The sequence below is a fragment of the Myotis nattereri genome, assembly GCF_964212035.1.
Source record: "Myotis nattereri genome assembly, chromosome: 11".
NCBI lineage: Eukaryota > Metazoa > Chordata > Mammalia > Chiroptera > Vespertilionidae > Myotis > Myotis nattereri.
Genome location: NC_138086.1, coordinates 77,436,001 through 77,695,214, shown reverse-complemented (window position 1 = coordinate 77,695,214; position 259,214 = coordinate 77,436,001). Strand labels below are relative to the sequence as shown.

The following is a 259,214-nucleotide window of genomic DNA, read 5'->3' as shown; positions in this document are numbered from 1 at the left end:
CCCAGGAAGGAAGGCCTTTCTGAAGAGGTGCCATTTGAGCCAAGTCCTGCATGTCATTTTCTGGGGGGAAGTCCCTGGTGGGGGGAAGAACAAATTCTGAAGCTGGGAGGATTAAACACGGCTGTGTGAACAAAACTCGACATGCAGCCAGCTCTTGAGAACAAGAGATAAAGTCTATCCCAACACAGAATGATGACATATTTTTGAATAAAAATTTTTGTGTTGGGTCCATTAAAGAGTTTTTCTCCTTGTTATTTCCTCTTCCGACAGCACGTCTCCATATCTGTAGAGTTGGCCCAAGGTTACAGTTCATTCCTGTCCCTGGGCTGCTACTGAGTTTGCCTGGTCTTCCCAAATGTACTTACAGTTTCAGGTCTGATCAGAATGTCTTTGAAACATTGGGGGCCACCTTTAGTCCTGGCCTTCAACCCTGGGCTAAGAGAGCAATGTTGTCAACCAAAGTTCCCTCCCGAAGATGATCCATATAGTTTTTAACCCGCCTCTCCATTGGTTCTATGTGGCCATTCTATTGTGAGTCCCAAATTGAATTTGTATGGATTGTTCATACAAAAAGCCTTTTAGAGAGAGTGGTGGGCAGACTTATGGGGGTGGAATGGAGGTTTGGCCTGGAATGAGTCTGGCTTTGAATAAGCTCTCTCATTCTCTCATGTTCTCTCCCTTCTCTTCACCTTAGTCTGCGAATGGTAGAGGTGAAAGGGAAGTGGAGCAGGATGGATAGCCCAGGACTCAAATCAATCAGAGAATCAAAGAAAATGGGAAAGTCCCAGGAACCTCTGCGCTTCTCCTCCTCTCCCCACCAACACATGCGCTGGAGAAAATCATTTGTGTTCGCTCCCTCGCCCAATGTCCAGGGTTTGGGCAAATCATTTCATTGTGACGGCTGGGCTCTCTGGTGGGAGAGTGAGGCCCTGGGATGAGTACCCCACCGGGAGGACGAGGACGGGCCGAGGACGGGACAGGGGTGTGTGGGAGAATAGATTCCCCAGGGGGAGATGTTAACAGCCTCAATCCAGCCCAAGAAGGTGGAAGTTTTATTTCATTCCATCACTCCCCACAGGGAAATTCTAGTGCCTGGGGCAACACAGCATTCATCATTTTGACACCTTTCCATTGCTTGTCAAATTTTAAGGGCCCTCCTGGGCCTCTTTACAGTCCTCCTCCTCTGAGGCACCCTTGTCTCTGGGGGAGGTCTCATTGCTGGGAGCTGTTAGGAAATCCTGTTAGGAGCAGCTCAGGTCCAGTTTCAGAAAAATGCACATCTGTTTATTATGGAGCATCCTGGGAAGAGCGCAGGCCCTGTCCTCTGTAGGGGTTTCAATCCCAGCTCCTCACACTTCATGTTTGGGCCTCAGTTTATGGACTCAATCATGGACTCCAAAATGGAGAAAGTCATAGCTGATCCTAAGCGTTGTCCCCAGGGTTGAAGCACAGGGCATGGTTCCATGCATGGCAGCTGTCAGTCTTGCTGATCTTGCAGGTTCTCTGCTGGTCCGAGAGACAGTCATGTCTACCTCGTCAGCTCAAACACTCCTTTAAAGAAGGCAGCAAACCCAGGTCACGTGCAAGAAAGCAGAGCCTTCCTTTTTGAGAGTTGCTACTTGGACCCCAACGGAGTGTATGGCAAGGGCCCCTGGAATGTAGCCTGGAACTTCTCAGTGGATCGGAGGAAGTCTGTTGCCAAATTTAGCCACAAAACAAAAAAAGACAATATTTGGGACATATCAGAGATTCAAATGGAGCTGGGCATCCTGTGTTTGGCTAGTGCTCCTGACCCCAGGGCCTCTTACCTCCTCACATTTGGCCTTCTGTGGTCTGCCCAGTAGTGCTGGCTTCTGTTCCATCCTGTCCCTTCCATCCATCCTGTTGGCAGCAATAGCAACCCATTCTGGAAGAACTCCATAACACGGCATCAGTCTCCAGCTGTGGGCCCTGGGCCTGGTGCCTCCCCTCTCAGAATCTCCGTCTGCTCATCTGTGAAACTCCTGGCCTGCCTGTTTGCGGAGTGGTTAGAGGAGCAAACGGGAATTGAGGCCTGACCCTTTCCATCCTGTGGGCTGATGCATTCTCTGGGCATGAGCATGCGTGGTCTTTCTCCATTGGTGGAGGGTTACATCCCCAAAGCTGGCAAAGTCAAGATCAACTGCCAGGGTGAATTCTAACCCAAACATTAAGCCTGCCCTAGGAAGGGGAATTAGATCCCTCTGACAGAAAGCTTACTTTATGAGGCTGTGCTGGTTATCATCACCGTTAGGACAGTGCCTCACACCTAGTAGGGTCCTCAATAAATATTTGTCGAAGGAATGACTACAGGAGTAAGAATGTCACTCCATTCCCTGAACACCTCTGAGTGCTTACAAAGCCATTTAGCATTACTTTTGCCTTGCTGGCCGTAGGACCCGAGTTTAATCAGTTAACTGCCACACATCCAAAACGGAAACCATCTGTGTCTGTAGACGTTTATGGCGTACAAAGGGCTAAAGAAGGTTACTTTAGATGCCTCACCCTCACACCAGGGTTTGTTGCGCTTCTCACCTGGCAGGCCTCTGGGCATTTCTCCTGGTGGCCTGGGTCACCATCCTCAGGTCGGTGGAGTCAAGCTCCATTCATGACCTGAGGCAAGCGTTGGCATCGCCTGCTCATGCCTCCCTCTCTCTGGGTTACCTACCTTCTTAATCTTTCTGTTGACTTGTGAGGTGGCTCAAATAAGATGGCATGGATGTACTTTGAGAAGTGTAGAACGTGGTATGCTTCTAAGGAATGCTCATTCATAGTTCTCAGACGCCAGCATCTGAATAGGGCCGGTGGCCAACTCCTCCTTTCCCCCCAATAAAGGGATGGCATTTCCCTCGCCGGTGCTTCATGGAAGAGCTCAGATACTGCCCCCCATTTCCTGACTTCCTTAAACACATTTTTCTCATTTCTTTGCCGTCCTCCCTGGGGACGAGTCCATTTTACAGTTTCTCCGGTGGCTTCGCTGTGCGTTGCTGTAAAGCCCAGGGCTTGCTCTCTTGCTTCCCTTCACCTTCCAACCCCCTCCCCCGCCCCCCCGCCCCCCCCCCCCCCCCCGCAAGCCATAACCATGTAAACCCTTCCCTTTGAGCAATTTTCTTCCTGCAGGAACACCTGGCCACCTCGGGGCCCCTGTTTGACCCTTGATCTCCTTTCTGCAGAAGCTTTTCAAGGATCCCTTAAGCCTGCTGGGATCCCCTCTTAACATCCATTTACTTAATTTCATCCCCTCCCCTGCTTTCCTGCTTGCTCCAGCCCTGAGCAGTGGGGCAGTTTGATCCCAGGACACCCTTTCATTTTTATTTTTATTTTTTTAAAAAATATATTTTATTGATTTTTTACAGAGAGGAAGGGAGAGGGATAGGGAGTCAGAAACATCAATGAGAGAAACATCGATCAGCTGCCTCCTGCACACCCCCTACTGGGAATGTGCCCGCAACCAAGGTACATGCCCTTGACCGGAATCGAACCCGGACCCTTTACTCTGCAGGCCGATGCTCTATCCACTGAGCCAAAACGGTCAGGGTACCCTTTCATTTTTATATTCTTGTTGCCCAAACCCCTACCCGCTATGGGAAAAGCCTCAAATTGGAAGAAACACCTCTTTCCTTTCCACAGGCTTTCGGGTGGCTTCACTCTTGCTGCCTTGCAAGAACTAGTGCTAGAAAGCTCACTCACTTGCTTTCTGTCTCATGGAAGCTTTCCTTTGACAGGGTCTGACATTTGAGTTCAAAATCCATAGCACCTTTTCCCAAATGATTTAATTTTATGCCTGAAAGTCACAAGTAGCCCAAGAGGTGATGCCCCTGCCATTTAGATATTCGAATTTTAATAAGGGGAACATGCTTTCATCAGGTTGCTTTCTTCCTTAAAGACAAGCAGACGTGAGCACCAACCCACGTGGCTCCAGCCTGGTGCAAGGTTGCAATTTCATAATCCGTCATCAGGTTCTGTCCTTGACCACAGAATGAGCGGCCTGCCTGTGACCCCCCTCATCCTCCCTGTCACCTCACACACACTTACCACCACGTGTTCGCATGAGACGTCCATACGATGGCAGTGACACTGGGCAGCTGACGCGCACACCCCAACCTGCTCCTTCTACGCGTCCAGCACGTGGCTTTGTTGGGATGTGTCACTGCCTCTGGGATGCGAGGAGCCAGGGGACCTGCAGGTGGAAGCCTTATCCTGAAGGCTGTGCACATTTCACACCGCGGCACCTGGGGCATTACAGAGGACTTGCACTCTCAGAAGCAATTGATCTGTGAAGCGCAGGGCAGTGCCCGGCAGCGGGGAGCAGAGCCCGCCTGCATTTGCATAATGTTCCGTCAGTTTGCAACATTATGCAAATGGCGGCTGATTGCCAGGTTGGCATTGGGAGGACAAGTGAGTTAAGCCGGGATGATTGCCCAGGGTTTTCATCAGTACCAACAGCATCTCAGGGGAGGGGAGGGGGTTAGTGCATTCAGTTTTTCTTATTTGGGTGAAGCAATCACATTTGAATTTAAGAGGATGGTGAGACTGTGTTCAGTTTTTCTGCAAATGTTTTGAAATGAGCAATGTTGTCTGTTTCTTCATCAGTCTCCTACTCTTCAGTTAGGGAAAATCACGAGGACATTGAGGAAATCTTTTCCCTACTTTATGGTCCTCCCCTCCCCCAGGCTCCCCTGGGCCCTTCCTTCCCTTCAATAAATTTCTCTTGCTTTACAAGTTAGGTTTTGGGGGCCACTGTCTCCCTTCCAGGACACAGGAGTACTGTTAAGTAATTGGCCCATCGGTGCGCTGGGTATAATTTCACAGCCTGAGAATACAGACTGCTCTGTGCAGATGACTATAACTTCCCCTCTCCCTACAGATTTACGGCTCATTCCTCCCAACTACACCCCTGGGTAGAAGGCAGCAGCCAGTTATTTCTCCTGCTTCCCCAAGTCAGGAAGCAGGATGCCGAAGGATGAGGTACCTTATCTAAAATCGCCCAGGAAGCCAAGGACACACACGCTGGCGTGAGAAAGTCAGAACTTTGGAGATGGCGCCTTTCCCTTCGCTGCGTGTGTGGCAGCGAGCAAGCTGGGCTGTGCACAGAGAGAGGCACCGCCACAGCATGGGCACGCGGGCCGAGAACAGGGGACCTGGCTTCTCGCCTGACTCCACATCACCACACTGCGTGGCTTCGGGGAAAGTGCGTAACACTCTTGGGCACAGGCGTCCTCTTCTGTAATGTCAGAATGTTGACCACGGTGACCTCTAAGGTTGTTCTCAGCTTGGGCCGTTTGCTTTCTTATGATTGACGTGCGGCAGTCCTAGGTGAAGTGGGTTCTGAGAAAGATGACCGAGTGTCCACTTCGCCTGGGACAGTGCCGTTTACACCTGACCTCCCAGGGACATTATTAGTGGAACCTCCTGTCATTTTCCAAGACGACCCAGTGTGAATGACTGTCATTAGCCAAAATGTAGTAGGTGGACCGGAACAGTCCATCAAATAACAACAGGACTGCGGAAGCCAGTGCCCAGGCCAGTGTGTTTCCATAGCAGCGTGTTTCCGAGGCCCACCCTCTGACCATCTGAAATCTGGGAGACTAACCTGCGTCACTTCCTCTACAGCGCTGGCTGGGTATCTATTAAATGCCCGCCTGTATTAAAATACACACCAGTAGAAATGCAGGCTTTGCACGCCTGGCGGTTGGCAAGCAGGGACTTCATGGGTTGGCTTCAATTGCTTTGCCATCCAACGTGAAAACATAAACTTGATCCCTTTTCCAATGGCAGTCGGTGCTAGGCCGCAGGGAATTTGTTTTGTTAAGCAACCAACTGGACGGGAGTTCCTTTAACGCCAAGGAGAGGATGAGGGCCACTCAGTCCAGGGTTGACTGTTGTGTCCATCTCGGGTCACTCTTCCTTCTCTGCAGGTTCTCGTCTGCTGGGCTGTGCTATTTTGATTCCCCCCAAGGCCTATGGGGTGGCATGCGAGAGGCAGGGCTCCCATGGCTCATCCTCGGGGACTGCCGCGTATGGGAATGGCGCCCAGGCCAGTTCTAGATGGCGGGTCTGTGTCCGCCTCTAACTGCGGGACATTAGCACGGGCCAAGGACTGCCAGCAAGTGGCCCGCAGCAACCACATGCGGGGACAGCCCCCTTGTGAAACCGAGCCCTGGCACGGCCAGCCTGCGTGTCCCAGGATGGCACCAGGAGCTCCCAGGGCCGGGAGGCGTGCGCTCCTGTGTTCTGTGAAGATACGGAAACCTAGTTTCTCAAAAAACAAAAATGCTCTGCGCATAAATCCAGGCCAACTGGCAGTTGAGGCTTCAGGGGAAAGAGGAGAGGCCCTCAGCCAGGACTCCTGAGGGAGATGGGCAGCAGCGATGTCTGCTTTTTCCTGCTTTCTTTGGGGTGCCCGTGCTTTCCTCTGTGCTCTGGGTGCTGGGTGGCCTCACCCTGCAGGGTGGCACCTGGCAGTGGTGCCCTGGGACCGCACACACTCCGGCCCGCAAGCCGACTTCTGCTTCTGTCCCAGAAGCACCCTGCGCCGTGCACGCTGTAAGCCACGCTCCGGGGCGGCTCCAGGGTGTTTGGAAAGTTCTCCAGTAAACATCTGACGGTGAGTAAAAGGGTGATTTACAAGTTGTAAGCAACCCTTTACCAAGGAGAAAGGCTGGAGGGGGTCTCTGTGGAAATGCACAGCAATACACGGTGCTGGTGCCGCAGGATCCCCAAAGCCATTAACAGGCCGAGGTGACAGACACATGGCAAAAGGTGAAAAGGGAGCCTTGGGGAAAGCAGCCATTAACGTAGGAGATGGGAGAGAAGCAAGTGTGAAGTGTGCTCGCTGAGCAGGGTCAGCAGTCCTGTCCTGGGCTGGACTTGTCGCTCAGCCTCTGGGTCCGGACAAGATGGTCCTGGGTCACTGCCCGCTGCACGTCTGAGGACGTTCTTGCTTGGGTAGGATGGCTCATGAGAGAGAGAAGAGCAGCAATTCTTAATCTGGTCATCACTTGCCAAATAGGTCCAGAGATTTAAGTCTTTTAAAATGTTCACTTCAAGAAAGCATTGTTCAACTCCAAGTCGGTGTCCACTGTGGAAAGCAGGATGGATGGTGTCAGAGCCTGCCCAGGCGGTTCTACAAGGTCCTTCCCTGGGTTGAATGTTTCACATCACTGTTACTTGGAAAGTCTTCCTGACGTGAAACCCCAATTGCCCCAACAGCCCTTTCAGTCCGATTCATTTTATGGGAGAAGCAGTGGGGGTTGGGTGTGGCTGGCCAAGAGTGGTAGACTTGCATAGACTTGCAGTCTTAGAATTCACAGCTTTGGGACAAAATAGCCTCTGTGAGTCTTGCGTTACGCATCTGCACAATGTGAATGACAGTGACCATCACTGAGGGTTGTTGTGAGAATGACATCAAGTCCAAGGGAGCTGGCTGCCTGTGCAGTGGCTGACACAGACAAGTCCCTCTAAAGCAGAGTTAGCTTGGAGTCTCATTTTGCGTGTTCAACATGAATATATATGAAAGGAGCCATGAGGTGCACTGGGTAGTGGGGTGAGGTGATTTTCTGGGGAGATGAGGCGGAGACACGGTGAGGGGACCCGGGCACGCTGCTCTCAGGGCCTGGTAGGTGGGCCCTCATGTGCCCGCCACCTCCCTCAACGCACAGAAATCCAGAACTAGTGGGTCCTACGTCCCCACCTCTCTGTGGTTGCTCTGTCTTTGCCCTTGATTGTTACCCAAGGTCAGTCAGAAGAGAAGCTGCCCTATGACCCGTGTGTTTCTTATGTCCCTTTCTTCGGGCTGATTCTGAGCTGGGGAAAGACACTCTCGGCCGGCTTAGGGTATTGTCTGGAAACAGGACACATACTTTGGTCTGGGACAAATGTCATTTATGAGCCATAATAGAATTTATACCTTCCATCCCCAGGAGGGGCAAACAATTTCTCCCCTGACTCCTTAGGCTGCGTGGACTCTGGTGGGTAAGACACGGCCGCACGCTATTTTCTCTGAACTTCCTACAGCTCTTAAATGAATTAGACGATTTCATTATCCTCGTGTTTTCATTAAGAATGTTTTGGTTTTTTTTTTAAAGTAAGTTCTGGGAATTCTCAACCTGGTGTTGCTTTAATGATATGTAAGAAGTTGAATTTGAAAGTGACCTTCCTGAGAAATATCACTGAGTGAAGGCAACGCCTAAAAATAACACAGCCACGGGAAACCCAGTCCTGAGGGGTTGCCAGTAGAACAAAGGAGGCAGCCACGTGGCCAAGGAGCAGCTAACACCGCTCTGACGGTCACTGTACTGAGAAGAGTTCTCAGCGCCACGTGATCCTTCCACAAACACCACAGCTGCGTGAACTATGATTTTCTCTCCACAGCCATCTTTCCTCCTCAAGCACCTGGGGCTCTCACAGTGCAATTAATTTTTTCCCAGGACATTATATCATGTCCCGTCATGATAGTCATGATACTGTGTATCATCAGGACATGATGTAACACTTCAGCATCAATTTTTCTTACTGGGCATTTCAACAGCCCTTCAGCGGGGGGATAGCTTCTGAGGGACAGTGCATGGTGGAGGGACTAGAAAGGGACCCGCCTTGTGGGATGGCCCGTCTGCTTCTCTTTGGGCTCAGTCACATCAAAGTTTTCTGTACAGATCCAGATTGTAAATATGTTCGGTTAGCAGGATCAGCCATACGCACATGAAGGATCAAAGCGATGTCCCAATAAAACTTTATTTATGGACACTGCCATTTGAACTTCACATAATTTTTATGTGTCATGAAATATTATTCCTCTTGATGGCTTCAACCATTCAAAAATGTAAATGTAGATTCGTAACCTTACAAACATGGGCCGTGGGCCGTGGGCCAGATCGGGCATGGTGTCTGTGGCTGGCTGAGCTCTGCTCTAAGAAAGGAAGCATTTCTGCCTCCAAAACTACATCAAACTGCTTCTTTCTCAGCATCGTGCCTGTGCAGTGTGTTTCACACCCATGTGGTTCCTCTTTCATGATGTCGCCAATAACCCAATGAGTAATCCTAAAATCAGGGTGGGGTTTTCTCTCTGCCTCTGGAGGCCCAGACACCCTCCCTCCAAGGAAACAAAATGTGGCTCGTGCATGTACACACCACTGAGCTCTAACGATAAGCCATGTGTACGTGGTAGGGAGTAAGGTTTGGGTAGGAGAGGGCTCTTTTTGAAATTATCAGAGGCAGCCGAGTTACACTCCCCCTGTTTAATAATCATAAAGCTGGACGTACAGCTCTTATCAAACCCTTTCAGAGGGGTCTGCATCATTTCACCAGTTTCAACAAACTGTCCGAGCACCGAGAAAGATTAGGCTGCGTGTTTACTCTGTGGAGCTTTGGCTGTGTTCTCTGCGAGAGAATGCGATATGGAACTAGAAGCTCACTTCGTCTGGTCTCTGATGGCTTCCCTGACAGGGGAGAGTTGGCAGTGTGTGCTCAGGTGAATGAGAGTGAAATTCTACACGGAATCCTCCCTCTGGAGATGCAAACTTTAAATGGGGTTGGGGAGGGGGGCTGCAGCTTCTGCCCCAGTTGTATTTGGGGCTGCGGAGGCCTGGGCAGAGGCCTGGGCAGCAGGAGGGATGGGGAGGCCAACATGGTGAGCACTCCACACTCCACAGCATTGGAGCTGAAGGAGGCAACCGGTCCTCTCACCTAGAAGGGGGGACAGGGATCCAGAGAAAGAGGTGTGGTTGCCCAAGGTCTCCCAGGTGAGGGGAGCAGGGAGGAGGTGGAGCAGCCCAGGGCTCCTTCCATCACTCGCTGGTTGGAGGTGCCCGCTGAACCCTCAACATCCCCACAGTGACCAGGCTCCCTTAGACTCTCCCGGGCACCTCAGGGGGCAGGCATAATGGGGTGATGGTTGAGCCTGCTCACCAACTGGGGCTTGAGTTTCAACCTCCCACCCCCAACCCCCCGCCCAGGCCCACAGCTGGCCAGGGTGTGGCCACCCCACTGATGCCAATGGAATGGGGTTTTATTCCAGACCCACAGTAGCTTTCCATGGAGGGATATTTTAGCAAAAATCTTAAGCTAAACACTCCAGTGGAGACCCGACTGTGAGAACAGAAAACTGGGTGAAATATGGAAGAATTTTTCTGAGGTGTGAAGAGTCCCAGTATGATTGCTCTAGAGCCCGAGCTAGCCTGCTGGCTGCCTCCCCCTTGGAGAGAGACGTGGGCCTAGGCCTGTGACCACTATGCCCCTCGGGGTGCTGCCAGGGACAGATGACACATGACTAAGCTTGGGGTCAAGACCCGTAGCAGCAATGTCCCTCACGGTCCCTCCTTAGGCCTCAGGCTCCTCCTCTGGGAAGGCTCGCGCTGGGTGAGATGTGTGGAGACCTTGGCTGTGCTAGCGTTTTCTTTTAAATGCTGGCCACTGTTTGCATTGCTGTTGGTTATAACAACTGTAACCAAAAGTAATTGCTAAGAACGTCACCACTGACTGTGAAGTGGGAAGATACCACCGAATGACAAAAGGGAAAAACAGCGACCTGGACACATACATCCAAGGCAGGGCTTTGAGCTCCTCCCGCACACGGATTAAAAGAATTGATCTCACTCTGGGCCGGGGGCTACAGGTCTTCTCACTGAGTCTTTCCAAGAACCACAGGAGGAAATGAAGCTGAGGGAGGGAAGTTTGCCCCAAGTTATAAGGCCAGTAAATGGTAAAGACTGTTTGAACTTGAGTCTCTTTGGCTCCAAATTCCCCATTATGCTATGAGACAAAGATAAGAGAAATCAACCTCTCATTTATCTAAACCTCCCCTCCCCACTCACCCCAACACCCCATAAAACCCAGCTTCTGTTGTTCCGTCTCTGACGAGTTATACAGGGTGGGAGAAAAGTAGGTTTACGGTTGTTTAAATGGAAAACAATACACCAATTGATAAAGAATAATGCAAGAGTAAACTGTTTCACAACTGAAAATCTACTTTTGTCCCACCCTGTATATCTTTCTTTTAATCTCAGGGGCCAGGGACCAATTCAGCAACAAAGATTTCTTTTGCAACCGGAAGAGAGGTCACAGTACTTGAGGGATATGCTCTGTTAGCCCAGGAATCAGCACCCACAGGGGCATTCAACAGGCAGAGGACGAGCTTGCCTCGGGCTGCATTTCAGGGCTCTCCTTGCAATCTGGGCTCTGCTTTGTGCTTCTCTTGGCTTTTTGGCCTGAGTTGGCCGTAGGTGGTCACGGCCCATTGCTTCTTGGGTTCACACGCCATCCAAGTACCATTAAGGAAATACGTTATCACCAGGAACCTATTGCCAGGAGAGACCAGATGGACATTTTCAACGCTGATGCACAGTTATGTCGGGGGGGGGGGGTGGTGGTGGGGGGCACACAGAGGGAGAGACGGTCCTCAGGGGTTTGCATATGTCCGTCCAATTACACCAAAGGCCTGGTGCCTCCAATCTGTTTCCCACTGTCACGGGGAGCTGGTGAGGAGCCGCAGCTGCACTGAGGTCAATGTCAGTGAGGCCTGAAGAGCAGCCTCATGGCTAGAGCCGGAGCCCTGCGTGGACTGGGCCGATGGGAGTGAATGAGAGAGTGTAGCTGTGGGATCCTCAGGGAATGGTTCTGTCCCAAGATTTCAGTTTATCTTGGGTGGAAGAGACGTTCCCCTCCAATGGCCTGGCCAAGAATGTTGATGTCACAGGGAACGGGAACAGGGTCTGATTGTGTGTCACTTAGAACTGGGAACGGCTGCTCTGCTCCCAGGGACGCCCTTATCAATTAGGTAATGTCTGCTGGTGATTGAGGAACTGTGTGAGGCAGTGCTCCAGCTGTGGCCGTGTTAGCACACATCTGCAAAGGGCACCCGTACCTTGTGGGGAAAGGTCTTAGACGGGGTCCTGCTGGTCCGAGCCCTGGGAGACTGGGACACCCAGCAGCGTCACAGGGCATCTGAGACAGAGGAACATGGCCGAAGTGGGGACCTAGCATGGCAGGCAGCTAAGGTTGGGATTTTAGTTACATCTCCAGAGGTAGAGGTCTGTGCAGAGTAGTGCCTATAACCAGACTTTCTGCCCTTCTCCCCCAGCCCTCTTCCTCCCTTTTATCCTTCCATTCCCCCTCCCAGTTCCCCTTCCCTTTCTTTTCTCTGTCCTCCCCTCTTCTCTCCTTCCTTCCTTCTCTTCCTTCTTCTCCTCTTTCCTTCCTTCCCCCTTCTTCCCTCCCTTTTCTTCTCTCGTTTCTCCCTCTGTTTTCCTCTACCTCTCTCACCCCCTCTCTCCATTCCTCTTCCCTCCTCTCCCTCTGTCCTCCTTTCTTCCTTCCTGGAAATACTAACATTTAATGATGTCCACAATATATAAACCACTGGGCTAAGTGTTGGGCATGCAAGGATAACAACAGTGCCTGTCCTCAAAAGAATAATGGCTAGAGGCACAAAATAAACATGAAAACTGATAGGTGTAAAAAATTTTGTAAAACAACATGATAGTGGAAGTATACTGGTATAAGCTCGACCATAGCCAATACCTTTGCAATTAGTTTTATTTAATGTTATCTTTCTTTTAAAAAAATAATACTACATAGTATAGGCTGTAAAATTTGAAGATCAACGAAGTAACCCCCAGTCTCACCAATCAGCAGTGGAAATGTCTCAACAATATCCACATGTAATATTACATGACTTATCCTAAAACAAGGCTGGGATGTTACTGTCCATACGTTATGTGCTCTTTTTGCTGAACATACTATTTTTCGTTGGTTATATGGCAAGCAGTCCATCAGATGAACTCTACCAACCCACTGTTACTAACAATTAGTATCGTTCTCAATTTGGAGATATGATTTTTTTAAAGCATAGAAATGATCATTGTAACTAAATAATCACACATCGGTCAGATTCTTTGCTCAGGATAACTCCCTTGAAGTGGCATTTCAATAGAAGTGTGCACGCATTTTTACGACTTTTTAACATATAACCCAACTGCAGCCCAAGAACTTTATACCAAAAGATATTGTTGGTTAATGTTTCTAATTCAATAGCTGAAAAACATATCTCATTTCTAAGTGAACATATCTGTTACATCCAAAAAACCAAATATTTCAAATTTATGTATTAGACTTTTGAGACTTCTATTTTATTAATTTTGTTTCTATTGATTGTTATATTAATATATTTTATGTATTAGAGTCACAAATATTTTGTCACATATATTAGAAATATTTTTCCCAATTTGTCATTTATTTCTTAGGGTGGTTTATTTTTTACTTCCTGTATAGGAGTTCGGTTTTTTTAATGTTGTGGAACTAATCAATTATTTCATTTATGGTTGCTGCTTTTGATGTCATAGTTATAAAATACCTCTCTACCATAAATTAATATAAATATTTGCATATACTTTATTTTCTACTTTAACCTATCTGGAATTAATTTTGGCTTTGGTATGACTAAGAATGTAGCATTGTTCTTTCCAAATAGTTACCTAGTTGTATGGTATTCTGATCAAGTCTATGCTTAAAATTCCAAAATCTGTAATTTTATTATGTTTCCTATTTTTAATATTGTGTATATGTCACTTTTCTTAAATGTTTATTATATATTTGTCCATGTTTGTTGGTATTTTCAAAGAATCAGCTCATTTCTCATTTTTATTATTTTAAAACATTAATTCCTGCTCCTCTTTGCAAAATGTTCCCTCTCTTTTCTTTTTTCTTTTTTTTTAACATATATTTTATTGATTTTTTTACAGAGAGGAAGGGAGAGAGATAGAGAGTTAGAAACATCGATGAGAGAGAAACATCGACCAGCTGCCTCCTGCACACCCCCTACTGGGGATGTGAACGCAACCTAGGTACATGCCCTTGACTGGAATCAAACCTGGGACCCTTGAGTCTGCAGGCCGACGCTCTATCCACTGAGCCAAACCAGTCAGGGCCCCTCTCTTTTCTTATATTTTTAAATGTTTTATCTATAGCTTTATGATTTGAGTTTATTATTACTTTATTTTCATTCTTTCTGTTTAATAAAATTTAGGGCTATGAATATTTTTCTCATGGTTTTGGCCAAATTCTATACATTTTGTATGGCATATTCTTCTAGACATTGCTTTCTAAATAATTTGTGCTGCCATTTTATTTGCCAACAAAATTTTAGAGAAATAAAAGTTTATCAGTAGTTGGGGATTTCATTTAAAAATTGCCTTTAATTTCTGGTTTGCTACATTGTGGCCAAGAGTAGGGATGGACTGTAGAGGTTTTTTTCAACTTCTGGGCATTTTTGAGATTCTTTGAGTCCCTAGCCAGTGTTTCATTAAGAAAAAGGGAAAGCAATTACGTTTGGAATTCTAATTGTACTTGTGTTTCTCTCAAGTTTTAAAGGAGACCTACTGTAATCTCCTTACAGAACCACAAACACTCCCTCCTACGTGACCAGAACTCTCGGCCACAGCGTCCTGATCCCTTTATCTCGCGCCCCTCTCCTCCTTGTCCCGTGTAATGTGCCACAGCATGTCCCCGACACATCAGTTTTACAGTGTCTGTCCCGCATGGAGTACAGCTCTTTGACTTGTATTTTCTCCCTCCGACCTGTCCCTGATGCTGTTAATCCATCTTCAGAAAGTGGCAGAGGAAAGAGAAACTAGGGAAAGAGAAGAGGAGGGGACACACTGTCACCCCCAGGGTCATTAGACTCCACAGTTAAAACTGTGACCACTGCTTTCTGTTGCTGCTGATCATACGCTGTCCTGATTGCGGCTTTATCTCCATGTATCATGTGCTTATCTCTAAACATGTATTATGCGGATTTTTCCACTCTCTATTAAACTACCGGCCTATTATTAGGCAAGCTTAACCTGCTTGCATTTATCGTTAAATTTTACTTACTTCATTTTATATCTGCCTTATTCTGTTGTGATTTCTGGTTTTTATACTTCCTTGATTTTTCCTTCATGTTCAGCTTTTTTAATGAAAACTATACCCTCTTTTCTTTTATTAACCTTAGTATGTAGTCCATCGTAAATTCCAGTAGCTGTTACCATTAAGTTGTCCAAAAGCATTAGTCATTTTCAAAAAAGGTGAAGGCAGCTTAAGCTCCGGGGTGTCAGCAGATAACCTGTGTGGATGGCCCTTCGCTCGATGCTTTGTCCACCGCGGTGGTGAGCTCTGCTCTTCGTCCTGTGCTTGAAAGGTGGGTTGATGTTCACAGCTTGCAATCTAGTTCACAGTACTTGTCAGGCTGTTACCAACCCATGGCTGCCCTGCTGAGAAGGCCTTCTTTGCTATCTGGTCCTATCATACTCTGAACCACTGGAGTATGAAAAAGTCAAAACGCCCAGAATGCATTGCTTTGAAGCTTCTTGCCCCCATCACCCCAGCTATCCCTATTTTTGGAGAATGTCATGGCCCAAAATATCATCACCAGTCCTCTCTTTTTGCTTCCTGATGTCCTGTTTGCTAAGACTTGGTGGAGGAAGGGACATTGGTTGCTTATAAACTTTGGCTGCTTCATAGGTCGATGGCCCTATGGGAAGAGGAAGGGACAGCCACAGTGAGTTTGCACATTTGGGGGTTTCAGAAGCTGGAATAGTCATTCATAGTCACCCAGAGGGGGCCATGGGCCAAGTGGCATTGGATGTGGACTCCCCCGGTGAGGGGCGTGACCCAGGGTGCTGCAGCTCTCTCCAGTTAAGGCAATCCCTCAGGGCTCTGTTCTGGGAGAATTCCCAGCCGCTGGACAGTGATTTCTCCCACCCGGAAGGGGGTCTGGACAGCACCTCCTGGCCTGCGCCTCAGAATCGTATCCTTCTGCATGTAAGTTTTGCACATTTTCTGTTTCTCACTAGACTCTGAGCTTCGTGAGAGCAGAAACTGTATCTAACGTGTCCGGTGTGCATCCCTAGTTCCTAGCAAAGTTTCTAACGGGCTCTTGGTGCACATGAGCTAGTGGCTGATAGATGAATGAATGACAGGCACGTCATTAGGCAAGGGAAGAGGGCCGAGGCCGAGAGGAGAGAGAGAACTGTAAAGAGGAGCGGAGTCCCCCCTCTCCTATAAGAGCGATGTTGTGAGAGGCAAGAACACTATTAAATGACCTTCACATCCGCAACAAAGACAACAGAGACCGTAGAGCAATTCCCCGCGTCCCACTTGAGATGCAGCTGGAGGGTGTGGGAAGAACATTTATGACCTTTGATTCCAAGGACGCACTTCAATAGGCACCTGGTGCAGTGACCTGCACCCTCCTGGGGCTCGCAGCACACCCTTGAGGTTTCCTGGTGTATCTGCCTCCAAATGCATCTACATTGTGTGCGTTTAGTAGAGAATCCAAGTCAACTTGTGAAAGATGATAGGTAGATAGATGGATAGACAGACAGACAGACAGACAGACAGGTAGATGATGTATAGACAGACCCCAGGTCTCCGCATATCTCACCATTTTATGCTGCTGAGGTACTTGGAAATGCCTTGGGGTGTCTAGGAAACCAGGCTGTGGGAGACCGTCCTGGCATTTTCACTAGACAAGCTCATGAGGGCCCCTGTCCGCTTTCACTGTCTTTATCCTGCTCCTCTGCCTGCGGACGTCAGTCTCTGGTACGCTCGGTTGTGTTGGGCCCTGGCTCCAGACACATTTGCTTCTTGCTTTCTCTGTCCCTTGGCCTCGCTCCTTCTCTCTGAAGACTCAATGGGAAAAGCAGAAACAGGTCAGACAGCAGATAAAGACAGCAGAAGCTCAGGGGGTTCTCAGCTCTCAGAGGGCACCCTGGGCAGATGGCACCTGCCCCACTAGCCAGGGGACCTGAGCTGTGAAGTGCATATCCCCCCTGCACCCCCCTCCCTGAGACTCCTGCGTGGGAGGCCACACGCTGTCCTCCCTGCAGAGGGAAGGACAGATGGCTTTTCTTGCATAGAAACATCCTCATCACAGACTGTTTCTAGGCACCACTCTTCCTGGTTCCATGTTCAGGAGCAAAGCCCACAGTATCCACCCCAAAGAGACCGTTCCTTGCTGGCACTGCCCTGGGGCCCAGCCCTTCTGCGAGGAAACATGCGGCTGCACATGGAGTCTAATTGGGGGTAATATTGGCTCTTCACGCAGTCCCTGGGTAGGTATGTTTATCTCCATGTTGCTCAAGTGCCAGCTGAAATAAAGGGCTCATCTCCCCAAGGTCAAGACAGGGGTCAGAAGAACTGTGGGAGGGAGTTCCATTTAGACTCTCTAGGGCCTCCTCTGCCTGCTTCCCGCCTCCCCCCTCCCCCGCCGGGAGAGTAGGGGCCCTTGGCTGCAGAGGAGGAGCTGAAGCACCCACGGCCCTGGGTGAGGAAGCCACCAAGGTGAACACTGGGAAGGCCAAGGCGAAGGCAGACCTGGTCCCCGCTGGGCGAACAGCCAGGGGTCGGGGGGGTGAGGGATGGCAGGCAGGACAGATCTGTCCACAGAGGCAGGGCTTCTGAGCCCCTGTGTCCCCACGGTCTCCCCTTCCCTCCCCTTCCGCCCCTTGTCGCAGACGGCTGCTCTGGAAGCTGCCTTTGGTCCATTGGCAATGAAAACCAAGTCCCGAGATAGGCGTAGGCTGCTGAGAGAATAAAAAGGGAATGAAAATCATTCCTTTAGAGAAAATCATACTGAGACTTAAAAGATTTCTGGATATTTTTTTAATGAACAGGAGTGTTTTCCCCATTGGCTCTGCTTATTTCCTTCACGCTAGGAAGCTGGAAATTGCAAACACACACACACAAAAAAAAACAAAACAGCCAGCTAACTGCACAAGGGAGCCTTTTGCTCAGAACTGACCCCATGCCCCTGAGCTGGGTGGAGGGGACTTGATGCTCAGCCCATCGTACAGGGCACAGCGGGTGCTGCCGTCCACAGCGGCCCCTCTCTGGGTGCTCTCCTGTGGGCAGTCTGTGCACAAGTGAAACAGCGTCCCGTGTGTGGATTTATTCATCTTCCCTGTATCAGTGAGAGATGCAGCTATGGCACATTAAATATTTACAACGATCAGAGACAAGACAGGACACAGCGCTGAACCAAGATAAGACTATAGTTTAAAAATATTTACAATGAACACATCTTGCTCCTTCTGGTTCTTTTCCTCGGCCTGGTGTTTTAGGTCTCTGATGTCTTTATTGTGCTTTCTCTACAGTTGGGGGATGTCTGACAGCTCCATGAATGTTAAGAGGACTGGCATATATTTGAGAATCATTGAGGGGATCTCGTTCTTGCGTCTCCAAGCAGGAGGGTGTGTTGTCGGGTCCTTTAACCTGATGAGTGTGTCTCCTACATGTGCCTGAATCAAGTTTGTGGGCGGTTGTCTATGGTCCGACCTAGGAGAGGGCCAGTAGGAGGTAATGATATGTGATTGAAGCCGTATCAGTTTGCCTCGGCCTCCTGAATATTTAGATCTTTTAGCCATCGGAGTGAACAATGTGCTAGGAGTTAGTTCAGTCCTAAAACGTGGCACACTGTTACACTCAGAAGCACTACTTCATCGCCTTTGAGTTTCATCTCAATGACCAATGGCTAAGAACAATGGAATTTCAACCGGAATGGGTGTCATTAGCAACACCAGGGAGCAAAAGTGTTAGAAAAACAAAGACTGGCATGGTGAGCTGACCCTGTTTAATTGTAAAGAATGAAAGGAAGCTTCCACTGTGAAATACTGGCTATCCAGAGGGTTGGAAGATCTCCATTTGTGTTTGGGTGGGTGCATTGGAGGTGGGTGCCAGAGTTCTCAGGGCGTTGTGTTTGATGGGTGCCATCTTTGACCTTGAAGTGGCGAGGCTGGCACTTCTTTGCATCCTGGGGATCTCTTGATGTCCTTGCTCCCTGGCGGCATCTGGCCCCAGGCCTCTGAAGGCCTCAGCTCTGAGTATGAGTCTGTGCACGTTTCTGGTGTGTATTTATATCGAAGTGGCTGTGTTGCCAAGGAGCTCTGAGAGAAAGCAGAGCGGAGATAACTCCTAATCCACCTTTCTGTGATAATGCGGCGCAAAGTGAAGAGACCCAGGGCTCCATCCTCTGGTCTGGCATTACCCCGGGAGGGGCAGCAGAGGGGTGTTTTTTGTAAACCCAGCAAGCACTGGGGGTAGCTTTTGCACTGGAAATGTTAATGACCACACAAACTTTGTGTAACAAAAGAGAAAACTAGGAAGGAAGAGAAGAACAAACACAAAATGGAGCAAGAAATGGATTCGAGTGACCATTCATGAAATTTAGACAACTGGAGAACTAGAATCTGGGAATGTTGGAGCTGGCAAGGAGCCAAGATGGCATTGGGAGTAGAAAGAGGAAGCCCCTTGTCCAAGTTTATAGTGGGGCTGCCACAGCAAGTTTAGGAGAACCGTCTAGGATTCTCTGCTTCACATCCCATGTGTCCCTACATGTCAATGAGGTGCTTTCTCTGCCCGCCCACAACTGGCACAAGGGTGCCATCCCCTGAGGATTCTCTTCTGATGGGCCAACAGGTCTACCATCAGATGGTCAGTAGAGTCTGGAGCTCTGCATGGGAGGGAAATCAGAGGAGATGGGGAAAGGGATGATCCATCCCATACACATGGATTGTGTATTAAGACAGCAACATGTCTGACACCATACAGGCTCACCATTGCATGAACTTGGTGACTCATTTGTTTGGGGTGCCTCCATTCTCTCATATTTAAAATGGGGATCAGGAAACCTTCACAGACTCGTTGTGAGGCTCACATAAGAGAATAGATGGGAGTGTCCTTTGTGATGGAAAATGTGCTTTACCAGGGAGAGTTTGGGTTCCTGAGGGACTGGCCTTTACTCACCCCTTTTCATTAATAAGCATCTTGCATTAGTAGCTGGCATTTTTTTTAATCCTCGCCAGCCTTTTCTTTCTCTGCTTCCCCCAGAATATCTCTACCTGTCATAGCCTAAGGTGGGAAAGAGGGACATAGGCTACAGGTCTATTGAAATCCCATGGGTACTGGCTCTTGAGCCCATGCAAAGTGGCCCAGACAGCACCTTCCCGAACAGTCCTTCTGTATTGGGACCTAAACAGGTGTTCTCCCAGGTGGAGTAGAGAAGAGCTGAAGGGTCCTAGGCCTTTGCCTTGAATTTCTGACATCTCTATCACTTAATGGTACATCCCCTTCTCCTTTTCTGGGATAGAATGGGCTTTTCTAAGGAATTTTAATAAAAGTCAGTTGAATAAAGAAAAAATACAGAAAGGATTCACAACATTCAAGGAGCCACGTTAACAAAGTAGCCATGACTAGCCATAGACCTGAGCTCTTCTGGGCTCAGAATTCCAGCGGCTGGATTTGCCTTCTCAGCAGCATTGGGCTTGTAAGGTGCTGGCTTGGATTCATAACCCAGTCGAACCCAGGCCCAGCAATCCAGCATGATCCTTCACAGGCCTTGAAGGGGATTTGTGTTTTGTTTTGTAACGAAGATATTCTCTGAGAGTTCTGGCCACACCAGACCTCTGAGATGTTCTGGGTTTTGGAATTCGTAGGATTCCTCTGATTCATCTGGCTGATGGCCAAGGTCAGACTGTGGTGCCATCAGGATAGTCCCCCCTTATCCCTCCTCACCCCCTCACCCCCGAGTCTGTGGACATCAGCAGCACCTTCCCATGAGTGGGAAAACTGAAGAGTTTATCACAGAGCCTCCATGTGGCGAGAGTCCCTGAACTGCTGACTGTGCGCCTGGTGGGTCATAGGGGTCACAGCTCAGCCACCATGAGCGCATTGGAGGAAAGTGTCGTTCTCTAAAAACAACACAGTTGTGGTTCTGAACTTCCTCTTTACAGGGAAGGCCTCCCCACTTCCAGCCACTTGTCTCACCACTCCTGTGCTCAAGCCCTATCAACTTTCGCCTTCCCTACGAGCTTGTTTCAGCTAGTGAATACTTAATGAGTGTCTACTCTGTATCCACAAAGTGCTTAAACTCCTGTTGACTGGTTCTGAAGCTGAGTAATGACCTTGATTTGGGTCAGTTTCCATATTCAAGGGATGTCCAGGAAGGATGTCATGGTCTCTGGTTATCAGTTGCTAGAAACAAGACTTCAGGCAGTGGCTGGAGGACAAGGAACAAGATATGTGAGTCTCAACTCCCTCCATCTGGGGAAGAACTGGCAAGACCAGGCAACTCAAGGTTGACAGAGCCACAGGCAGGGTTGAGCGCAGGATTATCACATCAATGGAGGGGTCCAGTGTGGCATAGGAAGCGGGACAGGAGCTCTGTGGTATGTATGGATCATCTCTGAGGAGCTCTAAGAAGGTGCAGTGGACAAATTGGTGCTTAGAGCACTAGGTCCAGGCCTTTTGCAGTTCCCATCAGAACTGATCTTGGAGCAGGGCACAGCTGGGCCTGCTAGGGAAGCCCAGAGACCTTCGACCACAAGGGTCTGAGTCCCTTCTCTCGGCCTTTCCAGACCCCATCCTCCTTTGGGGTACAGCTCAAGGCCACGTCCTAAAAACAAAGATTCCTTCTTTCCCAACCGCAAGGATCTCTTCCCTTTTGGATTCCCCAGAGCTTTCCCTCCATCTCTCTCAGAGTGACCCAGAAGAAAGTCCGGCTCTATTTCTTCTACATGGAGCTGAAGCTACTCAGAGGCAGGTGCTAACTAAAACACTCATTGGACACACTTTGCACATCACACCTCACCCTGAAGTTACTCTGCATCGGATTAAGTACATTCCAGCTACTCACTAACACAGTGTGGGCATCTGAGGTCCTAGTTGACTCCAGACACCAGCTCTCTCCTTCATCAGGAGCCGTGCTGGCCTGGACTGTTCCAGGCAGGAGAGTGGAAGCCTGGCTTCCTTATTTGAGAAGATACTTCTGAGTTGACTTATTCAAAGAAATACGATTTGCTTAATGACTTTTAGAGAGTCAAAACAGGTGGGAAAGAATTGAGAAGCAGAAAAGAGAGAGAGAGAGATTCTGTGTAGGACTATGGCTTACAATGGACATTTGCCTCTCCTCAGGTTCATTCTTGACTTTGCATCCCGTCCGCAGCGACACTTTGCCAACCAGACATTGTCACCTGCTGAGTGACTCACACAGGGCTCCTTGACTGTCTGGAAAATCTCTCACTTTCCCCCATCCTCCTCTCCCATCCCCCTTCTCCCAGCTCCAGCCTTTGTTGACGTTGACAGCTCATCCCTGGGCCATCATTCATCCTGCCCATGGCAAACTTTGGAGAAAATAAAAAACCCTGCTCCCCTAATCTCATTAGAAGGGCTGCAAATTGAATTTAGCCCCTCTCAGTGTCCCCTCAGCTGGCTGTCATTAGGAGCGGAGGCTGGGCCTTGGCTGAGACCCAAAGACCAGCTAACTGAATTTGAGATGCTGTGGTCTTGACAGGCCAACGGAGGTAATTGAAGAGCCATGGGGCTCCTGGTAACATTTCAGGCTGGGATTACACTGGGGATCCGAAGCCCCCATCTGCATTGGTGTCGGGGGCACTAAAAAGTCACCCGTTGGGCTTCCAGGGGTCGGATTATTGATAAAGAGATCATCCCCAATGGAAGGTGGGGGTGCCGGGGGGAGGCTGTATTTGGTTATGATGCAAAGTGGGTGTTATAGGTGGGGGGAAAGGAGACCCTAGCCAGTGAGGGTCAGCAAATCACCCCACGTCAGAAATCATTTGTGGAGAGTGTTGTCTAATGAAAAGGCAGTTTCGGGGAGACAACAGAAATAGTTTGTTGGAAAAGAAAGAGTGAGTTTTAGGTTGTGGGCATTGTTTATATGTTTGCAGACATCTCCATGTTTTAACTGGATCATTTTAACTTTGTTTTTTCACCTCAACACTGAACCAGAACATGGAGGAAGGTGTCTTTTCTGTGACTGAAAAATCATGTTTTCGTGAAAAAGAAATGCGCCCATGTATTTCAGCATTTAACAGGGTTACGTGGACGGTGGATAGATTTAGATTTCTGAGGCCTTCTTAGTTCCCAGACCCACTGCAATAATGTCAGTGTAGTTGAAATTTCAGTAAAATCCCGTCTCAAAGAGGAGATAGATAGACAATAATCACCCCCCTTCTGGAATGAGTTCTGATGCAGGTTGTGGGGGTAATCAGTGCTGGGCTGGGCATGGAACTGAGAACTGTGTGGCTCCACCAGCCCAGAGGCTCCCTGGCTTAGGACAGTGGTAGTTTTCCCACCCTCTGTCATGTCCCTAAAAAAGCCATAGGGGTGGGATCTGTCCCTCAGAGGCAGTGAGATTGGAAACACAGCCTCAGGGCCAGAGGGCTCAGATCCACTGCAAATAAGCTTGTGACCTTGGAGGTTCCGGATCTCTTGTGGCCCCTGACAATGGGGAGAGTGATAGGACTTGCCTCATTGGTTCACCACTAGGATTCATTGAGCTCCTGTGCATCCACAGTGCACCGTGGGTCCATGGTAAGTGCTCACTGTGTGGTATTACATTATCATCATCGTTTTAGTGGTGCCATGAAGAATGTCCATTCACGTGCATAGTCAATGGTCTAAATTTGAGAGGTCGTCAGCCAAAATGAGGCCACAGCATCAGCAGGCCCTTGTGCTCCTTCCCTAACACTCGCCACATCTGCATTATCGAGCTTACTCATAGATGCAATTTTTGGTGAAGCGGGAAGGGCAAACTGAAGGCTTTTCCTACATTGGTTATATTCGTGGTTTTCCCTCAGTTCTCTAAGGTCGGGTGAGGTAAGGTCCAGCTGAAGGCCCTCCCATAGCCATTATTACCAAGTATTCGCGCTGCACCAGGCCTTTTTATCAATTTTACCCCATTTAATGCTCACCTTTCCTCATCTGAGGGTAGATATCATGTCTGTTTTTAAATGAGAAAAGTGCATTTACATTATGTTTTTCATATTCCAGCAGGCCTACAGCGTTAACTACAGGCTTGGAACTGATCTAAAATGGCACCGACTATTATAATATGGGTTTTGCTACTTATTTAGGAAACTCAAGCCTTCCCTGTCTGTGTCTGTCTATTCCAGTGGTGCTCAGGGTGTCTAGTCAGTGACCCTTGATTGAACACTCATGGTGTGCCAGGCGCTGGGTTGATGGGCTTTTCCCTATCGTCCCATTGAAGCCACCATCAATTCTTTGAAATGCCTATGACTCTTACTTTGCAGAGAGAAAGGCAGTTTCAAAAAATTTAAGAGGGTTTCCAGGATCCCACATTTACTAAGTGGAGGATCTGGGATTTGAAGCCAGGCATCTCTGGCTCAAGCTGTCTCCAGGGAGCGTCCCATCGCAGGACACTGTATTGGTGTGGTCCAAGCACCCTCCACCCCGGCCCCAAGGGGGCCACTTCCAGTCAGTGAAGCTGGCACAGTGATGAAACCTATTTGTCCTCTGAGGCTTAATCAAATTCCTTTCTTGTGGATGAGATAACTGGGCCACAGAGAGGGTAAGAGGCTCATCCAAGTTCTTCCAGGCAGTTTGTGTTGTGTGAGCCAAGACTATGTTCACATTTTTGGTTCAGTCCTACTAGATCTGCCCCCAAACCACCAGCCCTCAGAACCTCCTTCACACCAAGGGCCTGATCAGCTTGGGTCTCTTAGGAGACGAAGGTTGTCAAGGACAATGTTTCCTCTACAGAAGGGAACTTTATCCCTTTACTGCGGGTCCTTTCTCTCACTCAGATCCTGAAATGTGTCCAGTCCCAGGTGTGGAGTGATTTCAAGGCTGTGAATCGCTGCCTGACAGAGGTTGGGGAGGACCCGCCTTCTGGGGCCGACAGTCTGGGGGGAGGAATCAGCAAGGCTAATGTGACCCTGCTCCGCCTGCACTTCTTCTAAGACCCAGATGCCACATCACCTGTAACTCGAGTGCTTATAGATTGGCTTCCCTTGGATTTGACTTTTCTGAGGAATCTCTGGAGACTTAACACATGTTTGACATTTTTAAGACTTCAGAGAGGGGCAGGCCAACCACTTGTACCCCAAACCAATGTGTGCACAAACCGGGGTGGGATTATTCTCCTTACAGTTGAGAATTAGAAACTGCTCGTGTGTGAGGAGACGTTTGAAAAATATGGTCCAACCCCCCTCACTTTAGAGGAAGCTGAGGCCCAAGTTGGGGTCTGAGTTACCTAAGATCACAGAGCACAGCAATTAAGGTCTCAAGAGCCAAACTCCCTGGGTCCAACCCCTAGCACCATCACTTACCTCTGTGCAACTTTGAGGGAGCTAGTTCCTCTCCCCCTAGGTCTTGATTTCCCATCATATTTGGAAATAATCACAGCATCTATGGTGTATTAGGGGTGGCTCTAAATTCTTGGGGGCTTTTCCACTCCAGAGATGCCACCTATTTGCTCTCTCCTTGAATCTGAGCTGGCTTGCCGTTGTTTTGACCAATAAAGTCTAGAAAAATGTCCTGTGTCCTATGCCAGGCTTTAAGAGGATTGTCAGTTTCCACCTTGAAACCCAAAACTGCCACAAAAGAGGCTGCCATGCTGGGAGGAAGCCCAAGCAGCCAAAGGAAGACACTGTGTGTTTGGGGAGACAGAGGCCGAGGTAGCCTGTAGCTCTAGTACCCCAGTCCCTTTAAGCCATCCTAACTGAGGCCCAGACATTATGGAATGGAGATGAATGAGTCATCTCTGTGTCTTATCCAAACTCCTGACCTGTGGAATCGTGAGCTACAGTAACAGTAACTTGTGGTTTTCAGTTGCTAAGTGTGGTCAGCTACACAGCAATAGAGAACCAGAACAGTGCTTCTCATAGGGGTGGGAGAACTATCGGTTGATACACCTGTAAAAGCTAGGACAGTGTCTGCCGCAGCCAGCGTTCAATAAAAGCGAGTTATCACTCATTGCAGCAAGATTTATTAAACATCAAGCTGTTCCACACCCTGTCGTAGCTGGGAGGGCTGCAGAGGTGAATATGGCCCTTGTGGAAATAAGGACTAACACTGGGGAATAAGATTTCCCCTGACTGGCCCCCCCACATCTGCAGCCTCTCATTGCAATGGGACTCCTGCAGGCCTCTGGGTGGGCCTGGTGTCTGGGTGGGCCTGGAGGGGTTAAGTCCCTGGATGCTGTCCCATCGCTGGGGATGAAAACTCAGCTGTTATTGATTCTGTAAGCACCGATGCCCTTCCTAGGTCAGAAGAGAAACCCAAAGCATTGTTGAGTAAATATAGTATTCTGTTCACTACATCAATTAGGCTGACCAGAGGCGCTCAAAGCCCCTTCCTCCCCCATTTGCAATGACAGCTGCCATGCTAATGAATCCACATTGACATGATAATTAAACCATTACACAAAGTGGGGCTTTCCCAGTGCGGGAGAGCTGGGGTGGCCCTGGGCTGGGCAAGGCCTGGGGGTTGTTCCAGGGCCAGGAGGTGATGTTCCGGTGCCTAGGTCACCCCACACTTAGCCCCTGGGGCAGCTGGGCTGGGGCACTGCAGCTGCTGGAGGAGGCAGGCAGGGCCAGGGGATGGGCTGCTCTGTCTGTAGCCTTAGGAAATCCTTAATTGGGTGAAGCTTGGAAGGACTCCCCACCCCTTTTTGGAGGGGGTGGGGTATCCTGTCAACTCCTCTCTGGAAGGCTTAGAGAAATCTAAGGGAGTGATGGGCAAATGGGGACAGCAAAGGATGGGGAGCCTAGCATCAGAGGGAAGAGCTGGGTGACACCCACTTCACTAGTCCTGGGGAAATGACCCTTTCTGTGAGCAAATGATCACAGCGCAGAAATCCTGGATTCTTTTTTTTTAAATATATTTTATTGATTTTTTACAGAGAGGAAGGGGGTGGGATAGAGAGTTAGTAACATCGATGAGAGAGAAACATCAATCAGCTGCCTCCTGCACACCCCAAACTGGGGATGTGCCCGCAACCAAGGTATATGTCCTTGACCGGAATCGAACCTGGGACCTTTCAGTCTGTAGGCCGACGACGCTCTATCCACTGAGCCAAACCGGTTAGGGTGAAATCCTGGATTCTTGTGCCCCCACACAGCTCACCAAGACTCAAGGAGCCACCCACCAGCCACAGCCCCCTTGGAGAGAGTGCAGGCTTGCAAGCCAGGCAGACTGGGCTCCTACGCCACTCTGCAACTTAGCTGTGAAATCTTATACAAATCAACGGTCTCACTGAGCCTCTATTTCCCCCACTGTAAAATGGGCTCATAGTAACTGCCTTGTCCAACTGTGCATGAGAATGAAAAAAACAGTTATGTAAAAGTTCTAAGACGGCATTTTGCATGAATACTAAATGACAGAATCTTACTGACAAAGAAAATTACCCATCAAGACAAGTTTCATCCACAGAAACATCTGGTTGGTTGACTAGAGTCTAGAAGGCACAGATGAAGACGTGTCAGGAAGTGCCACATCAAGATAACGGGAGTGTTGCCCCTGGGGCGGAGAGGCTGTGTGTGGAATGTGCTCAGTATAAACAAGGGAAGGCAGAGAAACAGAAAAGGGCCTATTTGGGGCATAGAAAGAGGAAGTAGAGGACTATCCTGGCTCAGAACTTCCAGGCATCACTGCACGAGAGGTGGCCACCCAAATATGTATCCATCCATCCTTCATACAAGGATAAATAGACATTAGGAACTTCAGATATAGAGGTGAACCTGGCTTTATGAATATTTGGTCAATGAATGAATGAATGAATGCACAAGACACAATCCCTGTCCTCATGGTACTATGCACAGTGGAGTGTGAGCCTCTCATCTTAAATCCAAGATGGTGCAGGCTGAGCTGTGACTCATAAGAAACAAAAGGACATCAGATGAACTCAAGAGAACTGTACAAATGCAAACTCAGATGGACATGCTCAGAGCATAAGGTTAAGAGTGGGCAGGTGAACAAACCTCCATGTTGGATGCAAACCTTAGGATTCTCAAATCAGATCTACATCTAGCAGGGAAAGTGCTGTGATTGATTAGCAATGTCTGCCACAGGCACAGGCAGGGAGAGAAATGACTCTTTATGCCATCTATTTGTCATCTCGGATTTACGCAGGGTCTAGGCTAGGGTATCTTCTTATTAGAGGATCTTGTAATTATTGTAGGATAATCCAATCCTGTCCACCGAATACTGTGAGCAACTAGTATTATCGTTTGTTCTAGGAACCACGGTTTTTCTTCTTTTCTTCTCCCTGCCAATTCCCTTAAGTAAGGCCACTCAAGCTCGCTGCCATAAAATCTAATTTGATTAATCAAAGTAGTAAAAAAAAAAAAAGTCAAACTTTTTGTTAATTAATTCAAACCAACATTTACCAAGCACCTACTATGTTAAGATAACCCAGGCTCCCCGGGTAGTCAGCGCCAAGAGTTGTGTGTGTTGGGGGTGAGGGTGAGTGTAAGAGACAGGAGCACCTACAGACAGGCTCTCACATCACCTGCTTGGAAGGAACAATAGCAGTGACATTAAATTCGGTGTGGGTTAAGCACACTTTGGGGGGAAGCCGGGCTGATGTTTTTATGGCCCCCCATATCTCTGCTGTGGGAGCTGGTGTGGTTCTGGGGGTGGAGCTAGAGGTTTGAAATTGAGCTGTGGAGATTTTTAATCTTCCTTCAGCCTTGGCTGCCTGGAGGAGGCTGCCCCGTGCCTGGGAGTGTCCAGGCAGAGGCTGCAAGATGAGAGGAAGATAACAGTGACCAGAGGATCCCTTTGGGCACCAGGAAGTTCAGGTCCTTCAGGCTCGGGTCTGGTGGCCTGTGCACACTTTAAAAAAGATAAGCCGGGCCGTGCTTAGGAGCCTGGTGAGGGCCCTCTGCACTAAACCCTTGTTACCCTGGTGCCTGGACCAGCGGCAGCGGCAGCAGCATCACCTGGGCACTTGTTAGATGTTCAGCATCTCGAGCCCAATGCCAGACCCACCAGAGCGCTATCTGACTTTGGACCAGACCCCAGCCAACTCCTGTGCACACTGCAGAGTGAGACGCACCGGCTTATCTAACACAAATGTCATTCATGTCCTCCGGCCTGCTGGGTGGTCATCATGGGCTCGCCGCATCACACCTCTCCTCTCTATCTCTCCCTAAACTTCCCCAAGTGCTCTCTGGAATTAGTTCCTACCCTTCATGTCTAGGTTTGCACCCCAATGTATGCCATCTTGTCCCACCCTGCTGCTCTGTTTCTTTGGCATCAGGGAAAGCTCTCCATGGCCACAGCCAAGTGGAGCCCAGCAGCCATGGCTCAGTGCTAGGAGGAGACTGCATTTATCCTGCTGGGTTACCCCTGGCAGGGATTCCAACCCCTTTGCATTCTCTCTCTAGGATTTCAGAAAAAGAGAGAGAGAGAAAGAGAGACCCATTCTGTTGTGGGAGAGTGAGAGGTGAGAGAGAGGAAGAGGAAAGGGACTTAGGGGCATAGTAGGAGGGGCACAAGGCAAGGGAGCCAGGAAAGCTGCAGAGAGAAGGTGCTGATCTGGACCTTGAAGAATAAGCAGCATTTCTAGTTGAACAGTGAGATTATGGTTCCCCTCATTGTTTTTCTCTTTCTGTCATTCATTCAGCAGATATTCACTGAGCTGCCAGCTTTGTGCCCGGTCCCGTTCCAGGTGCCGAGGGTCCCGAGGGCGGTGAACTGCACCTGAAGCACAGGTGAGCGGGAAGACCCTCGCTGATAAGCAGCTGCAAAGGCGCTGGCCACACACGAGTACAGCAGCTTGCCACATGCTGGGTCTGGGCTGGGCCTGCCATACCGCACTGCTGCGGTATCTGAGTTCTGAGGCGACCTAATGCGGGAAAACACTATATGAAGCAGATAAAGTGGCGGAAGGGCCCTCTGCCTTACCAGTTGTTTCCTGAGGATTCATTGAATGAGGTGCGTGCATTCCTGGGTGTTTCACACACTCTCTCGTTTAACCATCACCATCCTATGAGACTGGTGGCAGAGAGAGGGGAAACCGGGAGCTCAGAGAGCTGACACCACATGTGAGCTGCTGAGTCAGCCCCCGACCCCAGATCTTTGCTGACTAACGGGCCCTGGTGGCTACAGGGATGCTGATGGGACATGTCTGCTTTGAGTTAAGTTTTTGGAACTGAATTCATTTGAAGTGGAACTATCTTGCTGGCCTCTAAAGAGGAAAACCCCCTGGACCTCCTCCCTCATGGTAGGCACTCAACCGACATTGACCGAAATGAATGGTGAGCCTGGAGCCAGCCAGGAGGCGGAGGGGCTGGCCCAAGCCTGGGGCCAGGAGCAGCAATCACTACACTTGAGGTTATCAGGACGCTCTGCGGGGGGCTTGGCTTTATTTGTCCCGCCCACTTTGTGAAATCCTGGGGACTGTCAAATAAATGACAAGACCCCTTTACCAGTAGACCAGAAGTCTGCGTGCTGAGTCCCGCTGATCGCCTATCTTATCTCGAATCATCGGTCTCTCCTTCAGGCTTCCACAAACAACTCAGTCCCGCCTCCCCTCAGGAGCAAGGCCGGATGGGGTGGGCACTTCCCAGGCCTCTGTTCCTTCCTGAGCCACCGCGGAGGGGGACTTAGGAAAGCGGAGGCCTTATGGTGGGAGCAGCAGGAAGACTCAGGAGTTGGGGTTCTGGGGTGGCTTCTGGTTCTGAGAATGATGGTGACCTGGCCACGATGACAATGATGACGATAGAGGGCATAATTTGGTTTTACCATATGCTGAGTTCTGTGTCATATGCTATTCGTGCATCGCCTCATTTCACCTGGACAACCCTTTCTTAGGATGCAGAAACTGAGGCCCAGAGAGGTTGGCTAACTCTCCTGAGTTCCTACGTGGACTAAGTGGGCAGATGAGACTTGAACCTTCATGGGTGGAATTCTAGGGTTTCTTACCTTCCTGTTTGGGGCAGGAAATCATCTGTGTTACCAAACAATCACAAGGCATTAGCTCCAGAAGCATTCCCTGTAGGAGGGCGGGCCACCTTTGCCTCTGTCTCACCTTCCCCTTGAACACCTTTCATCTCTTTCTTTCTGCCACCCTTTACTGCTTAGCACCAAACGCACAGGCTGGAATTAAAAAACAACAAGTAGGTGCTGGCAGGCTAGAGCATAAGAAACATTGAATCAGCCAAGTTTGTCTGGAGCTGTGCAGCTTCCTGCTCTTAGCGGAACCAGTTATTTTTTCCTAGGGAGCAAGGGGGTGTCCAGAGGCAGGGCTCCAGGCTGCCACCCCACTTAAACCAGGGGGGCGTTACAGTGCAGCAAAGGCCAGGTTCTGGGGCCCAGCCTCTCTTCCTGGTCCTCTGACTCTGGACAGTGAACCTTGACCTTCTGTAGTGTCCTCACACGTAAGACAGGAATCACGGTAATCCTCGCTTTGCTGGGTTATTGGAAGACCGACGGAGACAACGTGCATGACGCGCTCTGTGGGGTGTCTGGCTGGATGAGTGGAGTCTGTTATCTGTTTGCAGAGCAAATATTAGCGTCTATTTTATATATTGGCCTGAGATTGCATGTTAACCATCTTCTTTTAAGCTCCTCAGGAGGTGTCTGGTTTTCTTCATAGACATCTTTCACATTTCTTACAACGTTTATTACTGGCTTTTGAAGTTTTCAGTTGTTATTTTAAATTGGAGCTTTTCTCTTCTAACTCCTTTAAAGTTTTTTCAATGATGAGATATTTCAAATAGACCCAAACCCCCACGCCCCCACCCCTTTAAGAGTCAGCATTTCAACCCAAACAAAATAGGTTAATTCCGGCCCTTCCTCCATGCAGAGCACATGTGCTCGGCGAAGGACCCCATGTCAAACCAAGGAAGTCATTCTCCCTCTGCAGTTGGTCAAGGGGCAGCCCACCCACTTCCTGTGTGGGAGACATGAGCGCCCCCTCCACAGTGCTGAGCAGGGCTGCTGTGTTTGTCACGCCCAAGTTTCTCATCCTCCAGTAAAGGCCCTGTTTTGCACACCCACAAACACAGGCACCTACCATACGTACCCAAACTGGCAATCTACTAATTGCTGCCTTTTAATAACTGGAAATAAATGTATTGACAGCAATAAATATCAAAATGAATAGTTTTCCATTTGAGAAGACACCAATATTTATTTAGGTAAAAATAAACTAACACTTTTAAGTTATTTCTGATTTATTTGCATTAAAAACAGCAAGGTAATTATGAACATGTATGATTTACATCTTCAAGTTATTTTCTTATAGTTTAATATATGTTCATATGGCAGGACCAAAAGGTTTGCATATTTTAAAAGCTTTTGACACTAACAAATTGTCCTTCAAATAAGTCAAACCAGTTTATACTCTCACATCTCCACCAACACCGATTAATATCTAAACTTTACAAAGTTGAGAATTCTTTTTTTAAAGTCTTACCCAAGGATAGGCTGTATTTTTGTTTTTGTTTTTTTATTGATTTTAGAGAGAGGAAAGGGGAGAGGGAAAGAGAAGCAGCTATATGAGAAAGAAACATCCATCAGTTGCCTCCTGCACTTACCCCAACTGGGAATCAAACCCACAACCTAGATATGTGCCCTGACTAGGAATTGAACCCACAACCTTTGAGTTTACGGGACTATGCTCCAACTAACTGAGCTACCTGGCTAGGGCCAAAGTTGAGATTTTAAATCTTTGTTATTATGCCATCCTCTAGGCAGGGGCGAGGAACCTTTTTTCTGCCAAGGGCCATTTGGATATTTATAACATCATTTGTGGGCCATACAAAACTATAAACTTACAAATTAGCTCCTATATTTGGTCAAACATTTAATTAACTCACCCCTAATGCCGTGGCAGGGCCAGACCAAATGATTTTGTAGGCTTTACATGGCCCATGGGCTTGACGTTCCATCCCCCCCCCCCCCACCCTCCCTTCCTAGGGCATGGGCTGAGTCCATCAGTTGACTCGTAGACTTCATTTAAATCTGCGTTGGTCTAGCTCATGAGGAATGGCCATCTAATAATGTTTTATATTTTCTTTATAGATTTCATGTCTTCTGTTAGATTTACTTTTAGCCAACTACAATTTTGTTGCTACGATACATTTTTCTATTATAATTTCTAATTTGTTATTTCAGGTATATAGGGATATTGTTGAATGTTGTATGTTGATCTTGGATCAAATGATTGTTGAAAGCTTAGTTCTAACAGTTTATTTGTAATCCTCCTCTATTTTTAGTTGAATCTAAAAATAAAATTCTTTTATTTCTTACATCTTTAATTTTTTACCTTGTCCTATTGCATTGGCTAGAACATTCAGTACAGTGTGGACTAGGAAAGGTAGTAGTAACAGGCCTTCTTGTTTGTGCTCAACTTTACAGTGAATGTGTCTAATGTTTCACCATCAAGTATAATATTTGTCTTTGGTGTTTGACAAGGGAAGGAAGTTCTCTTTAACTCATGGTTTGCTAACGGTTTCATAGCGTCAATACTATAGAATTTTATCGTATGCTTTTTCTGTATTTATGAAGGAAATTACATGATTAGTCTCCGCGAATTGGAAGATTATCAGTTTGTGTAAAACAGGATTTATCTTCATTGTAATTTTTGTAAAACTTTTTAGGAACGCCATCTAATGGCTTTTTTTGCCAAGGTGATTTTTGTCTTTTAACTTAGTTTGTGTTAAGATTTTAAAAGTCTCTCCTCTTCCTGTAGTGATGACTACCTTTTCAGTCTTCTATCTGTTCAGTTGTGCATTCATTGTTTAAGTCCGTTTGCGTCAGGTTTTATATGTCTTGAAGCTAAAGGCTGACAGAAGAAAGGAAATAGAAAGCTTCCTGTGCATTGCCCTGCAGTAGTCGAGTCGGAACTCTTTTCCATGCCCCCGTGATGTCACTCCTGCGCCCCTTTACTCTCTGTCTACTATCCTTCACAGCTCAGCTGCCATGTTCACTCCTCCAAGAAGCCTTCCTTGGCCGTTGCCACCCCTAGTGAGCCCGGATGTTTCTCTTATGCTTCCCTCTCAGAGCATTAGTCAGCCGGCACAGAAACGATCTGTTTCTCCCGTTAAGCCGAGTGCTCATCCAGGGCAAGAGGATTGCAGGCATTATTGGACCCCCAGAGGCAGGCAAGCGCCTTGCACATAAGGAGCACTCCGCAAGCACTTTCCGCATGAGCTGTAAGCAGAGCAGTGTGGCATACAACAGGAGGAGCACACTGAGACCAGAGGTGTTGCCCAGAATGCACCATTCTCCCACTGTAGAAATATACCCACCAGGCCAGGCAGCTTGCCCTCGGCCTGTCTCTCGCCTCTCACTCTGCATCAGGCTGGTGCTGGGGACAGGGCAGAGTGCCTCATGGCAGCAAGTCCTTGGCTGGCACAGCTGGGATGTCCTCTTCTTACTCCAGTACCTCCCCCCTCACTCCCCTCCCCCGTCTTCTCCCTACCCCGACCCTGCCAAGAGACAGGGAAATGATGGAAACAATGGAAAAGGTTGGGCTTTGGAGTCAGAGTATTTAGTTTAAGTCTTGCTTTTATCCCTCCCAAGACATCCAATCTGGGCGATGGCTGCTCCTCTGTGCACCGTGGCTTCCTTTGTGAGAATATGCTCAGCTCCCAGATGTGTGAGATTTCTGCCTCATAGTAAACACTCAACAGCTTTACATTGTGACACCTCAAGCCCTTCTGATGTTTGAAATGAGAAGTATTTCCCCTGTTTCCCACCCCAGCCCCGAGATTTGGACATTGGGGTGCCAGGAAGCTGCGCACACCCGTTCCCGAGTCCCCTGTGGTTGGCGACTGTGGAAGCAGTGGTGGGGGCCAAGTACCCTTTCTGCTCTTTGTGTCGTCCTCCATTGTTTTCTTCCTCTCTCTCTCTCTCTCTCTCTCTCTCTCTCTCTCTCTCTCTCTCTCTCTCTCGTCAGGAGAGAAACGTCCCAGAAGCAATTGCATGGTACACTTAATCCTTCCCCTGGTTTCTAGTCAGAGAGGGCAGGGAGCCAGGTGCTGCCTTGCTCTCCATGGGGAACTCAATTAGGAGAATTAAAAGCTTTGGTTACATTATTAATTTTGAAGCTGGGGCCTCCCACCCGTAAGAGTCCGGGAGAGCCTCGGCTGCAGATGGTCTGCGGACGCTCCACCTCCTGGACAGCCACACGTCAGATGACCCTCTGGACCCGTCGCCCGTGGGCCTGACACCGTGAGGGCCCTCCCAGGACCCTCAGTGCCTCTCACGACAACCCTGCGAAGCGAGAGGGGCAGGTTCCTCTTGTGTTCAGATGCTCTCCCAGGACACGAGGGGCTAGGGGCTCAGAAACGTACGTGACTTGCCCAAGGCCATAGCCGGGCAGTTCAGGGTGCAGCCGAAACCAGAACACAGCCCTGTGAACACTCGAGCTGGGTTCTTTTCACTACCCTGTGGGGCATGAACCGTAGCCTGCGTCAAGGGATTCTGTGTGTACGATGGGCACAGACTCCACTCCATGGACATGCTTTCCAAAGACGGCCACAGCCATATTCCGTCCCAGTGCCCTTCTCGATGGGACCTTGCCGCTCCCCCAGGCCCAGTGGTTACTGAGCCTCTCCTTGGTTCTGGGCTGCCCTCGGTGGCTTGCTCATAACCAGTGGGAGGTGGCAGAGAACGCTGCATCCCGTGACTCTAGACCAGGGGTGGGAACGTCCAGCCCACGGGCCATGTAGGCCTGCAGAGTCATTTGGTCTGGCCCTGCCAAGGCATTAGGGGTGAGTTAATGAAGCGTTTGACCAAATATAGCAGCTGATTTTTAAGTTGATAATTTTGTCTGGCCCTCGAACGATGTTATAAATATCCACGTGGCCCTTGGCGGAAACACATCCCCCACCCCGGCGCTAGAGGCTGACCAGAAGAGGCCGTGCGGTGTCCCCCGGGCTGTCTTCATTCAGAGCTTCCCACCTGCTCCCTCTTGGAATGTGCCCTCTTCGTGTCCAGCTGCCATGATGTGAGAATCCCCGCCCACAGGGAGTGTGGTGCCAGCTGACAGTCCCAGCTGAGCTCAGCTCTTGGCCAGTCTGGGTCCAGAATCTCTCTTCTAGGTGTGCAACGGACACCTGCTAGCTGTGCAACCTTGAGCACACATCATGCAAAGTCTCAGGGCCTCAGCCTCATCATCCACCTATACAATGGGGACAGACTGGTGCTCAGCCCCACAGAGTTTATGTGAAGATGAAGTGGGTTACAACGTGCCCAGGAAGCTGACGGGGACTTGACATTGGTTTGAACTGTTAGCACTCTTGTTACTGGTGCTCACCCACGTCCAGTTCTTCCCAGCTGCCTCCCTTCTTCAGATCGGGCCTGTGACGGGAATTCACTGAAAAGAGACGCTTAAGTCCCATGGTTTACTCTGTTTTTATTTATTGGAGGCAAATGGTTTCCTTAAAAATTAAGTGAGTTCATGATCACTAAACTAGGCCAACCTGGGCCTGGCCTTCCCTGCGATCAATTACTCCCACAACAGTTGCTGCTGAAGCGCAGGCAACTTAGCTGGTGGCCCAGTTATCTCTATTCATGTCTTTGTTGAATCATCTATTTTACTTGTCGTGTTCAGGTGGGAGTGGCTTGCTGCCTGGCTGGGCCAGGGCCTTTCTGTTAATGTGGGGGGAGAGGGGGATAGAGAGGACTAGCGCAGGGCGAAGTACAGCAGACAGGTTTCTGGGTCAGATGAATGATGCCCCAGACCTCTGAGCAGCCGCTGCAGGTGCACAGACAGGCACCCGGAGCTGGTGCTGAGCCTGCCCATCAGAAGGGATTGACAGGCTGGAGCGCCCGCTCTCAGGGGCTCCTGGCCTCCGCATCTTCCCTCAGGACGTCGGGCTGAGATCAGACACCGTCCCCCAGGTGCCCAGATGTGCTTTGGGTGCAAAACACTTTGTAAAAGCTCCATCACTATACCAACACTTGTAGACGGTTTAAGGCACCTTCATACCAAGCTGGGATTTTGTGTTGGAGCCACACTTATTGTCGCCACGACCCCTTTGGTTTTCCACAAAATGTGTGGCTCAGCCACGCTGGGCCAGACGCCCTGCTCCCCCTGCCATTGTCTACGTCAGTGACAACACGGCTCATCGTTTGCACCAGCAGATGGAAGGGCTGCCTGGAGCTCCCCACTGACAGGGATTCGGCTGTGGGAAGTGGCTCCTTGGTCAATTAGCTATTTCTGCTGCGGCTGTTGGAAGAGCAGTCCCTGTAACCCACTGCTGCCCCTTTCCCCCAGGGCCTGGAGCTCCACTCTGCTTATTCTCACTCAGCCGCTGTGAACCGATGGCAGCTTCCTTTCCGTGTCCAGCCAGGTACCTATGCACGTAGCCAGAGTAGCCGTAGACCCTGCCCTGCCCACATCTGAGTCTGGTCTGTGTGTGTGTGTGTGTGTGTGTGTGTGTGTGGTGTGTGGGCGGGGGGAGTGTCAGGCCTATGTTCTGGGAACAAAGGTGTCACTCTATTCAAGGGAGGCCCTAGGAGGACCCCTAAGTCTTGGGTTTTCTTGATCTCACAGATGCCTGATTACCCCCGAACTGGCCTTGTCTCTATTCAGACCTGCGCGTCCCTGGGATTGAAAGATCCCGGTCCCTTGAAGCATGGGGAAGTCATAACAGCCACGCTCCTTGATCAGTCCTCAGCTGCTTCTCCCAGCCCTCACTGCTCTATATTTAAAATGTTCACATCTCAAGCAGTTGTAGGAGCTTTAACCCCCATCTGGAGAAATGGTGCTACATTCTCTCAGTCGCTCAGACCAGGAGCCTCGTTGTTGTCACCGACTGTCCCTCTTCCTCACTCGGCTCTGGCCAGTCCACGTCCAGTGGCACCAGGTTGGGAGAGGGTGGCTGCTACTAGGGGAATGTACCTCGCACCCCCTTTCCAGATCCACTGAGGGGAACCTCGTGCGTGTGGACCTCTCACCTTTCCATCTCCTGGAGCCGTGATTGATTGGCTCAGGGGCGAGCATCCAGCTGGGCCAAGCGGAGTTCCCGCCATGGAATTTATAATTGGAAGGGGAAGAGAGAGCCACGTACACTCAGAAATGGCCAGAGGTCTTGTTCCCATAAGAATGCAGAGGATGCCAGTCTTCCGATACAAAAGGAGGATGAAGAAGATGCAAGAAAGATGGGAGGAGGAGAGACAGAAAGCATTGGCTCTAATCCCTTCTGAGTCCCAGCTCCCTGCCCTGGGTTTGGTCAGACACCACTGTACCCTTATCACAAAGCCCCCGTTTTTCTTAAATCAGCACCTGGGTATTCCTAATATAAGTAAAAGAATTCTGCCCTAGCTGTTTGGCTCAGTGGAAAGAGCGTCAGCCTGTGGACTGAAGGGTCCCAGGTTCGATTCCGATCAAGGGCATGTACCTTGGTTGCAGGCTCTATCCCTGGCCCTGGTCAAGGTGTGTGGGAAGGCAACTGATAGATGTATCTCTCTCAGATGGGTGTTTCTCTCTCTCTCTCTCTCTCTCTCTCTCTCTCTCTCTCTCTCTCTCTCTCCCCCCCCCCCCCTCTCAAAATCAATGAAAAAATATCCTCAGGTAAGGATTTAAAAAAAAAGAATTCTAACTACAGGGTCCCTCCAATTCTTCCCTAGCAATGACTCAAATCTGAGAGTTGATTTCCATCTTAATTCACCCCCATCTGGAATATCACTTCTCCACACTTGGACAGTTGCAGTCACACCTTGCTGGCTGGCATTCACCTAGTTGGTCACTTTGATGAGATTATTGTTTTTCTAAAATAAGTATAAAGAGACTAAACATAAGGCATTAATGTCATTCTCCTGCTCAGTTCCCCATAGTGAAGCTCTGATAGCCAGGCTCTTCAAGATTTCCAAAAAATGACCAGCATTTACTACTTGATGCATAGGTTTCAAGTAACATAAAAGCCAACACGAACTGGCTTCAAAGTAGCAAAGGGAATATGGCGGATGCTGAAAACTGGCTCACTCAGTCCTCCCTCCAGTGCACTCCTTGGATCTCCTGATACCGAAGAGGCTGGGAGGACAACGGCTGCACTTCCCTGTGTTCCGCGCTGAAGCAATGCCTTTCTGGAGGCACAGTCCTTCTCTCTACCTCACCACGCTCTTCCGTGACCCAGACACCCCCTCCCCGCCCATACAGACATCTACCTGGGGCATCATCGCAAAGGCCGCATGGCCAAGGCCATAAATCTGTGCCCTTGTTTAGTGTGGCATGTCCTCTACCTCTAATCCAATCTCCCCTCTGTGTGTTCTCGGTGCTCGCTCATTCGCTTTGACAGCTATTTAATAAACCTATTTGCTTTCCTTTGACATGAGGCAGAAGTGGTGGGTGTTGAAGAGCCGCGAGGCCCTCATGGACAATGAAACCCTTTCCCACTCAACACTCTTCCAGCTCAGTACAGATAAATTGTGGAGAACTTGAAATTAACCCAGCTATCTTCTTTTCTTAAGGAAAAAAAAATATATCACTGGAGACCCAAGAAGCGGAGCAAGTAGAGTAAGTGAACGGGAGGGCAGGAGAAATCACATTTCCCGGCTCCAAGGTCAGGGGTGAGCCCAGATCCCGGGCCTGTGAGCCCTCCCTCAATCTAGCTTTTATCACTTCAAAGCAGAAGGTCTTAAAGGAATGCCCTTTATGACTGATTCTGTCTTCAAAAACATGAAAGAAAAAGCATATTTTCTTAAGCCTACTTGCTGGAAGCCAGACGATTTCTCCAAGATGCTTAAGGCACAGACCTCCGCAACCAGGACACAGTTCTACGTGATAGAAACAGCACTGGTCCCAGGATCAGCAGACCCGGCTGGACTCTGACTCCACCGCGCACGAGACTGATGACTGTGGCCATGTATGTCAGCCCTGGGCCTCCGTTTCTTTCTCTTTGAAGTGGGCGTGCTGTTCACCTCGCAGGCTCGTCATTAGGATGAAATGAAGGAGCACACATGGGCCTTCTTGGCACACAGCAGTTGCTCAACAAACTGTAGCTAGTGGTTATTGCGAGTAGTAATACCCGGCAAATCTGCTCTCCATTCCATCTCCAAACAGCTATGTACTGCTGGTTTTTGTTGATGTATCTCACAGAATGTGTTTATTTGGTTTTCACTCGCATTGGTGAATCCATGTGTGCCACAGCCACTCAATCCTAACATCCTGTGGTCACTCCTCCCCTCATCCCACCCAGTGCACCCCCTAACACCTCCCCTTCCTCAGATATCCCAACCACGCCCGTCACCAGCACCAGTTGTAATCACCAAACCCCGCATGCTGAGAACTCCCCATCCTCTGCCTACCTTAGTGACTGGCTCTCATTGGCCTTTTATCCGGCTCCAAATCTCATTTGAGAGTCTATGCCTAGGACCATTTCTGGTTCCATTTGCTGGAATCAGATGCTGAAGTGGAAAATATGTTGCAGATGATAAACTCGCATACAAGTGAAGAAGGGCAGAGCCAGGCAGAGGGAGAAGCTGGCCATCCATGTTGCTGCAGCTGAGGCCATGGCTAATCCTATGGGGAGCTTTGGAGAAGGGATGGCCCTTTAGAGTGTCCCAGAATGAGGCCAGGGGGTCAGGCCTCCAAATCTCTGCATAGGTCAGTCATTAGTCATGGCTACTTGCAGCAAGGCTAGACAGTTCCCTGCGGCCAAGGCCAATGCCCAGTAAGACATGCAGATGGGTTTCCTGGTGATAGTCCCAGAGCTGGGGCTAAAGGAGCAGACCACAGATCACAGTCCCAGAGAAGGCCTTCGGGAAGAGCACCATAGTATCTATGACATCATGTAACCAACATGCCCCTTCAGAGATAAAACATTTCCACACCCAGGAAGTTCCCAGAACCCTTTGCGGTCATTCTCAGCCCTCTCACCTCACCCCCAATGCACACATCAAGAGAAAAGCACTGTTATTTCTAGCGCCATGGATGAGTTTTGCGAGCTCTCCAACTTCATGCAAATGGAATCACAAAGAGAATTGTCTGTAGTGTCTGGCATTCATAATGAATTTTAGATTCAAGCACATTTTTGTGTATATCAAAATTTTTATTGCAATTTTATTCCATTATATCATATACCACAAATTATTTATACGTTAACTTACTGATGGACATTTTTGTTGTTTTCAGTTTCTCACTATTAAGAATAAAACTGTTATGGACGTTTTTTAAACTTTATTGTTACTGTTGACACTATTTCAGATGTCCCCATTTTCCCCACCTTTCCCTACCTCACCCAGCCCCCACCCCCCTTCCCTCTGGCCATCGCCACACTGTTGTCTGTGTCCAGGGACTATGCATATATGCTTTTTGCTAATCCCTTCACCTTCTTTCATCCAGTCCCTCATTCCCCCTTCCCTCTGACAGCTGTCAGTCTGTTCCATGTATCCATGCCTTGGATCTATTTTGTTCATTAGACTGTTATGGACATTCTTGACCAAGTCTTTGTGCGGGCATATGCTTTCATTTCTTCAGGTAGAAGTGGAATTGTGGGTCAGGGGGTAGGTGTGTTCTTAACAGTTAAAGGATAAATGCCCAAACAGTTCCCCAAAGTGGTTTTACCATTTTGCCCTTCTGCCAGCGTATATGGGAGTTCATTTTTCCATATCCAGCTGGCATACTTTCGGCATTGTCAGCTATCAAGTGGCTGTGAGTTGATAACACGTTGTTTCTGGTTTGCATATTCTAATAAGCAATGATGTCAAGCCCTCCGCATGTGTTTATACCCCACTTGTGTGTTAGGACAGTGCCTGTGCAAGTCTTTAGCTTAGCCTTTGTTGGGTTGTTTGTCTTTTTATTACTGATTTGTAGGTGTGCTTTATATATTCTAGATGCAACTTAGACATACATATTGTCAATATTTCTCTTAGAATTTGTCTCATTTTACTTTCTTGATGGTGTCTTTTGATAAGCAGAAACTTTTCATTTGGATGAAGTCCACTTTATTTGTTTATTTTCTGGTTAGTGCGTTTTAGACCCTGTCTAAGAAATTGTTTACCTACCCCCAGGTGTGAAGGTGTCAGGGTATTTTTTATTTCCTTACAGAAGTTTTATTGCATGACTATTATAGTAAAGTCACTTTTGATGCCACATCGTGCTGTTCAAACATGAGAAATCTTTTTTTTTAAATATATTCTTATTGATTTCAAGAGAGGAAGGGAGAGAGAAACATCAATAATGAGAGAGAATCATTGATCAGCTGCCTCCTGCATGCCCTCTACTGGGGATCACGCCCACAACCTAGGCATGTGCCCTTGACCAGAATCAAACCCGTAACCCTTCAGTCCGCAGTCCAACGCTCTATCCACTGAGCCAAGCCATCCAGGGCAGCATGAGAAATCTTTAGTAAAAGTGAGCCGTACAGAATATGGGAGGAGGTGGCTGTGGAGCTGTGAGCTGAAGTCAGCAGATGCCACCTTGACAATCCGAGTCTCCCAAGTACAGGGCACACCTCCTCCTCCCTGGTCATAACCTTGAGGCTGCTCCTCTCCATTAGAGCCGGGGAGGCCAGCTCTGCCTTTTAAAAATGGAACCTGCAAATGGAATTCACACAGTGCCATGACCCTTGATGTGCAGCGTGGCGAGCTGTGGCCAGATTCACGTCCAAGTGCATAGCACACATTCACAGCTGAGAGTTCCCTCTCTTCCCATGACACCCTCACTCCCAGCAAGTCCACCTCTGCTCGCCCTGACAATGTTTTGAGATGTTGGGCTAAGACTCTACAAGGCACCAGCTAACTCTTGGGTTTCTGCACACACTTGTTTGGTGTCTGCAAGGTCAGTGTCGATTCTCTATGACTGTGGCTTCACCCCTTCTCTCCTATGACCCCCAGTCCCTCAAATCTACACACTGGCCTTTTTTATCGAAAGGGGCTCATTGTAACATGAGGGAAGCATGTCCCTGGAAATTGGGTCACTGGGGGCCCTTCCCAAGCCCTCTTCACAGCAAACTGCTTACCCCAGCCCTTTGCTGCCTGGGCCATGATTTGTGTGCTGTGGTTCCTGAACCACAGCTCATTGGATCAACATGAGTCACATGACCCAGGACACATGATCTGGGAGCACTAATCAGAGGCTGGCTAGCATTCTTCCCCATGAAAAGATAAGCTCCTCCTATGATCAGATTATTTCTCTTGAGAATTTGACGGGAGTATTAGCAAATATGCAATCAGAGGTGAAGCAAGACCAACAAGGAAAGGGTCAGGGGGCTGAAGGGGACTGTGTATGAACCTCAGTGACAGAGGAGCGGGAGCCCTGAGCAGAGAGCCAGCTGCTGGCAGAGAATGGAGCGCGGGGCGGTTGTGCAGTTAGAGGTGCCAGGAAAGGACACAGGTGCTGGAGGTGCCTCTGTCCCAGATCCCACAAACAGATCCTGCCCAGGAATCCATCAGTCTGCTACCACCCCCAAAGCTATGGCATATCTTATCAAGGTCTCTGTTTTCAGCACCACACAAGTCTGATCAAAACTGAAAGAGAGAGAGGAGAAGAGAGGGAGGACAGGGAAGCAAATGAATGAAGTAAAGGAGGGATGGTTTTCCATCCACTCTCCAGGAGGAATATTTCCCAAACTGTTAGGGGGCATGTTTAACGTGACCTCATTCCATCTCCAGGGGCAGCTCCCATGCGGACTCGCCTGTGCAGGGCAGTGAGCAGGCGCCTGCCAGACCCTGAGGAGGTAGGTGCATGTCAATGAGCTGGAGAACCGGAGCCACTGGGCCGGACTCCCAGGTTACCAGGTGTGTGTGTGTGTGTGTGTGTGTGTGTGTGTGTGTGTGTTTAAGCCAAATCTTTTAAGTGCTTACTTCTAGAAGTGTGGTCGGGCAATAAGAACTCAGAGGAAGGGAAATGTGACTCTTGAACGTGGCTGTCCTGCTGGGATTATGGAACATTCGCAGCATCTTTGCAAAATTCGATGGTGTCAGTCCTGGGAGTAAAGTGCTTTTTGAACAAAACCACTTACGAAGGGAGTGACGCTCTGCTAAAGGCAGTGGTCATTTTATGCCCACAGAGCAACACCCCCGGAGGACGGTGTTCCCCAGCTTGTGCTAAGGGAGCACAGATCGCAGGCGCGTGCCCTGGACAGTGAGAGTTCACACTCAGCTATGTGCACAAGCTGACCAGAGAAGCATGGCCAGCAAGGTTTATTCGCACACACGCACACCCTTGCACACACACATGCACATGTATACACACATGCACACACATACACAGCCTGACAGTGGAGGACATGCAGATAGGCTCAGCAGCAACTGGTCCATGGGAATTAGCTCTTTGGAAGAAAGCTCACAGCTCCCTGGGCATGCCTCGGCTCTCCTTTTTCTCACAAGCAAAGAAAAGTTCTAGCACTTTCCTTTATGTGGCAGAAAATCAGGACATTCTGTGCCCTTGGCCTAGGGCAACATGAGGAGGAAGGCCTCAAGCTGAAAGCAAAGGACGGTGTTAGGAGGCAAAGGTGGACACAGGGCCCGCAGAGTCTCCTGTGAAGCAAGACTAACAAGGAAAGTGTCAGGGGGCTGAAAGGGGCCCTATATAAACCCCAGAAAGTCTGAACTGGAAGATACTTAAGCAACCCAAGCTCAAGTCCCTTGTTCAGCAATAGGTGAGGAAGATGAGGCACAGACGCCTTTATGTAACCGATTGTTGATTCCAAGTTTATGGGCAGAGACCATGAATAACGACACTCTGTCTACAGCACTGAACACATGAGGACTGAGATAAAAGTCGCAAAATGCAGGTAACACTGGAGCAAGAAGAGGCACAGGTAAAGGCTGAATGCTGGCCAGTGGCTCCCAGCAAAACACCGTTCACATGCTTATTCATTATGCATCTGTTTGAAAGTCTGTATCTCAAACTAGTGTTTGTGGGTTCGTCGTGTGCCGTGCAGACAGCAGCATCGGTGTCACAGGCAGTGGCTCAGAAGTGCAGAATCTTGGGCCCCTGCCCCACAGCTGTGTCACGGCCTGCCCACAGCAGGGCCCCCAGGTGGTGTGTGTGCATGTGGTGACAGCATAAGAAGCGCAGCCCAACATGTCACTGGCATGGCTCTTTGTCAAGAAAAGAAGGTGCGAGTCCCACCAGCTCCAGGTCGGTAGCAAGGGAGACTCCATGCTGCCTTGGGGTTGGCATTGGTGTTGGTTTCCTCAAGCTGCCGTCGTCAGTTCCCACCGATGGAATGGCTTAAAGTATAGGGACTTATTCTTTCATGGGTCTGAAGACCAGAGTCCCCAATCGGGGTGTCAGCAGGGCCGCACTCCCTCGGGCTCTGGAGACAGGACTTCTCACCTCTTCCAGCTCCCAGAGGCTCCCGTGGCCCGTGGTTTGCAGCCACGTCCCTGCAAGCTCTGTGCTCTGCCTTCTCTCCCAGGGACACTTGTCACTGGCTGTAGGGCCAGCCTGGGTAATCCCGGGCGACCTTCTCTGAGACCCTTAACCACATCTGCAAAGACCCTTCTTCCAAGCAAGGTGACAGTCACGGGTGCTCTGTGATGCTTTGGGGGTCACTATTCACCTCGCTACCGCTTTATGGGGGTCAGTGAGGGAGACGGTCTCCAAGACTGGAGGGCCTGTCACAAGAGAAGAGAAAGGGCTGGGTGCTACGCTGCTGGGGAGGACTTTCAGCTCTGAGGGCCCCACAATTTGGTTTAAATCGCTCAGCAAGGGTCCTCGTGGGCTGTAATTCTCAGAGGGAAGCAAAAAGAGGAGAGAAAGGCGTACCTCTGCAATCCCCAGGGTCCTCGGAGGAAGAGCAGAGAGGACGCTAAATTAATTCAGGTTATCCGGAGAGCACTGTGCTTGGGCAATGAGATTAAAACCTCGCTGGCATTAGAAGTCGGTCTAAAATACATCTCCTTTCTGTCAGCAATGCATTCCCCTCTTGGCCTCCCTATCTCCTACCCTCTTCCTTCCAGCCCCTGCCTCCTGCCTGCTGGGTGCCCAGCCGGCCACTCCAGCCTCCCCCATCCTGAGCGGGGACCGCCTGGCAGGCTGTCCAGATGCAGGTCTCCATGCTAATTGGGAGTGTTAGCACTTGGCCGAGATGAGCACGGACCTGGGAAAGGCCTCTGTGAAGTGTCCAGGTTGCAGGGCTGGACTCTGGCATCTGCTCGACAGACTAAACTCCCAGCTGCCCGTGTGCCAGGGCGAGAACAGCATGTCCGTTCTCCACACAGAGTCCCCTCGTGGAGGGGTGGCCTGCACCCGCAGCACACAGACGTCTTTCGTTAATTGTCAGAACACTCATGAAGTGTACCGTTTCAACCAGTTTCCATTTAGCACAGTCACACTGTTGCACAGCCACCATCACCCGTTTCCAGGACTCCTTTCATCTTGTAAAACTGAAACTCTGTCCTCATTAAAGGGCTCCTCATGGCCCCACCCGCAGCCTCAGGCAACCACCATTCCACTTTCTGTCTAGAAATCTGACTCCTCTAGGCACCTCATATAAGTGGGACCATATTCTAGCACTTGTCTGTTTTGTCAAGCGTGTTTCACTGGGCATGATGTCCTCGAGGTTCATCGTTGATGCAGCAAGTGTCAAACTCTCCTTGTTTTAGAAGCCGAATAGTAAATATCCCATTGATTAAATAAAAGACCGCATTTTATTTACCCAGTCAGCCACTGATGGACAATTGGGTTGTTTAGGACACAGATTTTTTGAGTAAATATTCGCTTTAAATTCTAAAGTCACTTTTGTAGGAGGAAGACCCTAAATAACCTAAAACTGCGTAGTGTGCAACATTAAAGCCCCCTTTGACAACCTGAAGGCAACTCAGTATATTTGGAAAAAGAAATCATCTTTTTACATAAGCAAAATGCCCCAACGTTTCCAGATGACAGCACATAGGGGAGCTCTTGGAACCCATTGGGTTAAGGCAAAAGTTGGCAGAGTTGTGTCATTTGCTCCAAAGAGCCAAAGGGCAGTAGAACTCTCCTGGCCATTCACGTGGGACTGAGGGCCTGGAAGGAGCCTTGGGAGTCGTGAATCCTGCCTTGCAACCCTAGTCCAGGTCTGCGGTTGTGGGAGGGGCAGACAGCGGTTTTCCAGAGAGTCAGGGAGGTGGGGCCAAAGTCAGGGAGGGGGGCCCTGCCTCCCTGCAGGGGCTCAGATACCTGGCTGTCCCAGGGCACACACTTGGAGAGACACTGATTTGGGTATTAAGTGGCAAGTACACTGCCCTACTAGTGTAGTCTCTGCAAATTGCTTGTAAACGTTTTCCCAATGGAGGCATGTTTATTATTTCTCTTATTTCTATTTGGACCACTGGTATGTTTTGAAAATCTTGAATTACTAAATTTCTAGTTGATTAGATGATGGATAAAAGGGACTCTATTGTAGAAAGGGAGTAAGAGATGCTTCTCATTTAAAGAAAAAAAAATTCTACATGGTATTTATTTTTCCAGTGGCTAACTTGTACTTCTCAATTTTACCAGTAAACATATGTGAGAAGGAAGACTCATATGTGCTGGGACTTGTGGTAACTCAAGGATTGAGGATTCTCTAGGGTCTGATTTGCTACATTCCATCTGGTGAGAGAGAGACCCCTGGGGTAATGTTGCAGCAGGAGCCACAGAGGTGTGGCAGCCACGTGGCTGGTGTTAGTGGTCGAGAGAGGGTTTTGAGTCACAGCCTGGGAATACTCAACCAGCTCTTTAGTGTCCCCCGGAGGCACCCTACCCAGGTCAGAGCACACAGCTAGAAAATACAGCCCCTCCCGGAGTCCGTCATGCTGCGTTAAATATACAACTAGACCCACCCAGGCAGCGGGCTTTCCAAGATCCAGAACCTTCCAGAACTTAATTTCCCAGAGCGCAGTGTAACCTTCTCTTGTCTTCCATCTCCTCACCTACAAAGCACACATACCACCCACCCAGTCCTGACTTTGGTGTGCATCCGAATGCATCCAGACCTGCCAAGGCCTTGGCATTTTCCCCAAACACCAAAGTTCCCAATATGTCTCCACACACTGTATTGAAAAGATAAACTACTGATGTTATTCAATGATCCTTGAGGCACCTTGAATGGCAGAGCCTGTCCTCAGAGTTCAAAGGGTAGAGGGCACAGAGTCTTTAAGCAGCACTATGACCATTTCAGCTGAACCCAAGCTGTCTCTTCAGGAGAGAGCTGCCTGGGACTGGGCAGCAGCCAGTGGTCAGCAGTGCTAACCATGAGCTATGGTTGTCGGCACCCACTTTTGTCCTTTAAAATAAACCCTCAAAACCAAGTTCCAGTGAGGGATTTTACCCAGAGCAGGGGTGGGGAATGAAAGCCCGAGGGCCCTATATGGCCTGAGAAATCATTTGGTCTGGCTCTGCCAAGGCATTGGGGGTGAGTAAATTAGATGTTTGACCAAATTCTAGTATAGCAGGCTAATTTTTAAGTTGATAATTTTGTGTGGCCTGAGAGTGATGGCCCTTGGCAGGAACAAGGCTCCCTACCCTTGACCTAGAGCAGCGGTTCTCAACCTGTGGGTCGCGACCCCTTTGGCGGTCGAACAACCCTTTCACAGGGGTCGCCTAAGACCATCCTGCATATCAGATATTTACATTATGATTCATAACAGTAGCAACATTACAGTGATGAAGTAGCAACAAAAATAATTTTATGGTTGGGGGTCACCACAACATGAGGAACTGCATTTAAAGGGCCAGAAGGTTGAGAACCACTGACCTAGAGGGTGTGCAGTCGGTGGTCTTTGCTGGTGGTTGCCTTGAGTTATAAAGTTCCAAAATAAAGGAAGCTGGGCAGGAAGGTCAATATTAGGCTTGGGAATCTCCTCTGCAGACTGCTCGTTAGTTCTTCCTTCCAGCGGGACCAGAAAGGCATTTCCACCTACTCTTTCTCCCTGAGGCTCGGGTGTCTCAGGATAAATAGGAGCAGAAAGAGCGTGGCCCAGCTTGCTCAGTGGAGGAATGGGCCGGCTGCCCTGCCCTGGTATTTACAACGTGGTCTCTTTCCTTCCGTGACTCTGGGGAGTGTTGCATGAAGTCCCATCATATGCCATTCTCACTTTTACTCTGCTTACGCCTTTCTCATTATGGTAAAGGACCCAGCCCCTAATCCACCATTGCTACTCGCTAGAAACATTAATGACGATGATAATAATGGCGATTGTGGCTACCACATACTGTCCATCTGCAACATGCCCACCCCTGTACCGTGTGCAGCACAGGCCTCATCCCCCTGAGAACACGAGGCTGGACCCGCCTGCCTGCGCTTGTGGTGTGACGGACCGCGGGGAAGCCACAGCAGAGTGTTAGCGAGTGTCCATACGGTCTGTTGGTACCACTTGGAGAACTTGGATCGGAAAGGGGCAGCCTCTTGGATGGCTTTGAGGCAGACCTACGCCATCGTGGCCGCCCTGACGTGACTGCCCCCTCTGCTGACTCCACCTGCCAGCACACACTGTGGTGTTGTTCCCAGCCGAATGGGGACTCCAGTGGGTCCGCATCTGCCCTTTGGGGGAATGACCAGAACAAGACTAACAGTTAAAGAAAACAAAAGGGCCTGAGCCGGAGGGAAGCCATCACTTCCTGAGCTCCCGCTTGCTCAGCCTGGCGAGGGGTGTGACCTGGGCCTGCGGTTCCTCCCTGCAGCCCAGTCCTGCCTTGGAAAATAGAATAAGATCAATGAAATGAGGCAGCGCACCGGCAGGCGTGAACAAATACCATGACACTCCATTTAAAAACGGAGGGTACTTCAGTTCCCTGTAAAGACCAGGACACACCTTTCCCGGCCACACCGACACCAGATGCAGCGCTCGGAAGGCCTCCCTCCACATGTGATGCAGCCGGCTGTGCTCGCATCACTCCGTCCGGCTCAGAGGTGGTGGTCTGGCCCCAGGAGCCGCATCCTGCCTGCTGCCCGGCCCGCAGTGGCGGGGTCTTCGTGCCCCCGGCCTGGCCCGGACACTGGACAGAGGCCTGCGCAGGGGGGGCGCAGGTGGCTTCTGGCGCAGACGTCCTGTAACCTGCCTGGCCTGGCCCGGGCGGCCTCCTGGCCTTCTCCGTGGCAGCCCCTCGCCCCCGTGACCACAGCCTTCCTGCCCGGGCGGGCAGAGCATCCGGCATGAAGGCCCAGCGAGGCTCAGTCACCTCCACTGCCGGGCCCTGGCCTCCCTGCCCCAGGGCTGTGCAGCCAGCGGCACGTAGCAGATGGACAGTAGGTGGTCGTCACCATCGTCATTAAGGGTTCATGAGGCTGGCTAGGGAGGGACTTTTACAATTAAAAAAACAACAACACAAAAAAACAGTCGTCAAAGAGCAAGCCTGTAGGGTCCGGAGGGACTCGCAGGGTAGCTAATTGGGAAAACCATTTGCCCCCTCGAGGGTCCCTCCCCCACCGCCGCCTTATCCGGGAGCAGCCGCCCTATCTGTGCATGGCGACCGTGGAAAATGCGCCCGGGCGACTCTGTGGGAAAGATAGGCAAGGCTCCTAAAAAATCTTCTCGGGGGCTTATCACCTTCTTCTGGCTCCACCGCGGGCTCAGGCCTGGCCTGGAGGAAACTGCCTGTCTGTGAGCCTAGACAGGGTCTCATCAACAACTGATAAGGCCTCTGGAACGAGCAGGCGCCGTGGGCTCCTCGCTCCCAAATGCCAGAGACGTTTGTCGAAAAATACTGGGTCCAGTGACCTCCGTGCAGGAGGCCGAGGGCGGCCCTGCCCCCACCTGGGAAAGGAGTAAAGCTAGAGGTCACTGCGCAGGCCGGGGGACTGGTGTCAGCGGGGACCTCCACGCGCTGGCCACGCTGAAATGCCAGATGCACTGATCACGAAATAAGCTCCAGTCTGGTCAGATGCTACACAACCACAAGTCGCCTGGGATCAGCATTCCTGCAGCCCTGTGCGAAGCAATGGACATGACAGCGACAGCCTCCCGGACTGGGAGATCTTGAAGTTCCCTTCCCAATTGCATGGCTTCGCTCAACAAGGCACCGACTGGAAAGGAGGACAGCCGATGTCCTACCCCAGCCCTGCCCTTTGACTAGACCCCAACACTAGATAAGTCTGTGTCCCCAGGAAAATGCAAATATTTGCTCAGACTGGCTCTTGTTATGTGAACAAGATTTATAAATAAATGGTAGAACACTACATAAATAAAGTAGTTTTGTTAAAAATACACTCCTTCAGGGGCGAGTGCCCTTATGCCCTCTGATCCCCTGAAAATCACTCGTTCCCACTTAGCATAGCATTCCTATTGAGCGGAAGTATGTGCAATGGAAAATCACAAAGAAAAGACAGCTCTCACACAGAGAACCGTGAGGTCAGACATGCGCTGTAACAAACATGGAGACAGGTAACTGGACGTGGAGAAGGAGCTGCAGCCAGCATTGTCTGAAGGCCTTCTTCGTGAGGTGGGGTGGCAGGCAGACGCGGGGCCACCACGAGCCCCGAAGGCCCACAGACATCGGCAGCAGAGCCAAGAGGCAGGAGCTACTCCAAGACCCAGCCTTGGAGGCTGGAAGTACTCAGCCTCGCCATTGACTGGTGGTGACTCTTTCTTTGATCTTTCCACTTCCGCTCTGAAATCACTTCCCCAGGTCTCTCCACAATTGGGCAAGGTCTAATTGCTGCAATAAATCTCTTCCATAACTCGGCGGTTCTGCCTTCCTGGTGGAATCCTGACTGACAGAGGCCAGAGACCGTCTCAGAAGGCTGGTGCCAACAGGGACCTTCCAGGGGATTGCGAGACAGACTGCGGGACACCAGTTACATTCGGATTTCAGAGAAATAGCAAATGATTTTTTAACCTAAGTCTGTCCTAAATATGGAATGGGATATACTTATATAAAAAAATTTTGTTGTTTCCCTATAATGCAAATTGAACTAGACATTATATAAACATATATATTTATATATTTTTAAACAATATATATATATATTTTTTTTTTCCCATTCCCCCTTAAATTTGTAAAGTTTACCTGATTCAGTCTCCTAACTTACAGAGAATGAATCCTCAACCCAAGGCTGGTGAAGGGACAGGGCTATGCGCACCCACCCTGATAGCGGCAGAACCTTGGGAAGAGCCAGGATGTGTTTCCCCATTGCATTGAGGAGAAAGCTGATATTGGGACTGGAGGTTCGCTGTCCTGGTCACAACTGCCCAGGTGAGAGGCATTGAATTTAGTGCATTTGGTAGCATATGTGGAGATGGTTCTGAGATGGGCATCCTGTGTGGCAATGCAGAGGAATTTTCTTGGACAAATACTTTGAACTTTGGGTTCCATGTGTATATATATCAATTATATTTGCTAAGGACCTCTGTTGCCAGAATTTCTAAGACTAGAAGTTTTGTCACAAGTTTCTTGTCTTAATAAAGGGTCACAGAAGGGAACTGTGGGAGGGCAGACCAGCGCTCCTTTGGAAGTCTTCAGTGTATTGAATGGCTACCTTGGTCATGCCTTGCATCCCTGTTAGCATTGGCTACGTCCAGGAGAACAAGGCACCAAGAGAAGGGAGGCAGGAAAGAAAACAGAGAGAGAAGGAAGGAACAGGTTACTAAATGGGATAATAAATGAAGAGCTGAATTTACTAAGATGCAAATAACAGACAGAAGATTCTGTTTTTGATAGCAGCCTCTTATAAAAATCAGGGAGGAGGCTGATGGAGGCAGAGGTAGGAGCAAATGAAAACAAGGATTCTGGTGTCAAGACCCTCCTTGTGGAGTTTAGACTAAGCAGGTCACAGAATGCTTTCTTTGCACACAGAGGCACACAGACACCCCACCTTTATATAGTTTAACTATTTTAAAATAGTAAAGGGTAGCCATGAAGGGAAGTAGGCATTGTAAGGTGTATGTGGAAAGGAGGCTTGCTGTCTCATTCCCCACTTTGTGAAGTATGAAGAGTAATAACCATAATTACTAATGATTAACTGTGCATCAGGAACTCTGATCCTTCTAAATGACACTTTATAGTGGGACATTCTGTAAACTAAGTGTTTAGTCAAAATCTGGGGGTCACAGTGAGGAAAGATTACATCCAAGTCAAGTTGACCCCATCATTCATGGACTCCACATTCAGGGATGCATGTACCTGCTGTAATTTATTTGTAGACCCCAATCCACACTCATGGCTTTCATGGTGACCCATGGGCACGTGTGACAAAAAGTTCACGTCCCTTCCATGTTCATGCATTCCCAGCTGACAACAAGCCGACACTCTGCCTTCTTTCAGCTCCCATACTGTCAGCAGGAGTCCTTTCTGTGGGCTATTTAGTGCCATGCTTTTCACAATTTTCTGCTTTTTGTTGGTGGTTTCATTGCTTAAAATGTATGTCTCATGTTCCTAAGTGCGGTGTGCCTTACAGAGAAAAAAGAACTTTTCTCTTTCCTAAAAACTTTATTAAATGTATTGGGGTGATATCGGTTAATACGATTATATAGGTATCAAGTTTACAAATCTGTGACACATCATCTGTATATTGCATTGTGTGCTCACCACCCAAAGTCAAGTCTCCTTCCATCACCTTATATTTGACCCCCTTACCCTTTTCTATCTTCCCCCGACCCTCTTTCCCTCTGGTAACCACCACACAAACTAAGCTTTTTTCAATCATAAGTTATAGTTCTCTTGGCCATGAGTTCAATGTCAACAATATATGAAATAAGGTGTCTTCAAGCAGAAACGCACATAAAACAAGGCTGTATATTGATTAGTTGGTGAAAACGTTTTGACCAGAGGCTCATAGGAACCTCGCCTGGTACTTCCCCTAGGAGCAATCATTCAGAGTTAATTAATTCAGGGGTCACAGCAGCTTTATAGGGTATAACTAAGACCAATAATGAGAATCGACTGCATAACACAACAAAGAACTTCAGAGTAGACTTTAAGCAATTCAGTTACTTAACGTTTCCCCAGCATGCTCACCCCGGGAACTTTGGGGAACTGTCTTTTCTCTTCAGCTTCCCACCGCCAGCTCTTTCCCTGGGCTGTTTCCCTCTAATCTCGGTCCCCCTCCTCCTCCCTTTTCCATGTTCTGGGACCTGCTCTCTTTCTGGAGACTGTTCTGGAACCCAAGCCTGGATGTGTGGGGCAGAAGTGACCCTTTCTCTCTCCCTCCTTGGACCTCAGGCCATGCTCTCTGGGTTTTTTGTTGTTGTTGTTGTTGTTTTTTACAACAAAATGGTCCTTTAAGGCTTTTCACAAAACAAAGAGATTTTTTCTCCTGACAAATTCTACCCACTTTGCAATGAACCTTTTTATGTCAAACACACATGCACGTGTCTGTTTTTTAATGCTCATCAGATGAGCCCACAATGATACTGTAGGCACAATTACACCTCAGGTTTTACTTGGAAATAAACTTTCAAGGAACACATTCAGTCAACTTTGTACTTTTCCAGGGAGAAGAGAAAAGGCAGTGAGCTGGTAAGAATTAGAGAGCCTCATTTTCACATCAACACCTATTTTGAAAGAAGGCAGAGGAGGTGATTTAGACAAGGCGATTTTGCCCCGGGCAAGCCATGGGAGTAGCTGATTGGATGCTTTTGTTTGTCTTGTTTTTCTGAACTAGTCCCACCACCTAGAAAAAGTTCACAGTCCCTATCAGGGCCCCTTTATGTCATCGCCAAACCGCTCCTGCCTCCATAGGAAAACTGAAGCAGGACTCCTGTCTGCTGTACAGACATGACCTCACAGGGTCTCAGATACAGGCCTCATTTGGGGTGAAATGATATTTTTTTCTTTTGTGTCTTGCCACATGAGAAATCTGCTCTTAGAATGCACGCGAGAGGACTGTCTGCTACTTCTTATTAGTGTGACTCCTAAGAGACCTGAGAAAACACGATTACAGCCATTGTTCAACAAAGAAAAACACTGGGTTTAAACACAGTAAATGCAATGGGTTAGGCCATGTTAACTCCTTTTAATAACGTGAAAAGAGCCCAGTCGGTGGTTGAGCGTCAGCCCAGGAACTAAGAGGTCACCGGTTTGATTCCCAGTCAGGGCACCTGCCCGGGTTGTGGGCTTGATCCCCAGTCAGGGGCGTGTAGGAGGCAGCCGATTGATGTTTCTCTCTCTCTATCCCTCTCCTTTCCTCTCTCTATAAAATCAACAAAAACATATTTTTTAAAAAAGTAAAAAGAGGGTGAAGAGAATTGGCCAGTGAGAGAGCAGCTGAATATTATGAATGAGACATGTCTCAATATACACAGCTATGGCGTCTGATTTTTTTCTAATTGAGCATTTCTCTGCCTTTGGTTCTGTAGTCACTGGAGTGTCCTCCGCTCTGCCTTTTCAGTTATGACGGGAAGCTCTGTGGGATTGTTGAGGTCCTGTGTAAACCAGGGGCAGAGTAGAAGATAAGTCAGAAGTCTATGAGTTTTTCTGACATTTTGCAGTAGTCTTTCCTGGGAGGAAAATACACATTTTCCTACAACTTGTTTATCAGTTATTATTTTAAAAATAAATTCTTGGATATTTAAGAATCGCAGAAAATTCCAGTGGGAGGAACCACAGGCTAGAAATAGATTGTGCTGGGCTGGGAGCTCAGCAAGCCCTGTGACAGATAGTGTAATAGAAGACAGAAGGGTTTGCTAATTGGGCCGGGAATTCCCGAGGGAGAGGAGTTGGTGACTCTGAAGTGATTTGGGAGAGAATGACATGTTCACATCAGAATAAAAGAAACTACGAATCAGCATATAATGGTTTTCGAGATTATCAATTATGCATAGGTTTAGATGGGTGCTATTTTTTTGGCAACAGCTGCTACATTTTTGCTTAAATAAATATAAATTGTTTCAAAAATTCTTTATCAACTATCTGTAGCGAGTGCACAGTGTATTTAGTTTGGGCATATTTGTGTATAAGAGTGTGTAGGACTAGGTGTAAATGACAAAAAAAAACCCCAAAAAACAAAAAACAAAAAAACCCCCACCAGCAATCTGTCTTCATTCAAAGTAAATTTTAGCTGGATTTAAAAATAATTCTAAATATACTAGAAATGGAATTCTAGCTCAACATAGTGTTGGCTGATAACTCTGTTTAATATTATCTAACTTCTCAATAAATTGAATAGGAATGTCAGAAAAATGAAGAAATGATACCGGTAAGAATGGTGAAACAATACTGCACTTTATACTACCACAGACTCAGAGACTCCAAAATGTGCCAGAAACTTTCCTTCAGCGACTGAGCACAGACGGACTGCTCTTCCCATCTGCCTGCAGCCCCCTCTCTCTCTGACACCTTCCTACAGTCAAAGAGCAAATGCCAGGTGTCATCAGGTGGAAAGCCCAGGTGGCAAACTTTCATTGGAGCATCGTACACGAGATGGTAACCACCCTGAGAAACCACTGTCAATATGCACAGTCTTAGGGAAAACGTTGCTAGCATGGGAATTATGCTTCAGGCATCTCCTATGTTCAGGGCACCAGACAGGTGGACATCAGACATAGGGAGCGGTGCAGAAAAGAGACACCTTAATTGAAAGCCTAGGGATTAGATTGGAAACTGTGCACGTCAATTACTGTAGACTGAAAGGGGAATTAGGTGATCACATGAGGAGGGAAAAGGCAGGGCCAAGAGCTAGTCACACACCCAATGTCTAGAAAGAGGTCATCTTCCTCACAATTCGTTCATTTCACAAATGTCCAGTAAGTCCCTATTGTATACTAGGTCCTGTTCTAGGCAGTGAACTGAGTGAAGAGAAGACAATCAAAATAAGTTTATTTCTTTAAAGCAATGTAAAGCAAAGGAAAGAAAACAATGCAATCATGACTCAGAAGAAAAGTATATACCTAGGAAATATCTACTGTGAACTTCAAAATAAAATTTCAGAAAATGAACTGGCATGTTCAGAAGAGAACAAGGGGAAATCACCTCAAGAAATAGGAACAAGTCTATTTCAAAAAATTCAATAACAGGAGAATAAAACGAGCTAAAAAGTAATAAAATCAGGTATTACGGACTGCAGAGAAATAATGAAAAAAGTCAGTACATATACAGAATAGGGAATCGAAAATCATCATTTGGATAATAGTACTTAACAAAGGAGAGATCATAACCATTACGTAACCAAAAAAGTTACATAGAGCAATAATCAAATATATCAAATAGTATAACTTTTCTGAGCTGAAGAAAGACTTGGAGATTAAATGAACTGACTGCCATCTAGGTAAAAACTATCAAAAATTGGCTCACGCTTCTTGGAAAAATATTGAACTACAAAAATAAAGAAAAAAAAACTGCCATTATTAGGAGGAAAAAATCAGTTTCCTGTGGTAGAACACAAACAAGGGTAGCCTCAGACACTTCTGCATATCTAATTCTAGATGACATGAAAGCACACCTACAGATTTTCGAAGGAAAAATGTTATAACCTAAGAATTTTATAGCTAGTTAAGTTGGCTTTCATGTATGACCAACGGAGAAAACTTTTCAGGGAGACAGGGGTTCAAAAATGATATAACATATGTATTATTTTCCTTGAAAATAATTGGTTGGAGACAAACTACCAACATTTAAGCATTGAAACAAAATTAAGTGATTAAGGATGGAGATGTGATAGCATAACAATTAAAATAGTGATGCCCAAGTAGAGGAAAAGGAATAATAAAGACAAGGGCAGAATTTAATAAAATTGAAAAGAGAAAAACAATAGAGAACATCAATTAAAACCAAAAGCTGATTCTTTGAAACAATAATTATATTTGTAAAACTATAGATAAGTTCACAAAGGAGAAGATAAAGAAAATACTAATTACTAACATTGGAAATTAAAGAGGGAACATCCATACAGACTTCATAACATTAAAGGGATAATATAGGAATATTATAACAACCCGATGAAGAAAAGTTTAACAACTTAGATGAAATGGTCTAAATCCTTGGAAGACACAAACTACCAAGACTCTTCCACAAAAATACAGATAATCTGACTAGTCTTATATCTCTTAAAGAAATTGAAAATTTGGTTTAAACTCTTTCCAAAATGAAAGATCCAGCATATATGGTTTCATTAATATATTCTAACAAAGATTGAAAGAAATTCCACACACTATCTTCCAGAAAATAGAAGAAAACATGGCCCAAGTCATTTCATGCAGCCAGCACTCACCTGGTACCTAACAAGACGGATAACCCAAGAAAGAAAACGAAGGGCATATGTCCCTTATGAATACAGACATAAATCTTTAAGAAAACATTACCAAATACATTCTAGCAACATACCAAGGGAATACATCACAGTAAATGGGTTTTATTACAGAAATACAAGGCAGGTTCAACATTAAAAAATCAATCAATATAATCTACCGTATAAACTGACTAAAGAATAAAAAGCACATGATCATATTTCAGTGGATGCAGAAAAAGCATTTGACAAACTTCAACACACACAAAAAAGATGCCAGAACTAATAAATGAGTTTAGCAAGATCACAGGATACAAGGTCAGGAAACAAAATCAATTGTATTTCTCTATATTAGTAATCAACACCTGGAAACTGAAAACAATTTTAAATGCCATTTAAGTAGTTTGAAAAAAGAGAAACACTTCGGTATACACCTAACAGAATGTGTAGGATCTGTATCTTAAAAACTACAAAATTCAGATGAAATATCAAAAAAGACTTAAGATAAAGAATACCTGAAATTTATAGCAAACATTATAATAATGAACAAGAACCATTTTTCTCAAAGTTAGAAGACAATAATGCTCATTATTACCAATATTAATGCTGTATTCAAAATTATAGCCTGTCAAAGGCTGGGTTCTTTGGAAGCGAATGCCAAGCTGTAGGTGTGGTGTACAAGATGTCTTTTAGGGGTCACACTCTTTGTGCTGGGCAGCTTGTCCTTCCCCGCAAAGCCTCTGGGTGGTGCATTTCCATGTCTACAGCAGCATCAACCTTTTTTTCAGTAAAGAGCCAGATAGTAAATATTTTAGGTTTTATCTGCTAAGAGACAACCTAAAGGACAGTATGTAGGCACTTAAATAACAACCATTTTAAAATGTAAAAACCAGTCTTGGCGCATGGGTCATACAAAAATAGGTGGTGGCTGAATTAAGACTATGGGTCATAGTTTGCTGATCCTCATTCTGTGACATAGCAATAAGAGAGGAAAAAGAAATAATAATCACAAATGTTGAAAGGAGGAGGAAAAATTATAATTATTTCTGATAATGTGATTGTGTTTCAGGGAAAATCCAAGGAGCTAACTATTTAAATTTTAGAATTCAGAAATATGGATAATTATAAAGTACTCACAAATTATAAAATACCACTAAACATGACATAGATCCATTTAAAGCCAGTGGATCCCAAATTTGAAAGTACATCTTCTGGGAGGCTTTTTTTTAAATGCAGATTTGGGGCTCCCATCCCAGATTTTCTAATTCAAGAGTTCTGGGTTGAAGTCCAATGATCTATATTAAAGACAAGCCCTCTGGTTGATCCCAATATAAATGGTCAACGTATTTGTTTTAAACTTTCATATTAATCTCTTCTAATTTAATGTTCCTCAGCATTTTGGGGGCTTAAAATACCTGTGAGAATTATATAAAAGTTATGGACACCCCACCTCCCACTTCACCTATATACAAAGGAGTGAAATGGGGAATTTCGAAGGGCAGAGAAGAGTCAGCATAGAGAACTAGCCCACATAGAGCTGGTCTTTTTGTGCAGACCAATTTGGATCTTCAGGAGGCAGCTTTCTGTACCTTCTCACCTCAACACATCTCCTGATCACCTGCCCATCTGCCAACTCACCACCACCACCACCACCACCATCCACAACCACAGTCTCTCTGTCCACCTTGTGTCTTACAATGAACTTCCTCTGTATGTACCTGAGGGTATGTGCAGCCTGTGAGCAGAAGATCCAGGAGGAGGAGGAAGTGGCAAATACAACTGGGAATCTTATAAGGTTGGAAACAGAACGTCAGGGGAAAGGTTTTGAACTTTATTCTAAAAATAATGTAGAACACTTAAATGATGGGGAGCTGGGGGGAAGTAGAATGAGAAAAAGAGAGTTTCTATATCAATGCAATGTCTTTTTAACTGAGTACAGGGACATTTGCATGTTTTATGATTATTACTTAGGACTTCCTTCACATCATCTCACAGTTGACTGAACACTCCCCTCTGACCTCTCCCTCCTCAGGGACCAACTCAGGTTTAATGGAAGCTTTTGTCTCTATCTCTGCGTTTGACAGCTGGGAGATTAGCGGGCACTGGGCTAATTAGTATTTAACTGTTTGCTAATGTTCCAGTGGGTTTGTCAATCACAATCTAGTTTGAAATGATTTAAAAGTTTTCAAAATCTTGAAAAGGGATGCTGTGTCAGGACTGATTGGATTTCCTTACAGGATGGAAGCCAGAATCAGATTCATGTGGCGATCCTGTCGGTCACATTCCCTAGCAAAACCATAGTTTGAATTGGAAATATGCCACAGTCCTCCTTAGGGGCAGGGCCACGGCGGAATGAGAGTGAAGAGTGAATTGAAAGGTCTCCATGGAGACATGAGAGCTCATGGGTTTCTGTCTAAACTAGCCCCCATGACATGCTGTCACATGCCTCCTGGTGGCTCAGGAGACACGGGAGGAGATAAGCCTCTTTATGAGACATTAGCCCCTGAAGTTCACTAGAAGGTACCATTCAACCTGATGGCCCACTTTCATGCACTGGCAGTCAGCCATTCAATAAAAACTTTCCCTTATTTGTGTGTGTGGCAGTGAACTAGTGCTGAGAATACGGAGATAGAATGGACACTGAGTGCTCACTAAAGGTCCCTGCCATAGTGTTCAACTAATGCTGGTTTTATTCCAACTTGGTTTAAAAGGAGAAAAAGTGAGCTCTGAAGTCAAACACACTTGGGTTCCCACCCCAGATCTGCCACTCATTCGCTATGTAAACTTGGATGAGTCACTTTAAATGCTCTGAGCTTTGGGTTCATCATTATAAAATGAAGGCAGTAATGACCTCCCAGTGCTCGAATGGCTGATGCATGGAGGCTTCTCAGTAGACAGAGGCTCTCTCACACACCTACAGACATGCAGAGCATTGGGTCTGAGTCCAGCCTGTCTGTCAGCTGCCTTCTCCTGTCCCTGGGGGAGGAGACACCAGAGACAGGATCTTCTGAGTGGGCCCAAACCGGTCAGATGGAGAGTCCAGGTTCTGAAAGGGGAAAGGCAGAGAAGGAAGGTCAAGGTGTAAGTCAAGAGAACACAAACCAGAAAAACAAGAATATAGTGAGGGGGGCATGGGAGACAGAAACTAGGGATATTCCTGCCACAATGAAACAGGAAGTGATGTCCCACAGGGTGAGGAAAGTCTAATTTTGAAATATTAAGGGGCACATTAAGCAATAGATTATATTTTAAAAGCCTGGACCTCATTCATGAAATGGATCTGATGTTAAACATAATTTGTGGGTGTAAGCCTGGGGGGTAGCTGAGTGGCCCAAACATAGCATCTGACGGTGGTATCTAGGACCCGGTGAACTTGAAGAAGCCTGCCAACAGCATGGACAATAAGCAGTTTACTCTGTGAACATATTCATCTCTGATATTTGGTTGCAAGGAACAGCAACCCACACAAAGGAATTCAAGTAAAAGGGAAGTTATGGAAAGCATGCAGCTGGCAATTTTATGGCCACACAAGACCAGGGTAGACTTGGATGATCTCTCTGGGAACCCACGAAGCCTGGACCTTGTCAGCAAGGAAGGAGGCTGCTGCCTCATCTCACATTTCTGCTTCTCTCTGCTTCATTTCCTGCCTCCCTCTACACATTGCCTTTTCTTCGTGCTCCTAACTTGTGAGCTTGTTCTTAACCTTAACTCTTCGCAGCATATCAATGACATGGTGATGACTCAGACTCTGACTCCACAGGTCTTTTCAGTTCAACTGTCCATATATTACAACAGTGATTTCCAAGTCTCTTAGTTAAATTCTGGAGGTTGAAAATCGTCTCAGCTCAATCCCAGCCTAAGGATTGTTTTCCTGAGGTGGTGATTACTAGCAGTCTACTGCTGTGACTGCAAGGTAGGGCAGGGTCACAGAGCTCTGTGGGTAATTGAACCTTCTCCTGTTCTAAATTCATGATAGTAGAAAAAAGCTAAGCTCAAGACTCATAGCTGGATAGCTCCCACAATCACTAGGACTGTTACCATCACCACCATCACTGTTACTCTTACCACAACCACTACCATCATTTTTCTATCACTACAACCACACACACTCTGATCACCCCTATAACCACAGCCACCATCACCACCACCTGCATCCTCAACACCACTGTTATCAGCATCACCAACATCTCCACCACAATAATTTGCTACTATCACCACCGTGACTACCACTCCCTCCATCATTAAAACCATCCACACCTTCACCATCATCATCGCACAACCACTACTACCATCATCACCATCTCTAGCACCACCATCACTGCTGCTGACACCACCTCCATCACTATGACCACTATGCCTGTCAACATCACCACCGGCACAACCACCTCCACTACTTTGCCCCACCCCCATCACAGTCAGCACCTCTAACACCATTATTACTTTCACCTTCAACATTACTATCAGCACTACAACTGTCATCTTCCTTCATCACCACTACCAACATCACTACCACCATCATCATTATCACCACCACCACCACCACCACCACCACCACCACCACCACCTCCGCTACCCCTACCTGTAAAACCTAGACTGGGAAACAAGAATTGTACTGTAGACGGCCTACTCTTAGTAGAAAGAAGGTTGAAAGAGGGGAGGTGCCTATGACTTTTCTAATTCCACCTGTGCCCATAAGTCTCCATAGTTATCTAGCTCTGAAAACTTACAGGCATCTTGTCCCCCTACCCAATCGGTCACCAAGTACTACAGATTCTTATTTCTAATTTGCCCCTATCTCTTCCTACTTTCCCATTTCTGCTGCCATCATCCCTCATTTCACAAATGGATGGTGACTGCTGTTTCCTACCTGGCCCTCTGCCTCCACTCTACCTCCCTCCAAAGCACATCTCATGTCCTGCCAAATGAATCTTTCTAAAATATTGATTTAATTGCTTTTCTACTCTTCTCAGAACAGCCAATTTTTTCCCATCCAGAACTAAAAGCTCTGGATCCAGATTACTTTTTATGTCTTATTTTCTGTTACTCCCCCTAGGACTTTGGAATTCTGCTTGGCCAACATGTTCATTATTTTTCAAACCTAACACAGTCTTACCCATCCCCATCATCACATGACTGCTCCAATGTGTCCTGGGCTCTGTCTTCTATAATCCTCTGTTTATGTATAAATTCTACTTATTTTTCAAAACTGGGCTTAAACATATTCCATGGCATTTAAGGAATTCATATATATATATTGATTTCAGAGAGGAAGGGAGAAAGAGAAATATCAGTGTTGAGAGAGAATCATCAATTGACTGCCTCCTGCATGCCCCCCACTAGGGATCGAGCCCACAACCCAGGCATGTGCCCTTGACTGGAATCGAACCTGGGACCCCTCAGTCTACAGGCTGACACTCTATCCACAGAGCCAAACCAGCTAGAACGGGAATTTTTCTTAAGCACATTAAAAGACTTGGCTGCAGGATGGCAGACTAAATCCCCATCTCCATCTCCTTAGCTCTGAGAAAAATTATTGTAAAGCAACTAAAAGGCATATACCTACCATAGCCAGTGCCTAGAAGGCTACTAGCTAACAAATCAGAGAATTGAACAAGTTTCCAGGTGACAGAACGTGAATGCAGAGGCATCCGAGGCTGGAAGCAGAGCAGGGGAAAGAGCGACCTTGAGGAACTGGGGGTATTGGAAGCAGCAGAAGCCGGAGCCTCTGGACTCTAGGGCGCACATACACACCAGAGTGGAAATAAGAAGCAGGGCTGGAGGCCAGGGAATGAATGAAGGGTCTATAAACAAAATAGGAAATGCCTCCATCCTTGCTCGACACTCAGGCAAGCCGGCATTATTCCCCATCCAAAAAGCAAAGGCATTTTTCTAAAAAAGAAAGAAAAAAGTTACAATATGCTTGAAGTAAATTAAAGCAACTACTGTAGGGATTACAGAGCAGCCTTCCTCCTGGCTTCGGCAAGGCCTTCAGCATAATAGTTAGCTTCCCACCTTTTCACCTCAAAGAGATGCCTGATGATAGCAAGCCCACGCAGTGAAAGGAGAATTCTGATTCGCCTTCCCAATCCACACTCTTGAATAGCAACAGACACTCAAAGGAATTCAAAGCTATTCAAGCATAATAAGATGTATATTAAGACATTTTAGGAAAAATAGCAGTTTGAAAGAGAAAGTCCAAGAGAGACTGAATAGACATAATTTATCCTTGAATTAAGTCACCTCACTACAGGAAGCATCTGAGCCTTTCCATGTAGCTCCCTTGCCCCCACCTACCCCTGAGAGAACCGCCCTTGCGGAGGCATCCACTGGTGCGCAATGAGACCACTGGCTCAGTGAGGAGAGGTTATCACCAGTGTCGCATAGAGTGGGGTGTGTCCCTCCTCCATGATGTTCAGAAAGTAACACCACATTTTGCTTACGTGGTGTTCAGAAGAAATGTTTTTCTGGTTTGAGTATCAGGAATAGCTTCTATCCAATTGTTTCATTCTCCTGTCGCTAACATTGAGCTGAGTAACTGGTCTGGTTTCCATGTTCGTGTTGGTTACTAGGAAGCAGAGGGCTAAATCTGGGGTAGCACAGCATTCAGGATAAGAACAGATGTCTCACTCCAGAGAACCATGGCTTCACCACGAACCAGCTAAAATGGCTCAGTCTTCATAAAGAGCCTAGAACAGTGGCTGGTACATATTAGAGTTTAACAAAATAAATTCTTCAATATCCATTTTTGTATTAGCCTCACTCATAGCTCCTCGTATATCCTTACCTTTGTTTTACCCTTTCTCTTTGTCACCTGATTTCACCATTTCAATGGTTAATATGCCATTGCAAATACATAGCTATGTTTTTTTAAAAACTTCTCTTGTTGGACCTTTAGGTTGTTAGTAACACTTCCCTGTTGCATATTTCATTAGGGATGGCATCTTTGTGCATCATATCTTTATATTTCTGGTACTTCCTGGGAGTAGAATGCTGGGGATTGGGATTACTGTGTCAAAGGGAATGAATGCACAGGAGGCTTTCGATTAGCATTGCCAAAAGTTTTATCTGTTTAATATTCTATCAGCAATAAATAAATGTGCTGATTTCATCACATTACCATCAAGATCGAGAATTATCTTTTAAAAATCACATAAAAATCAGAGGTTATTTTTTTTTAAGACTTTCCTCTAGTGTGGTCAGTGTTGGTCCTCAACTTTGGAAATTCCAAGTATCCAGAACTTTCTTTTGCTCACCTAAGAAGCTATGTGTAATTCAGGAGTACTTCCAAAGAGCAGGGAACTTAAAGACAATGTTATCAATTGGCTGTTTATTGTACTATTATATAACATTTGTGTGCTATTATTTTCTAACATTACTATTAGCATTTCGGGGGTGGGGGTTGGAATGACACTAATGGTATAACACTCCACCAGATGAATACATCGCATTTTACTTGTCATTCCCATGTTGTTAGTCAGTTTATCCAGATTGTTGCTATTATAAATAATACTTCAATAGACATCTTTGTGCATAAAGCTCTTCCACTCCATCTTCTACTTCATCACACCTCCCATCATGTTGTTGGTTTTGAAATGTCACAGGTTTGCCCTGGCTGGCATTATTAAGTGGTTAGAGCATCGGCCTGTGCACCGGAGGCACTCAAGTTCGATTCCCGGTCAAGGGCACATATGTAAATGAGCCCAAGTTGGGTTGCATGTGAGAGGCAACCAATCGATGTGTTTCTGTCACATCAATGTTTCTCTCTCTGTGTTCTCTCTCTCTCTCTCTCTCTCTCTCTCTCTCTCTCTCTCTCTCTCTCTCTCTTCTCTCTCTCTCTCTTTCTTTTCCCTTCCTTCCTCCTCCTTCCACTTTCTCTAAAATCAATGGAAAAATATTCTTACTCCTTGGGTGAGTTATAAAAAATAAGAAAGAAGTGTCATGGGCATTTTGGGAATATGCCTAATAGGGAGTTGAGTAATTTTGTTTATGTAATGGCACATGGTTTTTCTTAAAGAGAGCCCCTAAACATTGTACACATTTTCAAGCCTCCCAAAACCTGCATCTGCTCCTGAATTTCTGCTTAAGATAGGTGAGTTGGAAAATGCCAGGATCCATAAACTAAACTCTGTAGTTCATATTCCCAGCCTAGCAAAGTTGGTTTTGAGAAAAGCCAAGAGCTTTGCTGTGGACCAGCTCTTGGGTACAAGAGTAGGATAAATGCTCTTAAAGCTCTATTTGTTGAAAGCTGGCTTTCCTGGACAGATGGAAAAGTCTGCCAGAGGCGGGCCTCGAAGAGGAAGGGAGAGGCTCCATCAGGATCCTTGCCTCAGATTCCAAGAACAGGATCCAAGTTCCTTTCATCTGGGAGGCTGTGCTCACAGCCTGCAACACCACTCCTATGATCGGCCTGAAGGCAGAGCTCACAGAGGCACCATGGCAGGGCCAGGATTCAGTGGCACCCAGAAGCCAAATCGACATCAGAGAACTGCCCTGAGGTGGCTGGGATGCTCAAGGCCCAGGGTAAGTCAACTGGCACTTACCAACTCCATCCGTTAGGCCTTGATTATGGAAAGGGAGTGAAGAGATGAAAATATTATGTTCTCACAAGCAACCCTATCCCCCATCCAAAGTCTTTTGTTTTCTCTTTGCTCTTGTGAAAAAGTAGGTATGGGGATAATGACAGAATAAAGAAGAGAAAGTGAGGCCCTGTAGGAGTGCAAGGCTGGAGAGAGGTGCTTAAAGCTGGTCAAAGGGCAAACATATGTCCATGTGTCATGTCTTAATGTTCCCTCCTGTGGTTTTGATTTAGGATTCTGAACCATTGGGACAGGTCTTGCTCCTTCACAGAGTCCCATCTTTGATGTTGGGGGGAAAAAAGACCATAAAAGAAAGAAGATGGGATCTGAGGTTGAGGGGGAAGAGTAGTGAGGGGAATAAGAGGGGGCTTGGGAAAGAGATCATGGTCTTCACAGGGTACCGCCAGAAAGCCGCAACTTCAGACTCTTGAGTTTTGAGTCTTACAGTAAAGCGAAGAGAGACTTCAGGTCTTTTAAGACAGAACTTGGCCTATGCAATAATCGTCAGTGAGCCTTGGCCCCTGCCCTCAAGGGCTGGGCTGCAACACTCCAACGCCATGTCTAAGGGAGAATCTCACCCCGGACTTGAAGGACGCTAAATTTCTCCTAGGCCTTGGAATGTAATGACCATTAAGGTTGAAAAATGAGGGCGATGAACAGCGGTGGCAGGGTTCTTCAAGTTTACATAAACACTGGCTGCGCAGAGACGGCTGGAACATTGGAATCAAAGCATCCTTGTCACATCAGTGCTTTAAATCTCTAAGCAACTCCTGGAAGATCATCTGGTCTCTGGGAACACAGCAGCTGATAAAAGGCCCCTCTAAGCTCACCGCTTATCTGCTCCCACAGGCACAGCCTGCCCTAACGCTGCGTGCAGGGGAACCCAGCCAGTGGTGCCTGACAAGCGCCTTCAAGCCACAAGACAGGGCAGACTGCTGGGGCGGTTCCTGCAGGTGGACGGGGCTCGGGACAGACTGCACACGGTAGGTTCTCCCAGGTTAGGTCCCAGTTAATCCCCTCCTGCGCCACATTTGTTATACACGGTCAGATGAGCTCCCAGGGCTACAGCATAGCCTGCAGAACTTTAACTGTGGATCAAAAATAGGCGAAGACTTTCATTTCAACATGGCGGGCTAAGCACACACATTTACTTCCTCTCGGCCAAAATCTACTTGAAATGACCCAAAGTATATAATTAAAAAAATAAATTTATAACAACCTGAGAAACAGGATATAATCAGTAGATCCTAAATATTTTGGGGAATTTCTAGAAGTTAAAAAGCTAATAAGATCAGCTTAATTAAGAAACCAGAGCAGGAAAAGCTACAACACAAAACAGAAGTGGAAAAAGGCTCCTTCAGAAAAGAGAGCTGTTCTTCCCAAGAGTCTAGAATCTTCCAACTCAGAGAATACAAATACAGAACTGGAGGAAGGCCTGGCCATAAGACATCCTCAGGACAATTCAATGAGGAGCTGCCTGCTGAGCAGCTGGGCCTGTTGTCCCCTCCACCCCTGCATGTGAACAGGCTGCCATGGTGTCTGCCTCCAGGACAAAGCCTTGGGAACACTTCCCATGGAGATAAGCCAACCTTTGGAACTCTGGGGAGAGGGTGTACTAATATTTTTTTTCAGTTAAGAGAGAAAAGTAGAACAGAGCTCCAGAAAATTCTAGTCCTACATAATGGTCATGCAGGGAACATGGGTATGGAAATGGAGACTCTTCCAGGAATGAAAACAACTAAAGTACTCTATCTAGTAGCAGGTAAAGTCTTCTTTCTTTTGACAAGCTATGGGATCCCAACTTGTCTTCCTCCTCTGTTCTGAAGAGAAATATTCCCATAGGCAAGCCCAGCAACAGTCGTGTCTTCCACTCAGGGGAGAAACCTGTTCTGGAAGCAGATGTGCACAAAAAGGGAAAATCCACACCAACTCAACCACCCATCATCCTAGTCTTTCATTTATAAGTGCCAATGGGCAATTAAAGGCCACCAGACATTTGACAAAAACCAAAAGTAACAATAAAAGAGCCAAGGCAAACAGACAGCATGATCAATGTTAAGGAGAACAAAAGATATGAAAAATGGAAAAGAAATTTTAAAATTTTAATTAGCATCCTCCCAAGAGGATATTTCACTTATGAAATAAGAATAAGATGCTATGGGTGACAAAGCTCCGAGGTACCTTTAGAATATCTAAACCTACAAATAGTAGACTCAGTTGTGCCCCCATTGGTTGGGCTATTCGAGTAATTTTAATTGTATTAATTTTTTTTTTCTTGTGAGGAGGTCAACTCATTGGTTATCCTTGACTCCTTTAGTAATGGGACTCTGATAGATATTTAAGGACCCCACGTCCCATTCTGTAAACATCTAATGCCTTGTCCTCTTCCTGTTACTGATTTATCACAAGTATTATTATCCCAACAAGCTCATGATCGATAGGAACATCTTCATTTGTGTGTAAATGACATCCGTCCTCTGGGGCAAGTGCTTTCTCACACTCCTACACCTGCAGGGACTTAGGAGATTAAGTGGGCCTTCTCAGTACATCCCATGAAATATTGATTAAAGGTCTAGTTGAAATAAGTGTATTAATGTAGACTTAAAGCACTCAAGTGAGCAAGAGCACCCTGAGGGAAAACATCTCTACAGAGCAAGTGAGACAAAAATTGGATACTTTGGAAATGGTGAGAATGTTCCTGGGTACACAGATCCCTTCTGCAATGTCACACAGCAAAGGAGGACTTTTATCAAATGATCCCAGTGATAAAAGCCTGGCTCTTGGAGGGAGAGCTAAGGGGCAAGAGGGGAGGGGATGTTAAAAATGGAATAAACAGGAGGCAAGCAATGACATCATAAATTCTTTCTCATCAAACTCACTTAAAATCATGAAACTTTTCCCCCTCCCTTTGGATTTTATCTCATTGCCATTCCCACCCAATATAAGTAAGAATGAGCCATCGTTTTCCGAGGGGAAAAGTATGAAGGAAAAAGATTCAGACCAGTCCTGGGGGACCTGAAGGGTGTGCAATTCACCGCCTACATTTAGTTTCTTTGGGGAAAATCATAGACTTAGCTTTTTGCTGTGGTTTTGGGGGTAAACTTACTCTCTTTTTTAGAAACCAGGAAGGCCATGTATATTTCTTTTATGTAGAAATTATAGATTGAGTGAATGTAGGAACTGAAAGAGATTTTATAGAACTGCCAATCCTTTTAATTGTTCAGATCTAAGGGAAAAGACTTCTCTGGGGACTCATAGTATTAGTGGCAGAGCCCAGTCTAGATCCTGGATTTCTGAACATCTACCAGTATCCCCATCATTTAACAGAACCCTTACTCTATCCCAGGATATAAGGGACATCAAAGATGAACAAGAGGCAGGCTTGTTCATGGTGCTCAGGGCCCATGTGCAAGAGATAGACACATCAACAGGCACAACAGGACATAAGTAGTACAGTCTAGATGACACAGGGAGCTCTATCAGCCCTAAGTATCAGCTACAACGTGAAACACTGGAATCATGCCATCATATTTTCCACGCTGGCATGGGGAAATGTTGTCATCCTTGGTTCCTGGATCAATGCTCAACCGCTGACCTACACCTGGCTGGGTTTTTTTTTCTTTCTTTGTTTTTTAACTTTTTAAAAACATATGTTTGTTTTTTATTTAAGAGAGGAAGGGAGAGAGATAGGAATATCAATGATGAGAGAGAATCATTGATTGGCTGCCTCCTGCATGCCCCCCACTGGGGATCGAGCCTGCAACTGGGGCATTGTGCCCTTGTCCAGAATTGAACCCAGGACCTTTCGGTCCACAGGCTGATGCTCTATCCACTGAGCCAAACTGGCTAGGGCAATGTTGTCATCCTTAAGAAGGAACTTTTCCTTGAATAAACACTTCTCTCCTGCATCCCCGCCCCATCTCTGCACAGAAGGCTGAGAATCTGCACATGGCCACTTCGCTTCCAGTCACTGGGATTTGAGGAGGAACGGAACACCCCTCAGGGCATCCTGGATGTCTGGGCAGTCTGGCCCTGCCATTTGCCGTGTAAGGAGCCAGGGCGGGTGGGCCTGAGCTGGCTGGCCAGGCGGGGCACTCCTGCCTCCTGCTTCTTCATGTGCTCCCTCCGATAACATGGATCTCAGAAAGAAAGCAGAATGCCTCAGAGGACCCTGTCTGTCTTGTGACTGGCCTGGGTACCACCTGGAGACACAAGGGAAGGACTTTCCAGCCAGTAACTACCAACCAGTCTGACTGTCTATAACCCCAAAGCCAACGTAGTCAATTAGGTCTAAATTTATTTATTTATTTATTTATTTATTTATTTATTTATTTATTTAATGAATTTAGTCATGTTACTCTATTATAATACCTCTTACTGGATAACATGAATATAATTTATTTTACATATACATTTTATTGATTTTTTAACAACGGCATCATGGATTTTTAATGGGGAAAGAAAAACCTTTTCAACAAATGGTTCTGGAATAACTGATAAACTAAGCTGGATAAAAGGAACCTCAGTCACTACTTCATACCACACACAAAGTTTAATTCAAGATGGACTGTAGACCTTCATGTAAAAGCCAGAATTTTAGAGCTTCAAAAGAAAACATAAAAGAATATCTTCCTGAGTGTAAACAAAATTTTCTTAGATGGGACATGGAAAATGATATTTATAAAAGAAAAAAATAAAGATAAATTAGACTTTATAAAATTTAAATCTTCTGTTCATTAAAGAAACCATTAAGAAAATAAATAGGCAAGCTACAGAGTAGGAAAAAATGTTCACAATTCATGTATCTGACAAAAGATGTATATCCAGGCTACATGGAGAATTCTCACAAATCAATAACAGAAAGATAAAGAGCCCAAGTTTTAAAAGATGGGCAAAAGATTTGAACAGACAACTCATCAAAGAAGATATATGAATGGTGAATAAGCACACGAAAGTGTGCTCAATATTATTCGTCACCAGGGAAAGACATTAAAACTACAGTGTGGTGCCATGCCACACCCATGCAAATGGCTAGAATTAAAAGCCCCCAAAGATGGGCAGGATGTGGAGCAACTTGATTTCTCTTACAACACTGGTTGTAAACTTTTGGTTTTGTTGATCCTCCCTATTGGATCTGTGTTTTATATTTTATTAATTTCTGTTTTCACATTTCTTTCTTTCCTTCTTTTTATTTGAATTTATTTTGATGTTCTTTTCCCACTTCAAATTCACGTTGGTTTGGGTCAAACTGCTTCCCAATGCCCCTGAAAAGAATGTTGTTGTTTCCGGAGAAAGCCAATTACTACTCGTCTACCTGGGAACTGAACATGTCAGCTGGTTCAACTCAAGTTAAAAGTGTTCATCAAGAATGTTATTCTTTCCCAAAATAGTTCTATTATTCTAAGAAAGTAGGGTAAAATAAGCAATATAAGAAGACTAAAAGTAAATTATCCTCACCCCAGTCTGAAAAAAATAACAAGCCCGCCCCCCAAAAAAAAATCCCACAGGAAACATCACTAAAAAGCTCAAATTCCCAACTAAGAAACAGAATGCACCCTTTGGGCACAACGGGTATATCAATGAGTCTACCACAGTGATCTGAAGGAGGAAGCATTCTACCTACCACCCCATGAACATGAACATGAGATTATTTTGGGACTCATTTGTGAATTTATGGAGATAAGTGACCCACAGTTTAATATGAATTCAGTGTTCCATCTACAGGCCAGATTGTCAAGTGGAATAGCATCCACCTACTGCCTTCTTAATCGTTTTCTAAGCTAATGATAAGAATACAAGGAATCACTAAAAGCAGATGAGACTGTCTTTTCCAAACAGAGTCACTTCCCTTGACTCCTGATATATGTCTAGAGGTGCCTAAATATTGCTAAAGTCCTCCACGTCTTCTAAGCAACCAAAAGTATAAGCACAGTTCTTTCACATTGGATAACTGCCCAACTACCCATCAGCTGTAGCTGAAGAAATAAAAATCTATGCTACAGAAAGAGAAGCTGAGAACTCTTAGGATGACCATGTCCACAGCTTGTCACTTAAGCTTTGGAAAGTTAAGTTCCCTTCTCCTGGAGGTATTCAGTAAGAAAACATTCCTTGGGTGTCTGTAAAGATAACTAATTTCTGCCTAAAGGATGATATATAATTGAAAGTAAGGACAGAACATTAGAAAACTTATTTTCAGCTTGTCACCACCAAATCACAGCATCAGTGTATTAGTCAGTGGAGTTCCACTAGCTGCTGTAAAAAACAACTCCCAAAATCTTAGTAGCCTAGTTTTCTTGGCTATATATTTCTCGGCTCTATATTTCTCAGCTATGTCACAGTCCAATCAGGTGTGTAGCCGTCAATGTGATACTTTAGTGATACTAATTCATTTTATCTTTAGGGATGCCACTTCTTCCATCTTCTAAGATATCCTGAGTCTACCTCAGGATCCTTAGCATTTAAATAATGAATGAGAGAAGAGGACTGTGTCAGGCTTAGAATGGCACACATCACTTGTGCTCACATCCCATGGGTAGTCACATAACTCTGACCTAACCACAAGTTTGGTAAATGCAGTCTTCCTAGGGACCCAGGACAAGGAAGTGAGACAGAAGAGCTCCTAGGCAGTCTGGCAGAGTGAGAAAGCACATCATTCAAGAACTCTGGCACTCACTTTATAATGATATATAAAACTAGAGGCCCAATGCATGAAATTTGTGCAAGAGTAGGCCTTCCTTCCCCTGGCTGCCGGCACCGGCTTCCCTCTGGCACCCGGGACCAGTGCTTCCCTTGCAGCCCCGGGTTCGTCCAGTAGGTCGTCTGGAAGGACGTCCAGTCTAATTTGCATATTACACTTTTATTATTATAATGAGCTGATGGAGCAATAGGATATCTAAGTTCACCTCTCCCCTCCACCCCCTTCCAGTTCTGATATTCTGTGGCTTTCAAATAGGACAGTAGCCTTAGCTTGATTTCACAGACACGGTCTGCCCATAAGAAGTATATTACCATTTCGCTATTATCTAGACTTTTCTTCTTCTTCTTCTTCTTCTTCTTCTTCTTCTTCTTCTTATTCTTATTCTTATTCTCATTCTCATTCTCATTCTTATTCTTATTCTTATTCTTATTTTTCTTCATGATTCTGGGAAGCATGGCAGTCAGCATGGGAGCATGGGGGCTGGGCTTTTAAAAAAATATGTTTGTATTGATTTTTTTAGAGAGAATGGGAGACAAAGAGTGAGGTAGAAATATCAATGAGAGAGAAACATCCATTAGCTGCTCCTACATGCCCCCACTGTGGATCAAGCCCACAACCCGGGCATACACCCTGATAGGAATTGAATTGAACCAGTGACCTCTTGGTGCACGGATCGACACTCAACCACTGAGCCACACAGGCTGGGCAAGACTTTTCTTCTTGATATGGCATTTTATTATCTTTAGCACTCTCAATGATGCCCCCCAAAAGTGAGGGAATGTACATGATAAAACTACCTGAGCTATCAACAGTGAATCAGGGTCCCTTCTAGCCCTAATATTCCAGGACCCATCGAGTCACGCTCCTCATTTAGCAGAGAAGTTGTCCGAGAATTCCTGGGACTGGAAAAACCATGCAGGTGCTTCCCCGTGGCTTCAGCCATCACATAGGCTGAGCCACATGGTTGTTGCTGCAGCTGTAAGAGAAATTAAGAGGCTAATGATGTTACTGCACTTAATGTATGTGTTTTGCTGAAGATTTCCAAAGCCTGGTTGGCAAACATCGCTGAAATGAGCATAAATTAAGACTCCATCATGGATGTGTATCTGAGCATGACTATCAAGATGTGAATAAGCATTTAAATCAGTAATAAATTTGAAATAAACTGGTTAGCTATCATATAAATCAGCCCAAGGCCCTTTCCCTTGGTGTCTTATTCTTTTTGCTTTGTTTTCCATTAAGATAAGAGATATAGAGTATCAGCCCTCATGATTTTTTCCACTTTACTTTATCATAATAATTAGTCCAGCTCTATTGTTAACATATTCTGAAAGTCAATCTGAGGAAAGTTTAGATAAGACACCACATTTTTTAGCTGGTATCTGGTGACAAGAAACAGGTAAATGCATTTGCTACTTAGAGATCAGATGTGAGGTTTTCACAGCTAGAACTGTAAATGTGTGTCAGAAAAAGAAGTTTGATATATAAATATTTTATTAAGTGGTTAATAAAGGGGCATTTTAGGAAAGGTAATTGCTATCATGTCTCTTAAAAAACCCTTTTATATTGTCTCATTTTATAATTAGGCCTTAAAAAACAACTCTTTTTTATAACAGTAGTTGTTCCTACAGCTAATGTATATAAACTAAGATTTTCTTTACAAGATCCTCTCCAGGTATTGTGCCACGTTTCCTGCTCCTGGCCAGGTACTCACCGTGTCCCGCTCTCTGTTTCACATGCTCCTGTCACAGCCTCCCTCCACCCCACCCAGTAGGGTTGGTGCCCTACTAGTCTTCTAGGGCTTCCTTAACAAAATATTACAGACTAGGGTGGCTTAAACAACACGTTTGTTTTCTCATAATTCTGGAGGCTAGAAGTTCAAGATCAAGGTGTTAGCAGAGGTGGTTTCTTCTGAGGCCTCTCTCCTTGGCTTGCAGACAGCTGCCTTCTTGCCGTTTCCTCACATGGTCTTTCTTCTGTTGTGCTCATGTCTGCAGCTAATCTCTCCTCACAAGGACACAAATCATTTTGGAATAGGACCCAACCATATGACCTTATTTTACCTTAATTACCTCTTTGAAGGCCCTCACTCTAAATAGAGTCACATCTGAAGTAATGGTAATTAGCACTTTAACATATGAATCTTGGGAGGGCACAATTCAGCCCATAACAGGTGCCATTCCTGTGTCTAAGTGCCCTGTGTCTCTCTCAGTCATAGCGTGCATGCCACCGTGTATATGCAGATGTGATACATGTCTCCCCTACTGATCTGTGGACAGTTTGCGAACAGGAAATGTGTTTGTGTTACTATCAAATAGTGCAGCTCCTAGAATACCGTGGAAGCTCAATACTGAGTGCATAGATTATGAAGTCAGAGGACCCCACTCGGAGCCTGTGGTCTCATTTGCCAGCTGTGCGGTTGGTCGCTGAGACACATGGGGAGAATGGGCACCGCCCCTGATTTTGGTGCAAATTCAATGAAATATGTCCCTGGCAAAGTGCCTAGCACATAAAGGAGCTCCATAAATGTTAATTGAATCTGAGGTTGTATCTTCTTCCAAGATGTCTATAAAAAACTAATTAATAGCAGTAATTACAAATGCTTAGTAATTAAATTGCTTTTAGAAACAATAATAATGAGGCACACTAACCCAGACCATGTATTATGTAAAGGATTTGCCATCAACAACAATAGTCCATAAATTTTATCTCACAGGCTGAATCCAGTTTCAAATCTAGGTAATTAAAAGCCTTTTAGCCAAGGACTGTTTCTTCCTGGCGTGCCATGGAGGCCGCTGTGTGACACTTCTTGGGCAAAATAATGAATAAAATGATGTCCCCTAAGGGGTTGGGTCTGTCGCATTTTTCTCAGGACATTCTAGGCCTGGGTGCTGCCATTGGCAAAGGACATTTTGAAACTTTGATGCTATTCAAGGAAGTGATTCCACTCTAGTTTCAGTCAAAGGGACGTGTTTAGGGTCAAGACAGATAAGGCTCAGGCACAGCAAAAATCTCTGGAGACACCAACATCTGTTTGCCCCATTATGTGTGAGTTATCTGTTGTCCCAGCAATGCTGTGTAACAAACCCACCCACCCCTGCCACTCAGACCTCCAACCGTGGGGAGTGTCCTGATTTATGGCCTCAGCTGCTGCCCTTGTGGATCCATCCCCATGCCAATGAGGCCACCCTTCCACTGACGGGCCACAGTGCGGCACTAACGCAGGCCTACTTCCGTAACATGTGGGGTTCCTTTCACAAAGACGTTGGCTCAAAGACTCCCCATCAGGCTGTCCAGGACTTCCTTAGCCCTGTGCTGCCGTCTGAGACTCTACCTATGCAAGCCTTCCTTCCCCGTTTCTTCCATAGAGGTCTCACTCTGAAGGCTTCCCCCACCTTCTCTGGCTCCCTCCTCTATTATTCTCCAACAGCATCTCACCCAGTAAATCTCCTGGACATCGAATTCCATGTTGGCATCTGCTTCTCAAGGGACTTGAACTAGAACACACTCCAAAGTTTAAGTACTTAAAACAATGGTCATTCCCGCCCCCCCCCCCCCCCCCAAGGCTACAGAGCGCTACTTCTGGCCAGAGTCATCCCAGTCGGGTGGCAGGCGAGCTGGGCACAGCCTGAGCCAGGATGGCCTCCACTGAGAGTCCTCCCCTTGCTCATGTGCTCGCTCTTCCTCCCACTTGTGCACATGGCGTTCTCTCCAGAGCGTAAGTGCTCAGGCCTCTGGGGATCTGGGCTTGGAACTGACATAAACTCACTTCCGCTGCCTCCAGTTAGTCAACGCCTGTCAAAAGGAGCCCAGGCGCAAGGGTGGGGAACAGAGCCCACCTGGATAGGAGGAACCTTGCCAAGGGCCGGGCTGTAGGGAGGAGTGAAGAATTGCAGCCATTCTCGCCATCAGTCTCTCACACCCCATCTCCCGCATTATCCCCGTTAGCACAGGGCCATGCTGTGCCCATAACTGCGTTGGCCGCTGGAGAACTCTCCAGGCCGACTTGGCCTCTGCGTGGGGCTTAGGTGCCCGTCCCAGAGGGAGGCCACAGTCTCCTGGGCGGGACTCCAGCTGCCATGAGCCGCGTTAAACACCCTGAGAAGCCCCTCCTAGCGGCCCAGTCCTCCCCGTGGGGAACTGGGAAAGGTTTGCTCTGAGTGCAGCGAGGGGTCTGTCTGTTCCCTGTCGGCCCGCATCAGCTTCAGGTCAGGAATGCTCAAGAAAGCAGGGCACCTCGCATTGAACTCAACCTTACTCTTCCGAGGAGCGGACGGACAATTAGGAGCAGGACCTGCATCAAAAAAGAGCAACCCAGCATGGAGCCCGTCTAATTAGTCATATGAACGGAGCGCTTCCCCTCCGCTTCCTCTGGAACGTACGCTTGTCAGGTCTCATAAGGCAGGCTCTGCCCCGACAGCCACTGAAGGGCTGGGTGCAGGCGGCTTGGCAGGAGCAGCACAGGCGCCCCTCTCCAGGCACCAACGTCCCTCTGAACGTCCCGGTAGGTGTCCTCCGGCCCCTTCAGCTGCAAACGAAGTGGTGGACGGGGGCTTTTAATTGTGCCGCCAAGATGGACCCACGAAGGCAAGCAAGCCGCTGCCTCTGGTTCAAACGCCGACCTTCTTAATACCTCGCCTCGCGTTAATGGGAAACCGAGCACCATGAAGGATTCAAGGTGAAGGCCGGACATGCTCCGCTAATCCCGGGGGCTGGACTGTTTAGGCTTCTGCACTTTACAGTTTTCTTCCCCTAAAGAGTGTGTGCCACGGAGGTCACCGGCCTGTCATCAGAACAGATTAGAGGAGACGTCCCCCCCCCCCCCCCCGCACCTTGCTCCAGGCAGGACACAGACTCTCCCGCTGTGGAAGCCCATCCAGCCCAGACCCTGTGAGGCCAGCTCTCCCGGGTGTGTGCTTAGTACCTCGTTCCTGCCTGGACCCTCACGCGGACGGGCCTGGCTTTCCACCGTGTGGCTGCCTTGCATTCCCGGCCAGTGCTGGCTTTGGGGCAAACCACACCTCTCTCTGCAGGCAGCCCCTGGCCAGGGCCCCCCGTGACCATGTGACTAGGAATGTGATCCCAGCTGCTCAGTGCCCTGTTTGGAGGGGCTGACCATATGCCCGAGTGGCCTCTCTATTCTAGCCGCATGCACACAAGCGTGCTTTTATTTCCTCACCAGATGGTTAAGCAAAGATGCACACGGCGTGTCTGTGTCCGATAGTCCGGAGCACGAGGGAGCAGCGCTTCCTCCCGATGCCCTTCACCTGCCCAGCTCTCTCGCTCTCATCTGAGAAAGAACCTCTTGTTTCATCAACCGGCTGGCTTTGTTGCTTCACTGGGTTAGGAACTCCTACCCACTCCTCAAAACCTTCACTTAGGAAGCCTTCAGGGCAATGTTCCCACACCCCCGCCCCCATCCTATGGGACAGGGGTGGGGAACCTTTCCCTGCCAAGGGCCACTTGGATATTTATAACATCATTCACGGGCCATACAACATTATCAACTTAAAAATCAGCTGCTATATTTGGTCAGATATTTAATTAACTCACCCCTAATGCTTTGGTAGGGCCAAACCAAATGATTTTATGGGCCTTATACGGCCCCTGGGCCCGAGGTTCCCCACCCCTGCTCTAGGACATATGGCCTCGCTGTGACCATTTCCTTTCACACCCAACTCACCTGTGTGCCCCGGAGACCAAGCCTCCGTTGAAGTAGCTGCACACCCTGGACACATGGAGGTGCTCACCATTGCGAAGGAAGGAAGAAAGGGAGGGAGGGAGGGAGGGAGGGAGGGAGGGAGGGAGGGAGGAAGGAAGGAAGGAAGGAAGGAAGGAAGGAAGGAAGGAAGGAAGGAAGGAAGGAAAACTGACTTCATTACTACCCCAGAAGCTGAGGCTCAGAGGAGAAAGAGGGAAATGGACCGTGACTGGGTGTTAAAATGGTCATGTAACTATGACAGCCTCAACAAACCTACTTATACCTTCCAAAGTACTTTTTGTTAGAATTTATCATTTTCAAAGGAGAATTTTATATCCTCTATTTCACTTATATCTCACAAAAGTGCCACAATTAACAAGAAGGGGAAAAATACCCTGCAGAATGCCTTTTGAAATTGAAATGTCTGCGGCTCACAGACCTGTGGAGCTGACCCAGGAGTCCAGAGAAATCAGCTGCTGACTCCCAGCGCTGACTCCCAGTCTGGCAGGCTCTTCACTCCACTTTGCTGCTTTATCTTGGAAATGTAAACAGATCCCAAATTCGTTTGGTTTCTGTTTTAAAACAACACCTTGTGAAGGGCCCCAGGTGGTTATTTTTATCAGTGTAAAATCACTAATGTAAAATAAGACTTGCAATTGGCCTCAATGATTCTCTTTCTGAAGCAATAGTTAAGTGGTTATCTCCCTTTTAAGAGGGCCAGTCTGTGTACTTAACAAATCCACATCATTTATTCTGAGAGGTCTAAGGGGATTTTCATTTCCAGGGTTCTTTTACTCTGGAGCCCTTCAAACTGGAAGGCTAACCACTGTGCATTATGGGAAGTCGTGAGTCAAGAAGGAAAGGCTCCCCGTGTCCCCCACCCGAACCCTGACAAGGTAGATATCTGGGGTGGTCGTTATGGGTTTGTGTTATTTAAGGAAAACATTGCTTTTCCCTCTCACCATGATGCGGTTAAATAAGAGTTTATTTAAGAACATTTGAGATAGTCCTTCCAAAAGATCATCATTATTCACTTTAACCTACTGGTCAAAGAGTTGATCAAGATCGGAATCATCGAGAACAGTGGTTCTCAACCTTCTGGCCCTTTAGTATAGTTCCTCATGTTGTGACCCAACCATAAAATTATTTTCATTGCTACTTCATAACTGTAATGCTGATACTGTTATGAATCGTAATGTAAATATCTGATATGCAGGATGGTCTTAGGCGACCCCTGTGAAAGGGTCGTTCAACCGCCAGAGGGGTCGCGACCCACAGGTTGAGAACCGCTGATCTAGAAGCTTGGCTTGGATTGGAGAATCTGCTTCTTAGCTTACATTTCTTAGAAAAGATTTTATCTTTTCCTACAAAATTTTGCTACTTCTAATGAAAACAAAAATGCCCAGCAGGGTCCAATGTGAAGCAGCTAAAACTTGAGTTAATGATAGATCAGTAGCTCCTCCAGATGCCCTGGACTTCACAGCCTTCGAATGGAATATTCACTTCCACCCACCTCCTCGTTCCTGGTGGCCAATCCCTCTCCCAGAGCCGAGGGTCCTGGCAGGCCTGGATTATATGACCATGTGCACAGATTGAATTAGGAAGCCAGCTTTGAGTCATTAGCAAGTAAGAAAAAGAAGAACATAAATGGTGCTTTTTCACTCAGGTGACCCACGGTGTCCTGAGTGCTGTTTGAACACCACGCAGATCCTCCACTCAATCAGGGGCCAGACTGTCCTGTTTCTACAGCCCCCCAAGCCCCACCGTTCTGGGCTCAGGATGCTGCTCCTTGCTGTCCAGGACCTGAGTTTTGATTCACAGCCTGTGAGCCCCGAAGCTCATGTCTGGCCAACGTACCCCCTTCCTCTTTTCTTTCTTGGCTCTAATATAAAAGCTGCGTGTTTTTGGAAGGTTCTTTCTTGGAAAGTTCTCTAAAGTTAGAGACAAAGATAAAACATTCAAGATGGATGTCCATCAGGGAAAGAATGAAGGGAAGAAGAACAGAGGAAGTCAACAGAAAAAGGGTTTAATGGGTTTTCTAGACAGTTTGTCTTGCTACTATATACAGAATAGATAAAAACCCAACCCTGCTCTTTAAGCCTATCTGAGCATAGATAGATCCTGCAGGTCATAAACGCTCAGTGAGGAATGGAGGGTGGTACCAGTTGGCTAGCAATCAGGATCCCTAAGTCGCTGCCTTCGTGTGAAATCAACATGCTATAAACAGCATTCGCTCCTCCTTTACCAGTCACCTGTTGGAGATTAGCCAACAACAACAAAAAAATAGTCTTTATTCTACAGTAATTAGATGATTCCTGGCATTTAAAATATATGGTATCATCCTTTGCTGAACAAAAAAGGACCAAAGTCGCACCAGCTCTGAGGGCAATTGTTTGGCTAATACCCAGTCCTCAGTGAATCTGTCACTGCAACTGCTAAAGCATCTCGATCAAGGGTTCTCTAAAAATCCGCCTGCAAAAATGATTCTAATTCACGTGGGGGTGGAGCAAGTGAGGTGTTCCCCCGAGGTTTCTTCTATAGACGATCCAGAGGAAAATGACTGGAAACACCTCCAAAAGTCAGACTCTCTGCATTTTTGTTTTTTTTTGTTTTTATTAATCCTCACCCGAGGATATTTTTTCCATTGCTTTTCAGAGAGAATGGAAAGGAGGGAGAGAGGGAGAGACAGAGAGAGAGACATCGATTTGGTTGCCTTCTGCATGGGGCCCCAAACCAGCTAGGGATCAAACCTGCAACCCAGGTACATGCCCTTGACTGGAATCAAACCTGCAACTCTTGGGTGCAAGGGTGGAAGCTCTAACCGCTGAGCAACACGGGCTAGGGTAGATTCTGTATTGTAACAAGTCACCCTCCCAGGTGCTTTGTATGCAAATTAAGAGAGGAAGAGACAACACACTTTTTTGGTAAAGAGCCAACTAATAAATATTTCAGGCTCTGCAGGCCACGTGGTCTCTGTCCAGCTCCTCTGCTCCGCCTCTGTACTGTGAAAGCACCAATAAACCTGGGGTCTGCCATGGATGGTCCGTGGGCCACATCTGGCCAGTTACCTATTTTTATACAGCCCACTAGCCAAAAAAAAAAAAAAAAAAAAAAAAAGATCTTTACATTTTTAAATGGTTCAATACAAATTAAAGCATAATATTTTGTGACGTGAAAACTGTATGAACTTCAAATTTCAGCGTGCATAAATAAAAAGTTATCAGAACCCAGCCACATTGGTTTGTTTACGTATTGTCGGTGGCTGTTATGATGTTACAATGGCAGAGTTGAATAATCGTGACAGAGACCATATGGCCTGCAAGCCTAAATATTTACCGTCTGACCCTTTGCAGAAAAAATTGGCCACCCCCTGCAAGAAAACTTCGTGGGCACTGAAATTAGAATTTCAAATAATTTTCTCATTATAAAATACTATTCCTCTTTCGGTTTCCCCCTCCAACCATTTGAAAATGTAAAGGCCATTCTTAGCTCTCGGAATGTACAAAAACAGGCACCCTCTGAAGCAAGCTGGGTTCTGCAAAGCTTCATCTGGGGAACACAGTCCAGGTTTCCTGAAAGGAAAAAAAATCTTCTCAGGCAAGGTTTCCCAAGCTCGAGTGTGGCCAGTAGTCATCTCATTTTTCCTTAATGAAGTCACCCCTTTCCTGGTCTCCGCTGCGTGGTTTGGGAGGACTCCCACGCCCCGCCCCAATTCCAGGTAGGTGCCCCGAGTTGGTTAAGCCAGTCCATGTACCCGAATCCTTTGATCATGGTTTTGGGTTCAGGGCACATGATCCCTATACCAGGGCCAATGAGATGTCAAGACATTTCCTGGGCTCCTTGCCCTGCAGGTGCAGCTGAAGGAGAGACTGTTTCCTAATGGGCGCAAACAAGGAAGGATGTCACCACCAGGAGACCTGCTGATTGTCCTCGTGTGACCCCAGCGGAAAGCTTGCCCCAGAATAGGAGCAACACCAAGAAGCCAGAGATAAGAAATACAGATTTCCTTTGCATCCTGAATCACAAGTTTCCTGAAACTATACCTAAACTATTATGTGGGTGGGCCAACAAATTCCCTCTTGCCTGACCCTGTATCACTAACATTATCTATACTAATAAAAGGGTAATATGCTAATTAGGCCAGATGTCTTCCAGACATCCTTCCGGACGTCCTTCTGGACAAAGCATGGTGGTGGGGGCCGAGGCAGAGGCAGTTAGGGGCGATCAGGCAGCCAGGCAGGCAGAGTGGTTAGGGGTAATCAGGCAGGCAGGCAGGCAGGTGAGTGGTTAGGAGCCAGCGGTCCCAGATTGCGAGAGGGTGCAGGCTGGGCTAAGGAACTCCTCCCCCCGCCCCTCCTCCCTCCCCCTCTCCCCCGCACGATTTCATTCACTGGACCTCTAGTACAATATAAAAAGCATGCAGTCATTTTACCAAAAGGGAATTGTGGCATAAAGGAGACGTGACAGACAACACGCCACCCTGAGCAGTAGAGGCCCTCCGATCCCTGCGAAGGATTTATTGTCACCCCTGCTGCTGGAAGCGGAGAACTGGCTGGCGTGTTCTGTTTGTTTCTGGACTCACCCAGTTACCATCGGCTGTGAAATGTTTGTAGAGGAGCGAAAGAGTGGGGGCTAAAATCCGGGAGATGGGCGTAGGAGCCTTGGAGAAAAGCAGACAAGAATTCAAACCTGTCCTCCACCACCTATTAGCTGTGTGCTTTATAGGAAGTTACATAACCTCTCTGCGCCTTACTTCCTCATCTGTAAAATGGGGGCGGGGGGTGTAAAATAAGATAATACACATAGGGTGCAGATCAGGTAACAGTTATTATGAGCCATCTGCCCTCCCTGTCAGAGGAAAATGTCCTTCCGGGCTTTTGGGGAAACTGGAGGGCTGGGGCCGGAGCTGGCTCGCATGGAGCACAGTCCTTCAGGATTGGGCTGTGTGCCCAGCACATCCCACTTAAGGACCATTCGCAAACATTCACTACTTAAGGTCACTTTAATAATTAGTCTTGCTTTGCTAATTACACTTTACTGATTAGAAACGACCGACTGAGGGCTGACAATACTGGGGTTGCTGTGAGCGCTAATCTTTTAGCAGCCACGGACCCAAATAATGGTGACTGATTTTGCTGTTGAGCTTTTATCTTTAAATGCACTGTGTCAATAGGGCATTGTGATGGGAATGCAAAGAGGAAGCCGGGAGGCCAGGGGGATTCACACTCCCTTTCCCAGCATTCCCAGGCCTGAGCCCCTGGACCGAGTATCCCTGAGAATCAGGAGACTGTAGCCAGCTTCTAGGGAGTTGTTTTTTGTTTTTTTAAAATCTGAAGTCTGTGGTTTGTAAAAACATTTTACTAGTAAACATTAGCATTAGCCTGTGCTTATGGAGAGCCTGCTCTGGGCTCAGCATCTACATCAATGTGCACAAGAGTGATGGATGCGGGCACTAGTGTTCTGTCCATTTTACAGGTACCACAAATTAGGCACAGAGATGAAGTGGCAGAATCAAACTCCAACCCAGTCTGTCGTGAATACAACCAGCCGTTCTATAAGGGATCTTTGGGCCTCTCTGAACTATTCAACCGTGTTTCCTCTCTTTACCTCTTTTTTAATAATAATAATAATAATAATAATAATAATAATAATAATAGCCAAAACCGGTTTGGCTCAGTGGATAGAGCGTCGGCCTGCGGACTGAACAGGTTCGATTCCAGTCAAGGGCATGTACCTGGGTTGCGGGCACATCCCCAGCAGGAGATGTGCAGGAGGCAGCTGATCGATGTCTCTCTCTCATCGATGTTTCTAACTCTCTATCCCTCTCCCTTCCTCTCTGTAAAAAATCAATAAAATATATTTAAAAAAATAATAATAATAATAAACAGCCTTTAAAAAGGCAGATACAATTCTAGTGGAATAATAGCAGTAACACCATGTGTGCCTGTGAGGTAATCCGCATAGCGCTTAATGTGCATCGTTTTAGTTAATTTTCATGACAGTCGTAAGTGCCCATTTTACAGATGAGAAACTGAGGCTCGGAGTTCAGTGATTTGCTCCAACGCCACAGAGATAGTAAGGGTCGAACTGGGAGCCAGGAAATAGAAGTGTAGTAAACTGGCAGCCGGAGAAAGGCCGGTCTGAACCGGCCCGAGCCGCGCCCCAGAAGCGCTGCAGCTGCGGCCTGGGGACCCAGCCCCCACCCTGCCCCACGCTAATGGGGGTAGAGCTCGGCGGCGCCATCCTGCAAGCCGCGCCTGATAATAGCCCTGATTACACGGCAGGACGGCCAGGGAGGGCCGCCGCCACCAGCGCCAGCGCCACCGTCCCGCGCCGGCTGAGCCGGGTCCGTGCGCAGGCGGGGCTCTCACTCGGACATCTGCGTCCCAGCCCCGGGGCGGCCGCCGGAGCCCAGGGCACCATCTCTGGCCTCGGGTCCTGGGTGGGAGCCTCGTGTGCCCCTAAGGGGGCCCGCGTGTCGCGAGCGGAGAAATTGGTCTGCCTCTCCGAAAATGCAGTCTTTCCAAGAGACCCCACAGCGTCGCCCCGGGAAGAGTCTTTGGGGTCGGATACCCCTGTAGAGTCACCAAGTGGTGCAGGAGGTGGAGCCGGGCGGAGGGCGCCATGGTCCTCTTGGGCTCTCCAAGGTGCAGGCCTGGGACCCACGCTGGCTGCTGGGATGGGGCGGGCTGGTGGGAGGGAGCAGCGGACCCCAGACGAGAGGCGAGAGTGCGCCTTGCAAGCCCTGGAGCTGGAGGCATCCGCGCCGCCTGGTTGCCGGAAGGATCCGCTTCCTGCCGTGGAGTCGCCCCAACTGCAGCTGGTCCCTGCTCCCAGAGCGCTCTGCGGGCCTCAGGGCACCCTTCAGCCTCCCTCTTCACAGCTGGGGAAACTGAGGCTTGGAGCAGACCACACAGCTCAGGGGCCCAGGGCCAGCAAAGGGCAAATCTGACTTCGAACCTCGAAAACCTGGCAGTCTGGCAGTCTGCCTCCAGAACTTGGGGGTCCTGGGGCAGTGCGCCTCACAGACTCCCACCAAGCGGCCGCGATCCGATCCCCAGGCCGACGCCGTCTCTAACTGCCTAGCCGCCTCCGTGGCCGCCACCTGCAGATGACTCGGTAGTTACATGGTTAAAGAAAAAAAATATCTAAAAAGGCCGCCTGCGCCCGAGGTCCTCGGAGACACGGAAGGACCTTGGCGCGGCCGGGGGGCCAGGAGCCTGCAGGGTACCCAGTTTGGAGGCATAAAGTCCCTGGTCCTGCTGGGCAGACAACAAAGATGTGCGCGTGTTTCCTGCCTCTGGGGCTGCGGTTTACAAACAGACCCAGAAAATTCAGCCCTCTCCGCGCTGCCTCTGCTTCCAGAACAGCAAACCAAGCAAGTCAGTGCTGGAATTCGATGTGTGGGGGGAGGTTCAGTTAGCCTTCCCAGACTCATTTTCTGCACTTTTAAACATGCACATGCTAATGCGACCCGACTGATGCTATTACCAACATTATATATTTCTTGGAAAGCCGAAGCGCAGCGCCTGGCACGCATTAAGTGCGCAATGGCTCTGTGTAATGCACTGAAAACTAGCATCCAGAACCTGAGATGTACTCAAAGCGCCTTCACGCTACGTGAGTTCATGGGAGAAAAGGCAGCGGAGAGGCCGGCTGTGGGCCTCCTGCCTTTCCAGCGAGTGTTCGCAGCGGAGGCCCGTTGGAACAGGGGCGAGGACCTGGCCCCTCCTCGCCATGGCAGTGAGGCCCTGAGTGGGACCCAGAGCATCCCAGGGACCCAGAAAGCTGTTCCTGACATTCCCAGAGCGTGGAAACTGGAGCTCTTGGACACACTTCTTGGTCAGATCTAATCTGTATCAGCCCTGGATCACAAAGGGATTTCTTCCCAAGTTCCGGGGTTCATTGACCCCTGTAGAGTCACCAAGGGGACATTGCTCCGTTAATCTTCACAACAAACTCTTGGCGTAGGTATTGTCCTCAGTAACCATATTTTACAGATGTGGAAACTGAGCCAGCACAGCTTGCTCCAAACCGGTGTTTCAGATGCTAGACCCGAACACCTTCTTCTGCAAGGCTTTTTATTCCTTATTAGTTCTGTCTTATTTGTACTTAACACTGAGCCCTGATGCCCCTACATCCCAAGAGTTCTTTTAGCTCAGTGTTGAGGAGAATGAATGTGTGTGTTTTTTATATCCGTGCTATTTTATCCATCTCCAGCTGGGCTGTGAGTCCTTGTTGGGCAGGGATGATCGCATGCAACGTATCCAACCACATCCCCACCCAATATGCCAGTGCCTGGTCCAGAAGGAATGAATGCCCCACAGAGGTTGAGTTTGCTACGTCTGCTCCTTGTTTTCCCAAGTCTTTGTCACAATTTCTCTTTCTTGTGGTTTTTACAGGCTTGTTAGTGTCTTCCACCAGAAGGTGAGTTGCACAAGCAGGAAGTTTAGGGTTCTGGTGGCTGGTCAGTTCCTGGGACCCAGCACAGTACCCAGCCCAGAGCGAGCACCAGATGACACTGGATGAATGAGCAAATACTCTGCACTCTCTGTCTTTTATTTGGTGCCTATGTCCTTGTTCCCTTGTGTAATACATGCTTCAAGTCCTCTGGGAGCATGCTGGGTTTGGGAATAGGCGCCCAAGCCCTTCCTGGGTATATTTTGCCCTTGGCAGGGAATAAGATGAGCTTTCCTTGCCGAAACCGGTTTGGCTCAGTGGATAGAGCGTCGGCTTGCGGACTGAAAGGTCCCAGGTTCGATTCCGGTCAAGGGCATGTACCTGGGTTGCGGGCATATCCCCAGTGGGAGATGTGCAGGAGGCAGCTGATCGATGTTTCTCTCTCATCGATGTTTCTAACTCTCTATCTCTCTCTCCCTTCCTCTCTGTAAAAAATCAATAAAATATATTTTTAAAAAAAAAGATGAGCTTTCCTGGTGGCTTCTGGGGTGACCCACAATGGGAGCTGGCAGCAGAGACCTTGGAGGGCTACTTCCTGTCTGTGACTTCCTCACCTTGATCTTCTAAACCTCTGGATAGGCATGGATGGTTTGTAACCAAGCAGCCCCAGGCCAGCTCCTGAAGACCCAAGGCAGAGGTGCCCCAGCAATCACCCCCGAGAGGACAGGGGCGGCTGGTTGGGGGAAGGCTGGGCCATCTTCCCCATGCAGCCATCGCTAAGTAGAACTAGGTGACACCTCCAAAACTGGCGCTGCTTGTGGGAGGCAGGGCACTGCCAGAAAAACGGCTGTGACTCCTCATCTCCGGAGTCCTCTCATTTCATGTTGAGTTCGTTTTTAAATGTCTACGAACCTGCAGCTCAGGAAGCATGCTGGCAGCCTGTCTGGCTGCAGCGGGCCCCATCCTGGCAGGCCCCACGGGTCTGCCCTGGGGGGCTGGGCACCCACATTCATCCTCTGTCCGCTTCCCTCCTCCTCGTGGGAGTTCTCGCTTCACCGGGTCAGTGCCTGGGTCATGGCAGGAGTGAAGCTTGGAAGCTAGAAATTTGCGTTGAATCCCTGCTCTAATGCTTATCATCAACGTAATTTCGATCAAATTCTAAACCTTGCTAAAGGGGCCGGGACTAGGTTGAAAGCCCAAAATTTAAGGGGGCGCCAAAAAAATAAATATTATTTAATTAACAATTAAATAATATTCTATTTAAGTAATTGAATATTTAGTTAAGTAATAAATAATATTTTATTTTATTAAGTAATAAATAATATTTTAATGCAGTAATTTTAAAAAGCAAAACTCATGCAACAAATTCACAACGGAAAAAAAAAACGATCTAAGCTTTAATTAGAGACAGGGCAGGGGCGTTGGTAGGGGGAGGGGAGGCAGGGAGCTCCCTAGAGGAGGGTGGGAGAGGGAAGGCGGGAGCAGCGTGGAGGAGGAGGGAGGGCGAGCTGCGGGGAGAGCGGTCAGCATCCCTCGCTCGCAGGGTCAGAGCTCTGTCTGTCTTTGTTGTTCTTGGGATGGCGCTGCGAGGTTTACACCCCGTGGGCTGTAGCGCGCCGGCCCTTCCCGGGTCAGAAAGCCTGCGGGCCGGGCGTCCCCGCGGCCGCGAGCTCCCGGGAAGAACCGAACCGGGAAGCAGCGTTCGCGGGGTGGAGCGGGAGGGTCGCAGCCAGAGGGAGCATCTTGGATGGAGGCTGTGGGCCCAGCGCGCCTGCCCTCTGTCCCCAGGCCCCGGACTGCCTGCCCGTGGACACGGGAGGAGGGCGGGGGGCTGGGGGAGGACGTCGCAGGACCCGGGCTGCGGCCACCAGTGACCTTTTCCCTCACCCCCTGAGGACAGGGTCCTGGGCCTGGGTGCGGCCTGCCTTGGCCCGCATGGCATCCCTTTCCTGGGCCCGATGGCTGGGCGCCATGTGAGGACGCGCGCACACAGGCCCCTGCGACGGTCAGAGGACACACGCGGCCGTGGAGGAGCTGGTCTTGGCCTCGCCCTTGCACCCGGCGCTGGGCGCGGACGCCAGGCTTGCTGCGGGGCGCGGCTCCGGGCCGCTTGGGGGGCCAAGAAAACGTAACGTCTTTAGGGGGTAGGGTGTGCGTTCGCGCCTGGTCCCCAGCTACTGCGAGGAAAGGCTGTGCCCGCCCCGTCTGCGCACCGTTACATTGAGGCCCCGCCACCTCGTTCCCTCCCTGGCGCGGGACACGCTGCCCTCGGCCCCAAGGGGACCTGCGGAGCCGCCTGCGAGAGGCTGCGGCCTCCCCCCACCCCCCTTAGGGAGTCTTTCTCCAGCGGCACACCGAACTGAGAAATCCCAAGGCCCATCACTGTGCCTTTAAAAGAAATATATATTTTTTAAAATATATTTTATTGATTTTTTTAGAGAGAGGAAGGGAGAGGGATAGAGAGTCAGGAACATCAATGAGAGAGAAACATCGATCAGCTGCCTCTTGCACACTCCCCACGGGGGATGTGCCCGCAACCAAGGTACATGCCCCTGACGGGAAATGAACCCAGGACCCTTCAGTCCACAGGCCGACGCTCTATCCACTGAGCAAAACCAGCCAGGGCAGAAATATATTTTTTTATGATTGATTTCACAGAGGAAGTGAGAGGGAGAGAGAGAAACATCAGTGATGAGAGAACCATTGATAGGCTGCCTCCTGCACGCCCCACACTGGGGATGGAGCCCGCAACAGGGCAGGTGGCCTGATCCTTGAACCGTGAGCTCCTGGTTTATAGCTGATGCTCAACCACTGAGCCCAGGTGGGGCCTCACTGTGCTCTCCCAGCATTCACTGGAGAGGATGGGGCGAGAGGTCTGCCTGCCCGGCTGCTGAGAAACCGTCTCCTTCCCCCATTCTGTCTGGCCTTCACACGCCGGTGCCTGATGGCCTCTGGGCCCTTACCCGGTCCCGCTGCTGCAGCGCAGCCCTCGCTCCCAGCGCCTGCGGGGCGTCAGCGACACTAGGGGACGGTCCCTGCCCTGTCAGCCCTGGCTCTGCTTTAGCTACAGAACAGCGGGAAACCTCTTACTTCCAGGGCAGCTCCAGAGTGGACTAGCTTTTGAGCTGCGGATGCTGCAAGTGAGAATTGGGAAGGGCAGCGTGCATAAGGCATCTCCCAGTCCTCCGTATAATGGAAGTCCGTATGATCAAACTCAGACATGTAACCACCAGTTTAAATTCCTAGCCTCCCAAGTTCAACGGGACTTAAATAATGCTCCCTTACCACCCAGTGACCCCAATTCTCTGAGCCCGTTTCCAAAACTGTCTACAGCTCTGCAACTGATCGCGAAATTGCAGTTCAAAAATTAAATGTAATAAAATTCTGTACTTAATGTTTTACTTAAATTGGGGTAACTGTTCCGTGTAGGCGCTTCATGCGCGTTACCTCATCAATCCGCAGCGCTGTTTTTCTGGGCAGGAATAAATTGTTGGTCCTATTTTATTTTTTAAAAATATATTTTATTGATTTTTTTACAGAGGAAGGGAGAGGGATAGAGAGTTAAAAACATCGATCAGCTACCTCCACTGGGGATGTGCCCGCAACCAAGGTACATGCCCTTGACTGGAATTGAACCTGGGACTCTTCAGTATGCAGGCTGACGCTCTATCCACTAAGCCAATCTGGTTAGGGCTGTTGGCCCTGTTTTAATGTAGGTGAGGAAACGGAGGCTTTGAGAGCTTTCCGGAACCCAAGCAAAGTCTCAGGGCTCACAGGGGCTACAGGCAAGACAAGGTCTCCTTGGGTCCAAGGCACTTGCTGGTGTCCACAGCAGCGCCCATGTCTGGTCTGTCCTTGGTGAGACCGGCCTGGAGGGAAGCGTTAATGGTGCTGCTTCCTTCCAGCCTCTTTGGTGGCTTCACCTGTTAACCTGCCATAAGGGAGGGGTGGGTAGAGGGCCTCTGAATTCAGCGCTCACGTCTCTGAGTCACCTCCTGACAGCACCTCTCTGCCGGGGCACCGTCCGGTTTTTAGAGCGCCGTATTGATTTGCAAAGGCAATAAATCTATGGAAGGGACCCTGTGCCCCCGATAATTATGTTGTAGTGTATACATTTTACTGCGGTGATTTCAGCACCAGCAAGATGCATAGCTTGTTCTGCGGCTCCAAACAGCTCACCTCTGGCGCCCAGCTTGGTTTCAAGAGGCCTCCTCCATTCCTCTGGGCGGCTGGGCTGCCATCTACCCGACTCTGAGTGCCCACTGAGCTTCTTTCTTCTTCTTCCCCTTTTCCCTGTAATAGGACGAAGAGCAGAGTTTCCTGCCTACAGGAGACCCAGAGCTGGCCAAGACTGGGGCAGCTTTCCCCTCCTCCGCCTATTTTTCTACAAATGCCCCTCTCATATTACTCAAACTCCAGTCTGATCCAGTAAGGCAACTAAGAAAAAAGACGGCATTCCCTGTGTGCAGGAAAAGCAACGGCAAGTTGTTTTTTTAAATTGAGGTAAAATAAGTTTTTGAAAACTAAAACCAGCAGAGCACCTATTAAGTTCTACACTAATCCTGACATCACCCCCCCTAAAAAAACCAAGCCCCCCCCCCTCCCACCACCAGCACTAAGTCCTCCTTCCTGGTCCAACTCTAAGCATTTGAGGCAGGAAAGGAGCCAGTGTGCACCTTGCATTGGAAAGAGGGAAGTGTCACTCTTGGATTGAGTGGGGTTGGGGAGCAGAGGGGGGGAGTGGGAGACTTTGATAACTGAAGGGTCTGGTTGTCCCCAAACAGCAATGGACCAAAGACTCAAGAATGGAAACGGGTCGTTGGGCGCCCGGTTGGGGTTGGCTGAGTCTCTCTCCTTCTGACGGCGGTTTCGTCGGAAAGCCTTCTGCTCTCAGCCTGCGTTGGCCCCACTGCCGGCCTCGCAGGAACAGCCCAGAGCAGTGGCGGCGGCCGGGAGCAGGACCGCGGCCTGGAGTGCGGTCCCGGGCTCCAGGGAGCCCTTAGCCCGCCGGGCCGACTGCGCGGGCGACCCGCCCTGCGCCGCGCCAGACCCGGGCGTTCTCTCTCCAGAGACAAGAGAGAGGACGGCGGAGCCCCTTCCACACGGAAGCCGGGGTTTTGACGAACTCCCCGAACATGCCGCAGGCACACTGTCCGTGGGGGCTGACTGCGGAAAACGTGGCCCGGCACCTCCGCGCAGCACCTGCTTAGAAACGCCTGATGCGCGATGACAGGGCGGGCTGAGCCGCGCCTCTCCCAGGTGGCGTCCTTTCACTTTCCCAAACGTTCTCCAGCTTTGACTTTCCGCGTCCCCACGGGCTGATTTCAGCAGCCGGGGAGCGGAGGTGCGGTGAGGAAAGTAGAAGGCTGGCGGGAAATAGGGGATGTTTTCCTTTTTTCCGTTAAGACCCACCAAGAGGCTCTTACTCGCCAGACCGACTGGCTGAAAAGGAGCGCAAATATTTACATGTGCAGCCTGGGTGTTGTCAGCCTGAGTTTACCCGGCTCCGCTCCAGGGGAGCGGATTACCCTGCGAATTCGGAGAATTTGAGTTATTTAAGCTGGGCAAGGCCGACACGACGACCCCCCCACCCCAACCCCCACCCCCAGGCCGTGGGAAGTCCGGGTCGCCGCCGAGTCTGCGGGGGCAGGGGTCCCGCGTCAGCGGCGCCCGCGCGCTGTGAGCCCCACTCTCCCGCCGCGCCTCCCGGGTCCCCGCAGGGGCCGCGCCCGCACAGCGCCCGCCCCTGCCTTCCCGAGTCCCTCCCGGAACGGGAGCCCCGGGGGAGAGGCACCCCGCTGTGCAGCACAAACCCTGGCGGTGAGGGCGCCATCCTTTGCGCAAGACTCCCAGCACCCCGTTAGCGCACCTTTCGCCGGGCTGCGCCCCGCAGCCCCACTGCCAAGCAGCCAGATATTGGAGACCAGCCAGTCCCGGGACCCAGCCTGGGGGACCCGGAGAATGGGGCTGGCCCGTGGGCACCAGCTCCCCGCGCCGCTCTCCTCTCTCCTTGGCGTTTCCAGACGCTCTTTTGGAACTTTGAGCGGCGGTGAGACAGATCCTTGGCCCCGGGGCGAGGCGAGAGCTCCTGGTCGCCCTCCGGTCTAGGGTCACGCGCCGCGCCACTCCCGGGATCTCGGATCTTAGGTCGGGAAAAAAGGTCACTCGCGACAGCGCGCACCTCCCTCTCGCCCCCAGACCAGCTGGGTGGTGGCACCCCCTGTCCCCAAAGGGTGCCAGGTTGGCGGCGGGCGCGGCGCCCCGGGCGCGCCCTCCCCGCTCCGGCGGCCCCGCCCCGCCCCCGGCGGCGGCAGCAGGAAGCGGTGACGTGGGGCGGCGCTGACTGGCTGCCGGTCACCGGGGTCGGCGCCGCCAGCAGATTAAGGCGCGGGGCTGCGGGCACCGCGCGCAGTGTCCTCGGGGCCGCGCCGCGCGGCGATCGGGCTCCCTGCTGTCGCGCCCTGTCTTGGGCTCCTGCCGCTGGGGCCCCGCCGGCTGTCCCCGCGGGGGACAGGGAGGAAGGCCGCGGAGGGGGTGCTGCGGACCCCTGGGCTTTGCGCAGCGGACCCCTGGGCTTTGCGCAGCGGGTGCGCGTCCCCCGCTCCCAGCGGCGCAGCCTGTGGTCCTGCCGCGCGCGCCGGTGCCTGCGCGCCGGGTGGAGCTCGCGGTCCATCTCCGTCCTCTCCGGCCGGTTCGAAGGCTCTGCGGCTCCAGCACTTCGCGGTGGGGGTGTGGGGGGTCGGTGGGGCGCTCTCGGGGACTTGGGACTGACTCACCTGGCGTCCCCGGCTGCGCTGCGATTGCACTCGGAAACTTGGCGGCGCGTTTCGGTCTTTGTCTCCCCGGGGGGAGCTGGACGGCACTTCGGCCAGGCCCGTCCCCGGGCAGGACCGCGTCCCGGGGGCCATGGAGTTCACGGCGTCGCCCAAGCCCCAGCTCTCCTCCCGGGCCAACGCCTTCTCCATCGCGGCGCTCATGTCCAGCGGCGGCTCCAAGGAGAAGGAGGCCCCGGAAAACACCATCAAGCCCCTGGGTAAGTCGGCTGCCTCGCCGCCCCGGTGGGCGGAGGCGGGGAGCTGCGCGGGCTGCGGGGGGCTCCGGAGGGGGACCCTCAGGCCCCAGGCCATAAGTCGGGTGGGAGGGTTTTTCCTTTAAGGCCCACGTTTTCTTTGGGAGCTTCCGAGTCTGAAACACAAGCGGGTTCGCCTCTCGTTCAGGCGGTAGGCGCTCTCCCTCTGCCTAGAATCCCAGGAGGAGTGCGTGTGGGTGGATAGCTCTGTTGGGATAACAACACTGAAGGATATATAATAATAAGACCCATTTCCAAAGACGCTTAACACCTGCTTGTGCAGTTGAATCCAAGGAGACTGCGCGCGACTTCACAAGAAACTAGTTTAATTTTGTTTTCCTCCCGACTGGATAGGCTTCGCTCTTAAACAGGGTTAGTTCTTAAAACCACAGTCAAGGGCTGTAGGGGAAGCCATTTCTTCCCGAGTGGGCCATTTTCTTCACAGAAGTTCTAGACTTATCAATAAGACATCGTTTTATAAGTGCCGGCATTTCAGTAGAGTTTGGCAAAAACATGAGCCAGTCACCATTTCCCAAATTCCTCAACTTTTAGCTTTACTGTTTATTTAACAACCTTTACCATTTATAGAAGACTCTAGGCTGGGAGGACAGGGAGGAACGGGATTATGTTCCCCTGAGCACAAGTGAATTATGTGGGGAGGAAACTGCCAGAGGTGTGGCTCACTGTCCCTTTACAGCTGAGAAAGACCTGTTCTCAGTGTCACCTCTTGGGGCCCCAGGAAATAATTATTTCATATCGCGACCAGCTGGAAGCCCTAAAACAGTGAAAAACATCAAATAGCAAACGGGATAATATTTTCTTTTTAACTCTCCCAATTTTTTCCTCCCTCCCCCCCTCCATTTTTCCCAACAATTTAACGTCTCACATCCAAAACAATAATAATATGAAAGATGAAGCCCTGAAGATGAAAAACAAGGGGCCTGGAGAGAAAAAAAGAGAGAATTAAAATCCGTGTAGCCACTCAGAACTAAGGAAGAAGAAACCGGAAGGGCTCCAGAAAACATAATGTCAAAAAGTCTCTCCTCCGAGGCTCTGGCTTTTTCCTGGCTTTTCCCACCCACCCTCCCATCTAAACCTAAACCTGCCAACGGGATGGAAACAACCAATCAAACAAACCCAGGCCGCACAGGAAAAAAAATCAACCACCAATTCCAAAGTTTGGTTGTGGGACTTGCCAACGGTACCCACTCCTGTTTGGCGCTGCCCCCATCACCTTTTGGTAGCCAGCAGGAAAAGACCATTTCAGGTTAAAATTCCTCCCAGAAGGACAGACAGCAGCCCGGGAAACAAGCGGCTTCAGGGCCACTGTCCTCTCAGCCTTGCCTCCTTGTCTATTTATTTTCCTGAGAAAAAGCACCGATCTACATTCTAAACGATGCCCAGCTCACAGAGCCACCACCCCCCACCCCTCACCACACACCCCGTCTGTGGCTAACCAGCCCCCTGGAGGAACCAGAAGTCATTCGGGTCCCTTTTAGGGGTCAGTTCCACAGAGCACAGTTAGTGACTGTGTAAGCCATGGACTCTAGGCAAGAGAAAGAGGGAAGGCTCTGTTGAGAGGGAATACGGTATGAAACCCTACTGAACTGTTGAAGCCAGGGTAGAGGCCGAAAGTGTCTCTCGACTGCCCATTGAAACACTTTAAGTCTATTTAGAAGCATAGCCTCAGACTTTTCCTGTAAAAAAGCTTTTTTTTTTGAGATATAATTGACGCCTGACATTGTGCGAAAGCATTTCCGTGTGGTTTTCTTCTTCTTCTTCGCTTCCTCCACGTCCCAGCCCTGACGCACTGGTTAGTCCGAGGCTGAGGGAGTTTGCGTTTTTCAATGGTCAGAAAATAAGAAAATTCCCAAGGCTCCCTCTTAATTCCCTGTGAAGACATTATGTGAATAAGCCTCTGGAAATATTCTTAGAGGATAAGATTTTCCCCAAAGCACGGGTCTCTTGTTTTCAGAATGAAAATATAGGGATAAGATAAATAATTGGATGATTTTTAATTTAAAACGTTCCTAGGAGTTGGATTGTTATTGTAAAAGAAGAAAAGGTAAAAATGCTCTATTTGCTGCCCTAAGTCAAGGAGAAATACAGACAAAACATTTTATAGGACGCCTATACGATGTACATACCTACATTTAGAACTGGTTTCAGTTCCTTGGAGGCACTTAGAATAGAGTTGTTTGGTGGTCAGTTTCACATAGCAGATTCAAGTAGTTTCTCATTTTTTAAGGGATGCAAGATAATTGGGATAACTACAAAAGTCACCCACCCTGTATTCCATCAAAGTGACTGGTGGAGACCCAGGCCCTTATCAGCTGTCGGGAAATGTTTGGTTCCTGGTAGTCGTATTCCCGCCTCCTGGTGGATGGCAAAGCCTCCTTCCTACTTTAATGTGCCTGCTAGCCTGGGTTTCGGGTTGGTTTCCTCAATTCTAATATCTTTTTTGTCCAGAAATGGCCCAGAGCACACACTCCTGTGATTTAACCAGGGAAATGCTAGCCTTTCATAAGATCTCAGGCTGGGAGAGACATCGTGCAAATGCTCTCATCCAGTGGTTCTCAACCTTCTGGCCCTTTAAATACAGTTCCTCATGTGGTGACCCAACCATAAAATTATTTTCGTTACTACTTCATAACTGTAACGTTGCTACTGTTATGAATCGTAATGTAAATATCTGATATGCGGGATGGTCTTAGGTGACCCCTGTGAAAGGGTCGTTCGACCGCCAAAGGGTTCGCGACCCACAGGTTGAGAACCACTGCTCTAATCTAACATGCTGAGGCCTATAAATGAGCCAGGCAGAGAAGTGAAATGACTTGATTTTTTATTTTTAACCGCCTCTCCACTCCCACCCACGTTTCCTTCTTCTATGGAGAGGGGGCTTTGAGAGGAAGGGGCTCATCTCTTCACTCCCTGGCTCTCCCAGGACAGAAGTCTCTCTCGGTTGTCCAAGGGGCAGCCCTGGCACCAGCTCCCACAGGCTGTGAAGTCTAGGACTTGGGAGGGATGCAAACAGGAACCCTTGCTTTTTATGCATCGTGGGCACCCCTTTCCGGCCTTCACATGTCTATCCTCCGGTGTGGGCTTGAGTCGTGGTGGATGCCTCTGGAACTCACCCGCGTGGTCCAGTAAGCAAGCAGAGGGCGCGCCACTCCACGGCGCCGCATGCTTGATTTGTATCAGGTGGGTTCTCAGCGGACTTCCTGGAGTTTCTGAGCTTAACTTTTCCAAGGTCAAATCTGGGTCTCTATTTCAGTTGTGCGGCTCTCCTTGCTGCATCTTTGCTCACAGCATTAGCTGCCACGGTCCATTCTCTTGCAGAACAATTTGTGGAGAAGTCATCCTGCGCCCAGCCCCTGGGCGAACTCACCAGCCTGGATGCTCACGGGGAGTTTGGCGGCAGCGGAGGCGGCGGCAGCCCGGCGTCCTCCTCGCTCTGCACCGAGCCGCTGATCCCCACCACCCCCATCATCCCCAGCGAGGAAATGGCTAAAATCGCCTGCAGCCTGGAGACCAAGGAGCTCTGGGACAAATTCCACGAGCTGGGCACAGAGATGATCATCACCAAGTCTGGCAGGTAGCGGGGCCTTGGCGGGGAGGAGCGGGTGGGGAGTGCTCCCTGGGCGGCTTGGGGGCGTTTCCAGGAGCTGGGGGAATCCCTGCGGGTTCGGGTTCGGGTTCGGAGCACGGAGAGGAAGTTGAGAAGTGCTGCTCAGAGAATCCCCAGGCTTTTACTGTCTCAAGATCTGGCCTTGGGAAACCGCACCTCGGTCTTGATGAGAAGGGCACAGGGGCCAGGAATGTCTGACCCCGCAGCCCGGGGGGGTTTGGGGGTGCAGGCTCGGCATCTAGAGGGAGTGTCCAGGGTGCAGGGGCGCGACTGGGTGCTGCAAGGGAGGCAGGTAGCTTCCTTTATCGGGGCCTCAATCCTCAGAAGCCTCCAGTTCCCGCTGAAGGAAAAGTAAAACCTGGGCGGCAGAATGAGGTTTGTAAGGATGGCACTCTGGGGAGGAGGGGCGCTGGCTGTAAGGCCCTTGGCGCCTCTGCAGGGCAGGCTCTGGGCAGGCGGGCGGGCGGGAAGCCAGGCTCTGGGGGTCGGTGTCCTGAGCTCCAGCTCTCAGGACGCTGGGAAATACAGGCAAGGTCCCCCAAGCCCAAGCTGAGACTCCTGCTCCGCTCTCTGTGGCAGGAGCGAGTTTTCTCCCACCCCAGGGAGTTGCAGGGCTGGGTCGCTCCGGAGACCCTGGGTCAGAGCTCAGTGGGCTTGCTGAAAAGCTAGGCTTTTCCATCATCACAGACCTTGGGCATCCAAAACGAAAGGGAACACAACTTTCCCAGCCATGAGACCCCTGTAAAATTATCTAGCACTTCGGTCTCCAAATTCACGTCTCTGGCTTTACAGGAAGCAGAAAGGGCTTGGGGGCCTCTGGGAGGTGGGGGGCGGGGCGGTCTTACCCTTCCCTGCCCTCTAACTCAGCGGCTCTTTGTGTCTCCCTGTGTCAGGAGGATGTTCCCTACTATCCGCGTGTCGTTTTCCGGCGTGGATCCTGAGGCCAAGTACATAGTCCTGATGGACATCGTGCCCGTGGACAACAAGAGGTACCGCTACGCCTACCACCGCTCCTCCTGGCTGGTGGCAGGCAAGGCGGACCCACCGCTGCCGGCCAGGTTTGTGCCTCCAGACGTTTGCCTGTGAACCCTGCCAGCAGAGTGCCCCCTGCCCTGGTGGTTTGAATGTTAAGCAGGTCTGTTTTTAAAGCTCTGAGCTCTGGTAGGATTCCCAGCACAGACACTCTGGGATCAACTATACAAAATACCAGCCCGTCTCTGAGAAAGGCAGGGTTTCTGCCTTTTCCTCTTAATTCATGTCAGAGTTTCCTCAAATGGCAGTTGGAGTATTCGTTAGAAATCTGGGCCCACTTCATATGCCACTCATCATTTCTAGTAGGAAGTGGCTGCCCTAAAATCCTGTTTTTAACCCCTAGAGTGCAGGGGAGTGCGATGGCGCTCCTCCTGTCTTTCGCCAAGGGAGCGCTATCAAAGCTTCGGAATGGCGTCCAGTTCTAATCTGCTTTTATTAGTGATGATGATATTGCTAAATATGTCAATCTAGTAAAGGTTTCCTTAAGTTTTTGAATATGTAACTTCATTTACTTGCGATTCATAATTTTTTCCCTAAACTTCTGTAAAATCAGCAAAAATGCCTTGGCAATTTTAGCATAGTTCCTAGGATATTGGTTGGCACTTAAAGGGTTAAAAAGTGCATTTTTGGAAAAGTGGTTCCTTATAGTAAATATTTGTTCACAATACAGTTATATCTGCACATAAGAAATATCATTCTGGTAAAATGTGGTTGTTTTTGTCCAGAAAGGGTCCAGAGATTTTAAGTTGAAAATTTAAGTGGATAAATGTAATTCAACATCCGGTTAGCTTTTTTTTTTTTTTTTTTTTTACATGAAACATTACTCAATTGGGATATTAGGGATCATACATGTTTACTTTTGTGCTTTCATTGGTAATAATGTTTTCCCAGTAGAACCCTGTTGAAAATATCACGCAGATAAACCGTTATTATTGCTGCTTTGCCCAGTTGATCTTTGGTGGGGTGGGGGGGGGTGGGGGGGTGGGGGGGGCAGGGGGGTTGGATCTCCTGTTCACATATTTGCTTCTGTGAACAATTAACAGCTATAGTGATAGGCTGCGTAGCGATAGTCTTAATACAAAGGATACCAGCTGACTTGCACTCATGGTTCTGAAACCAGGGCTCACAGCTTTCACGTTGTTTTAGGGCTAATGTATAGAATTGACTGAAAGTTCCTATCAGAGCTGAAGCTTTATTTCAGTGGGAAGATTTGGAACGTTGAAGGTCCAGCTGCTTCTTTGTAAGTGTGGAGTCTGGAGCCTTAGTCAAGGCACAGAACCTACACAGACCATTTCCACACACGGTTCACACGGAACATTAGCTTACTTGGCAGCTGATGCCACTGCTGAGCCCACAGTGTGCTGGGCTCCCGGGAGGAGACACCAGAGGAGCCTCCCGGAGCTTCCCATGCCCACGGAGACCAGGGAGGACAGTCCCAACCCTTCCAGGTCAGCACGTTAAAAACAGATTACGTGACTAAAGACATTTTTAAAAATGCTTACTCATTTTTTAAACAGTTTACAATAGATATTAAAATGAACATAATTAGTATTCTCCACTACTTACTACTAAATAGCGGATTCACATTACTTTGAAGCTTTTAAAGGAGAGAGAGATTTTAGCAGATTCCTAACCATTTTTACAAGCAAATCCTCCCCCCACCCCCTTCAAAGTCTTTCCTCTGAGAAGTTAATCACTCTGACTTAGCATTCGTTTTCTTCCTATCTGAAGGTAAGGGGAGCTGTGCAGGCCAGCAGGACTCTGAGGACTAGGACATGCCTTGTTTATATTACTAATCTGCTCTGGTTGAAGGAGGAAAGCATGTACCAATACCCTATCTTCACTGAAGCATGTGTAAGCTATTGCTGGAATTTTAAGTCCCGGGGACCTTGAAAGAAGAGGGGCTTCCTGTATATTTTTTCATTCATCTTAGTTCAGCTTATTTATGTTGAGATCAGATAAAACTATTTAGTGCAGAAATATTCAGTAGGATAGAAGTAGGATGGGATAGAAACATTCGAGGTAATTTAAGCAACTATTCTTTATTATTTAAAAAAAGAAATAGTGCTGTATTTTCTAGCTCCATCAAGGAAAAGGAGGGGAACTTGGGAGGGTGATCATTTTTGTACCGACGCTGGAAATTCCTTGTGGTTTTGTTCTTGGACCCATTTTATTTGAGACTGAACTTCATCAGTCAGTTGTTCCTAATCAGAAGAAGTACTGCTTGACAATATCATTTGACCATAACAATGGGCAAGACTTTATCCGAGATCTGAAATAATGCTCTATTTCCGCATAGAACGTTTCCTTTTCTTTGAAGTAATTGATGTTTAGGTGTGCTGAGCTTTATTGATATGACTACATTTGGTGAATTGATACTGAAGAGAGAACATTTCAGCAGCTTCTGGGACCAGACATGTTCTGGAGCCGTCTTTTTGGCAGGGAGGCTGGGACGTGGGGCTGGCCAGTAAAACAGCTGCACTATAAAGGTATAGCCTTGGAGGGTGACACTTGACGGTTGTGTCGTCACAGAATTCTTCAACTGGAAGGCAGTTTTGAGCACTCCTCCTAAAAAGAGCAGTGGAACAAGCAGGCAGGCAAGCGAACACCTACATGCAGCCTTCCCGGCTCTTGCCCGGGTCCAGGAAGAACCCTTACTTATCGCCCTCAGCCTTTCCTGGGCTTTGCTTCTGAGGGGGAGGGGGGTTGTTTCCGCATGTGCACCCAATGCTTCCATTCTGCATCCCCTTATGTGACAGACCAGGACACTGACTTCTTGTTCTTCACGTGAACACCGCAAGGAAAGGTTTTGTGACCTTTTCCCTGGCCTTCGCCCCAAACATAATGTTTATGTTTAGCTATAGTTACACTCTCCTATAGACAGTTGATATACAAGTAACCTGTTACCGCCAGGAAGGAATCTGTCCTGTTGAATCGAGCACATCCCCTTCCCCTCTCCTGGGACCTTTAGAGGTAGAACAAATGCTCTGCATTTAACTGTGAAAGATTGCACTTAGCAGCTGATCAATAGATGATAAATGCCTGATAAATACTTTTTTTTTTTTTTGCTTGGGCTGTTTACAAATGAATACACTGAATAATTTGAAGCGTTCCCAGCTTGTTTTCATTCTCATCACTTAACAATGTTATGTTGTGTGGACTGTTAAAAGTTCCCAGGTCCCTGTAATAAAGTTACTCTGCCTTGTATTTATAAAGAATATAAACTTTAAATTCAGTCACTTTCAATTTTAAATGATTGCAGTCTCTAGAATTCTTTTTTAAATTCTTTGTTTTCATTGATTTTTAGCAATGCTCATCCTGGGAACTTATTATACAATTAGTATAGCCTACTCTTTCTTTTGAAAATACCTATACCATTAGATCTCATATTTTACAGAAGTAGCCCAGTAACAGATAGATAGGAAAAACCCCACCTTTAAAAATGGCTTGCTCAACAGATGATAGAAAATTTATTAAGTGTTACCCCTTTTAGAGCATTGTACATGAAGAAACACATTTAGAGGTTTTAGAGTTATTTTGGTATTGCTATATTATTAAACCTGACATTATACGGGGTAAATAAAATTCACCATTTATACAGGGGTTTTGTGTTCCTTTGGAATCAGAATATTTTATAACCCACAGAGAGCAGGGTTTTTAAAAACTGCCTCAATGGAATCTCTCATAATTTTCTCAGGCTGTATGTCCACCCAGACTCCCCTTTTACTGGTGAGCAGCTACTCAAACAGATGGTGTCCTTTGAAAAGGTGAAGCTCACCAACAATGAACTGGATCAACATGGCCATGTAAGTACGAGGACGCCTGGGACTGTGTGGATTCCCCAGGACCCAGGACGGGAAGGGAAGGGGATGGAGAAGTCACACAAAACTTCCTCTAATCTCCGCCTGGCCCTTTGCCCCTCCCACCCTCTCACTGTGAATCCTCCCAGCGGTTCTCAACCTGTGGGTCTCGGGTCTCGACCATCGGAAAACACATATAGCATATCAGATATTTACATGATGATTCATAACAGTATCAAAATTACAGTTGTGAAGTAGCAACGAAAATAATTTTATGGTTGGGGGTCACCACAACATGAGGAACTGTATTAAAGGGTCAGGGCATTAGGAAGGTTGAGAACCGCTGCTCTAAGAGAATCTCCAAGTATTCATCTTGTCGGAGGCCATTGTTATGCATGGGGACGGGCCTTTAGCACCATGGATTTCCCAAGACTTTAGCAACTGCTTTCTGCCTTTGCCAATTAAACAAAGAGAACATGCATGTCGCAGGCTACTACAGCCCCTTCTTGGGTTATACACCTGAGTTCTGTCAGTGGTATGTCACATAATGCAGCATAAAAGGAATGGGGCTGAGACACCGCCGCCCCCTTCCCCCCCCCCCCCCCCCCCCCCGCCGCCACTTGGGGGTTGCCCAAAGGGTGTTCCATTGAGCACACTCACCTGAGATGCAGTAGGGTTTATGTCCAGATAAGTTGGAAACCTGTTCACCTGCTTCCAACCTCTGGACAGCACCACCAGCATAGTTATGAATTAACCCCGTTACTCTGACTGGGTCTCCATAAACAAGGCCCCCTGGGGCAAATGGATGTTGGCAACGCCAGAAGCAATTTGTTTGATTTCAGGTCCAAGCCAACCATTTGAAATGATGTCTAAAGAAGCTTGGGAAAGTGCTTTGTACTCATTCTATATCCCCTATGTAGAGTCTTATGAATATGAAAGCAGAGAGAAGTCTTGCAATTAAAAACAAAACAGTTTGATGGTTTGGGGCCAATGAAGGAGTTCATCAAAATGTGGAAAAGGAGCTACTGGAATGCTGAGCTCTTAGCAATAGTTAATAGAACAAACACCACTGAACAGGCCTTTGCACGTCTGATAAGATTTCCTTTTAAGGAACCATCTGTGATGTTACTCTGTGCTCTGAAATAACGAGCACTTCCTATCTGCTGTGTGATTTACAAGGGTCACAGCCTCTAATCCCCACCACACCCTATGGGGTTAATACTGGTTTTGTATGTGCGATGAGGTTGAGGAGGTGAGATCACTGGCTCCAAGATTAAAGAGCTAGAAAGTGGCAGATTCACTATTCTAACCCAGGTCTGTCTAATATCACACCCCCGTTAATAACAATCTGTCCACCTAGCATATATAATTTCTTAACTTTGGAAAATGTAGACATATCTCCTTTGATCTTACCAGACTAACACACACACAAAAAATATTTTAAAGATTTGATTTAAAAACAAATGTATTCTCTACATGACTTTCCCCCATCATTTTAGAAAAGATACTTGAAACGACCTATATTCTCTGCGGTTGGTTTGATAAAATGTGATTTGCAAGGATGATTCTGCAGTAGCCTGTGAAAATGATTTGCTTTAGGAATGGAACAGGGTAGATCCTACTCTTAACACTGAATTTGAAACTCTAGACTTGATGGTTCTTTGTTTGCCTCATTGCAGTTCGGGCTGTTGAGCAATATGAACGCCCACATTCAGTGTTCCCCATGTCTTTGTTGTAGATCATTTTGAACTCGATGCATAAGTACCAGCCTCGGGTGCACATCATTAAGAAGAAGGACCACACAGCCTCGCTGCTCAATCTGAAATCTGAAGAATTCAGGACGTTCATCTTCCCAGAGACAGTTTTTACGGCAGTCACTGCCTACCAGAATCAACTGGTGAGTGCTCCGTTCACAGTTCATCTCCTGAGTAAGTTCATCTCCTGAATAAGATAAGGAATCAGGAGGTCCTTTCGTTTTCGTGAGGAGAACAAGGATCCCAGTACTTGAATCAGTTCTCTTTGGAGAGCGCTACTGCGTATCAGCCAGGGCCTCTCCATGTGTTGAGTGAGCCACGCTCAAGGTTATGAAGGTCCGCATTGCACCATCTCTTCTAGAATCTGTGTACTCTTGGTTAGGTTGTTCACTGCCCACTCTCCGACCCAAACCTGCCCCTATCTGGCTTCTCAAATTTTCTTCTCGAGAAATTACCTGCTCCCTTTTCCTCTTCCTGGTAAAGCCGCCTAAGATAAATAACCGTACACTCATCGATTGCCCCATAAAATATAGACGTTCCATTTTTGTGTGTGCTAAATTAGCACACACATTCTAGCCAACTGCCCACACTCCTGATACTTTAGACACTTTCTGAGGCTTATTCAGCTGTAATTTACAGTGTAATTTAGACATTTATTATCTAAATGTCTCTTTAGATAATAAACTGTAGCAGGCAAGCAGTGTGTATTTAATTAACATCAAGATATTTAATTTATAATATTGAGTTACCTATTGTCTACTCTCTATTGTATCTCACATTTAAAATGTATGCATTTTTTCATTCATATGGGTTAGTTCAATTCAGTAAATATTTATCAAAGTCTTAGTAGGAACTGGGTGCTGTTGGAAGCTTCCCCATATATTTTCTTCTCTCGTGGTGAGCATCATCTTGCAGACTGGGGGTAATAGTGACATTCTGTAGTGAGGAAGCCAAGCTGAGAGAAGGTGAGAAAGTCTTCCGCAGCCGGAGGGACCAGCTGGGATTCTATGTGCTTCAGGAGGAGGAGCCCACACTGGCAGGTTACTTGACAGATTCGGTGGTGTGCACCTCGCTAGGACTTTGCATCTTGCTTTCATTTGAATAGTTATGGGTTACCGGGTCTATGGCTCTGCTCCTGTCTTGATGTTATATTTTGGGTTTTGAGTGAATGACTGTTAGAGTGGGATGGTCCATCAGAGAAGACAGGGTCTTGGGTCTCTCGAGAAAAGTGACACGATAAAGCTGAGCCCCAGCTGGTGTGGCTCAGTGGAAAGAATGTTGGCTTGCGGACTGAAGGGTCCAGTTCCAGTTCCAGTCCAGGGCATGTGCCTGGGTTGCCGGCTTGATGCCCAGTAGGGGGTGTGCAAGAGGCAGCCGATCAATGATTCTCTGTCATCACTGATGTTTCTATCTCTCTCCCTCTCCCTTCCTCTCTGAAATCAATAATAATAATAATAATAATAATAATAATAATAATAATAAAAAAGACCAAGCTGAAAGCCCAGATAGCCCTACTTAAATAAGGAATTGAGAGCCCAGAGCAAGGATGTGGGCCGATGGCTGAGAGGAGGTGTGACTGTAAGGTGTGAGCACCTGTAATTCCTGTACAACTTTGAGGAGGTTTCATGTCACCACTATGGCTGCCGTTTTTCTTACCTGTGACTGGGGCTAAGGACCATGCAGACCATCTTAGGAAGTCCTGTGAGAATCCAGGGACAGACTGTGCATAGTCATGCCTGGAAACCGTAGGCACTCTGTAAGTGAGGCGGGTGGTTACTAAGGACTGTCTCTGGAATGCCCAAAGAGGATCTCTCACCATTGGCATTTTAAAATGTTAGTGGCATATTTTTAAATGAGATACATGAATACCCAAATGTTATCATACTAATCATCTTAAAGTGTGAAAGCAAAACTAAAGGAAGTTTCACAGGATAGCATCTTAGACTTGGTTTCATAAGTGAGGGAGCTGAGTAAATGTTAGCAGGACCTCTCAAACCAAGGTTCATGGGACTAGGAGGTTATTGTTTACATCATTATAACAGCTAGTATTTGGGTGCTTACTGTGTGCAAGGCACCATTTAAAGTGCGTTGTTTTATTTAATCCCCACAGTGATTTTATGTGATGGGAACAACAGTATTTTTGTGTCACCTTCTAGGGATAGCGCCCCCAGGTGACCTTCCCGCACTCCGCTCTATTTGAATCCAGGTGTTGAGTGCAACAGTCAGGGTCCTTATCTCTAAGCTTTAGGTACCTGGTGTCCTCTTGTCCTCTTGGCTTGTGACTCCGACGGACCCCGAGACATCCTTTTTAGAGGGTTTCACCTCTTTATGATCATTTTTGTTTGTTTGTTTTAAACAAGTACTCACTGCTTACCTGCCAGTGTAATGAGATGACAGTGATCTGAGACAGAATGGCCCCTAGCACTGGCTGCATCTGGTAGAAGCCATGTTTGTTAGAAAATGTACCTCATGTATTCCACCCAGATTCAAAAATTAACATTTTGTCACTTTGCCGCCTCCTCCCCATTTCTGTCTCTGTATGTATCCATACTTCCTGTTCATTTAATCATTTGATAATAAGTTGCATGCATCATGATACTTTACCTGAAAATACTCCCACAAATACCTACTGATATGAGAATATTATTTTTGTAACCATAATATCTTTATCAAAGCTAAGAAAAGTATTAAGAATTATTCCTTAATATCATCTAAAATTTAGTTAATATTACAGTTTTCAGGATGGATCAACAAATGTCTTTTATAACCCCCTTCCCCTCTCTGAACTAGATAGAATCCAACTAAAGTTCATGGTTTGGATTTATTACTTTTAATTCAGAGAAACCTCTCTGCATTTTTCCTCAGTATCTCATTTAATTCTGACACCCCTGAAGAAGGCCCTCCTGAGCCCCACTCTTTAGATGGAAAGACAGGTTCAGGGTAGTTAATACACCTGCCCAAGGTCACAAATCTGGATCTTCCTTCCTCCTTTTTGGTGGCATCATGCCAGATTGCAGGCCAAGGACATTACCACTGACAGTGTCAAGGTTTGGAAACTGAGTTTGAAAATGTTGCCCAATGAAAATGGTCAGTTTATTTCTATGTATCTCCCTTTACCTGATTCCTAGCACAGTGCCAAATATATATTTGAAATTCAAGTAATGGTCAAAGATTTGATTTTCAAGCCAGTTTGAATGGTTTATAAACCTCATAAAACCAATCAAAATCCATGTTTAATAAACATATGGGGTGAATAAATCAATTTGAGGATTAGTATTTTCTTTAGTCCTATACAGTTTTCTAAAGTTATCCTTGATGCTTTCTAGGCCTCCCACCTCTGCTTTTTCATTATTATGTCCTGTTTGTGTACTGGCTTTCCTGAAATAAATATAGGGTGTCCCCAAAATGTATACACACACTTTGAATAATTATACAGACAGTTTATTAACATACATTTCATTTTCAAAATTGAGCTACCGGCTTTTAAAGTGTGTATATATTTTGGGGACACCCTGTATATAGGAGATACAATAAATATTTACTGAGGATAGTAGAAATGTTACAAGTTTTCTATGCACAAAAAAACAAGAGAGAAGAAGAAAATTTAAAAGTTCGCATTCAGGATCACCTTCATATGTCTTAACCTTTAGATAGGACTGGTATTTTCACATCTATTAAAAGCCAAATCAGAGTTTTCCAATTTGCGAAAAAGCATCTCATTTATTATGGCTGGTGGTGTTATTTATGAGTAATGGAAAATGGGACTTTTACAAATTATTATTTTTTGCCTCTGGTTTTGGCGAGGAAATGATCACATTTGTCTACATTATTAGATAAAAGCTAAACACATTATACTTTCAACAAACTATCTTATAATTTAAGATTTAAAGGTCATACATTGTTTTGAGAGCGGCAGACCGCTGCCGTCGGGTTGAAGTGTAGGTCAGGTTTCATTTTTAAATGCCTTGGGACAGATCTTTCCCTGATAATTGGAGACATGGTCTCCGAGGGCCAATTTCACCTCGCGCCTGGGAACCAGAGGAGGCCAGTGATGTCACGTGGGCGGTCAGCCCCTGGAAGGCCCCCTTCTCTTTGGCACAGCTGGCATGCCCTCCCGTCATGCTTACGTTTGTCTGCAGATAAGGGGGTGCTGAAAGAGCGGGTGTTTTGTTAGGACATGCATTGTGTTCTGTTATTAAGGTCCTATGTGGAAAAGGGCATATGTTTGACCTGCATTGGTTGGTGATTTGCATATAGGTGCATGCACCCTTAACTACGGGGTTTCTTCCGCACCGTGTGCTGTCCTTACTTGTTCATGCCTTTTCTGCACACCCAATATAAGATATGGCTGCTTTTTAAATTTTTTTTTTAATTATAAGCCATACCTGTGGTTTGGCTAATCAAGACTCTACCTACTGTGTTCACTGGTTGACTAGTTTTGGGTCCTTACCTTTGACACAGGCGACACTGTTCAGCGGTCTTGCAGGCTGCAGGTGTTCTGTGTTAGGGACAAAACAAATGATGTCCAACTGAATCACTGTCTGTAACTCAGGTCCCTTCTCTCATCAGCTCTCAAATGTGTGACTTCTCCAGTTGTTCCAAACTTCATAAAGGGATGTAAAACCATATCTTCAGAGATGAATTTCTATATAGTGACTGGCTTTTATTTAAATGTCCATGGAATAAAACCTGTGCCTGATCTTTAAAAATGCATGATTACCTAGAACGTTAAAATTCCATCTCAAAATTATTTTACCTTAAGATAGAAAATCCAGTAAAATAAAATGCTTTCACCACCCCCCCCCGCCCCCCGTAAACGGAAGAAGAGTTCATTTAGTCCAGCGGTTCTCAACCTGTGGGTCGCGACCCCTTTGGTGGTCGACCGACCCTTTCACAGGGGTCGCCGAAGACCATTCTGCATATCAGATATTTACATGACGATTCATAAAAGTAGCAACATGACAGTTATGAAGTAGCAACGAAAATAATTTTATGGTTGGGTCACAACATGAGGAACTGTATTTAAAGGGCCAGAAGGCTGAGAACCACTGATTTAGTCTCTAACTGGTAAAAAGATGATTTATATTTATGACTGCTTTCTCTGGAAGCGAAGTTCAGCAAATGCTTCCGGGTGATGATAGCTGACAGTCCAGGAGGCTGAGAGTCGAGTGATAGCGCTAGTGAGGAACTGGAGCCCATGGTCCCTGGGCTGCTCACAGTACTCATAAAACCTGCCCAAGATGGGAGTGTGAATCCGGGGTCCCCCACAGTTTTAGTAATAAGAGCTCCATTCAGCTTCCCCCCCTAACTTCCAAAAGCAGCTGTTTTCCCTGGAACTAGATAACATGGGCCATAGAGGAAGTAAATAGCTGGTTATGCCTTGAGCTCCTTTTCTAATTAGTGCACTCGAGTGAAATCATTGCTGTGACCAACTGGTAAGTCGAGGTGTAGGAGAGCACCCTGCATTGTTCTCTAAGCTTTCCGGTTGTTTGAAATTATATCAAAATATAAGGAAAAAAAGTTACCACTGATACTCCTAGGGCTCATGAAGGAGGGATTTAAAGACTGTTGGAAGTATAGCATTCTCATAATGAGAGAAAATCTCAAAGAAATCTGAAAACTGGTTGAATCTAATTCATGTTTTCATTCAAAGCTAAGGTGGTAAGATGTGGTGACATGCCAATCGAACAACATTACGTGTTGGGACTATTTATTCTCCATGACAATGCTACAAGCATCACCTTTACCTTCTGGAAATATAAAGACCAACAAATAAAATGTTCAAAATGCTTTTCAGGGACAAAGTGGGTCAAAAGTCTTTCTTCAATTATTACAACAGATAGAGAATACTTCCTGTCCTTTTAGTTAGTAAATACTCAAAGATAGCTGAATGTTCCACATTTTAGAGGTTTGGTGTGAAAGGACTTCTTTGCAAGTCCTTGGTTTTTCTTTTCTTTTATTATGTATTCGTTTCAGGTGTACAGATTATATGCTTGACATAGTATTCCCCTCGATAGTGTACCCCAACTGGCAGCATACAGTTATCATAATATTATTGACTATATTCCTTATGCCGTACTTACTTCCCTGTGACTTTTTTGTAACTACCAATTTGTGTTTCTTAGTCCCTTCACCTCTTTCACTAGAGCCGTCCAACTCCCCTTCCCTCCGGCAACCATCAGTCTGTTCTCTATCTATGAGTTATTTCCATTCTGTTTGCTCGTTTATTTTGTTCTTTAAATTCCACCTGGAAGTGAAATCATATGTTCTTTGTATTTAGTTTTTCCAGCAGATATTTATCTGCCTCGGTCTCCAGGAAACTTCATTCATTGGTAGATCCGTTTACTTTGTGACTTTATAAATGAGCTTGCCGTGAGTCATTGAGCTTAGAAGCAGACTTCACTGTATCGCTGTGTCGGCAGTTCCAGTCTGAAATTCCCACCTGGGGTCGGCTCACCCTGAAGGTCGCTCACACGGCAGTGGATGCGATGCCACTCTCTTTCCTGGCATCCGAGTCACCTCGGTTCTGCTCAGCCCGGCGTCCTCTGCCTGCTCCATGGCCCTTGAAGCTCTGCTGGGGCAGGACCATGTATTTATCTTTGCACCATCCAGCGTTTCACATAGGACATGATAAGCAATCCGTCTCTATTCACTCTGTGCTGGTGAATTACTGTGAAAGCAGTGTTTCATGAACTAGAAAGCGCTTTAGAAATATAAAGTACTTTAACATAATTATCCAGTAGAGAGAGACACAGCTCCTGTCTTGGAATTTAACATCTTGGCGGTATTATATCATCTTAGGACATACTGATTGCTTGGGCTTTACAAGATGTTTATAAGCTGATTTCAAACAAATAAAAATGTTCTCCTTCGTCCTGGAAACTGAGCTTCCAAAGGAAATCCTGCTCTGAAAGACCAGCTCGGACTGTCCCCTTTGGGGTCCACAGCTGAGTGAGAGGGTTCTCTCCGGGCGCCTGTGGTCACACCTGGAGCCACCGCGGGCCTCCTGTGTGTTTCTCTGTCTGCACCTTCCACGTGGCTGCTGCTACCCACTGGGAGCAGGTTTCTCACTTCGCTAGCTTCTTTCCTTCCCTGTTTCCACTTTCCAGGAACTGAGCTGAAAAGGACATTAGCAAATTTGTGTGAGTGGCTGCTCTGGAGTGAATAGGCATGGGCTGAAAATGAGCATTTCTCAGGCATGGCCAAGTGCCTGCCAGGGAAGTGTGTTCTTGAGTCAGGGGAGTGTGGGAATTTCTACTCTAAGGGGGAGAAAGATCACCTTTGCAGCTTGTACACTGGTCAGCTCGCATTAAGAAAACTTGAGTGGGGGAGAGATTAACCAGTGAACTTCTACGCATATGAGCATAGCCCATGGACAGACAGCGCTGCGGAGAGGCCTGGGAGGGGGTGGGAGTGAGGTGGAGGGGGCCCGGGGGGGGGGGGAGGGGGGGAATGGGGCATCTGTAATACTTTCAGCAATAAAGATGCATTAAAAAAAAGAAAAATGTGGCAGTAAATAAGTACCTAAAAAAAATTGAAAAGGAAAGAGAAAAGCCTTTCTTTGTAATAATAAAAGCAATTCTTTAGGTGTTAGTGGCTTGAAGTGAACAATAGAGACACTGATCTGAGGAAAAGTTGCTTTTGGCAAAGGAGCATGTCATATTACCTGGATGGTGGGAACTCCTTACACCCACAGCTCTTCCCCAGGTGAAGAGTATTTTGTGTGTCTCTCTGAAGATTGCCGTGGGCTCTCGTAGTGACATGGATGAGCTGTGACTGCCTTAAAGGGCCCTTGGTTCCTTTTCACACACCGCAGAGCTGGGCCAGTGCTAGGTTCCTGCCAGCTCTGGCACGCAGGACTTTTACAAGCATCTTTTAATCAGGGTTTCCTTTCTTTAGTCACTTATTTTTTTGCTTCAAACCTAATGTATTATTCTTTGGAGATGCAGTGCATATGGTTGAATACTTCAGACCATGATTCTTAGTAGCAAATAACTTCCCCCCCAATGTAAGCATAGAGTCTACCAATGACATTGCATAAGGAGACAACAGAAGACTGACTCATTTGAGTCTACTTTAGTAAGATGGAGGCGGGGTTCTGGGGTAAGTTTATATTCTAAAAGCTTTATAGCATCTATTTATGTCATGTATCTCAATATAGAATTAAACATGAAGCTATTACTGTCCATTTAATCTTTTGATTTATTATGATATACACACAGACACACACACACACACACACACGCCCATGGTGTTAATAAATGATGTTGCCAAGTCAGCATGAGGCAGTGCTCTTATTTTTGTCCCCCATCCCCCACCGGTGCTGGCCTCTGGACAGCTGCCCCCTCCCCAGTGGAGCCCTAGCCGATGACGACTGTCTGAATACTTCACATTGTTCACAAGAGGCCCGCCCCCAAGGGTCTCCATCCACTGACCCGCAGCCTGTTCTCAGATACCGCCTTCTCTCCGAGGCTTTCCCCGACCATCCCCTCGCCTCCCTCCCATTTTGACCTTTTTCCCGATACTGACAGACACTGGATATTCTTATGGAGCCAGGATGGAAAAGGAACGAACCCTTTCTGCTTTTATTTTCTGGACCTCAGAAATGACCTCGTTGTGTCACCCCTTCTTCCCCTTCCAGATAACCAAGCTGAAAATAGACAGCAACCCCTTCGCCAAAGGATTTCGGGACTCCTCCAGGCTCACTGACATCGAGAGGTAATGAGAATTTTCTGTTTACTTTCTTTGTCCAGATAAGATAAAGAGGAGAGCGAGTCCGTCCGGGCACACTCCTTTCAACGCCAGAGAGCCATGACCTCCCTGGACACACTCTCCCCGTCTCTGCCCCCTTCCCCCACAGCCATGAGCCTGTAGAGACGGGCGTGTTTCAGCTGTGACAGCTGCGCAGCCGCATCTAGTCTGTGCTCAGCTCCTCCGTGAAGTGGTTCCTATGGTCGGGACATTCTTCAGCTGTAAAAACAGGGCGTTGTTATCAAAGTCCCAGTCCTCTGGGTGCCGTTAAGCTCCTCGCCTCAAGGGGCATCTGCGGAGAAATGGAATCTTGATACCTCTGAACAGGGTGTGTGTTTGCTAACACCACGAGTACAGGGTAGTTTGGGATTTTGAAAAAAGGGAGATGCCATTTAATTCAAGGCACATCTTTCACCCAGAGCTTAGACTGCTGCTATTTCATAGGAGAGCTGTCAGATCTCAGGACCTTTAAGACGACAGGTGACAATCATGTGCCTGGAACTCACCCCGCTTGTACCTTAATTCAAATGGTTCGCACAGTGAGACCGTCTACGTGATCAGTAATGACTACGCTGAGATCCATGGTTTGCTCATCAGGAATGTCCAAAAAAAAGGGTTTTTCAGAGAGAAGATTCTTTAACCTGGTTGTTTATATCTCTTATACTATGTAACTTTCTGTACTGTGTGTGTGTGTGTGTGTGTGTGTGTGTGAACACTTAAGTTCTACTCTGAACAAATTTTAGTTATGCAATAGTGTCATCAACTCTAATCTCCGTGTTATACTTGAGACATCAGACCCTCCTCATCTCCGGTGCTTGTTCTTTTATGTGGCCTGAAGTCTGTATTGACAGGTGGGGTACCCTCTGTTTTATTTTATCTCCAAATCTTGGTGTGATTTTCCTGCCAACTGCTACACTTTGCCACACTCTTCATTATCTACCAGGTGGTCACATCTTCTGACCTTCGCACCCCTTCCTAACCTGTGTTGGCAACTCAAATCAAAGGATAATTACATGTTTTAGCAACACCTGTCTGATCCTTCGCTCAGCCTTCCAAATGGCAGGTCATAGAAGGGTGGTTTTAATTTGGGGGAGCAGACATGGAGGCTTAGTGGGGAGGCAGAGAAGCCAGTAGGAGAGGCTTGAAAGTGGGCAGCAACCGTGGGATTTGAGTAGGAAAAAAGATCCATTAGTTCAGTGGTTCTCAACCTCCTAATGCCGCGACCCTTTAATACAGTTCCTCATGTTGTGGTGACCCCCAACCATAAAATTATTTTCCTTGCTACTTCATAACTGTAATTTTGCTACTGTTATGAATCGTCATGTAAATATCTGATATGCAGGATGTATTTAGGCAACCCCTGTGAAAGGGTCGTTCGACCCCCAAAGGGGTCGCGACCCACAGGTTGAGAACCGCTGCATTAGTTGGGGAGTTGAGATCGGAGAAAGAAGCTGGAGCTTGTGGTGGAAGATCCACTGCGAAAGCAGAAAGGGCCGTGGGCGACCGTGCGGTTAGTTGGGACATAGGCGGGACTTAGGCCTTGAGACCCACCTCAGTGAGAGTGTGGTCGCAGCAGAGTGGGTAACCAGTGAGTCCGTGGACAAGGGCTACTCAGGAGGCACGACCCTTTGGATCTATTTCTGGAGGGCCAGAGGCACCGGTTCAGGCTGGGATTCTGCAGGTGCCGTTGTAATCAGTGAACCTTCCTCAGGGTCAGTCTGGGGTCAAGCAAGAATGAGGACGGTGGCTCAGGGGGGGCGGTAGTGATGTGTTTTCACAGCGTAGGCCGTACCGTCTGTCTCAGAGCAAGGGCGACCATGGTGAAGTGGGAGACAGAGTCATGGGTGAGAGTCCCCGCTCTGCCTCTGACTGCCCGAGGGGTCCCGGAGAAGTCACCTGACTCTGAGTCTGTGTCCTCATCTAAAAAACAGAGAAAGCCACCCTGCGGCTCCACAGGTTTCTCCTGAGAAACAAGGAAAGTGACGTTTGTGAAGGCAGCTTAGAAATGCAGGTTTCTTCTCTTACTAGATGAGCACGGTTCTTGCCCATCCAAGTCTCCTTCCAATGGTCTTAATAACTGCTCTTGGAGTAAGCATAGCCCCTCGGCCGCACACGTGCTCATGAGATGGGAGTGTCCAGACCGCCTGCCCTTTAGAACGGCAGACCGGCTGCTGCCTGCAACACGCTTTCCGCGTCCTGAAGCAGCATCCTGACTGCAGGGCGCCCAGTAAGTAGCTCTCGGTGGTCTGAAGGCGGTGAGAGCAGCGGGAGTGACTTAGCTGGAAATGTGCAAGAGAACCCAAGTTGTGTGAAATCGGCCAAGGTTTTGGATTTCATTTCCAAGTATTTTAAGTCTGAATTTTCCCTAAACAGCCTTTGGGGATGGGACAAATCAGATCAATTGATCTTTAGAGACCTAAAGGAATTAAATTAGTCTGGAGTCAGTTACTGCACTCAACCACCTAGTAATTGAATTGCTCCTTGTAACTGATTGAAAACAGCCCCATCTGTAACAGCTCAGGGAACTTTTCTCTAGGAGGGATCTGAGAGAAAAATACACTTTTTTATGACACGATGACAGAATTGGCACTTTTCTAACCTAATTGAATATGATGTTGGGAGTATGTGACCTCAATGATTTCCAGTTTCCTGTCCCAGATTTACAACTGCCGTGGGACACCCCAACAAAAACGCCTGTGCGGGTGTTTCCCTTACGCCTCCAGGCTCATCGTTTTGAGCTTCAGTCCCTCTACAACTGCATGAGCTTTTGGGGTGCTCTCAAGCAGCGGCCGCCAACCTTTCGGACCTCACAGACCACCGATTGGCGACCGCTGCTCTAAAAGGCGTTGGGTTTTCTTCATCTTACTCGACGAGGTTCAGTTCGGATACTGAATGTCTCACATACTTCACGTGTCGCCTTACTCTCAGGGACAGCACCTCCCTCATCTGTAAAAAGAAATCCGCCTTGTTCGCCAGAGTAGAAAGTATTTTCATTAGGTGCTTTGCACAAATACCTACAATGGACAGCTAAGAAGCAAACCAAACACCCAAAGAGAATTCTTAAAATAATGTAATTGACAGTTATTTTACTTAAGGGAAAGAAGTATCTGATGATCCCATAAAATAAATAACCTATAGACATTCTGTTGGCATTTTCTTTTTTCTTTTCTTTTTTTTTTTTTTTGGCGGAGGGAAGGGGGAAAGGACACTTCTGTGCTAAGAGTGTTTTGTTTTGTTTTTGGCGGGGGGAGGGGGGCGGGGGGGTGTGGACTTGCTTTTGAAAATAGAATTTTTCATTAGAAATCTGCCCAGTTTAGTCTGTAAAAAGCTATTGATTCCTATATGTCTTTGGCATCCTGCCATTTTACTCAACTTAAAAATACTAGTTTTAATAATTTTTCCTTTTAGTCTGTTGAGTTTTCCAGTTAGATTGCTATATCATTTATAAAAATGATAATTTTATATTTTTCTTTCTAATAAGTATACTTTTTAAAATGTCTTTTTCTTGTTTTATTGCACTGACTAAAATTTCCAGGACACTATTGAAAAGTAATGATAATAGCATTTTTTCTTGTTTTTGACTTATTTAGTCATGCCTCTAGTGTTTTCTCATAATATATGATTTTCATTGGTTTCAGATGGGTATCTTTATATTGAGGTAATGCCCTACTGTGCCTAAATTAAGACTTTTATGTTATCTTGAATGTTACTTGGAGTTATATTAAATGCTCTTTTAATATCTAATGAGACTATTTTAATTACTTTTGCACTTTTAAATAACAGTATAATTAATTATAGTTATATTGTCTATGTTGAGCCATTCTTATATTCCTAGAATAAATCCTATCTGGATTGTATCTCTTTTTCTTATAGTACATTTCTAGCTTTAATCTACTGATTTTGTTAAGACTTTTTATGTCAGTCTTCATAACAGATTTGACTTTGTTTCTTCTTGCCTTCTCTGTTAGATTTTGGTATCTGGTTTCTGCTAATCTGTTCAGATGAGCTGACATACATTTTCCTTCTTTTTGTTGTCTGGACTAGTTTAAATAGCAAAGATGTGATCCTTTACCTGAAGGTTTTACAATCTTGCTCATAAATTCATCTGGGTGCAGTATTTTGGCGAATACTTCTTTACTTTCTTATTTTATCCCACAGTTTATCAAATATATATTTAACTTCTATCCCACTTAATGCTTTTTGCCTTAATTCTACTTTGTCTAAATCTTATATTGCTATATTTACAAAATGTTTGCTTTCTTTTACTTGCTTTTTAATTTTTTGAAATTTTGTGTCACTACTTCCTTCTCTTTTGCATCATCAAATATCCTGATGTTTCTTTCATTAAGGAAAAACAACTTTCTCTTGATCCCACTTGATCCAGCTTTTGCTCCTTCTTACAGTAAAGCTCCTTAAAAAGAGTTGTGTGTGTTCTCTTCTCCAATCCCTCTCTTCCCTTTATCTCTTCTACCTTGCCGTTTAGACTTCCATCCCCATAACGCCCCCAGTCCACCCTTGTCCAGGTCACCATGGCCTCCCCATTGCTAAATCCAGTGGTCAGTTCTCGGTCCTCATGTTACTTGACCTATCAGCTAAGTCTGACACAGTTGTCCATTTTCTCCCTCTTTTCTTTTGGCTCCCAAGACCGCCCCACTCTACTGGTTTTTATTCTACCTCATTGGCTGTCTTTCTCTCTCCCCCTGGTTAGCTCTTCCTCTTGTCCTCCACCTGTTTACAGTGATGTGTGCCAGGCCTCCGTCCTTGGACCACTTCCCTTCCCAGTCTGCTGCTCCTCTTGGCGATCTGACCCAGTTTCATGACTTTAAATACCACTCTATGCTGACTACTGTTAAGTTTGCATTCTGGTTCTGGTCTCAGTAGCGTTAAAGATCTGACTGGCTGTCTCTTTTACTCTCCCCCCTCCCCGTACAAGGACCTCAAATCGCACACATTCTAAAACAGATGCATCTCTCGTCTTCATACCTCTCCTCCCTGCGCCTCCCATCTCAGCTGCTGACAGCTGCACCCTTCCCGTTGCTCGGGCCAAACACTGGGAGGAATCGGGGCTCCTCTATCCTCTCACTGCCCACATCCAAACTGTCAGCTAATCCTTCAGACTAGACCCAGAGGAGTCCAGCTCCTTCTCACCATCTCCCTTGCTACCGCCGCACTCACCCAGGACACTCATCTCATTCCTAGAGTATTACATTAATTTCTAATTGACCTTTCTGCCTCCACTCTTTCTGCCCTTCAGTCCATTTTCAGTACACCAATCAGAATGATCTTGCCAAAGAAAGAAAGTTGGACCACATCACTCTTGCTCAGAACTTTCTCTTTTGTTAGAAAAGATAAGAATTGGCAACACATGGAAATAAATGTGGATATATATCATATCTGAGTTGAAATGTCATTGTTAGAGATAACAATTTTAGCTTCTATTAGACCAGAGAATGTGAAAACTTATCTGATATTCTCAAGAACAATAACACACTTAATTTCAAAATTCCCACTGGATTTCTTGTAGCCTTGATGGTTGTGTTCATGGGCTCAGATAAAACAAAAAAAATATGAACTGAAAATATGAGAATATGATTTTCCATAAATAAAAAATAATTTAAGTGCAGTGTAGATTTTTTTCCCATTGGTGTTTACAATATAATCAAGCCCTTTGAATTGAAAACCCAAGTCATTATTGGGCTCAGAAAAATTTCCTCTTTTCTTCCCTTCTCCTCCTTCTCCTCCAGGCTTCTAATTAGTCCTCTCTGTTCAGAACTTATAAAACTCCTATTATACATATGTTATATCTCCTAACTCTATTCTCTATTTCTCTTATTTATTGTTTAACATTTTTCGTCTCTTACTTTTTACAGATATTGGGAGAATTTCTTATGAGTCTTCTAATTGGTTGATTTTGTTTTCTGCAGCATCCAGTATTCGGTTTACCGCCTTTACTGAGTTCTCTTAAAACGTGGTGACTGTTTTTTCCACCATTTCGAACTGTACTTCTACATTTCCAGATGGTGTCCTTTTCATGACTACAGTCCTTGCTTTAACAATACAGCGTCTTCTTAAAGCTGCTCCAAGATCTGCCTTTATCCTCAACCTCAGCTGCTTCGGGGTGGGTTCGGGTGAGGCTGAGGCCTTGTCGTCTCTCCCCCCACCCTGCCCACCCCAGGTAGCTCTCCTTGTCCACAGGTGAATGGCATGCTGACTGATGCTTCCCTCCTTTCTTGCTTGTGGCTCAAATACCTAAATAAGGAGTTGGCACTCTCCCCAATTTCCTGAGCTCCCCTTGCTTTCTCAGTCCTATCTGTGGGGCAGAGAATTAAATGCATAGGCTTATCTCAGCACATTGGTTCAGAATTCATACTCAGACTCTGTACAAAATATGTTTAAAACGCCCTGGCATTGAATAACACTTTCAAACACAGGACATCTGGACACACGCCCAGTGGGAATCAGGCCTTTTTGCTCCGAACTCAACAACACTCTGTTAGTTTAGATGAGGAAGGAAACCTCAGCAGAGTGAGTTGCAAATCTACTATCCTGGGAAACGATAGGAGTCTTATCTACACCCAGCCACGGAGCAGCAAGCGTTTTGGCAGATTTGATAAAGAGGTTCACAGTTTATGGATAATTCTAGGCCTTTCCTCATGACTGAGGTGCAAGAAAGAAAGTGGAGTTTGGTTCTGACTCAGCTCTAGGCGGGCTTGTAGGGTACCTGGGGCCGAAGGTTTTAGGGGTAGCGTGGGGTTGGCGGGCACACCTCTGAGCAGGGAAATGGCTTTGAGTATGGCTTAGTACATCCCTCTCTGTTTGGGACAGCACCCAAGCTAAAATGGTCTTTACATTTTTAACGGCTGAAAAAAATATAAAAACCATTTTAATAGAATTATTCAAAGATAATATGTGACAAGCAACAATAACATGAAATTAAATTGAATTGTCTATAAATAAGTTTTATTGAAGCACAGCTATGGCTTCAGTTTGTATATTGTATGTGGCGGCCTTTGTGCTGCAGAGACAGAGCTGAGTGTATCTGACAGAGACCATGAGGCCTGCAAAGCTTAAAATAGTTCCTGTCCGGCCCTTACGAGAAACTCTGCTGATCCCGGCTCAGAGCTCCCAGGGGCGGTGGGAAGGTTGGCAGCCGGGAAAACGCCTGCCCAGAACTGTGACCTCCTCAGGATGAGTCTTCCTCTTTCCCGGTTAAAAGGAAGGAACGTAGAATTTCATTTCGAGGCCCATGTGGTGATGCTGTTTGACAAAGCGGGCGGATGGGCTCTGTGCCCACACTTCGTCCTGCCTGTCGTCCAGCGATGGTTGAGGCGACTCTGAGGGTCGTTTTAGCAGCTGTAGCCCCAGCCAGAGAGAAATGACAGAACAGGATGGCAGGGGGATGCATCCTTTCTAAAGAGTCTGTAGGTTTCATCGTCGAGGTTATTTTTGTCTGTCGTCTAGTCTCTTATGAGTAATAGAAAAGAGGCTGCCCAGTTTTTCTCGCTGAGGGTGCAAGGAACTTGCAAGGCCTGTAGGGAGCAGTGGAGGAGGCGTTTGGGTAAGTAGGTGTTAGCGAGAGTCCTAAAACATCGTCTATCCAGTGTGTAGGTAAGGACTCAGAAAATACTTTTTTGACTATTTTCCAGATTTGCATTTTAAAATGGCAAAATTATATGATACTTGAAATGCGTAAGAAGCAAGTACTCAAACTTGTAAAATGTGAGCCTCCACCTCTCAGAATCCCCCCTCGGGCCACGCATATGCGCAGGTGCACTTTGACGATAAAATCCAAGTAATAGTCTACTATTACTTTCAATGAAATCTGCTGAAAAAATAACATTCCCAAAGCAACCCCCCTGCATGTTCAGGGCAGCCACTACTCTGAGAGGCAAGCTACTCGGAAGTAAAAGTACGAAAGATAGCAGCTGGGAAAAGCTAGTAACAATGGCCGCTGCCCTTGGGATGGCAGCTGCTCCCTGCGACCCACGGGGTTCCCCAGGAGCCCACATTCTGCAGCAGGAGCCACAGCGGGGAGGGGACAGAGGGTGTCTGCATCACCTCCATCACCTCCACTGGGAGGGTCGGGCCTTGGAAATCCATGTCGCTCAGAATGAAGAGGCAGAAAGCAAGGAGTTTAAAATTGAATTTTCTCTCTAGGATTAATGAGCGACATATAATATCCCAGTTGTGGCTAAATAAAAATAACTTCAATTGCTGGTATACAGTTTATTCTTCCTTAAACACAGACTAAAACATAAGGAGAATATTTTAAATTTTATTTGGGGCATCCTAGAGTGTGCCCTAACATACCGTGTTTAAACTTGCGCAGGGAATTGAGCTTTGTAGGAAGCATTATTTCGAGGCTGAAATGATGTGGGGAGCCATCCCGTTGACCTCTGTCATTCTACCAACGAGGCAAGTAGGGCCCAGAGAGTGCAAGCCATTTGCCCAAGTCGCTCAGTTAGCTCCAGGATTTGGAGTTAGAACTCAGGGTTCTTTGCAACCAGTATTGAACTTTTTCAAAATAGCTAGTTAAATTCTTTTACGTTGGTTTCTACGTTTATAGGTTCATAAATCACTAGAGCCATGACGAGTCTCAGAGACCCAGCCCATCAGCTCCCCACACCCTCTCTCTGTAGAAGAAATGAAAGCCCAGCTGCAGAGAACAAGTCTGATCACTTAATTTCTTAGAAAAGAAGCTTTTTCTTTAAAAATCACCCCCAGTGAAGGTAGAGTCAGCATAAGAGGCTGCATGCATCAAGTGAGCTCGATTTTCATTTGGTTGCCGGATTAAAGTCTGCTTTTAAATAAAATCCATTAATCAAATAAATGACCAGAACCACAACAAGGAAGGGATGGTTTTTAGCGGAACTAATTTTTTCTTTCAAATGATAGAAGTACTCACTGCAAAATCCCTTACCTAGCGAAGCCGTGTGTCTGCACTTCAGCTCATTCATCGGCCGCTTCCAGGAGGAAGCGCTTGTTTGTAAAAGTGTCAGACAAACCAGTGTGCCAGGTAGGGGAGCAGTTATGCCCACTTCATGTCACCCGCCCTCCTCCTCCCCTGGCTCGTGTCGGCCTTTCTGTGTCTGAAGGACATTTGTTTCCTGCCTCACAGTCACTGGAGTTGATTTAGAAGTCGAGTGACCCGTGCTTTGCCTGAGACCTTTCTTCTGGTTGTCAGCCGTGAGACTTAGGAAATGACACGTAGCAGCTTTTCTTTTATTCAGTGTAGTTTACTTAAGTTGCTAATGATAAAGTAAAATCAGACTTGCCTATTACTACTGAAAAGAAAAACGAACAGGACTGAGTCAGATAAATGAAAATAAAAGTCTAAAAGCTTTTTCAAAGATTAATTTAGACTTATTTTGTTTTTCCGAAATGGATTGCATAATATATTTCCGTTTTCAAATTAAAATTAATGATTTATAATACATTTCAAATGGTATTAGCTAAAGTTTTCATTTATTAAGTACTTTGTGGAAGCTATAAATATTGATATATCGTCTTCCAGTAATTTATACAATTATCTGCATAAATCTTTAGAAAAATATTGTGACGAGGAGTTATTTATAAAGGCCCAGCAAGGCATGATGCAAACATGAGCAAATTGATGAGCAAGAACAACTTGAAATATTTTGTTTCCTATAAGTTAGATTTGATTTTAATGGATTTGACATTTTCTCCCAGGACACAGTTTTTTCTGGGTCCATATTTAGGAGAGAAAGTTAAAATGTAAATTGAAATAACATTTGCTTTTTATTTAATTTCATCTCTGGCATGTACATATTTAGGCTGGTTTGAATGCAGCCTGGCACTTTGGAGCGACTGGAAGTCTCAGTTTCATCCAAAATGATTATGATTATGTGACCAGCCTTAGGGACACGGGACCTGGATCCTCAATAACAGTTATCATTGAATTTTGTTATCTATAAGCACTTACTGAGCACTGATTACATCCCAGGTACCAAAATACAATCCGTTCATTCATTAATTCTTAATAATAACTCTAGAGCTAGATCATATTAATGCCCCCATTTCACAGATGAGAAAACGGAGGGTTGGAGAAGTGAAGTAATTTGCCCGCAGGCACACAGCTGGCCAGTGGGAGAGCTAGGATTTGAGCTAAGTGGGTTGCAGCAAGCATGCTCCTAGCTGCTGGCTAGGGGGTTCTCCCAGGGGGGCCCCCAGGCCAGCAGCAGGAGCAGCATCGCCTGGAAATGCCCGGATGTCACCATCCCAGGCCTACCTCACACCTAGTGAATCAGAAACTCTAGGGTTGGGCAGACACCTGTTCTGACAAGCCCTCCAGGTAATCCTGATGCACTGTCTTAGTCTGCGTGGGCTGCGAGGACCAAAATGCCATCGCCTGAATGGCTCATACAGACGTCTCTTTCTCACAGTTCTGGAACCCGGGAAATCCCACATCAAGGTGTGGGCAGATTCAGGGTTTGTAGGTTCACACACAGCCATCTTCTCCTGTTTCCTCACCTGGCTGAGAAGAAGGAACCAAACCAAGCCCCCCATCTCTTCTTATGAGACCATTCATCCCATTTACGAGAGCTCTGTCCTCAAGACCTAATGTCTGCAAAGGCCCACCTCCTAATTCCATTGCATTGCAGCAGTTCTCAACCTGTGGGTCGCGACCATCGGAAAACACATATAGCATATCGGATATTTACATTATGATTCATAACAGTAGCAACATTACAGTTATGAAGTAGCAGCGAAAATAATGTTATGATTGGGGGTCACCACCACATGAGGAACTGTATTAAAGGGTCGTGGCATTAGGAAGGCTGAGAACCACTGCAGGGATTAGGATTTCAGCACCGAGTCTTGGAGGGGACACAGACATTCAGTCCATAACACTGAAGTGTGGGAACCAGTGCCTGATAGAGAAAGCGCTGTTCTCTGCTGGTCCAGAGGCCCGCAGGGTAGCAGCAGACACTCATGCAAACACGCGACTGTCATCCATCTAGTACGTGCAGCAGAGGAGGACGCGTGAGGTACCTGCTGGTGCAGAGGGGCTGGGGAGGAGAAGGAAGGTCCTGTTCAAGGAGGGATCTGCTCTCCTGTTTCAAAGACAGAGGAAGGGCAGTCCGTTCCAAACGGGCAGAGTCTGTTGGTTCTGCTTATCTAGAGTCTGAGCAGATAGTTGAAATGACTTCCAATGGTTCTGATCATTTTGGCAGGATCAGCATAGGCACTGTAGCTACCCGCTGTCCTGCCCACCTTCTGAACATGACTGTGCCCCTCACATGTTACTCTTGGAACTGATGGCTATGGAGTAGTCAGAAGAAATTTTTAAAAATACCTAAGATATGATGTACTCTTTAAAAAAAGTTCTATTGGTATTTAGAGAGAAAGGAAGGGAGAGGGAGAGAGAGAGAAAAACATTGCTGTGGGAACAGAACATCGATTGACTGCCTCCTGCACGCCTCCTACTGGGGATCGAACCCACAACCTGGGCATGTGTCCTGACCAGGAATGGAACTGGCAACCTTTCAATGCATAGGATGTCACCCAACCAACTGAGCCACACTGGCCAGGGCTGATGTACTCTTTCTGCTAGAGAAGTAACTCAGTCTGAGATATTAGAAAGGCTGACCTTCAATAATCGTACCTGTTCCTTTTACCTGTTAAATCCAAAGTGAGTCTATTAAAACTACCATCTCTAGCTTTGGGACATAAAGCACTGAGCCTTACAAGGCACTCTTACAGCTTGCAGTACCTAAATCACTTAACCCGTTAGGTGAGTCACTGTTACTTTTCAGGAGACAGTATTTTAGAAATCTTCCCTGTTGTTTTCCAGGCTAAACAGATTCTTTGCACTTTTCATTTTGCTGGAAACTGGGGTTAGACAGAAACAGCAAGGGCTGTGGACTCTTCGTAACGTCTTGGAAGAGATGGCCCTGATAGGCACCACTGTTTCCAATCACTTAAAAGGCAGTAACTCAATTAGGCCATCCTTTGTATAAGAACCGCCACTGCTTGCAGCTCCCTCCCCGGCCCGGCACAAGTAAATCACTTCGATAAAATCCCCTTTTCCTCCCTCCTGGAGACGAGAATGAGCAAGGGTACCAGTGGTCTACCAAGGACAAGAGGAATGTAATGTGCCTCTCCTAGAAACGCACCATGTTTCACCAGGCAGTGATGCAGTGTGTTGTTCGGAAAATGATTTTTCGTGTGTGTGTGTCGAGCAGATGCTAAACTGCTTTCAAGCTAAATGCTCGGATTGAGCAGTTGATGTGCCTCAGATAGGAAGAGGAATAGGCTTCAGCGACGCACCATCCATAACGGGCCCACGGATTCCTTCATGACTGTGCAAAGAGAAAATACTGTCTAGGGTATTGGGAGCAGGTTCCTTCCTCGTGTGAAATACCCGCATATATTAGCAGCATGGCACGAGGCGCAGACTAAAAGGACATAGACTTGAATGTCCTGTTAGTAACGGTTGTCATTTCATTAAGGGTTGCTCAGCTCACTTGACTTTTTTCTTAATGACCCAGGTTACCCAAGAAGACAGTCCCTCTCCAACGCTGTAGTGAATTAAGTCCTTGAGTAAGTGATATCCTCTGTGCAGGCTGTGGGGGTTCAACATTACCGGCGTGTGGACATACAAAGATTAAAATACAGGCATCCCCCCAAAAATGTATACACCCTTTAACACCTGACAGCTCAATTTTGAAAATGAAATGAAGCAACGCTGCCTTTAAAATTATTCAGAGTGTGTGTGTACATTTTTGGGGGGACACCCTGTATAGGATAGGTGGCAAATTGATTAATTAGGGTCCATGTCATGCCAAATTATCCTTTCCCTTTGTATATTTATTAGCACACATAACATTATTCCATTTAATATATTTACTGGTACCTCTTACTGAGTGATAAAATATTTGCATTTTAACAAGTCTAACTCAAGGGATTCAACAAGTGTGTTTACGGGATTCTAAGAAGTAGGTTACACTCTTAAACAAGTGATACAGACTCATGGAAGCTTACCATTTTATCTCTTAGGGTAGATACAGTTTTATAAAAGAACCACAGAGACCATTCCAGTCAAGTTCTCTGCTGCCGTCAGCTTCCATTCACCGAGAAAAAAAATCCCCTTACTTGGATCATATGATTCTGAATTAGGATTATTCAGATGGGTAGAATTAAATTGGAGAAAATGTAATCTAAGACAATAAAACATGTTTGCCTGCTTTAGTTATACTTTTATAATCACTAGCATTTACTGAGCACCTCCTACATGCCAGACACTGTTTTGGGCAGCTCAAATGCCGTGTCTCATTCAATCCTCACAGTTACAATTCTTATCGCTAATCCTGCTGCATTTTATTTTTCTGCAGTACTGTTGTCATCATCTGATATGCTACACATTTTTTTTTTTTACTGTCTCTCTCTCCCCTCTAGCCTCCCCCCTCGTTAGGCATGGATTATTGAGTTTTGGTTACAGCTGCCTCCACAGTTCTCACTTGTAAATGCTCTGAGTGTCATCTTTCCCGGAAGGAGGTCTTTTGGCTGAGACACTGGTTTTCCTGACTAGCAAATACCTGTGAGACCCCTCTGCCCCCGGAGTACCCGCCTTTCCGTTTACGTTTACGGGGCATGTTGCTCTCTCCCCCAGGGAGAGCGTGGAGAGCCTCATTCAGAAGCATTCCTACGCTCGCTCCCCCATCCGCACCTACGGAGAAGAGGACGTGCTGGGGGACGAGGTGCAGACGGCACAGACCCGAGGTAAGGTGCTCCAGGGGTGCGGCTGCTGGGAGCCCATGCCCAGTGCCCAAGGGAGAGAGGCAGGTGCGGGGTGAGGCCTGACCTCAGGGTACCCTTGGCCCCAAAGTATTTCAGGAGCTTCTTCAGGAAGGCGCAGCCCCTGAGGGCTTGGCGTTCAGTATTCTGCCCTTGAGTCTTAAGAGATGCTGCTGCCCGAAGGTTTCCTGGGCTTTGGACAAGAATCTCGAGCCTCTGAGTTACTTGTCTGTGACCCAACCAAAGAGCGGGAGGGCCTGCGGGGGAGGAGGTCCCTTAGTCTTTCTGACGCTTGGTTTTATAATCTGAAAATCTGTCCTGCTTAGGCCAGGAATGCCTCGCGAGGATAATGACTGAAACTGGAAGCACTTTGAAAAGAAGATTCTCCCAGTGCAGGGCGTTATGGAGGGGCAGTGGCCCCAGTGGGAGCGGGAGGGGAACTGGAAGTTCCTCTGTTGAAAAGGCCCAGGGAGGAGCCCTCTGCACCTGGGAGAAGAGAGACCAGAGGGTGCCCAGCCCGGGGCACAGGGGTGTTTGCAGGGACAGAGCGTCCTCTGTCATATTTTAATGCCCATCACATAGACAGTGCACACTCCGTCAAAAAATAGGGCATCTCTTAAAACTACACCCAGCCCTAACTGGTTTGGCTCAGTGGTTAGAGCGTTGGCCTATGGACTCAAGGGTCCCAGGTTCGATTCCGGTCAAGGAGAGGCAGCTGATCGATGTTTCTAACTCTCTATCCCTCTCCCTTCACCTTTGTAAAAAAAAAAAAAAAAAAAAAAAATCAATAAGATATTTTAACAACAAAAAAAAAACTACACCCAAACACGTGACTGAAATTATCCGATGGGAAAATTGAATGTCAACTCTCCGTTAGGCATCTGGATGCTGTGATGTAAGAAAGAGTTACTTTGTAAGTTGTCAAATAGCTAATAAAGAACTGGGGAAGCTGGAAAAAAAGGAAAAGGGAAAGGGAATGCTCATGTGGGTTCTCTCAAAGGCTTTGGAAGCCCTGTAGCTCTGGGAGACGCCCCTGCCCCGCCCTCCTTACGGGGAGGCCTCCGAGGCTCCCACAGGTGTCAGCTCCCCGCAGCTGCTTCCAAGGGAATCAGTCCACGGCCTTCAGGTAGAAGCTGGTGTTTTGGCCGCTCTGGCCGTCTGAGGAGTTGTCTTCTTCTGTTTAGGAAATTCTCTGTTCCGTATGTTGTAAGTGATTTTGTTTCTGGAAAGGTAGGTGTGCCTCCTGGTTGACATGTTTGTCTTTTTGAATTCTAGATCTGGGACATATTTCTTAAAGTAAGAAATACGATCCTTACAGATAAATGATACAGGGTGTCCCAAAAATATATACACATACTTTGAATCATTAGTAAGACAGTGATTATTAAAATGTATTACATTTTTAAAATTGCGCTGTCAGCCCTTACAGCGTGCGTCCGTTTTGGGGGGACACCCTGTATAGTTCTCGGTTTGCACCTGACGTCGAGTTTCCAGCCTAACGCGTTGTTCCCCCTTTCAGGGTCAGCCTTTACCACATCCGACAACTTGTCTCTCAGCTCCTGGGTGTCCTCTTCGTCCAGTTTCCCTGGATTTCAGCACCCACAGTCCCTGACTGCTCTGGGCACCAGCACAGCGTCCATAGCAACGCCCATTCCTCACCCCATCCAGGGCTCTCTGCCGCCGTACAGCCGCCTGGGGATGCCTCTGACCCCCTCGGCCCTCGCCAGCTCCATGCAGGGGAGTGGCCCCACCTTCCCCTCCTTCCACATGCCCCGGTACCACCACTACTTCCAGCAGGGCCCCTACGCCGCCATCCAGGGACTGCGCCACTCCTCCGCCGTGATGACGCCTTTCGTATGACTCTTCTGAGAGCAGGAGAACCCCAACCCAGAATGTGCCAGTGGGTATGGAACAGAGGACAGGCTTTGGGGGGTGGGGGGAGGGAGGGTTGGCGTGAGGGATCTCCAAGAGACACGCGATCTATTGAGGAGAGCAGGACTCCCAGCGAAGCCTGAGGGAATGCACCATGGACCAGGATTCATCTGGAGATGTGGGGGGCAAGGTGGGGGGGGGGGCCTCTTGGGTTTGAGAAAGAATCAGTGTCAAGGTCTCAGCCAGCCTAAGTTCTGCAACTGATAGGCTATCCATTTCCCCGGACAGTTGAATCACACAAGACAGATGAATCTTAAAAGTGCATTTTCCTAGTGGTTAAAGGCGCTGCGTCGATGCAGTCACGTGTAAAATCAAAGTGTGTAGGTTCCCTCTCTGCTGCCCACACACAGGTTAAAAGGATCTTCAGTGAGGCCAGCTTCCGGCCGGCATGCAGAACGACCGAGGGGCCGTGCCTCCCTGTAGGAACTGGGCGCGGAGGGAAGCAGTGGCGGTGCTGAGGCCTGTGTGGCTTTGCTTTGTGTCCGCTCGCTGGGGAAGGCGCCGCCATCAGCTGACGCATCCTGTTGTGTGAACAGTTGGCAGCGACTTTGCACTGTTCTCTTTGTGATAACGAAGGGCCGGGGCCTGGCGGGCGCTCTCTCACCATCTTGTCTTCTTGCTTCCTCATTCCTTCCTTGCAAATCCTTGCCATGTAGGTAGGACAGCTCTTTTGTACACAGTTTTGAAGCTAGAGGCTCTGTGTGCGACATTGTCAGGCTGGGGGCTTGTCTTTTACTACTGATTTACTCACTGGGCGTGTTCTCCAGCGGCTCCAGGAGGACACGGAGCCCTGTCCCCTGCAGCGGCAGTGAAGAGCCGGTGGCCCTGTTCCGGAAGGCGCTTCTGTAGGCTCCTTCGTCTGTACTTCAGCTTTGGGAGGCCCTGAGGATGTTAACAGGCACCGGCCCATGTTCTCATGTGTGGTGGGTGGATCTGCTCTGTGGCTGGGTCAGCTGCCACGGCGGACGGAAGGGAATTGCGAGTGGCCGTTCTGAGCGCCTGTGTAGCCGCCAGTGTAGGCATCTAAGCTCACACGGAGTTAGATGTCCACCTAGCGGATCTGTCCTGCTCCTCACTGCTACATCCTGTGACTCCCTTTCCATGTTTCTAGCCTGTCCTATGAAATGACATGTTGCTCAATGACTCCCTGACTGAAACACTGCTTCTGAGTACATCTAAACACGTATCCACTTTATTTCCAGCTCTCGCTGTCTCCTTATCCCTCCTCTGATGTGGTGTAGTAACTCATTATATTTTAGTTATATATAATCTCTCTACTATTTTGAGGCAACATAGATCCAAATAGTGTTTACGGTCAGGGTAGTACAGTTGGTATTTTGCAACAGTTCGTGACCCTAATAGCAGGCATTTAACGAGGTTCGTAGACCATCAGCTTCAGATACAATGCAGTTAAGCTGCAGGAGACACCCGGCCTCCTTCACCAAGCTCCCCCAAACTCCATTTTAATTGAATTTGAATTTTCTCCGTAATCATTTTACTCGGTCTGACTGCAAAAGTACTGAATCTGTTCGAAGAGATGGGCACTGTTGCTGCGGAGAGCAGAGGTGTATTTCAGAGCAAATGCAATACACTATCGCATCCGACACCCCTGGGATTTTATTGGGTTATTTTCACGTTAGGCTTCGCCACATCAGATACTTTTCTCGGGCACTTGCGGCTTATGAAACAAGGCAAGATGGCACAGCCTGTGTATGGGATGCTGTGGCTGGACTTTGCAACGGCCGTTCTCTGCTGTAGCCTGAATTTGCAGATAGAGAAGCATGGGCTGAGGCTGCCCAGCATCTGGGTCCTGTGGCCAACACCGTAGGCCGATTTATAGCTTCTGGCATGTTATGCTATAGTATACACAGGTAGTTTCTTTTTTTTTTTTTCTTTTTGAAGCACAGCACAGTGTGTGTTTCCTTTAAAAAGCAGTTACGAGTAATGTTTAAATAGCCATAGAGCTTAGGATAGGGATTTGATGTTTAATCGTTGGCCTGTTGCCAGGGGCTCCTTTCAAGACAGGGGCTGCTTCAAGCAGCAACCACAGAAGTAGATGCTATTTTACATGATGCGACTCAAGACCCTGGTCAATTACGGACCTACTAGAGTGAGTCGTACCTGAACTTTCCTTTCAGTGAGACAAAAGGACCATTTTAATACAATTTTGATATTTTTCCCAATCAGTGTGTCTCAGAGGAGGGTGTGTGTTTCGGTTAAATATGGGTTTACACCAGTATTTCCTGACTTCATAACTTTACTTTGTAATCAAGCAATAAGACTTCACAGTGAGTAGAGTGCTTCGAGAGAGGACTAAGACAGCAAAGCATGCTACTGGAAAGTCACGCCTGGAAGTTGAAGGGGGATGTGTTAGTATTGGGTTTTGTTTGAACCAGAAAAACAAAGCACAAGGACATGGAGCTCCGCCCATCAGTCACTGTCGCCGTGGGAACCAAGGGTAGGAGTGTACCCCATCCCAGTCCTGTGAGCTTTTCAGGTTGTTGATTCTTACGTAACTCCTTGGGTATTCAAGATTTAAAACTGTTACGTGTGTCTTACCAAAAGTAATTACAAGAACTTGGGAATAAGGGGATACCAACGGAATAAGAAAGAGCATGAGTTATTTGGCATGACTTCAAGGTTTCCCCTCAGGTATCAAAAGTATGGCTAGTGTGCAGAGCTGCTAGAAAGAGGCCCAGCCACAACTGCTGTGTCGAGCCCAAAGAAATGAATTCATAGCTTAGTGGGGCCTGCATCTGTGATTTGTTTGAAAAGCATTTATCAATAATCCTAAGTTCCGTTACTTATCCTACAGAGTAAATCCTCCCCCTCCTCTGCCCACCCTTAGCAGTATAAAGACAAAGACATTCAGACTGTGTCTAACACGTCCCAAATCATTGGGCTACAAGGTCTGCAGTAATGAATTTATATTGCATTGCTGGTCCTTCTGAGTTTACAGCAATGGTACGTTGTCCGGAAGGCGGACCACCGTTCCTGGTGGGTGGGCACACAGGAGGAGCGATACAAAGCTTCCTGATGACTCACCATCTAGCAAAACCCCACTGTAGGGCTCCGATATGGGAGTCACACTGATTTGGGGGGCATCCCAGGGTCTCCCCTCCCCCACCCTTATCCACATCTCTATCGTTGCACAACATCCCAACCCCTCCTCCCAAAGAAAAAGGAAATCCTGTAAAAGCCCAAGAAATGAGTATTCTTAGGTAAAGCATCCTCACCCCATCCTGCCTCTGAGTTTTTCAGGAAGATGTTAGGGTAGTTATCCCCATTCTGAAGTTCTCACTCGCCTTTCAGGCTGTCCTGCTTGTATTTAAGCTGAATTATATGGAGAAAATAGGGCTCCAAAACAGTGGATGGAGTGCTCTCACCACCCCATTAGTGAGGCAGTCAAGCTTCGCCGTGACTCAGTAACTCAAGTGCAAAACTTCGGCGATGCAATGTGCAGGGTCACATGTAAGAAAAACACTCTTTTTACCCAGTCTTCCATTCACTAGGTAAGGAAAACCATTTTCATTATTAAACATGTATGCACTTGATAATTATCACCAGGATAACAATATTATATCCTAAATCTATAAACTTTTTAAAAATATATTTTTATTGATTTCAGAGAGGAAGGGAGAGGGATAGAGAAATAGAAACATAAGTGACGGAGAGTCATTGATTAGCTGTCTCCCGCCTGCCCCCCTACTAGGGATCAAGCCCACAACCTGGGAATGTGCCCTTGACTGGAATGGAACCCGGGACCCTTCAGTCCACAGGCCGACGCTCTATCCATTGAGCCAAACTAGCTAGGGCTATACCCTAAATCTAGATGGCTTAGACCTGTGGTCGGTAAACTGCGGCTCACGAGCCACATGCGGCTCTTTGGCCCCTTGAGTGTGGCTCTTCCTAAGCCTTAGTAGTACCCTAATTAAGTTAATAACAATGTACCTACCTATATAGTTTAAGTTTAAGAAATTTGGCTCTCAAAAGAAATTTCAATCGTTGTACTGTTGATATTTGGCTCTGTTGACTAAGGAGTTTGCTGACCACTGGCCTAGACCAACGGTTCTCAACCTGTGGGTCACAACCCCTTTGGGGGGGTCGAACGACCCTTTCACAGGGGTTGCCTAAGACCATCAGAAAACACATATATAATTACATATTGTTTTGTGATTAATCACTATGCTTTAATTATGTTCAATTTGTAACAATGAAATTGGGGGTCACCACAACATGAGGAACTGTATTAAAGGGTCGCGGCATTAGGAAGGTTGAGAACCACTGACCTAGACAGAAAGAAAGCCCTGCATGGAATTTAGCGGTTCCTCTGGAGAATCCCACTGGAGTGGTTGCTGGATTTTATACATTTCTATATGATTTCAGAATGCAAGGATTTATGGAAACAGGCAAAGGGAAGGTTACAAACTCACTTTGGAAAATCAAAATGCTTTCTTCACTACTGTTCATTCCACGCCAGCTATAAAACAGTCCAATACTTACCTTTCTTCAGCATGCTTATATATGCGAAGGTTCACTGACAAATGTTTGCTAAGCAGAGATTCCCAAAGTATCTTCTGGCCCTTCTTTCTCTGTCCATGCCTTAAATAATTCCACTCCCCTCACCCCCGACAATACGAAAATAAAAACATTTTGGTGAAATGCTACATCTGGACAAAAAATACAGTTTGTTGTATTTTACTTCTGGTACATGATAATAGTGTATTTAGTTGTTTGTTTGTTTTTTCTTAGTTTCAGAACCCTAAAAGAAAGTCTTTGATTTCCTAAAGGAAAAAAAAAATGCATTAGCCTTTTTAGGAGAGCTGTCACCGGCCTATTGTTTGCTGTGCTCATTTGCTTCATGAATTGCGTGAGAGCAGTCACTGTAATGAAGTGTGTGCGTGGGGGCTGGGGGGCGGGCATGGGAAATGTTTTATGAAAAAAAGAAGTTATAAGCCTAATACTATGAAGTAACATCTAACAAAGTTCTTTTTAAGTGCAATATATTTATTTCTGCTAGAAATGTATTATCAACATTATGTAATATTTGAAGCATTACATGTTATTTGTAAACAGCTTAAAATTATATATTACCCAAAGTTGTACAGAAGTACACTGTGTGCATATGAATTTCTTTCATTAAAAACGGTGTGGTTTTGATACATATACACACATTTACACCTCTCACTGTCTGACACACTTTGCTCCGTGACTTTGGGCACCTGTCCCCACACCTGAAAGAAAAGAGGAAGATTTGGTAAGGTCACAGGTCATGACTGGCCACTCCCAGGCAGACACAGCCCACGGGACTACTACACAGGGTTTGGGTTTTGCCTTTGAAGACCCCACAGAGAAGACATTGCTCTCAGGTCCCCACTAGTTCCAAATGTCCCACCTGTGGTCCCCTTCATTCATCCCTCTCCCTGTGAGCACTCAGAGTGCGGGAACCTGGCCCTTCTGCGCAGAATGATACGGAGCCGCCACAGAGCTTAAAGGACGCCTGCCTCTCATTCCAACCCTGAGCTCCTGGATGTGGTGTAATGACATTACACAGCAGGCTGACACCAAATAAGATTAGCCAAACTCAGCCCTAATCCTTCTTCCACATGACAGTCCTTCAGAAGCTGACGTTATCACGCCTCCTGCTCTTGCAGAAGTCTAATCTGTTACCCGGCATTTTCTGCATGTGCCAAACACCAACCTTGTAGCAATCTTTTATTTGGAATAATTAATTCTAAGCTTACAGATAAGGTGCGTGAATAGTATAAAGAAACCCTGTACTTTACTTAGACTGGCCAATTATTAACTTTTTGACTCATTTCTTTTAGCATTTGCACTCATAGTAGTGCACATGTGCATATGCGTGCACGCGTACATACACACACACATGCAATATATACAAACTAGAGGCCCAGTACACAAAGTTCGTGCACGTGTAGGGTCCCTAGTGGCTGCCAGCTGCCAGCCAGGGCCTCCCTTTGCTCCGCGCTGCCCCCTGGTGGTCAGCGATCATAGCTAATCGAGTGATCGAACTGGTCGGTTGAACTCCCGAGGGGACACTTTGCATATTAGGCTTTTATATATATAGATTGTTTTTCTGAATCATTTGGGAGTAAATTTCACATATCATGCCCTATTATCCCTAAGCAATTCAAAGTGTAGCTCCTAAAACCAAGAAGATCCCATGAAACATCCTGGTAGAGTTAGCAACCTCAGGACATTTAGCAGTGGAACAAGGCTGAGATCTGCTGTCTGTACTCCAGTTATGTCCAGTAACCCAGTGATGTCCTCTGTGGCATATCTTTTCCCTCAGGAAAGATCCAGGGCAGGGTCACATATTGCAATTTTAAATGTTTCTTTAGTTTCTTTTAAGCTGATACAGTTCCTCAGCCTCTGTCTTTCATGGCAAGATCATCATCATCATCATCATCCCTGTTGTCAGTGGTTTATAAGAGATCCCTTTTAGTTGGGGATCTGTATTAGAAACAGAGATCTTGGTGCCAGAGGTGCCCAGTGGTGGTGTGTTTGCTTCTTTCAGCGGACAGGAATCCGCTGTGGGGGGTGTGCAGGAAGCAGCTGATCAATGTTCTCTCTCATCATTGATGTTTCTATCTCTCCCTCTCCCCCTCCCTTCCTCTCTGAAATCAACAACAACAATATATATCTATATCTATATCTATACATATATATATATCTCTCTTTATTTCATATATATATTAAAATAAACCAATTCTAAAGTTTAGATGGTGAGGCAAAGGACCCAGCATATCCAATACAATGTTAAAGAAGAACAAAGTGGAGAACTGACAGTACCCAATTTCAAAACTTACCGAAAAGCTACAGTAATAAAGATGGCATGCTCTTGGTGAAACAATAGAGAAGCTCAACAAAACAGAATAGAGAGCCCAGAAAATGCACCCACATGAATATAGTCAACCGATCTGTGAACAGATGGTTCACCAAAGAAGATAAACAGATCACAAAGGAACATGAAAAGATGCTCAGCATCACATGTCATTTGGGAAATGCAAATGAAAACAACAATGAGATAGCGCTACACAACCGTGAGAATGTGGAGTTAGACAGTGGTGACAGTTGCACAACCTTGTGAATATATTAAAGTCAGTGAATCCTACACTTAGAAGAATGCATGCTATCGTATGTGAATTCTATCTCACTAGAGCTGTTACTTTAAAATGCAAAATAAAAAAGATAGCAAATCTCTTCTCTTCATTCTTTAGGGCCCAACTTGTCAACTTTGAGAACTTCCAGGGAAGTAAAATCTTGTGTATTTGTGAGTTAAGAGTGAGTGTTCTAGAATCTCCTCCCTGCCTCAATTTATTCTATCTGTGAAAAGAAGATAATATTGCCTATTTGAGAGCATTGTGTGGCTGTGGGCTCTCAGTTTATATTAGTCTATTTTTATCCCCGCCCCCACCTTTTTTTTTTTCAAGAAGAATTATAGCTGGTTCTTTGGGAAGATAATGTAAATAATAATTCTCCATCCTGAGTTTTGATATGGTAATAATTGCTACGTTTTATGAAACATTTACTATATTTACACACTTTATGTACATTATCTGGCTTAATCTTTGCAACAAATCTATGCGGTAGGAGCTATTATTACTCCCATTTAAAGTATGAGAAAACAGGCTTAGAGAGATTAAGTGACCTTCAGTAAATGGGAAAGCCAGATCCCCAAGTTCTTCCTTTACTCATAACACACTGCACTAATCCCTCACAGAAATAGCTGTAAAATATAAAAATTAAAAAAACAACAACACCATTAGCTTGCCTTTTCTGAACCCAAGGTACACGGCCTTAACTAAGAAACATACATATTGTATAACTCAGCACCTTTTCTCCTAACTGACTATAAATCATCACTGGTAAGTGTCTCAAGAAGTGTTCGAACAGACTGCAGGCCAGAGGGAATTCTGAAGTCCTACCTTCTTCTTTTGTGGGTGGGTCATAGCCACGCAGAAGCAGGACTCTGCTGCCCACGGGACAGTCAGCTGGGGTTGATGTCCTTACTTAGGCACAGGGCCTAGTTGCCATGTAGCCTGCGAGAACGTGGACGTAATAGCAAAGGGGAACAGTGGAGCCCACTGCCCTCAGAGACTGGACTGCGAGTGAAGTCAGGCAGGAGCCAGAGGAAGAGACCAGGCGTGCCGCGGGAGCCAGGTTGGGGCTGGGCTTAACAGGTTAGAGAGAGGCGATGGGGAGGCTGTGCTCATCGGGGTTGGTGGTGAGAGGTGCTGCAACTGGAGGACAGGATAGGGGACACACTGTGGGGTGAACTGCAGAGTGTCAGACCCTCAGGCTGGAATCAGAACACAGAGCTGGAGAGAAGGGAAGCCCTGGGAAGAAGAGAATTTGGTACAGGGCACTATATGCCTCAACAGGTACGTCTTTCCAGCTACCCAAATATATGTCCACATTTAACGGGAATCAAATGAGGCCGTGTAGTCCAAAGTCTTTATTTCATAGTTGAGGACATCAGAGGTAGAGAAATAAACAGCCCAAAACATACTGGGCCCAAATCCGGTAATATTTCTAGACCACTATGTCATAAAGTTAAATCTTAAGTCCATCTAAAATATCATGTAATATAAAACATAGCATCCAGATGCCTATGTATCTTTGCCGTGTTTGCTGTTTTGCACTTAATCTGCCCATATATATTTTATAATTTATTCTTTAATATATTCTAAGACTCCTGCCTATTAGGATTGAATGTGGTAATTCTTGTATTAGTCACTTTGGTGGCAAGTAAAAATAATCTAATATGTTGGAGTCGGTCCATGGAGCTGTCACCAGAGTGTTATATGTACATATGTATGTGGTTGTGTATATGTTGGTTGTCAATTAACGATGTATACTGAAGACCCTTCTGCTGAAGTCAGTGAGCATATACTATGCAATCGGGCTATCTCCACATGTAGGGGGTGAAGGAATTCTCCTTCATCCATTAACTCATGAAACATGCCTTTTAATGAAACATGCCTGTGTAAAGCTGTCCACGGTCAAGGAGGTCTCATTTCACCTGGCATGGGCCCGGGGACCCAATCAGAGCATGGATGGCTGAGAGAGCGCCAGTTGTCAAAGGAGAATAGGCCCCTCGTAGACACAGGAAGTAGACCGGAACCCCCAGGAATTCCCGCTTATTACAGATGCCTTTTCTCCTTTGGACATCTGCATGACCTTGGCGGTGGTATGCAAAGCAGCACACACAGATGTATGTACATTCAAGCTGTCTGCTTCGTGGTGATTTTCCATTTTCTCCTATAAGAAGGCCTGCCTCCACCCAGGATTTAAGCATGCCATACAAAGTAATTCAATGGCTGCGAAGTTACTGTTTAAAAGTGAATCAATCAAGATATGTAAAGGTTTTAGTCTAAAACAGTTGTTTTATAATATACTAGAGGCCTGGTGCACGAATTCGTGCACTAGTGGGGTCCCTCGGCCTGGCCTGTGGGTTCAGGCTGAAACCAGCTCTCCAACATCCCCTGAGGGGTCCCGGATTGCAAGAGGGCACAGGCCAGGCTGAGGGACCCCACCAGTGCACCATAGGGGCTGGGGAGGGATGCAGGAGGTTGGCCAGCTGAAGAGGGACTGCAGGAGGGCTCCAGGGTGTGTCCTGCTCCTCTCACTCAGTCCTGACCTGCCAGATCCCAGCAGCAAGTTAACCTACTGGTCAGAGCGTCTGCTCCCTGGTGGTCAGTGCACATCATAGCAAGTGGTTGAGTGGCCTTAGCATATATCATTAGCACATTACGCTTTGATTGGTTGAAGGGATGACCAGATGACTGGACACTTAGCATATTAGGCTTTTATTATATAGGATACATGTGCAAAGACATTTTTTTCAGCAGATGTAACTGAAGAAAAATTTGAAAAAAAATCTTTTAACATGTATATAGTACATGTTAAATTAGAAAATAAATAGCCACCAAGAAGCACATACCTATGGCCATCCTATTTTGGGGAGACAAAAATAGAGATACATAATGAAGCAAAAACGTTTCTTTCATCTTTGTGAATTTATTGGAAGACTTGCAAAAATATAAGATGCAAAAATGTAAAATATAAATCCCATTTGATTTACCTTATTTTATTTTTTAAAAAATATTTTTATTGATTTTAGAGAGAGTTAGAAACATCAATGATGAGAAAGAATCATTGATTGGTTGCGTGCCCCACACTGGGGATCGAGCTTGCAACCAGGACATGTGTCCTGATTGAGAATCAAACCATGACCTCCTGGTTGACCTTCAACCACTGGGCCCCACTGGCTGGGCTGGTTTACCTTTTTAAAACTTCTTAATTGAAATAAATAAAATTAGAAAATCAAATTGCTCTGAAAGAATCTTGTGGTTCAATTATTGCTGACATAATTATGAGATTCTAAGAATTTTGTTACCATCTTTGGGACTAATTATGACAGACTAGAGATAAACACTTGGATGGCAATTCCAACTCCTTGCACTATAAAAGAGAAAAAAGTACTTGAACGTAAAAGAAACTGAAACAGCACAAATACAAACCCATCTTTTGTGCAGAAAGTATCAAGTCAAGTGAAATTAGTATTTTAAATTATCAAATTTCAGGTGGGAAATTTTAAATTTTCAAAATGATGTTCTTTGAACTACCTCTATCTTTCCCATTCCATATAACCATGCTAGACAGAGACATAATTGAGCGATCCACTTAAATTTATATCTATGTATTTGTGTAAAGTAACATTTAAATTTGATTAAAATTATCTGAATCAATTAAAGCAAAGTCATTACTATATTAAATGCAAAACCAAACATTGGCCATGATGAATGTCTCAATTATTTTGAAAAATGAAATATGCAATGTAATTATTTTTATCAGAGTTATATTTGGAATTTTCCTAGATTTCATATTTAGTGAACTGATTTATTACAAGAACAGTGATATTTCTTTTTAAAAATAAAAGTTAAAACTACCTAAAATGTTAAATTCTGATTTACAGGTCGTTATTGCCACCTGCTGGTTATACAGTTTCATTGCATTTTTTGCAAAAATTACCCATCAGGGTCACTGAAAGACAAAAGGGAAAACGAAGACGGAGATGAGGCTTAGGTATAGATGACTACATTCAAAATCTCTACGTGAAAGAAATAAGTGATTTGCTAAATCATGAGATCACTTCGTTTCAAAGAGAATAAGATACGGTGAGAATATATTGCATTAAACCAAATAATAGTGTATTATTTTAATTGTCAGTTCACCACAGCATACTATTTTAAGTTATTGTCATTAATAGCTATGTGGTTAAACATGGCTGAAACAACTGTTCCAAGTTAGTAGGTCAGAATAAGTGACTAATGGTAGAGAAGTCATGAAATGATGAAAACCTATCATGATGCTAGTCAACAGAATAACATTCAGTGCCCCCTTTCTCTTCCCCTAACGAAATCCATTCTCCACTGAGTAAGAGGATGCCTAGTTATTTAGGCAACTGTTCGCCAGTTTTCTGAGTTAACTAGTGAACCTAGAACTTGTACTACTGTTTAATAATAAAACTAACATATAACTTAATGACAAAGAATCCAGGTAAGCAAAAAAATTAAAACGAATACTCATCATTTTATTCTGAATATGATCAATCTAGAGCAAGATATAAAACTTTTTCTATTAAGCACGTACTAAGCTTTTTATTATTATTATTAAGCACGTACTAAGCTTTAGGTGCTTCAGCATGTTTCAGAGGAGGAAATAAATAGTAGAGTGACTAAGCTATTCGCTTGTCACACACTGCTAATTTTCCATAGACGAGTCCTTTATGTAAAAGGACTGGACTGGAGCCTAGCATATGGTTAATTCTACGTGTTCGCCATGTATCTGAATCACATATATATCTCCTGCTTCCCTTCCCTTTAACACTAAATGAGTATTTTCCTATATCATTATTCATTCAAAATGACTTCAGTCAACTTGGTAATGAATGCTGCACTGTCCGAGTGTTCTATCATTTATTGGATGTTGAGGTTATTTCTAATTTTTGACTTGATAGAAATGACAGCACAATAAACATTCTTATAAAAATGTTTTAATGATAAAAATGACCATATTTGTACTTTCACGGGCGGTAAGAATATGCTTTATTCTCTTAGGACACCGAGGGACCCAAAGAATTGGAAACTCCAGGCAACGAGCAAAGAAGTTGATTAAAAGGGAAACCTAGTTAATAGAGGCTGTGCACGTGGGGGCGTTGCCCCTGGGGGGGGGGTCTGCTAGTGGGGCGGTGCTAGTGGGGGCGCTGCACGTGGGGCGCTGCTCGTGGGGCAGTGTACATGGGAGGCTGCGCGTGGGAGGCTGCGCGCGGGAGGCTGCGCGCGGGAGGCTGCGCACGTGGGAGGCTGCGCACGTGGGAGGCTGCGCGTGGGAGGCTGCGCGCGGGAGGCTGCGCACGTGGGAAGCTGCGAATGGGCGGCTGCGCACGTGGGAGGCTGCGCGTGGGAGGCTGCGCGTGGGAGGCGCCCGAGGGGCGCGGGCGCCTGGACCTTACGCCCCGCTCCAGGGGTCTCAACGGCGGCGGGCCGAGTCGTTGAGGCCGTGCGCCCGGGGAGACGCAGCCCGTGGAGCAGGGACTATGAGAAAATGCCGAGGCAGAGGAGGAAGAAACCCGAAGCGGCGGCCTCGAAGGCGCGGCCGGCCTCTCCCCGCTCCACGCGGCCCAGGCGGCGGGGCCGGGCCGCCGGGGCCGGGGAGCCGGAGGCGGAGGCGGAGCAGCCGGCGCCGCGCCGGCCCGTAAGCGGCGGCTCCCTGCCCGGCAGCGCCCGGCCGCAGTCCCCGCGGAGGAGCCGCAAGCCGAGGGCGCAGAACGGGGTGCGGGTGGAGGTCCTCTCCCAGAGCTTCCTGCGCCGGCGCTTCCAGGGGCTCGGCTGCCTCCTGGAGCAGCTGCGCGACAAGGTGCACCTGCTGCGGCGGCGCCAGCTCTCCGTGCGGACCACCGTGGGCCTAGGTGAGCGCCCGCCGGGAGCCTCGGGGTGGGGAGGGTTGGGGGTGCGTCTGGGGGATCGGTTTAACAGGCCAGGTCCAGGCTCCCCGAAACCGCCGACAAGAGCCCCGCCCCCTTGTTTGCAAGCACTTCTCAGGGTTTTGGGCACAGTGAACACCCACGGAGTATTTTAATCAGGGCACCCACTTAGTGGTTGTAAAAACGAGGGGTTCGCCCTTGAGGGTGGAGAAGGGAGAGGGGCCGCTGGGCAGGCGGCAGGGAGTAGAAAAGCGAGGCGCGGAGAAACGTGGTGGTGACCCCCGCCGTGGGCAGGAGGGGCGTGTGGGGTGCCGGTGCCACAGGGTCTCGGTCACGTGGATGGCCGGGTCCCGGGGCCCCGACCTCCTGCGTCAGGGGACTGGCATCCGCCTTGTCATGTTCTCAGGCGCGGGCCGTGGGCTAACGGGAGGGAGGGACACGAGGAATGTTGCGCGGACTTTTGGAAAGCTGGACGGATTTCATCGGACATTTTATTTCCCCCTTTTCCTTAAATGTAACTTCTAAGAGTTTCGCCAGAACGTGTAGTTGTCTGGAGAATGAGAAAGAGGATACAGATGTAGGTGCGTAGGGCAGTCTCTTTGTATGTTATTTATGGATTGTTTTTTCATTGATTTTGTGTTTGTTTTTGAGAGTGAAACCTTGGCCGCCTCTGCCCGCCCCGCTCCAGGGGTTTGAGCTGAAACCTTTTGGTGCCCAGGGCCAGGGTCTGTGTATTTTAAAGCCAGTGGAGCCTTATCAGGGGGGCAGCTGTTCCGAGTAGGGAGAGAAGGTGCAGGTTCCATTTCAAAGTGGTCCAGAGTTGATTCTCTTTCAATAAAAAGTGTTAACATATGTAGTGAATATGTACCTACCTTTTCTGTAAAGAGCCAAGTAGTGAATATTTTAAGCGTCTCAGGCCACATACAGTCTCCATTGTCCATTCTTCTGCCTTATTTTTACAACCTTTAAAAATGTAACAACTGGCCGGTGTGTGTCAGTCGTTGAGCTATGACCTAGGAACCGGGAGGTCACAGTATGATTCTCGGTGAGGGCACATGCCCGGGTTACAGGCTGCATCCCCAGTAGGGGGCGTGCAGGAGGCAGCCGATCGGTGATTCTCTCTCATCATTGATGTTTCTCTCTATCCCTCTCCCTTTGTCTCTAAAAATCAATGAAAATATCTTAGAAAGTACTATTTTGTAAGTGACCATGCTTAGCTAGAGGACAGGAGCAGACAGTGGCTGTAGTTTGCTGGTCATGGTGTAAAACAAGCAAATCTTCCGAGATGTATAGAGAGTTGTGAGGAAGAGCCCAGGATGGCTAGGAATATGGAAGAAGACTGAGAAGTGTGATTGGGAGTCTTGAACATTGCGGTGTTTATTATTACTTTTATTATTATTGTGTTATTGATTTGCATTTATTTTGTTAGCCAAGTTGAGTAATTTTTTGAATCTTTAAGAGGTTATTGGTGGTGGTCTGCAAAATGTATTGCCAAGTATATTTTGGGACAACCATAAGACATACCCTTATAAAATCTTGGAGGGGAGACAGGACATCAGGAAGAGCTAAGTAAATTCACTCCTCTGTGACAGTAACAAAAAATACTTGGAATATTATGAGAATCAACTTTTTCAGATCTTTGGAAATTAACCAAAGGTTTACAACACTCTAGAACAGAGGTTCTCAACCCGTGGGTTTCTACCCCTTTGGCGGTCAAATGACCCTTTCACAGGGGTCGCCTAAGACCATCGGAAAACACATATATACTTACATATTGTTTTTGTGATTAACCACTGTGCTTTAATTATGTTCAATTTGTAACAATGAAATTGGGGGTCACCACCACATGAGGAGCTGTATTAAAGGGTCGCGGCATGAGGAAGGTTGAGAACCACTGCTCTAGAACGTGTTTGTTCAAGAAAACCTGCTGAAAGCCTGTAAGAACAGGGATTTGTGGTGGTTTAAGTTGGCCTCCTGCCACCCCTTCTCCCCAGCTCCATGGTCCCTTAAAAACAAACAGGGTGCCAGCCACCAGAGGGGTCACACAGTGTGTGGAGCTCCTCAACAAGTCAACCCTCTGGGGTCACCGTGGTGTCATGGTTTGACCTGCCTGGCAACTCCCCGATAAGCCTCCTTCCCACAGCGCTGACCTGGGGACTCCAGGTGAGCCTCCCAGGCCGGGTCTGGGGACAGGGCTCTGGGGGTGGGGGGTGCTGCTGAGGAAGCATTTCCTGCCTTTGCCATCTTCTGCTGAGCACCAGTGGAAGTGGGCTGGAGTGGCTCCTGTGGCCCAATCACTTCTGGAAGGATGGGACTGGCCATGTTGTGTCTATGTGACGCTTGTTAAAAGTTGATGTAAAGAACTAGAGAATAACAGTGATAAGAGGATACTGAAAAAAATCATCAGGAATTTCATCACTCGTTTGCAAATTTTGTGAAGGAGACATGATCTCCCGAGTCTCCCCTTTTGCTCCTCAACTCCCCCCTGCGGAGGTAGGTGCTACTCACAATTTGTTTTATGAGCTTCTGCATTTTTTCCTAACTTACGTAGACAGACTTAGCCACCTCGCGTGTGTGTTCTCGCTAGACATACAGGGAGTGCATTTGAAATAGTTGGTTTAAGGGTATATTATAATTATCATATGAAAGCAACTTTTAATGACTTTTTTTTTTCTTTTTATTTTTCCAGGTATCTTTGTGGGAGTTATGCACTGGTAAGATTAGGTTCAGTTTGAAATAAATAAAAGCATTTTAATTAAAAATTGCCATCACTGTTCATATACAATAAGCCATAACTGTTTGGTATGTGTATAAAACATCATCTGTATGTGTATCTATCAGTTGATACATACAGATTACTTTTTTTTACACTTTGTTTATTTTTAAATCCTTGCGCAAGGATATTTTCCCATTGATCTTTTAGAGAGAGTGGAAGAGAGGGAGACATCGATGTGTTTGGTTGCCTCATGCACGAGGGCTCAGGCCAGGGAGGAGCCTGCAACCAAGATATGTACCCTTGATCTGAATGGAACCTGGCAAGCCAGCGCTCTACCCACTGAGCCAGACCGGCTAGGGCCAGATTACCTTTTTAAAAATGGCATATGTGAAGCAGCATTTACAAAATGGGCATGTTAGGGGAATAGTAACTTATGCCTTACAATACTTGGGCTTTACCAAAGGATTCACTCCTGTATTTCTTAAATATCTGGATTTTCTAACGTACTCTGCATGTTTATTTCATCTACAAAACTCCCTTACTTTACAGTAACGGAGTGTGCTAGCTGACATAAGCTTAGATGTTAACTTGTAGTAACACCTGCCAATTGGAAATCGGGTAGAAATGAAGATCAGGACTCTCAGTGGTAACACAGAGTTAAAAGAGACGTCAGTGCACATGTACCTTATTTTGCACAAGTGATGTTTTTGGTAAAAATTATAGTAGTTTTCCTCTTACATATTTCCATTTTTACCTGAGCTCCGGGATTTCTCTTCTTGGGGCAGTGCTGTTCTGGCCGTTTGGTCTGCAGGGAGGCTCTGATGTTAGAACTAGGGCTGTGATGGTAAGAAATATTCCTGGCCGTTACTGGTAGCCTGGCACACGCCCCACATGTCGATGACGGGGAGTGGAGACAGGGTTGGTATGTGGAATTTTGCTTTGTTTTCTGTCATTGGAAAGAGTCTGCTATGTAAGTGAAGGAAAGCAAAATTGCTCCGTTTATTTTCTGTACTCCTCTTGCTCAGCACACATGCCCCGTCTCCTCTGCCTGCAGCTGTGCCTTCCGCTGCTCTGATAAAACATCTTGGTGTTCTGAGTTCTTTGACACTTGAAAACTGATTCCTTCCGTATATGGAATTATCTTTATTTATAATAGCTTTAATGTAAAGTAGTTTTATTTAAAATGACATTCCACAGGCTTTTCAACACTTAAGAGGCATTTCCACAAGCTGGTACATTAGAGGCACTTGTGAAATTAACAAACCCAAACTTAACCTCCTTTCTGGTTGAGGGCCTGGAGTTGAGTTTCAGTGGGTGCTGTACTTAGGCTGAATGCCTGAAGACAGACAAGCCAGGAAACAAATTATAAAGTTAAGTCAATGTTTACTGTAAAAATTTATCTATAACTTAGTTATTTTAGGACGTGTCTGAAACATGTTTTTATTATAATATGGTGCTTTTTTTCTTCTTTCTAGGATACATTTATCAATACTTTTTGAAAATGATCGTCATTTTTCTCACCTCTCATCTTTGGAACGGGAAATGACTTTTCGCACCGAAATGGTTAGGTTCTTTTTTTCTAATGAATTAATTTGTAGCTTAATTTATGGACATAATTAGCAGACAGTTAGGAGGAACTGAAATGCGTTTTTGGTGAACTGCATTATTCCTCAAGCTATGACTTAGGGTTATCACTCAAGTAGAAAGTGCTTCAGGATTCTTTTGCTTACCTCATTTTCGCTCCTCCTTTCCTGATATGGACTTCTCTTTAAGATAATGAAGGCCAATTATAATAGTTGAGGAAGAGGAGAACACAGACAACACTTAAGAAGTGATACAGGGCATCAAATGTGATCAGAAAATGCTTGCTGTTGGGTTAGAGTTGGGAGACCCCATGTTTTACTAATACTTAACTTTTTCTCCCCCCCCCACATTTTTTTTTAGCTCTTGACTTCAAGATAATCACTTTTAAGAGGGAACTTTAAAACCTCTAATATTTTTTGGTTGTTTTGATATATAATCTGTAAAATGTAATACATGGCTTATTACAGTCTTCTGCTATTATCATTTTATTAGCTCTAATGAGGTATAGAAACCTTACCTTTATATCTCATTACCCTAACCCCTTTATAACATAATCATCTTAAATATTTTCTCTACATCCATTGAAACCTACAGAACTTATGAAAGAATAGCACATTGATAACCTAAAAAGTATGCCTTTTGAGCCTAAGAAGGCAGTAGTAGCAAGGAGGAACTAGGAGGCCTTCTTATTAACCTTTTCCTACAGAAAAACTGTTCTGAAAGGAGTTATAAAAATAAATATGTTCACACTTTACTTACATTGACAATTTGTGCCTTTTTAAGGGACTTTATTATTCCTACTTCAAGACCATTATTCAAGCACCTTCGTTTTTGGAAGGACTGTGGACAATTATGAATGACAGGCTCACTGAGTATCCCCTTGTAATCAACACAGTGAAACGCTTCCATCTTTATCCAGAGGTGAGTGAAATTTGAGTGATTCTTTTTTATTAGTTAAAAATTGTCAGGGCCAGCCTGACAGGGTTGAGCCGGGCCGAGGCAGGGAGGTGGGAATTGAGAAAAGAAAGAAAGACAGGAAAGCGGGGTCGGGAGGACCCCAGTTCTCTCGATGAACTGAAGCGAGCTTATTAGCTACACAATCCTATTTATACACAACACACTGAATCGGAGGTCTGTCGAGAGGAATGTGTTCTTTGTTCCTCTTAATCTCTAAGGGAGAGACACAGCAGAAGGACAAGTTCTCAGTACAGCATATCTCAGTAAATAGTTACAGACTTCTGGGCAAGCTATGAAAGGCTGTTCTCATTCTACAAATGTTACTCCCATTCTACTGATAATCGCCATCCACACAAGTCTGGGAAAACTGTGTGGGTAAGGGTCCCAGCCTTGCTAGCCCCTGCAGGTGCAAGGACCTTGCCAGCTTACATCTGGCCCCCAACAAAAAATAGTAAGTGAACACGATGTTTTATAAAGGAGGGGACCTTTAAAGTTTATTGATTGTGTGTGTCCTTATAGTTGAATAGAGTATCAGATCCTCTCCTGGATTTGTTTTAATCTGTACTTCCCTTATTGTTTGTGGAGTTGAGAATATTTTCATGTTTAATAGACATTTGAACTTCTTCTGTCAGTTACCTGTGTAAATATTTGTCACCTATTTGATGGCTGTTTTCTTATTTGTGGGCATAATTTATATATTTTATAGTGGAATCCTTAGTAATACATGATGACATATCTTCCCTCTTTCTGGCTACTTTCTCTTCACTTAATCAGCTCTGTTGAGGTGTAACTTACATGCAATAGAACACACCCTTTTGAGTACACATTCTTTTAGTTATACATTTGACAGATGTATAAAACTGTATAACCAAACCGCCATTGAGTTATAAAACATTGAAAATAATACCAAAAAGTTCCCATGTGCGTCTTTGTGGTAACTGTCCTTTTCCATTGAATTGCCTTGGCACATTTGTTAAGAATTGATTGACTATATTACGTATGGATCTGTTTCTGGATTCCCTACTATTCTGTTGTTCTGTATGTCCACATTTATGCCAATACCACACTGCTTTGATGGTTGTAACTTTATGGTAAATCTTAAAACAAGGTAGTTCTCCAACTTTGTTATTTTTGTGTCAGAATTGTGTTTCTATGTAAATGTTAGAGTCAGTTTATCAGTTTCTCCAAAAATCTTATTGAGATTTTGATTGGGATTGCATTGGATTTATACATATATTGGAAAGAGTCGACATCTTAATATTAAACCCTTCAATCCATGATGATGGTATGGAGTAGATCTCCAATCATTTTTGTCTCAGCGGTATTTTGTATTTTTCCCATACAGTCTTCTATAAAAACTATTTTCACTGTTGTAAATGGTAATATTTTTAAATTTTATTTTTTCATTTTCTGTTGCTTTTGTATAGAATTTACAGCTGATTTTAAATATCATCTAGCATCTGTCAATCTCTATCTTTTGATTGGTGTATTTTACCACTTTTAATGTAATTAATATGTTTGGGCTTAAGTCTGTAATTTTTTGTTTTCTCTTTGTTCTGGTTTTTCATTTTCCTGTTTTCTTTTTCTGCCTTCCTGTGAGCTATTAGTACATTTTTTAGTATTCTATTTTAATTTAACTATAGTGTTTTAATATTCTTTATATAAATTTCTAGTGGTTGTAGCTATTACATTTTATACATGACTTATTAGTCTTCTGCTATTATCATGTTACTAGCTCTAATTAAACCTTACCTTTCTTTATATCTCTTTACACCTATCCCTTTATAACATAATCATCTTAAATATTTTCTCTACGTTTAAAACTACATCAGATGTTTGCTTTTTAGCCATCATACTTATTTTTTAGAACTCAAAAGGAGAAGAGAAGTATTTTATCTATTTTAAAAAATTGTTTCTTCCTGATAATTTCATTTCTGTTCAGAGAATTTTCTTCACTCATTCTTTTAGGATAGATCTATGACAACATATTTTCTTAGCTTTTCTTAATTTTTCATGTCGAGTTACCTTTAATTCTTGAAGGCTATTTTTGCTGGATATAGGATTCTGTATTGACAGCTTTTCTTTCAGCATTTGACAAATGTGCCACTTTATTCTGGCCCTCCATGGTTTCTGATAGAAATCTACTTGTTGCATTGTTTTTCTTTTTTAAGGTAAGATTTTTTTTTTCTCTTCCATGTTGCTTTCACTATTTTATCTTTTTTAGTTTTCACAAGTGTTCAAAAGTATGATGTTTAAAAATTTTAAAAAGTGTGATACATTTGGTGTGGATTTCTTTGGTTTTATCCTATTTTTAGTTTGCTCAAGTTTGGTTTCCTCTTCTTTCCATTGACACAAGCATTAGCTCCTTTGCTGTAGTCCCACAGGTCCCTAGGGATTTGTTACGATTTTTTTTTCAGTCTCAGTTGCTCAAATTGAGTAATTTCTAGTGTTCTATTTGCCAATTCAGTGATTATTTCCCTCAGTTTCCTTCATTCTGTTGTTAAGCCCATCCATTGAGTTTTTATTTTGGTTATTGTATTTTTTATTTATTTTTTTCCTTATGTATTCTGTTTTGTTTTGTTTTTCTAAGACTTCATTTTTTCCTAAGACTTTCTGTGTTTCCATTTGTTTTAAACGTGTTCATAATAGCTCATTGGAGCAATAATTCTAATATTTTTGTCATCTCATTGTTGGAATCTTGATTTTTTTCCATTAAGTTTGAGACTTTAATGTGATGAGTGATTTTAAATTGAAACCTTGGCATCTGAGCATTTTAGAGATGAGACAGCTGCATTTCAGAGGCTGAAGGATTGCTTCAGGCCATGGAAACCATAACTTGTAAAGTGAAAACTTGAGTTAAGTTTTGATTTCAAAGCCATGGTTTTCTACTATATCAAGCTACATCCCAGAAAGGAGTATAATTCTAGGAGTATAATTCTTAGCACATTCATTTACCTACATGATAAATGCACAAAAACAAAAATTATACATTTTAACAGAATGTCAGTTTTATAAAATTAAGTTATGAAATAGTAAATCTATGCTTTTTGGACATGGAAAGATGTTTATGAAGTTTTTTTAGTAGGAATAATAATATATAATATTCAGCCCAAGCCAGTTTGGCTCAGTGGATAGAGCATTGGCCTGTGGACTGAAGGGTCCCGGGTTCAATTCTGGGCATGGGTACATGCCCAGATTGTGGGCTCTGTCCCCAGTAGGGGGTGTGCAGGAGGCTGCCAATCAATGATTCTCTCTCATCATTGATGTTTCTATCTTTCTCTCCCTTCCTCTCTGAACTATATATAATATTCATTAGTAAGAGTAATATAATATTGAAAAAAACTGTGTTTTTATATGCCTGGGGAGAGACTAGACTGCAGGGGTCCTCAAACTACGGCCCGCAGGCCACATGCAAATACAAATAATGTATTTGTTTCCGTTTTGTTTTTTTACTTCAAAATAATGTATGTGCAGTATGCATAGGAATTTGTTCATAGTTTATTTTTAAACTATAGTCCGGCCCTCCAATGGTCTGAGGGACAGTGAACTGGCCCCCTGTTTAAAAAGTTTGAGGACCCCTGGACTAGAGGGATGATCACTAACCTTTTAAAGTACTTGGCTCTAGGCAATTTTTACTTTTACTTTGAACTCTTTATTTTCTTTTTTATTTTCAAAAATCATCTTGCATTATTTTCCCCAACTAGATAAAATAATTTTTTTAAATCTACCAGGTATGACTATTTTGTTTGCAATATTTTGTTATATTCATTTGTCTTTATTACACTTTTTAAAGTGGATTGCAGATTGAGAAGAATTGGTTAAATCTGCTTGGTTAGAGTTTTAATGGGCACAGGAGCTATTATTCCATATGCAGTTGGTTAAATATTTTTTAGACTATGAATTAAATAAATTCAAGGGCCTCAATAACATGTTATGAAAGAGCAAAATACAAAGATTTATATGACTATTAATCATCATGTTTTAATATAGAATGTTATACTTGATTTTACAGCTATTATAGTTGATTATAAGAGTATATTACAGGCATGTTGATTACATCAAAAATTTTTACAGATGTTCATTATTCTGTAATATACAACTGTAGTTTATAATGCGTGTGTATAATTTCAAAATGACTGTTTCCCAAGTGAAATGATTGAAATAAATTTGTCAAAGTTTATAATGTCAAAGGCAACCATCATGAAGTGATATTTTGAAAAAGTTATGAAGATAATGTATTTTCCTTCACTCCTTTGTTTTCATCTGTTGTAGGTGATTCTGGCCTTCTGGTATCGCACGTTTGTGGGAATAACAAATGTATTTGGGATAGAAACTAAGACCTGCTGGAATGTCACAAGAGTCCAACCTCTAAGTGAAGTTCAAAGCTGTGAAGGCATGTTTATTCTTCCTAAAATGCTGCTATGTTGTTGCTAATGTTTGCATAAACATCTTATACTATTAGGACTTACTTTAAGAATTATTGTAAACTAGTGATTGATTTTCTTAAAAGACTATAACTGATTCCTCTTTAAAGTAATTTTCTGAGAAGGGTATGTACTTACTAATATGAGTGTTTAGAATTAGAATATTAATATACCTCAGTGCAAGGCAGTCCTGGCATTGTCATTCATTCCATTTCAGAATAAGATACAAAAAAGTTTTAGGGTAGCTTGAATACCTAAATGTGGGGATGTAGGTTAAACAGTGAAATATCTACCCGTGATAATTAATATAAAAATTTAGTTATGGAAACATAAAATCAGATATACAATAGCAGATTGATTTAGAAATATTTCCCACTCTTCATATGCACCTTCTACATTGGTATCTTAGTCAAAGAACCGCTTTTGGAACAGGTCACAGTTTTCCGGGATCTGTAATGGTTACTACTATTTAAGACGTGTGCGGTTTCTCACTTTATAGTCTACTGTGATGCTGTCCCTTGAACTGATATTCGAAGTCACATGTATCGACTTGCATAGCATTTACATAGTTGTTTTTCTCTTTATTTCTGCATGTTCTCCACGACATGACTGCTTAGTATATTTTATAAATATATTTTAATAGATTTGTTTGCAATAACATTCAACTCTCAGAATATTTTTATTGATTTCAGAGGGAGAGAGAAATAGAAAATCAGTGATGGGAGAGAATCATTGATCGGCTGCCTCCTGCACACCCCACATCAGGGATAGAGCCTGCAACCTGGGCATGTGCTCTGGCAAGGAATCAAACCATGACCTCCTGGTTCAAAGGTCGCTGCTCAACCACTGAGCCATGCTGGCAAGGCTATTTAAATTTTCTATGTTCTGTTTTCTCAATCATTAAAAATTATTTTCATAACAACTAATCTCATAGATTTATTCTAAGGATTATGACATGAAGATTGTAAAGCACCTAGTCCACTGTGTGTTAACGTATTTTATACATGTCTATCTATCTAGTCTTATGCATGGGATTCATTATATGTTAATGCTTAAGGTTCTGGCTATATACATAATGATGGATCAAATAGCTAGGTTATCTCATATAGTCTAAAGCTGTTCCTTGAGGTCAGGGCCCGTATCTTACTCATCCTAGAACCAAGCAAAAGATAGTAACACAATGGATTTTCTCTTGTAATTCATCAAGTGACTCTACAGACAGTTCCAGATACCGAACAGTAGCAGTATTTATTTCCTAAATAGAATGAAGCACCAATTAATTATTACAGTATAATAATAATTAATTGGGGAAAGTACTGATGAACTATTAAATAGAGCAACAATCTGTAAAGCAAATGCTTTCAGCAAATTCATGAGTTCTTGATTACAAAGCACCTCAGTCATTATGTCCAGTTACTTGATAGTCATTTATTTATTAAATACTAAATAATCTGTGTCTTTTTAAAGGAGTGGGAGACCCTGCTTGCTTTTATGTTGGTGTGATTTTTATTTTAAATGGAGTAATGATGTCGATGTTCTTCATATATGGTGCGTGTCTGAGGTAAGACTGCTGTATTGTAAGATCTTGTAGTGGGCTCATAAGGCCTGGCTGACATTTGTTGATTATAGGAAAAGGATAATTAATGAGATCAATTTATTAGTAGGAACATTTGTAGATTTATTTTTTTCAGCTTATTAATATAGTGGAATACTGTACAAAAGTGAGAAAGAATGCGAGCTGTGGCTACACATACCAACATGGACAAATATTATTGAATGAATGAAGGCAGGCACAAATGAAATCCTGCATACTTCCATTTGTATGAAACTTAAAAGCAGATGAAAGTAAATGATAGTGTGATATGTACGTAGAAGTGGCTATATTGATCATCGCAGAAGTCAGGATAGTGGCTGTCTCAAGGGGTGACGAGTGGGGACTCGGATGCAATCGGTTCTCTGTCTCAATGACAGGTGATAGCAGGGATGTTCACTGTATAATTACCCCATAAATTTCATGTACTTTCCTATATGTATGCCATATAGGAAAAATAGACTTAAGCACATCACAGTTTTTTGAGGGGGGAAAGGATTACTTAAGATTATGGTGTCGGGCTTAAAGATATTTTATTTTAGAAAGTAGTTTGTATGTCTTGTGCTTCATTAAACAGGGAAAATGTTACACAAGACTAAGACTTTTTAAAATTTATATTTTTTATTGCTGAGCAATCGAAGAGTTATCATCTTCTCTAAATTAGTTACATAGTTCTGGAATGTCAAAGGAAGCTTCTGTCTTTAGGAAGGTCATGTAGATACAGCAGATGTTGACTATAGACGTTCACTAATACTGGAGATATTGAATGGCATATGAGAAACACGAGAAGTAGGAATTTGTGGGGATATTTTGTATTTCTTACTGTGGCCACCCTCTCCCACCGGCACCAACGTGGAAAGCAGCTGCTCCATTTCTGTTGTTTTGGTGGCTCAGGCTAGCATGTTAACATGCATGTCTAACTTCATCACCTCTACAGGTAATGTCTTCCCTGTCCTCCTCATCAGAACAGGGAATTTTGTAACACTTTGCTTCAAAACAGCCCCTGGCATCTTGTCATTACCACAGTTTAGAGCTCCTATTGCCCCTCCACAGGATTTATGTGTGTGTGTGTTTTACTCTGTTGTTTATGTCAAATCTTAGTTTTACCCACATGTTCCTAGTTCCTATATACAGTATTGTTCTTCCCAGACATTCCTTCTCTCAATTTCTTACTTTTCAAAGTGCACCCTTTGAATTTCCTTTAGTGAAAACTTGCTAATGGCAATCACTTCCCATCTGCTTTCCTCTGGTGTTTTTTTAAAAAACTATTTATTCCTTTTTCAGTCATTCAGCCAATACTTACTGTCTCCCAAGTGTGGGCTGTGTAAGTGATGAAACACGTACAAACAGAAGGCCACTTGAAGAAATGGTTCTCGGCCTTTGATGGTTGCCCTCGATCCGATTTTTGTATCTCCATTGTTGTTTGCATTGGGACTCAAGAATATTTGCAGGAATTTAGACAGTTTCAGGATACTGCTAATGAAACTGTTAGACTCTTGTTTTCCTCCCTTAGTCAAAAGACAAAAATCTGCCTCCATTCTGAATATTCAAAGAATGCAATCGAGACTCTGAAGCGTGGCCTGTTTGTTAAATGTTATCTTATGTTCACATCTTATAAATTTTATTTAGAAAGTAAATATAAAATTCAGATTATTTTATATGTACTCTTTATATGTTTGTACATTCAACATTAAAGCATCAACAACGTACTTTTAAAATGTTTACTATTATCTCATATTTTATATGGCTTAATACTATGACATTTTAAATATGATTTTAAATTCTAAGATAATCTTGTGTATCACTATATTTTGCATGAATTATGATTGTATACTTTTCTTACAGTGGGACTCACTTTGGAGGTCTAATTACAGTATTATGCTACTTTTTCAACCATGGAGAGGTTTGTTTTCTAGAAAATAATTTTTAAGAAATAGAAGGGATTGTATAGGAACAAAGAATTATATCCATCAAAACAATATATAATTGCATATTACTTACAACTTCCAGTACTTTAAAGAGCCTTGTGTTGTAAATGATATTTAATCCTGTTGACCCACATTTTTACATAATTAGAATTTGTGACATGAAATGTCTTGCCTGGTTTTTAGTGTATGCACTCATACACATATATTTCACAAAAAAAGGAAATACTGTACTTGTTGTATTTAGCCACTTTGTATCGCATTTATTCCTGACAAACCTTTTTGGGAAGATGGCTGTTATCCTCACAGAAGATTTGAAATAGAAATTTACAGAGGTTAAGATCCGTACCCAAGATTTCACATTCACTACATGAGGAAGCTGGGTTTCCCATTCATATCTGTCTGACTCTAAAGCCTCATTTCTTCTATTGCATGATGCTGCCATTTCAGTAACACAAAATGCTGAATCAGAATAGAGTGCAACCAGTTCAGTCCAACAGTGCATGCCACCTTAAAAGAGTTTGTAGGAAGTTATTTAGAACTAGAGGCCCAGTGCACGAAATTCATGCACTGGTAGGCTTCCTAGGCCTGGCTGGTGATCAGGGCCTATCTGTGGGGCGATCAACCCCCCCCCCCCCCCCGCTGGCACCTGCCTTGGCTGGCCTGGGGGCAGCTCCTGCATTGAGTGTCTGTCCCCTGGTGGTCAGTTGCATCATAGTGACTTGTCGTTCCACTGTTTGGTCAATTTGCATATTAGGCCTTTCTTATATAGGATAGGATACATTCATTCAACAAAATATAGTGTGTGTAATGTGCCAGACTCTCTGTTAGGTGCTGAGGATGTGGCAGTGAAAAGTGAGAGAATCTGATGTCTAGTTTTTGGAAGCAAAATATAAAATATGTTATGGCACAGCTTATACATGGTATGACCTTTATTCATCACCATTGAGAAAGGTAGAGGTTAATTAAAGAAAATCTTTTAGACAAGGGAATAATAAAGTTATAGATAAATGTATTAAATATAGTAACATAAAGCAAACAAATGCCTTGTTATTCACCAAGTATGTTTGTGTAAAGAGATGATCCCGTGGTGTTTGTGAGTTCCCTAGTTAACATCTATTCAGGCATTTTCCTGGGTGTGTATACGTCTCCAAGCCTTGGGATGCCAGGGTCGTCACTGCAGCGCTGGGGTGTGGGTCTGTTTTTCTATCCTAGACTCTACTGCTCCTGTACCTACTATCCTGTTTATCCTTTGCGTTTCCTACACAGGGCCTTACAGAGCTTTCCCGTTTCTGCACTTGCTAGTGAATGGCCCTCTACCTCATGGTGGTGTCGTTCAGAGAGCTCCAAAGACTGAGAAACTATACCGGGCGTTTTCAGAAGTGAATGAGCGTGGTATTAAAGCACTAAAACCAGCCCAGCCATGATTTTTTTAAAAATATATTTTTTTATTGATATCAGAGAGGAAGGGAGAAGAAGAGAGAGAAAGAAACATCAATGATGAGAGAGAATCGTTGATTGGCTGCCTCCTGCACACCCCCTGTTAGGGATCGAGCCCACAACCCAGGCATGTGCCCTGACCTGGAATTGAACCGTGAGCTGGTTCATAAGTTGACGCTCAACCACTGAACCACGCCAGCCAGGCCCCAGCCATGATTTTGAGATTAATAATGTTTATTGCAATGGAATGGAAAGTGAGTAAGCATTTTACTGATTTCAGGCTACTCGTGTGATGTGGACTCCACCTCTGCGGGAAAGTTTCTCATATCCATTTCTTGTGCTTCAGATGTGCATTTTAACTTTGATCCTCAGGTAATTTTTATTTATGAAACAAATCTAAGTATATTATAAGGTATGTTTCTTAAAATATGCATCAACCTATTAAGTTATTCAAAAAGGAAAAAGAAAGAAAAGTTATTCAAATGTAGGTGCTGTTTTTTTTAGTCACTTTTAAAATAAGTTGAATAGCCAATTAAAATAATCTAAAATATTAAGTTTTAGATAACTACATGATGTTTTAATAAATCAGAGCGTAAGTTTTTATGTGTATTTGCTAAAGATTCCAAGGTTTTAAGGAAACTATTATTTTCTCCCCCCTCCAAGCTTATGTAATCTGACTCATCATTTTCCCTCCTGTGGTTTTGAGGGAACATGAATGTATATTCTGAGAAAGGAGTGTCCCATGTAAGGTTGAACTTGGGAAATGCTAGGTTAGATACATAAGGAGCATATATATTTAGATACTTGTGAAAATTTCTTAACCCCTGATATTTCTAGCAGTTCCATCAGTTTCATCTCAGGTGCTTTTCTTGGACACATTTATTTTTGCTGGAATTAATTTTATAAGCATTTCAGACCTTAAGAGGTCTGAGAAACAGCAACAACAGAAACATAAACAGTAGAATCCCATTAATAACTTTATCCTAGAAATAGGTTTCCCAGTGAGCCCTCTCACTGAATGGTATTTACAGATAAAACAAGGTCTGATATTTCCTTTTAAAGCTCTGATTCAGATTGTTTTATGCTAAACATTTTTATAATCCAAGTAGCATTGAAGTTCTTTTTAATGAGCTTTTAAAGTTAACTACATCTTGTCTTCTAGCAAAGAGGCGGGAGTCATCAGATGTGGCCACTTTGCCGTTAGTTGATGTGCTTAGTGATGGGCTACTTTTAGGGGCAAACTCATCGGTGTCAGTTCTCTCCTCAGGCTCTCGCACAGCAGCGGGAGGTATTATATTGCGCTTTGCCTCTCCAATGTTGCTTTCATGCTTCCCTGGCAGTTTGCACAGTTTATACTTTTTACGCAGGTAAGATGATTTTAGACCAATTTAAGTTGAATGCAAATGTACTTGGTTGTTTCTATACAAGTGTTACAATGCGATTATATTTGTGCCCTAGTAGATTTTCAAAAAAATGGAGTAATTATGAAGTTCAGATATATGTGTGCTTTTGAAAAATAACAAATCATAGAGTCTACAGTCTATTAGTGTACTGCTTAGTTAGGCAGATACTCACGGCCAACATGCAAAAGTATTTTTCCGATTATTTGAATTCACGCTTTTCTTGTTGGCATGGGAAGTGAGCTCTATAAACAAATCTACCGTAGACTTTCTTTGCCTTCGGAATTACTTTGGGTGCCAAGCTACACAACATGGTAAGGGCCAATCCTATTCCTCATGGTGGGGCTTCTGCTTCTACTCCAGCTTAAACATCAGCCGTTCCGTCTGAAGGACAGAGTCTCACTGGACACAATTTCTCAACTTTCATCATAATATTTCTTGAGCGAATTGAGACCATATCCTATTTCCCCAAACAACTCAATACTTAATGCCAAGAAGCTGATCTGAGTTTAAAAAAAAAATTATATACACACACACACACACACACATATATACACACACATACACATACATACTAGAAGGCCCGTGCACAAAAATTTGTGCACTGGCAGGGAAGGGGGGTCCCTCAGCCCAACCTGTGCCCTCTCATGGATCACGCTGCCGCTCACCCTGCGCACCGCCCACCCTGCCCAAGAAACCGCAGGCCTGGATCCTGCGCTGGGGCAAGCGGCCGCTCAGATCTGCTGCCGCCCACCCCGCCCAAGACACAGCATGCCCGGACCCCGCGCTGGGGCGGACAGCAGCTCTGATCACACTGCTGCTAGCCCCGCCCAACCCTCCCACCCCATCCAAGACACGGCAGGCCAGGATCTCGCCTTGGGCGGTGCAGCGGGATCTGCCTGCAGTATGCAAATTAGCCGCCATCTTTGTTGGCGATTAACCGACATCTTAGTTGGCAGTTAATTTGCATATCGCCCTGATTAGCCGATGGGAAGGGTAGCGAAGTTATGGTTAATTACCATGTTTGTCTATTACTATATATATTAATATATATATTATATAAATAATATATATTTTATTGATTTCAGACAGGAAGGGAGAGAGAAATAGAAACATGATGAGAGAGAATCATTGGCTGCCTTCTGCAAGCCCCCCCACTGGGGATCGAGCCCACAACCTGGGCATGTGCCCTGACCTGGAGTCAAACCGTGACCTCCTGGTTCATAGGTCTGTGCTCAACCACTGAGCTATGCGCCAGTCAGGCTGAGTTAATTTTTTTATTATATCATAGAGGAGGGAATCAGTAGATGTGACCATGAAATGTGTAAAGTCTAGTTCTGGATTTATTCTTTGTGCCCGGTGTGCAAGTCTCCCAGCACTGTTTGTTAAAAAGGCTATCATTTCTCCATTGAGTTACCTTTGCTCCTCTGTCAAAGCTCAGTTGCCTATAATTGTGAGCATCTGTTCCTGAGCTCGCTCTTTTATTCCTCGGGTCAGTTGTCTATTCTTTCTCTGATACCGTGTGTCTCAGTTACTGCAGCCTTGTAGTAAGTCTTAAAGTCAGTCAGTCTCCAACTGTTTTCAAGAGTTTTCTCTTTGCCTTTGGCTTTGAGCAGTTTTTACTATGATATGCCTAAGTGTGGTCAGGTTTATTTATTCTAATTTATCTCTTGTTGGGGTTTGAAATAGTTTATAAATCAGTGCTTGATTTTTTTTCTATAAATTTTGGGACCTTCCCAGGTAAAATCTCTTTTAATATAGCTTTTACTTAATTCCCTTATCCCTTTCTGAGATGTAAAGTAAAATATATTAGATTTTTACAACATATACTCTACATCGCTCATGTTCTTGCATATATTATTCACCCCTTTGTCATTTTATGCTTTTTTCTAGATGTTTTCTTCTGACCTGTTTTTCAGTTTGTCACTTGTTTAACCTGCTTTTAAACCTGTCTTTGACTTCTTAATTTTGGTTATTGTGGTATCTAGTTGTACATTTTCAATTTGTTTGTTTCTTAAATGACTTTCATGTACTCTCCTGGAATTTTCAATCCTATCTGTTATTTCCTTGCACATGTCAAACATAAAGTCATTGCCTGACGATGTCAGACATGTTTTTGAGTGATTTGTGAGCTAAGAGTGGTTTTTATATTTTTAAAGTATTGTTCAAAAATAAAATAGAACCCTAGCCAGTTTTCTCAGTGGTTAGAGCATCAGCCCATGCACCAAAGGGTTTCAGGTACTTCGGTTGCAGGCTCGATCCCTGGCCCTGGTCGGAGCACATGCGGGAGGCAACCAATCGATGTGTGTCTCTCACATCGATGTTTCTCCCGCTCTCAGTCCCCCTCCCTTCCACTCTCTCTAAAAATCAATGGAAAAAATACCTGCGGGTGAGGATTAACAACAACAATAAAAATCGAGAAAGAATACAGCAGGTCCTTAACCATCGTTTCATTTAATATTGTATTGTTATAACATTGATGAGATCCCATGAGAACTTATGTCAATTAGCCTGTGGTAAAATTGTTTTCATGTATGTCTTTTAGCTTAAAGTCGCTGAAGCCTATTGACCATGTTAAGTGGTAATTTACTGTATAAAATAGAAACTATATATGGCCCACATAGTATAACATTTACTATTTGGCTTTTTATATAAAAAGTTTGCTGACCCCTGAAGTAGATTAAGGATCTGTTTCCATTGTGTTTGTAATAATGCCTTATCTCTTCCTGTATCTAGTTAGTTTTGATGTGGTGTTGGACATTGTACATGAACAGCGATATAGTTCATTTGAGACTAGGTTGATACTAACATCTTCCAGAGAAGATTAGATCTGCTTCCAGCAGGCAAATAAAGACACTAACAATCTTGAGTCACCCTCATGTGATGAGAGAACGATATAGGTCAAAGGCTTTCGTCTTTGTGAGCACGGCTCAATTTCTGGCTCTTTAGTATAGTTTTTTGAAGCCCCATGCCAAAGCCTGCGGACTTAGCAATGATCTCATTCTTGGTGTGCTTTCACTTCTGAGTCTGGAAATCTCCCACCTGCATGTCAACTGGCAGGCATCTGCTACTGTTGGAACTGGCAGATGCCTCTGGTAGAAAAGTGCCCCAAATTGTCATGCTCAGCACTGCAGATTTCCATCTTTTCTTTGGTCTTAGCTTCTTTCTTTCTTTTTTTTTTTTTTTGGTCTTGTTAGTAATTTGTGGCTTCCATTCAGGTATTTTCCCTAGCTATTCTACTTCCCAGTGAGGAGGTTAGTTGAAATTACTTCATTATCATTATTAGAATATTAGAAATATGATTCCACTATTACTTGTACTTTGCTTATGAATAGTGAAGTATTTGTTTTCTACATTTTTTCACTTTTGCTTTTTTTTATATCTTTATTTCAGATAGCCTCATTATTTCCTATGTATGTTGTGGGGTACATTGAGCCAAACAAATTTAAGAAGATCATTTATATGAACATGGTAACATTTTTTTGTACTTATAAGTCAAATATTAAAATAAGATCTCAGGGATTAAATAAAACTTCTTTCAAGTTTTATTTAATACATCAAAATGGAAATGTACATTACAGATACCATATTACAACATACTTTCAACTACAGAGTTGATGTTTTTAATCTCTGAAACTTTTATTTTTATGTTTTAGTTATTATTAGTCACTATTTTTGAAATTGTCTTTTCCCTGAGACCTGAAATTTCTAGCACTGTGCATGAATATGACACTCTGTAAATTTTATGTTTTTGCATTTTTGGTTTTATCTTAGTTTCTAAACACATCTCCTTTAATAACATAAATATTTTCTAGCTAAGAACATAAAATAAAGCTTCCTTATTAATAGAAATCCTCAGGTAGTGCAACAAAAATAAGATAAAAATTAATACAACTAAGTTTTATTTATTATATTACTCCATTATTGAATCAATAGAAATAATAATTTTTTTGCAGTTTTCTTTGTACCAAGTAGCAGAGAAAAAAAATTAAATTTTTCTATATAGAATTCATAGTGTTGAAACCACTTAGAATCTATCGGTGTGTTGAAATTCTATTATCATTCATCCAAGGCCTATTTATTAATCTTATGTATGCATAAAATGTTTGTATTGGAATGGCTATATGCCTGTAGACAAAGTTTGCATTGTGCTATAGATCCAATAATGATGAGACATTTTTTCCTTCACTTTTCAGATTTCAGTTCTCCTTTGTTTCGTGTTGATGTTTGGAAATTCATTGTATTTATCTTCTTATTATTCTTCATCTTTGTTAATGACATGGGTAAGTATTTGTTAAGCACATGAAGTTTTTTGGGTTTTTTTTTGTTTTGTTTTTTAACCTGTGAAATAGGAGTTTTAATGCACCTCATATAGGTTTAGGAGAACATTGAGGGCCCTTTCCTGATTATTACTCACATGAAAAAAATTTTCCCAAATAGCACTTATTCTCTAGCTAGCTCATCCTTGGAAAAGAACATGGTACAAAATTTACCATTGTAAGGCAAATACCAAAGTAAGTATTTTTAAAAAACAATTAGCAAGTAAGACTGACTTTTTAAATTTTATTTAAAAAAGTATTTATTGATTTCAGAGAGGAAGGAAGAGAGAGAGAGAGAAAAACATCAATAATGAGAGAGAATCATTTATCAGATGCCTCCTGCCTGCCCCCCACTGGGGATCGAGCCCACAACCCAGGCATGTGCCCTAACCAGGAGCTGAACCATGACCTCCTGGTTCATAGGTCGACACTCAACCACTGAGCAACACAGGCCGGGCAAGACTTACTTTTAAAACGTACCATTAATTTATGATCAAGATTCGTTATTTCCTTCTGAGTCACTTCAGTAGATTCAGTACGTGTTGCAGTGACACTGCCATTGCTCAGGGTATTTTTGGAACTCCTCTGAATTGCCTTCACAGACTGTGGCACATTCTTTTGAATATCCTCAATGGTGGCAAAACTTCGTCTTTCAAGGGTGGATTTGATTTTTGGAAACAACCAAAGTCTTGTGAATAAGGTGGGTGATTGGGCTGGGTAATATATAGATCTTGATCAAAATATGGTGTGACATTAAAGTAATAAGACCTATTTTCTTGCACCCATGCCTAAATTATCTTTGGGAGGTAGTTTAGAAAATGGAGTTCCAAACTGTTTTGAGCAATGATAACATAATTAGAATAGGTAAGTAGTCTCCTCATGTGACTGACTTTCACTGAATGACACCCATTTGGATATGTATTTGGAACGGTGGTTCAGTAAATCGGCTTTATTACTTTATAGTCACACTTCTGCTATTCCTAAGCCAGAACCTATAATATTCTCCACTGGAATGTTCCTGGCATGTTCTCTTTCCACAATTACCAAAAATGATACCAGCCACGGTAATACCAAAATAGGGCACTTTTCCATGTATGGTGTATTGATGGAGCCTTTTGGGATTGCCCTTACGTTTTAACAGTTTTTGCTTCCCGCACCGTTGGTTTTTTTTGTTTTTTTCTCTTCACAGTAAGTAATCCATTCTCTTTCTCCCAAAAAATGCAGGCTTTTCATTTTCAAAAATTTGTCAAGCTTTTTCAGCATGACAAAAGACTTGTAGTAATGTGCCCATCTACCTCTTTTTAAGAAAGCTATTTTATTTTGAAATACAGAAAGCTGCATGAAACAAGTGTTTCATGTACTGACAGTACTAACTAGTACTGAAAGTACTTATTAATGAACTGTTATTTGCCAAATAAACTGCCATCAAGTCAAAAATCAGATTTTTTTCCAACCATCCTGTCCCAATAATGATTTGATTATGGTAATCATTCCTAGACTTCCTTTATATTTTCATTTCATTCACATCTCTGTTTTTAATCTATAGGTTTCCTATATATCCGCCTGTTTTCTTTCCTAGGAAATGTAAGAGCCTAGGTCATTGAACGTGTAGAGGATTCTATGGTCTAGATTTTACTTTTTGAATCCTCATGGCTTAGCTTTACATCCTCCTCTGTCTGCTGTATTTATAATGTGTTAATAATTGAATCCAAAGCTTGGATAGGTTAAAGTTTTATCCCTTTAGCATAGTATTGTTCTTTTATCAGAGGCACATAATGGCCAGAGCCTCCCTTTTTATGATAGTAGTCATCAACACATTGTACCAGGTCCATTAACTCAGTAGAAATTGCACATTGGTGATAGTCCAGTCCCTCATTTGCATTTCATATAGGAAAAGTAAAGTACATGTCTAAATATGTAGAGTTGGGAAGAGATAGAAAAATATTTGAAGAAATAACTGCCAAATTTTTTCTAATTTGATGAAAATTATTAACTCAAAGATAAAGGATCTCAGTAAATCCCAAATCCAAGAAAACTGTAGTAAGGCATATATACTGAAATTGCTTTAAATCTGTGATAAAGACACAATACTAATAATAGCCAAAGAAATAAGACGTGTTAGCTATAGAAGAACAAAGGGTAAGGATGTCAGCAGATTTTTCACAAGAAAAAAAATGCAAACAATAAGACAGTTAAGCAACATATTTATACAATATTTACAGGAAAAAATACTGACAATGTACAGTTCTATACCTAGCAATATATGGCTCAAAAATGAGGGCAAATTAGACTCCATGACCAGATTTGCACTAAAAGAAATTTTTAAGGGGGTCCTTCAGCTGGTAGGAGTATAATATTAAGTGTCAGTATGGCACTGCACAGGTGAAGCTAGCGGTGCTGCTACAACACAGATACCATAGGCTGGGTGGCTTATTTCTCATAGTTCCAGAGCCTGGCTAGTCCGAGACCAAGATGCAGCTGATTTGATTCTTGGTGAGGGCTCTCTTCTTCATGTGTAATCAGATGCCTTCACTCTATCCTCACATGAGGGCAGAGAAATCATCTCCTTCATGTCTCTCCTTAGAAGGGTACTAATTCTATCCATTAGAGATCTAATTATCTCCCACTGGTTTCATTCCAGTATGTCACATTGGAGATTAGGGTATCGGCACATGCATTTGGTGGGGGACATAAGCATTTCATTGATAGAACCGAGAGTCTGATTTTTGAGGACCCTGGCTTTACACATGAGTCTCAATTTCTTACCTTTCATAACCCCAAGCCCTCCTCTGCTGCCCTCCTTTTTAATACTAGCATGTAGTTGTAGCCTCTCTCTACAGTCCTCCCTAAAGACTGCCGTACGTTCTCACCTAATTAATGTTTTCATTTTTAAAATCGCCTTCTTTTGTCTGGTATCTGGAAAGTTCCTTTTCTTTCTTAAAAGTCAAGTTAGGTTTTAAAAATTTTTCAAAAAATTTTATTTGGGAGTTTGGAGAGGAAGGGTTTTTAACTTAAACCACTAATTTTTCTGGATAGCTTACATATCCACTTGCATGGACACACCATCCACACACCATCTTCCTCATCTGAGGAGTTGCCCTACACAAAACATCCCAAGTAATGCAGTGAGGAATTAACGTGATTCCAGACGCAACTTTTTAGCATACACAGCATTTATCCCTCACCCCAAGGAAAATTTGTCATTTTCAAATTTTGAAAAATCAACAATTAAGAAGGAAAATGGCTGGGGTAGGCAAGATGGAAGATGGGGTGGCTGTGTAATTTTTGAAACATGTAATTCATATAAAATATGATTGTTAATTTTATTTGTTTCATTTTTTATTACATGTACTTTAGGTGATAATTCTAAAGAGAAATAACATTCAAAAATTGGGTGTATCTGAACTCAACTTTTGGGTAAGATTCAACATTTCAAACATAATTTCTTTAGACTCTTTATTTCTATAAACTGAACATGATAATGTACTTAAAAAGGAATGATTTAGAGTTAATCAGTGTTATAAATAGCTACTTGCTTAAGGTGGGAAATAGTCCTTAGCAACATCTACAAGTCATTTTTAAGAAACTTGTTCATTTATTTCAGTACTATTTATTTCTCCATAATCTCCCAGCCTCCTCTTATTTCAACTTAGACACTGCTTAATCTTTGACTTCCTCCCGAGTATACAAATGGGTGGGCCATGTTACCTCTATGTATGTGTATTTTGTTTCCAAGTAAAATAAGTATATTATTAGGGAGGCACTGCAATTACTAATTACCATAATATCAGCAGATGACATTCATGCTTTTTCTTTGATTGACTTCTATTAAAAATTAGAACCTGCCATATTGAAGAACTATGTGCGTATATATTGTATATCAGTCGGGTAAAACTGGAAAAGTTATGGTAAGATAAGGAAGTACATTTCAGAAAGCAAAAGATCAAAGTGGAATGTATTGCCAGTTTCTCCTTGCTTGAGGAATTCTCCCATCCCTTGTAGTGAACATGTAGGAATATTTGTAACCTTAAGTTATTGGTGACATGACTCTTTCAATATATGATTTTTTTTTTTTACTTCAGAAAGAAATGGTAATTTTAAAACCAAAAAATCAACAGAAAAGTCCAAGTTTTCGTTTAATAACTGTTCTCGAAGCAGTTGAAAATTTCAGTGATAAACTATTGAAAACTGACGACATAGGACAGTGCCTGTGAACGTTTGGAGAATTCTGTCAAGGCATTTGCGGAGGCAGATTCACTGTTTCAAACATTTTCACTTTTAGACTGGAAAGAATAAAAGTGAACTTACGCTTTCATTTTAGTAACTTGAAAGAAACAAAATTCTGAGAAAAGTTGAGATGTAATGAATGTTCAGCATATATTTGTATTTTGAAACTTGCATAAGGGAGAAACAAATCATGGTAGTCATCTAAACCCATGCAAAAGATGTCCTGGCTTTTAAAAAGCCGGTCAAAAAGGAAAAGCAAAGATATTTTGTGAACTGACACTTTTTCTTACAAAAAATCTGTTTTGTTTCTCAAGTAATTCTTTCATGGTAGTGGAATAAAGATTATATTGCATATCTTACTCTGTCATAACTGGAAAATTTGAAAACAATGGAGGTCTTATTTTTATATTGAGAGTAAAAAATAAACAAAAAATTGTCACTTATGATTGATCAAAACCTATTTTTAATATTCTTTACTGTCATGTGGCCACTTGAAAGAAAGAAAACACCTGTATATAATTATGTACCCTCATTCTGATCAAATTGGGTTCATCCCAGGATTGCAAATATGTTTCTGGAAAATCCATAAATATAAATTATCACACTAACAGATTAAAGGAGAAAAGTGACTTTCATCCCATTAGATGCAGAAAATGAATTTCATACAATTGAACACCCATTTATGGTAAAAAACAAACAAACAAACAAACAAAAAACTCTTAGCACAGTAGAAATAGCAGGGAGTTTTCTTAACCTAATAAAATTCTTTATCTTCATTAGTTGTACAGGTGAGGTACTTGGAGTGATTAAATTTTTTTCTATGCCATTTATTGATATGATTGAATATTTTAACTAGGTAATTTTTAGTACCTGACTTCTATCTATTTTATTTATTCTTTAGCTAATTCAGTGTTTCGGTTGGTTTTGTGGAACAATCATTTTGAAATTCCTGACATCTAAAATCTTAGGCGTTTCAGATCATGTAAGTACTTTCCAGTTAAAACATAAAACGTTTTGTAAACATGTATACCTGGGTGAAAACTTCGGAACTACCTATTTTTTTACCCCTTCATTTTATATAGATTAAGTGCCTTCTTCAAGGGCCCCAAGCTAATTATTGGTAGAGTAAATACTGAGAAAAATGTGTACCAATGAGTGCTGACTTAGCCTTCTAGGAAAAAAATTAATATTAATTTGTTTATTTCAGTTGAATTATTTGTTTAATCATTTATTGCAGATGTTAGCACATGAGCAGTCTGTACTCAGCTTTGAAACATAGAACTCTTAAAATACCAATATTTTTATTCATAATTATGGATTAAATGTAAGAGATGATTTGATGTCTTAAAAGATTTTTCTTAAAAGTTCTCTTTTTATCTTCTGGAAAATACATGGACCACTTACCCCTCATGCCTTAATGGCCCTTTTTAAAACATAAGTCCCTACTTAAAAATTAGTTTAAGGAATAGGAAACAGTGCATAAATTTACTTTTGATTTTTAGCACTTACTGTTGGGATCTGAGCATACATGCATGAATCCTGCAATAATCTACTCTGAAGTTTACCTTATCTAGTACTATCCAATTAAGACCCTATCTAATGTTGAAATCACTTCAACTTTAACAAGGGGTGTGGTATTTACTCTGTAAAAGGTCAAGTGCTGTCATTATCCAATAGAACTGAACTTGCACACATGTGCATGTTAAATACAACTTCAGAATGTAAAGATTTATTCGCTATTTATTGCTAGCTTTGCACAGTGGTTTGTTAGGGTTATTTGCTGCTGCTGTTCTCTGTGTATCTGACACATTTTCTTTCCCCTTTTGTTCTTAACTTTTTATTCTCTGGGGATCATATATTTTATGATAAACTTTCTCTAGTTCTCCTAGGTTATTTACTCACCTGTTACGTTCATTAGTGGTTTTCTTTCCTGCCTCGCTCCACATTGTCACCTGACTCTTTACAAATCTTACACACACACGCACGCACACGCACACACGCACACGCGCACGCACACACACACACACATCCTGGGTACGTGACTTCCTCTGTGACAGCAGTGAGAAAGAGTTGAAACTAAAGTGTTTTGGTTAAATTATTAGTCACCAGGCTTGCTCTAAGTTAGAACAATAAAGGAAACTCTCACTTATTCTTGATCCTGGTAGATGATGGGAACCATGAAGAACCACAGGTCATCATATAAGGTTGATATAAAATAATTTGTCTCTGTAAAATACTCTGAATTAAGGTTTTCCATGCCAACTATTTCCCTGGTTAATCTGGCCGTCTGAGAATGTGAGAATGCAGTGGAAAAAGAATTGTCTTCCCGACAGCAGGAAATAAAACAATCCGGAGAACATGGGAGTCCCACTGGGGTTTGTTTGGCGGTGCTTATTTTAGAGGCCTTGGGGATCAAGGAACTAAGTCAGAGTGGTATGCGCAGTTGTAACCCTTCTGAAGGACAGCTGTCACAGTTAATGGCTTGATGGTACGTCCGAGAAATTCAAGAAGCACCAAAAGTTGTAATCGGTGCATGAGGCTTTATGAAAATGACAGCGCATAGAAAATTGGTTCATGATTTACAATGTGAGGTAAAAGGGCTTAACATGAAACTGTTTTTTCTTGATAAATGATGTGATTATAAAATCTCATGATTAACTGCATGGTGGTTTCTGCCCAGCAAATATTGATTTTAACTCACTCTTTACATTATCATCTCCACTTATTTTTTCTAACCTCTTTCAACTTTTCATTTCTCTTGACATTTTTTTCATAGTTCAGCATATAGCATGTATTGTATTACTCACTGTATTCTTTTTTTTCCTTTGAGAGGGACACCAGGTACCGGATGTATATGCTCTGTAGCTTTTATTACCATGATATCAAATGAGTTGTTACTGACTGCAATTATTGGCATAATTTTAATTTGCTTTACTCTATTTTCTTCCAGATTCGCCTGAGTGACCTAATAGCGGCGAGAATCTTGAGGTTTACAGATTTTGATACTTTAATTTACACCTGTGCTCCTGAATTTGGCTTTATGGAAAAAGCGGTTTGTTGGTTTTTTTGTTTGTTTGTTTGTTTGTTTTGTTTTGTTTTTCCTTCTCTACTGGTATAATTTTTTGCTCTGAAGTTTTCTTTTGAATCTGAAACTCAAAATTTTTGTTCAGAAACATCCAACTTTTACCTACCACTTTTCACAGTAACTTTGGCTAATCACATGGCCTTCCTCACCTGTTTCCTCATGTGTAAAAGCACTAAGCAAGGGCTCCTATCTTACGAAGTTATTGGTGGTGGTTGAAGGAGATAATCCAGGGGGGTTCTTAACTTATCATGTGATCCACAGTGAATGACTGTTATGACAGTTCAATCACTTGTAATAATTTGGTCAGTTGGAGGTATGGGACTACCCAGAAAAAGTAAATCCAAATTCTTATTTAGGTTTTTTAAAAATTCAGTTTTATTTCATTTAATACCCCAAATACTACAAAAATTTTAAACAAGACGTTGCCAGCAAAGGGACACTACTAATCTTACTTTAAAATTTAATAAATGACTATTTTGAATAAATTGTTTTATTTCAGACTCCAGTGAGATACATAAGGACATTATTGCTTCCACTTGTTATGATGATTACTTATTTCATCTTAAAAAAGGTATTTAAATTTTTTAACATTTTGGGTTAAAGAGAAGAACTTGTAATAGATTGATAATATCTCAGAATTCTGTCTTATTTTTAAGATGAACTCTTCCCTTCCCCAAAACCATTTTTTTATTGAAATCTTTTTAAAAAAATATAGTATTATATGGGTTGTTTTTTTAGAAAGCCACATTATAAAAGGTATTTTCATGTATCCTCTCAAAAGAAATGTATCAATCACCCACCATGTAGCAAGAACGATGTTAACATCGTAGGTACAAAAAGACAGGCCCGTGCCTTAGAACTTACAGCCTACGGGAGTTGGGGGACCTTAAACCTAAAACCACACAAATGACTAAAGAATTATAGTTGTTACAGATGCTATGAAAGTGAAGTATAGGACAGTTTTCATCTTTCAAATATAAAGCTCATTCCAAGGAATTTTGATCCATTTGGAGACATGCACAGAAGAAATTTGTATAGCTGTTAAACCATTCTGTATGTGTTCATTGTTTTCATAACAAAAGAACATATTGTCACTATAGAAGTAATAATGTTGAAACTGGCAGATTTTCTTGGTCTTGGAGTGGTTGATCTGGAAGCCTGGTTAAAGACAGCGGGTCCTTAGTTTTAGCAATTTTGAACTAGTTTTATATGGTTTACAAGGTGTCTTGCCTTAAGTCAGTATATATTTATTTTATGCTTTGGGCAGATAACAACATGATTTCTCTACCCTCATCCCCTACCAAGGGTGGTCTGTTGAAACTAGTTTTTGGTGTTTAGAATCAAATTGCTTATCTTCTCTCTGTAGTTCCAGTTCCCATGTTTCTCATTCCTTTGTTTTTCACATAGAATGTGAATAATTTATGAGTGAGAAAGACACCTCCTCCACATCTCTGTAGTTTCACCCCTGATCCAGGTCCTTAATGACTTGGACAACTAGTCAACCCCAATGACTTGGACAACTAGTCAACCCCCAATGACTTGGACAACTCTTAATAACATGGACAACTGGTCAACTCCAATGACTTGGACAATTGCTCAGCCCACAATGACTTGGACAACTGGTCAACCCCAGTAACTGGGACAACTGGTAAAAACTGAATGATTTGGACAGTAAAAACACTTTTTTTGCCCTGGCCGGATGGCTCAGTTGGTTGGAGTGTCATCCTGTGCACTGAAAGGTTGGGGGAGGGTATTCAGTTCCAAGTCAGGGCACGTACCCAGGTTGCAGGTTAGATCGCTAGTTGTGGTGTGTATGGGAGGCAACCAGTCGATGTTTCTCTCTCACATAGATGTTTCTCTCTCTTGCTCCTTTACTCTCACTTTCTAAAAAAGTCAGTAAAAGCATAGTCTTGGGTGAGGATGAAAAAAACCAACTTCCTGTTGGGTGTGTTTATGTTAATGAATGAGAACATTTTAAATGTCAAATAATTTCTTAGAAAACTTTCATTGATTCTGTTCACAGACTTTCCATGATGTTTTATGTGTCTTATGTACAAACACTTATCAAAGGTAATGATATCACAGTTGTTTCTAAATCATATTATATTTATTAAATGACTTGCTGTTATCAGTTTTTCAAATGAATGTGCATTAAACTTCAGCATTATGATTAAGAAAATCCATATTAGAAGGCCTCTACATCCTGTAAAGCTTTGCTATAAAACTAAAACATCTAGTTTTTTTAATGAAACATAAAAATAGGCAGTCGTATACTCTTGTGTGAGTCTGATATGAACTCTCTGAGGATAGAGCCAGTATCAGTGCTGTTCATTCTGTGTTCGCCGCACAGGACCTAGAACACAGTAAGCCTGCCCTAAACGTTTAGTCAATTTCTAGCCGTAAATATTTAGTAAATTTATTGGACAACTTTCTGGAAATAAAAATATTTATAGACTTTACCCAGTAACTTTTCTTCTAGGAATTTATGCTAAGGAAATACTCAGAGATGCTCACAGTTTTATGTACAAGGATGTTCATGGTGTTTATAATTGTGAAAAATGAAAACAGTTCTGAAGTCCAGCAATGCTTAAAGTTTTGCATTCACTCTATATGGTTAAATAGACAGTCTTATTAATTTATCCCTTCAGAGGCACATTCTCCAGCACTTGGTAAAACCTATTTTATATAATAAAAGCCTAGATGGCATTGTGTAATGTCACCCACAGTTGAGGGTGACCAGGCCAGCAGGGAAGGGCAGTTGGGGGCAACCAGGCTGGCAGGGGAGCAGTTAGGCGTCAATCAGGCCAGCAGGGGAGCAGTTAGGGGGCGATCAGGCTGGCAGGCAGAAGTGGTTAGGGGCAATCAGGTAGGCAGGCAGGCGAGTGGTTAGGAGCCAGCAGTCCTGGATTGTGAGAGGGAAGACGTCCCAGATTGGAGAGGTTGCAGGCTGGGACACCCCCCCCCCCCGTGCACAAATTTGTGCACCAGGCCTCTAGTTTTATCTTTTAAAGAGACACCTTAAGTAGGATGACTATAAGTCATGCCTTTTAGATTGCTCTGATTTTTAATGATTTACCTAATATATTTATTTCCTTGTATGCTTCTAAGTAGTTTAGAGAGAATCAAAATTTTAAGATCTAAGAAGAAATAAAGTGTATTTTTATGTACTCATAAAGTGGACGTTTAGTAAATAGAGAATATTTTTGTTTTATTCCAGAAAACAGCTCCTTGAAAATGGTGAGGTAAAGCCTTCATTTTCATCTCTGGTAGACTTGTGTATTCGATTCTAACTCAAGGCCAGTTAGTCAAGGTCTAAACCATGCTGCCGGCAACTGTCAGCACTGCTTGAGTGGTTCAGCCGTGGTGGTAAATTTCTGCTGGTCCTTCTCACGTTTTAATCTGCTCTGTTTAATCTGAACGGTAGTAAGGATTGGGAAGCTAGAAGGATGATGTATGACCATGGAGCGTAATTAAATAATTGCCCCCATTCATTTATTCTTTCATTTATTTGAGGATAACAAACATTACCTTTTTGCCTGCTGAGCTAGTTCAGCCATCAGGATGGTTACCTGTGGCTCTATCACTGGAGCCTGGGCTCCTGTCCCACACAGAGGGGACGGTCAGTCAGTCAGTCATCAAGCTTTAGCAGTGTTACAGGTTACAAAAGACTGTATAGCAGGGTTCTTGCCCTCTCAAATGTGTGTAGATTTTCAATGGAAACATGAAAAAGATGAGGAAGCATTTTATATGGTGCTAAATTATTTTATGGCACGTAAAGGGGCTGGATATATGATTTCCCAATAGAACTATGAGTCTTAAAGGAAAGATCAAATTTACCAGAGAGGGCAACTAAATTTGAATTTAGTAGAAATAGCTTACAATGACAACTACTCTTTTTTGAATAGTTACTATGTGCTATGTACTCGTGCTGTTTAATTCTCATAATAATATTCCCATTTTGCAAATAAATTATGTTAATTAGGTGATGCTACCTGTTAAAGAGATAAACACTAACATAACTTAGTAGTAGTTTAATCCTTTGCTCACCGAAAGTTAAAAGCAGGAGTCCTGACTGGCAGGAACTAAGGACCCAGATTCCTTCCATCTGTGCCTCTGCCATTTCCATGTGGCTTCTGGGGTCTATGTGCTTATTGCTCCAACCTGCCAGTGAAGGAGAGAGAGCATGGAAGATGGTGCGGGGTGCAGGGGGACTGGGGGGGTCGTGAGGGCTGGGCCTGGAAAAGGTGCTCATATTGGCTGCAGGTGCAGGGCCACTCCTGACTACCAGACAGGTTGCAGGACACAAGGTAGCTCTGTGCTTGAGTGGAGAAGCAGGGGGTCTCTCCCAAGGAATAGAGACCTAGGGAAATAAGTAACTTGCAACAGCTAGCTGGTCAGAAGGCCTGCACTTGAACCCAAGCAGGCCATTTCCAGGGCTCTCAAAGTCAGTCAGCACTTGCCGCTTCCTGATTTACATATATTCACAATTTCATTCTCACAGCAACCGGTTGAGGTAAGTACTGTTACTATTTCTGTTTCACAGACGAAAGACACTGCGGCGTAGAGAGGTTAGTGGCCAGCTTTGTGGACCCAGGACATGAGCCCAGGGTGTGGAGCAGCTTCCATCGGTAGCCTGTCACTCTGCTGCCCCCTAGTGTGACTGCTTTTATGTGCATGGGCCATGTCACAGTCCTCAAAGTTTTACTGTTCCTGCACAGCCACACTTTGTATTTTATCAGACAGTACTTCACCCACCTCTTTTTAGAGACGCACTGTTCCTCCATGTTCTGCCTTTCCCTCCGCACAGGCCCCTGGTTCTGCCTAAAGAGGGATTTTACACACACACACACACACACATACACACACACACACACACAGGAAAAAGGATTGATTTTGAAATAAATGTTTCACAGTCCAACTTTGGGTCCCATAATTAGGAAAAAATTAAGTTACAAATTTCATTTTTAAATATATTTACTTAAAAAGGGAAAGAAACAGCTCTGGGTGGAGTTTTGCAATTCTGTTTTGAATATAAATTATAAATTTCTGCTTATAAAAATGACATGTTTAAATATTTTGAAAAACACAGAAAAATTATGGTTCAGAAACAAACTCTGTTAACTTTTTAGACATATATTCTTGTAGCTCGTCCCCCCGCCCCCATGCATGAATGTGTATATAGTAGTATGTATGTATGTATACATACACAGGCACGCACACACAGAATCCATATCCTTCTGCATTTACAGAGCTTTGCACTCGGAACACCTTTCCATGCCACTCAGTAGTCCTCCGATAGGTAACCTGTTAGTGGCTGTGTGCCGGTGGGAGTGCAGTGGTTTAGTTACTCATTCCTCTCTTTTGGTCACTTAGGCTGTTTCTGTTTTTGCTGCCGAAAGTTCACTGCAGTGCCCGTCTTTGCAGAAGCGTTTCTGTGCTCTGATTACTCCTGTCAGTTCCATTCCTGGGATGGGACGTTAGGTCGGAGGGGCTGGCTCTCTTCTGGGGATTAAACGCTGCTCAATTTCGGGAAAATGCACCCGTTTACTTCACTGCGTTTCATGGCATCCTCTCTAACACTTAGTATCCACTTATTCTTTGTCAATTTTATAGATAAAAACACCTCATTACCTTTAACATTTAATGTGTTTGACTGTTAGAACATGAATATTGAGTTGCCATTTACTTCTGGTTGCATTAATTCTGTCCAGTTTTCCAGTGCGGAATCGGTGAATATTTTAACGAATATGTCTGTTAGAAAAGTTTTGTTTGACGCCTTTGCTTAGTGGAACTCCATCTTAATCAAAATGGGGTGTCCTACTAATGAATACATCCTTTATAATAATCCTATATAATAAAAGGCTAATATGCAAATTGAACGGCAGAACAACCAGTCGCTATGACGCACACTGACCACCAGGGGGCAGATGCTCAAAGCAGAAGCTGCCCTCTGGTGGTCAGTGTGCTCCCATAGGGGGAGCACCGCTCAGTCAGAAGCTGGACTCATGGTTGACAAATGCAAAGGTGGTGGCAGGAGCCTCTCCTGTGTCAGCAGCAGCACTAAGGATGTCCGACTGATAGCTTAGGCCCGCTCCGCACGGGGAGCCGGCCTAAGCCATCAGTCGGACATCCCCCAAGGGCTCCCAGACTGTGAGAGGGCACAGGCTGGGCTGAGGGACACCCCCCACCCCCGAGTGCACAAATTCTTGCACCAGGCCTCTAGTGTATTTATATATTTATATAATCCCACTGCTTTTAAAGTAACCCAGGCGATGTTTTGCTGTGCTGTTTGTTGCCTTCTGAATGCCATGTGGATTTGTGCAGCGCTGCCCATTTTCCTCTCTCTCCGGCTCCCTTGCTCACCTGGTGCAGGTCCTTGCACAGGCACCACCTTTTCCCTGAGGCCCAGCCTGGTCAACCTACTTGTCTTGCAGCCACTCCCCTGTGGCCTCACCCCCCGTGCGCCCTGTCTCTGTCCCCTGCTCCGTGTTCCCTTCCATCACACTCACCACTTCCTAAAAGGCTGTATAATAGGTTTATTTTTACTTTGTTTCCTGTCTCTCTTTACTAAAACGTAACCTCACAAGGGCAGAAATTGCTCGCTGATGTTTTGTTCACCATCGAATCTGCAACACCCAGAACAGTACCTGGCATATAGTAGGCATTCAGTTCATCTTTGTTGAATAAATGAATGAATATTAATAGACTTCTTGCTAAGTTAAAAGTTCCTTGTCCTAATGAACCATACTAGTTTTAATATACTTTATTAATTTAAAAACCTGTGAAGTGACACTGTCGTGTTTTGGTTTTGTGTTTTTGTAGCTAATTTTCCACACATTGCAGCTGTTGGCATTTACTGCCCTCGCCATTTTAATTATGAGGCTGAAGCTGTTTTTGACTCCTCACATGTGTGTGATGGCTTCCTTGATATGCTCGCGGCGGGTAAGGCATCCATCCTCGTCTGACTGCGTGATGATAACTGTAGCAACTGCGGTGCCGTTACCATGGCTGCGGAGTAACCCAAACCCCCAAAACACTAGTGTTACCTTCAACGTTAGGTCATGCTTCCCTATAGAGTAAGAAAGGCAACTCCAAGTAGCTGTGAAAATTGTTCCTAGACATCAGCTGATATTTCTAAGACACCCGATGAGGCGTGCTCTCCCCTCTGTCAGTGGCCTACCCACAAACATAGCCCTTTGGGTGTAGTTCAGGTCTGCGCAAGAGTTTCTTGGCCCATCAGCACCAGCCCTGGCTGCTCTTCGGACATGAGAGTAACGCAGTGTAATTGCTGTGGTGCTGTGCTGCCTGGTCCAGGGAGTCCCTGGGGAAGGTGTCTGCTACTGTAGCCAAGATACTAGACAAAATAGCTGGAATTTTGAGACCAAGGTGCTTCTAGAAACACCTTATTTAGTTTTGATCATGATCGTCTTGTGAATGTCGGATGCTTTTCCTGAGAGGAATATACGTGTCTGTGCTCACGGGGTCTCCCCTCATCACTCAGGATGTCCGTAAAAAGCAGGCAGACGTTACAGCATGTAGTCCCAGGATACTTCCAAATGGGGATTTGCTGACCTTAACCCCGGGGGGTAAATCGGTGCTGGAAGGATCCGGGGTTCCTTCCTTCATTCTTTAGAGAAGAGAGAAAGTTTCATTTTGTAACTGGACCCAGTAATTCCAAATACTTGCTGTTTTTAACAGTAGGGGGTGGTAGTTCTGTAAGTTATTAGTGTACTTAGTATTACCAAGTGCTAATCCCCCTTGGTTTAAGTAGCCAGGAGAGCATTTATTACCCTACAGCACTCTTCATTTAAGGTGGGAGGAGAGTGGAGGTGGTCAATGGGAAAGAGAAGACATCTGTAATACTGTAATTATACCGATAAATTAAAAATGAAGAATGAATGACAAACGGTTTCTCTCATTTCAGCTCTTTGGCTGGCTTTTTTACAGAGTTCGCTTTGAGAATGTCATCTTTGGCCTCCTCACCGTCATGTCGATCCAAGGCTTTGTCAACCTGCGCAGCCAGTGGAGCATCCTGGGAGAATTTAATAACCTGCCTCAGGAGGAGCTGATCGAGTGGATCAAATCCAGCACCAGAGCAGGTGTGTGGCTGCTCGTTACATACAGAGCAAGTCTTACGCGCACACATGCGAAAATGCGCCCACACATACAGTCTTTCACACCTACACAGACTTTGAGCAGGCTGCTACGGCACTCACTGAAGCATAGCTTTTCAAAAAGTGATTTTGTGCCCTCTTTCAATCCCACTGAGGTAATGGTCAAAAAGAATTTTCATTAACATCAGGAATTAAGGGTTGTTCACTGCTTTGTGCTGTAACTTTTTAAAAGAATGTTTTTAGCCCTAGCTGGTTTGGCTCAGTGGATAGTGTGTCGGCCTGCGGACCGAAGGGTCCCGGGTTCCATTCCAGGCAAGGGCATATGCCTGGGTTGCAGGCTTGATCCCCAGCAGGGGATGTTCAGGAGGCAGCCAATCAATGATTCTCTCTCATTATTGATGTATCTCTCTCTTTCCCTCTCCCTTCCTCTCTGAAATCAATAAAAACGTTAAATAAGTAAGTAAGTAAGTAAATAAATAAATGTTTTTACTGATTTCAGAGATAGGAAGGGAGAGGAGAGAGGGATAGAAATATACATGATGAAAGAGAATCATTGATTATCTGCCTCCTGCATGCCCCACACTGGGGATCGAGCCAGCAACTTGGGCATGTGCCCTGATCAGGAATCGAACTTGACCTCATGATTCATAGGTCATTGCTCAAGCATTGAGCCACACCAGCTGGGCAGACTTCAGTATATTTAAAGAAAAGTATTGTAGCCTTTCCCTGTTACGTTCTTATTTTCTCTGTCATGATGGTCTCTCCTCAGGATTCCAGCTTTTGCTGGACAGACCTACGTAGAGTCTTCCTGGTGTCCCTGGGCCGGGGGCCGGAAGCCCAGGGCCTCTCAGCCTTGGCTGGCACTGCTGCCCGTGGGGGCTGTCCTATGCTTTGCAGAGTGTTTAGCATCAGCCTCTCCCTTTGGGCACCCACAGCCCCTCTCCTGCACAGCGTGCAGGCACGTGTCTCCAGCAGGTGACGCTGTCCCCAGGAAACAAAATCACTCCTGGGAACCTCGGCTCCAACCCGGGAGCTTTTCATTATGAACCTTGCCATAATGCATACACATTTCTACTTCAGTTGGCTTAAATATTTTCAAAGGCATATAAAGAGATTTCAATTCAAAATTATGTTTAGAATGCTTGGTTATATTTGAAAGTAAACATTTAGTTATTTATAGTAGATCTGTTCTTATTGGTGATTTTATTGTGCTGATTAAAAATGATATTTTTCATAATTATACAATGATTTATTATACAGAAATACCTGCAGGTAAGTGTTTGGTCCTTTTGTCTCCAAGAGACGAAACTGGAAGTGAAGTCAGATAATGGGCTTTGGTGAATCCCGAGTTACACAAAAGGTTATACGTTTATACCTGCCATTACTGCAAGTGTATACATTATAAAACCAAATGGAAACCAAGACATCTTGATTATGAACATTTACAGCTGATCCAAGGGGAGAAAGCAAGGCTTTCCTCTGACAGGTCCTCAGAACTACAGTTCACAACCCACAAAAGTTTTTCTAAAAATGAGCCACGATACTTGCCCTGGAGCCTACCAGTTCCTGGCATTTTGACCATTTGCATTCCATAAGCGTCTATAGATGCAAGCAGCAGGCCTTTTTAATTAAATTCAAAATCGTGATAGTTAACTGGTTAAATTGTTGGAGCAAGATATGAAATCCCACAATTCTTTCTACCTTAGCACAGTGCCTGATGCCGCGGGAGCTGTGGTGAGGGGTGAGGAGGGGGCTCTGACACGTCCCCGCTGTGTGGTCTTGGGCAAGTCGCTTAACCTCGCTGTGTCTCAGCTTCCTCGTTTACAGACTGAGAATCACATAGACCCACCGTGTAAAGTTGTGTGAATTAAACCGTGTGATCCCAGTAGCAATGTTTAGCACAGTTCCCGGCACCAGGATGGCACTTAACAAAGTCTGGCTGTTATTACAGTGGACAGTCAGTCGATATTGAATGAAGAGAGAGAATGGGGCCAGTGGTCATTGTTTAAATGTACTTCTTGTTCTTCATTTGGGTTCAAATGTGATAGATGAGTAACTTGTGGTTTTCTTCAAGGCCTGTCATTAAGGAAGGCAATCTTCTTTCTCAGATGCCGTGTTCGCGGGCGCCATGCCTACCATGGCTAGTGTCAAGCTGTCCACGCTGCGCCCTATCGTGAATCACCCGCATTACGAGGACGCGGACTTGAGGTTGGCAGCTGGTGGGATAGTTCAGACACACTTGCAACTTGTGCTGACTCTCAGGACTGGGGAAAAGTGTGTACACGTGCACACACACGCTCTCATCCTCATGTCCAGGCTGGAAATTCAAAAATGTGCACTGACCGTCCAGAGATGACATGTGCCTCTGGACTCCAAAGCAGGCTCAATGGGCCCTGGAAACTGACACAAGCAAAAGCCAGTTTTTACAAAATGAAAAACGTGTCACATCTTTATGACTAGCCTCTCTGTGTGTGCGTGTGCATGTGTGTGTGCGCGCGTTCCAGGAGCTCCTCCAGGAGCTGAGCTGGCCACACTCTTCAGTCCCTGCTCTGGACTCAACCCCTCCGCCTGATTTAAGAAACCCTTCTCTGCCTTACGGGGCCAGTGACGAGCCTTTTTAACAGAGAAAGTACATGGAATTTGCTGTATTACATGCTTTTATGAAAGTTCAGGGTGTTCTTTTGCTAAGTGGTTTTGGGACCTCAAGTTTCCATTGACATCTGAAAATTATGTTTTTCTTAAGTGACTGATTTTCAGAAATCATTTTAGTAATTGTCAGGGCAATCTTTTCCTTTGCATATACTTTTGGCCTATTGTTAAAGGTAAAATTTTAAATTATTTTAAATTTTATGTCTGGCTGTGGAGTTTGGGCATCCCATTTGCTTGAACTCCTAAGCAATATCTTATGTGTAAATGGCAAAGTGTTCAGAATTTCATAAAAACTCCCAGGTAGGGCTAAGCCATGTGTGTACCGGGTTTTGGTGAGCATCCCTGCTTCCCAACCTTCTGTGAAGGTACTTTGTCTGACTGCTACCCTAGGCACCCAATGAATGAATGTTCTGTTCCCTGCCTTCAGCTTCAACTCGTATGCTTTCCAGAGCTGCTATAGATGAAACTGTCCACTGAAATCTATGTTTTCACTCTAGTTAGCCTCTATCGGAATGTATTGCATGAGCCAGAATAATGATTTAATGAATTATACAAAGCAAATTTAATATTCTGAATGACCATCCTCCTCTGTAACTCTAGACCCTAAACTGGTTTATAAACAAGCAGTACATGGAAGATTCAAACGGCTGTACGTTTTAGCATGTGCGGAATAGAAGGAGTGTGGAAACTGCCACCCCCCAAATAATTCTTGCTATTGGGGACCATAAATATGCCCCACCCAATGAGCTTTGAGATTTCAATTTGCTAGCGAAATTTCTTGACTCCATTCTATTACTGTGCATTACAATTTCTTGAACCTGTTTTTAAATTTAAAGGGCCCGGACAAAAATAGTTTATGGCGTATATAGTCGAAAATCTGCAAAAGAAGTGAGGGATAAGTTGTTGCAGTTACATGTGAATTACTACATTCTAGAAGAGGCGTGGTGTGTTGTGAGAACTAAGTGAGTATGATCCTATGACGTGTTTTTAAGCAACAATGGTTTTATTTTATTAAAGTAGTCCTGATTCTTTAAGAATTTTTATCCTAAAATAATTTTAAAATATTTTATTGAAAACTATTTCTTGTAGGAAAACAAATTATCATTTTAGTAGAATTTAATTTCAAAAAATTAGGGTATTTGAGTTTCCTGACTTTTAAATTTTAATGTATTATCTGAAGTGTTTTTTCATAAAGATTTTTCAAGTTTTTATGATAATTTTTATTATTAGATGTGTGAAATAGAGGTTTTAATTTAAGCCGAGGCGATATTAGCATTTGCTACTATAGCCAAATTACATTGGATTTATATGATTATGAGAAAAATTTCACATAGCTTAAAAGGACATAAAAATACTTTGATTAAAATATTTAAATTTATGAATTTTGAATCTCTAAAAATCATAAAATTAAAAATGTTTACTGAATATCTTGAGGCTTTTTTAAGACTCCTTGATCTAAGAAGTGCTTAGTTGTATTAAGCCCAACATTGAACATTTTCATTTCTCCTATGGATAATTGGGAATTAGGCTATAACAGTGTTGAAAAGCTAAGTGCAGAAATTTTAGTAGCTTATTTTTATATACCATTTTAACATCTAGTAAATATATTAGGGAGAAATGGCATCTCGCAAAATAAGCAGGAACATTGTAATGTTCATGTGTGTGCATATCACATTAACTGAAATTTTATAAAACAAAGTAGACTTCAAAACAAGGCTTATCATCACAGAGATAGGTATTTTATAATGACAAAAGGATTAATTTACAAAAAAATCATAATTATAAATGTATATACATCTAAGTAGTGCTTCAAAGAATACAAGGTAAAAATATGCAGAACTAAAAGAAAAAAAACCCACAAATCTTCAATCATAGCTGGAAATGTGAACATTCCATTCTCTACTGAGAAAAGTAGGTAAAAAACCAGCAAGGATATAAAAGATCTGAACAGCAAACAGTATCAGATACCCTGATCTGGTTGGCATATGTAGGCCACAAAAGGGAACAGCTGGAGACCACATGTCCTCTTAAAGGGGCGTGGAGACCACATGTTCTCTTAAAGGGGCGTGGAATGTTCATGGAAAGGGAAGGTATGCTGGGCTGTGAAAGTAGCCTCGGGCTTAAAGGGCATGAAATTGTACAGAGCTGCATTAAAATCAGTAATAAATAGATACCTAGTAAATCTGCACATAATAGAAACTAGGCAATAAATGGGTAGATAACTTATGGGTCAAAGAAAACACAACAAAGGAAATATGAAAAATAATATTTTTTACTTGAATGAAAAGGAGTCTTTTCAAAAATGTTGCTAATCTAACTGGATATTTGTATAGAAGAAAAACTGTACCATGACCCACACTGTACCACACACAAAAATTAACTTGATATAGATTGCAGAACTAAATGTAAAAGCTAAAATTATAAAGATTTCTTAGAACATAGAGCACTAACCATAAAAAAGACGTAAATTGTATACATGAAAATTGAAATCTTTTCCTCAAAAGAAAATGAAAATGCAAGTCACAGACTGGAAGAAAACAGTTGCAATATATATACCTGATGAAGGACTTACAGATAAACTTTATATGAAGAATTTTTACAAATTAATGATAGCTAGAATCTGAAAATCCTGAGCAGAGATAGCTGCTGTGCACGACTGGGGACCCAGGCAAGTTAATTGACGACAGATTGACAGTCATCACAAGAACAAAACAGAGTCCAGAATCATGACCATTTATAATCTCCAGTGTCCAGTTTCCAACCCAAAATTTATCAGACCAGAAAAAAAAAATGGACAGTGTGACCGATACTAAGGAAAAAGGTTGGTAGAAATGGATTTAAATAGGCCCAGATGTTGGTTTTTGCAGTCAAAACCTGCAAAACCACTATTATAGTCAAGAAACTAAGGAAAATATTCTTTAGTGAGAAATATTACTTCATTCATTTCACTCAGAGAGCCACCAAAATGGGAAAGGGTTGAGGGGAACAAACCTGGCATCAGAGCTTCCCTTTCCTACCTTGTGTTACATGTTTTCATACCGTAAGCTCAAGAACATGAGTTTCATCAGGAACTATATTAACTTTTTAAAAATGTCTCATTCCACTACTAACGGGCCTTATGTTTGGTTGGTTATATCATTTAGAAAATATATTGATTTATATTTATTTTGAAAATGAATTTTTAAATACAGAGTTCTGAACGTATATGGATCCTTTATTAGATTCAGTAACATATTAAGTGGAACATGAAAATGCAACATATGTTTATCTCTATTGAACTTATGCTTTTTGAAATGGTGCCTTAAAATCTTTAGTTTATTGAAAAATTAGTCTCTCCACATGTGGGAGCTGCGCCGTGATGTCTCTGCTTCCTCTGGGTGTGAATGCCGTGCTAACGTGGCGTGCTGTGCCCTGTCTCCAGGCCTGGCTGCAGCATGCTTGAGATTTGGGATTTGGAAGACCCTTCCAATGCAGCGAACCCTCCCCTGTGCAGCACCTTGCTCCAGGACGCCCGGCCCTACTTCACCGTGGTGTTCCAGAACAGCATGTACCGGGTGCTGAAGGTGGCCTGAGGCGGCGGCCGCCCGTGACACCGTGGCCCAGAGAAGTGCATCGAACACAGTCACTTTGGCTTATTTACATGAATAAGATCACAATCTTTAATAAGGGACCCTCAAGAAGAAGACAGTAAAATGATCTAGGGTTTCTGATTATTAAAGGGCAAATTATTTCATTGTTTCCCATTGAATGTCAGCCTTGTTAAGCTTGTCATCTCAATAATTTATTTCATACCATGTGGACAGATGGTCATCTTAACATTTTTAAAAAATGTATGTGGACAATTATTTAATAAATCAAAGATAGGTATGTCATTTTGAATCCAATGAGGTGACTTGCTTCCGATTTTCTCTGGTACCAGGACATACTGGTGTCCAGACTCTCAAAACCACTTGGATCGACGGAAGCTGTTCCTGAAGTGATGCTTCAGGTCCTGATAGCACGACTTCTGACCTCTGGGAGGACATTGCTTATAAGCAGGCCACTATTCAGGGTGTTTTCCGGCTTTTACTAGGCTTCAGGAAAGGTCTTTATCACGTTTAATAACTTTCTATCATTTCAAGTTAAGTATTTTTAAAGAACAGCTTACTTTGTAATGTTTTGAACTTCTCGAATTTCTTTATCCAACCAGATAAGTATTTTTTCACTGATTAGTTGTCAGCCTAAGTTCAACAAGTTGTCAATCTGTCTTTAGAATCCAGTGGTTTTTCTTTTAATATCCAGATAAAAATTGCTATCATACATGACATGATTTTTTGGGTTAAACATAATCGGCAAGGAAAATCCAGTTACGTTTATCAAATGAGATTTTAAGATTCCAGATCTTGAATGAGGCAAAGGCATTTCACCTTGTAGGGCATAGTTCATCGGACATAATCTTTCTTTCTGGTCACCCTCTTTTGTAATAACATATTTTAAGCCCTCATTTATTTTTGGTTTGCAATGAGAAAGGTGATGTTTTATAAATTCTCTCCCTAAAATAAAACCTACCCAACAATAATGCTTTGAAAAGGGGTAGTTATCTTGAAGATATTGATGCTACATGCAAACATAGACACACCTTGCTGTATATTAATATGCCACATCTAGAGTATTTTTAGTGTACATCTATTTTAAATTAACATCTTGGAATTTTTGTAATTCCCTTATGTTCCTGGTCCTCTATATTTGAGGTAACAAAATGACTTCCATAGATTAGCTCACATATAGTAGGTAGGAGATTATATACAAGAAAGCCAATAAAATTATTTTTCAACTTTTATAGTTGTAAATATTTTAATAGAGGATATAAAGCAGCTAGGAAAGTATGCCGTATTTTATTTTAGCTCCTTCAAATTTGTTTTGGTGTGTGAGGCAAAGAAGAAAAGAGACACCTAACATTCATGGGATTAATGTAACACATCGGATGGTGTTTTTAAAGGAAACATTTTTTAAAGTTGGCAGAATTCAACAACAAAGAAATGGAACAAGTTGTACTAACTCATGAAATGTCCCATGTAGATATAATGTGTTAATGTAGATTTATGTTATTTTCATGTGCTATGTATGTTTAAAAATTAAAAGAAACCTTGAAGATTCTCTGTGTGTTTTCTCTTTTCCCTCATCCTTTACCAAGTGTATGTCCTGAAATTGAAATAGTTTTCGAAGGTAGAAACCACAGGTTCCTGGATTTATTAACCATGTGTACATTAGGCAATGATACTTCTTAGCCATTTTAAAACAGTTCTGCCTAATCTCACAAGGCAGTGTGTGTGATGGCAATAGTATGGGCTTTGTAACCAGGTGGGTCCAAGTTTGAATCCTGACATTTCCTTTACTAGGTGTGTTACCATCCATTCAAAAGGTATTAATTGAGTGCTTGCTGTATGCCAGGCGCTGTGCTAAGCTAGGTCATGTTTCTTAACTTTGGCAGCTGTTTTGTTTTTGTTCGTTTTTTTACCTGTAAATCAGAACTCACAGGACCTACTTGGGTCATTATGAGGATGAGTAAGAGTGTGTGAAAGGACTCCACAAATGTTATATCCCTGTGCTCGCTCTCCCCACTCACTGAATAGCCGGTTCAGGAATGTCAAGTTACATGGTGGATTATCTCTGAATTCCAAACAGCCCTGCCTTTATCCTGTGTCAGTAAGCAGGAATACTGGACGATAACCCCCATATGATAAGAATCCTGTTTTTGCAACCAAGCACATCTGTGTATTTGATAGTTTTTGTCTATCAAACACCCAGGTTCTATAATAAATAGGAAAAATACAAATGAAATGTGTTCTTATTTTTTTTAAAAGGTGACCATTTTCACTGCTCACAGTAGCTGTTGCTAGGAGAGTGCCGGTGTGGCCATGAGAGGCTCGGCCTCCCTCGCAGGTCCAGACCCTCCCAGAAGGGAGGAAAGTCCTTTGAGAACGGCGGAGTCCAGACACGCAACCCGTGAAGGTATTGTGTGTACACACTGTGCGTGGCCATAGAATTACTCTCGCCAAGCCCAGCTATTTTAAATGAACAGTTGACTTTGTCAGCCTCTCTTCACAATGTTGTAAAAAGCAAAACTATCTTAAGCTAAAATATAGTTGTTTATTCCCATACTTAGTGAAAGGATGTGCTGTCTTATAAAAAAAATTCTTTTAAAATAAATAGAAGGAAATACACACTAAAAACCATTAGGGGGGCCCAACCGGCATGGCTCAGTGGTTGAGTGTCAACCTATGAACCAGGAGGCCATGGTTCCATTCCCGGTCAGGTCACATGCCTGGGTTGCAGGCTTGATCCCCAGTGTGTGGCGTGCAAGAGGCAGCTGATCAATGATTCTCTCTCATCATAGATGTTGCGCTCTCTCTTCTCCCTTCCTCTCTGAAATCAATAAAAATGATATTTAAAAATAAAAACCGTTAGTAGGCAAAATATTTATTTCTTTAGACTTAGCGCCATCTGCTGGCTATGTAATGTAACATTTGTCATGAAATAGGTACAGAAAAGTGTGGAGGGTCTAGTTTGCATGTTTTAAGAGAAAATGGGAGACATCCAGAGAGAAACAGAGAACTCAAGGACGTGAACTACACCTCTTTTGTGTTGTGATGATCTCTGTAGGCAGTGATGGGACAGTAATTCCTGGTTCTCCTCTCCTTTGCCCACCACATCTCTACTATTTCTTCTACGTCTCCTTCCTCTGGTGCCTCAGGAGGTTCTCACTGGGGTCCCCACCTCCTGTCCAGGATGGTTGACACTCCCAATCTCTCACATCAGCAACAAGGAGCTGCTTGAAATCGCCACCATCCCTCTTTCCTGCCTGTGCTCACACTGTCCCCTCAGCCTGTTAAAGTCTTACCTGTTCTCCTCACACTTCCTCTTCCTGCTCATACCTTTATCTCGGGGCTCAGATGCCTCCTTCTCCAGGAAGCCTGCCTGACCCATCCCCTTTGTGGTCTGCTAGTGTCACTCCCCTTGCCATGTTGTTAGATGATGTAAAAACCACCTCTGTAGCTTTGGGAATCTCTTACTGAGATATGAGCTACTTAAACATAGGGTTTACGTCATGTTTATTTCTGTGCTCCACTTAGCACAGTACCTGGAACAGAGTAGATGCTCAGTAAATGTTGCATGAAGGAATAATATGGGAAATAACTGGTCCAAATATAGGAAAAATTAAAGATAGGGTGGTTGGTGATTCCACTGGGTAACTTTTGCTGTTGGCTGTTTCTACTATATACCTAACTTATTCCCCCAAATGGATCAACACATCTTTTAGGTCTCAAACTCTGTGTAGGGTGTTCTGGGGACCAAATACAAAATATTAGTATGTGGATGAAGAGTGGGTTTGAATCTCTGCTCTACCACTTACCAGCTGGGCAATTTAACATTTAAACATTTTCTCCTATGCAAAATGGAGATATAAAAGATACACAGGGGTGGAGGCAAAAGTAGGTTTATAGTTGTAATACTAATAATGCTATAGTAAATTAATAATGCAAGAATATTTTGTGTACTCACACCACAAACCTACTTTTGCCCACCCCTGCAACCCGCTGTTAAAGGGAAAAACCACAGCCCCAAATGGCATCATTTGTGCTTGAGTCATTCATATCATGCCTTGGGTTAATCACTGACCTAATTGTTTCATCCTCTCCCAGAAATAGAATCTTATTGAGACTGGAATTTTCTGGTCAACACCAGTAAGGCAATCTGTCATATAGACCCTCTCCATGCCCTATGGAAAGAAGAGGGGGTCTGCATAGAAACCCCCCCCAAAGCTCCTGTGGTCTAAAAAACAATCCTTTCTGTTCTTTAGTGAATAGCTCCCCTGCCCCATCCCTCTCCCTATAAAACCCTTCCATTTTGCACAACCCCGCTGAGCGCCCTTCTAGTTGCTGCTCCAGTCATGAATCGCTTCATAAAGCCCATTTAGATCTTTAAATCTACTCGGTTGAACTCTGTCCTTTAACAGCTCAAAATGGTCTTTTAAAGGGAAAAATGAAGTAACGCATGTAACACACATGAAACAGGAGTGCCCGGAGGCTGCCGTTTGTTCTTTTTGTTGTGGTTCTTGCTAAAGACGGGTCAGCTCTGAGCTGGTGCGACTGGGTGGGGTCCTGTTCTCCACTCAGCAGCCTGTTTATTCTCTAGGGACCGCCGGCGCCTTCTAGAGTCTGTTACCAATAGTTGGCTGTGCCCACTGGGGAAGCGTCACTATTGTGCTATTTCTCTGATGAGGAATATCTTTAATTTTAAGAAGCCATTATGCTGCGGACAGAACATGCACACAGCCTAAATATATGCCTGCAGCTCATCCTGCAGAATTGCTGGTGCTGGAGTGTGGTGATATCCCACGGCGCTAAGTTTTATAACTTTGTATTTACTCAGGTGGACTTTCCCTCCAGGTACAAAATAAGAACCCCAAGCACCCAGACCTCCACAGTGTGGCTTCTGACCACCATCTCGCCAGTGAACAGAGCAAAGTGAGAAGGAGAAGTCACTCCTTATCGTGCCAAACTGCCTGGGTGGACGCCCTTCACAAGGGGAGGGGGTAGAACGGGAGATCCAGGAAGGAAGGGACCCAGGAGACGGCCTTTTATATTTGGCGTCGGGTGGTGAGGGAGGCAAAGGACGAGGAGAGCTGGCTGAGAATTGAGACCCTGGGAAAATGAGGTAGGTGTCCTGCAGGTAAAGACCTTGGCGTCCAGAGGTTCATCCCAAGGACTGTCACAGACGTTGCTGCCCAAGCAGTCACCCAGCTCTCCTTGCCCCAAACCTTGTCCAGGTTGGTGTAGGCCTGGGGTGCAGGGCAGGGCTGACCCAGGGGCGGGGGAAGCGGCCTTCACCGGACACCAGTAGAGAGGGGCAGGGAAGCAGGCCAACAGGGTGTTTTGTAAGCTCAGGAGCTCCGCCCACAGCAGCACCCTGCTCTTCCTATTCCCATGATCAGCAGCAAATTCCCGGGAGCTAAAGGCCTCCTGGAGGCTCCCGACTGACCGCCCCGCAGCAGGCTCACTGGCAACCTTGAGAAGATTGGGCTTCCTCTTGGGGTAAGTTCAGACTTCTTCCGTGCAGACCACCAAGGGGCCCTGCCACATGGCTCGTGCCCGGGGTGTGCATTAAGTCTAGGGGGCGGGCCTTTGAAGCACTCCCCATTGACCTGTTCACTGGGATTAAAAACTCTCTGCAGAGAATCAGATTCCCCTCAGAGGACATTCTGTGACAGAGTGGGTGCTAGAGTGAACTTCTGGGGAGCCCCGAGGGGGTGGCACTGTCCCCAGCCATAGATGCACGGAGCCTTCAGCCACACCAGGTGGGCCCTCGATCTGGAACATGTAGGTGAATGACTGAGATGACATCTTGCTGAAACCTCTCGGATGCCAAGTTCCCCAAGTATCTATAATAATCTTCTATAATAATAAAAGCATAATATGCTAATTAGGCTGGACATCCTTCCGGACGAAGCCGGGGCTGCAAGAGAAGCCGGGGTCCCAGGTACCAGAGAGAAGCCGGTGCTGGCAGCCTGGGGGAAGGAAGGCCTACTCTTGCACGAATTTCATGCATCGGGCCTCTAGTGTAAAATAAAAGCCTTGGAAAATAGCATGAAATGACCTTGATCGCACTCATACGCCAGAACATTTTAAGTGATTTTTTTTTTAAACTAAAATACTCGTTTAAGGCTATTGTGGGAGCAGTGATGTCATGAAGGTGGCAGGCCACACGTGTGGTTGTTAATTCGGTCTGAGAGACAGGAAGTCAGAAAACCTGGAAGGATGTCCTTCTGCAGGAGTGAAGATGAGCGGCTTGTCCCTGGGAAAAATGCTATTTCCCGCAGCCAAGGGAAAGTGAGGTCGGAACTGCCACTCTCAGTCTGGGTGACTCAGATTCCCCATTTCGATCTATTCATGGGGATTAATAGCTTTTGGTTGAAACGAAAGACATCCGGCCGCCCCAGGTTTAGTTTCCTGTCTCAGAAGCGGAGAAGATTCGGGGGGATCATGACAGACAGCTCCAGGACGCCCACGTTGCCAAAGGGTTGACCCTTATCTTGGGGCCCAGAGACCTGGGATGGCCGGATAGCACGCAGAAAGGAGTGATGTGTTCTTATCACCAGGTTTGTTTAACAAGCCAAGAAAAATGCCCTCACTCGTGCCAAGAATATGAAAGTCAAGTTTAAGGCAACGTCAGACAATTGAAAAAAAGAGTGGCCACAGTCCTGCTTTGTGCCCGGAAGAGGAAGGCGCTCAGAGCGCAGAGATAAATCCTCCGCCTTCAAGGAGGAAGCAGACCTCCAAGCCAGCGGTGACAGGAAGCATCACAGGTAATGGTGGCAGGAGCAGTGAGGTAGTTTCCAGAACACGAACACTGCGTCGTTATGCAAAGGAGACACAGGCGGACTCACAGGCCACGCCCCTGACAAGCTCTGGGTACCTCTCCCAGAGAAAACACAAGTCACCTTAAACTCAGCGGTTCTCAACCTGTGGGTCGCGACCCCTTTGGCGGTCGAACGACCCTTTCACAGGGGTTGCCTAAGACCATCTTGCATATCAGATATTTACATGACGATTCATAACAGTAGCAACATGACAGCTATGAAGTAGCAACGAAAATAATTTTATGGTTGGGTCACAACATGAGGAACTGTATTTAAAGGGCCAGAAGGTTGAGAACCACTGCATTAACTTCGCATGTATCCACCTGGTGGAGAAGCCCTGGAAAGACAAGGCAAGAATAACAATGACCAGTGAACCCTCCCTCCTTCCTCCTTGACTGAGTGGGAATGCCTCGATCTTCTGCAGTAAATGCCGTGGCTTCTGGGGCCATTGTCCTATAGTCTGGGCAGGTGCAGGGCGCCCCGAAGCTCACCCGTGACTCCAGGCACAGCTGCAACCTGTGCCACGGTGCCTCTTCCACCAGCTACTGCCCTAGCCCCCCTCTCAGGAGAGGCCCTGGTCTGGGAACGTTGGGTGTAAGTCTGATGCTCCTTCCAGCTCCCTCTTCCAGGTCTCTTGGCTCTTGGCTCTCTTCCCAGGCTGTTTCTTCCCACAGCAATGGAGTTGCACCTGCCCTGGGTGGCGATGGGCTGGCTGGTGACGCAAGGCATTTGTTACTAACAATAGCGTTCCAAAGTCTGCAAACGACTTACTTTTCAAGGCATAAGTGAAACAGAACCCCAGTTACTCCCCCTGCCCTGTGGAAGCCTTCGATTGTCGGATGGGCTTTTAGGGCCTTTATTTTCAAGGAAGCAATTTTGAGCGCTTATTTAAGAGAAACTGGGACTCACGGTATCTTTTATGAATGAAACTTCCACCTCTCGAGACAGTGCTGAGTCAAGGGTGAGGCGAGTGGCCCCGTCGGGGTTCATTTCCCAGCATCCCCTCTAACTAGCTGCCTGACCTAGAGTGAGTCCCTCAGCTTCTCTGTGTTTTCCACCCTGTAGATCAGGGAAATTAAAGTTCCCACCCGAAGGGTGAAATAATGTGCATGAAACACAAACCGATGCCTGCGACCGGTAAAGGCGAGTTTTATAGCAGCTTTGGTCAGTGTGAGGCGTCCCTTTCCCAAGGTTTCCCTTGAAGAGTTGCCTGTCGTCATTTTGTCTTTGGGTGTGAAGAACACACATGTGTATCGTTCCTGTGATGAGTCACGCCTGCACATGAATACATGCAGCGCCTCCGCCTGGATTTCTCTTGTTGATCCTTACACCTCCACGGGCCTCTTCCTTGGCGGGCTCCGGAAACGTGTCTCGGGCTTGGGTAGCTCCAGAAGAATGGGATTTGGCACAAGGAGCTTTTCTCTCTATTTCATGACTCTCGTCACACCTGCACCTTAATTCATTCCCCCCGCCCCACCCCGCCCCATAGCCATTACTTTCTCGCTCTTCCTCTTTCTGGCCAGCCCATGAAGAAAGGCCAGGGGAGACTCCTGCTCTGGTTTCCAAGCTGTAGCAAAGCTGGGTGGACCAAGGGAAGGGGCAGGAGACTAAGTGGCAAGTGCTGGCATTTCAGGTTGAAGTTCCAAATGGTTTCCAGCCGGTGCTGTGCCCTCTGTGCCCTGGGGTGAAGTTGGCATCTGCGGCCTGAGCTGAGTGTTGGAGAGACGCAAGGAGGGCCTCGCACGGAGACTAGTGCCGGCCACGGTCTGCTCGGATGCATGAAGGCCACGCCTGCGTTTTGGTCAGGCCAACACCCTGCATTCCTCGTTACCATTGTTTTCTTTTTACTGGACAGATACTATGTAAAGAAAAATTAATAATATGTGTTAATAATCTATCATCTAACCAAGGAATGCGAATAGAGAGGATTTTCATCTTTTCCTGAAGGTGTGGGTCTCAGCCTCACCATCTGGCAGTCACCTGGGGAGTTTCTCAAAGGCATGCACGCCCTTCCCGTCTGATCCCATGGGTCCCAGTGAGGTCTAAGCATCGGTGTTTTTGAAAGGCTCCCAGGTGATGTTAACGCGGCCAGAACCCCCGGGTGAGACCTGGAAGGCCTGTGGGTCTGCATTGAGCAGCTGTGTGTGTCCCCTCACCTCCTCCCCACACCTCAGGTTCTGAGGAAAGAGTCAGTGGCACCAAAGACGCTATGTAATCTATATCTGTGTAACCTCTTCCTGAAAGGTTTATAAACGGAACTTGGCCTCCTGTTACCCGCCTCACTTTCTTGGCAGTATTTTTAGGACCTGTTTCTAAGATCCTTCTTAAACCACTAAAAGAGAATTATTATGGACATTCACTACTACTCCTCCAAAACACCACTCCAAAGAGAAGGATGAAGCATGGTTCTGGCGAAAATACATACTCACTGCTCTTTCCATTCGCCCTACAGGCCAAATTGGTTTGTCTCTCCTTCACATCAATGCAGATTATTAAATATTAGTAATAGGGGGATTGGAGAATTGTCTTCAAAAATGCAAAATGGAAGCAAAAGAAAGGATGTTAGTGTACTGAGGAATGTGCTCCCCAAACACTCAGAGCTGCCTCATTTGGAGTCAATGAGTCTTAAACCACCACCCAGGCCAGATTTTGCAAAGTGTGGTCAGGAAGCTCTGGCTAGAAATGCAGGCGACCGTGGCCTCACCCTACTCCTCCCTCTCTAGGGGCAGGGGCCAATAATCTGCATTTTAAGCAAGCTTCTTAGGTATTTTGCATGACTTGAATTTTTTAAAATATATTCTTATTGATGTCAGAGAGGAATGGAGATGGAGAAAGAGAGAGAAAATCAGTGATGAGAGGGAATCATTGATCGGCTGCCTCCTGCATGCCCCACACTGGGGATCGAGCCTGTAACCCGGGCATGTGCCCTGACTGGGAATTGAACTGTGACTTCCTGGTTCACAGGTGGATGCTCAATCACTGAGCCATGCTGGCTGGGCTTGACTTGAATTTTTAAAGGTGTAGAGCCATCTTTAAAATAAGCTCATCCATGGGATCCTGGAGGAAAAACCGGTGAGGGTAGAGTTCCTCCGTGATGAGGCAGGTCAGGGGGTCAGCAGGCGGCCTGTGCTGGATGTTCAGGGGCACTTCCCTGCGGTTCTGCGCGCAGCTGCTTGAGCGACCCAAACCTCAGCGTCCTCTCTGCCTCCCCTTTTCCCCTGAGTAGTGGCCCAGGAACCAGTCATATGAACCCTACATCTAATCTGACCAGCAACAAAGGTTTGTTCCAAATGACCCGGTCTTTGCAATCCATCCGTGTATTTCTCAAGCTTACAGTTGTCGTTTCTTCCCTCCCTCATTCGGAAAAGATTTAAGATATTCATAGGAACCCCTACTATGTGCCAGGCACACAGGGGTTTCGGAAATTTTCTTTCTGTCTGGAATGCCTTTTTCAGGTTTCCTTTGTTCGAACAAAACCTGTTGTTCTCACAGGGTCTAGACCGAGTTTCCTCTCTTCCCTGGGAACTCCTCAGTCGTGGCGTCCATAGTCCTGTATCTTTGGAGCCGTCTCTGTGCTTCTGCCCCGAGTCATGTCTTTTCCTACATGACTATATTGTGTTCCAGCTTACCCCGCCCCTCTAACTCCACGGTAAGCCCCTTGGGGACGGGGACTTGGTATATGAATGTTAATGTTGCTGATATCTCCTAGGGTCCAAAGGACATAGCGAGCCTCAATGACAGGAATTGCATTTTAGAGATTCAGGCCCCTTTGCAATGATGAGAAAGGGAGAGAATCATTGATGGGCTGCCTCCTGCATACCCCCTACTGGGGATGGAGCCTGCAACCCAGACATGTGCCCTGACCGGGGATCGAACTCTGACCTCCTGGTTCATAGGTCAAGGCTTAACCACTGAGCCACACCGACAGGGTGATAAAGTGGTTCTTGACATGAACTCTAACCAGACCTGACCATGAACTCTAACCAGACCTGACCATGAACTCTAACCAGACCTGACCATGAACTCTGAGTTGCTCAGGAATGCTCACTGGAGTGTGAACAGTTTAAACGACAGGTCAGCGAGGAGGAAGACAGTAGATGCATGTGAAAAGCAATAGAGTAGCAATTTACATGTGTCCTCCCCAGAAACCAAAGGCGTCTTACAACACAGTGCCCGGGTAAGCCTGGCGATCTGCTGAGTGCTGGGTGTCGCACAGATAAGCTTTGCTGCACCCACTTTCTGTCACTGTGAAGCGTGCTGGGGGTGTGCCGTTCTTCTTTTAGCAGGAACAACCATGGCCAGAAGCTAAAACTTGACCCTGAGGTACTTCTCCAATAAAGAGATCCAGTGACCCAGTCCCAGGAAGTGAGAAATGGATGCCACAGTCAGGGTTCTCCTTTGGCCGTCACGGTGTTGAAATCTGGGAGTTTTATTGGGTCTTTAAATTCCAATGTGTAGCTCAGCTGGTGTGGCTCAGTGGTTGAGCGTCGACCTATGAACCAGGAGGTCCTGGTTCAGTTCCCAGTCAGGGCACATGCCCGGGGTGCAGGCTCAATCCCCAGTGTGTGGTGTGCAGGAGGCATCAGGTCAATGATTCTCTCTCTCATTGATATTTCTCTCTCTCTCCTTCTCCCTTCCTCTCTGAAATCAAGAAAAATATATATTAAAAAAAAAATCCAATGTGCAGAAGAAGGAAGTTGGCTCCCAGCATAGTCTTCTCTTGGCCTCATTTGATGTTTCCTTGCCCATTTAACAATATTCTTTCCTGTGGTCTCTATATCGTTTGGGAATTTACTTGTTTGCTTCTCTTACTTTACGCTCTTCCTCTTTGTTTTATGCTCATTTCCTCCTTTTAATCTCCTCTCTCTCCAGCCCCAAAGTTTTATTTTTCAATTAATTTATTTTTCAAATGCCCAAAGTGGAGCATTTAGTGAGAAAAGGATTGGGTTTGCACATGAGGGACCAGACCAGGGCTGCTTCTTGAGTGGCGGCTCTGGTGGGTCCCGGTGCTTGGAACCCGTCTGCCTGGGCCCAGTATTTCTACAGTCGCAGGAGGAAATGCCTGCTCGGTGTGCCTGGAGCTCTTGCAAAGGAAAGCTTGATGAAGGTGGTCAGTCATTGCGACGCTCAATCTGTATTCGTGGCAACCTGGAATCAGTTCCTAGGATCAGCCACGCACGGTCCCCAGCACAGTGCTTAAATCAGCCTTCAGTTTCCATGTCTCTTTCCTCGCATCCGCCACTGTGTGGCAGGCACTGGCCGGAGGATACAGCTATGAATAAACGGCATGGCTGCTCTGGTAGAGCTCAGTGTCAAAGACAAGATGAGATCTGACATGTGACCTTCCACGAGTGTTCCAGTTTCTACCCCACCAGGACCCTCCCTGTGTGTGGAACATCCTCTTTTTTGGGGGGTGGGGGTGGGAGTGGGAGTGGGGGGGAAGGGCAAGAGGAGCTGCTTACTCTTTTGTCCAGGCTTAATGACCCCTGGCAGCCTCAGGCTCTGGGAGGGCCAAGGAACTACCATCTTCCTTATACACCATCCACTGTTTTGAACATTAATTGAAAAATTACTTCCATGGAAGTAATTCTTAGGTTATATACATTGTCATGTTTATTTTTTAAAAAAATATTTTTTATTGATTTCAGAGAGGAAGGAGGGGGGAGAAAGAGAGAGAGAGAGGAGAGAGAGAGAAAGAGAGAGAGAGAAAGACAAGGGAAACATCAATGATGAGAGGGAATCACTGATCGGCTGCCTTCTGCAAGCCCACACTGGAGATAGAGCCTGCAACCCGGGCATATGCCCTGACTGGGAATTGAACCAGACCTTCTGGTTCATAGATCAACGCCCAACCACTGAGCTACGCTGGCCGGGCAATTGTCTTATTTAATTGTTACAAGCCTGCTGTGGAGATGTTTTTATTACTTTCATTTCAGGGATGAGGAAACCGATGCTCAAAAATATCTAGTATCTGGGCTGTCACATGTCAGAGCAAAGACTGGAATCTGGGCCAAAAGCTATCATGTTTTTTATCCAACACCCTACACTTCCTCTCTGGGAGTCACTACTTGGTAACCAACCCAAGAGGAGGACTGGTCAACACCGGTGGAACTCAGAAAAAACCGCTGGGGGTGTCTTCAGTATAGGGGTGACTCTTTCCATTCAGTTCGGCGTCAGCAAGCTCCCACAGCCATCTGGGATAGGCTCTGCGGCACCGTGTGACAGTGAGTAAGAAAGACTCTTTGTCTTCTAGAAATTAAGGCCATGGGAGAGAAGGGCTAGAAATAAGTGACTTTCAAGTGCAGCACCGAACACAGCCTAATGAATCATCATTTGTTATCATTGATGATGTTACCACCTTCATTCATGCACTCAACCATCACTCATTTATTCGCCCAACAAGTGTTTTCTCTGGCACAATGGGACCAGTTGAAAGGAGGCAGTCCCTGAAACCGAGGCTTCCATGGGTGTTCTAGTTTCTGTCCCGCCATCCTCCGTGTGTGGAAAGCCTTCCACCGTGTAAAGGAGACAGATAGGTGATCCAGTACTTCAAATAGTAAACCTCTCTTCCACGTGTTTTTTTCTAATTAAAAAAAAAATCAGTCAACAAATTATTTGTATTACATTTAATAGACATTAAATTAGGGTTCTTTTCATCCAATGGGTAATAAATGCAAAATTGATCCAAGACGGTGACACTGGACCCACCTGACACATTGTATTAAAATCCAAGCATTCTGTGATACCACTTTCAAATCTTTTTTTCACAAGTGTCTAAAAATAGTTGTTTCCTGCTCCAAAAGAGATACCTGAAAATCCAAGTTCACAAAATGTAGCGTATGCGGGACTATTAATTAGCATGCAAAACGAATTCCCTGTACAAAATAATGCATCGTCCCTTAGAAACGGCATAGTAGCGAATGCCAGTCATTAACGTCCTTAAGGAAGGAATCTGTGTGAGAGTGCGGGGCCACAGGCCCGGGAAGACCCTGGAAGAACGATGGGGATCATCAAATCAGAACCATGTGGCTTGGATTACAAAACTGCGACTCATGGACAACTTTCTGGGCTAAACTCACTGGACTGTTATCCAGGAGGTTCCAGGATTTGCAGGAAGAATGTGGGGGCGGCGGGTGGGTGGAGGGGAGGGACAACTCTCACCCGCCCGGATTCTCCCAGCCCTTAAGATTTCCTTTACTCGTGCGTTCCGAGGCTATGGGAAAAAAATACGTTTTCGATTAAAGTTTTTTATTAGCAAATAAAGTTCCTGCTTTCTTTTAAGCCGCAAGGTGACAGCACGTGACACTAAGAATCCCGCTGTCTTTGTAAGTCGGGTTGCACCGTCCATCGCATGAGCGCACCAGCGGGCTGCACTCCGTGTCCTGCTAAGTTGCGAGGCCCCACGCAGTGGCGTGAACGTGGGAGGGGGCTCGACTTTTATCCACTCGCTTCTCAGCGGCCGGGCCACGGGGGCTGCAGAGTCCCCGCACAGCGCCCCCGCGTGGCCATTCCGAGAGCCGCCTCTCGGGTCCAGCCGGCCCACGCCGCGCCTCCTGGGCCACGCGGGCTCCGCAGGGCTCCACGCGCAGCCTAGATCGGGCCAAGACTTGGACCCGCGGCCCGTGCCCGGGGAGGGCCCTGCCTTCCCGCCACTCCCAGAGGGACGGCGGCCGCGCCCGGAAGGCGGTGCGTGCCCTCGCCCCGGCGACTTCCGCGCGGGTCCCGAGCTGGACCGGGGTCGCCGGGCGGCCACGGGGTTGGCTCCCGCCCGCGCCGAAGTCTGCGCGTGCGCGCTGGCCGGTCGGGAGCGCGCGCCCAGCGGGGCGGGGCAGAGGGGGCGGGGCCTCTCGCTGGGTGTCCCCGCCCCCGCCCCCGGCGTTCCGCGGTCGCCGTGACAACCGGAGCAGAGGCAACGGCGGCGGGCACGCGAGCCCGGCGCCTCCTCCCGGCCGCAGCGCTAGGCAGGCAGCCGCCGCCCGGCCTCGCAGCTCTCCCCGCCTCCCGGCCCGCCCTCCGCCGGGAGTGAGCGGCGCCCCGGCCGCCGTCCGGGCGCGCGCAGCCAGAGGGCGCGACTATGCCAAGATGGTCCTGCAGGCGCGGAACAAGCACCGGGAGGCGGCCCCCAAGTCGCCCCAGCCGCCCCGCGCCTCGCAGTCGCCGCGGAGGGGGACGCCGGACGCCGGGGAGCCCGGGCCCGAGCGCGCGTCCCTGTCCCCCGGGCGCAAGGGCGCCGCGGGCAGGAAGGGGCCCCGTGCCGAGCCCGCCGCGCCGCCCTCCGGGGGTGGCCTCGGGGGGCGCCTGGCGGCCGGGCTGCGCGGGGCGCTGGGCCTGCGGCGCGCGGGGCGCGGCCGGACCTGGACCACGCTCCTGCTAGGTGAGCAGCCCCCACGCGGCGCCGCCGGACGCGGAACTTCGAGCCGCGGGGTCCCGTCCTCCGCCGCTCCTCTCCCGCTCCCCGCCGCCCCGCCCCGCCCCCGGGCCCGCCAGTTGGCAGCCCGCTCCGCTCCGACTTTTCCCGGGACAGCCGCGTCTCCTCCGCCGCCGCCCTCCCCCCGGCTCCGGCCGCCGGGCTCCCTCCCCACCCGCTCGCGGTCTCTGCTTTTAAAAACATGGCCCCGAGATCAACAGCTGCGGGTCCCCGCCGCGCACTGGCCGGTCTGCGCTCCGGAGACCGGGCGCTGCTGATTGGCGCGCGCCGCAGCCGCGTCCTTATCTGGGCCACTGCCCGGCGGGTGCTCGGCTTTGGGTCAGAAGCGAGCCATCGAGCCCAAAGCTAGAGCACGTTCCCTGTCCTAGAAAGTTGCTAAACTTATTACATGTGAGCCTGCCTTTTCCTCCTTGGCCGCCAACACCGCGGGGGGCACTTTATTGGCGATTCCCTCCGCAAGTCACTTTCCAGGGCGTTTTGGGTGCCCGAGCCTCATTTCCTTCCTGCGACCTGGGACCTGGGAAGGTTGGTGTGGAGGCCTCGCCTCTCCTCCCCTCCCCTCCCCTCCCCTCCCGCGGCCAGGCACCAAAAAGGATGATGTGCAAGGTGCCGAACAACACGAAGTGGAAACCTTCCCTGGTGTGGGCCGACGCCAGCTGGCCTTTGTTTCGTGATGTGCATTCCGAGAGGGCAAGTTAGGGCAGTTTAGGTAACAGGCCGCATTTTTCTAAGTCAGCCGGTAACGTTCTCTAACGCCGCTGCCCCTACGAATGCCACTAACGTGGCTACTGAATTGTTTAACTACTGGAGATTTCTCTCTTATTAACCTTTCCAATTCCCTTAGGGAAGCAAAAGGATTTGGAGCTCAGTATAGGCCGGGAAATGGAACCCAGCAAACCACCTTCCCCCGAGAGCACAGCAGCCACTAGAAGCCACTCAAATCATAAAAACCCAGACTCATCACTGTGCGTGTGTGTGCGTGTTAGTGATGGGCTCAGAAAGATTGTTAGTTATTGGGGTACTTTGTTTCCTGTTGTGGAGTCAAGCCTAGGAAACCCAGACTCTCCCTGTTGTTCATTCCCGTCTTTTCAGTAGCGGGCTGGAGAAAGCTTGCGGTGTGCAGCCAGGTGAGTTCACCTGGGGGAGGCAGCATGGTACAGCGGATGAGAGGACTCCAGGTTCCATGCCCAGTGGTGAAGTTTGGTTTGAGTTTCAAGTCATCTCCTTTGTGAACCTTTCCTTCTCTCTTGTCCATCCCCTCCCTACTTCACGGGAATGTCCTGAGGAGCAGAACTGAAGGGTGTCCCCCAAAGCGTACAGTATACACACTTTTGCAGCTGCTAGCTCAATTTTGAAAATGAAATATATTTTAATAAACGCCGCCTTTAAAATGATTCCACGTGCGTGTATACATTTTGGGGGACACCCTGTCTATGGAAAGGCACTTTGTGTCTAAAGCATTTCAGAAGTTTTCGTCGCTGTTATGAAGGCAGGCGGGTGCTGCCTGCCTTCTGGTGGCAGAATGAAGTTGCACTTTTCGTGAATGGCCAGTGTAAACATTCACAACTTTATACTGAGGTAGGGATGGCGGTGCTTCTTCAAGGAGGTGCAATAACAAGTCAGAAAGAATACCCATTGCCATTTTCTCTGGTGCCTGTTTTCCTGTCATTGCATTTTCTTGGAATCTTGTTATATTGGGTAGCTGTGTTTGGATTTAGCGATGCCCATACCTAAACACAGTGTTGTGTGAATATAGCAGTGGGCCGTTCTATCTGACTCACCCCTTTGGCGATTGGAAGGAGACCCAGTGGAGGAACTGTCTCATGTTCCTGGGTTTCTGTTGGCCACTGACCTCCAGATGTATGGACTCAGGTGACTAGACTAAGGTCTAGAGCAGTGATGGCGAACCTTTTGAGCTCGGCGTGTCAGCATTTTGAAAAACCCTAACTGCACTCTGGTGCCGTGTCACATATAGAAATTTTTTGATATTTGCAACCATAGTAAAACAAAGATTTATATTTTTGATATTTATTTTATATATTTAAATGCCATTTAACAAAGAAAAGTCAACCAAAAAATGAGCTCGCGTGTCACCTCTGACACGCGTGTCATAGGTTCGCAATCACTGGTCTAGCGACTTCTGTCCTTGCTAGCCATCTGCAAAGGCCACAGGACACCTTGAGAGATGGTTCTGGAGAATGATAGGACCTGGATGTTCGTTTCTTTCTCTGGCCCTTTACTCTCGATCTTGCACAGACGAGCAGCGTATAGACATTTTGAAAACCGCCTCATTTCCTCTCTTCTGTCCCCTGCAGAATGAGTGAGAGTTGGGCTGACCCGTACAGTCTTTAGCGTGGGACTTTGCTGTGACAAAAATGGCTTCATTTGTGTTTAGGAAGAAATTTTAAAACTTGAGTTTCCTTGATAAAACTACAAATTTTTAAGAAAGTGACTTGGGGGTCCCTAAGTCAGTTTCTCATCTCCTTCGTAAGTGCTAATGCTAGCTACCACGGGGACCCTTTCCACAGTAGGGCAGTGTTAAACATTGTTTAAAAATTCGTTGTAATAAACACGTCTTCCGCATTTGGGACCAGGACTTAGGATTTATTTAACACTAACAGTTGAAAAGAAGGTTCTTGAAATGTTCTTTAGGCATCTCAACCCAGTAGCTTCCTGTATCAGCCAGGGAGGCCGTGCTGCAGTCAGGAAAACCATGGCAATGTTTCTCAGACTTCTCTGACCACAACCCACAGTAAGCAATAGGGTTTACATTAAAATCCGCTCACATCCTGAAACTGCAACCCAATGCTGTATGCTTCTCTGTCTCCTTCTGTATGTCCTGGCAGGAACATCTAATACAGGACTGTTTTCAGGAGTCTGAGCAGGCGTGAGGAGTCCACAAAGGGTCCTGAAGCCCCAGGCACTGTGCACAGTAGGAAGGTGCTGCCCCTCTGGGCCTGAAGGGGAGGGGCGCTGTCAGCAGCTGCACCCCAGGAGGGCTGTGCCGGGAGCAGGACCCCCGGGAAGAGTGGCTCCGGATGCTCTGCTCTGCAGCCCTGCGCTCTGCTGGTGCCTCTCACTGCTGACCCCCTGGAAACCCTGACGGGCCCAGTGAGGGGTGTGTAATCAGCCTCCGGGGGCTGGGAACGAGGCAGAGGAGAGGAGAACTCGCCTTTGGAGAGGCACATGGAGACGATGCACACGTGATATATATTCAGTGTCATGTAAGAACACGTACCCCACGTGTGGAGTGCACTCTGATTTCCTACCTGCCCTTTTGAAAATGCTGCTGATAGGCCATTAGGCTGTTTCCTGTGTTGCTGTGCTGGCCCGTAGCTTGCAGACACTGCCTTCGAAGAGCTGCCTTCTGCCTCTGCCTGTTTCAGACTAGGGAGGTGCCTGGGTCCCGCTTCTCTGAGTCTCAGTTTGTCCACGTGAAGACGGAGCTCTGGACGGGACTCGCGGTCCTCAGCCTGAGCTGTCCCCGGGAACTTTAAAGTCCGGGGGCTTGGCCCGTGCAGTCAGAACCTGGGGCTGGGGTGGCTTTAAAGTCTGATGTCCCATTTCTCTCAGAAGCAGGCTGCCTGGCCTCCTGAGCTGACTTCCTAGCAGGAATCCACTGGAACTGAGTGAACCTCCTCCCGCTTCTCAATGCGGACACAGTCCAGGTTCTGGAAGTTTCTCCCAATCTCAGTTGTTTTCCTGCCACGGGCTCTGAGTTGCCATTTATCTTCTGATGTGGCTGATCTGAATTACGGTTCGAAGAAGAGTGATGAAGTTCTTGTCCCCACGCCCCTTATCACAGCGGGAAGACAGGCTCACCGAGAGGGCTCTGTGCTCCAGGAAACAGGGAAGTGAAGAGTGTGCACATTAAATGTGAAACAAAGCTTGTCTGCGGTGAAAGACCAACATGTAAGATGCCATTTACTAAACAAACATCATCAAAAACGTAACCTACCTGGCCAGCGTGGCTCAGTGGTTGAGCATCGATTCCCTGTCAGGGCACAGGCCCGGGTTGCGGGCTCGATCCCCAGGGAAGGGTGTGCAGGAGGCAGCCGGTCACTGATTCTCTGTCATCATTGATGTTTCTCTCTCTCTCCCTCATCCCTCCTCTCTGAAATCAATAAACATACATATTTTAAAAAAGTAACCTGAGTGTGGGAAAGATAGCCAGTGGTGAAACTGCTGTTTCATCGCCTTCTGTGTGTCCTCCTCGCCTCTATCCTGTCACCAGTGGAGGAGAAGGTGCAAGGCGGGCAGAGGAAGAGAGCGTGGGGTGCAGCGGGCAGCATGCGCCACTGTGGGCAGCTTAGCATGTGGGAGAGGAGAGGGTGGTGGGCACCAACATGAGATGGGCACAAACCAGATCTCCTTCAGGAACCTGGGTTTTTATTCCTAGCGGGCTGGAAGCCGCGGGGGGTGGGGAGGGGGTGGCGGGGGGTGGGGTCTGGTGAGGGCCGGTTGGAAAGAAAGGATCCAGCATTCTGTCTTCTCTTGGGCGTGTTACCCAGGAGGTGTTTGTGCGATCCGAGTGGAAATGTCAAGCAGGGATGGGACGTCAGAGAAGAGGTCTGAGGGGAGACAGCCATAGGGGTCACTGGCAGTGGGTGGTATTCAGCCCGTGGAGCTATCACAGCACCTTTGCTGACACGGGCTACTGTGTGCCAGGCATGGTTCTGAGGGTCTGAGAGAACCCACTTCACTGCTCCCTCAACCCTCACCCCGACACTGTGACTGATCTACCAGGTGGGGGATTGAGGCCCACAGGTGTTAAGGCGCCCAAGATCACCCCTAGGATGTGGGAGGGCAGTGATTTGAACCCAGGCGATGTGCCTCCCGGCTTCATGCTCTAACCACGAGGCTGTGTTTCACCCTTTGCAGGCGAGTGTAGTGAGGGAACAGAGGTAGCCCAACACTTGGTGCTCGATAGCGTTACTTTTCTTGTTTCTCCCTTCTTCAGGGAAAGAGGACTGCACATAGAGAAGCGGAGTAAGACGTGGGAAGAGCATATCGGGCGGCATGGGGCCCAGAAGAGCTGAGGGACTGAGGCTCAGGAGCCCCCGCTGTCCTGGGGGGCTTGCCTGCGAAGGCGGAGGCGGTGCTGAGCGCGGTGCTGAGCGCGGTGCTGAGCGCGGTGCTGAGCGCGGTGCTGAGCGCGGTGCTGAGTGTGTATTAATAAGGAGATGTCGGACCCATATATTTCCCAGTGGAAGGGTGGGAATTCAGGATTTAAAGAGTTTTTTTCAATGTTTAAAGCCATTGTTTTTTTCTTTCTAGACTTCTGGTTAACTCTAAAGAATGTTCATACTCCCTTAAACATTAAGAGATACAATTAGAAGGATTCTGAACCTGACATTCATGAGTACTCAAATAAATAACATATGTGATGAGTTTAGTGTAAATATGATGATATATTACCGATTTGTGAATGATTTGTGGTCGTACTATGGCGTCAATAGTAAAAGCAGATACAATTTTATTGTATACATACGCATATTTGGATGTTGCTAAAATTTAAACAGTAGCTGTTTTTGTAAGTTCTACACACTGAGCTGTTTGGCTGTATTAATTTCTCTTAAAGGTTATGTAAATGTGCTCTAGCCAGTTTGGCCCAGTGGATAGAGCATCAGCCTGCGGGCTGAAGGATCGCGGGTTTGATTCCGGTCAAGGCGGTCAAGGGCACATACCTCGGTTGCAGGCTCCCTCGATATTTCTCTCTGTGTTAACCTCTCTCTTCCACTCTCTCTAAAAAGCAATAGAAAAATATCCTTGAGTGAGGATTAAAAAAAAAAGAAGTTTATGTAAATGAGATGCGTTATCATAGGGACCACAGCCTGTGTGTTGCTGGTTTTCTTTCGTTACCATTCTAATGATTACCAGTCATCAAAGTTAGTGAAAATTCCATCTATTTCTAGGTCAAGACTATTATGCGGATGTTTAATTCCAGAAAAGGCGGTCTCGTTTCATAGGAAAGATCAATTCTGCATGGATGACCTTTCGTAACTCGAGAATCATTGAATAGGAATAAATGTAAAAAGTGGAAGAAATAATTTTCACAGCACATAGATTTACAACTATTGCAACTGTTCTTTGTGTTGTTTTTTTTGTTGTTGTTGCTTTAATATACTTTATTTTCTCAGCATTTTCACTGTGTGTGTTTTTTTAATGCATATAAATTAATAGTTCACATGTCTTCATGTTTGTCTGTCATGTGTTCTCTTGTTCAATTTCTTGCCAAAGTTACTGATGGTCAGGTGTGTTTTTCAGCACTGTCACTACACATCATCCGTGTTCAGATGGCATTTTGTCATTTTAATTTGTAGCAGCAAATGTTAAAGTACGTAGTCACCAGAATCGAGCACAGGGGTTCCAGGGGGACTCACTGCACTGAGCAAGGATGCAGGCGGCTTCATCATCAGTCGCACCCACTGTATCTGAAGCACAGGTATAAGTCACTTGACTCATTACTTTTGAAAACTTGCCATCATGACAATGTTTCTAATTTGAGAAGATTGTTATAATTGAGAAGAGTGAGGCTTTATTCATATTCTTATAGCAACTCAGGTTTGCCTTCATGTCACTGCCCTGCGCTGTTTTCTCCTGTTGACTTCCTGGCACTCACACAGCTTCTCGTAAGGCCGCCTTCCAGTGCGGAATCGGAAACCTCGCATGTGTCCCTGCATTTTAATACTGATCGCGCAGTACTTACGCAACTGGCATAGTGCTCCTGTTTTCCGCTGTGTCTAACATTTTTTAAGACCTTCTTTCTCATTCTTTTCTCATCTTTGATCTCCATGGAGATTTCATAAAGGTTACCTCCTGCAGTCTCCCAGGGGAGGAACTGATGTCGGCCAGGAGCGGCCGCATCGTTAGTGAGCTTGCCGGTGAGGCTGGGGTTGAAGTCCAGGGCTCAGCACATGTGTCAGGTTGTAGGTGTCAGATCGGCAGTCTGAGGACCGTCATCAATACATGAATGGGAAGATGACCTCACATGTTCCAAACCTGACAACTTTTAGGAAGAGCACTGCTTTGCTGGCTGCTGCTCACATAAATTGCTGGGGTCCAACCCCAGCAGGTCCAGGGGTCCCCAAAGGTGTGGACGGAGTCGGCGAAGAAGGAAAGACTCGGAGGCAGCGTTCAGTTGATCAGCATGGTTGGGTTCTCTTGCCTGGTTCTATTGCCAGGTTCTGTGTCCATGTTCTCTTGCTAGGTTCTCCAGCCAGGTTCCCCAGCCAGGTTCGGACACCAGATTCTGTAGCCAGGTTCTTCAGCCAGGTTCTGGCTAGGTTCTCCAACCAAGTTCTATAGCCAGGTTCTGTCTCTAGGATCTTCAGCCAGGTTCTCTTGCTAGGTTCTGTCTCTAGGTTCTGTTGCCAGTTTCTGTCCAGGATCTTTTGCCATGTTCTGTCTCTAGGTTCTGTCTCTAGTTTCTGTGTGGGTTCTGTGTCTAGGTTCTGTGTGTCTGTTGTCTTGTTACATCTGTATTTATACCAGTTGATTCCAATCCTATCAATCTCTATTCCAAAGGTTAGGGCGTTTCTTATCTCCATTCCAGGGAGTAAAGATTATGTAGCTTAAGCATGATTGTTCGTAGTTAAAGTGATTAATTACCCGCCTGGCACTTAGTTAAGGGGTTTTATTCCCTCCCTAACTTCAGGGGAAAAATCCCTACCTGGGGAAACAACCTTTCTCAGAGAGGTGACCTTGGTTAAAACACAAAGTGCCAAGAAGGTGAGCAAACATATTAAGAACAGTATGCCATATATGCCAGGTCCCTTGAAACAGCAAGGATGGACCGGCTCCCGGCAATAAATATTTAAAAAATGTGAAAACTTACTTTATGTCTGTCTTTGTTTACATGCCTAGCTATATTCTTTTAGGTCTGGTGACACACGCTTCCTGTGCTCCCATTTAAACCTTCGTCCTGATGTGTCAGTTCCTTCTAAGGACTTTGCTCCTGCACATCAGTGCCTCCTTTGGTGACTGGACTCGGGCACTCCCAGCCGGGGTGCTCCGGGCCCCTCCGGTTGGGGAGCTCTGCCGAACCCCCTCCTGGTGCTCATGGCTGTCTGAGAGCTGGACACATTGTGTGTAGAATGGGCAAAGGTAGGCTCACAGTCGTAAACAAATAAATAATACAATAATACACAATACCATAAGAATAAACTTTCGCGTATGCCCAACTGTAAACCTACGTTTGCCCACCCCTGCATATAGTGAGGGGGGCTCAATAAATATCCTCTCATTATTGTCATTGCCATTTATATTCTGTCCCATCACTATTAGTGATGGGAATTCTTTTGTCATGTTGGACAGCTTTTTTATAGCTGTCTTCTTTTCTGCCTACTTGCCATAAATCCCACCTACGTTGTAATCATATCATGAGAGCTACCCCCAGTCCCACTTTGTAAACCTGCCCTGACAAGGTCATTACTGACTTGCCTGCTCAGATTCCGCACAGCTCCTGGGCTGCGCCATTTCCCTGAGTGCCTATTGTGTTCTCTCGTTATTTATGTGCCCAAACCTTATCTCGGAGATTGGATCTCTCAGGGCACAGGTATTGGCTGGTATTTCTTTAATGGTCTTCTCGGTTCCTGGAAAAATGTGCCGTGCAACTAGTAGTCATTTAGATATTTGCTGACTTTAAAACCCACACAAATCTCGGTGCTGGAGAGAAGGGGGGAGCTGAGCGTGTGGTGTGCGTGACTGCTCCCTCGTTCCCTGCCCGGGCCCTAAAGAATGTCTCCACTTGATAGTTTACTGCACAGAAACTGGGCTTTGTTTCGTTCTAGACACTATACTGGTAGACTAGAAATATTTATTTCAGTACAGTCTATGGTTTTATAATACACTGTTCTTTCTGTAATGGGCATGCTCTGGGCAGTTTAGAAAGCTTAGATACTGTCTTTAGGTGTTCAGGTTCTTATGGAATTGAGCACATGCTATAATTTCTCTTACATGGTGACAGTCACTTAACATTCTAAGCCAGTGAGGTGCCAGGCACCATGCCAGGAGATGGAGATAGTAAGATGAATTCACCAGGAGCTCAGCCTCAAGGCGTTGCTTCCAGCAGAGGAAGCTGCTGGGGGTGACTAGCTACCAGGGCTGTGGAAGGTACAGCTGGGGCGGAGGGCAGGCTCCCCCAAATGCCATTTAGCGTTGGAGGAGGGAGGAGGCGTTTTCAGGCGGGAGCAAAGGCATAGCGTCCTGAAAGCACTTGGTATTTTAGGGGGTTGTTGCCCAGTGCCCCAGCGTGAAGGCTGCGGGTAGGGATTAAGTGGAAATCGGCCAGTATTGTGGGCTCTGGTGTGAGCTATGGAAGTCCTGGAGCTTTTCTAACAAGGGATGAGTTGCTAGGTCTGTACATGTAGAGCTTGACTGTGTTCTCCATGAGTTGACCTGGGACAGGGATGCTCTTTACTGGTGACTCAGCTTCTGGAAATAAACATTTATTTTATTTATTGTTGACATTACAGATGTCCCCCATCCCCCCCCCCCCCACACACACACTTTATCCACCTCCACTCAGACAACCCCCCCCCCCCCCCCCCCCATGGATGCTTGGGAACAATCAGAAGTTGTTAGTCATAGCAGGAAGGGTTTGTGCGTGGAATTGTCAAGGCCGACTTGAAAACCTTGTCTAATAGATTGAAGGGACGTCCTTAACCTCTTTTTGTCATTTTGTCATTTGAGGGTTAGGGAGGCTAAAATTCTGTAGAGTATTTTAAGCATGGATTAACCTCAATTTAGGAATAAGTTGTATTTTTAAAATTCACAAGTCTTTTGGACTTAGAATGCATTTCTCCATATAACACTGTCACTAGGTGAGGTCATCCTGTGCCCACAGATGGGAAAGGAGGCAGCTCTGTCCGGCTTGGAGTCAGAAGTCCTGGGTCCCCTCGTGCTTGCCCCTGCCCGCTGTGCGCCTCGGAGAAACCCCCTCGTGCCCGTTGTCCTTCCTCTCCAGGTTGCTGTGAGAATCAGGAGAGCCGGGGAAGGTGCTGTGTCGCTTAAAGCACATGCTAGTTACGAGTCACGTGTTGGGGAGAATGACTGTCCCAGGTGGGGAATGTGTGGGTCAGGAAGGCATGTCGCTGGCTGCAGGTGAGCACAGGGCCCCGGAGACGCAGCCCACCGTGGCTCCAAGTGTTGCTCTCACTCCTTGAGGAGGAGGAGGAGGGAAAGGACTTCAGCTGCAGAGGACTTGGCTGAGGAATCTTAAAAATGCAGATCGTGCCCGGCCAGCATGGCTCAGTGGTTGAGCATTGACCTGTGTAACAGGAGGTCACAGTTCAATTCCTGGTCAGGGTACATGCCCAGGCTGCAGGCTCGATCCCCAGTGTGGGTTGTGCCTATGCAGGAGGCAGCCGATCAGCAATTCTCTCTCATCATTGACGTTTCTATCTCCCTCTCCTCTTTCAAATCAGTAAAATATATTTTTTAAAATGCAGATTGCAGGGCTCTACTTCCTGGTCACCTGGTTGGGGTGGGGTGCCTGGAGAGGATCCAGGAGAGGTGAGAGCTAGGGAGCTTGGTGGGTAGAGCCCTTGAGGATGGTCAGAACGCAGGGAAGAACCCCGCCCCATTTCTTTCTGGGTTCCTACCCTCCTTACTGCTGCTAATGTTGTGGCCAGGCAGTGGGGCGGGGCAGGCACTGGACTTGTCTGTGTGGAGCCATCAGAAGGCAGGAACAAAGGCCTGGACCGCCTTGGGGGCGGCGGCGGCTGGAAGGAGGGGCATCAGGGGGAACAAGAGCTGCTTTAGGACTACAGGAGTCCCGTCTGATGGAGCACAGGCCTGGTCCCTGCTCCTGGTACCCCAGCTCCATTCCTGGTACCCCAGCTCCGGGCTGCCAAGCACAGGAAGCAGGGGGCTTATTTGCACTAACTCAGTGGTGACTATTTTTGAAAGAAAAGCAAAACAAAAAAACAGAAGCAACTATTACTCGCACATGTGTGTACGTGTGTCCATCAGTCAGAGTTTATTAACTTTGGGTCATGATGTGGGCGTGATTTAGGTGATTTCATTTCCCCCCTAGTGATAGCAAGTTGTGCGCATTCGCTCAGCAAACATTTGCGTCCGGCTGTGTGCTCAGCTGAGCGCTCTAATAAAGGTCAGTGGTACTCTGTTTCGTTTAAACAAGACCTGGATAAGAGAAGAGGCTGCTCCAGTCCCATAAGACTGAAAATGGATAGAATGTGACATATAATCTGGCACAACATTTCTTTACCCAGAAAGAGGAGAGGGGGTCCAGTTACGTTTCAGAGTGTTGGTGATTTATGTGCTTCCAGCAAAACTGAAGAGCCTTTCAGGTTTCTCAGTCCTGGGATTGCAGTGTGGAATTAGTCCACGAAGCAAACCTTTCCTTGAACACCTTCTTGTTACCGAATAGGTTTATGTTCTGATTTTAAAAAGAAAACAAAGACAACTTGCTATACTTACCTCAGTACCTTGGAATGACAAGATATAGCATATGTATTCAAATGGAAAAAATGGATTATCAATTTTGTGACATTTCCAAAAAGCGTATAAACTGCTTTGATAATCACTAGAATAAATTTAGAGAAAATCAATTTTAATCTCTTTTGTAGACAAGAAGGTAAGAAAGGTTCTTTAGGGGGCCTTCAGAAGTTTTTATCACTTTATGTGTTGATGCTTAAATTACATGCTCACAAGGCTGTATCTACTTGTGCTTCCATTTTGAAATGACATACATATAATTTATTTCAATTTTTAATAAGTGAAAGCATAGCTCTACATTTTTATATAAAAACTAGTGGCCCAGTGCACAAATTCATGCACATTGAAAGGAAATTAGTTAGAAGAAATATTTTAATATCGCTATTTGCCCTTTATAATAGAAGTGTCAGCCAAATTCACGATTGACAATGACAGATTGAAATGCACGTGTGCGCTTGGCACCAGGAGAGCTTTATATGTACTGCGCATGTGCGAATCAACTTAGCCTTTTATATATATAGAATAAACTTGCTTAATTAGACCTGCTTTCTGATTTAGCTAAACTTTTTCCAGCCCAGTGAAGCACCCCAACTTCTCTTTCAGGTAATTGTCAGCAACACAACAGTAAATATCAACACAAAGCAGATTATTATTGTAGATCAGGCAGGGAGAACAAAGGGTAAAATATTTAACTGCAGCAGTGTTTGACTATATTCTGTGCAGTGAGAAAACCTGAAGTCATTTTCAAGGTCCACCATTTCTTCTTTTCAATTGGGTCAAGTTTCTAAGCTTTCCATTTTCCAGCTAATGAAAATAAAATAGGATTCCACTAAGTCTCCTATCTATCTACTTCAGGATTTTTGTGAGGATCAAATGAGATGAGGCATGGGAAAACACTTCACAGACATTTGGTTAAAGTGTAAAATGTTTCCACCTGGCTATAAAGTAAGTGGTGTCCTGGGCTGAAGAAACTCCAAGGAGGCTAGTCGCTAGGGAGAGGAAGCTGGGCATTGCTTCATGACATCATTAACCTGGTGCCCACAGCCACCATTTAGGGGCTGGGCTGAGCTGTGAGCCTCATTTTGCGCCATGGGGTCTCGGCAACATTGGCTGTGATTCTGCGATTTGGTGGGCTGTCTCTCTGGGGTGGTGGTGGGGCCTGTGTCCCACTTGGGGGAAGCTGAGTGTTGCTTTGTGAGTGCCAGGCCCGTTTCTCTATAAATGACCGGTGCACGTCATGGCAGCTCCTGTGTCGAGCATCTCCCCCCTGGTGGTCAGTGTACATCATAACAACTGGTGGGACTGTTGGACACTTAGCATATTAGCCTTTTATATACATAGATAGCTTCTATAAAACATACTGCCTATATCTACAGATGAACTGCAGCTTTTTCCCTTTTATCTTTAATACTAAAAAAAAAATAGGGGGAATAAGATACTTGAGAGTAAAGAGGCCTTGGCCTTTGTCTCTCCCACACCCTAGTCCCCTCAGGGCAAGGCTATGAGGTCACAGTCCCTGCCTGCAACTTCCCTTTCTCGGTTTACTTGCTTTGTTTCCTTGGGCAAGTTACTCAAGTTTTCTGGGCCTCAATTTTTCATCTGTAAACTGGGGCAACATTTGTACCTACCACATAGGATAGCTGTGAGGATTTATTGAGGTAGTTCAAGTAAAGCACTACAAGTTTCTGGCCTGTAATAAGAATTCAAATATTAGCTACTTTATTATGCTTACTACTACATGAAAATGAACAAAGGCATTCACAATGTTGAGCACATTATTAATGGACCCGGAGACTGTGAAAGAGTGCCATCCAGATGCCAAGAACTCCAGGAATTGTTGACTCTGGTGCTGTAGGAATTGAATGGAAGGTGTTACAGAAGGTACCACAGGCCACTCTGTACCGTCCACCCTTCTCCTGAGAAAGCAGAGGGGTGATGGCCTTGAGAAATCCTGTTCATCACCCGGGAATTGTGGAGGTCAAGGCCAGCCTAAAGGTACAGCGTGAAATCAGTGCTGTTCGTCAGCAAAACACAGATGCACTCTTTTAGAGAGTCGCTTAGCGTTCTACAAGTTTATTGTCAAATGGGAAGAAGAAACTAACACTCAAAATACAAAATAGGAGCAATGTTATTATTTTCAAATAATATTGTTTAAAATGGAGAATTGAAGATGACAAACCAAAAAATCTCTACAAATTGTTTAGTAAAAAATCCACAAATACATGTATTACAAAATAAATACACTTGAAAAATAAATACATTAACAATATCTAGTATATATAATGAAAACATGATTTTGTGGATATTAGCAGAAAAAAATGTTAAATTCACAGGAAGACTTAATAAGAAATACGAATTGACTGTATTAAAGATGTATTAACTCCACTGATAGGATTTTTGTCAGGGGCACTTGAAAAGCAAGATGAATAATGGAGGGTATATATCATGTGTATGGATGTGAACATATGGAATTATACTGTAAACGTGTGGGTTCTTCCCAAATTAATTTATAAATGGAATCCCAATTATATTCTCAAAGGGATTATCAAAGTATGGCAGGTCTTCAGTACGATAAAGGTGGCTTTACATTCTGTGGGAGAAGATTGATTTATTCAGAACATTATGGTTAGATCATTGAGAATGCAAAGCCCACATTGTATTGTGGTGGGGTGAAGTCTTGAATGAAAAGGAAGCGGATGGTGTTTGTCCACAAGAAAAAAAATCAAAATTTCCAAAGGTTAAAGTATCATATACAAACAAATGTCAAGTGATAAGCCTCGTTCAATATTTTCAGGTTCATTGATCTAGAGAGTAACCCTTCACCTATCTCTTAGGCAAAGTGTATCATTTTAAAGATATAAACACTTCTTTAAGAATAAGGCAAAGACCTGAGCTATTTTCATTGTCCGGTTCCTTAGTAATTATTTAATCAGAAGCCTGCAGTAAGGTGAACCTTGAGATATAAAAGAACTGAATGGTACTTTCTAGATTCATCTTAATAGGTTCTTTGTACTTGGACAGAAAGCAAACTATTGATTCTGTTAAATAACAATTCAGATGGGTAAATTTTAAAGATCTAATCGCCTTTATTGAATGATTCATGAATTGGGCAGCCTCCCATCCAGCAAGTAGAATGGAGCTCGGCTGGGCTGTGGAAAGGAAAGGTTTTTTAAGGCAGGGGTGGGATGTGGGGGGTGTGGGGGGGTGTGTGTGGGGGAGGGTGGGATGTGGGGGGTGTGGGATGGGACGTGGGGTGGTGGCGTTATTAGCCAAGAGTGCATTGTTTCAGCTAGGGTTGCCCTCCTGAGGGGACGGGGAAGGGCCTTCCTGCAGGAGTGACTCCAGGTTGACTGGTTACAGGCTGTGTTCCTGCACAAGCCGAAGCTGCAGCTACGTTTGGCATTAAGTCATGGTTCGCTGCTGTGGGCTCAGCTCCACTTCGGTCTGTTTGTTAACAATTCTCATATACTGATTTTATTATTAGCCTGTGTTCTCGCTCTTTCCTTTTCTTTACTCCCTTTCCCTCTCCATCTCTCCTTTCTTTATTTCATTTTAAGTTTGTTTAAAAATAGTAACATGTGTCATAAGAACTCAGGTATTACAGCAACATGTGAAAGTTGCAGCTCCCTATTTGTGTCCACCCCAGCCCCTCCCTGAAGTCAGCATCTTTCTTCCTCCCAGGCCACCCCTCGCCATTGGCTGCGCCTCTCACGGTGCTGTTTGTGGATGTTTCCCTCAGAGGCCTCCTTGTACAGTTTTGGGCAAATAATAGGCCTTCATATATTTTGTCGAAAGAGCGAGTGAAAATTGGAGACATATGCTTAATTTGCTTAATTCCTTTGCAATTCAACCAACTGGTATTTTAAGCAGAGTCCTGGGGCTTCTTTTGAAGAGACAATATTCTTCTCCCAGCCCCTCCAATTCCAACACTTACGCATCCCTACCCGTGCATATCTTTGTAATGGTTTCCGTTAAGTTGAAAACATTTCTTTATGTTACCATAATAATCTAATATTTTTTCCCTTCCAGCTGCCGTTGCCGCCGTGCTGCACTGGTAAGATTGTTTTTCTCCTGTGGCCCTCTTTCTGCAGATCGTTATAACTTACCTTCGCTATCTTCCTTCGCTATAAGGGGATCATTTCAGTATGATCAGGGTGAATATATATAATCACATGCAACACAGGAGTCTGAAAAAGTAGTTTAATTGATAAATCAGGTCAGAATAATAGAATTTTTTAATAAAGAGATTCATTATTGAAGAGGTTATATTTGAGACTCTATTTCGCTTAACATTAGTATAGTGTTCATGTTGCGAAGATTAATTTTTTTAATCTTCTGGATAGAGAGAAATATGAATTTCATTAATCAGACATTTCTGAAATGGTAATTCAATGACATTTATAGTCTACAAATTTTATTGTACTTGGCTTAAAGTATTTTCTGGTTCATTTTAACTTTAAAATCTAACTTGAATGTGTTTTCTTATAGAGAGAAATTTTAGTACCGACGTAAGACATACTGAGCAGAAAAACAAATATGGGTCCCATTGTATTTGCATGTTGTTATGAAATTATCTGCAGATTATTAGATAATTATTAGTAAGTTTCAGCATAGTTGCTCTGTTGCTCTTGTTTTTGCAGGAGCCACATAACACACCTCTTTGAAAATGATCGTCATTTTTCTCACCTCTCAACATTGGAAAGGGAGATGGCTTTTCGCACTGAAATGGTTAGTTTTCATGTGGTGTTTGATTGTAGTATTTTAGAAATCTAAAAATGTTAAGCTTTTTCTTATGGAGATTTTCAACGATGTTCCAGAGTAGAAAGAGTGGACACCTTCCATCTCCTCATCCCCCAGGTTAACACCCAGGACACAGCCATTCCCCACACCTCACACCCTCCCCTCTCCTCAAAGCAAACGTCAGCCTTACATCATTTCATCTGTAAACACTCATATGTATCTTTTGGGAAGGACTTTTTTGTTGATGACAGTCCCTTATCACGCTTGAAAACAGTGAACAGCAATTTTTAATAACATCGAGTGTCAATCCCTGTGTAAATATCTCGATTGACTTTTTTTTTTACAGTTAGTGTGTTGGTATGTTTGAATCAGGATCCAAACATTGCATTTAGTTGATGTATCTCTTATTTCTCTCTTAAGCCTTTCAATCTATAAGTTCCTCTTTCATTTTTGTTTTCCTTGCTAATTATGTTTTGAAGAAGCCTGGCCATTTGTCCTATAGAATTACCCTCAGTAATTCATGTATTTAATATGTTCCACTGTCCCAAATGTCCTGGAAATTGATAGATAAGAGTCTCGATAGCTGAAGGTTTGATTTTTGGGGGGAGGGGCTGGGATACTTCAGAAGTGGGGCTATGCACTGGCTGTACCATGTGAAGAGGCATGCATAACTGGTTGTCTCACTTTCTGTGATGTTGAGATTGATCAATGGCTTTAGGTATTGTCATAGGTGGCCCTCACCCTAGATCAGTTATTTCATTAGGATTTCCAGATGATGACTATCTATTCTATTACCTTTTCTGCATTATTGACTGTAACTCTTCTATAAAGGACTTTCCCATAATACTTATTTGGTTTCTCTGGGGTGTACCTCATACAGGTAAGGCGGGGTCCTTCTTGATTCCTTCTAGATACCACTTTTCGGAAAAATTAGTAGGTTCTCTTGCATCTTCTCATTATGATCTGATGGGTTGAACGTTGTATAAACTTACCCGTCTGTAGGTGCTGAGAGCCTTGCCGTTGGCTCTCTATCCTCTTGACAGGACCTCACCCGTGTCCTATAGCTTCCTTACTTTCTGGTCCTGTAGACATTTTATATCCTGACCTGGAATTGTCCAGTTTTTCAAGGAGCCCTGATTCCTTTCAGTGGCAAATGGTATTTAGAGACCACAGTTTTAGTGCTAGATATGCTCATTGCTGCTATTTTATGTTCGATTGGCCTTTTAAATAAATTAGAATTAGAAACAGTCTTTTTAAGAGAAAATAAATCGTGAATTTATCTTCATATTTTTAAATTCAAATTTAGTATTTCATGGTTTTTACTTATTTTATATTAAATTTGTATCTTTTCTGTTAGCCTGAGAATCTTGGTTTGAAATTACTTACTTTTGAAGAATAATAGTGCCAAAGGTATTGTTAAAAATGTGATTAAAATATGATAGCTGAAAACAAGTTAGGAGTTTCTTGCATTTCAATATGACTTAAGGATACCTAGTAGGGATGCACAGTAAAATTGCTATATCTTAAAGTTATTGGAAATCATCTCCCAACTTGATAGTTAATTTCTTTCTTTAAAATTTTTTTGTCATGTAGGTATTTAAATTTGTAATTTTATGATTAGTAAGATATTTACATGATTCCAAAATCAAACTTACAGAACAAGAATTCAAATAAGCTGTTAGGAGAAACATTTTTGGCCAGGTAAGAATTTGTGGCTCGTAGTAAATTTCAAGTTCCATAGCAAACCACTCACCCTATTCATAAGATAGCCTCCTCCAACACTTACATTATATGGGTTTTCTTAAATGAGGTATGCTGAGCTATATTATTATTTTTTTTTAATGTAGAAACTATTTTTGAAGCTCTTTTGAACCCATTTGTTTTAGTTAAGATAAAATTATACTAAAACCTGTAGGTTTTTGCAACCTAAGAATTTATCAGTGGTTAGAAACCTGTGAAGTTGATTGTAGCTATTGCTTACTTGATTGCTTTGTTTTTGAAACACAGTGTACTTTACGCTTTTTAAAGCTAATTGCTTTTTTATTTTTATAATAAAATTGCTTTTTATTATAACTATAATATGTGCTTATTTCAGGGACTGTATTATTCCTACTTCAAGACTATTGTGGAAGCACCCTCGTTTTTGAACGGAGTGTGGATGATTATGAATGATAAGCTGACTGAATATCCCCTTGTTATTAATACATTAAAAAGGTTCAATCTTTACCCTGAGGTAAGTTAGTTTTTTTAATTGTGATTGTCTTACTTAAAAAAAGAGTGTTATTTGTATTAAATGCTAATTCTAAATCACAGATATGATTCAAAATAAATTTTATTCTATTTTAAAAGAGAATGTATCTCTTCTTGGAAAGGAGTGTGAAGAGCATCATTAGGTTGAAGGGCGTTAACAGATCAGTGGGGACTGTTCTGACGGTGGCGGAGGAAATGTGCAGATTGTGTGGGTGGTGTGCTTGAGGGGAGTGTGACAGGGCAGCACCGTTCCTGTCACATGTCACTGGCCACCGTGCTTCTTCCTTCTCTGGGATGCTTCCTGTAACGGGAGGTATATTCTTCCGTGGCCCACCCTCCAGGCAGGGAGGAAGGCGGTGACATCAGTAACTGGTTTTGGCCTCTCCTTTACCATCCCTGCTCCCAGGCGACACATCCCCGCGCTCCTCCAGGGCCAGCGGAGCCGTGCCTTCCTCAGTGCGCGCCTCTGACCTGATGGGTGGTGCTCCAGTTGTGCCCACTTCCCCTGGGTCCCTTTTTAGCACACCGGCTGCCAGCAGCATGGGCCTGATGCCAGGGCCGGAGGCCTCGGTCTCTGCAGGGTCCCGAGCCCTGGCTCAGTACCAGTACCGAGCGGGGCTCCCGCTCGTCTCCCAGTGAGTGAGAGGAGTTGAACTTGCACATTGCTTCTGCAGAAAGAGGATCCCAAGAAAGATGGGATCACATGGCACGTGTTTGTAAAATAAATGCTTTTTGTCTTTTAAGACTATTTATAACTATTTCCCATGTCATCTCCTTTTCCATAGCATCCTTTTTAATGGCTGTGTGCGCAATGTACCATTGTTTATTTAGTTCATCTTTTATGAAAATTCTGCTTGTTTTCAACTGTTTAAAATACCCTAACACTGCAGTAAGCATTTTGAACTCAGTCTTTGCACTTGTAAAAAATATCCTTATTTTTTACACTGTAACCTGTTGATGTGGAGCTGTTGAGTTGAACAGAATACATGTTTGAATGGTTGTACATGTCGCCAAAGTGCTGGCCAGCTAGGTTACAGCAGCTGAAATTCCCCTGGCAGTGTTTGTGAGAAGCTTGTTTACTGAGTCCTTGCTACTGTGCGTAATCCTTTGCTCTCTCTCTGTGTGTGTATGAATTTATAGGAAAAAATGCATTTTCACTTTAAAAAGTGCATTTTCATGCCCTTTGTCTAAATTGCCATTGAAATTTTATAAGAGCTATTTATTATGTGGAGAATGTTAATACTATGTTACATGGGTACAACATTTTCCCCAGCTTTTTGTTAGCCTTTTAGCTTTGTGCATGATGTGCATGTGTTATATCTGTGAATTGTTTTAATTATTATTTTCTTTTATTCTGATATTAAAAAATCTTTTTAATTGTGATAATTATGTTGTTAAGATTTACATTTTAGTTTATCTGGAGTTTGTGTTAGTGCAGTGTGGGGTAGAGTCTGATATTTTTCACAGTGGTCGTCTGTGTGACCTACCACTTCGATGTGTGCGCCATCTTCTCCCCACAGTCATTATTATACACAACATCATTGTGCATTTATGCTTCTGTTTTTGTTTTTATTTTTTACATATATCTTTATTGATTTTAGAGAGGAAGGGAGAGGGAAAGAGAGAGAGAAACATCAACGATGAGAGAGAATCATTGGTCGGCTGCCTCCTGCACGCCCTCTACTAGGGATTGAGCCTTCAACCCAGGCATGTGCCCTTGACCAGAATCGAACCCGGGACCCTTCAGCCTGCAGGCTGATGCTCTATCCACTGAGTCAAACCAGCTAGGGCACTTGCTTCTGTTTTGGACTTTGTATTTAATATGGCCTTCGGTTGAGGTCCTGAGGCAGACTTTGAGATTTCCTGCAGGACGTGTGTGGAAGGGATGCACAGTAAAATTGAGATTTCCTGCAGGACGTGTGTGGAAGGGATGCCCTTAGGGTCAGTGCCAGGAGGTGGAAGAAGGAAGCAGGGTTAGGCGGGAGGAGGAGTTGGGCTGTGATGCAGTCACTATAAAGACAACAGCCAATCCCATGGGAGCCCTGGAGCTGGGAGGGCTTTGCACAGTTGTCCTACCTGGAGGCAAGGGCTCTGGGACTAGTCAGTTAAAGGATGTAGTTGTCCTTCGGCAGTGAGTGTGACCTTTAGTAAATTTACGCATTAGCAGAGGGTAGTTCCCGGAGAGGGACTCAGCTGAGAGCTGCCAGCTACCATCCTCCCAGCTGCTGGGGCGGGAGGGCCTCAGGCCTGGAGGTCTGGGTGGCAGTCCGCCACCCACATGGGGTGCTTTGATCTGTTGGCTATTCTTGTGCCAGGATCACACTATTTTAATTGTAAGTAATACTTTTATGTGTGTTAGGACAGCCTCTTCAGTTCTCTCCTTTTGTAATTCTTCTAGATAAAAGTTCCTGACAGATACTTGAAATTTGTTTAGTATTGTTTTATGTATATGAATTAATTTGAGGGATTCACATCTCAAAAAATTAGATCTATTCAGGAAGACATCTCTCTGATTGTTCAACTCTTCTATGTTCCTCAGTAGTTTTATAGCTCTTGACCATATAAATCTTGCATGTTTCTGGTTATATTTTATTCTTGCTGGTGGGTGAGTGTTGAGGACTGACCAGCGAGGAGTCTGTGTTGGGGAGTGTCAGGCTCACCTTAGTAGACTTCAGAGATGCCCAGTAGATGGTACCGGAAGGGAAAATTGGACAATGATCAAGTATCTTAAAACTATCCCAGTAATGAAACTTTAGAGGCCAGTATCTTTCCTCATAATGTCTCTATTTTTTAAAAATTAGGTCATCTTAGCCAGCTGGTACCGAATTTATACCAAAATAATGGACTTCATTGGCATTCAGACCAAGATCTGCTGGACGGTCACCAGAGGGGAAGGACTCAGTCCCATCGAGAGCTGTGAAGGTAAGTTTCTCTCTGCGACCTTGTCCAGTAGGTTGTTGCAGCCCAAAAGACTTACCCAAACGTACGATCTGAACAACCACGATTTTATTCTGCTTAGGGACGCGAGGAGTCAGGATGTGGGTGGGGCTGCAGGGCTAGTCCGTTTCCCTGATGAGAGGCCTCGGCTGGTCCCCAGTGGCTGGGAAGACTGGTGTCACCTGGGGGTGCTACACTTTCCTTCTGGCTCCTGGGCCGTGGTGACTGCGAGGCTGGGCTCAGCTGGGATGCCGGCATGTTCCCTTGCCAGGCAGCTTGGCTTTTGGATAGCGTGCACCTCAGGTGGCCACTTGGGACCTCGCCGCAGCAGTCACATGGTGTGGCTTCTGCGTTCTCTGTTGAAGTAGTCACAAGCCCAGGCAGACCCGAAAGCCGGGGGTAGACCCCATACTCCCACACGAGGCGTGTCTCCACGGCTCTTCCCCTTCCATCTCAGGGCCGCAGTGGTGTGTGTGTATGGGTGGAAACCAAGGCAACCATTTTCAAAATAAGCATGTTTACTATATATTGCCAGATGCATGAAGTAATTTCTAGAGCATATGTTTTGTTCATTTAAAGGATTGGGAGATCCTGCTTGCTTTTATGTTGCTGTCATTTTTCTTTTAAATGGACTGATGATGGCATTATTCTTCATTTATGGCACATACTTAAGGTAAGACTGTTCATTGAGAATATTGTAGTTTGTGTTTTAATAATGTTTACTAGAATAATCTAAACAGTGAGAGTAGCATTAAAATGTGGTTCCGTTTTATAACTGCCATTTCTGATATCTCTGCTTGTAGATATAAAATTACTTCCCATTTGGATGATTTCACCATTGTCATGGCCAGCCAAACTGAAAATCATTAGAGGTTTAAATACAACATGGTGGGCTTATGTGATACATTTTAGGTATTCGTAAGCATTTGAGCATAAGCAATATGTGTTATTTACATAAAATGTAATGGGAAGGACCACTCATTACCAGGTGATGTCAGTGGCTCTTCCTTTTCTAATGTTAAACTAGGAATATATTCTGTGCAGGTATTTACCATCCGACCTGATTTACTAGTAATTGAGCAGCATTCCTGCCCTAACCGGTTTGGCTCAGTGGATAGAGCGTCGGCCTGTGGACTCAAGGTTCCCAGGTTCGATTCCGGTCAAGGACATGTACCTTGATTGCGGGCACATACCCAGTAGGGAGCGTGCAGGAGGCAGCTGATCGATGTTTCTCTCTCATCGATGTTTCTAACTCTCTATCCCTCTCCCTTCTTCTCTGTAAAAAAATCATTAAAATATATTTTTAAAACAATTGAGCAGCATTCCTAAAACTGAAAGATTGAGCATTTTCTAAGGGTTTTTCTATTTATCGCTCTCTTTTTTGACAAGTCTCTACGCTGTTTACTTGTTGAACTATTTTACCATGAGAGTATCCTTAGAGCATTCTTTTTTCCTGCTTCCTGATTCTTCGTATGACAGAAGTATGAGCATAGTATACGTGTGCTTTTCAGTTTGAGTTCATGGGTTTGAATCTGCTATTCTCCCATTGTCTGCTTTACTTTGCAAGTGTGGCTTTTCATGTTATTGCCTCTGTTGAGCTCTTAGCTCGGTGATTGAGGATACAGCAGCTACTCAAAAATATTTATCAAATGCGGTAGCAGGTAGATCAGTTGAGAATATATTTGCATATAGATTGAAGATACTTTGATGCTAAGATTTCTGACTTAAGTCTAAGAACGTCTTTTTAATGATTTAATTGGGGGAGCCTGAAATGAAAATACATGATTTAAATGTGTGAAAAATTTTGTTTTTGAAACGAGACAACTTAACCCAGAGTTAAGTTGACCAGGAGAGCAGGCTGACTCGCGGGGAGCACGGCCAGCGTGCCGTGTGTCCTGGGAGCAGGAGGGAGGCTGGGCGTCTGGTCCTCTTGCCGAGCGCTGCCCATCTGTCTTACAGACGGCTTTATTACATTTGGGAGATTAGATTTTAAGTAAGAGAAGTTAAAATATGGAAATGACATTATTGCTGAGTCGCTAATCTATAGCCATGCTCTTTTTTCATTGCAAGAAGGATTTCTGTGCATTTATTAAAGTCATCATTCAGTATAATTTCCTTAAGTGCCTGTTATAACCGTTGCTTCAAAGGCTGAAGGTACAGTACCCACTGCAGAGCGTCCTTAGCTGTCCATTGTCCTAGGCTGTTGTGATTAAGGCTGGAGGGCAGACACGCTGTATGGAAGCTCTGAGTCGGGTGGAACCTGTTAACATTGAGTTTTTATGTAATTTGAGTAAATGACGTGGGAAGCAAGATTACTGCCAGTTCTTTGGTTTGCCTTTACATTATAATATATATATATCTATATATCTATATCTATAGCAACAAAGGTCTTTCAGGGCTGTACTGTAGGGGTGAAGTGTTTTGTCAGCTTAACTGAAGTGGAAGTTATATATAGAAGAATGTTTCAGAAGGGTTTGGGTAGGAAGGAGACCTAGTGAGTTAGGAGACACTGTCTTCTAAGTGAGAATAGAATAAGGTGACGTTTGCAAGACACTAGAAAAACGCCTGCCCTCAGAACACATTTTTTAATTGAATGAAGTGAATAAATAAACTGAGCTCGGTTGCCATATATCAAAGGCACAATAAGAATATATATCTATCACATAAACTTCATTGGCATTCACTAGTTGCGGAAATATTTTTTCAGTGCACTCACCTGAAGCTTTCCCTCTGTAGATTCCACTCTTTCCTTAGAGCTAGGTGTTTACTGAAGAAATGCACGCATAGCACTTGCGTACCCAGCTCTAGCTGAAGCTCTTCACTGTCATAAACTCATTCATCCTTAGGGTTAGCCTGTGAGGTCGGTTAACCATTTTATAGATGAGGAAACTGAGGCACAAGGACATTAAGTAACTCTCCGAGGTCACGTAGCTAGTCAGGTGCAGATGGATTGCTTTGAATCCATGTCACCGAAATGTGTAGGAAAAAAGAAAATTATCAAGTTATTAAGCGTCAGAAGTCAGAACTGAAGCATCTACATGCTTACCCCCTCATTTTATATCTAATGAACTCGAGGCTCAGAAGGTGAGTGAGATGTGTGAGCAGTGGTAGGTGTTCAGCAAGCTGAGAGCGCTTTACAATCTGCACCACGGCAGCTTTTGCATTTTCTGACAGTTGGTGGTCATATTGCAAAAGAGACTTTCTTAACCACTAGGGCATGCTGAAATACCAACTGATCAACTGTAATGGGGGGAAATCAGTTTTAAGTGTTCTGGTTAGTACATCTTTTCTATGTAGCAAAATGAAAGGACCCCTGTGGTATTCTCTAAGGACGGAGGGGAGAGAGGAGGTGCTGGGCACTGTTGTGGAATGATTGGGAGTCACGTTGTGTCATGCTGACGGTCACGCGGCATTTCTTGTAGCTGGCAGGGAGAAAGTGCACCAGGAAACGCGCCTCCCTGGCGAGCGAGCAGAGCTGCCTGCACGCAGGGGAGGGGCTGCCCCATAGCCTGCATTATGGTGGAACACTGAAGGATTTCGAGGTGGGAAGACAGGACATGCAGAAGAATTATAGGAAAATATTGACCTCTCACTACACAAAATGAACTACATAAAATTCAGGTTTCTGGTAGAATACACCATACATTATACCAAGAGACTTTGTCACACAAATGATAAGAAAAGAAAATGATTTCCCTAATCTTTAACGAGGGAAGCAGACCATCCAATAGGAAAAAGGACAAGAATGTGAACAGGCAACTCACAGAAGAGAAAATGCACCTTGTCAGGCAAAACCAAACAAAAGCCAGCCCCACTGCGATGAAGCTCTGTGTGATAGGCAGGAAGCACAGCTCACAGCACCAGCGAGGGAGCGTTCCCACCCGTGTGATGGCAAAATGGGGCAGGCCCGGGCCCATTAGTCTGTGTTACAGAGAAGGGGGTGTGGCTGGTATGGTGTTTTCTGAAAAGTTCACATTCTCTGACTTGGCCGGCTCACAGTTAGGTCTATCCTATAGAACAGTGGTTCTCAACCTTGGCTGCACATTAGAATCACCTGGGAATCTTTTTTAAATCCTGATTTCTGGGCCTCATCCTCTGGAAATTCTGTTTCTTTGTTACTAATGTTGTGGCCCCACCCCATAACAAAGAAACAGAATTTCCGGAGAATGAGGCCCAGAAATCAGGATTTTAAAAAGATTCCAGGTGATTCTAATGTGCAGCCATGGTTGAGAACCACTGCTATAGAATGAAAGCACCAGCATTTACGTGTAAGGGTGTTTATTTGAACTTTTTAAAATTATTTCAGCAAGGAATTGAAAAATATCTGTCTGTCCAGTAACAAAAGGGCGGGACAAATTGCAGTTCATTTATACTGTGTGATAGTTGACATCTGTTCAGAAGAGTGCCTTGGGTTACATGTATTGATTAGGAATAATCTTCATGATAAATTAATTAGAAAAGGAGCCAATTCCAGAGGCATGTTGATAGTATGATCACGTTAAACTATGTTGGTAGTGGGTCAGAGAAGGCTCTGGAAGGATGGACGCACACATGTGATTGCAGGGTTGGTTGGGCCTGGCCTGGATTCTGACCTGAGCGCGTTCTCTCCTCTTGCAGCGGCAGCCGGTTAGGAGGCCTGGTCACGGTGCTGTGCTTCTTCTTCAATCACGGAGAGGTAGGCAGTCACCAGGATCATGTTCACAATCCTTGGGGCACTTTACTTCCTGAAATACAAGGTTTATTCTATGATAGTCAAATATTTTTAAAATTTTAGGAAATTTTTACTTATTGAAATGCAGGTTTCTTTTTAATATTTACTGTCTTTACAATTTACAATAGCATTCTTTAAATGTTCGACCTTATTTTGATTCAAATTTTAAACACTAGCATTTATTGTAAGTTAGCTTTTCGTCATCATGGCAGCTTTTATGTGGTACATCTCTTAGTGGTGAAGAAATCATGGGTCTCTATCGATGCTTTATATAACTTCAAACTGAAAGTTCATGGTGTAGCCGTTACTGATATAGCCAGCCGTGGACATAGCCAGCCGTGGGGATAACTTATAGGCGCTATATCACACACTTCTGTTTTAATGTATTTATAATAAGCTTTGATAGACTTTAAGTATCCTTCGTATTTTATCTTAGTTATAAATTTTCATATGCCCAAGGGCTTTCTTAGGAGACAGCTTTGTAGAAAGCACGGACTCTGGATCCTGCCCACTGGTGTTCGGATCCTGGCTCTGCCATTTGGTGACTGTGGCCTGGACAAGTCATTTCCTCTCACTTGCCTGCGTTTCCTCTTTGTACCTGGGCGTAATGGTGTTCCCCATTCATGGGATTATCGGGGGCATTAAATGAATTCATATGTGTACAGTGCCTATGACCATCTTTGACACATAGGTAGCTGCTCTATAATTGTTAGTCTATATTATTATTAGTAACTTAGTTTAAAGTGTAACGTAAATTCAGGGTACCAGTGAAATCCTTTCACTAACTCAGAGTGTAACTGAATTCCTAGTAATGTACCTCTGACCAGTTCTCTTTCATGTTAAGTAAGTTTTGTGTGAAGGAAGGAGAGAGGTCAGCTTGCTTTTAGAGTTTATACACTAGTGGCTGCCGTCTTTGAAAATGCATGTTCGAAAGCTCAACCAGGAGTCACTCTGAACTTCACAGTGCAGTCAAGGTTGAACTTGTAAAATATTGAGTGGGTTACTAATGGATATTGAATTAACGCATGGTTAGTATTTAGAATCACAGAGATTTAAAGCTGGAGTGATCTTATGGGTAGAGCATTTGACTGATGATTACAATGCAAACATCCATTAATTGGTTTGGTCTGCATTTTGAGCAAAAACCAGGAATTGTTTGGTTCTTTTTGATGGTGGATGCTGCTCAGTGTCATAGGATGGGCCATGGACCATAAAGCACAGCTTCTGTGCGAATGACCAGGAAACAGAAAGCGACTGCCCGCCATGGGAGCACTGAGAGTTCACGTAGACACTGCAGGCAGGGATCACGGAAACCCACACAATTTTATTAACAGCATCACCCAAGAGATTCAATACAATGGGAACATGTGAAACCAAGTTTTGAAGAGTGCTGCCTGTCAGGCTGCAGGGCCTGCTGGTCACCTCAGTGCTAGAGGTTAATTCGGACCTTCTGTTCTTCATATAATTTTGATACTCACGGACCATGAGCATCATTCCTTACAAGGTCTTTCTGGTTTTGAACGATGCAATCCAGACTGTTCAGTTCATCTTTTAGGTGGATAGATTTTTCATTTTTCAGCTACTTGCTATATTTATTTAGCTATGCTTAGCTGTCACTTCCTACTTAGGAAAAGTTGACTCAATGTGATTAGAATTGTGGTTTTACTTAAATGGTCAAGGAAATCATTGTACTCACACCAGTAAGTGTAGCTTAGAGTAGAAAAGGACCATTTTGAGTAATGACATATATTAAAATTGAGAGAGTACATTCAAGTTTTGGGTAAAATAATGGTGAGAACTCAAGGAACTGAGGACTATTTTATTATAATTTTATTTTTCAGGGTGTGGGATTTCTCAGACCCTTTTTTTTCTGACTTCTGAATACGTTGCCTGAAGCATAGGATTGCTGTACGGGGAGGGGTGTCAACTCCAGCTGTGCCTGTCCCTGCAGTTAGTGCACTTCCCACAGGGTCACGTGCTCTGCCCCCTGGGATTGCTGGGGGCTTGCGAATCGGTACCCTTCTTTTTTAGCAGAGCTATTTTAATCATGGAAGCGAGTGGTTTATGTGCCAGAGAATAGCTGCGCATTGTTACTGGCTTTTAAGTTCTATTTCCATTATTTAGTTTGCTTTGAACTTGAGTCTAAGATAGTATATGACATACTTTTAAAAATAATCTTTCTCTCAGATGGTTTTTACAAGGGAAAATTTTTGCCTGCAGAAAAGAACTATAAAATGTATAATGTGAAAGGATTAACCCAATTATTTAAAACAGAAATTTAAATCCAAAACATGAAAACTCAGTAAAGGATCATTGCTGAGAGTAATGATCGATAATATTGAAGTTATGCATTTCATAATAAAATTATGCAGATGACTTCTAGGTTTTTCCAGTGTTGATCCTGTCCCTGTTGAGAGCTGTTGCTAAGATGAAGGCTTCCGCTGCTTTAGATGCTTCCTCATGTGCGATACGCTTATGCGGCCTGCTTGACCCTTAGCATGATCGACTCAACAGCATTGAGATCAGTGTATAAAAAAAGTAAATATTTTTGCCCAATTTTGACTGTTAGGAATTTATTACATGTGAAATAGGTTTGTTTTGTTTTTTTTTCGTGATGAGATTTAAAAACTTACTCTCAATCATGACGGATGTTGTTTTATATAAACCATGTTCACAGATGTAAAGATACGCACACATGAAAAGGAAAATCTTTTAAACCAAAGTAATTCAAAGTATATAAAGGGATTGCTTTAGAGGCATATCTAATTACCTTTTTCGTTACCTGTAACATTTTTCTGACCTGCATTAGTTTCTTAAATATTTTTAACTGAACTGAGATGAAAATATTAATGTAAATGTACCTATTTCTGATTACTTACTGACATAGTTATGTTGTTTATATAAGATTTGGAAAGAAATTCTCAGAACACTTTGAAAATAGTCTCATAGCCCTTAGAATATTCTTGTATGGCAGATAAGCAGTACATGATAGCATTCCGATGTACATTAAATGGAAGCACTAAAAGGTGAGGTGTTCAGCTCTTTGTTGCTGACACTTCACGATGTTAATATCTCAGGGGTCTGTGCTGTGTGTCTCCTGCTCACCAGCATTTCCCACTTCCCCGCGTTGCTGCTGGTGGACACTTGGGAGCATGTCTGACAGCACACTATTTAAATGACGGGGGAACAAACCTCTCTGTGCGTAGAAACTGCCGCTTTCCCCCGCTCTGTCTCCGCAAGGGCAGCCAGCGCGCCTCACGCTGTGATTCTCTCTAGTGCACCCGCGTGATGTGGACGCCGCCGCTCCGCGAGAGCTTCTCCTACCCGTTCCTCGTGCTCCAGATGCTGCTCGTGACTCACATTCTCCGGTAACTGACTTTGTTTCTTCTGCATTGAGTAGCTGCAGCTAGAATTTTTAATCTTTCATAATAAAAACAATATAATAACATAACTAAGAGGATGCGATGCTAGGTGGAGTTCAAAGGTATGGGAAAATGCTTCCATCTTCTGGCTATTCTCTACAAGACAGAAGAACCACATGTCACCTTGTCACCTGCTGCACCCAGACAGGAGTGGACACAGACAAGCAAACCAGTTTCATGGAATGGAACCCTTGTTATGTAGGACGCAGTCACATCTGTTCTTTTCCCTCTGCTCCATTATTGCTCGTTCTTACCTAATAAGTCAATTTGGTAACTCGGGAGGGGTCACCTGGATCCTTTAGTGCTTGTTTGGGGGCAGGCTGGAAAGAAAGAGTTGGACAGCAGAGCACAGAGGGGGGTCCTCTGGGGAAGGGGTGCTTGGGGCATAAGAAAGATGGGCAGGGCACCTCCTGTCCTAAGGGGTCCTCACTCTGTCAGGGGCACACCTTGTGGCCCGAGGATGCTAACATGGACACTTCACTTTGTGAGGATGTTAGGTGTGTTGGAGCTTTGCATTGGCTCACCGTTTCAGGAGGAAAGCAGTTCTTAAAACTAACATACAAGATAAAAACACCTCACGCTCCTAAAAGTCCCAAATTACAAGTAGGACCGACATGAGGCGTGGACAGGTGGCTTCTGAGCGACCCCGACTTTGGGTCCTCCTCTCTTGTCTGTGTCGTACCTGAGCAGGGCCTGCTTTTCTCCCACGTCCTCCCCAGTGCCTCCCCCTCCCCACTGCCAGCTGCTCAGCCTGAGTCCCTGCAGGACTTGCCCGCGGACTCCGAGCACTGAACGTGCTGCTCCTGCGCTCTTTCAGGCCCTCGGTCTCGGCCTCTCCGAATGGGTCTCCTGAGGGCATGACACGTGTTTGATGAAGAGTTTGCCAAACATAGTTAGAAAAAGTTCCGTGGCTATGCCGACCCAGCTGCCTCCCGCTCCGGCCGGCTTTGTTTTTATAGTAATAATGGGTATCTACTTCTCAAAGAAGGTGGTTGTGATTGAGTGTCAGGAGGCATAATTTCTAACCCATTGGCTCACTTTGCCCACTTGATGCCAGAACCAGATCGTGTTTAAAGATTCTAATTTGCCGCAGTTGGGAGCCATGCTTGGATGCTTGTTAAAGCTCACTGATCCTTATTCATCCTCTCAAGGGCCACGAAACTCTATCGAGGAAGCTTGATTGCTCTGTGCATCTCCAACGTGTTCTTCATGCTCCCGTGGCAGTTCGCTCAGTTCGTACTTCTGACTCAGGTAAGTAAGTGCTCAGTTCTCCAAACTGACCTAAGTGTGGCGCGTTTAATCATGCGCACTCGTTTGTATACAATTGTAGAACTGAGACGTTATACGAGTCTAAGTCTAGGATGTTTTTTGTTAATCCTTTTAAACCAAGTTCAGAGTAGGGGAATACGTAAGATTTACAATAATGGGTGTTAATTATTTATCTACTAGCATTGATTGAACTCACATTTGTAGGAATGCCTATCAGTGTTATTTATTATTTGTTACTGTTTAAAAGAGGACAGGGGCTCTAACTTTAGGTATTTCTCTTAGGTGAATGCATTTCTTTATGAATAGTTGTGCATTCTTACACCTGGGGTAGATACACATAGGATAACATAGGATGGGCAGCTGAACAGTTTGTACTTTATGGAACTCCCCTTCGACCTGTGATCTGTGTATCATCTGTCTTTCCATGCCCTCGCCTCCCTTCCCCTTCAAACAGGGGTCTGTAGAACAGGGTCAGGCCCCCACCCACCCACCCCCTCTTCTCCACTGTCTCTGGGTCATGTGAGTCACTCAGACAGCACAGTGTTCCAGGGGACAAACCTGGTGAAGGGAACCTTGGTTTTCTTGCTAATAGGCAATTTGTTGTAGATTCTTTGGAGATAAACCACTTGATGAATGGAACTTACGTCATGTGTTTAAGTATTCGGCTGTTTGCAGTCTTGTACCCTGTTTGCCTAGTGGGAGGAGCATGGAATTCCATTCTCCACAAAGGATGGTGGAGAGGCATCATTTGAATAATATCTGTACTTTCCTGGAGGTGCACTTTCCCCACTCAATCAGTTCCTCAAAATACCCCGGTATCTCAGAGTTCTTGGTAACTACATACAGTTTTCCTCAAAACTATAAAGAAAGTTAAAATACCTTTGTAGTGAAAGTACTTCTTATTTGAAATTTGATAACTAACACTTGAATATTTATGAAAGAGAACATTTATAGAGATACTTGTAAAGCATGACTAACAAGCAGAACTTAATGTGTTATACACACATGCATTACATAATTATTTTTTGAGTTTAATGTAACTTCTTTAATTATGTGCTAATCATAGTGTTTTAATTAAATTCTAATATTTTTTTTGATTGGGCAAGGCACTTTGTAATTTTATCTGTTGACAGTAGAGTAACTCTGACATCAGAGTATTGTTTTGGTTAACCCACAGAGTAGATAATTTAAATGGTTAATTGAGAAAGCTGTGTATGGAAAAGAAAAATCAACCAATGTTTGCTATATTAATATATTCACCATAGCCGGAACCGGTTTGGCTCAGTGGATGGAGCGTCGGCCTGCGGACTGAGGGGTCCCGGGTTCGATTCCGGTCAAGGGCATGTACCTGGGTTGCGGGCACATCCCCAGTGGGAGATGTGCAGGAGGCGGCTGTTCGATGTTTCTCTCTCATCGATGTTTCTGGCTCTCTATCTCTCTCCCTTCCTCTCTGTAAAAGATCAATAAAATATATTTAAAAAAAAAAAAAAAATATATTCACCATATTCAATAATAAATTGATAGGTAAGAGGGAAAGTAAAGAACTTGCTTTCAAAATAAATAAAAATCAATTTGAAACGACAATAAACATGATCCTTTATTATTCTTACAGCTATTCATTGTATATATAATTTTTATTTTTAACTTAATTTTTATTCAATTTCAGATTGCATCATTATTCACAGTATATGTTGTGGGATACATTGATATATGCAAATTACGGAAGATCATTTATATACATATGGTAATGGTTTTTAAATTCGTTTTTTTCCCCTTGAGTTTGACCTCAAAACAAACTCCTAATTAGTATTTGATTTGTTTATGTTAAAACTGGTTGTTCCATGATTCCATAACTAAAACAAGTGTCCTTCAGAAACAGTGACATAATTAACAGGCCTGTTTTAAATAGGCCACCCAGCAGTTTTAAGTTAGGCCATATTTTCTGATTTGAGGCTGTTCCTGACTTGCATGTTATCTGTAAAAGGGATAATTCATGAAAGAGAAACACAGAACGCTCATTATCCTGGGGCCTTCTGTTGAAATGACGAGGAGTGTGCATTTGCTGAGCTCTGCCTGTCTGGTGACCTTCCTGGTTTCGAAGTATGGCATAGGGCCTGGGCTGTGTTCCCTTTTGAGCAGTTTGAATTTTGTCTATCGTGGGCAAGTGCAATTTCCAGGCTAATAATAAAACTTTATTTTGTTTTATGTGCATTAATTATATTTTTCTTGGATTTTTCCAGATTTCTCTTGCACTTTGTTTTGTTTTGATGTTTGGAAACTCAATGTTATTAACTTCTTATTATGCTTCCTCTTTGGTGATTATTTGGGTAAGTGTTCTTTAAGTGCATGGCTGTTTTGAAATTCATGGGTTACCCATTTCTTTATCACCGGCTTGGGATTTGTGGGGGATTTTCTGTGAGAAGCATCTCAGGGAAGCACCTGTATGCAAGGAACACCCGCGTATTCCCTTTCAGGACAGGAGAGAAGCACAGCAGAGGTTGCTATTGGAAAGCATGGCACTTGCCTCATTGTCTAATGTGCCCTTTCTCTTTCCTCATCTCTTCTGTCACCTAAGCGTTGGTCCCAGGATGAATTTCTTCTTTATCCTGTCGGCCTCTCCCCTTTTTGGTTTTTATCCGATTCCTGCTTCCCTCTCTGACCCCCTTTCCTGCCTGGGCTTCTCCCAGCAGTCTCTCCTCCTTGTTCCACGGGATCAGAGGCTCGACGCCTTGGATGTTAGGGTTTTCCCCGTGTTTGTTTGCATGAAGTAGTCAGGTAGTTTAAATCAGTGGTAATTCAGTTAGAGTTGCTAGATCACCACAGGGTTAGATGATCAGGACACCATGGTCCCTACCATGTGTTTATGTTTTGATTTCTAACCATATTTTTGCCAAGTTTGAAGTAGAATTGGAGCAAACAGGGAAAGGCACCTACCTCCCCTGCCACTTTGGTCAGATGGCTTTCTAAATATAAATTTTCCTGAATGCGAGGACTTCAGAGGTAGTTACATGCCTTTTTTTTATCTATGGGTTTCCCCCATACAGAGTTTTGTAACCCTAAGAAGGAAGAAATTGTTCCTCTGTTTAGTCTAGGTAGGTTTCTGGAAGACCAGCACGTATTGTCCTGTCTTAAATGAAACGTGTTCTACTTCTGGAGTAATCATTTAAGGTGTAGGGCATTTTGGCTTTCTTGATTTCTAGGACCCATTAGCGAATTGGAACCTCCTATTTCTTTGTCCCATTTTACAAGTAACATTTATTTAAGATCTTGTTTCCCAAGGTCTGCTTCTGTCCAGTCTGGACCAACACCCTTTCAGGTTGTGTGACCTGAGAATATATAGTCACAGAAAGTAGCAGTTAGCATGAGGTGATGCTGTGTTTCCAACAAGGACAAAAAAACCTCATTAACTGAGTTGTGCTGAGATTAATGATAGTTCTTATAGTTAGTGAATGTGTTTGTGATTGGGAAATGTGAAAATGTGTTCAGTTCTCTATTTTACATGTGTGCATGGGCAAGTCCTGCTGTCACTCAGGCTAAAGTACATGACCCTTGGCACTTGTGCCCAGGGAAGCAGGTGAACGGAAGATGCATGCCAGCCACATCTCCCCTAAGCACAAGTGCAGGGAGCTTCTCTTCGTTCAGTTGAGCACTGCAGTGTGTTGGGTCTCCTACTGGGGCTCGACATTGAGGAGTGTCGTAGGTATGAATGATGCGTATTTATGTATAGATGTTGCACATTTTTGTTGTATAAAAACACATAATGCTAACAGTTACAGAATATAGCATGTTTTTGCATATTTAACCATAAACAAACATTTGCCTATTTTTATTTATAGTTATCACTTTGAAACGTGAATCTTAACACATTTTGTGTTTGCAGATATTCTGAAACTTCTGAAAAGATTTAATTTGGGTACATGTGTTTATGTTTTGATCTCTAACCATATTTTTGCCAAGTTTGAAGTAGATTTGGATCACGATAGGGTATTATATTTTTGGAGTCTATCATGTACTTGGACGTGTTTATCTAAGAGTTAATAATATTTAACTTAATATTTTATCTATTTATTATGACTGTAAGGCATCTGTCTGAAATTCTGAATTTGTTTTATACTTCTTGATTCTTAGGTGAGACAGAGATATAAAATCACTCATAAAAATTAATACATGGTGATTCTTTACAAAGTCGCCAACTGACCTAATCTACTTTGGTTAAAATGGGCTAGTTCTTGAAGTCGGTGAGCTCGTGGTGATGTTATATGGAACATTGACAGTGTGCTGGATTTTAGAGTCTTGCGAGTCTTACTATTTAGAAGTGTTTTCTGGCACTTGGATTTATAAGTATTAACTGTATGCTGTCTTATTTTCTCCATGTAGGGTGTGCTGGCAATGAAACCACATTTTCTCAAAATAAATGTATCTGAACTTAGTTTATGGGTAAGAATCAATCTATTTCAATACATATATTTTCCTTCTCTAAAATATGCCATAGGTTTTATGTTTTACTTTTAATGAAATGATCTATGCAATCCAGGCAATCTAACAGTTTTATTTCACATTAGGGCTCAATTTCAGGTACCAAATTTCCCTCTCATGACCCAATTTAAGGTTAATATTTGATTGGTAGTTAAAGAATTCCAGTTTTATGTATTGTCCATGTTTTTTCCTAAGGTGTGGTGCATGTGTAAGAAACTGTTAGTAGAGGGGACTTTAACTACAATTGCTGTGTAAATCTTCTGGATAGTATGTTACTTTTTGTAAGAAGTTATATGTCTATATTTTTAGTGATAGCCCCTGGATATTAGAGGAACATTAATTTAATGTGCTTTTTTTTTTTTTTTAAACATTTTCTCTTGGATGCAGTTATTTATTTAGCATGTGATAAAAGCACTTTTCTTCCTGGGCTGTCTCTGAAATGGCTATGCAAAGCATCAGCTAGTTTTTGTTTTGTTGTGCTTTTCTTTTGAAGGTCATCCAAGGATGTTTTTGGTTATTTGGAACTGTCATACTCAAGTATTTGACATCTAAAATCTTTGGCATTGCAGATGATGTAAGTGCATTTTCGCTTAAACTTGAAACACTTGAAAAGAATCAAACAGGCTAAAAACAAGTTATTTGGGTTATTAAAATACCACTATTTAAACCAGATTCCAAGATGAAGTCTATTCATCTTTATTTTATCTATTTATTATAGTAGAAGGTAAGTATGACTATGTGTAGTCTGTATTCTTTACAATTAATTGCTCGATAGAATTGTTATATTGGTCTTTCCATATCACAAAGATTATAATTTTTTAAATTTATCTTTATTGTTGAGAATATTGCAGATGCCCCCATCTCCCCCTCTATTAACCCCCTCCTCCCATCTCCCGCCCAGATGATAAGATGTTAAGGTGAGCAAGCTCAGAGACCTAAGCTCATGTTCTGAGGGCTGAGAGTCCTGGTTTCTCCCTGTCTCTCTGTCACCCCCTCTTGTCACAATAAAGATGTGTCTTCGCCTGTTGGTCATATTATATAGTCTTTTCTTTCTTCCCCTCGGTTTTCTGGTCAGTTCTTGTGAAAAGTTTATTTATGAGCCTTTATATGTAATTGATTCCAAGTTAGTTTTATTAACTGAGTTTTGTTGTTCTGTTTTGGTCTGGGTTTTTGGGTGGGAGGGAAAATAAAAGGAGAATTTTGCTTTATTACATGAATTAAGGACCCTTCGTAGCATAATTTTGCTTTGGCTGTTTTACTGTGCTATTTAGTTAGAATGTTAATTAAATTTAAAAAGAATAAACACAAGAACCAACATGGAAAGAGTAAAAGTAAACCACATGTTTTCTGTAATTTATTTTACTAGCAGTGGGCGGTCCTTTGTCCCGCGCTAGCGGATTGACGCCATGGTTCGGGAACTGGGGTCTGAAGTCCTGGGACCTCTGTGGACGTGTCCCTGGGGTCCATCACTTTTCGGTCCCCTTGCCCGCCTCCTTTCACCGGGCAGTTTAGCTTTCATCTCCTATACGTTGCACATGGATACAGGTTCCTATGAACAAGGGAAATTTCTGCTGAAAAAAGATTGAAAACAATTAGGCTACTAATGGGTGGACTAGAACCTCTGGAAAGATTTCTAAAAGTATAACCCTGTAGTCTAACTGTGCTCACGCATTCAGTGTGGACCTGCGGTGTGGCTGGCAGGAGAGTGTGCCGTAGAAGCAGCCCTGGGCAAACTACGGCCCGCGGGCCGGATCCGCCCGTTTGAAATGAATAAAACTAAAAAAAAAAAGACCGTACCCTTTTATGTGATGATGTTTACTTTGAATTTATATTCGTTCACACAAACACTCCATCCATGCTTTTGTTCCGGCCCTCCGGTCCAGTTTAAGAACCCATGTGGCCCTCGAGTCAAAAAGTTTGCCCACCCCTGCTCTAGAGACACAAAACTGATAAGACATGGAATGGTGGGAGAGAGGAGCAAGTCCACGCGGCTACGACACAGTGTGGCTGCAGGAGTAGTGCCCGCTGCGGGAGACACAGTGTGGCTGCAGGAGTAGTGCCCGCTGCGGGAGACACAGTGTGGATGCACCAGCTCTGAGGCACAGCGGGTCAGGGAGGCTCCTAGCCGCCAGCTGGGAGGTGGGAGCGGAAGGTGATTCATCACCAGGATGTGGACAGTGAGCAGGGAGAAAAGTGCGAGAGCCCAAGTCCTAGGTTTGTGGAATTTGTTGCCTCACTGGGGAAGACAGATGAGTTAGGTGTTTCAGGCTGAAGTTTTGCATGTATGTGAAATGGGCCTTTCGGTTTTATTTAAATTCCTGTTTGGATTTGGATGATGTTACGCATTCATACTTTCAAGCACCACCTGTTTGGCTTTGTTGTTCCCGTTGTCAGCAGTTCTGTCGTCCTCCTCGCTGCTGGGGGCGTGTTCTGTCGCCTTTTCTGATGCTTGAGGGGAAGTGTGTGGCTCCTTTATTTTCCAGTAAATACATTAAAGCTATAAATTTCCAAACAAGCAGGACTTTTTGTGTGTCTCTTACAATGAACTATTTTATGATTCTCTTTTTAACCTTGAGGTTAAATTTTATGTTATTTAATTTCTAGCCAAAAGGATTTTTAAAGCCCTTTATAGTTATCATTTTCCGATTTTATTGTATTTGTGATTAAAAACATACAGTTAGTACTATATGACTGAAATTTATTGCAGCATAGCATGTGAACTTTTTTGAAAACATTTTACTTTTGTTTAAGGATAACACGTATTCTCTCTTTGTGAAGTTTGTATTTCATGTTTGTGTGCTTATTAGTAGTATTATTCAGATTTTATATTAACATTTGTCTGCCTTTTCTATTTTAGACGTAAATATTTAACATCTCTATTGAACACTGTCCGCTTACCTATTTCCTCTACAGTTTTTAGGTTGTTTTCTTTTAAATATATTTTTATTGATGTCAGAGAGGAAGGGAGAGGGAGAGAGAGAGAAACATCAATGATGAGAGAGCGTTATTGATTGGCTGCCTCCTGCAGGCCCCCTGGATCAAGCCTGCAACCTGGGGCACATATGCCCTGACTGGGCATCGAACTGTGACCTCCTGATTCATAGGTTGATGCTCAACCATTGAGCCACACCAGCCAGGTGGTTGTTTTTTTTTGTACAAATTGAATCTGTGAAGTTAAATGTAAATATGCTCATGATTGGTATGATCGTGCTTTGCTATTCATTCTGTCAGTGTATGATACTAGCCGTCCTCTTCCATATCATCTTGCTTGAATTCAGTTTTGTGAGACATCATAGTCGCTGACCTAGGCGTCTTTGGTTCAGTCTCTGGTGTGTCTTGTTCTCTTCTATTTTCAGCCTTCCTGCAGACTTTGGTTTGAAGTATGTCTTGCAGAGACAATATAATATTGGATTATTTTCCCCTTAAACCCAATTTGAGCAGCTGTTCTTTAATTAGTGAAGTAAGCTCTTTATTTATATGGCAGACAATTATCATTACAGTTGGGCCTATTTCTTGCATTTTATTTGAGATTTCCCAACTATTTTTCTCACTCTTTAGATTTTCTCTCCTTTTCATTGAACACAGTTTTCTTAGGCTGTGTTAGGTGCTATTTGTTCTCCTATTGATTTCTTAAAGCCATTGGCACACATTTCTTCTCCAGCAAAAGAAAGTGCTTTGAAATTGTTGAGCATGCCCCCACCACCCTTCAGTTCCTCCTCACCCTGACCCCCTGTCATCTGGATACCCCCTGGGATTTTAGTTAGGCTTTGTTTTAGATGTCATTTCCCCCCTTTTCTTATTATCCCTTTTTAAGACAATAAGGAATTGGAAGTTTGGCAAATGTCTCATTTAAGTGAAAATAATGTACCTTTCTCACATGGCTTTGTGGGGAGATGAGGTGAGGTGAGCAAGAGCACTTGGTAACATAAAGGTTACACAGATGTCCGAAAGGTGCATCTGTTCCCAGCCTGCCCGTCTCCTGCTTCTTGCAGAAAGGCTCCAGTCCCTTTTCAGAAACCTGAGTTGATGTGTCCTTTTCTTTACTGCGTCGCACGCTGTCCTTTGATGGGTGACAGAGTGTCTGGGTCACCAGGCCCCCGTCCCCTGGGCTCGGCAGAGGCAGTGGTGTGCAGTATAGGGCACCAGGGTTTGCTCACTGAGCAGGGAAAACCCGGGGTAAAGGCTTTGTTGCTGATGATTGACTGTGGAAGCCAGGGTGCTGTTGGAGCTCCCCCGTCAGTGAAAGAAGGACCTGGGAAGTTGGAGGCATAGTGCTTTGTTGTTTAACAAAAGCTCACTGTACGGGAACAGGAAGCTCTATCATGTAGTGAAAACTACTTCTAGGTACTTTTAAGAATAAAATGAATTATTACAATCAATGGCCTAATCTAATGGTACCTCATTTTATTCCTTACTAGGCTCATATTGGCAACTTACTAACATCAAAATTCTTCAGCTACAAGGATTTCGATACTTTACTGTATACGTGTGCAGCGGAGTTTGACTTCATGGAGAAGGAGGTAAGACAGGGTTTCTAGTCTTCCCTTCGGGTTGTGTTTCACTCCTTTTTCAGAAAGGGCGTTCCTGTGATTTATACTCTGCCCCTGTGCTGTCATCTGGGTTTGAAGGAAAAGGAAAACCTGGCAGCTTAGAGGCAGCTGTCCCAGTGACACTGGTACGGCTCCCTGGACTCTGGGTCCTCTCTCACTTAACAGTGCAGAACCCTGCACTCAGGCGGCGGCCTTCCTTCCAGCGGCTCTTCCAGGCAAAGCCCTCGCCCAGGGAGCTCAGGCTCCTACGCTGCACTGCGCTCACTTTGCGGGGTGTGTGTGAATGTTCGCGTTGCTTTGAAATACGATTTATCCAAGTTCTCATCCCACGTCAGTTTTCTGTTAAACCTGTACTCAGATGTTTAGAAGGAAACCAGAGAGTGGTGTAGTTGAGTGAGAGACAAGCTGCAGTGTCGCCTAATGTTCCCGAACAGATGACTCCCTTCTTGGTACCATAGCTACTGGGCACGAGCAGCCTGCTGCAGAGAGACAACGTGCACAGAAAAGCACTTTGCTACCTTAATGGTATTTTATAGAAAATAGAATTTGCAGTACTTTGTGAGCTGGTTTGGTTCAACAAACATACATATATTTGTGTCTCATTATACCACCCAGGTGGCCCTGATTTATGATATTTTATTATCTACGAAACGTGTTTCTTTTTTTAAATAGTATAGAATTGTCTTGTGAGGGAAAGTGTTGGTGACAAGCAAATCAGTTGCGATTTAGAAATTTCAGGTTCAGGATTGTTTAAGACTGTGACCTCAAATTATTGAAAGGTGCATAGGATTGCAATGTGCCAGGCTTTGTTAGTGAAGTTTTTTCAGTAGTTTTTAAAATCTGTTATAAAGGAAATGCCAAAATGTTTTATTCTTTTTGTAAATATTGATCAGTGTATGTGTGTTTGTGTATGTGTGTGTGAGAGAGAGAGACAGAGAGAGATGGGATCATGGTTAAGGTTTGATTTCTTAAAATATATTTTTGTCAATTTCAGAAAGAGGAAGGGAGAGGGAGAGAGATAGAACCATCAATGATGAGAGAGAATCATTGATCGGTTGCCTCCTGCACACCCCCTACTGGGGATCAAGCCCGAAACCTGGGCCTGTGCCCTGACCTGGAATCGAACTCTGACCTCCAGGTTCATACATAGGTCCATGCTCAACCACTGAGCCACGCCAGCCGGGCCTGGCTAAGGTTCCCCCACAAAATACACAGGGAAAGCCCAGGTCGTTTGAAGGAGTCGTGCTGACTGCAGGTGAACGTTAGGCGGCCCTGTAGTTAGGGCAGTTGGTGCAGAGGGTGAACAGTCATCTCTCTCATCACATTTTACACTTTCACATGTGAGGACAGGATCTGTTAGTGTTTTCAATTCAACACTTTGGGGAAATTTGTTTCTATGGAAACGCATCTTCATTTGTATAATGGGAGTCCGTGGTTAGATTGGGCCCTGGCTGGGTGCATGCTCATGTTTCCCTTCACTTAGTTCATTGTTTGAAATGAAATTTTGTCTATTCACAATAACACCTTCTTCTAACAAAGCCTCCCTGTGAATTTCAGACTCCACTGAGGTACACGAAGACACTGCTGCTTCCCGTGGTCCTGGTGGTGTTTGCTGCGATCGGCAGGAAGGTATGTCCGTCACTAGCAGCTCTTTCTCACTGTAAAGCCTTTTCCAGTTCCTACCAGGAGGTGAGTGTGCTGGGCTACGTGTTAATCCAGCACAACAGTTACTAATAGCCTTGGACGAGCACTTATAACCCTTAAAACATCCCTCTGTCTGCCAGCTGGAAATAGACCTGGGGAAAGGGTGGCTCAGGCTTGATAATCATGTATTTGAAAGACAAGATCAAAGAGACCTTATTGACCCAGATACAATGGTTTCCGCCAGTGTAAATTATTGCTGACTTGCTTTAACTCTTATGTAGTAGCTCCCTAAAATCTTTAACACATGCCTTTGTAAGCCATCTGCGCAGTGTTCACTAACTCCTGGATTGGATTTATTATTAATCAAAAGGAAAAATAGAATATTACCAATATATTATTAAACTCAATAAAATGCTTAGACTCCCAACTTGGCTTTGATATTGAAACTCTAAGCCCAGATACAGATCAGGGCAGGGAAGTTGCAGTCTTTAGCAAAGAGCGGGTGTGGTGGTCTCTTTTCTTTGAGTTGGTGGAGGTAACCGTAGGCATTTTAAGAGAATGAATTGAGATTAATCTGTAATAGAATAATAGGTGATAGATTCTGATCTGTAGCTAGTGGTGTCTGTGTTAACACAATGTTGCATATTTGTAGAATATTCTGCACTATACTTGTCGATCACATTATGTACTGTACTTCCCCCAAACATATCATGTGCGTTATTTCAGCTGGATAATTGACAGCCCCGTGGGGTACACAGACATTATTGTCCCCATTTGGACAGATGTGGAATCGGAAGGTGGGAGAGGTTGCTCCCAGCCTCACCTCATGTCCACGGGAAAGCTAGGGGCAGCGGGGATGGGACCGCGCACCTTCCTCCCCAGCTGCGTGTGCAGGACCCCGCTTGGAGCCTCAGCCCAGTCCACATCCAATCAGTTCACGGCCAGTCAGTGCTGCTGTCTGCCAGGCTCTGCTTCCTTCGCCTTCTGCGCACTTTATGTGGGTCCACACCCAGAAGGAAGTAAAAAATACTAGATGTCGGCAACCCAGGAGGCAGGGAAAGACACCATGTGGGTGGCTGCAGGTGATGAAGCCAGGTTGGGCTAAGGAAGTGGGGATGTTTGATTGAAGAAGGAAGATTCCACTGGAGAGAGGATCAGTATTTCACATATTTAAAAGCCTGCCACTTGGAAATAAGATCACATTCATTTGGCTCCTTAGAATTACGGCCAATTCCAGGAGGCAGGACCTTGGACCAGAATTGATCCAAAGTGATTAGGAAAGTGCTGTAGATTCAGGCAGCAGCCGGCGGCTCTTCAAGAGCTGGGTGAACCCCAGTTAGCAGTGGCATGAGGACACGGTGCCGGGGGTGGCGTTTCAGGCCGCACGGCCGCCCAGTGACTGCTCAGTATGAAAAGGCAATTCTCAGTCATGTGTGTCTGTGTGAAGGGGAGGCCTGGAGGGTAGAAGCCACTGAGTGGATTGGGAGCCAGAGGGCCGGTTTGAAGGCCCAGCAAAAGACTCCACCACCTTCCAGGAGGTCGCTTCATCCATCCGAGTGAGCTGGTTGCTCGTTTACAGAATGAGGACAGTGAAATCTGCCCGCCCAGGTTGTCGGGTGTTGATGTGCTCAAGAACTCTACAGATGCAAGACTGTGTCGTCGTAATTATTACTTTCCGAGTTTTCTCTTCATACTTTTATTTCAGTAAAGGTTTGAAAGTTCAGAAGACACTTTAGTTAAAATTCTGCTTTTCCCCAAACAGCTATTCTAAAGTGTTTAAAATCTTTTTGCAGATCATTAGTGACATGTGGGGTGTCTTAACTAAGCCACAGACACATCTAAGGTAAATATACTATTAATAATGTTGCTACTTCCTCCACTTATTATAAAGTAGATACTTACAGTGTGTTCACTGCATAGTTCCGTGTTGTATACCCGATATTTGCTAATCGTCGTTTCCCTGGTTGTCAGCCTTTGTTTTTCTCGTTATTTCTTACCTGTGCAGAGCCCAGCACACCCCTGTCCACACTCTAGGCCCCGCCCGACCCAGCTCAGGCCGACACGACCTGCACATGGTCTGTGCCTGAGGGACACAGTGTTGTGTTTTGGTTTAGCAGGGAAACTATGATTCTGTCGATGGTTTCAGGACCAGAGAAGAGCAGGGAAATATAAAACTGGATCCATACCATACTTTCTATGCAAATTAATTTCGAATGGAACAAAGATTCAGGGGGAAAAAATGAAACTTCAAAATTAACCGAGAGATTACATTTCTAATTTTAGGATTAGAGAGGCCTTGTTAAGTCTGACATAAAAACCTGTAAGCTAGAAGAAAAGATGACAAGGTTGTCCAGATAGATACTTGGGTTTGGTAAGATATTATAAGCATTGTTCAAAGAAAAAGACGAGTTGGGGGAAGTATTTGTAATATAAGAACAAGGGACTAAGGGCCATCCTATATAATAAAAGCCCAGTGACCAAACAGCAGAACAACTGGTCGACCAGGCGCTATGACGCACACTGACCACCGGGGGGCAGACGCTCAATGCAGGAGCTGCCCCCTGGTGGTCAGTGCGCTCCCACAGTGGGAGTGCCGCTCGACTGACCGGGATGAGCAGTGCTCCCACAGTGGGCAATCCCCACAGGCCACACCCCCTACCAGTGCACACATGCCGTGCACAGGGCCTGTAGTCTTATATAAAGAATTTCAATAAATAAGAAAAATGATAAAAACCCATCACTAGCAATTGAGAGAAGAACGAATTCTCCTTTCCCTTTCTGCCCCTGAACAGGCAAGTGGTTCCCTGCCTCTGGGGTTTGGCAGTGGTCCTGCCCGGCCCATACCTGCCCCTCCCCTGGCCCCATAGCCTGGCTCTTTTGTATGGCCAACGCCTTTAATCCTTACATAATGCCACCTCCTCAGGAAGCCCTCCCTGACCATCATTCCTGAGTAGCTTCCTGTCTCTTGCTTGTTATTCTTCACCATCACCCCTTTCTGATTCTCTCAGCGTGCATCACCATTTGTGCTTAAATACTGTACCTCTGGAAGTTTGATGGCACAGGGAGAGGTACGGTGGGGCTGTGCTTCAGCCAGCACTCCTCTCCATGCCAACGCGTCCTCTCCGTGCTCACAGCAACGCAGAGATAACGCACAGAGATGCGCGTGGTGGGGGTGTTCGGTGAACCGTGGGAACAACCCCAGTGTCCACAAGTAAGGGATTGGCTTAATTAGGACCCAGTCATAGATGGGTGCTGGCTGTCTTCATGGACATATTTCCATCACACGTCATTGAATACAAAGTTACAAAACCGTAGATCGGATGGTTCCACTTTTGTTTAAAATAGGAAGATTGTGTACACTTATTTGTGCGTAGGAAGGATCTGGAAGGATGAAACTAATGACTAAGAGCATGGACTGGAGGACGGAGTAAAGGAGGTTTCAGTTCGACTTCCACACTTTGGCCGGAGTTTGGGGCGGGGTAGAGGTGAAGGTTATGTGTTTGTATTTTCTTTTATAACTTGAACACACAGTCTTATTCTCTCACCTGCGAGTTTCTGCCAGCCAGAGAGAGATGGTTGCACGTACCCCGAGACAGTCCTCGTTCTCATTTAGAAACGGCTGTGGCTGTGGCTGTGGCTGTGGCTGTGGCTGTGGCTGTGGCTGTGGCCGTGTTTATTCCTGGAGCCTTTGGCGGGGGTGGGAGGTGGAGTGGGGCGGGATAGGGGTGGGGGGGCGGGGCAGGGAAGGCTTCTGGTATAAATGCCAACATTTCTCTGCATTGGAGACGGAGTTTTTCCCAAAGAGCTTGAAGGTTTGTACAGATGACAAGACACGAAGCCACAGCTGTGAGGTAGCTCTGGATGAGAAGGGCGGGCCTGTCCAGACGCAGAGCGGCCCTGGGAGAACCGCTGGCTGCGGAAGTAACTGCAGAGCCCACGGGGCTAGCGGGGTCACCGGAGCAGGGCAGGGCTTTGAGGGCTGGCTCCCTGACACTTCATTGCACATGAGTGCCCGAGTCGGACGTCAGTGTAGAAGGGGAGCGGGCGGGAGAGACGAGTGAATATGGGATGTGAGTACCGGATCCCCTTCCTTTGCTTTCCCGCTCCTTCCCCTTTTGTGTAAGCTGCATGGGGGCAAAGGGCATTTCCCACCTTGTTCCCCGCACCACGTCCAGTGTCATCCGTGCTCAGTGACATGGAGTGTGTGGATGGATTTGCACCCTGTCCTCCTGAGGGGTTCATTTCGTAGGGGGGAGAGGATAGTCAATAAACCCATGACAGTGTGTCTTGTATGAGGCGGTAAAACAGGGAGATGATGTGGGAGTGATCGAGGAGGGGGACCGAATGGGGGGACAGGGCGCCTCTAGGTTGGCAGCAGCAGCATGAGTTGCGTAACTAGAGCTTGGTGATGAAGAGGGGATGTGACCCAAGGATGAGGAGTGGGGCCCAGCTTAGGAAGGCGGTGGGCAGCGTGTTAGGGATTTGAGTTTCTTCGTTACCGGAGGACCCAGTGGAGGGTTTGGGCAGGGTGTGGCGTGCCCGATTCCCGTGTTCAAGGTTGCTCTCAGGACTGTGAAGGCATCTGTAGGGCGGGGCGCGGGGTGGGGTCGGAGGAGGATGTATGAGCCTTCATGCACACATCCTCCTCAGGAAGTTCAAGCTGTCAAAGCTAAAGATGGGATTTTGAGGCTGTTTGTATTCCAGAGATGCTGCTGAAAAAATCTATGTGGCTTCCTCAATGGTCTCCGTAGCAGCTACAGTTCAGGGGGAGCTGGGGGAGCATGCGGGAGGGAGGCAGGGTTTGGCACCGAAGGCCTCGGAGCTCCTTTCAGTCCGCTCTGCTGGGACGGCTGCAGTGAGGGCTGGCTCCCCCGTGTCCCGTCGGCTGATAAACGTCCCTGGCATCAAGTCTACGGCACGAGCAGCGTTGCCATTTCTTTCCCAAGAAACTGTCTTAAAGGGCTGCCACCCCAGCTTGGGTTTATCACTGTTAGCTATTTTGCTTTACATAGATGCGCCCTGAGGGACTATTACAGGAGCTGTAAAACTCACATTTGTAAGATAAAGATGCAAACAATTGAAGGAAGTGCTCCCACCGTGATTTAATAGTAGTGTTTCTTTTCCCATTGCAGAAACCACCAGTGTGAGCACGGAGAGGTAAAGACTTAATGTTTGTATATATTTGGACTTATTTCTTAGTCCCACCTTCTGAGTTTATTAGTAATGTCACTACTCATCTGTAGACAAGGCCTGCACGTGTTTGCTGAGAATGCGACAAGCGGGAGTGGTCATTGTTAAGTAGGAAACTCACTTGGTCCCCTGTGGAATCCCCACAGTGGTGGCAGTTCACTTCTGGAACCATTCAGAGGCACGCGGATTGGGATTGCTTTCCCCTCGGCTCACCTTGCCCGGGCTTCGGAGATGTGACTGCTGCTACTCCCAGCTCCTGGTGATTCAGCCTGGGTTTTCCCCCTTCTTACTCTTCTTTTTAAATTGAGATGTAATTGACATATAACATTATATTATAGTTTGAGCTACAACACATGATTCGAATGTACATACATTGCGAAATGATCGCAATATGTCTAGTTAACTTCTGCCACCCCACTCAGTTACAAGAATTATCCTTTTTTTCCTTCTGATGAGGCCTCACGATCTGCTCTCTTAGCACAAGCCTGGCGCCTGCAGCTAGTGATGCTGCAGTGCACGTTCCCACCTGGTTCTCTTGGCTGGGCCAGGGCAGAGCGCTGGGAGCTTGAACTGCAGCTGTTTCTGGTTGCCGCTCCCGCCGGGACCTAGTAGCGAGAGGTAGATTCAGAAATGTGCCGCAGTGACGGAATTTGAGCCCTCAGACAGAGGGGAGAAGTCGGACAGTGAATGTGAAGGTTGCTTATTTCAGAAATGAAAGTGTTGTTACTAAGAAGCAGCACCCTTTTCTGTGTGCCCACCGTTTTGATGCTATAGTCTGAAACGTCACAGACAGTAGGAGTGAACCTGTCTCCTTTCCTTCCAGCTGGTGTACCATGCACTGCAGCTGATCGCGTACACAGCCCTCGGTATTTTAATCATGAGACTGAAACTCTTCCTGACACCACACATGTGTGTCATGGCTTCCCTGATCTGCTCGAGACAGGTAAGGCCGTGGCTCCTTGGCGTTGTAGCCGCTGTGATAACTTCACAGCTTTGTTGTTGAGGGTCCCTAAGACAATATTGAATTACCCAGAGTTCTGAAATGATTATCATTGAAGCTCTTCATGGTTTTGTACTGATTATTCCAGAAAGCCAAAGCTGATCATGTTCTATCTCCAAACTTCTAGAATAGTCCTTGACAAACAACAGCAGTGCAGTGAATTCAGGAATGGTTGCTACAGATGTTGATGGGAAGCAGAGCTTAATTGTAGAAATAATTAGTTTGCTTTGACATTCATATCATAAAGTATTGTAACAATTGATTTTATTTGATAGGTACTTTCAAGTTGCATGTTTTCCAGTATTGAGCTTTACAATGTTTTCACTGAGTACACGTGTGCACAGTGTATCCCTAGCTTCAGTGCGTTCCCTTTTAAAATTGAGCTGCAGCCTGCTGGTTATTTGCTGCTTGCTTTTCCTGGATACCTGCCTCCTTGCTCTGTAGTCACAGATTTATGCTTCCACCGAGTTACCTATTCTTTTTTTTTTTTTTTAATATTTTTATTGATTTCAGAGAGGAAGGGTGAGGGAGAGAGAGAGAAACATCAGTGATGAGAGTGAATCATTGATCTGCTGCCTCCTGCACGTCCCCTCCTGGGGATCGAGCCTGCAGCCTGTGCATAGAGCCTGCAACCTAGGCATGTGCCCTTGACTGGAATCGAACCCAGGACCCTTCAGTCTGCAGGCTGATGCTCTATCCACTGAGCCAAACGGCTAGGGCCACCATGTCACCTTTCATCAATCAGGTGGCCCTGTGTGGAACAGTACCTCTTTTCAACTTAGCAGTATTTACTTAGCGTCTAACCACGCTCTGGGGAGGAGGGTGGAGCAGTGGGTGGAATACCTAAAAGCACCATTTTCTGTGTATCTTTGGGAGTGATCTTTGGGAGAGAATGATAGCGGCACGTGTTGTTACTGAGAGTGGACCATCCGAATAAGGAAACCACCAGCCGGCCTCCGGTTCCCAGGCAGAGTATTGTTAGGTTTGAGAGGCACTGCTTTCTGAGGGTCGATGGAGGGAGACTGCTGTTTCTGCCCCTGTGCCCAGCAGCCTGGACAGAAAAGGAGGCTGGCTGGAAGCTTTCCCTGCACCCCTCCTCCCTCCCCACCTCCACCCCCCACTCTCCTCCCCCACCCCCCAGTGAGACTATGGCCCTAGGTGCCCCGGGCTGGCTTCTCGGGGTGGGTGCTCCACGCACAGCCGCCTGGGGAAGGACCCTGCACTGAGCTCCATGCTCTGCTGTGGCTTTTGTGATCTTCATAATCTTCGAGCAAGGGGCCCTGGTTCTCGTTTTGCCGTGGGCCTGGCCTGGCCTGGCCTGATGGGGAGTAGAGCGAGCAAGTTGAGAGAGAAGAGCTGCTTAAATCTCGGCCCACTAGTGGAAGGGCTGGTGGGAGAATCCTTTGATTTCCACGGCACTGTTTCTGGAACTTGCTTTATCGGGGCCTCGCAGAGCCTGTGTTGTTCTCTGGGAAGAATGTGTGTGTGTTGGAAACATGCTGCTTCCTACTGACAGTTAACTGCCCATGTGTCTTTGACTTGGTTTCAGCTCTTTGGATGGCTCTTTTGCAAAGTACACCCGGGTGCTGTTGTTTTTGCTCTGTTAGCAGCAATGTCGATACAAGGTTCTGCAAATCTGCAAACCCAGTGGAATATTGTAGGGGAATTCAGCAATTTGCCACAAGAAGAACTTATAGAATGGATCAAATATAGTACCAAACCAGGTAAAAAGAAAAGTAGTGTTTTTCCCAAATTTTACATCACTGCAAAACCCTGAACCGAGTAACTGCCAATAGCCTTACTCTTTCTAGTCAGTGCTGCTCATGGATTATCCAGAAGAGAGATGGCAGTCTTTTTTTTTTTTTTTTTTTAAATATTTTTATTGATTTCAGAGAGGAAGGGAGAAGGAGAGGGAGATAGAAACATCGATGATGCGAGAATCATTGATCAGCTGCCTCCTGCATGCCTCATGCTGGGAATTGAGCTCACAGCCCTAGCATATGCCCTGACCGGGAATGGAACAATGACTTCCTGGTTCATAGGCCAATTCTCAACCACTGAGCCACGCGGGCTGGGCACGGTGTCAATCTTGCTTAAGTGGTTTGCAAAGGAAATGCGAGGCTTATTTTTTTAGTAATTAATTTTGCTGTTTTCCATTCATTCCAACTTTTTTAAAGTTTTACATGCCACAATTTAAAATAATTTTTATGCTTGTTTTCTTCATGAATTTTTAATCTTAGCCAAATTCCTTCTTGAAATGAACTCATGGGATCTATGTTTAAAGAGGGAGATTTTGTTGTCATCCGAGTATCAAATGACTGAATATGAAATCATCTTCAGAATTTTTTGGTTCTATAAAAGTTTCTGAGTCAATTTGTTACTTCTTTCCTAGAATCAGGAAAGATACCCAAGATGTTTACAATAAACAAAACACAAAAAACCCTCGATATGAGATGATGAGGCTGTCTCCCAGGAGAAGGCCTCACGGAGCTGGGTGTCGGCTGCTGCTTTATCGGCCGTCGGACTCCACTCTGGCTCTGCCCTGGGTGGTGCAGGGACCACCTCTCGGGGCTGCAGCCCCTTCAGCTGGGCTCCGCTTCTTTGAGTTGAGTGTCCTCCTAAGACGTGGCTCCTGCTTTGCAGACGCGGTGTTCGCGGGCGCCATGCCCACGATGGCGAGTGTGAAACTCTCCGCACTTCGGCCCGTTGTCAACCATCCACATTATGAAGATGCAGGACTGAGGTACATGATTCTCACCTGAAAACACATTTTCATACTCACAGTGTGGGGGCCAGCAGAATAAGGTTTCAGGAAGGACGGGGTGAGCTGGGACTTACAGAGGTGGGAGGAATGCTGGTGAGATGCTGCGTTACTTGCAAAACGTGAGGCTCCATAGGGCAGTACAGCCCACCCCTGGGGCTCATCATGTCACCAGGCGCTGAGGAAGTCCCCGCGTGCCAGCCCAGTCGGGTCACGAATCCCAAACATTAGGTTAGTACTCGTCCTCCTCGGCTCCGGAGACTCCTCAGCCTGTAGCTTCTGTGAAGGTTTTCTCATAGCCCATTTTTCTGGAATTCCATTCAAAGAGGCTTTTATTCAGGTTTTCACCAGGATAACCTGTTAAAATGTTGTGTTTTGTTTTTTACAGTTTTTTTCTTAAAAACGTAAAGTATGCCCTCTTTGAAAAGGAAGTAGACTCCATTCCCGTGCGTTTCCTAGGGTAGGCCAAGTCATTCCTTTCCTAAGGGACTGGGTGAGTCCTAGTAATAGCAGTGGGATATATATTTTATAAATAAAAAGCTTTACATGATTAAAAAAAAATTATTCCTGGCAAGCTAGTTTCCAGAGCAGTATGTTGAATAATTTTAGCCTTTACAAACCTAGGGACGAAATGGAGAGCCGCTGCCCGCTGACTGTCGGGGTCAGGGCTGGGCTGGCGCAGCGCGAAGGAGCCCATCTTGTGCTTGTGTAGCGCCTCCCAGCCCCTCTTTCTTGTGAGAGTGCCGCCTTAGAACAAAACCACGCAAACAGCCAGAAAGCCCCAGTGTGGGAACCCCTCTCCCAGGTCCGGTGCCCCCTCCTCCCCTTTCCTTCCGACCTCCCTCCCGATGCCCTGAGTGGGCTCCTGTGGGGCGTCTCCTGGCCCAGCCTCCCTGGCGCCTTCTCCCAGCCCCGTTTAGTCTCACAATCTTCTGCTCGATTTTTCTTTAAAGAGCCAGAACGAAAATAGTGTACTCGATGTATAGCCGGAAAGCAGCTGAAGAAGTGAAGCGAGAGCTGGTCAAGTTACAAGTGAATTACTACATCCTGGAAGAGTCGTGGTGCGTGCGGAGATCCAAGTGAGTACATGTTTGATGACCACGAGCCACGAACGTCAGGCCAGGCTCCTGGGTACGCGCTTCATTAAGTCGTGCGGGAGATGCAGCATTTAGCAAAGTATAAGGGGAAAATATTTGTAAGGCAATGGTTTGAATTGGAGTTTTTTCCTTCTGTCATTACAGATATCTATTTCTTTATAATGATTGGCCCGTGCACACTTCCTTAAAGGCAGTATACAGGCGCTGATTGATAATTTCCCGAATTATTAATATTTGCCTGTGATGTTTTTTAAATCTTTTATTTCACATTGGATATATTTTCTCTCAAAAGACTTGCAGAGTCTGAGACCACGTGGAGAGTCTGGTTGTGATGACGCGGGGAGGCGCTGAGCGTCAGGGCCTCCTTTGTCCCCACCATCCCTGCCACCCCTGCAGCTTAGACAAAACCTCTCTGCTCTTTCCACGTCGTATTTGAGTGGGAAAATGGCTACTTTTACTCTGACCTATATGCTCTTGGGTTTATCATTTTAAAAAATGCCTGTTTTCAAGAGCCGCTCACTAAGGGTGTAAGCAGCAAGAGTTAGTAAGACCCTCAGAGCTACTGTGAGCTCCACGGTGGACTGTTAGCTGCACTGGGTGGCTGGATAGCTGATGACAGCAGCTTGCTGCTGACACACCAAAGCATGGGCTCCCGGTGGAGCAAGGACAGGAGCGTCTCACCAGAAACCGGGGATGTTTGTGGGATGCTGCTCATTCTCACTGCTCTTTAGCTGAACAGAAGCCGTCAGGAGATTGCTGTGTCGGTGGCTTGGTCCTACTTACTCACCATGTATTTCCGTGGTACACAAGGGTGTTCAGACACACTAATTATATATGGACTCAGGAGGGAAAACAATTCTGGGACACGGTTGGTCAGCATTGCCCACCAGGAAACTCGAACAGTTGTTGATTGTTGAACGGTTTTTCTGTGACTATGTCCCAAGCTACTTGACTTGAATCAGGATTTATGGAAAATGTTATTGTTCTTCGAGTCATGTTTTAGAAAATGCTTGAAGTCTTTTTGAACATAAGAATGTATATGAAATTCGTATACCCATCTTAACTAACTTCGTTGGGTAAATTTAGGACAGAAAACTCTTAACTCTTCTCATACTTCTGTGAGGACTTTGTAATAACTGGATGGGGCTGACATCTGCTGTCAGAAGTACTCCTTTTAAAAAATACATTTTTATTGATTTCAGAGAGGAAGGGAGAGGGAGAGAGAGATAGAAACATCCATGATGAGACAGAATCTTTGATCTGCATGCCCCACACTGGGCACTGAGCCCGTAACCCGGGCATGTGCCCTGACTGGGAATCCTGGTTCATAGTTCGACCCTCAACCACTGAGCCACACCGGCCAGCACTCCATTTTTTGACGGCGATTTCCACCGTGCTGGGGTCTGCTTTGTGCCTCGGCCTCACTCCCGAGGCTCTGCCAGCCTGAGGCAGCTGTAGGTCCCTGGGACAGAAATGTCATGTTTCATGCTCCTCCCCCACCCAAGCTAATGACGAGCCTTGGCGTAAGAGTCTCCGTGTTCCCCTGGAGCCTTGCAGAATAGTGTGGATCGTGCTGAGGTGCTGTGGGAGCGCCCGGATGTGCGTGGGTGTAGTAGTTCACGTACTAATAGCAGAGCACTGCTTTCTGTACATGATGGGGGAGAAGACAACTTTAGGAATTTATTCAGGCAGTTAATCTGCACCCTAAACATCAGCAGTGAATCACCCATCTAGACAGAGCTTGTTGCCAGCACCAAGACTCAGAGGTGGATGGTGGGGGTGCTGGAGTCCCACGGGGACCTTGACTTGCCCTTGTGTTTGTTCAGCAGAAGTAGGGAGGCAGGAAGCGGAGGAAGTGACTTTCTCTAACCTGTTATCCCCACTCCATTACTAAGACAACACTCGATCTGCTGCAAGATTGCAGCCAGACTGATGCTAAATCTCAGGGCTTAGTCCTTGAAACAAAACGCACACTGTGCTCTCCGTTCTGATAGGGAAGCAAACAGGCGCTCAGAGAGGAGGCGGGGGAGAAAGACTGATCGCAAGGCCTGCCGTAGCCACGGGATGGACCGAGTTTCTTGGCAGACTTTCCACCTGCATTGGGCTCTTACTTCTCCCCCGCCTGGGCCCTTGCTCCCAGCTCAGCCATGCCGGCCTGAGACACCTGCGTGCCACGGGGACAGAGCAACCTGTCAGAACAGAGGAGCGAATGGGGAACTCACATACGAGAAGAGAGGACAGGGACTAATATTTATCTAGTGTTCGGTTCATGCCCAGCACTTGGGTGAGCCCTAAATTATATGATCTCATTTACAAGGGGCTTAATTGTGTGCCTTAATTATTCCTTATTACTTGACACTCTGTGTTCCAATAACATGTATGAAAATCACTCAAATGCAAGTTATAGATGAGCTTTTAATGAACTACTCTCAGTTCTCTGCTTTCTTTCTCATTAGTCCCAATAATACAGTTGACATGAAATTAAAATACATGAATTCAGAAGAAAATTATTCAGGTTTTCACTGATGCTCTTTGAAGATGTAGCCGGCTGGCCTGGGGAGACTTTGGGAACTTGATAGGGACTCAAGGATGTTACACTTGGGCAGACAGTCTCCCAAAGGCAGCTCTGCCCTCTCTTTTCTCCTGCAAGCAGGGGGCTCAGGAGCTGGGAGTTTCTGCTTGCTGTGTAGTTCACTCTCTGCTGCCATTGGCCTGCAGTGTGGTAACCGCCTCGCCTCAGCTCCTGGGAGAAAACGAGAAGGTACACAAGCCGAGCCCCATCATGTGTGTGCTCAGTGTTGGGAGAATCTGCTGTCAGCCACGGTATGCAAAAATGTGCACCAAACACTCTGCACACAAACACTCATTGGGGAAACCTCCCGTGGAGATCCTTTGATGGAGGCAGCGTGAAAGTTGTGTAGCCCTTTGTCAGGGTGATAGTGCTGCTTCTAGAAGCTTAGCTTGCAGAAGGATAGAGGCACAGAAATGTTTATGCAAGCACCGCTTTATTATGGTAACATGGGAAACAGTTAAACATCCACCCGTAAGAGAGTGGTTAGGTAATGCACAGGAGTACCAGCGACAATTAAAAGGAGGAAAGCTGGTCTTTATGTAATGAGATGGAAAAGGGCCACATTTTATTGGCAGTGAGGAGTCCCAGAACAATCTCATTTGTGTAAAAGCAGCCCGGGGCATCAGCCCACGTAAATGCCCGTGCCTCCCTGTGCCTGAACCAGAAGAAAAAGTCTGGCAGAGTGTGTGCTGGGCTCTTTGCAGAAGTCACCTCTGAGGATGGCCCGGGAGGGGATGCTGACTTCCATGTTTTATTTTGGTAGGTCTGTTCTGACACTTTCTGGATGATTGATTACCTCTAAGTAAAGATGCTGTGAAAAGAGAAAGGATTGCATTCCGCCACTGTGCTCGCCTCCTGGTGGAGAGGAGGGAGTGGGGTTGCCATTGGGAATAAAGGGACCTACTGGGAATGGCTTTTTCTCTTAGAAAAAAGTGAAGCAACTATGACAAAACATGAGTTGTCAACGCTCTATAATTTCTCCTTGACTTGCCCTTGTGTTTGTCCAGCAGAAGTGGGGAGGCAGGAAGTGGAGGAAGTGACTTTCTCTAACCTGTTATCCCCCAGGTTAGTATCTACCGACACTGAGCACACACATGACGGGGCTCGGCTTGTGTACCTTCTCGTTTTCTCCCAGGAGCTGAGGCCAGGCTGTTACCACACTGCAGGCCAATGGCAGCAGAGGGTGAACTACACAGCAAGCAGAAACTCCCCGCTCCTGAGCTCCCTGCTTGCAGGAGAAAAGAGAGGGTATTTTCTGTCGTTTTTATTTTTTAAATTTCTCAAAGCGAATAGAAGGTTGTGAACTTGCATTCACCTTTTCTGTTTTATGAATGGGGCCAGCGTCTTGTAAGCACATCCCACATGTGACTTGCCCTGCGATCCTCTGGCCGAGGCTCAGTTTGGCAGAGAAATGGTTGCGCTTCCCATTCCGTGTCCCCTGGGAGTGCACATCCCTCTGTTCTGTCATCCGTGAAGTTAAGTCCCTTCACGTGATTGAAGCATGTCCCATTCTCTCTAGTTTAAGGAGACAGCTTTCCTTTATTATTGATAAGAAATCTATAGAGTGGTATGTAGAGGCCATTTGTTCATTCCTCTTTCTCAACAGCGTTTCACCAGATATCTTTTACATCCAGTTTTTATTCCTTGCTGAATCAATGATTACTTTAGTGATTATAAATATTAGGCAATATAGATTGGAAAGTAATGTGTCACTTACTGAACAGTGGGCATGTGAGGATGGATTTGATAAGCAATAATTGGACCAAGAGCTACTGGGCTTTCTGTATGGAAAAATTTAAAATCAAATCTCTACCTCACACCATACAGGAAATTAATTACAGATGAGTTCTAGGTCTAAATGCACACAGCAAACTTAAAACTTTCATGGGAGAATACACAGTGTATGTGTTCACGATAGTGTGGTATGGAAGAATTCCTTAAACAAGACAAAAGTCATAAGCTCTAAAAGAAAAGACTGGTATTTTGGAGTATAAGATAAAAATCTTTAAAAGGAAATTGTGAACCGTAACAAAAGCCAACAATTTTAGATTTAAAATAAATGTTCGAGTTATCGCGAAGATCTTAATCTTATTTGGCAAATATCACATAATACCAATTTTACTTATACTGTTCTTTAAAAAAAAATATGTCGTTTTCAAGATTGAATTATGGGTTCAGTTAAGATGTGAGTTTAACACTACTGCATTTTCTTGAAGTTGGCTCATTCTGGAATACAGTTTATGGAAAGTTGCATAAATATGAACTAAGTATACTTGCCAATTAAAATTTGTAAAATTAATATAATAGATTACATTACCTCTTCCTACATGCTGGTTACCATGCCAGATACAGTGTCTCTATTAATCCTTATACACAGCCAAGCCAGGGGTTTTTCCCGTTTTGGAAATGTGGGGGTGAGGCTGAGCGAACTGTCCAAATGCACATTTTGGTAAGTAGCTGAGGCAGAAGGTGACCAAGCTCTTCCCCCATCACTGCATTCGCATACTTTGTACATCTGTTTCTTTAGCATTAGCTTTGCTGTGTTCCTCCTTGTTCTAAGGAGGGCTTAGGGCGGCTCACACAAGTGTAAATTACTCTGATTGGATTTTTTAAACTCAGTTGATGTGGAGCAGGTGAAAGGAGGGAGGGCAGGATAGACAGTGTGTGCCCTGCTTCACCCGCGCCTTCTGGTTCCCTATGTGTGAATCTTGCAGGCCCGGCTGCAGCATGCCCGAGATTTGGGATGTGGAGGACCCCGCCAACGCTGGGAAGCCGCCCTTATGTAACCTCCTGGTGAAGGACTCCGAGCCTCACTTCACCACCGTGTTCCAGAACAGTGTTTACAAAGTCTTAGAAGTTATAGGAGAATGACCGCGGCCTACAGAGAAGGGCATCACTCATGGTTTTAACGTTTTGCTGATAACTCATGCCTTGTTTTTAAGCAGATCCCAAAAACTTTTATAGCTAACTGTTTTCAAATAGGACAGTGTTTTATTTGATCTATTCGAATGTCATTCTGATTGTAAAAGTATGTATACCACTATGAATTGGGTACTATTTCAATGCACCCCTTAAAATTTGCTATGCAAATGAGTATATGCTTGTATTTGACTTAAACATTTGTGCTAAAAGGAGCAAAGCTACCTGTCTACAAAATAAATAGGTGATGACAAAGATGATATGAAAATATGGTCAATTCTGAACTCTGTGGGGGCTGATTTCACAGTTTATGGACCATCATTAATGCCCTTGCTTTTGCATCTGCCTCTTGCTCTTGTCTTTGGGACATGCCAGTGATCATTGGCGCTCCTCAGCCCTGCTGGTCCCTGTCATAAGGGTAGACAGGGCTGCCAGGGGTGGTTGCTGGGTGGAATTACCTGTTTACTTCCCCTCTCCGTGTGCTTTCATTCTTTGTTGCTCTTGTTAACGAAGCATTTCCTGCCCATTAATAATCCAGACTCTAAGACAGAATGGCCAGGTCCATTGCTGTGCCAGCCAACAGTGTGGTGTTAGCATTTCTTCTCCCTCCTCCCTCTCCCCCAGCCCAACATTCTTTGTCAAATCAGTGGTATCTACTCAGTTAGTTCCTTATCAAGTACTTATTCTTGGTTTAAAAATATTTAATGGCGAGTGTATATTTTCTCATTTTTAGTATTATTCAAATGTGTATATTTTAATACCTTTAAACCACTTTTAAAATTTTTCATGTTTAATTGTAGTTTTAAGAAAAACTATTTTGAACAACCTCAAATGTAATACATCCAGAAACTAATGTATATTTCTGTAGACATAATTTACAGTGGGACAATAGACTGTAGTGTGTGGTAGCTTTTCTGTTACTATTAAGATATACTACAGCATGACTAATTTTTCTGTCAGAAAGTAAATGAATAATAATATTGAATGGAGTTTTTATATTTTACTTTTAAAATTGCCTGTCTTTAATAAGACAAAGCCTTAAGCCTTACCATTTTGGTTCTAAAAACCATTTCAGTGTGAGGAATGAATATATTCAGCTTTCCTCTTTATATTTTTCTTCCTATTTATTTTTATTTTAAAAAATTTCCAAACCCCCTTTGAGTTCCTCCCATGAATTTTTGTCTTCTAGAGGTTGTGTGAAATGAGATTTTTCAGAACAGTGAGTCCTTGTAGCTCTGAGAAACGGTTTTAAGACTTTAAATTCTAAGCAAACCGTGCCTCTGGCGGACTGCACATTGAGTCATGCAGCGTCCTCTAACCACAGGCCCGTTAGCCTCACTGGAGCGCCCTGAGCCCCGAGTCTCAGCGGGGGTGCCGGTGCCCACCCGGGAGCCAGGCATCGCGCTTGTCTCTGCCTCCTCACAGACCCAGGACCAGCCGGGCCAGCTTAGAGCAGACCTGAGTGTGCAGCCCCAGGCCTGAGTCCTGGGAACGTCCTTCCAGCCCCCCTGCCCACCTCCCCCCCCCCATTCTTTCCCTGTCTTTAGGTGCTTGTCCCGCCTCCCCCCATTTGCCATTTGCTGGGTGACTTTTACTTCTTGGGAAGTAGCCAGGGGAGTTGTGGCTGAGGAGGAGAATTGATCCAGAAAAATGGGAAGAGGGACCCGAGCCCCCAAGGATGGGCGTGTGGGGCGGTGGAGAGAAGCGCACCCCTCCGTCTGCAGCTGTTTCCCACCCAAATGCGGCTCTTTTATATATTCAGCGGGAACAAGACTTTTAAGAAATGGTACTTTTAAAGTTATTCTCTGTTCCTCCCCCCTCCAGTGATTTCCTTCCCAATAAGTTCCCATGTCATGATTGGACATTAAATACAGTGGCCACTGCTTCCTGTGCTGGGGGAGGGTAAAGCGGTCACGCTGGTGTCATTCCAGGTCACGTGTGTCAGTATTTGTACCTCGGCTCCCAGCAAGCTCTGGTTCTGCTTTTCGGCCGACGGTGTGGGCAGGCCTCGGGCTGCGCGGCCCGCTCTGTCCCGGTTACCGTCACGGTCATGATCATGTCCGGGGGCAGCCGCTGCTGCAGATTCTAAATCTCTTTTTATGGCAACACAGCATAGTAGTAGGTTTCATAAATGTGACAAAACAGTATTGAAGTTCAGTATTTTACACATTTTTTAGCATTTAAAGATATTTTTGCTTTGGTGTAAGGAAGGCAAGGATGGGCAAGGAGGCGATAAAGACAGCTGTGCTCTGACGGGAACAAACGAAGCCGGGGCAGTATTTCTAGAAGCTCAGCCCCAGGCAGCGCTTGGCAGAAGCAGTGCAGGTTAGAGAGAGGCGGGTGAGGAGAGGGGAGGGTGCCTCAGGAACACGGTGATGTGACAGAGGAGCATTGTATTTTTATGACTTTTATGCCGGTTGTTTACATGTACTATGTATGTTAAATAAAAAAGATCATGAAAATACGAGGAGTTCTTTGTTGTTTATTGTTACTTTCGCTTCCTCCCTGACCCGGGGTGTCCAGCCTCCTGGTGCCGTCGGATAACCGAGGGCGGGGCTGGCAGAGCGGAGCTGCTTCGTCCTGGGGAGGGGCGCTGGGCTTGCCCACGCTCTTCTTGTACCTGTGGCGTCACACACTGAGATGGCTTGTCATTTTCATCAAGGGACACAGTCGTTCTTTAAAGCCATATTTTGGGGATAATTCCAGAGCCGCTGAAAGCTTTTGCTCGTACATTAAAGCACAGTGTGGGCGCGTGGCCTTCCCTCAGTCGCAGCGCCATGTTTTTGCTTGATGCGAGCGTCAGCTATACTTGTCTGCCTGGAGGAAAGACAGGCGGGTTAGTTCACGCCTCTGTAATTGTTTCTTTACACGGTGACACCTGACGCCCGGGGTGAAGTTTATAATACCGTGGCTCTCAGATGCAGTGTGTGGAGTTCGCATTCTTGGAGGCTTGTTGAACCCAGATTGCTGCCCCCCCTGCAGAGGTTCTGATTCAACGGGCCTACG

The 259,214-nt window shown here is 45.2% G+C and overlaps 3 protein-coding genes across 3 annotated transcripts; all 3 read left to right on the top strand.

The window, feature by feature from the left end:
* Window positions 1–94,122: 94,122 nt before the first annotated feature.
* TBX20 (T-box transcription factor 20) lies at window positions 94,123–128,868 on the top strand (the record flags this gene model as incomplete). The annotated part of the gene is made up of 8 exons (XM_081102757.1): window positions 94,123–94,249; window positions 97,625–97,880; window positions 98,807–98,971; window positions 102,643–102,751; window positions 104,484–104,642; window positions 113,141–113,217; window positions 126,884–126,993; window positions 128,528–128,868. 8 exons carry the CDS (start codon window positions 94,123–94,125, stop codon window positions 128,866–128,868), a joined length of 1,344 nt encoding a protein of 447 aa, XP_080958883.1.
* Window positions 128,869–141,573: 12,705 nt separating this feature from the next.
* On the top strand, window positions 141,574–185,519 carry DPY19L2 (dpy-19 like 2; the record flags this gene model as incomplete). The annotated part of the gene is made up of 22 exons (XM_081102006.1): window positions 141,574–141,937; window positions 144,642–144,666; window positions 146,144–146,231; window positions 147,036–147,173; window positions 151,482–151,602; window positions 153,101–153,194; window positions 155,070–155,127; window positions 156,870–156,961; window positions 157,857–157,956; window positions 161,383–161,460; window positions 162,186–162,272; window positions 165,666–165,725; window positions 167,437–167,517; window positions 169,486–169,587; window positions 170,120–170,191; window positions 171,644–171,690; window positions 172,838–172,862; window positions 176,443–176,562; window positions 177,545–177,719; window positions 179,843–179,942; window positions 181,220–181,345; window positions 183,805–185,519. The coding sequence occupies 22 exons, from the start codon at window positions 141,574–141,576 to the stop codon at window positions 183,953–183,955; spliced, it is 2,304 nt and encodes a 767-aa protein (XP_080958132.1). The 3' UTR covers window positions 183,956–185,519.
* A 13,345-nt stretch (window positions 185,520–198,864) lies between these two features.
* On the top strand, window positions 198,865–258,666 carry DPY19L1 (dpy-19 like C-mannosyltransferase 1; the record flags this gene model as incomplete). Its single annotated transcript, XM_081102541.1, has 22 exons — window positions 198,865–199,156; window positions 214,700–214,724; window positions 215,311–215,398; window positions 217,506–217,643; window positions 220,462–220,582; window positions 221,177–221,270; window positions 225,215–225,272; window positions 228,585–228,676; window positions 229,882–229,981; window positions 231,666–231,743; window positions 232,240–232,326; window positions 234,377–234,436; window positions 234,969–235,049; window positions 238,894–238,995; window positions 240,583–240,654; window positions 242,463–242,512; window positions 245,802–245,826; window positions 246,683–246,802; window positions 248,409–248,583; window positions 249,503–249,602; window positions 250,574–250,699; window positions 256,004–258,666. 22 exons carry the CDS (start codon window positions 198,865–198,867, stop codon window positions 256,158–256,160), a joined length of 2,241 nt encoding a protein of 746 aa, XP_080958667.1. The 3' UTR covers window positions 256,161–258,666.
* Window positions 258,667–259,214: the final 548 nt, after the last annotated feature.